General features: G+C 43.6%; 2 protein-coding genes and 1 long non-coding RNA gene across 4 annotated transcripts in view; 1 reads left to right on the forward strand and 2 right to left on the reverse strand.

The window, feature by feature from the left end:
* Positions 1-14986: 14986 nt before the first annotated feature.
* On the reverse strand, positions 14987-206495 carry LOC136560712 (multiple epidermal growth factor-like domains protein 6). Its single transcript, XM_066556710.1, has 38 exons — positions 206366-206495; positions 193690-193824; positions 192927-193036; positions 191082-191186; positions 104692-104814; positions 85411-85533; positions 79480-79605; positions 75194-75316; positions 72452-72574; positions 69858-69995; positions 66858-66980; positions 65260-65382; positions 64167-64325; positions 61795-61926; positions 59164-59292; positions 58856-58984; positions 57591-57725; positions 56466-56600; positions 55894-56019; positions 55446-55577; positions 54442-54570; positions 52424-52555; positions 49420-49548; positions 45061-45189; positions 40096-40224; positions 38366-38494; positions 37689-37814; positions 35795-35923; positions 34017-34145; positions 32846-32977; positions 27876-28004; positions 26819-26944; positions 26249-26377; positions 23963-24091; positions 23547-23675; positions 22737-22862; positions 20095-20223; positions 14987-19699 (listed from the first exon to the last, which is right to left on the reverse strand). Exons 1-38 carry the CDS (start codon positions 206449-206451, stop codon positions 19620-19622), a joined length of 4785 nt encoding a protein of 1594 aa, XP_066412807.1. The 5' UTR covers positions 206452-206495; the 3' UTR covers positions 14987-19619.
* A 33417-nt stretch (positions 206496-239912) lies between these two features.
* Positions 239913-269192, forward strand: GOLIM4 (golgi integral membrane protein 4). The gene is made up of 15 exons (XM_066556423.1): positions 239913-240175; positions 252161-252235; positions 253454-253503; positions 254990-255043; positions 255537-255687; positions 256861-256943; positions 259994-260161; positions 261239-261562; positions 262769-262995; positions 263422-263501; positions 264083-264195; positions 265273-265440; positions 265852-265920; positions 267321-267401; positions 267725-269192. Exons 1-15 carry the CDS (start codon positions 239989-239991, stop codon positions 267878-267880), a joined length of 1986 nt encoding a protein of 661 aa, XP_066412520.1. The 5' UTR covers positions 239913-239988; the 3' UTR covers positions 267881-269192.
* Positions 269193-281982: 12790 nt separating this feature from the next.
* LOC136560858 (uncharacterized) overlaps positions 281983-288358 on the reverse strand; it is a 13836-nt gene continuing 7460 nt past the window's right edge. The window contains exons 3-8 of one of the 2 annotated variants that reach the window (XR_010784210.1): positions 287482-287632; positions 286244-286337; positions 285120-285238; positions 284421-284563; positions 283674-283871; positions 281983-282352 (exon numbers count right to left, since the gene is read on the reverse strand). This is a non-coding gene — a long non-coding RNA (uncharacterized lncRNA). Of the gene's footprint in view, positions 282353-283673; positions 283872-284420; positions 285239-286243; positions 286338-287481; positions 287633-288358 lie in introns of both variants that reach the window. The other variant, XR_010784209.1, reaches the window with a different exon arrangement.

Genomic DNA, 288358 nt, shown 5'->3' on the forward strand with positions numbered 1-288358 from the left:
GGCCCCAGAATCACTTCTCAGGACCAGCCACCAGCAGGTGACACTCCAGCCTGAGGGCAGTGTGTCCTCTCCCAGTGGTTTCCATGTGCCCACTGACCTGGCTCTCTCCTTTTCCTGCACTATACAGTGGGCATGGACACCTTTTTGCCATCACCACTGTCCCTGTGTCCCCACAACTGCAGGTGTCAACCAGGCTGGGCATGGGGCTGGTAATTTATTGACACAGCAGTTTGACAATTTGTGATTTGCATAATTACAGATTTCATATTTGCTAAAAGTAGCTTGCTTTTCTAGCTTTTTTTTTCCTTAATTTTGTCTTTCTGGGTGTTTTTTTATTCCTTGTGATAGGGTTTGGGAGCACTACTATAAGAGAGCTTTGTGTGAGCTTGGTCCACATGCCAACAGCTACTCACCACCACTAATAGGTAAAACTACTGGGGGATTTTAAAGCTTTTAACAAGACCTTGTCTAGACTGGTATTTAGTGGCAATACAATTAAATCATATCACAGAAGAAAAAAAGAAAAAGAGATTAAATTATTTTAATTACCTTTTGAAGCCACTTCCCTGTAGAGGTCAGACCTTGATTTAAATTGGTGCACATCAGGTGTTGGTCCACTGAGGGAGCAGCAGTGTGAAGGTGAAAGGGATCTTGTGTTTGTCTATAAGACAGGCTGAAGCCTGGCCTATAACACAGCAATATTTGCCATAAATCTATTCTCGTTTTTTTCCTTGCTACAAACTGTGTCAAAGGAGTCCCTCAGCATGGGGCTGTCACTCAGGATTCATGTGAAATGTTCAGGATGCAGATATTGGGCATAAATTTTCCTGGGATGCATGGATGGGTTTTCCATGCCCGTTTCCCTTGGGCATCTCCTTGCCCATTTGTGCCACCCTGCCCTGGAGACCCTCAGTGTGGAGTGAACACCAACCATGTCCAGAGTGGGCAAGGGCTATATTTATTTATTTATCCATATAAATTTCTCCCATATTATCCCATTTATTGTTTCTCCACCACGCTTGGGTGGATGGCATTGCTTTGCTCCTTGGGCTTTTCCAGTCCTCCCTCCACATCAGATCCATCTCCAGTGCTGATAATCTTTCCCTAAACAATTAAACCTTCATTTGTTGCTTCCTTGCAACTCCAGATTTTAAAACTATACACTTTTTTTTTCCTGTTAGGTTAGGATTGCTTCCAACTTCCAATCCCCAATTTAGATTACACGCTCAGAAACTAACTCCAAACATTTACTGCGTTTGAAGGTCACAGTGCTATTGATTGATTTCCAGTTATAATGTATGTTGTCCTAACATGAGTTAAAAACATTCTGGGCTAAATCCAAAAATGCTGGGATCAAAGCATCTGGACTTGTTGCTTTCATGTTTGGCACATAAAGGGGCTGGCAGTCACCAATGTGGTCTTGGCTGGGCTATAGTTGTTTTCATTCTCTGATGTGAAACAGTTGGGAATCACAGACCCTCCAACAGTTATAGTGGACTAAATAAAAATTGGCTTAAAAACCTGCCAAGCATTTGAAAGTGCCAGTCTCCAGAGTTTTTCACAACTTATTGGCTATGGCATGTTTTTCTTTTCATTTGTCTTGTGTTTTTTTTCTTCCTCTCTCTCTCTCTCTTTTTTTTTTTTAAGAAAGAATTTTCTGCAAAATTAGACTTTCAGTTGGGTATTTGAAATAGGTAAAGTCTTCATCTCATCAGACTCAATTTATCATCTTTGATCTGACTTCACTCATTCCTCTGGCTGCTCCATCTGATTTTATAATTAAAAAAAAAATACATTTTTGCTATCGACCTTATCACATAAGAAAATAAACAAGGCCCAATTTCTTGGCTAGCCCGTCTTAAAGATATCCCAGCACTGCATCTGCATGTCAGCTTTTCACTTTCAAATTCACTTTAAACAGATTATTCCTAAAGTTTTCTCATTAGTCTCCCCTAAAAGTCTTCTATTTATATTTGCTGTTTATAAAATCGCATCCAGAGGCCGTTGTGCAACACGCTGCACAGAGTCAAAAGCCATCAAGCCCTTGAGACAAACAATGGAAACACTTTACAGATGGGAGCTGTTGTACAGATGGAGGATGGGGGCAGGAGGGACATGGAGGTTGGGGAGAGGAAGAATTATGGATGTTGGCCATGCTTGCAAAAGAAGCCAGTGGCAGAGCCAGCCACTTAACCCACATTCCCATCCAATTGCCTCCCTACTAATTAATTTTCCTCTCTCATCCTTTTAGAAGGCACATTATAATTTTTACCCCCTTCTCTTGCGTTTCTAAAAAAATAAAGTGCTGGCAATTGAAAAAACAGATTCTTCACCAGCGTAACGCATTTTTTCAGTCACTTTGGCTAATTTCTAGGAACTCAGTGCTGGCCTTGGGAGTGATGCTTTGGAGAGGGCAGCACCAGGAAGGTCACTGCTGCCAAAGTTAAAGAGCTGCCCCTGTTATTTCCAGCCAGACAACGGCACCTTGCTGCACACTGGGTTGAGGTTTATGCTCAGACAAATTTTAGTGCAGTCTATCGGTCAGAGAGAGCAATGCTGCTCCTCCCGCTTCCCACTCTTGACAGCTAATCCACAGGAAAAGGGAATTTATTGTGGCCCCATCAGTGGTTCAGCCCCGCACTACACCTCAGCCTCCAAAGATTGATGCCATCAATGTTCTTTGCCCATCCCTCCGTGCCTTCAGCAAACCCCTCCCAAGGGACCACGTGCTGCAAATCCCCTTCCTGCTGCCCAAACTGAGCTCAGATTCCTTGGATTCAGGCAAGTGATATCAGAGCAAAAAATGGGAGGAGGAAAAGGACTATACGATCCTTAACCTCCGCATGAGAAGCGGGGTCTTCTCTGACTGATTTTTAAACAGACCATTTTCAACATCTCCAAGAGGCTTCCAATCAGTTCTGGGACAGTAAAACTTGGATTGAAGAGAGGCTAAAAGCAGCTAAAAGTAATGTTTTAGAGACAGTCAGGACATGAGGGATGAAGTGTTAAAGCAAAGAGATGATTTCAGTTCTGGCACCTTTGGCAAGGCTAAATATCTCTTCAGGACTCATAGTAATGAAAAAATGAATGTTCCACTAAGAAAACCAACACTCAGCATAAAACACACATTTAGCATTAATATGTAGTCTGGAGTCATCTAAAAGTAAGATTACCTTATTGTAAAATGAATATAAATTTGGCTTGCTAAAGGATTTTGAGGACGTTTTTGTGTTCAGGTGAAACATTATCAATTGCTGCTGTGTGTGGCTGTATTTATACAGTTTACTTTTCATATTGCCGTTAGAAAAACCCGTGCACATTCTTTCCATGTAAAATAATTTTGTAAAATAACTTAGTCCAACAGTTACACCTAGTCTGAGTATCAAAGATTTTTTTTTATTTTTAATGTTTTGATTATAAGTGAGTAAATGAGCATATGTGCAATTATATTTTGGGTGCAATAGCTTCAGCCGCCACATTTTGGCATTTTATTTTATTAGCTAAAAGCTCACATATGGTTTCCATGTTTCCAATCTGGCTTTAAGGATGCAATGGCTGAATTAAGCAATGTTTCTCCTCACTCCAATTCCCTAAGATATACTTAAAAAGTCCATTCAGATTATAAAAAAAGTAAATTAAGGTTTATAATATTCAGAAGGTGGCCCATGGTAGTGAATAATACAGTGCTATCTTGTAAGTCCCCTTGCACCCTGCAGAAACTGTTAAAGGCCAAGTTTCATAGCTTAAAATACTAAATCACTCTGTGATCCTGTGGGGCAGAGTCATGCCTGAATCCCAGCATTTTTCTTTTACTAACAACAATACCATTATATCAGCGTGAGAACCCCCAGATCATGGGTCGCTCCACATGGCCACCAGGATTTGCAGGTTCTCCAGCACCTCCCCACCTTGGACCTGGAGGATTTTGGGGAGGATTTTGGAGAGTCCCTGTTCTACATAGTCTGACAAAATCTAGAGAAAAGACCTGGAGGAAAGAGCTCAGGGTCACTTGGTGTGTAGCTATGAGATTGGTCAACAGGAATTGTTGGGTCTGGGAGAGTAGCACAGTCCAGGAGGGTTATGGAAAGGGCATGAACAGCTCTGTATCCCACAGGGTTTGTGGCAGAGGTGGTGTGGCTCTGACATCAGGCAGAGCTTCCCAACCACAGACGTTGTGAATCCCTGACTGCAAAGAGGGGAGTCAGCGAGCCCCTTGGGAAGGGGTTTGCAATAACTGCAGGCAAACACACGTCAGGGATGGTCTTGGCCCCAGTGCAGCAGCTTGGCTGAGTGACCTCCCAGGTCCCAGCCAACCCCACATTTCTGTGAGCTCATCAAAACACGTCCAGCATGTCTGGGAGCATGGGAACGTGGGGCTTCTCTGCTGAAGTGGTGCAACAGCAAAACACAGCCAGGATATCCCTCTTTTATCACAGAATCCTGCAGTGGTTTGAATGGCAGGGGGGCCTTTAAAGACCATCTCATTCCAACCCCCCACCATAGGCAGGGACACCTTCTACTACTCCAGATTGCTCCAAGCCCTGTCCAACCTGGCCTTGAACATCCCCAGGGATGGGGCAGCCACAGCTTCTCTGGGCAGCCTGTGCCAGGGACTCACCAACCATCCTAATACAGAGTTACTTCTCCAGATCTTCAAGTTTCCATCTAAATCCATCCAAATCCAGCAAAACATGCAAGTTTGAACAGAACCCATATCCATAGGTACACTTAAGCATGGGATTAAACAGTTTTCTGAATGGGGTCCCTATGTTGCTAAGGATTGGCTGTTAGTCTTGGCTCTTTTTTTTAGCTAAATTGAGATGGGAAAAAGTTCCACACTAGGATGAAGCCAAGGGCTTTTTACTCTCCCTTTCTCTCTCTTTTTTTCCAACTTTTTTTCTCCAATAGGACAAGATAGGTGCCTGACAGCTTTTTCTATCTTACTAATATCCTGGAATTTGGGCCTTGGGGTGTGGGAAATTCAAGACTCAATAGCTGCTCAGACACGTTCAGAAGATTGTAATCCCTGTTGTCACATACATGAGCTCTCCTGACCACTGGGATGTTTAAACCAGCAGAGTTCTTATGATTTGGGTAAATCACACAGTAAGAAGGGGAGACAGTGTAAGGGATGGACTAAATTCATCTGATTTTTCGCAGGTTTTGGCATTGACAAATAATTTTCTAAAGATTTTCTTTAATTGAAGTGTCCTAATCAATTCTAAACGTTTGACTGATATTTTAAAGGGTGACCATTATTTTTTTCAGTTCTTTGGAGACATCAAACTGCCACAACTTTGCCTGAAGTAATGGAGAAGGAGATAACCTCAGCTTTTCTGAAAATCAGCTGTACATATACCATGTTTGTGCACAGAATTGCTGTCTGCAATCACCTTTAAAAATTTAGACCTTGGATGTTCTCCCTTTTTAGTGCCAGTGAAATGAACTAATCAAAACAAGCTCAGAGAACAAGTGAATATTGTGCTGGAAATTCCATGTAGTGCCTGCCTGCAGTGGTCCACATGGACACACAATCTGCAAGATCAAGAGATGCTTCAGCCCTTCTGCCGACACTTGAGAAAAAAACATTGTAAGGTTTAAGGAGGAAAGCAAATTAATGGAAACATCCGCTTAAAAGGACCGTTTCCAATCACTGGTACTCCATTCATTACAGGCCTGAGTGGTTCCAGAGACAACAGAAAACTATGCATTGTTGCAATGCCAAGAACAAGAGACGCAATATGGATGTTGTGTTGCTTCTCACTCATGGCAATCTGAATGTTTTCATGCCCTTCCGATCTCGCCTGGTGCATTCACCAGCCAGAAAATTACTGCCACTGTCTCCCTCGTGACCAAGTGGGAGGCAGGGCTGGTGTTTCGGGGCCCTTCCAGCCAGACACAGTTGTGTTGGGGTGCTGGCACTGGAGCTGTGTTGCTTGCACAGCCCCAGCAGCAAAATAAGGCAGACACTGGGCAGGAGCTCTGCCTGATGCATCGTCAAGCTAAAAACCTTTTACAGGAGGCAAAGCTTTTTATGGGAGGTAAAAGCACAGCAGTCGTTTAATTACAATACCTCAAAGTCTTCAGAGAACCACATGGCTGAAGTTTTCCCAGGGCCACTGTGATAACTTGTTAAAAGTTGGCCAATGCCATTTAGTGTTTGCTCCGCCAGCCATTTCCCCAGCATCCCTGCGACGTGGCAGTGACATTACAGCACGGACTCTCCAGCATGGTGAGGATTTGAAAATGTCACCATATGTTACAGATATCTCAAGAGAACATGGAAAAACTTCATCTCGAGGCCTGGCAAGGCACACAGAGTAACACTGGGATTTTCAGAAAGTGAAGCAGCAGCCTTTCAGCAGAGCTTGCTTCCAACCCACATCTAGCAGAGGGGAGAGGGCACCATTTCTGATCAGTACCTAAGGAATCTCAAAATACTCACCAGATATGGCAGAAATAACCCTACAATGTCCAATATTACCTGATTGAGGTCAACAGGCCATTACCAGGAGCAGGACATCAGCTGCCACAGTCCAGTGTGACGTCCATTGCAGTCCACTGGAGTCACCAATTTCTGTTGAGTTTGATGAAGCCAGAATGGGTTAAGAAATGGGTATGTGTGGTGAAATTGTGCAATGTGTATTGTTTTGGCACTACATATATTCTAAGCTAACAATCTTGGCCAAGTTAGGCTTTTTTTTTTTTAATCTTTCCTTTTAGGCCTCTTGTTATTTAATCTTACCCCAAATTTATGGAAAGAATACATACCCGCTTTGTGCCAATCAGTGGGGATTACTCTTTCCAAAGACTGTTTCTTCCATGCTATTTTGCATCTTGGTGCAGTTTTCTAGATCTCTTAAATGCAAAAATAAACAAACATCCATACATTTGGGGGCAGATTTCCAAGAGGAGCCCAGCGCCAGCTTTTTTTCCTGTTCTGAGTGCACAGCACCCACGATGGGGCCAGTTCAGCTAAACCGGGGCCAGGTTTCCATAGGAACACGGCGATCTGGAGGCTCCCATGGTGACAAATATGCACAGATTCATCGTTAAACTCATCCTCCCACCCAGGAATGATAAAATGACTCAGTGCTGCAGCAGCAACAACATCAGCTATCGATAACAGCAGCAGCGACCCCGTGAAGGACACATAAACAGCTGGGAGGAATTTTGGCCATGCAGGGAGATTGCTCAAGTCCCCGGTGCAGACCTGAGTGTTTGCTTATGTTCCTGCTTGGCAAGATACGGCACTGTGGAGATACTGGTCAGTGCTTGGGTAAGAGAATAATTTCTGACATGCCACTGATTCCCCAGAATGTAAGGAAACCATGTGGAAGGGAGATACAGCACTGGTAACTGCTCTTCCTTGCTGATTTACTGGGCCTGATTTATGAGGTGCAGCTCTGGACAGGATGTTGCCAGTTGAGGGTGTGTGTTGCATGTCAGCTGCAGGATTTAGGGATGACCCATGTCCTGCAGGGAAATGGCTCTACACTGGGCAGGGATGGTCTGAGCAGGTGTTTTCCATCTCCAGCTTCTGTGGCGGATCGAGTTATTCTGTCTGACAACTGCCAAGTGCACATTTCATTGGGTAGGAGAGGGAGTTGGGTGAGCAAAGCAGGGAAGCCTTGCCCTCGTTCATACAAAGAGCCTGATGAATTTCTTTCTGCTATGATCCCTGCTTATTTTGTGTTTCCTTTCCTCAAACATTTGAATGAACCAAACTCAGGGAAAAGCAACTCCACGGTCTCATGTGAAAGAGTCACTGGAAATCCTTTCTGCACACAAAAATACTTGGGCTTGTAACCAGGGGACAGTAACCTCATGTGCCAGAGAAGACACATGATGTTGAGTGTCTGATCTATATCTGAACATGCACAGAATCAGAGAATCATTTAGACTGGAAAACCCTGTAAGACCATCAAGTCCAACCATTAACCCAGCACTGCCATGCCCACCACAAGCCGTGCCCCTAAGCACCACATTTACAAGTTATTTGAACAATTCCTGGTGTGGTGATTCCACCACCGCCCTGCACAGCCTCTTCCAATGCCTGGCCACCCTTTCAGAGGAGATGTTTTCCCTTATATCCAAGCAAAACCTCTCCTGGGCACAACCTGAAGCCATTTCTTCTGGCCATGTCATTCACTACCTGGAAGAAAATGCCACCCCCCACCTGGGCTCAACCTCCTGTCAGGGAGTTGCAGAAAATGATAAGATCCTCCTGATCCTCTTTTTCTCCATACTAAACAACCCATGCAGGCAGATTCAGCTATAAAACAGCTATTCACAAGAGTGGTGAATAGTCACACCAAAAAAAAAAAAAATTGATAAATTAGTCAGATAAAATTTAGAGAATAACAACTGCATAGATCATCTTCCTTGCAAGAAATCACACAGCATGTTGGGAACAACTTGCAATGTGTGTGACTGCTTTGCATCTCATGTCTTTTCCATAAGAGTTTTTTTCCAAACATTATAAAAAAACCCCAAACATCCAAACCCCCACAGTTATTTGCTCACTGTTTGTAACACTCTGCAACTTTAAAAATTCTTCCTCCCCAGTGCAAACATACTTCCTCAGAGAGGCAGCAGCACAGCCCCGCTAAGATGCTTAAGAGGAGGTCAAGAGAAAAGCCATTTACCAGGGGAATCTCTCTCAGCCCTTAACACATTTTTATTGCTACCTATGCACACAGTGTTCTCTCAGAGGCTAGATGAATAAATATGCCTCTTTTGAGCAAACATTTATAATGCTATTTGAACACGGGGGAAAAACAGTTTCAGCTTAAAAATGATACTCACACCATGTTTACATTTTTTTTTCCCAAGCTGCAGTTAAAATGAAACTGTCCAGACAGACATTCAGCATGAGACTCAGGAAAGCATGTTTCTTTTGGCCCCTTTCACTACAGAATTTCACCTAAAAATGAAATACAAAAGACTGGGGTTTGGAGGGAGGAGAAATACAAAAGAAAGATTTGTTTGTAGATGAATTACTCAGTGGAAATTCATCCAAGAACATCAGTGTAATTGCTCATTAATAAGAGAGTTGGAGGATACTTAAAAATGTTTCTCTTCCTTTGAACTTTCTGCAGCCAAACAGAGTCCCCGAGCTGGCGATGTTCTTGTGCATAGACTTCACTTGGAATGAGGGGGTGCCCCTTTCCTCCTCCTCCTCCTCCACCCCCCAAAATTCAGCAGATAATGCTCTGATCTGCTTTGGGGCACTCTGGGCTCAGCCCTCAGTTGCAGATCTGCCCCTGGGCAAGGAACTTTCTCATTTTCACCTCTTCACCACCAAATTTTAAATTCCCAAGGCTGGGGGAGCAGCTCTCACTTTATCAGATGACGGAGGAGTGAGCTGGACCTCTGGACACTGTCCCAGCAGCATACCTGATGCCAGTTTTGAGAGGACTCCTCACACACTAAAAGTTAAGGAGCTCTGAAGGGCTTTCCTGGCCGGGGCTGGAGCAGAGTAATTAGCCCCTGTAAGGATCCCTGTTCTCTGAGCTGTGAGAAACTTCAAATCCCACTGACTTCACTGGCACTTCAGGGCACTCAGCACCTCCCAAGATTAATTCCTCAAGCAGGGAGAGATCTAGAAACATATATATTAGAGCACTTTACGTCTTCAGCTGCAGTAGGGCTCTCTCTGGTGAGCTTGACAAAGGACAGATTATATATTATGCCATGCCATAAACTGCAGCAATCTAAGAATTCTGAAAATACCCCGTTCTATTACTCTCCTCGCTTTGACATGAAATATTAAACACCGCTTACCAAAGTGATGTTATTGAACACAGATGTCTGCTATCACATTCAAATTGTTCAAGTCAATCTAGGTTTATATATTTTCTTTACTTAAGCGTTTGTATAAACCCAAGTGTGCCCTGACGTAATGATTTCACAACATACTATATTCAATTAAGGAGACAAATATGCATTTACATTTTTACTAAACTTGTTTCACACACACACACGCTCACAGGATCCAGCTCCAGCTTATTTTTGACATTTGGTGGAAAATAAAGGAATAGAAAGGGTGCCACCTACTGAGTTGCTCAAACATTTTTGGAGGCCAAAAAAAAATCTGTGCAAATTACCAATATGCTCATTCCAGTTAAAAATAAACAAAACTTCAAGCTATATTTGTAAGCCTGTGGGAACATAGCCATAGGGAGTGTTCTGGTTATCAAATCACTCAGCGACTGGAGTTCTTACCAGGGTGTAGGAAACTCCAGTCCAGCTCTCCCTTGACTCCCAGCAAGTTTGAATCCACCTATTCCTCTGTAAAACCCAAGCAAAATGAACCAGTCTCTGCTGTGGCAGTCCATGAATATCTTTTGCAAGCAATGGATGTCCCAGCAAGTGATAATCCAGCAGTGCTGCACCCAACAGGAGCTGCTCTGTGGGACCCACATCAATGGTCAGCCTGACAGGAATTGGGAGGGTCTGCTGTCAAGTAGCTCCTAAACTCTATCAGGCAGATGAAATGTAGGCAGATATCTAAATTTACAAGCTGAAAAGGTGTATCAAGGCTCAAGAATGAAGACAGGCTCTCAGTACCACTTCAAAAGACAACGTCCCTTTCTGACATCCATCAAGGCACAGCCTTGTCTTTAAGATCCTGCAGAGTGAGGCAGAAATATTGAAGGTGTTGTGCTAGTGCTGCAGTTTCCCCATTTGGGGAGGATAAATTATCAAAATAAGCTGCAATGTTGCCTTGATATCAGGCAGAGAAGCTGCAATTTGTGAGGTTTTGTCAGTTGTAAAGGTCAGCCTCATCAGCTTTGACATCCACAAGGGGAAGCCAAGCCAGAGCTCTGTAAATACACCTTGAGGCAGGAAGATCACGCCTGTGGCAAATAATGAGTTTGTATCTGATCTGAAGCCAGTGACAAAGCAACCCCTTTGTGGGCATGGGGAATTACAAACAACCCCTCCTGACTGGCCACCAACACTGCTCTCCTTCATTCCCCAGAGCAGCCTCTGAGCAGAAAAGTCGGGATGTGCCTGCCATGAGTAATTTGTGGTTTAGCTTCCTTCCACAAAAGACAAAAATCATGTTGATTTTCTTTGGAAAAGTTGTAGCTATGACTGAGAGAGCCCCAGTTTTTTATTCATCTTGATGGCACACAGAGTCCTCACCAGACCTGCAGATGTGCAGCTGTATCGTGGTCTTGGCACATGCAGACAGACCAGAGGTTTCCACAGTTATTGTGTATTTAATATCTGCCACCTTCTAGTTGTTGGGGACTGGTGCAGCAATTAAATACTTGGGAAAATAATTGTGAAACATTAACAGGTCCTTATTGTTAACAGGTATTTCTGGCAGAGATTCCTTCAGGGCAACTTGGACAAGGCACTCTGGTGGAGCTGGCAATGGCATTTTTTCCCAGAGAGACCTTCAAACCCTCTTGTGTGGGGCTTTGTTTTGCTGGCAGCAGAAACCCAGGAAGAAACCCAGTTTTCAACATCCTCCTTCATGCCCACTCAAAGTAAAACATTAATTTATTGGTCATGGTGCTTTTCACATCTCTCCTGCCTTGGCACGTGATGCTGCAGCACCATTTATGTACTCGAGATAACAAGGGCTGCAGATCCATCCCTGCTCCAGCTCCTCAAGGGTCCAGGGGCTTTCTGCTTGCACAAGCCCTCACTGAGACATGCATCAAAATGGATTTCTACTGCTGAAATCATCCTGTCCCACGTGCTTACAGGCATTTTTGGGATTTTTCTCAAAGGAGGCAGCCCTGTCTCTCTAGAGGACCCTCGTGTGGTGGTTGGGGTTCTTCACATATTTTTTAAAAATGCAAAAAAAGGCAAGGCTTCTTTTTTTTTTTCTTAAGCTAGAAATAAAAAAATGAGAGAAAATCCACTGCACATTCAAATACCTTTGCACCAAATCACACATCTTGTTATCCTTTGTAGAGAGCACATTATCAGAACAGTGACACTGAACTATCAAATCAACCCTCAAAGCTTCTCAAGGGAAGGAAAGCCCCAGCTAACACTCCACAGCCAAAGAGTTTGCAACAAGAAACCAAACCCACGCAGCCCCTACCAATGCTCTTTTCAAAGACATAAAGATTTCCAGGTGCTTGACATCCACATTAACTTTTTAAGTAATAAAACTTGAGCAGAGGATTCCCGTTGGATCAGAGGGGAGACTTTGCTACAACAATAGCTCTGCTGGCAAACTGACTCCTTTCAACACATTCTTGAGTTTGTATTTTAAGTGGTTTTGCCACATTGGCAGCCAAAAATAACTATTTTCTGATCAAATTCACTGGTTCTTGTAAAATATTTTAACACGCTAACTATGACCGTGAGCAGTTCTAATCGTCTTTCAAGCTGCCTGTTCAGACCTCTTTTGAGAGGGTGAAGGGCTCCACAAAAGGCTCCAGCAGAGTGATGCCATCCATGGCTGCTGCTCCTGCAGCATTCCCAGCCCTCATTACCCAGGGATACAGCCCCTATTTAATGTGATGCCATTTGCTGCTTTGTATTTCATACCTACCCTTAGCGTAAAGTAATAATTAAGAGCAGCCTTCCCCTGTGCCTGGTAGTGCAAGGCCAAGATCCACAACAGCTACCACAGCTGAAATGTCAGGGAAAAGGGGAAAAAAAAGCAAATGGACAGGCAGGAATTACCACACAGTCTCTACTTGTACCAATCTTGCTCTTTGATGATGATGTACAGCAAGAAATCTTAGTGTGGTTCTTAGAAGAGAAATAAATAATTTAAAAACTGGATTTCTGGTTGAAAAAAGGCCTCCCCCAGCTGCAAAAATCAGAGAATTTTCATTAAGTCACTTTGTAAATAATTTAGGGCACTTTAGACTTACCTGGTAACAGAGAAATGCCAGGCTGGTTTGAATGGGAACAGGGCAGAACCAGTGGGACATGCATGGGGCATTTCCAGCCCAAATGTGGCTCCACTTCCCCAGCCAGCATGAGCCCAGCTCACAGTGCTGCTCCCACTGGGAAGCCTCCATGGCCACCTCCAAAGCAGGGGACAGAGCTGAGACAACCCCTGGATTTCTGCATGAACCAAGGGCTTGTAGGCAGAAAGAAAACGCAAAGTACAGAACCTCCAAATGGCAAAGATGCAACTTTTGTACCCCTTTAGGCAGGAGGTCAGTGAGGTCACCTGAGCAGGTGGATCTCAGTTACTGTGGGCCAACATGGTGGTCTTGGATAACAGACCTTAATTAATTAATTAGGCTCTTGGAATCACTAGAGGGAGAAGTGAGCACATGCCTTAAATCAGGATGTTACATCTGGATGGGAAAAAAACACCCAGTAGACGATGGCATGAAGCATTTAAGTATTAACTATAATATCTACACCACATGCAGCTTCTCAAGATGTTTTGCTGTCATCAGCTTAGTAGAAGATAAAGATTTATTGGGCTATTACTGAAAAGGAAGCTAGATACTGCCAAATGGCACGGACAGTTAGATGACTACTTGCTGACATCTTTATTCATATATAAAACAACACAACTGAGTTGTGTTTTTTTTAACTACCATGCTTGAAAGAATCAACAAAGAAGTGCCTTATCATACAGCACTTTTAAGTAATTTTTAAACCATTCATGGGGTTTGGATGGTTGTTTTTATTGCGTGCATACAGAATATTCTATGAGCACCCCGTGAACTTCTAGTGCTGACTAAAAGAAGAGATAAGCAGAGCTGGCTGCAGATTGGGCTGATGATTTCTGAAGGTGCTGAGGGACAATCCCATGGAACAGTGCTCCCTGGACACTGTCACAAGGTCACTTTGGTCCCATGTATCTCATATATCAGAAAAAAAATCTTTACTGTGGGGGTGGTGAGACACTGGTAAAGAGTGCCCAGAGAAGTTGTGGCTGCCCCATATTTAGTTGGAAATAAATGGTCCCTTCCAACTCAAACCAGTCCATGATTTATGAACACTTCAACTGCTGCAGAGGCACAGCTTTTTAAAGGTTTAAAACACAGATCAATGCTAGCTCTGCAGAGGTTGAGAATATTCTGGTTTAATATTCCATGTCTAGTTTTTGATCAGCTTTTAACAGCAATCTGAGAGGTTAAAATCAACATGATATGTTGATATTATAGGATAACATCAACAGCTTCTTAGAATAGTATGACTATGGCTTCTAATAAAGAAATTACTGGATAAATTGCAAGGATTATACAATTATTTTTAGAACATATGTCAAAAACATGACAAACCAAATGAACTTAATTATTCTGTTCCTTGTTGAAAACTGCAGGAAGAGTGAAGTAAATCACGCAAGACAGAACCCTGCAGCATTACACAGCTCGATTCAAAATGTTTGCCCTGAAATTTCAAAAGGAATCCAAGCCTGCTCTCCCAGAAAGCAGCAAGCCAGAGCTGCCCACTTTTTCTCTGACAGCTTGATCTACCGTTCCCCCTTTGTTACACATTTTGAATTCAATTTAGCCTGCTACTTCCAATTAACCAGCACACTCTTACTGCATTATTTGGCATTAAGCAGGCACACATGTTCCTTCAGCTCCTGCCAATGTGAGAAGACAATACCCTGAAGGTGAACCAGGCAATTTTTTGGCAGAACTGGGCTCTGGGAAGTGCCCAAGCAGGCTGATGGGAGGCTGCAGGTGTGTGGTTTCAAATGCCTTCAAAGTGCTCCGTGCCCAAGTCTTCCCAAAATGTTACACTTCACAACCATCCTCTTCCAGCAAGATTTATGCTGTGTTTTGAATATTTCTAATACTCTGGAGTGCCAGAAAGCTCCATTTGTCAGGCTCAGTCACTGGCCAGGTTGCCCTGGTCAGGGATCATATACAAACCCACTTGGGCACAGGCCATTATTTATTCTACACAAACTACCAAAAGCAGGTGTGATTTCAGCCTGTTTGCTCTGAATGTCAATTAGTTCAGTAGAATAAAATCTCATCCACAATGTAAGCCTGTTGCTTCAAAACTAGCAATGAGGGAAAATCAAGACCAAGTTTTAATGACATGTTTATATAAAAAAAATCAGCATCCTTTCACTACAACACATCTACAACAGAAAGTACAGTACAAACCCAAGATACATCCCACACATTTCTTGAAGAGGGATTACAAATTCACAGAGACATAATATTGCTATGCAAGTGCTTATCAAAAGCAATAAAAAGAACAGAACGAACAATTTGTGCTCTACAAGGCTGAGATTTGGTGTTTACTGCTGGAAATTGCTTTACACAGTGTCAGAATTTAAAGCTGTGACCTTGCAAAAGAATTACTGGGCACAGTTGCAGCCCATGCATGGAGCTGCTCAGTCAGCCACAGGTCAACCTGAAGGAAAAGTCCTTCAAAAACTGGGGGCTGAGAAGGTTTTTATCCTAAATATAAAAATATTAACGCAAGGATGGGAGGATGGAGGGTTCTTGCTCCACCAGCACTCTCAAAGATTGTTCCTGAGCTTTAGTTTGCTCTGATAAGAAGCTAAATTCTAACAGGGTTACTGTCTGATCTGCACAATGAAGCCACGATGGCTCCCAAATGTGTCTTTGCCTCTTCTGGGAAGGACATGAAGGTATTATTTCCATGTTTGTCCCGTTGGCAACTCCTGACACTGTGCTGGTTATTACTTACACAAACAGAAACCTGCAGCCAATCAAAATAATATGGTTGGCAAGGAATCTGGGCAAACTTTAATAGCAATGGTTCTTCAACATAAAAAGGATAAAAGTAGAATAATAATTTTTGGCAGGGGAAGCGGGGAATTTTTTAAATTCTGATTGTTTTCCTATGAGGATAGTGTTAGTGAAGTCTAACTTAAAACATGTTGTTCTGGTTTCATGAATTCACAGCGAGCGAGGTTCTGCTGGGCCCACTGAGTTACACTCAACTCCTTCCCACTCCAGCTGAAGTTATCTGGAGCACACAAGGTAAGAGAGGGGGATTTGGCACAGGAGCTGCATGGCTGAAATAATTCCAATGTCTTTCTGAAAGGAGTTATCTGCATGTGCAAGTGTGCTACAGAGGAATACACAGAGCTCTCTCTGCAAGAAAGTGTAATTAACTTCAGCCTCCTGGGAAAGGGGGAGCCAGCAAAGGCCTTCACCAAGAGGAAGATGGACATCCATTTAACTATAAACCCCATTTTCACTGGATTTTTCACTTCCATTTTCAACAAGCCCCAGTGCTGTGCTCAGGACTGCATCAGCCTGACACTCTTTCACTGGAATCTGATGAAGCAAATAAGCAGAGTTGTGTTAATTTAGTAGCAACTACACTTGCCACAAAACTAATCCCTGGAAAAGATGATTTAGTCAGTTTTCCATTAAAAATTCCATCCTGTCTAATAAAGACTACTTTGTAGGCAAAGAATTAGGTAAATCTGTTAAACTGTAGTAAGGAGCAGAATCAGAACAGTAATATCAGAAGCAAGTAAACTTCCTTAATTAGTAGTTAATAATGTAAAGTTGTGGCTCTTCTAGAAAACAAAATCCTGTAAACATTTTCTCTGCCTTATGAAAAAAATAAAAACCAAGATAAGACATTCCAACTATCCCAATTAAAATTCCTCTTTTAATGTTTTTGAAATCTTTAATTCTGATTTTTACCTGTATGACTGTACTTTGTTTAGGAACAAAAAGTCATGCAGAGCTACAAATCAGAATGGTCTGTTTGATGGCACTGAAGTGAACTTCTTTTCCCAAGGTAATGACATAAAGGAGCTATGAAGCATCTTGACTAAAAAAGTCTATTGCCTATAGAGTGGTTTGTATGAAGTGGCATTTTTTGATTTACAAAAAGTTTGCTGAAATATTTCCCAAAGCAGATCAACTTGGGCCCTTAATTCATTGGCAAAGGCTCAGTATCAGTCACTTAAACTATGTGTTTCATCATGTACCTAAAACAGTGACATCCTTTAAAAACATGTAATACAAAAATCTTTTATTTCCTTATACTACATATTTACAATTCCTATTATCAAGGTACTGTGGAAAATGTAAACAAGTATACATGGTGTAAATAATATGGCTTGAGAAAGGTTTCCCCTTTGATTAGTTGCTCGAATCACACATCAATCTACAAAAATAAGAGAAAAACGGTACATTTGATATATTCTGCTGTCTGACAGCAGTGTAAAGGGTTTTATGTGCTGAGTAACCACACCAGTCTCTGGGCAGCTGGAAGGAACTGGAATGTCTGAGGTACTGGAATGTGGCCAGTGGATGGGATGTCTTCAGAAGAGAAGACCAAGGCTGTGGCCAACTACCCCATGGGGGCTGTGGGGAGGGGAAGCCAAAGGCTCCTCAGAGATCCACTCTGAAAGGATGAAAAGCAGTGGACAAAAGATGAAACTGAAGAAATTCTGATTAGAAACCAGAAAAAAAAAAAAAGGAAGAAAATGAAATCTCCACTGGGACAGCTTCAAAGTGGTGGGATCTCCTTCCTTGGAGATATTCAAAACTAGGTGGGATGAATCTCTGAAATTTGACTTTAATGATGAAACTCTGACCCATTTGGCTCTGAAGTTGATCAGGCTTTAAAGGGAAGCTCAGACCTTCAGAGGTTTTATAGAGCTTTACTCACTCAACGATTCTACAAAAAAATCTTAAGTACAGTCTGACACTTGCACTTCTGTTGTAGCTTGGCTCTGCAGTAAATACAGGGCTAAGATCAAAATATGTCAACTGCTAAACTTGAATTGCTCTTCTCCAGCAGTTGCTAAGATTATATCTCATTGTCTCACAAGAGATTTACCTTACAGGTTCCTGTTCAGTGAAACTGCCCCAAACTCACACAATTGTAGGATCAGACCCAGGCCATCACACCTCCAAAAGAACATTTAAAATATCACTTCCCTGCTGAGAGTCACACACTTCTGGGACCATAATTTTGCCACATTTACATTGAATGAACTTTCCAGTGACATTCATTGAGCTCTACAGAAGAAATTAAAAGAGATCAGCATCAGCCCCAGTGATTTTCTGGCTGAAAGCACAGTTCGTTAATTAATTTTGACACATTCACAAATACCTTTACTTTCAATACCTACAAAGTGATGAATAACAACAATAAGACTTCCATGAAGCTTGGAAAACACCTCCTAAAACTGTATTGCCTCCCATAGATCACAATTTGAAATAAACTCCCAGGGGAGCAAGCACCACTTGCTTTGGCCTGGACAGTCATTGACTGCAGATTTGTTTAAGACCTGGGATGAACCATGGGGGAAAATTGTTACCTCACCTTCCCATCCAACCTCCTGGATCCCGCTTCACCAACTCATCACTTGTCCAACCACAACAACAAACTTCTTCAAAAATCCCAAGTTATGATCAGTTATTGTCATTTTGTCTCTTGCAAAACAAAACCCTGCTCTTGCAGAGCTGCAGTTTGTTCTGGTGGGGAATGGAGTATCAGCACAAGAGCTGGAACTGCCCATACTCTGTGTCTACCACGGTCCTGATGCCCCTTCTTAAGTGCACTTTTGATACAGTCAGAATCAAGTGGTTACTACACAGATTTTGTAACTCCTAACCTAAAAAGAGGTATAAAGAGGCACTCTGAAATCTTTTAGTCTGGTTAACAGAATATTAAAATACAGAACATAAATTTCTTTATAATGAAATAGTTCTATATCAAAGGAAAACCTATCTAAACAGACAAAATAGCACCAAAATGTCTCTACTCTATGAGGTGACTTCCAGCAGCTGTTGAATGGTATCAGGACTGTTGTGAGATGACTTGATAAAAAAACCAAAATGCTCAATAAAAGCACAAACTCCAGACATAGTATCCTTAAGCATCTCTCCTTGCTTACTATCTGCTTTCTCCATTCAAGATAAAACCTTTTCTGCATTAGCAGATACTGTTTGATGAGAAGTGCTGCACAGCTTGGCTTGACAACCCGCTGAGAAATTCATCTGGCAAGATGTGAGAACACAGGGTGCCAGGAGAGTCTGGCAGATGACACCACGCTCTTTGGAAGACAGATTCAGACAGAGACCTTCCAATCAGTCAAACCACACCAGAAATGCAGAAGATGCTCTTAAATAAATTAACAGTGTGTTGAGGACTCTTGTCGGATTGTAGCAGATTCTTCTTCAGCTGCAAGTTCAAAATGAGACTGCATGCTTCTCTAGAACACACCATTTTATTCAAAGAGGAATTAACTTGATGAATCCCTCTAGTTTCTGTGCAATGTGATTTTGCAATGAATCTGTAGAGAAATAATCTGTGGAATACTCTTCAAACTTGGTGCTGGTTGTCAAGTGGGTTTAGAAAGTCCCTGATAGGGAGTGTGGCTCATTCCATGGTGATGTGTTATGTGCTGCTTATCCTGATACTCTTTGGAGCTGCTCTGATTAAAAACATGTCCAGGCTTTCAAGGAATGAATTATATTAATACCAGAAAGAATGTCCAGAGTAGATTAATGGAGGGGCAAGAGGCTAGGAATGAGCACATGAAAAAGATTCAACTCTTTAAAAGGATCCAGCTACTAAATGGCCTCTGTAGTCTTCCATAAGAAGTGTGAATACTTCAGTACAATTCAAGCTGAATTGAATAACTGTTTTCATATCCAAATTCAAATACCGTCTGTGCATATAAAACAGTTCATTTATTAGTCCAAATGTTACTGTTGTAGAGCTCTTGGAAAAATACTCCCTCTTTCTTGAGCTTGTTCTTCATAAAAAGGAAGCTTTGGAGGGCCACCTAGAGAATTAAGTAGAAACACGGTTTCAGGTCCATATAACCTAATACTGAAATATTATATAGATTATACAATTTACACTTAAATAATTCAATCAATGGTAGCCTTGAAAAGAAGGTAGAGGAGGGAGTTACACCAGCCTCTTCACAGAGGCAGAGAGCAGGAAAAACTATAAAACACCTCCAAATCAGAAGGTTCCCAATGTTCTTCCTAAACTAAAGGAGGAATTGTGATTACACCGCAACTGAGAGGAAACTTTCCCTCCGCACTCTGCTTCATTAAGAAGAGAAATTATCCAAACAATCCAACGGGTTGACCCTCCCATCCACACCGACCACCAGCAGGGGCCAGAGGTGTTTTACCCCCCCAGGGAAGGCTGCACCCCCAGGCTGGTTACCTTCTGTGCAGGTTGGGCCCCTCCAGGAGCCGGGGCAGGCGCAGCTCCCGTTGTGGGGATGGCAGCGGGATCTGCCGGCACACTGGCACCGCAGGGAGCAGCCGGGGCCGTACCTGTCTGGCCTGCACCCTGCAAGGACAGGAGGGTTTGGGACAGGGGGAACACTGCTGGCAGCCTCCCCCTTCTGTGGGATCAGGAAGCTGCTCAGACACCCACATCTGTTCACATTCAAACCTGACATTTGGGAAAGCGCGGCAGTCGTCGTGTTTTGTCTGCCACGCGCTCTGCCCAAGCTGCAGCCCAGCTGTCCTGAAGAGTTCCCAGAATGGAAATCATTGCTGGTGTAAAAAACAGGGGTTGACAGCCCAACAGAGAACATCTTGGGATCTGCTCAGGAAAGTTGCTGTCAGCATCCTGGATCCACACTATCTCCTGCCCCTGTCTCTACTGCGTGGCTGGGCTGTCAGTACGTGCTGGGCAAGAGCCTTCCCTCATAGAATGTGACACTGAGAATTAATCCATTTTATAGATACTCCTGTCTTGCACAATTCTGCTGCATCCTGGCAAATTAAACTCACAAAAAAAAACCTTGACTTCCAAATGCAAATACATTTCATACCTAGGCTGGTAAATCCTCACTGCAATTTTTTAAGCATCAGAGGACAGGCAGAAAAGGAACATGAGCAGCAGGGTCACAAGGCAGGGTGTGAAACACACAGCAAACAATGGCCCTCTCTCCCTCACCTCTCTGAAAAACCCTGTAACCAGGGAATTTGCCTTCTCCCACGAGCACCCTCAGGTAAATAAAGTCCTGCTGAGCCCTGCATCAGCTGCAGCCCCAGCACGTGGGAGAACTCGCCCGTGCGCTCCGAGCTTGGCCTTTTCAATTAGGAAATGTTATGAGAAAAGGTCTCCCCAAACACCTCTGGACCTGATTTTAATTTATGTAATACCACATTTTCATGTTAATAACAATGTGCATTTAAGACATCTGTTTGAAAGTCTGCAATGTTAATTTACTACAGAAAAAGAACGCCCATAAAAGTCTGTTATATTCTCTCTCTCTCTCTTTTTTTTTTTTAATTAACATTTTGCCTGTTTAATGGGTGCTTTACCAGAGTTCAAATTAAAATCAGGCCTTTTATCTTTATGGCTGCTGCACAGTCACAGCTGCTCACAGTTATATCACAGATGAACTGAGCCTAATTGAAAATAAAAATGCAAATAAAACCTACCCCATAACAGCTTTTCATGGATGGGGGCTACCCTAGCTGATTTAAGAAAAATAAAAATGACTCGCAGAGTTTGTGAGGAAGAAAACCTCAATTCCCATTTTTGGTGCTGAACTTCCCCCTTGCGTTCCACTTCTGCCTAAAGTTTTACTGGAAAGGCCCAGGGACACCCAGTGCTGTGTGGGCACTGAGGGTGGCTCATGCTCCCACTGGAGCAGTGCTGCAGACTGAGATTCATTTCCTGACCACAGGACACTGCCCAGAGGGAATCAAATGATTTTCCATTTCAGTTCTGCAAGTTGCACTAATGCTTAAGCTCACAGCAATTTGTATTAATAACAGCCTGCTTAAATCTATTTCGGCCCCATCCTAGAACAAAAGGAGAAATAATTTTCCCCCTCTGCTCCAGGAGCTCAGGAGGATTTTGGTTCCTGGTGAAGCTCCACAGCAGCACATGGATGTTCACTCCTTTTGTCTTGTTTGTCACAGCATTGGGATCACAAATGTTTTCTGACACTCAGTTAAACCACTGCAATTCCTTTTACTCCAGTGATTACCCTAAAACTGCTTCCTCATAATCAAAGAATCCTAGAACAGCTTGGGTTAGAAGGGACCTTTAAACCCATGTGGTTCCAACCACAGGCATGGGACACTTTTCACCAGACCAGGTTGCTCCAAGCCCTGTCCAACCTGGCCCTGGGCTCTGATCAGAGCCACAGCTGCGACCAGAGACTGGCTCAGGACTCTGCCACTGCTGCCTCTCAACCCTGCACCCAACCCCACCAGGGTACAGCAGTGGGGCTGGTTTTACCTACAGGAAAAATTTCTCACCTATTTTTATATCCTTGTTACAGAAGAATTCTGCTCCTGTGGGCCAACACACAGCCCAAGTGCAGCCTGTGCTGCAAAGGAAGGAATTACATTTGGGTTAAAAGTTCCTGGGCTGCTGCAGCTCCACACCCTCATCTGTGGGGATTCCATCCTGCTTCCAGGGGAAGCAAATCCAGAGCTGTACACACTTCTGCATTGGTCTGAAAAGGGTCACAGATGCCACTGTGACAAAGCACCCAGCAACTGGAGCCCCTGGTGACCAGCTGCACCCTCTGGAGTCTTCCCCACTACATTTGCAAAATTTCTTGGTCTATTCTTCCTGTGTTCTCTAAAACTCAAGGCAAATGACATTTTACAGCTGACCCATGAACAGTTTTCCTATCAGGATATCAATTTAAATATTGATTAAATCAAGAGGTACAATTCTGCTGATAAAGGTGTTGATAACCACAAAGAGCAATTTTCTACAAACAATGTGTTCTTGAACACCAGCAAATGTCCTTGTACAGTTATTCTGAAACCAACAGGTCAGAGTGGTTTAACAATACACAGTCCAGCCCTTACAAATATTGCCCTTACCAATGTCACACTTGTCTCCAGTCTTCCCAGGTGGGCAAAGGCACTTCCCAGTCTCTGGATCACAAGGAGCATCTCCACAGTCACACTGATGCTGGCATCCCTCACCAAACCAGCCCCTGGCACAGCCTGACAGCAAGAGAACCCTTTAGATGCATGTCTGAGTGGCAAGACGTACAATAAACCCAGAGTTTTCCCAGGATGTCTCAGGGGAAAGCTCATAAAAGAAATCAGTGTAAATGCCAAGCTTAATGAAGAAATCAAACATACTGGAATGGGCACGTTACTTACATGAGCTTTCCTTCTGTTGGGGTTGTCTAATCTAACTTCTCAAAGGTATCTGTAAATCTGTCCCAGAAATGTAGCTGGCACTTATTTTTATTTTTAATTAGAACTCTCTTGAAGACCCCTCCGTAACACTCAACAGGTTTGACATGCACCTATTTAATAATCTTATTTGGAGTTTTAGAAGCAAATTTAGAATCAGTAAAAGGGATTTATTTTTAATAAATGGCATGTGGAACTCATTGCTGCAAGACATCACGGAGACCAGGACTTTCACTGTATTAATTGGAACCAGATTAGTTAATTTATAAGGGAATGGGAACACCCAGCTGTAGAACAGGAAATCTGTCCCAAATTCAGTGTTTCAGGATATTCATTAAGCTCAAAATATGGAAGAGGTGGCTCTCAACAAGTATTTCAGTAATTATATGAGGTTTTTTTGAGTTCTGCTTTTGGGGTTTTTTTTTGGTGTTTGTTTTCTTTCTGGTTGTTTGTTTGTTTTCTTTTCCTTTTTCTTTTTTCCGGTACCTTTTTCACAGTGGACACCATGATAGCCCAAAGGACAAAGGCACTGTCCTGTCACTGCATCACAGCTCGCTCCATTTTTACAGGCACAGGCCTGAAGACAGCCCAGCCCATAAAATCCAAGGGGGCACCCTGAAAAATTAAAATGAAGAAGCTTCATGGAGAAATCATACACACCATTAAAATCCTCTGTATTCTCTGTGACATTCCCTGGCAGCCAACAAAAAATGATATTTATCCTTAACTCTAATAATGCCATGGGCTTTTAAACTTGTACCACCCAGCATCAGAGACATGCAAGATCTGGAAGGAGCTGGATGATCTGGGACATCCCCAAAACTTTAACTGAACCAGTGAGGTGTTTCTTGACTCCTCTGAACCCCAAACCTGTGACAATTACCCCGAGTGCCTCCACTTACTGTGCTCACAGGAGTGGCCGTAGAAGCCCTCGGGGCAGCTGCAGCACCCTGTGAACCTGTCACAGGTGCCATTGTGCTGGCACAGGCAGTCCAGGGAGCAGCCAGCCCCATACTTTCCTGGGAGGCACTCTGCTGGCAGGACATGGACAGAAAAACAGACAAAACAAACAATCACTGCCCTCACCCAGAAAAGCTCGTGTGTGATAGATTGCATTGCCAAGAGATGATACCCAGAGAACAATTTGCAGACAATGAATATTTGTTATGAAGACACAGGATTTCTGCACAACTATGATGCATTTACATACTTTGGTGAGAAATCTTTTATGTTATATAGATGTTTGAACAGCAATTTCCTCACTTTTAACAGTCTGCCTTTTTCAATTTGTCTCTTCACAGACTTGATGCTGAACCCACACCATATGTTGTAAAGCCTTGTAGTGAATAGCATAAATTAGATTTTCTTTTTTCTTTCTTTATCTACGGCAATATTTTCTTTTAGGCACTTAAAAAGTGTGAAAGAAAACATGAAGCTTTTCCTCCTCTGTGTTATCATTGGAGTTCACACTATTCAAATTCCTAATAAAACCAGGAGGATCTTTTTCACACATAGCAACAGTCTGTCCATGTATAATGAGCTATCTGCTTTTACAGAACTAAACACGTCTCAAATTACTGAAATCCAAGTCATGCAGAAGGGACTATGCCAATATAATTAACCTCAGCATCATCTCTGAATAAGTTAACTTCCCACTGCTGGGATAATTTGAATCTGGGCAGACGAACTTAAACGAGCATGGCCGTCCAAATAATCAGATTGAGAACCCTGCAAATGCCAGACAGGATCTTCCAGGAACATCATCTCTAAGCTCTATTAAAAGGATGCCTGATTAGCTGTCTTTGATTTCCAGTCACAACACACTCAAACCCACACTGCCGTGGAGATCAAGACTCAATTTTCCAATAATTTCACTCCCTCTGTCAAAAGATAAATAGTGAAGCTCTTTCTAGTGATACAACACACAGTTCCCTATACAGTGTGTGCATGTCTGCCTCCTGTGCTCCACTCCAGAGAAGTTTTATCTATGAGATACACCCACAATCCACTACTCCATGTGGAGACACCTGCACCACCCTGCTGAGCCTTGGCAGCCCCAACTCAGCCCATGGGTGACTACAGGAACAGGCAAATGGAGATGACCACAGGTGGCCTTTGCTAGGTCACCCAGACATTGGTTAACTGTAAATGTTTTAGAGCCTGTGCCCAGAGAACATTCATTGCCCACTGAATCCTCAGAGCACTCACACTGTGAGCAGCTGCATCTTTCCTGTCCTCCCTGCTCCTCCTCTGCACAGCGATGCACAGCAGGGCTCTCTCTGAGTCTCCTCAGATGCAGAGTGGAACAACTGCATCTCAGAATGTTGCTAAAAAGTGTCATTTCTAGATGACACTTTTATATAGGGACACTCCTCTTTAACAACCAGTTCTTGGTATAGATACATATGGAGTCTGAGGTGAATATTTGAGGTGTCAGGGACAGAAGTGCTGTAAATGAGAAACTGGGAAGGCGTTGAGGATTTTCAACCATGGCAGTTATGATTTAACGATGACATTTGTCTTGAATGTGTACTTAGAACTATTCAGTTGTATTTCATACCAGTAAACTTGTTTCCTGAACATTCAAGTCCATAACTATACAGATATCTCTTACCTACAGAGAAAAATAGGAACACAGAAATGCAGAATGGTTTCTGGGAGTTGTGGGAAGATAGGGCTGACAGGAGAGATTCTGGAGTAGGAAATGAGCTTATTCTGTTAGTGTGCTTTGTCTTGCACAAGGGACAAGTGTCATGGAGAATAAGGGTGAGACAGCAGGACAATCTCAATTGCTTTGGACAGATGTTGGAACGTCTGAGAAGTCTACACATGGGAAGCTCAACTCCAGTCCAGAGTCAAATGAAAGAGAACAGAGCCAGTGAGGTGGAAGACACAGGCTTCTCCTGCCCTGAGGATCACATGGAAGAAGTCAAAACCCAACATTCCCATAGACAAAAGAACACAAAAGTTGGACTGGAGAAGATTTAACAGAGTGAAGAAGAAATAAGGAGTGTGCAAGGGAATTCATGAGCAGAACTCAGGAGGAAAACTATCCTTGAAAAAAGACCTGAAGCTCTAATTAGGGGCAGTTCTGAAACTGTCCTTGTCTGTGGGTGTCTGGGGACACTGCAAACCCAGTGTCCCCAGTTTGAGTGTCCAAATCCACTGCCATGGAAGCAGGAAATCACCTTCCTCACAGGATCTTCCTGTCCAGCCGAGCCCACAGGTGCAGTTGCCTTCCACATGGTCACAGATGCCACCATTCTGACAGGTACACCTCCCATGGCAGCTGGGGCCGTATTGTCCCTGGGGACACACTACAGAGAATTAACAAAGTTTGAAAAAACCCAAAAATTAGCACCCCAAGGAAAGGATGAAGGTGACAGGGAATAAATACAAACACATATATCCCAAGTGATTAGGGTCTCCCGAGGGTGGTGGGACATCACCATGATTATTATTAGTTTCCATGATTATTATTATTAGTTTCCATGGTTATTATTATCAGTTTCACCCAAACACTCTGTCCTGACATAGCCCCTCAGCTTCCTGGAGAACCCAGTGCCCCAGAGGGTGGCAGGGAGGTGTGGGCAGGATTAGGCTGGGTGATGGAGCAAGGAGGGACAGAGTCTGAGTGCCCCAAACCGCAGCCTTATCAGCAAAGGCCCTGGCTCTGAACAATGCCTGGCACTGGGTTTATTTGCTGGGTACTTTAAGTGTGTCACCCAGTGGGAGGTGACCTGGTCCTGCTTTGTTACCTTGCTGACAGGCAGGTCCCGTGTGGCCGGGGGCACAGGTGCACTCGCCGGTCCGTGGGTCACACTGGCCTTTGCCACAGGCACAGGGCTGGGCGCAGTCCTTCCCATACCAGCTCTCAGGGCAGGCTGAGGGAACACAGGATTTGTTAAACACCCACAGCATCCAATGGCAGTTTTCATTTTTAACATAGCTACAATCTTAGGGGAAGAGCTGGCTTTGTTTTTATTCCCCCTAATGCACTTCAAAGCATCAACCATGAAGCCAGAACCCACCCAAAGACACGACTGCTTTACCTTCTGAGACTACTTGTGATTATAAATATAACCCATGATTATAAATAACTTGTGATTATAATAATTAATAATAAACTTGTGATTATAAATATAACCCACGATTTCACATGGAATATTTACTGTTTTTCCTATCTGAAGAGTGAATTACAGAAATATCAGCTGCTCATCCTTCCAGCTTAAAACATCTTTTCTTCCTTAATACTGATGCTGCCCAGCAATGAAGTGCAAAGCTATGGGCAGCCAAACATTCAAACATTGCCTCTCTATGAATAAGCTGAAGAGAACTTCACAGAGACCAGAGCTTTGGAAGCAGCACAGAAATTCAGCCACAGCATTTAGCTGTGAAACAGAGAAGTAACAGTAGGGTTGCCATGGAGTCTTTACCAGTTTTGCCATGACAAAACTTGATCTTTTTCCCATTTATTGAAACTAATGGCACCATAGTGTGAAGCAAAATATTGAGATAATTTCTCAACCTCGAAATTTTGGACAGGAAGAAGGAACTTGAGCAATTCATGCTGAGCTGGTTCTAGAAATAAACTTGGGCAAGCAGGTTGCAATCCTGGGGTAAGTGTCCTTGCTTCTATGCATGCAGGAGTGAGGGAAAATATTTTGCAAGAGATTTTTTTACAAAGCTGGAATCCTGATTTACAATTCAAGGAAGAGGTAGCTGGGATCTGTCTGTTTTTCTTCAGACAAGCTCTTATGCAAATGATTCTCTTTGCTGTGTTTTGACAGAAGCAGAACATGAATGTTGGCTTACTTTTGGTGCAGTTGGCTCCGATGAAACCGGGAGCACAATCACAAGTTCCTGACGCGGGGTCACAGCGGCCTCCATTCATGCATTTACAGAGATTTTGGCAGTTTGAACCATAAGTACCTTCTGGACACTCTGTTTTAAAAGAAAAAAATACCCAGCAATTAGGTTAGGTTGCTACTGGGCCTGTTGCATTTCGTGTCTTATGCACTTTCCTGCTTTCAATCAAAGTTTGATTTTCGTTTTCCAATGTTATTCACTTTCAGAGGGCCAGTAGTAGGCATTGAGGAGAAGGTGGCTCCCTTGGACAAAGTGCCCTTGGGACAGCTCTGATTGCACTGTCAAATCCTGGAGAGCTGGACTGAGTACTGCTGCTCCTGGCTCTGTGCTCTCCCATTCCCCTTATGTGACAGTAGCGAGAAAAGCAAGCCCCATTCTACAGAGGTTTTCCTCTTGGGATTTCTGTTCCAAATGAATATATTCCCTCTTTCCCTCCTACACAGGAGAGATGGGTAATTCTCCCTCTTCCTTTGGGCAGCAGCCACCTGGTTTGTCCAAGTCAGTGAGAAGCTGTGAGCCATTTCTGCCTCTTTTAGCAGCTGTTTCATGGATATAGGGTAGGTCATGTCTTCTTAAAATGTGTAAGTTGGAGAAAGTTTGTTTCCTCTATAATCTACTCCTTCCCTGCAAACTGGAGCTGGCATTGTTAGTGGCTGCCCTGAGAGGTTGTGGATTCCCCATCCCTGGAAATGTCCAAGGCCAGGCTGGACAGGGCTTGGAGCAACCTGAGATAATGGAAGGTGCCCCTGCCCATGGCAGGGCATCCTGGAACTGGATGGGCTTTAAGTTCCCTTCCAACCTTGTGGATGGAAGACCATGAAAATGTCCACAGAATTTCAGAAGACACCTCCTCAGAAGACAGATACTTGAGGAACATTATTTAAATGCAAAGCCAGAAAATTCTCTGAGGAAAAAAAGCAGCCGTATTTTGTAAAGAACCACAAGAATCACCACACCTGGATGGATTGCTGAGCCAGTGTTACATGGCAACAAACTGTCTGTGGAGAGGTTTTCCAGGGGTAGTGAGGATTTCTGGTTACTTTTTGGACAGCTAAAGTAATTCAAGGAGAATTGAACAAAAGATCAGGAAGATGTAAATGAATTTTCCACGCTTAGTTTACGTCTTCTGGATGATCTTTAGTGATGGAGGCTGGGACTGAGGGGAAGAGCTGGGCACAAGCACCAGTGAACCTCCAGTGAATCTTCAGCCACCTCTGAACTCCAGAAATTATTCTCCTAATTTTCCTGTGTAGTAGAAGAAGGAGTAGCTGGTGCTCAAGCAGCATGATCTTCATCCAACAGTTCCATTTGTGCTACTACCTCCAAATGCCATTTTTTTGCTCACCCCTTCCTTCTCTTCCCTGTCAGAAGGAAAGTCTGTGGCTACTTTAGAAACCTGGTTGAAAATATATTTGCTCACGTCTCCAAGCAACAGATCCCTTGCAATCTGTGCATAAATAACTTCATGTCTTTCCTAAAGACACGAAAGCAGGGCCTGAGTGGCTGGAGAAATCTCTGGCTTTTCTGAACTATTCAATAGTGAGGCAGAGCTTATGGGGAAGCTTTGAAGAGGTGCCTTTTAAAATAAAACTGAACATTGGCTTCTGCTCAAACCAGGATAGCAGATCTTCAGGACTAAGCAGATACACGCTTTTATGACGTGCAGATACTCTCCCCAGCCCTTCCCAAACACAGATTCTGCTCAATGAATGCTCTGTCATCAGTGCTTCCATCTGCCAGGACGCAAAATCTGTTTCATGTGCAAGCCCTGGCATCAAGGAGTGAGCCCTGCAACGCCCCCTTCATTCCCATCAGGACTTGAAGTTAAGGACTCATCCAGATACAATTATTTAATTACTCTATGTGAGTTTCTCTTTTCTTCCTTTTGGTCATCATTTGGATTTTCTCCTTTTTTTAAAAAATTCTGCTGCAAAAGATGCTGCTTCTCCATGGCAAAGCTTTCAGAGCTATTCCTTAGCTCAAGGCTAGCAGGAGCTGCTCCATGAACAGGATGCAGTAATTCCTCCTTCCCAAATTCTCTGTCCTTGCAGTATTTCCTGTATTTTGGCTCGAGAAGGAGCAGCACATGCAGGGCATGTTCAGCTGCTGCACTGTGCACATGCTCAATAACAAGGCCACCTCATCTGTTAGTACTTTGCAGAAGAATTTTGAGGCAGATAACGAGGGCAATTTGCACCATGTCCCACCATTTCAGTAGGCTCTGCCTTTGCAAAGAGGGCTATTCTTGCACCACCAGTTATCTCATAAAGACATTTTCTAATTTAACAGTTTCCTGTGCTTCAAACTTATGTTTTTTCTGCGAACAAAAGAGTGGCAGCCAGATTTCCACCTCATTTCCTGATTTTCCTTCTGCTTTGAGTGGGTTTGTCATGACCAAGAGCTCCTAAATCTTTCCATAGCAATTGCACACACTGAGGTTTTCTGACCAATGCTATTAAATCACATTGTCAAATAATCCCTTCTGACACATCCTGTCACTTTCAGGGTGAAGCTGGTGAGATCTTTCTGGCTCTGGGTACTCCCAGCCCAGTCAATGTCACAGAAACATACCATGCTTTTTTAAAAAAAAATAATTTTACCACCACTTATTGCTTTTTACTCCTTTTAACATGTAGATCTGCCCATCCACCAAGTTATGGACAAGTGATGGGAACCTTATTGCTAGTTTGGCTGCTTCCTCTGCACCATGCCAAGAGACTTTTTCAGCTCCTCACTCCAAAATTTGTGAACATGAAAGCCCCGTTGCTCTTGGCTCCTGGAAATTTGACTTCCCAGCCAGCTACACCTTTTATAGATACTTTCTTGAACCTTTTTTTCATAAATACAGCAACAGTTGCCAGAAACTGTTTCCAGCAGCATCCAACCACATGTTGACTGGACCAGAGCCCGTTTGGGAGCGGCTCCCTGTGCTGGTTTAATATTCCATCGAGAGCTTCTTCACCCTGGAGCAGCCCCAGCTTTCCCTGCAGGGAGGACAGCAGGAGCTTGGAGTATTCCCACCAAAGTCACACCAGCCATCCTTGGTTTTCAGTCAGGCACTTCAGAATCAGGCCCACAATCTCTCCCTCCACTGACCTGAACTTAAAATAACCCACAATTAACTGTTTTCCTTCTTATTTTTGTGTCTGTCTATGAGTGGCACAGGGGACGACAGGAACAACACCAACATAGATGAGTATTTTTCTGTGATCTTCCATAATTTCATTATTTCTCCAATAAATATCTAGCAAACCCGTGTTTAAGAATTTGCTGCACATTTTTCAGAGTACAAAACACCATGAAATCTCAAATCTCATATGATTTAGGCTTAATCCCAGCTACAAAGAAATCCATGGCAAAAATCCCCCCTGAATGCAGCAAAATTCATTTTATTTTGCAATGAGTCTTTTTATATCTTTTCTATCAGAACTTCGGTGTAATTGTTTAAGCATTAAATTTTAAAATTCTGAAATAAAACCTGAAGTATCTAATTAAGTTTGAGGATGTTTACTGTAATGGGAGATTTAGTGCTACACACAGGTAATGACTACTGAGAAATTGCTACATAAAGGTAACAGGCTGACCATGATTAAATCTTTTAAAATGATCCTGTTAAATAGTTGATCTCCACTACTGCTTTACTACAACATTTATTATAATCTAATGTATAATGGATTCAGATGGCTCCAGCCCCAGTGTTGAAGGCCAGGTTTCGATCTCACTTACAGCAAAAACTGATGCACAGAGGAGGACAGAATCAATCCTTTGTATTTTATTTATAATCTATATTTTAAAGAATAACTTGTGATGACGTGATGGCAATACAAAGGCCCATCTCAAAATCGAGTCTCTCCCCTATTTCTGCTCAAGGAATAAAAACAGTGGTTTAACCCTTACTAGAGCTGTGCATGTGACAGCTGGCTTTTGCCACCCCAAAGGTAATTAAGCCAAACAGAGCTGTGCTGGATTCCCAAGAAAGGGAAATCAGCACTCACCAAAGAGAGAAAAATTGAGCAAGAAAGACAACAGCTTTATCTTTTTTTTCCCTTTTTTTCTCCTCTAAATGAGACTACTACAACCCGTGGAGTAAAACCAAAATTAAAGTTGTAAATAAAAAGGTAATTAACTGTCTCCTTTATTGGCTGCTTTGGTATGTGTTTCTTATCAGTTGCCACATTCCACCAAAAACAACTTTACAGATGTCCTAAAATACCAGCATGAGCCATGTGGATCTGGGAATATTTTTTATGATGGAGCATTGGGCCAATTGGCATTTTGTCCTCTACACTAGTCACCGTTTTTCAATCCAGAGAAACAGTTGGTTTAATTTGATTGTTCCTCAGAAGGCTATGTAACTGAAAGGACTTTATGAATCACTTGGATTTATTGCCAATTTCAGCTTGTTGTTTTCTCATAACCATTTGTCCTTACTTGAGCACGCAGAGATTTCGGGAAGTATTTTGGACTTGGTATTTGGAAATGAGAGAGCTGCACAAAATCCAGGTGTAGCTGAGACATGCAATGCAGAGAATGATCTTTACATTCTTTAGCATGGCATGAGATTGGGAAGAATTTAGCTGGTAAATCTGGTGGGCTTAAAAATTAATTTGAAGGATTGAATTAATTATGTTTTTGAACTAACATTATTCATTAATTTTTTTAGAATTTTTTTTAAATTAAAAAAATTAAAATTAATTCCTTGCAATAATACAACTACTTTCCTTTAGTGTAAATTAAAACACCCTATTACTTCCTATACTATAATTTATTTGTAATACTGTAACTTTTATACTATAGTTAGCCTCTACTTCTCTCAGTCACCACTGTACTGACACAGACGAATCCAAAGCTCCAGCAGATGCTCCTTCAAGACTCAGTTCTCTGTGAGGAAGGCAGAAACCCCCAAATATACTCACGGAGGTGGCAGTGGGCTCCATGGTAGCCCGGGCTGCAGGAGCAGTGGCCGGTGACAGGGTGACATTCCTGATTCTCAGCAGAGCACTGGCACACTCCCTGACAGTCCTGCCCATACGTGCCCGCTGGACAAGCTTTGGGAAGAAGAAATGCAAACCAATAAATTAAATTTGTCTTGGTAAATATAGTGCTCAAACAAAGAGCGGGCTGAAATTTATTAAATAAAATCCCTGCCTACGGGATGACGCTCTCCTCCGGGACTTTGGATTTATTATATTTACTTGGGGGTTACTTGGATGCTTGATTTTGTTTTGTTCAGTCAATTTGTGCCCAACTGTCAAGGGCCAGATACAATTTTCTTGTCACTAGAAAAAAAATCATAGGGAAATGTCAGGTGAAATTGACTAAAATAACTGCATAACTCCCAAGGGACCAGGCATGTGGATAAAGACATTCTACCTTTTGCAGAGAGTTTAAACTTGCAAAGCTGCTGAAACATCAACAGGTTTCATTCTGCCTGCTGACAGCCACATTGCCTACAGGTTTTGGACCTTCCACATTTAATTCTTACATCTCATTTCCATTAAGCTGCCCTGGTTGTGGGTCAGAGTCCTGTGGTGGAGGATAATGGACACCAATGTCAGTCCTTTCAATTCTTATTTACTGCTGGCTCTCCTTCGGCTAAAACAGGGCTCAGGCAGAGTTTTGTAGGGAGGAACAAAATCAGGGTGCGGCAGCTGGGGTCAAAACAGGAGCCTGCTTTTACATACAGCTTTGGGGGACCAAACTCCATGCTAAGAAAGCAGAAAATGTCCTTTCCATGAGCTCTGAGAGCAGGAATAGATAGCCTAGGACAGGGACAGCTGAGATGCTGCTTTACTGGCTGTGGGCAGGGCAGGGCTCCACTGGCACATTCTCAGCTTATTTGGGGCCAGTTCAGGCCCTGGCTGCTCCCTGCAAGCCCAACAGCTGCAGGGCAAGCCCCAGCAGCCCAAACAGAGCTCAGAGCTGGCCAAACCACCTGGGCAAGGGACAAGCACTCTTGGCCAGCTCCCCTCCCGTCACGTTGCTGTCTCCTCCCTCTTCAGGCACCACACCACCACATTCTGATTCAATAAATAGATTATGAAGGAGCTGACAAGGGAAGCAGTTGTGCTGTGCCAAGGAACTCACCCTTGTGGCAGCCGTGGCCCGTGGCTCCTGGGGGACATCCGCAGGCACCCGTCAGGTGGTGGCAGGGCCGTCCCGCGGGGCAGCGGCAGCGCCGCGCGCACCCCGCGCCGTACCGGCCCGGCAGGCAGGCTGCAGGGGACACCAACCCCGTCAGGGCCAGCAGAGGGGACAAACCCACCTGCTGCAACCCTGCTCACTGAGAATCTCACACTTTCTGCCCTGACTGCCAAGGGAACGCTTTGCGTTTGACCTGAGGCTGTGGGGAAGGCTTCCAAAACGGAATGATGGAACTGGGATTGTGAGTGTGTAATTTGAACAGAAGTGTGTGATATCACAGGGTGGAAACCTTAAGAGATAAAGTTTTAGAATACAGTAACATATAGTATCAAATATATTTAGAATACAGTATATATAGAATATATATTTTTATATATATATATATATCTATATGAAGGAAAGACATTTTGTGCTGATCTTGTGAGCCAGCAATGGCTTCCTGAAGATAAGGAAAGCCCTGTACCTATCTTGAGGAAGACACCAAGGCTATCCCCATGACAACGTGATGGAAGAGAGAAAGTTAAAAGATACGGACTTTAGCGGGCTCACAGAATGATGTGGCTCCCTGTTCACCTATTGAGAACTTTGTTTCTTTCTTATGACCAACGGGCAGTGAATGTGTCTGTTAAGTAAATGTAAATATCTTGAAAAACTATAAAAGCAATATATTGCTATGATAAATCTCTCTTATACACCTTTCTGATGGAGTCTGGGTGCTTTTCACCGTGTCTCTCTCTATAGCGACATCTATATATAAAACTTATATATTTAGAATATAGTTGTGGCATTTACATTCTTTTTGCTCAGGGTTTTTCTCTTGGGAAGATGAAAGGCAGACAGAAGCCTCAGAGAAAAGGAAAACGATTCTTATCTCATTTGCTTCTCCTGTGTTTTGCTCATGTGGAATGTGTTTGGAGATTGTTTTACCCAAGGTGATTGCCTGATTGGACTCTGGTATGAGTTGTTTTAAATCATTGCCCAATTAGAGCCAAGCTGTGTCAGGACTCTGGAAAGAGTAATGAGTTTTCATTATTATTATCTTTTTAGCATTCAGCAAGTATCTGTTTTGTATACTTGAGTATTGTACAGTATAATATTATTTAATATAATATAGTATAATAAAGTAATAAATTAGCTATCTAATAAGATAGAGTCAAATACATCATTCTCTCCCCTCGTTGGTAGACCTAAATTAACAATGTATAGTAATAAATATAAAGCAAGATAGAGGTTTTAGGGCAGAAGCTAGTCCTCCTTCTTCACCTTCTTCTTCATGGGTTTGGGTGGTATTATGTAATTAGATAAAAAAGTGCACATTACAAACAACAAGTAGTTAGTTATTAAGTTAAAAGAAATAATTTAAGCATAATTTCTTAATGAGACAGTTTACCCTTAAAAAACTTCACTTAAAAAAATACAAGTCCATTTTTAATTTGTAAAATAAAATACCATAAAACTCATGGTTTGTAAAACTATAATGTAAATAAAAAAAACCAAACATCTAAATCCAAAGAAGAAATACCATCTCACACATTTAATGCCTCCCAACCTTACCAAAAAACCCACAAAAACTCCACAGCCACCCCCTCCATGCACCCACCGCTGCAAGCACCTCCAGCCCCACCGCGTGGAACGAGGGTGTGAAAATACCCAGCCACAGCTGAGAGCTCTGGGTTTGGGGGGACGTGCACCCCGAGCTGAGCTGTCCCCTCATCACTCACGTTTGTCACAGTGCCTCCCTCGCCACCCCCTCTCGCAGTGGCAGGCTCCAGTCTGGGGGTGGCAGGACCTGCTGTGGGCGCAGTCGCACCGCTCCTCGCAGCGCTCGCCGAAAAACCCCGGGCGGCAGCCTGGGGGCAAGCAGAGACAGCAATGTTCTACCTGCTGTGGCATTGATCTGCCAGGTTCAGGCCACAGCGTGCAGCAGCCAGGCTGCTTCTAGTTATTCTTTTCAGCACCCTCAGGACTTTGTCAAGGTTACCTGTGGCATTCACATTTCCTGGAAAAATCCCTTTGCCCAGGATTTTTCTCCTGGGAAGCTGAGAAGCCTCAGAGAAAAAAAAAAGAAAACAATAATTATCTGATTTGCTTCTCCTGTCTTTTGCTCCTTTGGAATGTGTTTGGAGATTGTTTACCACAGGTGATTGTTTTATTGGTTTTTGCTGTGGGTTGTTTTCACTCTTTGGCCAATCAGTGCCAAGCTGTGTCAGGGCTCTGGAAAGAGTCACGAGTTTTCATTATTATCTTGTTAGCCTTCTGTAAGTATCCTCTCTGTATTCTTTAGTATGGTTTAGTATAGCATTCTTTAGTATAATATAGCATCATAAAGTAATAAATTAGCCTTCTGAGAACATGGAGTCACATTCATCACTCCTCCCTTCGTTGGGGCACCCTGCAAATACAATAGTTACCAAGACATAAATTCTGCTAAATTAAGGAAGAAGAGGCTGAGAAACAGAACACCAAGACCTCAAGAACTAGATAACAGAGGGCTGTGAACCACCTGGACTGTAACCAATACTCTGAGAAGTGCATGCAGAACACATGGACAAGATAGAAGCACCAATCAAGAAGCATGTAATTAGCACGTGCAGTAGTTTGTAGAATGTATACATAGGGTATAATGTAAACAATAAATGGCTTATGCCTAATCACATTGGTCAGTCATACAGCAGTCCTGCTTCCTGCAACCTGCTGCCTGGAGAGCAGCCTGCCTCCACTGCCAGGATCCTCCCTGCCTGAGCTCCTGCTCAGGAGGATGTTTAGCAGACTGCATGGCCAGAAAACATCAGTGAAGATCTTAAAAATCTTAGAAGCGTTTAATGCTGGCTGCTAGTGAGTGTGCACAGGAAAGTTTGCAAAGAATGAGTCACAGCCTGGACTGCAAATCAGACAGGTCCATGGAGAGGGTGATGCTGTTTGCTTTGACACAACTCTGCACACAGGGACAGCCGTTTGAGCACTGGGAACTGTGCCCATGAACTGCTTCCACCTCCCAGGTCCCTACAAAGTGACCACAGAGAAAGGGAGGTGGGCACTGAGAAGGGTTTACAGGTCACACTGGTGGATGAGGCTTTGGAAAACCTCAGCACCTCAGAAAGCTTCTTGTGGCTTGCTAAAAGCACAGCATCTCAGTGGCTGAGTGGAAGCATGTTTTAAGTCACCTGTGTCTGAGATTTAATCCCTATTTCAGGGATTCAGATGGTTCTAAGCATGCCAAACAGCTGTGTCAAATCTGGGTTGTGTGCCAGATCTGAACTGTCTGAACCATCCCAGTCCAGTTTGCTGAGCTCCCATCAATGACCCACAGAGACTCAGCAGCAAGTGGCTGATCTGGCAAATTCCCCTTAAAACTCCCTCCCTTCCATGTGTTCTTCCTTGTGTGTGTAAGGTAGAGAAATACCTTCATTTTCTTAGCAGGCAGGGAACAGAGGTAGGAGATAAAATGATTTCAAAAAGAGCATGGTTGGGCAGAGACACCCTGTGGGTCTGAGATGGGGTGAGAGGGCATAAATCCTGGCCTGCAGAATACTGGAAATTTAAGATAAAAAATAGAAAACTGGCAGAAATGGCTGATGGTTCAAATGAAGGATTTGCAGAAGGAGCTGCCCTTACCAACATCACAGCGGTCCCCGGTCCAGCCAGCATGGCAGAGGCACTTCCCTGAGGGCTGGTCACACACCCCGTGGTGGCAGCTGCAGTTCTGCTCACAGCCCTCTCCAAACTGCCCATCCCCACACTCTGAAACAGGAGGGAGAAGATGATGGGGGGCCAGCCTGGAGCAACCCCAGCAGGAACTCCCTCATGCCTCTGCAATATGATGAGCCACCTAAACTGGGCCTAAAAACCTTCAGTGAAGGAAATTTTGGAGCCTCCTTTGGCAAAATTCTCTAGAAATACACCATTTTCCTCTTAAAGGATTTCTTTCTTTCTTTCTCCTTAAATGGAGCTCATTACCTGTCTTCCCTGTTCCCAAGGGACAAAGAACAGATTATTCCTCTCCTCTGCCTAGCAAGTTTCCAGCACCATGGATATGTTCAAGTTCCAATATCACATCTCCCCTCAGCCTTCCCATTTCTGAATAAATAACCCCATTTTTTTTTTTTTTTTTAGCTTCTCCCCACCTGCTGTTTTCCATCCTTTTTCCTCCGGCTCATCTCAAACCAGACCTCAGCACAACTGAACTTCTTTCCAGAGTGACTGAACCGAGGTGCTGGAGGGCTGTGGGGGGTGGTGGCACTCACCCAGCTCACAGGCTGTCCCTGTCCAGCCCTGGGGACACTGGCACTCACCCAGCTCACAGGCTGTCCCTGTCCAGCCCTGGGGACACTGGCACTCGCCGCTCCCAGGGTCACAGGTGGCCTGGCCGTGGCACAGGCAGCGCTGCAGGCAGTTTGCTCCGTACCACCCTGGGGGACAGGCTGCAAGGGGAGACAGGGAAAACCTTCCATCAGGAGGTGCAGGAGAAGGACACAGGTTCAACACCACCTCTCCCACCTTACAGCCCTTCTGGAAGGTGCTGCGGGAGGTACAACCAAGCAGAAATGGAGACGCAACCAGTAAGGAATTGCTCTGATCATTGTAAAGCTGGTCTTGGAACAAAGTAGGGGATGAATTAGTAACTCACCAAATAACCTTGAGACTTTCTGTTTGTACCTACAAAACTCATTTTTTTGTTCCTTCCAGCTTTCTCAACACTGGGGAGTGCAGTTCTTGATTTCCCTGTTCTCAGAATTTCTTTGTACATTCCTCCTAAAATCACAGCTCCTTCTCTAACTGATCCTGCTGCCCACAGCTGGCTGATGACATTTCACCATTTACCTAATTTTAATTAGGGAATTCTATGAATTCCTATCACAACCAGCTTCTATGGATAGAACCTAATTTTTTGGAAAAACATCACACAGCTCTGCCATGTGCTAGAGTGACACCTCTTTAAGACAGAAACAGGGACAAGATCTGACTTTGGAAAAGCACAGGAACCAGAGGATGGCACCTCAAGCCTCACATAATTGTTCTACCTCCTCACTTCAAAGAGAAAAGAAATCTCCATACATGTATTTGAAGAGAAAAGCTGAGTTTGAAACAGCTTTTGTAACTTTCATTTTGGTTTTGTATTTGTGGCCTCCAGACAAAACAAAAATTTAGGTACATGTCATCAAGAACAGTTTGGTGTCTTCCCAATTTTTAAATCCTTCATGAAAAGGTCTCTTCATATCACGTTTTAAAAGGGGAATGTGCTAAATTTAAATATTACTCTACCCCTGCCAGCTTTCATCCCCTTTCCCTAGCAATCCTCTTGGGATGCTGAAGGGCAGAGTCTGAGTGGAGGTGCTGACTCCAAACTCCTGCTCACCCAGGAGCACTCACAGCAGCATTCCCAGCTCCATGGTACTGCTGCCACCCCAGGGACCTTGTGGGGAAGGCTCAGAACAAGGAGCTTCTGCAATGGGGATGGACAGACTTTTCCTACTGCCTGGGATGCACGGATTAGGATGTGCAGTGCAAGCCACAGTGCAGCCTTTCTTTGCCAGCCTCTTCTTAAGACTCTGTGGAGCTGGGCTTGTGCTTAAGCCTCATGTATGGCTCTGATTGCCAAGGCTGGAAGGCTCAATGCCTTTCACATGTTCTGGATTTAGGCTCTGTCTGGAACAGTGCAAGGTAATGCTGAGGATCAGTCTGGTGCACGGGACAGCAAAGCAGCCCAGAGAAAAGAAACAGAGCTTCATTTCAGCATCATAATTGGGAGTTTTATGGACGTTTTCTCCCTTCATCAGCCTTCCAAATCAGCTCTCTTTCCAGTTTATGGCTGTTTCACCCCTCTGCCCTGTGCACTCTGGGATCCTACAACACAGTGCCACGGATTAATTTAATGGACCAATTCACGTCACCGCAGATCCAAACCCAACCACAACACGGGGCAACGAGCTGAGAGCTAAAATACCAGTGGACTTTCCCCAAACACAGGTTTTATTTTTCCCCCCTAAAATCCAGAGTCAGGGGTTTGAATTTCCAAGTGTACCTTCTTGGCAGGTGGCTCCTTTCCAGCCCGGGCTACAGAGGCACGTCCCGGTTTCGTGGTGACAGAGAGCTCCGTTGTGACACTGACAAATGCTCCTGCAGCCCGGCCCATAGCTGTTCTCCTGGCAGGCTGCAATGACAGAATTCCATAAAACCCCGTCAGGAAGTGTCCAAGGAAGCACAGAGCACAACACAGTGCTAGGGAAAACAGGTTGGAGCTGTGCTCCAGTGACACTTTTCACTTCATAAGGGTGCCTAAGTCCATATAAAACCATGGAATATTAAGGTTGGAAAAGATATTCAAGATCGTCAGTCCAATCTTTGGCCAAATACCATAATGATCCTTAAACCAAATCACAAAGTGCTGTGTCTACTTGCTTTTTGAACACTTCAAGGAATGGTGACTTCACCATTCCTGGAAATATATATTTATATATAAACCCCCATATATTAACCATGTCTGACTCTAGAAACAATAATAGAATCATTTAGGTTTGAAAAGACCTTTAGGTTTGAAAAGATCATCAAGTTCTACTGTTAACTCAGCACTGCTAAGTCTACAATAGCAGCCAACACATAAACTGCAAAAGGCATTTAAAAAAAATCTGCAAATTAAGGTCACATAAACTGAAACTGCTCTGCAACACCCTGCAGTTTAGAGATAATGTGTCTTATGAAAGCCTAACCTAATAATGTGGGTTAAAAATATGTATCACAGCCCATTCTGAAGAGGTTTCTATGGAGGGGCTGGATCACTGGGGGTGATGGATCAGCTGTCATCCCCTGCTCTGCAGAACGTCTTTGTGCTAAACTAATGGTCCAGCAGAACTGCCAGCCTGACAGAGCTGGTATTTATTTGCATCCTGGTCAGAGAACTGACAACTTCATTGTTTTCAGTGTTCATTTTTCACAGCTGGGTGCCTCTGCTCAGCCAGACTCTCATTCTTTGGTCAGAGAGGGGTGATATTTTCAATGGGTTTGGTTAAGCAGCTGGCTCCCAGGTGAAAACTTAACGCAGTCATCTGGTAAGCAAACGCTCTCCTTTCAGTGCTGCTGCCCATGAAAAATGGCAGTGATAAAATTCCTGCAGTCTCCACTGCACTGGAGATTTGGATAGCTTTGGATGGTGGAGAACAGACAGTTCTGCTACCCTGTTTTCTTCAGATATCACCCAAAGTAATACAAAGTGGTTGATGGAGCTGGATCGTCTCCTTGCACGGCTTTTGTTCTGCATTGCAGGGGCTCCTGTCAGAGCCTCTCATCCCTGCAGCACCTCTGGCATGCTCTGGAGAGGCAAAAAAAGCCTGGATCCCTGACCCAGGAGAGTGTCCAGCACTCGCTGAATGTGACATCTTCCGGGTTTCACAGCCAAACAGTGAATTTTCACCCAAACTTCTCTGCCTTTCAGGGTGTCAGTGAACACGATGCAGTGCTGTGGGAGAGCAAGTCCCTGGGGACAGAAGGGAGGTGTGAAACCACCTTGATCTTGGGGGTGAACTTGGTTGACAGTCTCTGACCCATTCTCAGCCCTTTTCTCCCCATTTGAGAAAGGCTTCCAGCGTCCCAGCCTGGTTCTCAGACACCATTTCTCCCTAGACTTCTTTTCTACACTGCTCGTTCTTGTCATCACTTGGACCCCATCCATGTTGAAACCACAAGAAAGAGCAGGAGCTCAATCCCATCACAGCTAAAAGTTTGTTCTGCAAATGAAGCTTGGTTGCCAAGTGAAAAGTTCAGCACATCTACAGAGCTCTGGCTCGAGTTTTGGGAGCAGAACTAAATATTTCCACAATACAGACCAGAACTATAGCACAACCAAGCCAAAGGAAAAACCAGCTCATCACCAGATCCCCTGACTGGTTACCAGTGGTTTGTGGGAGGTTTTTGGAGTATGTGTGCAAAGCTCTTGTTACACTTACCAAAAAGACAATAGGGTGTTTCTGTGAAAATTCTGGTAAGAATGCAGAAATTTGTGGAGAAGAAAATTTTAACTATTCTACTGGGTAGACACAAATGTTGTTTAGCTTCCTGGTGGGACAATCCTGATTTTCAAAATATTTTTCTGAAGATTTATGAAAAAAGTGATATACTGAAGCTATTTCATGGAGTTCCACAACTTGGGCTCTAATGTTCTATAGGGTGTCCAGTAGCTTTCATTTCAAGTGACTTTAATGGATTATTGTCCACAAAATGAAGCTTTAGCTTTAAAAAAAGAGGATATCTGCAAATTCAAGTGCTCACACACCACGAAATGTCAAACCCCTGTTATCAGTGCCTCTGGCTGAGCAAATTTTTCTGTAGTTATTTACTTTTCAAACCAGTACCACAAGGAGCCACTTCAGTCAAGATTCTGCTGAGCTCCAACAGCTCCAGAAAGAGGCATGTTTAGTACTGACAGAATTAAGGCAAAATTCAGATGTTGAGTTGTGTACATGTGCTACAGACCATATGCAGCATAAGATTTTTGGAGGGTTTGGTTGGCTTTTTTTAAGTTTGCAAACTTTGGATGAATTTGCAGTGAATCAGAATGGTTTGGGTTGGAAGGGGCCCTAAAGATCATAAATTTCCAAGCCCCCTGTCATGAACAAGGATACCCTGTCATGATCAGGTTGCTCCTTCCATCCAACCTGGCCTTGAACACTTCCAGGGATGGGGTATTCAGAAAGGAAGGTTACACCTCTGTCACAAAGACATGCCAAATGTCAGGTCCTCACTTCTGTATCACTGAGGTACCACAGCACTCAGTGAAACAGTTCATTAAAACAACACAACAACAACAAAAACCAAAACAAACAAACCAAAATAAAACAAAAAAGAGAATAGGCAACATACTTTTCCTAAGCCTCTTTCTTGGAAACCTAAAATACCTCAGGTGGACACTCAAAAAAATCCCCAAATAAAATCTCCAAGCACAAACTGAAGCTGAGGCAGAGCTTCCTTGGCAGATTTCAGCCCAGATTAACATAATTCATTTTCAAACAACTGAAACCCAGGGTCTGGTAATGGAAAGCATTAGGCAGCTTCAACAAAAGGCATCACTGTCCGTACTGCCTGTAATTAGATAGCAGAGTATAAAACTCACTGCATGGCTGGCTTAGGATCAATTCAAATCCCATGATGCCAAAATTATTCCTCAATATCCCCCAGCACATTGCCTGCAATCTGATTACTTCCACACGAGTGCTGTCCTTCCAGCTGCTGGAGCTGGTGGGTCCCAGGAACAGGCAAGGTGAATATTAAACACCCTGGGAGGAAGGGGAGTGCTGAGCTCCCTCCCACCCTGAGCTGCCTTGCTCTGAGCAGCTCTGGAGCAGCATGGATATAAAATCAAAATGAAGATCCCTCACTTGGCCAAGAGGAAAGGAGGAGACACCCTGCACTGTTAGCTGACCTCTCACTCATGGAGGCCTCAGGGGCTTTGGCACCTTCACCAGCAGGAGGAATAAACCAGCCCAGCACAAAGCTCTAATGGCTCTGGCACAAGACAATAAATAGGGTTTCTTCCCTAATGTGAGCAGAGCAGGGCACCGGAGGCCATGGAGAAGGAACTGCATCTCTTAATTGAATTTAATGAAATATACAGCAAAGCTTCCCATCCCTAATGCTAAGGGCTGGGGAAGGGGCAAGGTGACACATTGCCAATGATGTGGCAGGAAAAACAGGCTGTGACCAAGGAGCAAATATTGCACGTGTTCAGCAGCACCTCTTCTGACCTGTGGCATGGGAAAGTGACTCTGGGCTGCTTCTGTTCTGTGCTCACTCCACTAATCTACACTCAAAGGCTGTGCTACCACCAGCATCTTCAGGTGCTGGGAGGTGAAGAGCCAAGTATCCCTCTGGGAGGGCATGAGGAGGCAAAAACCTGCAGTGGTGGGATGTAAGGAAAAGTGTCTAAAATGGGGAAGATTCAGCAGAACTGACCCACCTGTAAACAAAAGAGCAGGGGATTTTGCAGGAGAAGCCTTCTCAGAAGAAGGGCTGTGTTGAGTGGTGGGGGAAAATATTATGAAGAGCAAGCACTGCCCTCAAACAGGCCTGATGATAAAATCATGTATGGTTGAAGAACAGCATTGCCTCAATACAAGCCACATTTCTCTCTATTTTCTAAATTAAACCACTTTTCTCTTGCAAAAGCCATGACCTATGGACTAAAGAAGAGTTCCCTCACAGAGCTGGCTCCCTGTGAAGCTGCCCTGGAGCCCAGTTCTACACCCCAGTCCTGCAGACAGCACTCATATTTTCAAAAGGAAGCTTAGACCATGACATCATCCGAAAGGAAAACAAGGAAGCTGAGAAGCTAAAACCTGAAAAATCTTTAAAAAGCCCACTTATTTGCTAAACTTTGCAAATAGGCTCAGTGATCTCCATATGTAATGCTATGCAGCTAAAGAAAATTACCTAATTTCCCATGAAATGCAATGAAAAATTTCTCAGAATAGCCAATTTGAAACATGTATACATACAAGCACTTCGTTAGCTTAAAAACTGTGGGATAATCCACACTTTTGAACATATAGGAAGCTGAAATTTATTTTAAAACATATAACTTCCCTAGTAATTATTAAAAAACCTATTTTGTCGCCCTCAAATAATAAAATAGTCCCAGGTCTGATTTTTCCACTTTGCACATTTTGTAATCTGACACTTTATAATTGATAATTAGATGAGATACACCAGAAACAGATACACAACATTTAATCTCTTAATGTCACACAAAAATAAAAAGCAGGGAGCTGTCATATGGCAGGAGACAGCTCTGCTATTTAAAACCTGATGCTTATCATGTTTGACGAGTTAAATAAAAAAAAACAAATATTAGAAGAGCTGGTGAATTTACACAGCCACCAAAAATTGTTCCTTTTTTGGGCATATTTGGGAAGGAAGGTGACCTGTCTGGAAGAGTGCTCTGCAGGGCACTGTCCCATTCCCAGAGGAGGTTTGGGGTGTGGGAGCAGGGTTTACTTACGCTGCTCGCAGCTCTCCCCCAGCCAGCCTGGCAGGCAGTGGCATGAGCCCAGCACATGGTCACAGCCAGCAGCATTCTTGCACTTGCACACCTGGTGGCAGTCAATCCCAAAGAATCCGTCTGGACAAGCTGGAAATGCAAAACATTCCTTTTTAGCACAGTTTTTCTGCACAAACTCTGTCTCGTCTTTCCATGGATGCTTAAGAACCGAAGTCGCACCAAGGGTTAAGCCTGCCCAGTTCTGCTGCAGTGCATCTTGGAAAAATGTGACCCTTTTACACAAGCAACAGATTTCTGCACAGGCAAACAGGGCTGAGAATATTGAAAAGCCATAAAACAAGTGAGAGAACGGAGCTGGGTTCACACAAGCTGTTCCTTGTGCCTCTGTAATGGACAGAGGAAATAATTCAACATAACACCAGACTCCAGGGCCGTCCCTGCTGACCTCCCTCCCTTTGGAAATTCAAAATTTCTGCTCCCATTTACTGTCCTGACACTTTTCTAAAGATTCTTTGACAATGAACTTAAGCCATAGTGGTGCAGTTCAGTGCTGGAATGAAAAACTGGCAAAGTGAATGAGCAGAGAAAACCAACACAAATTTAATGTAGCAAAACAACCCCATGGAGCTGAAGAAGCTCTGCATCTACATCTGGAACTGAACCTGGACTAAGGAAGAGCAGCCCCATGGATTCAATTTTTGTCTGTACCAGTGCTGACAGCAGTGAACATAAGGATCAGTGCTTGTCAGTGGGCCACATCATACCCCAAATGCTGCATTGCAAGAACAATAAGGCTGCTATGCAGAGTTTAAAAATATATTCTCCATGTAGCCTTAATTTAACCTCTCTGTGTGTGTTTAGATTATATAAGTGCATATATTATGTCACACAGTACAGTATCTTATGTTACACTAAGTAATATCAGATCTATAGATACACAACTGCACATCATTCTTTCCACAGAATCCCTGAATCAACCTCAGGAGTGATGGTGCTCACAAAATAAGCAGTAATTCAGTAAAATAAGCAGTAAATTCAGTAAAACAAGCAGTAAATTCAATAAAATAAGCAGTAGTTCAGTAAAACTTGTCTCTTTGTCCTCCTTGTTCAATATAAACTCTTCTTTAAAATCCAATCCTCACACTTCTACCATGAAATCAGAATGATTTCTGGATTCCCAAGAGAATCTTACAATGATTACCACCATCTACACTGACCAACAACCCTCCACACTAATTCACAGCTCTCTACCAGGTCAGAGTAAGGGTCATCCAAGAATGGATTAGGTTGAAAGGGACCTTAAAGATCGTCTGCCATCAACGCCCCTGCCATGGGCAGGGACACCTGCCACTGCTGCTCCAGGCCCCATCCAACCTGGCCTTGCACATTCCCAGTGAACTCTCCCTGTACATCTTCCACCGTTGGACTCTTCTGTCCCTTTTTTCGCGCACTCACATACAGAAGCTGACTGGTGGCACTGCTAGCAGCATCCACCAAAAATGATTCATTTTTCTTTGGTAGTGTGAGACCTTGTGGAGGAACAGGCATTATTTCATCAGTGTTCTGCTTGTATCACTTGCTGCTTTCAAGAAAATTCAAAGGAAGCCTTTCTTAGATTGCTCTCACAGACTGAAATTATTTCTTTGTAGATTATTTTGTTTTCAGCCTTATTTGCAATCGTTTCCTACTCTGCAACTGAAACAGTTTTGCTGCTTTTGAAACTCCTTTCAAAGAGTCACAAGATTCACAAGGTTCATTTTCACAAAGCATTGAGCAGAGCTGAAAGATGGAGCAGGCATGTAGCACCTTCAGAAATGTCTAATTTTCTTTCACAGAGTGTCTTGATAGCTTTATTCTTCTGCATCATTATTATGTGACCAGAGCACAAGTGCAGAGGCAGCAGCACCACTGAGTGGTACCAGCTGAAGAGCAGCTGATCAAAGGTGACTCAGGGCAGAGCAGAACTGAGGTGCTGATGGACAGACAAAAGTACTTTGAAGAGTGTGAGGTCTTTTGTCAGCGTCCTGTAGCTCAGAGCACAGAAGTTCAGTCAGCTCCTGAATAATTTACAGCAAGGTCTCATGAAACAGCAGCCCTGGAGCTAAAGTGTCTCCTGCTATGAGTGAGCTTGGAAACTGTCCCTTGCTGCTTGGTGATGATGATGATGATGGTGTGGCTTTGGCTGTTATCTGCATTGCTGACAGATTATATAGATAGATTCAGACTCAGCAAGGACTAAGATTACATTAACAATTCTAATAAATATTAATAAGAGATTATGGAAATTTGTGGCAAATAAGCTTGGAAATGGTCATTGAATTGGTGTTTTGCAACAGGGGCTGGTACCTAAACCTATGAAGCCTTAATTCATACTGAGGGCAGGAAATTAATGAAAAGAAACAGTAGCTTCCTACCAAAATGGGAAGAAATTTTCCCAAATAAAAACCAAAAATCCAAAGGCAAATTTTGGGATTTCTGCAGTCTCAGCTTGAATCCAGATCCCATGCTGCCACCATGCAAAATTCCAAAAGCAATGACTGCAGGTTCAAACACCCTTGCTGTGCAGGGGTGATATTAATTATTAATATCAATCAAAATCCCATTTTTTAAGGGACTGTCTTCTCCCAGGACTTTGAATTTAGAAGGGCGCAGAAGCCTCAGTTTCAACATTTCTGTGATGACAGAGCAGTCCTTCCCAGGCACGGGCTGAGGCACCAGCAGGATGTTTGAAGTCCAAGGCAGCCAGGGCTCGATGTGAATTTCTGCCTGCAAGGCACAGAGCCTGGCCAACGTGGGTGGATTGCCAAGAGGACGGCAAAAAGCACATCCCTGCCAGAAGGAAACCCTGCCAGTCTCCCAGTCACTCCAAACAGAAGCGCTGCAGCTCCTCCGAGAGAAGGTGCCAAGAAGGTTCTACCAAGGGCAAACCACCCACATGTTCTCCTCCCTCGGCGTCTTTTGGAAGCTGCCAAACTGTTCTGGTTGAAACTTCCTAAGTTAGGAAGTAACCCAGGTCAGCTGAGAACAAACACTCTGCCTTCCTGAGAGAAAACACGTGGAAAATGGTGTTTTACAGAGCCCTAAATTTCACTCTCCCCTCCACAATCTTCTTTCAGGAATTAAAAAAAAAGATAAAAATGTCCAACATTACTGATTTGGAAGCTGAGATTTGTTCTTTTTTTTCCACCAATAGAATCCCCCAGTTTTCTCCATATTCCTCACACCTATTCTGGCAAAGACTGTTCAGCCTCTTTGTTCCCATTTTAATTCCTGCTGGAATGAAGAGATTTACACAACAACACAGATAACTGCCTTGGTTTTTTCCCCAGTAAAAATACAATAATTTTAAAAACCCAGATTTTAGATTTAGGAAAACAGATCTCAGCTAAACTGTATTAAAAAGGGACATAGTGGAGATACCATGAATTAAGAGGTGGAATTTGAAGCAGAACCTTGGAAAGAATTTTTATTTTGTATCATAGTCCCTGGTAAGAAAGAGAGGGAAACAATAAGGAATATCAACTCCAACCTGTGGGTGCCTTGCCACACTCCTGGTCAGGCTGTGGAGCATCTTCCTTCCCATGAGAGGGCAGCAGCTGCCTACAAGAGCTGTCACTTCCCTCCATCCTCAGTACTGAAACTGGCTGATAAAGCTGCTTTCCATGCAAAATAGTTGTGACTTTGGTTCAAACACCATAATTTTCAGAATCTTCAATCACCTACATTTAACTTTCACAGTGCCTGAATGGCCTTGTGTCGTTTCTCTTGTATTTTTTTTACAAAAAAATCTGCAAAATGATGCAGCACGACAGCAACCTCCTGTGATAATGCCACGGACTGACTCACCATAATGTAGCTAAAGAATCCAGTCCAACCTTTCCAACACTTTACCAAATGACTAGGTGATAGAAAAGCAGATAGAATAGAATTGGATTTATTTAAGTTAGAAGTGAATCTGTTCCTTAAGAGTTTCACAGGGATGATGCACACATCCATGTTTTTCTCGAAATCAGTTCAGGGAGGCATTGGAAACAAGCAAGTATAAGGCTGAGCAAGCTTCCCCCTGCTCAGTGCTCAAATAGTGGGACTCTGCTTGAAAAGAGTCTTCATAAAGATGTGATACAGCAGAAGCCTTAAGCATATATCTAATTTTAACCATGTGAAAACACGTGCCCAACATTTGGCACCCAGCACGATGCTCTGCTGAGTTAGGAGGGGAGCTCGCATTTCAATATCGGCTTCCAATAAAGTTCAGTGGTTCATTTAGATCCAATGTTGTCAATTGTAAAACCTGCTCTCTGGATAAAAACCAAGACAAATTCTCCATGAATCCTAAAGGGATCAGGGGAGCAGCAGTACCTTTTTCACAGAAGGTTCCTGTCCAGCCTGCCGTGCAGGTGCAGGCTCCGCTGACGTGGTCGCAGGCAGCTCCATTCTGGCACTGACAGCTGGACCCACAGCCCAGGCCAAAGCTCCCCTCGGGGCACCCTGCAGCACAGGAACCACAACCAGAGGATGGGTTAATGCCAGAGCAGATCAGGGATCAATGGGGAATTTTTACATGTATGAGAAATCTGACTATTTCCAAAATAATCAAGGTGTAAAGGTAATGGCTTAAAAGTAAGATTTGAGTGTTCCCCCTGAGGTTCAGGTAAGTTGGGCTACATTCAAGATCTATTTTAGAAAAATTCCAGAGTGCTGAGAGACTAAATTCTGCACAGAAAATGAACACCTTCTATTGCAGAGCCTGAGACTTCACAGGTTCTGCATGATGACACTTTGCCCACTGGTCTGGACTTGCTTATGTGCACATCTCCTCTGGGACTTCATCAAATGGAGGGGGAGAAGCTCTTCTGTTTTCCTGCAAATCCTCTTTCCCCAGAAAGCTGGAGAAAATATGAAATGTGTTGGTTGCCTTCACAAAGCTCCAAATTGAATGCTGCACACTTTACTTTCATGCTCTGCTTTGAAAGATTCAAGTGAAAACATTACATCTGGGGGACAGATTAACAATTACATTTCCACAGCAGTTAACGTGAGGAGTTTTAAAAGATTTGCATAGTACTAACTATCAGCAGAAAGAAAACATTTAGAATGAAAATAATTTCTTCCAGGATTATAGGAAAATCAATTAAGACCAGGGCCAGTTGCCTAATTCACATTGGATATTTTGGACAGGCTGAAACACAGAGATAGACTTGGCTAAATACAATATTACAGGGCCTCTACTCATGTTTGAAGGTCTTGTGAACATTCTTCTAAATTAGTTATGGAGATTATTGCCAGATCTCTTCCAGAAGTCTATGATTTTAGCATTTACAGCTACAAAGTGATTTTCAGGCAATCTGGAAGGAATCAGAGAGAACAGAAAACAAGAATCCTCAAAGACAGCTCCATGTCTGGAATAGGGGGGTGGGTTTGGTGTTGTTTGTTTGGTGCCATGGGTGGGCAGTGATTTGGGCTGGCAGGAATTCAGCTGCTCCTGCAGCTCAGTGACTCTGCCAACTGTGTGTCTTACAGAGGAGCTGGGAGAAGAGCAAGGTACCTTAAGTATTTCTTGGCTTTCAAAGAGTCAAAAAATGGGAGGTTGTTTAAATCTATGTTAGAATCTATTTTTTTGCACTTACAGGTGAAATCCCTTCCTCTTCCCAAAGATGCACATCACTGTTTAACAAATAAATACATAAAGGTGCACTTGTGCCTTAAAAGCCTGATCCTTCTCCAATTCCTTTTCAGCTGAAATTTCAGTCAGAGAATCTGTGCAAGGGAAAAGGTGCTGCAGTGCAGCAAGAGCTGCGGGGCTCTCAGCAGAGCTCCTTCAGGTGTTTAGCCCAGAGCTGAGGCTTTTCAAGGTGATGGCAAAGGGTCAGAGCACTTCACAAATGATTTCACAGTCCACAGCACAGAGAATCTGCCCCTGCTCCAGCAGGCACAGGCTGCTGTGATGCGTGTCAGGATCCAGGCACCTCAACAGAGAACTGAGCTCCTGCCAGGGGAAGGAGCCCAGCCTGCAGGGAGAAGAAAGGGATGCCTGGGGAGCAGAGGAAATATCCAGGGATAGTGAAGATTTCACCTCCAAAGCAGCATAAAATTATGGGAAGAACAATCTTGTACACACACACACACACACACACACATATATATGTGCAATTTTAAACCTATACATATACACACACACAAAAAGGGGTAAAAAGCAGACTAAATAGAACAGAAAGCCCACAGAAAGAACTTTAAGGGCTGCCTGATGTTTTGTCAGTGGCGATGGCTTCACTGATTCCCTTACTGGCGAGGATTACAAGCAGCTATTTGGCCACTGTCTCTCTGCATAGATGCTATTTTGAGAGAGATCAAGACTGAAAGAGAAACAGAGCTGGCAGCTCCTTCTCTGGGAGCTGGTCCTCCCCACACACTGTCCTTCCATTCCCTCCATGCCAACAGCAACAAGGGCTGCATGATCAACTTTCCAGGCTTTCTTGTCTTAGGTCACGGTTCCAGATTAATTGTTTTGACATTTCTGTGTGACACCAGCAGTTAATCCTGCCCACGCTACTGAGACTCTGGTAGCTACATCTGTGCTACTGTAAGATTGTTAAACTAGTAGATAAAATGTTTGTTTTATTTAACAACATCGATATAATCAATAATAATAGTAATAGCAGCTTAACTATGCAACTTACTGCCACAAGATGAAGTAGATTCCAAATGCTTGCATGAAATGAAAAAGAAAATAGGCACATTAATTGGAAAAAAAAATCAAGCAGTATTAAATATAGAGATATTGCTTCTGTCTCATGAAGCTCCTGAATGAGAAATTGATGGTACCTGGGGAAACATATAAGAAATTGACTATGAGCCTGTTTTCATATGCTTGAAGCATCTGCTACTGACCTCAGTTAGAGGTGAGTGTTAAGGTGAGGGTCATGGGCCTCTGATAAGACCATTGCACATTTTTGTTGTTAATAAATACAGGACTCCAAAAATTCCAGGTTTTTCTTCTGTTATGTACATGTGAAATATTTCTATATACCTGACCTGAAACAGAGATTTATGAAGGGTAAATGCTGCCCTAAAACTGAATAAGTAAAACCAATATGGAAACTCTTATGCCACAACCCAAATACACACCAATCCTATCCCTCTCAAGAAATCCTAACACTAAAATTAGCTGCTGGGTCCAAAACAAGGCTGAAAATACCTTTTCTGGAAATCCAATTAGGCAAAGCATCTAACCCCGGTGAAACGCGAGAGCGCAGCGCGGGGCACAGCGGGGGCGGAACGGCCTGGGAGCGTTCCTGCGGGGAACGAGCAGGAAAACACAACTTCCAGGGATGTGGGAGTTGGGGTTTGGGAGGTAGGCACTTACTGAGCTGGCAGTGCTGCCCAGTGAATCCTGGCTGGCAGGAGCAGGTGCCCGTGGCGGGGTCGCAGCCGCCGTCGCCGCCGTCGCAGGCGCAGGAGTTGGCGCAGTCCCGGCCCCAGCGGCCACTGCTGCAGGCTGCCAAGGGAAACGGGGTCACATCCAGCACCACCCCAAAACCCTGCTGCACTTCCACGTGAGAGAACACAGTATACACAAAATGCTATGGGACTGAACTGCCAGCTACAGCACAGGTGAAAATTGTGGAAATAAAGACTGTTTTTGCTGGTCTGTTTCAGCTGGCCACAGGTGGGTATTGTATCCATCCATGTAAAACTGATTATTTGTAGTCATAAAATTAATCATTCATAAGCTGGGCCAAGGTCAGTTTAGGTTAGATGTTAGGAAAAAGTTTTTTGCAGAAAGAGTGCATCCTAGTTTAGGGCAAATTTGGGAGAGAACCTTCGGAGGGGTTGCTCTAGAAAGCAGATTCAAGAGGCACATTCAAGTGGCTGGAGAGTGATAAAGATATCACTCTTCTCTTTATCCAGAGTGATAAAGTTCTGCAATCATCTGCCCAGGGAGGTGGTGGAATTACCATCCCTGGGTGTGTTTAAAAACAAGACTGGATGTGGCACTCGGTGCCATGTTTAGTTGAGGTGGTGTTAAGGCATGGGATCGACTTGATGATCCTAAAGGTCTCTTCCAACCTGGTGATTCTGTGAAACTACACCCATCAGTCACAAATCTATAATTTCATGGAAATAAAATATCAGCTATTGACTCACTCAACAAAAATCTGCATAACCAGAATTAGTTAATGGGTTTAACCAGACAGATTTGGGAGCATCCTCCATGCTTTCCCCAAAATACTAGGAAATGCAGCATGGACACAAAGGAATCTCACAATGTTTGTTAAAGCAACTTACTGCTTTCATCCTAAAATCACATAGAACTGACACAATTACACCAGTGTACCACAACATGTCCTTTCTTTCGAGTAAAGGATGAAGATGAAATGCCAATTAGGGCAACAGAAACCTGATTCTGGAGTTGGGAATCTGTTTAATGCCTGGTCTGCAATAGCTGGAAGAACTGCTGTACCAAGATACCATTGCAAAACAAATTTTCTCAGATCTTATCCTGAATAGAAATAAAAGCTTTCCTTTATCATGGTCTCTCAATTCTCTAGACAGCCCAGGGAGTTGTGAAAAGCCATCTCAGTGGTTCTACACACTACCAACTGGCTTGATTTTTAAAATATGCATATGGGTGGAAACTTCAGATTTTCCCAGCATTTTCTTCAGTACAGAGCCTGAGAAGTCAGGTGCAAAACTTGCTGCTATCAACACTGCCAATTAAATGACTTTATGTGTTTAAGAGCAAGTTTAGAGAGAGGTTTGTCTCTGTTGGCTTTTTGCAAGAGGCATCACAATGAATCAAGCAGAAGAGATGTGTCACAGGAAAAGAGAGGATGGCTTCACATTTATATGGTGCCATCCAAAAAGGGCAAATCTACTCTCTCACACACCCACCAATATGGAGAGCGATGCTAAAGTCAACAGAAGGATGCTCTGCTCTTCCAGAGAACAGAAATTTTCACAGCATTTATATTCCCAAGTTAAAAAGTGACCTTTAGACACACGACTGTACATGCCACTCACTTGTTGAATAAATCTCCCCTAAACAAAATGAGAAATGGAGAATTAATCTCAAAACTAATCTGCACTGAAAATGAAAAACAAAACTGTCTGTCAGTCAAAATGCTGACAGGACAGATGGTATTGGGCAAAGGGATCCATAGTGTTGAAATAAGAGCTTATATCAATACTTTGCGCTTCATCAGCCATCTATTTCAATGCTCTGAACCTGGATAATGAAGGATTATAACCACCCAGGCTGTGCTAACCCACAAACACACCGTTTCAGAGGCAGTAAGATTAGCAAAACTATATTAAAAAAACTGTAATAAACTAAGAGCAAACAGAGCAAGTCCCCAGGAGGTGCCGTGTGCCCTGACTTACGGTGTTTGCAGTCGTGGCCAGTCCAGCCCGGGGGACAGGAGCACTCCCCAGTGACGTGGTGACACTGAGCGCTGCTGCCACAGCTGCACAGCCACAGGCAGCCCTGTCCATAGTGTCCATCGGGGCAGGCTGCAAACAGAGACAGGCTGTGACTTCACCCAGATCACAGTCCAGCCACTGATCCATCTCCCCAAACAGACAGCCACAGCTCACCCCCCAAAACAGGTTTCAGCTGAATCCAGGAATCAAAACAGCAACACAGAAATACCTGGATCCCCACCCTGGGGGTCTGGGGCTGAGTCCTGGAACGTGGGAATAGCCTGAGTAACTTTTGGGTATTTCTGTACATCAGGCTGTTTCCTCAGAGGAGGAAAACCTTCCTCAAAAGCCATTTTATGACTAACAAGAATTAAAAATGTGCCACCACCAAGGTCTTGCACAAAGCAGAGCTGTTCTGAAAGCCTCTGTGCAGCTCAACAGCCACACTCAGGCAGCCTTTTAACACTCAGAGGCTGAAGAGCAGCACAGAACCATTTCCTAAACTGCTCCCATGATCTCTGGCTGCAGGGATAGCACTGGTACTGCTCTCCCATCTTCAGTATTATTTAATCCTAAATTATCTACACCAAGGAGTGCTGCTGCAAACATAACTCAAGAATGTTGCCACGTGGGCCAGCTGGTCACACCTCTTGCCAAACAGGCAGGATTACACCACCAGTGGTGCGGCTGTTAAACACTGTATTTCCAAGTACAGCTTGCCATAAATTAGGTCTAATGATAACACCCATTTGGGACGCAGCTTAGCTGATCACGTGCACTTATCTGCAATCTGCCTCCCACAAATAATGTCAAATCCAACCTGGGGAATTCCTGGAGATGAAGGGCACTTAATCTCAGATCAGCGTTCTTTATCTCACAAAAGAGTAGGAAGGCAGAAATCAGACCATAACCTGAATTTTCAATCTGACTTTCTTTTCCTGGGGAAGGCTGAGGCAAGGACTTACTGTCAGAGCAGGATGGCCCAGTGTAGCCAGGGGGACAGTCACAGGCTCCAGTTTCCCTGTTGCACTGTCCCCCATTGGCACAGGGCTCGCAGGAGTTCTGGCAGTCTGGTCCCCACTGGCCATCTGGGCAATCTGGAGAAAAAGCACATGAGGTGTAACCAGTGGCCATTTTCTGTGTCAGGACAGTTGTAGATTTCTGCTGTAACCCTGAAGAATTTAAAAATAATAGTAAAACTGAGCTGGATTGTTATATTATATTGTTATACATACCCGTCAGCCCAGTCATTAAACTGCAGCACACAAGAACACAGCTAAAGAGAGACCAAAGGCTCTCTCCCAATTTCCACCACAGTTTGTCTCTTTCTTGGTTTGGGAAACAGCCAATTCTACTTCTTATCACATCTTACAAAGCTAGGCACTCCCTACCTTGGTCCAGCACCTCACACACCTTGCTCACATGTAGCACCAGTCTTCCCAGCTGGGCAAACACACTGCCCTGTCCTCGGATCACACGGGGCTCCTCCACAGCTGCACCTCTGCCTGCAGCCCATCCCAAAGCTGCCAGGCTGACAAGCTGGACAAAAAACCCCAAAGTCATGGTTAGGAGCATTTTGAAGATATTAGGAGGCACCACAGCCACCAATTTTAAACTGAGCTGTGCTGGTAGAAGTGATCAGTGTTAGCAGTGGAGTCTGAGCAATGGTGGTCTGAAATGAACTGCAGCAGAGCCCTGCAAAATCTGTGCCTGAAGCTTTAAAGCAGCTATTGTTACCTGGACAAATGTTAGTTTGGGTAACTGGCCTCAGCCTTGTGCCTTGACCTTTGCAGGGAGAGAGAGAGAAAGAGAGACAGCATTTGCCAGGCTCCAAATATCAGTCTGGTTTCAGTCGGGAACTGCCAGCTCCTATCAACAACAAATGTACCTGTTTATCTGCAGCTTCTATATCTGAACCTAAGGTTCCTGAATCAGCTTTCCCATCCCCAGTGTATCTCCCAGGGAAACATGCAGTGAGTACCTACACAAATGGCATTTTTCTCCATGAAACCCAGCTGGACACAGATGTTTGCAGGCTCCTGTCTCAGGATCACAAAGAACATCAGGAGGACAGCTGCACCTCAGTTTGCAACCAGCCCCATAAAACCCCGGGGTGCACTCTGGAAATAGAAGCACATACAGAACATGCATAAGAAAAAGGATAAGTTAAGAGACGTGAACAAAAATCAGAAAATAATTTGGCAGAAACTTGGAGAGAATATATTATAATGTACATTTTAGAGGTGTTGCCAACAAAGTGTAAATACTTAATAAATGCTTACATTTCAAAGAGGTTACTGCTTAAATGTAACCCAGAAACAAAGTGGCAGAATGCTTAAAGATTTATTCAATTAGAATACTTGAGGATGTATTCAATTAAATACATGATGGAATTCTCTTCTTTGATGTCTAAGTTCTGCTGCTCTCTGCCTTGGTGCACAGCCAGTGCTGGGCAAGGCATGCTCCCTGTCAGAACTCAGCCCATCAAAAAGAATGATAAAAATATTAAATATTGTCATTATTTCTCTCCACCAAACCCACCAGAATTACTGCCATAAATCCAACACAGTCCTGCCTGGCCAGAGAAAAATCTGAAGGGAGAATCTTTATTGTGTTACTCCACTGCTGTCTGGAAAGGGCTACTGAGACATGCAAACATGAATGCAGGATACAATTCTCTTTGAACTACCCCCAAAAACTACAAAGAGTAAGTTGAATTCAAAGAGCTGCAAATCTGAAGGAAAAGCAGCATTACTGAACCTGTTTACAAATCACTCCACTGCCATAAAACACAGATTTTGCCACTTATTTACTGACCGTGTCAAAAAAGCACAGAAATGAAAACTCACACCATCTTCGTTACTTAAGGTTGTATTAGGATTTAGGTTCTGGATTTCTGTTGTCATTTGACCAGGCTAAAACTCCTCCAATTCCTGAGCTCTATTCCCCTCAGTGCCCCTGCAACCCTAGCAGGGTTAAAACCCCGCAAAACCATTAGTAGGATACACATATATGAATAGCAGCAGCCAAACAAAGCCGATGGGTGGAAGAAGGAGAAGTTACTGGGACAAAGGCACAAGCAGATGTGGGGACCTGGCTGTGGGTGGTACCTTTGTGACACTTTTTGCCGTGGTATCCAGGCTGGCAGGTGCAGGAGCCATCCCTGGGGCTGCACTCCAGCGTGTGCTCCTTCACACACTGACACTCCTCCGAGCAGCCCGCGCCAAAGGCCCACCTGGGACAGGCTGCACCACAAGAAAAGGAAGCATCAGCTCTGTAATTATGCAGGAGCTGGCTGAAATTGCACACTGCTGCAGAACACAACTGCTGCAGAAGCAAAACCTTGGTTTTTCTTTCAGCCAGTACAAGCCCTTTCCACAGCAGCACCTGTTCATGTGTGGGTGGGTAAGAGAAGAGTTTACATGATCCCTGTGCTGGGTCATTCATTTCATGTCAAGCAATACGTGGTGAATGCAAGAACCAGAAACATTTCAAAGCAAACTCAGCTGATTTTCTGAATGAAAAAAAACTTGGGTGCACTCCAAGACAAAAGTTTTCATAATAAAACCCAAAACAAAACTAAACAAAAGATTTTTGATATTGCACAGATTTTAAAAACAAAATCTGTAAGTACAAAGAAACTTGATCATCTATGTTGCAAAGCTTTTGTTTTAATTCTTTTTATTCCATCTAATGTCTGATCCTCATCCTGTCCCAGCCAGCCCTGCTCCCCAGCTCCCACTCCAACTCATCAGCAGTCACCAACCAGCTCTAACCAGATTCCAACCTCAGCAATAACCCTAATGTTAACCTGTCCTCCTCACCTTTGAGCATCAGTAAAACTCAGTCCTTATGGCAAAGATTAATCACTAGATAAAAAGATAAATGAAGCCTCTGGAGCTTCTTGGCACATCTCAAAAGTCCTGTCCTCCTGCTACACCCAGACTATTGCAGAACCCAAAGTCTTGATCATTTTATCACAGAAAGGTTTGGGTTGGAAGGTCCCATAAAGCCCATCTTGTTCCACCCCTCTGCCATGGGCAGGGACACCTTCCACTGTCCCAGGCTGCTCCAAGCCTTGTCCAGCCTGGCCTTGGACACTTCCAGGGATCCAGGGGCAGCCACAGCTTCTCTGGGCACCCTGTGCCAGGGCCTGCCCACCCTCACAGCAAAGAACGTTTGCTGTTAAAGAACATTTTTCTAACATCTAAGCTAAACCTCCACTGTTTTAGTAAATCCATTCCTAGCACTGCCTGACTCTGCAGGAAGTCACTCTCCTTCCCTTCTGCCTGCCCCCTTTAGGTTATGGGGAATCTTTTACAGACTGTCCCACTGTGCACACATTGAGCAAATCCCAAAAACGCTGGGGACTTACTGAGGTGGCAGAAGCGGCCGTAGAGCCCGGGGTCACACAGGCAGGCTCCATACAGTCTGTGGCAGTGGCCCTTGTTGGCACAGTTGCATGGCTTGTTACAGTTCTTCCCAAAGAAACCTTTTGGGCAACCTTTGGAGTGGACAAACACAGGAAGGAATCAGTGGCTACAGGTCAAAGCCCCAGACCCAAGCTGGGGCTCTGCACAGCCTCGCCACCACTGGCTTTTCTCACCCTCTGTTCTGCTCACTATTTTAAATAAAGGATCAAGTGGGGAAAAGTGGGGAGCTGAGGCAGAGCTGGAGCCATACCATCCTCGCAGAGCTGGCCCAGCACACCGAGAGGGCAGTGGCACTGCCCTGTGCCAGGGTCACACCAGCCTCCGTTCTGGCACCTGCAGACACCGGCGCATCCTCTGCCGAACGTCCCGGGGGGACAGGCTGTGGAGAGAGCAGGGAGTGTGAGCACAGCAAGAAACCCTTCCCCTCTGCTGTAAAGGAAGCAAAACAAGGCTTTGGGCACTGAGAAGGGCAGAAAGGTTGATGGAAGGTCCGGGACACAAGTCATGTGAGGAGCAGCTGAGGGAGCTGGGGGTGTTCAGCCTGGAAAAGTCATGGAGACCTCATTGCTCCCTACAACTCCCTGAGAGGAGGGTGCAGCCAGGTGGGGGTGGATCTCCTCTCCCAGGCAGCCAGCAATAGGGCAAGAACACACAGCCTTAAGCTGCACCAGGGGAGATTCAGGCCTGACATCAAGAGGAATTTCCTCACAGAGAGCGTGACTGGGCATTGGAATGGGTTGCCCTGGTAAGTAGTGGAGTCACCATCCCTGGAGGGGTTTAAGAAGAAACTGGATGTGGCACTCAGTGCCATGGGCTGGTTGAGAAGGTGGTGTCGGGTCATAGGTTGGACTCAGTCTCAAAGGTCTTTTCCAGCCTAATTGTTTCTGTGATTCTGTGAAAACTATGAGCAAGGACAGAGTCCTTATAATTGAGCAGGCTCTAAATAAAGTAATATTCTTCTGTAAAGGACATCTCAAAGGACACTGAATTAACCAAGTTTGGGGAAGTACTGTCACGTATCCAACCCTTCCCAGTACATGCTGCCCTCCCCACAAAGCACGGACTTAAAAACCATTGCCTGTCAAATGCAAAGCTTAAACATCAGAGCACAGCTTTGAATACTTGGAGATAAATATTTTAAACATTCTTTTTTCTCTCCCAAACACTATTATAAAAATAATATCTTGTTTTTCAAATGTAGTTTCTGAAACTCCCCAGGTAATCATGGCAGCAATGGATCCACGACAGCAAAAAACTGTGAGATGCAGCCTTGCTCTGCTCTTTGCAGCCTGAGCTGCCTGAGTGGATACAGTTGCTGGAGTCATCTGACTTCACTGACGTTTTATCAATGTACATTAAGAAAGTTGACATTTCACATCAATTTCCATTCGGCTTCTTTAGTGCATTATTAGAGAAATTTAGTTCCACTTTTCTCCACTGTTTTAGCTCACCCTAAACCTGCTCACCCTAAAACCATGAATTGTGCTGTATATTAAAAAATGCAAGAGAAAAGAGTGAAAGCAATCACACATGAGTAATTAATACAGATTAGATATGGTATTTATCACTGTCCCTGCTGACTTCATCAGACAACAGGTTTAGCTCAATAACACAGTCCTATTAAAGTTCTTTAAATTCCAGAGGTGAATTCCATTAGACTACATGCATGGATGTCTAGTGCAAATATACATCATAAATTTTATTATTTATGAAATGAACTAAAGAATTTGGATACTGCCTTGAAATTTTTATAATCTCTCCTGAAGTACCAGCACACCAGGGACAGAAGTAAGAGCATCCTCACTTGATAGCTTGAACTGTTGTAGACAGACTGGAAATTATCCTTTTAATCCTCCCCATTCCTACTCTCTTAGCTGCCCCCAGAGTTTACAAACCAAACCCACCATCAGTCTCCCAAAATAACCACAGGCAGACTGCTGGTTTCAATCACATCCTTGATTTTTCTACATTTCTGTCCATGGGATGAGGTCTCCTAAACAATCTTGATGGCAATTAACCTGAAGAGTGCTGTCTACTGATGTCAAGTAATAAATTTTCATCGACTTTTTGTCTCACCAGTGACAGCAAAGACTTTCTGAGAATGATGGGCCATCATGTCACACACCACGAAATGGAGGGACCCATCTCAAAGAGGAAATCTGCTGTATGATGTCTCAGACAAGCAGCAGACAAGTTTTGCCAAACTGCAGATGAAGAACAGCACATCAAGAAATCACCACTCTCTTTCCTATGGGTTTTGACACATACTTCTGAATCAGAAAGATCTTCTGCCAGGAAACAGGAGCAAGAAGAGTGAAAACCTGTTATAAAGGGCACTGACTTGGCAACAGAATTCTGAAAAATACCATTTCCAATGTGAAAAATTAACTGCTCCAAGTAAGTGATGCTAATAATAACAAGAATGATGAGGAAAAAGAAACGGAAAACATAAGAAAAAAAATTAAAAGGGAATATCTTGGGGTGCTACAATGGAAAAACTCAATTTTAGCATACATGTCCACCCAGGCTGTCACACCAACTTCTGAGGCAGACTTCTGGAGTCACCAAGGCAGGTTGTGGAACAAAGCATGGCCAGCAAACTTCATCAGCTTTTAGCAGCAGAGCAAATAGGAATGAACAACAACCAAACACTCAGGACAGGGATGATTCTGTCCTGACCTTCACTGAAGTGCAGGGACTCCTGTGCACTGCAGCATCACTTACAGCTCCTATTTACCGTGCCCCAGCACAATAAATTTGGTTATGAGACAGATGTGCTCCTTCAGGGGCCTCGCAGATGAGAAGTACAAGAGGTTCCTCCCACTCCCCACCTGCAGAGGCCCTGCAGGAGGATCAGTGCCCCTGCCAGCCCTGTACTCACTCTCGTTGCAGATGACACCAGCCCGGCCGGGCGGGCAGACGCAGCCGCTGCGCTCGCTGTTGCAGCGGCCCCCGTGCAGACAATCCTCACACCTCAGGCTGCAGTCCTGGCCAAACGTGTCACCCAGGCACACTGGCAGCAAAAAAACACACAGGCCTGAGTGAGCAGCAGGGCAAAACCCCTTCCACAAGCTCTCACCTACGGCTGGGTTGTGAACACCGCCGGTTCGGCACAATGGCACAGCAAAATGGGCATTCCTGAATTTCCCTCTTCCTGTTTCTGACTCTAAGTGCAAGGAAAGCTGGGTGTTCAGCTGGAATTTGCTCCCCTAAATGCTGTAATTCTCCAGCCAAGAGCACTTTGAGCTACTTTTTAAAAGCAAGAGTTTTGCCTTCAGAAAAAGTGAATTTGCACCTAATGCTTGATAACATTGTATATGACTGGAAGAATTTATTGGGACTTTCCTTGTCTCCTTGCTAGGCTATCCCTGTTGTTTTATTGCAGTAAGTGGATGTAGTGCTACTTAAACATAGCTCAGTGGTATTTTCAACCATACAGTGTGAGTGTTCTAGGAAAACAAAGCAAAATACATATTTATCATGTCTCTTCACTTCATGGATATGAAAAGTTTTATATAGGAAGCCCGATATGAAAATGCTTTTTTTTTCTCCTTCCCCATCCTCCTTTTATCCTTTGCCACCCTCACATTCTCTTTGTTGGGAATATTGAGACAGGCATGCAAAATAAAGTGACTGTCTGGTAAAATACTTCAGTGGCATTGAAGATCTCATCCACACAGTTTAGAGCCTTCAAGGCTTAATGGCTGTGGCTGGAGGCTTTTTGGAAGGGGATTTTTAACAGCACCTGAAAGTGAGCTGGCAGCTTATTCAGCCTTATTTCAGTAAGTTACAGGCTGGTTGCATTTCACGAACAGTTTCCTGTGTGAGGCCACTAGGTCTGAGCACCCAACTGTTCCCTTTTCTGTAGCTGAACAAATGCCCAAGCTTTCAGGGACATTTAGAATCCCAGTGCTGCCACTTAGAAAAGGGTACAAATTCATACTTCAGGAGAAGAATACAGACCACCATTAAAAACATCATGCTTCCACCTTAAAAAGTCATTCAAGCTATAGAAAATATTTAATTACTTGCACCAGCTTACTGTTAAAGCAGGTTTTTTTATAATACAGATAGCAGCACAAAACCAGGTCTGAAAACACAAGGAATAAATTGCTATTTAGGAGGTAAAATAACTTGCTAAACCATTTAAAGTTCCTTTTTTCCATCACCTTTTCATACAAACCACTACAGGCTGCAAAGCCTGAGCCTTAGAAAAAGTGCAGCTGCTCAGCTGTGACTGATAATACCCAAATTTCTGTAGCTAAATATAAATAAAACATGCAAAAAGTGGTCAATAAATATTTGATTGTGGTTTCCAGGCCTGATAATTTTGCCTGTGGTTATCTCATTTATCAGTTTCCCAGTTGGTTATCGGTGTCGTTGAGTCCGGCTGGATGCTGTGTGATTTGGGAGGGTCTTAACAGTTTTGTTCACAAAAATAAGGTAATTTTTTATTAAAGTCAAGACCAGCTCCTGATTTTTGCCTGTAGGGCACACTCCTCAGATGGGTAATTATAGAGTTTATATAAAAATCACAGGGCACACATAGGAAAAAACAAGAAATCCTCCCTGGTGATCCACCAGCACTCAGCGCAAAGCAAACACAGGGTTTCACCTCATAACACTCTTAAAATTGTGAAGTTTCCACCTTTGGGTGGAAAGACTGAATCATGCAAAGCCCAGGTGGGTGCAAAGCTGTCCCGCACCCACTCCTGTGCTGTTTGCCACCACTTGAGCTGAGCAACACGTGGATGTGTTGGTGCTTTTCCAAGAGAGTCGAGGGAAACCTGAATCTTCAGAGGGTTGTTTTTAACACAGATAAAATGCAAATATCTTAAACAATAAGCCTCCAGTTGTTGTAAAAGGGTTTGTAAACAGGGACCCATGCTCCCAGCTCTAGGAAGAAGGGAATGTTTCCCCAGGGATTCAGTGCCCTGCAGTAAGCCATGCCATCCTCTCAGGCCTGGCATGACAAGCTCTCTGTGGCTGCTGCCCCTGGACTCTGTACAGACACCCTGCTTTCCAAGGAGCCTGTGCTGTTCACTCCTCCCCTGCCTCCCTCCCAAAGCATCCAGGCACCTCCTGGCTCCTCAAACATGGCCCATCTGGGGTGGAAAATGGAGACAGGCAGGATGCAGGATTAATGCTCATTCCTCTTCCTGATGCTGAGCCCGGCCAGCCCAGCCCCAAATCCTTTCCCAGGACAATCCCCCCAGGTTGCAGTGCTGGCTCAGAGCCCTGCTGGTCACTCACCGACCCTGTGCACCAGGGTGAGCTCTCCTCGAGGGTCTCCATCCTCAGCCAGGGCCCCGAGGGCGAGGTGGAGCAGCTGAGGGGGCCCTCGGAACTGCAGCCCCGGGGCACCAGCCAGCCCTGCTGCCTCCTCTGCATCCGCCTCCTCCGCACCTAGGGCTGGACAAACACAGCCATCAGCACCCCAGCCTGCCCCCACCGCCTCTCATCTACATCTTTTCTTACTATTATGATGCGTTTAGATATTCAAGTAACACCTCTGCCCAGTAGTCCCAGCCCAGGCAATTTCTCATCTGTACTTACAGAGTTTCTGCTATCCAGAAAAGAAAATAGACAGAAAAGGGGAGATGCCCTCCCCACCCCATCTTTCCCTTTTCCTTCTTCTGGAAAAAAACTCTGCTCCCGGAGAATCAAAATTAAATGAGGAGATTCATTTTCCTCATTTGAAGTTTGAGATTATTTTTAGCTAATGAAGGTCATTACTCTTGCTCGTTTTGGAGATGACAAATAGAAAGTGAAGCTGGCTGTGCAATTTATTTTCAGAAACATTAAAACCTGGGCCTTAAAATGACGGGAAATCAGTTGGCTTTCTTTTTGGTGTTGGTTAGAATATCAAACTCTGGCTTAAGGTTTAGCAGTTGCTAAACTTGGTTATAAAGCTGAGTTGCTCTGCTAAACTCTGGACTGGTTACACTGGCAGAAATCCAGAATATCGTCACTGACTAACGGAAAACTTGCCATGGTTGATCAAAGAAGACTCTGGCTACCTTTTTTTTTCCCACAGGATGTTAAACTTCATCAAATAGTGCAAGAAAAGTGTCAAAATGGTATTAATTTCTAAACCAGGAGCTTTAGGTTTTCAAACGTGTCCAGAGGATTTAAGTGTTCATCTGCCATTAATCTTTGGCAAAAGCCATTACTGGAGGATGAACTTGGATCCACCCACTGCACGTAGCCCTACCCTGGCCACGTTCAGAGATGGCTCAAGTTGGGCTCCCAAAATCCCAGGATCTGTGAAAATCCCTGCTCCAAAAATCACTTTTTAAATCAGTGGGAAGTGTTTAATGGCCCACAAGTTTTGAGAAGAACTTACCCACGCAGGCCCATCTGCTGTCCCCAAGCCTGTAACCCTCCTTACAGGCACACTCGTAGGACCCCAGGGAATTCACACAGAAATGGTCACAGTTGCCATTATCCAGATGACATTCATCCACATCTAGAAAATCCAGACATAAATGGTGAATAGGAACAAGTACTTCTGCTTGGAGAGCACATGCTGTGCCCAGCTGCATCTGACAAATTATTCTATACGTAAGAAAACACAATTTTTCTTATGTGTTTTGGGGCTCTCCGTTTCTCTCTGGTATTGGAGGTATGAAAACATTTCAGGGCTACAAGGAGCAGATTATTTCACTGATGTTTTTGTCTCGAGAGAAAACAGATGCTTTTAGCTGTTAAGCTCAGTTAATCCTCCAGTTATTTTGAGGGCTCTTTTTTTTTGGAAGGAGTGTTTTAACACACATCCGTATACAGTGTCCATGGAGAGAGGAGGGAAAGTTTCTCTCTGCTGGCTCCTCTCCCACATCCCCACTTTGCTGCTGGGTTATTCCTGTACTCCAGCCTCACAAAGAGGAAATTACATATTTGTAAAACCTCACCAGCAAAGCTGGCATAGGGTCAGTGACTCTCATTAGGGCAGTGCCCACAAAGCCCTGCAAAGGGCTTTGACAGCATTTCTTCTACCCTGGGCTGTGATTAGTTAGACCGAGCCGCTGGTACCAAAAGAGTTTTGACAAGGGCATGGAATGATGCAGGACAAGTGGGAATGGCTTTAGACTAATAGAGGGAAGGTTTAGACTGGATATTAGGAGGGAATTCTTCCCTGTGAGGGTGGTGAGGCCCTGGCTGCCCAGAGAAACTGTGGCTGCCACATCCCCGGATGTGTTCCAGCTCAGGTTGGACAGGGTTGGGAGCAATCTGGTGTTGCCACATTTCTCTTCACAGAGAAAAGCAAGGCACAATTCTTCCCAAGAATATTTCTGGGTTTCACATTCTCTGAACCTCAGAGAAAGAAAAAACAATTCTTATCTTATTTGCTGTGCCTGTTTTTGTGCCAAAGCAGAATGTAATATGGAGATTGTTTACCCAAAGTGATGGTGTTTTGTTTCCTTGGTCTGTCAGGGCCAGGTGTGTGTGTGTGTCAGGACTGTAGGGGGACAGTCACAATACTCAATGCAGTGGAGTGCTTGGCAGATTCAGTTTAGATGTAATGTAATATAATATAGAATAATAAAGTAATTAATTAGCCTTCTGATAAGATGGAGTCAGATGCCCTATTTCCCTCCCTTTGTCGGGGGCCAAAATATCCACTACAGCCTGGTCTAGTGGGAGGTGTCCCTGCCCACAGCAGGGGTGGAATGAGGTGACCTTTAGGTGCCTTGCAGCCCAGCCCAGCCCTGCTCAGCCCAGCCTGGCCTGGCCCAGCCCAGGCCATCCAGGCCTGGCCCATCCCGGCCCGGCCCATCCCGGCCCAGCCTGGCCCATCCTGGCCCGGCCTGGCCCATCCCGGCCCGGCCCGGCCCAGCCCGGCCTGGCCCAGTCCGGCCCAACCCAGCCCAGCCCAGGCCAGGCCATCCCATCCCAGGCCATCCCGGCCTGGCCCATCCCGGCCCAGCCCAGCTCAGTGCTCACCGTCGCAGGAGCAGCCGTCGGCGCTGAGCTGGAACCCCGCCTTGCAGGCGCACTCGTAGCCCCCCGCGTAGTTGATGCAGAACTGGGAGCAGCAGGACTCCCCAGTCTCACACTCGTCCACATCTGCAAGGAAAGGGCAGCACGTTCAGCCCTTGAGACACCCCCAGCTGCTGCCACAGCTTTGCTGGGAGCTTTTGTGCTGCAGCACTCGCTGCTTTGCACCTTCCTTCAAGCGCATAAACACTGAATCCTGACAGCCACTGCCTTCTACCTTCCCCCATAGCAGCCAAGACCCTCCATGGCCTGGGAGAGGCATCTCCTCTCCAAGTCTGAGCTGCCATAAGGGGATTTACAAAACACCAGCTGGTCTTGCTGGTGATCAAGGACAGGACCCAAGGGGATGGCTGGAGCTGTGTCAGGGAGTTTTAGGTTGGATATCAGAAAAGGTTCTTCCCCCAGAGGGTGCTGGGCACAGCCCAGGCTCCCCAGGGAATGGGCACAGCCCCGAGGCTGCCAGAGCTCCAGGAGGGTTTGGACAACACTCCCAGGGATGTACAGGGTGGGATTGTTGGGGTGTCTGTGCAGGGCTAGGGGTGGGACTCAATGATCCTTGTGTGTCCCTTCCAACTCAGAATATTCTATAGTTCTATGAAAAGAGACAACAGCAAGGACCCACCAGCCCTCAAAAACATTCTGTTTAACAGTAACCTACATTTGACCATTTAGACTTCTTTACATTCAACCTTACTCAATGCAAACTACCAATGCTCTGATCCAACCAGGCCCTTGCTGGACAGCAGCAGCCTGGAAGGTTCATCTGTAGTTTCTGGAAACTGATTTCCTGTTGCCTCCTCCTGCTCTGTGCCCGCTCAGAAATTGGTATCATTGACACCACTGTTGTGGTGATTAGATAGGAGAGCTGAGCTGTTATCTGTGCACTGCAGGCTCCTGGCTGCTGTCAGGCTGCTGAGCAGGTCAGTGGCCATCCAAGGGCCACCTTGTCAATGCTGAGTCTGCAAAATGCTTCTGAACGTGGCCTGGCTGAGCAGCTGCAGATGGGAAAGGTCAGTGTCTCAATTAACCTTGGAAGGAGCACCAACTTTATGAGGAAACACGGACAGGAGAAAGAAAATGTAATTAATCAATCGAGGTGAGGAGGTCAGTGTGAAAATGATTAATGCAGGTTATTTGAAGGCAGTGTTTTCCAGAAATGTCACAAGCTGAGCTCCTCTGCAGTACATCAGGTGACGCCTCGCTCTGGGCTCCAGCAACAGCCCCTTGTTTGTGCAGGAATGCAAAATCTGCATCCCACAAAAAGGAGATTTTTGCTGTTAAGAGCAACTTTTCATGTCTTTAGCCCTCCTCTGTGTTTTCCCCCTTCCCTTGCTGTGTCTGGAGTATCTGCTTCCCTCTGAACTCCCCAGCAGCAGGTCACTGAGCTGGGGTGTGGGCAGGAGGCTGCTTTGCCTCCTGTCAGCAGTACAGACAAGACTGTGCAACCCACCCACCCCTGTGAGGCTCTGGCTCCAAATCTGCCTCCCAAACTTTTTCTGTTTTTGCTTTTTAAGCTCCATCATCACCCGCCCTTGCAGGCCTCAGTGCTTCCCTCCTCCCCTGCTCCTCCTCTCTCTTGCACTTGGCTTTTTTTCCTTGCAAGACTCTTTTTGTCTGTAATGCCTCTCACACTCAACAGTGCTCCCACTCTCTACCTCTTCTCATGATCTCATATCTCCCTACACTGCTTTGTGGTGCCTGTTCCTTTTTCCATTCCCCCTCTCCTCCTGGCTATTCTTAAAAATTGTAATGGCATAGTGACAGCAAGCCCAAAGCAGAATGAGATACATTTTGCATGACAAAAGCCATAAACAAAACAAAAACATAAAACAAACACACACACAAAAAGAATCTCATAGTAGAATTGCTTAAAACATGAATGAATTTTTAAGCTTGTCTCTCAAAATAAACCCAAAATAACTCGGGAGGTGAAAGCAACAAAGTGAGTATAACCTCATCACTGAGCAAATCTGATGGAAACACAGCAGGCTCTGGAGCACCAAGTGCAGTTTGTGCAAGAAGCACTTGGGAGCACTTGTGCTGCTGCTCCCAGCCACCAGCTGAGAGGGGAAGGCAAACAAAGTCAGCTCTGTGATGCTTGGGCTGCCCACGGTGAGACACACCATGGCAGCAGGTGATGCAGTGTCATATTGCACTAAATAGTTTACTTAGTTGTTGTTTTATCATTGCCACTCCCTGCCCTCCCTGGGGACCCATCCCAGCCCGCTCCCAGGGCCAGGCACGCTGCAGCAGCACTGCCAGGATGTTGTTAATCAACACCTACAGGAGGAGGGAAGGCTCAGCTTTCCTGGAGCGACAGCTCTCCTGCAGGCTCCCAGCGTAGCATCCCATGAATTCTCTCGCCTTGGTCAATCCCCAAGCACTCAGCCCTGGTAACATTAACTCCTCACCATGGAGTCATCCCTCCCAAAAGGAAAAAACAGTCTCCCCATGGACTTGGTGTCACAACTTCCTCGGGTTTCTCCTTCCCCTGTCAATGCTTGGTACCCCGGGTGGCTCCCTGCTACCCCTGGAGTCCAGGCCCCTCTGCCCACCCCTTCCCCTTTATAAACTGCCTGCTCCATGGGGTTTTCCTCTTTCCCCGGGTTTGTCCTTTGTCCTGTTACCCTGCTGGAATAAACCCTTGCAAAAGAGCCTTTCTTGCCTCTATGGCTGAGCAAGCTGCGGTGAGTGTTGAGTGGAGATTTGACTGCATTGCCTGAATGTTCACTCAGCCTTTCGACAGGAGAGGCTTGCTGGGGACAAGAGATGGGCAGCAGCACCCACCACTGTAACACCCGCATCTTTACCCCGGGCACTTCACACCTGCTCCCTGACCCCAGCTTGGGTCACCTGTGCAGATTTTTCCCTCATCTTGGGTTGCCTGTGCAGGTTTTGCTCCCATTTCAGGTTACCTGTGCAGGTTTTGCCCCCATCTCGGGTTACCTGTGCAGGTTTTGCCGTCCCCGGCCAGGCGGTGGCCGCGGGGGCAGGAGCAGCGCGGTCCTGCTGCCGTGTGCTCGCAGCCGTGCTCGCAGCCGCCGTTCCCATCCCGGCAGCTGTCCACGATTTCCATCTCGATGCCTGGCAGGGAAATAAATCAGAAGGGTGTTAAAAAGCAAGCCCAAAGGATGTAAAACAGCAGCCACGAACGCTGTAGCAGTGAGTGGAATCAGCTCACAGCCCCTCCCCAGAAGAGCAGCCTTTGGAGCCACTGAGCTCCAGGTGTTTGTGTCACAACAGTGGATGCTCTCAAATTCAGCCATGTGAGGCTGGCTCAGTGTTCAGCAGCCACCTGCTGCAGGAGCCGTCCCAGCTTTCCTCAGGTTTATGCTTTGCCCCAAAGGTGGAGCAGAAGCATCTGAGGAGTGCCCAAGTGATGCCCCCAACACATCCCGATGCTCTTCCCGAAGAGCAGCTTTGAGTTTTGCATGGGAATGGCAAAGAGCTGGGTTCTAAAACATCCTCAGCAGAGTCCTGCTGCTGAAATGGACACCCAACCACAATGCAAAACAACCTCCAGGTTTTGGTTCTTGGATGTCCCTTCCAGGGGGACACAGCAGCTGAGGCTTTGTCTCCTACAGCTAAGACAGGGTGGTGCAGTGCCACTGCCAGCCCCCTTTGCCTGACAGATTTCCATGCCCTCCTCAGGAGGCTGCACTGGACAGCCCTCAGAACATCCTGGCCATTCCAGTGGGAACCCTCACATGAAAAAGGGAATACCTGGCCACCTCATTCCCATCCAGCTCCTTCATCAGATCATTTCTCCAGGATGCAAAGAAACCAAAGGGTCAGTTATAAAGATTTTCATGAAGGATTAGCCAGCTTTTGTTACAGAGCTATTTAGAGAGGAAATAATTTCTCCTACTATGTAGGGAAACTGAGAAACACCCTTCCTAAAGGAGCCACTGTACTTCCAGAAACAGCTCAGATCAGAGTGGTGGTCATCAGATCTGGCACAGAATTTCCCCAGACACATCTGTGCTGCTGGGCTCTGGTCCCACCCCTGGGAGCAACCTGCTTGCCAACAAGAAATGTAATTCCAGCTGGAAGAGGGTATAAATTAAGAGAATAAATATCTCTACATCTCATGCATAGTGTGATTATTTGCACCAGGGAGAAAATCTCCCTGGTCTCCTGTCCAGTGTGTTAAGCTGGGATTTAGTAAACCCAGCAATTAAATGCAGAATCTGATTTCATACACAATCTTCATCATTTACTTTGTCCCAGCTCTTCATCAGTAAAACTGAAATACCAGCTCTTCCCCAGCCACTGGGGAAATGAAAGAATAAACAAAGACTGTAAATTGCTCAAACACTGGGATAATCCTGATCATAAATATATGCAGAATGTTTTTATTTTTATTGTTTGCTCTGCAATATTGTACATGAGGCACAGAGAATCACCATCCCCTGAGATCTGCTGAACATCCAGAAAAATTATTATCAGAAAAGCACAATGAAATCTAAGTGGTCTAAACCTCTTTTTTATGCCTATGACAGAAGATTTCATATCTATATATTAATCACATTTCCTCTGCCATTGCACCACTCACAGTTCCCCATCACCTATGAAATAACTCTCCAGGATGTCTCTCACATAATTGGGTTTTGTTCTTAATGTATGTTGATGCCTTGAAACTGGATTTCATTCTTAATAACTATTTCTTACACACACATTCTTAAATAAAGCGCTCATTCTCTGGCATGCAGCATATTTTCCTAAGGAAGCTCTGCTGAAAGCTCTTGCACAGTATTATTAGATTGAATGATCTTTGCCCACCTCTTTGCTAAAACAGGTCATGCTTTTGTCTGCATTCCAGGGAGCTTATGTTAGGTCCATAATAACCCCAACTCTTCCACATCACCTCCTTTATTAATCTAAATTTGCCCTCAAGGGCAGGCCAGGGATCACCTATCAGCTAACAGCACTGGGAGTCAGTCCCCCTCTCCAGAAAAGCTGTGTTGATTAAGAAACCCCGCTGGCAAGAGGTAAGCATGTGAGGAAAGACAACAGGGCTCGCTTTAGCTTGGGAAGTTTGAGTTGTTCAACTATTTTTTCATCCCAAATCTTTCTTTTTTTGTTGGCTTTTTTTTTTTTTTTTTAAGCATCCTCTTAACAGTGTCAGTAATCTCAGGAGAAACATAAGCAAACCCAGACAGGTAAAGACAAGAGCAGAACATCGTGTTGGTTTTCTCTTGCATCAGGTCTGTAAGAAAGCTGGGAGGAGGAGGGCAGGAATACATTTTACAGAACAGCAGCATTCTGGTGGCTCTGCAGCAGAATTCACCAGACTCTGAAGACAAACCAACAGGGCTATTTGCTCTTTGAAAGGTAGTAATTAAGGTCTGTGAACACAGGCTTAGGAACGCGTCACCCTGCAAACCCAGCAGCAGCAGCAGAGGAATAAAACAGTATTAAGCTTGATCTTTTGCATACATTTACTCTGCTGGGGATGGTAATCCCAAAGAATCAGAAGTGAGGCCTGGCAGGGAGCAGAGAGGAGAGGAAGAGGAGCAAGGCTGGGCAGGGTCACTTACGGTAGCAGCGCCGCCCGTCCGCGCCCAGCTCGAAGCCGGGGCTGCAGGCACAGCTGAAGGAGCCCGGGGTGTTCACACAGCGATGGGCACACCTGGCCCTGCCCTCTGCACACTCATCCACGTCTGCAAGCACACAGAAAGTCGTTCAGCTGGACACTGAAATGAAAAAATAATGCTGCTCTACGTGGACGTGGCTGCGTTTCCAAATATCTGCTGGGAGGATTATCCTGGGGTCAGCCTACAAAGGACAGCACCCAGTGAGCCTGGGAACATTATACTCACATTATTCCCCAGAACAATCTTTTTCTGAGCACCATTGACCTTGAACTTCTCAATGTGAACATTTACAGTATCAAACACTATATTTGCAGTTACCAGCCAAAGCACCTTATTTATTATTCCTGTAAAAAGAGCAATGGCAAAAGAAGACCTCGTGTGAAGAACTCAGAAGAAACTTCCAAAACTCTGAAATTATCACCATGTCCTCCAAGCCATTATAGTTAAATTAATGGAACAGGAAATAGCTGATTATTCTCTGCATGTCAAATGATCTGGATTAAGTGGTGGTTGGGTTTCAGCAGGGATGATGGAGACAGATCATCCCTGAATCCTGCAGCTGCTTTACAGCAGTGCAGTGGGGGAGGCACCTGCTGCAACCACAGCAGCTCCAGCAGCCCTGTGAGGAAAGGAAAAGCTGCTAAGCCTTTGGTGGGGAGGCTGCTCTTCCCCCAGTCCTCTGCCAAGCAGGCTGCTTCTCAGCTTCACACTTGCTGGTCTGTATTTTGGAGTTAAATGTCCCCAAAAGTGTCGATCTTCCTAAAATCTCAGTGGAACATAAAGTACTTTTAAGGAGTTAGTTAAAACTTTTAATTAGTTTAAAAAAAACAAACAAACCCACAAAAATTTACACTAAATACAGCTGCACAGAACACTGACCTCTATGCAAAGACTGGTATCATACATGGCAAACCCCTGATGCATCTCCTGGTCTTTCCCATTCTGACATCTTTCTGGCAAAATACAGATTATTTATTGCACCAATGCTGACAGGGAGCAATCTGATGTGCAGCTCTTCACTTTTTATCCCAGCAAACCACACTTTCTAACAGTTTTGTCCCTCCACACGTGCTGTGCCCAGTGCTGTGCTCGTGGCCCCTGCACTTGAGCACAAGGAGCTTGATGGATGCAATCAGGCTCCTTGCAAAGAGAGGCCCCAGGCAGTGCAAACACCACACATTGGCTCATGAAAATTTCAGGACAAATGACAGCTTCTCTGAAGCAGCCATGGGAGCAGCTGCTGCTTAGAGTAAAATGGGTTATTCCTCCTTTTTCTCTAATTGTCAGTTTGCGAGTACGCTGCGCTGGCCAAGGCTGTAAATATTCTTTTCTCTTCTTCTTTTTAAATAGAAAAAAATTAAAAGTTGAACGACAGCCACCATCCTGCACAGGTTTCTTCTGTCCTAGAAGTAATAGCTGAAGTATGACACTTCAGCTGCCCTCTGTCTCCTTCCAGCTCAGTTTCCAGAGAGTCAAACAACAGCTTGAATTTTGCAAAAGGCATTGAGTAACTTCTAGGAGAAAAAACCAATAATTGTATATCCATGGTAAGACACACTGCTTAATGATTCAAAAGATTCTTGCCATGAGGCTGGGGAGAAAATTTGTTCCAATATATAACACTGCAAGTTAACTCAGTGATTCAGTTTATACATAAATCAACAGAAATGTCAATGTGTATCTGAGATAAAACAAACAACAGGCTGACCCTACTGCTAAACCCACTGTTGTTTCCATGCACTCATTATCAGTACATTACTTGAAAACAGTTTTTATTTTCAGTAATTACTCATGAGTAATTCCAGTAAAAGTGAATCACTAAGATGTGCCATTCTACTCACAGAAGGGCTTATAGGCAACTGAGTAAAATACTCAGGGTAGGAAGTAAATATTTTGAAAGGCATCCAGCACCCTTTATCTGAGACAATAATTTATATATTGGCAAGATTTCGGCCAAGTTTTCAAAAGAGGAGGGCAAAATTAGTGTGTGTATATATATATATATTTATATATATAAATATATATATGTACACACACCCTGATCCTGACTTGGCTGTTAAGAATCTGTCCACCATTACATCTACAAATACTTTTTATTTCATAAAACTGCTAAACTATCTTCCAAGAGTTTCACTGAAAGAGAAAAGCAGGTACTTTGATCTCTAGCTCCCCCAAATTTCAGGTCAAGAATGCTACAGATTCTTTTGACAACCCCAGACTAAACACAGGACTTCAGAATTCAACTTTTTAAGCTCCTCTCTTTGGAAATCTTACACATCATGATTTCTTCCTTCACAGTAGTTTCTCCATTAATATGGAAACAGTTCTCCAGCTAAAAAGCCCTTTGAATTCTAAATAGGTTTTCAGTGACCTGGTTCAGAGTTTTACTTGAACCAATTTTCCAGGAGCTGTATCTGGGACATAATTTTAAAGGCACCCTACAAGAATAACACTACAGCATTCACAAATCCAGTTGCTAGAAAGCATGACTTAGGAGATCACAGAGAAATTTTCATCACTATAAAAGTCCTTCAAGACTATGGGCTGATGTGAGTATCACAGAGAGAAAGGCTGTTTCAAAATGCACACATAATTTGTCTAATATATTCCTTTCCACTCACAGCTCAGAAAGGCAGAACACTGATTAATAACGTTCTTCACAATAAAGAGCCCAGAGTTTCTTACCTAAACAGGACTTTTTGTCTGCAGCAAGAGAATGCCCTGGATGACACTCGCATTTTGCAATTCCTCTCTCATTCTGACAGATTTGTGAGCATCCTCCATTCCCACTTTTGCAGGGGTCTATCACTGAAACCAATTAGAGCACACTGTCAACTGAAAGGTCACTTTTTGCCTGAAAATGGTCTTACCTGCCATTGTTACAACTAATGACGAAGTAGCTGTAAGAGATTAGACTGGGGAAAAATGTGACAGCATCTGGTGAGTAAAGCTGCTGTTTTTCTGGATGCTTTTTGTTGCTGGACAACATTTTTCACAGAGCAGCAACAAGGCTTAAAACAGCAGGAAACCGAGCTTGTATTACATTGGAAGTAGGACAGAAAAGTACATTTTATTGTTATTTTGCTGTACCTGAACAGATTTCAAGAGTTCTCTAAACAACAGCAATTAGCACTCCAGTATGTGTGAATCCATAAACACACACAATGATGCAGTTCACCACGAAACAATGAATATTTAAAAGGCTTGAGAGGAAATAAACACTCAAAAGCCCCCAAAGACATCTTTCAGTCTATAAACATATGCCATTCATGTTGTACATCAAGGCTTTTTCCTCTTCTTGAACAATAACATACCTTTTCAAGGATAAGCTGCCCTAAGTGGCAAGTACTCAGAAAAACTTTTATGAAGTGCCTACAGAAGCCTCCATCTCCAAGATTTCATTGCATTGAATGGGTTTATTTCTGGGACATGTGCCTGCTGGAAGCATGCTGCCCAAATAGAGACTTGGCACACCCCAAAACCGACCCATCACGACTGTTCAGACAGGTCTGACTTGGGTTAAGACCTGACACTCTGCACCAGGCTGAGGTTTTGCTTTGGAGCGCTCATTATACCAAAATTCTGGTGAAGAACATTCCACAGGTAAATTTGGGAGGGGGGCACCTTGAAAACGTGTCCTCTACAGGTCTGTTTAGCTTTGAATAAAATTTCTAAAAGTTGTACTTGTTTCCTTACAATTCCTGCTCTGATTCAGCTTGAGCATTTCACTAATTACTGTCTGATTTGAGACAGATGACCAATATTTTTCACTTGCCCTGCTCTGTACAAGCTAACTTCTCTCAGAGCCCTAGAGGAAAGTCACCATCAGTTCTACAACACTGGAGGAACCCTGGGAAGGGCTGAAGGAGTTTTACTCTGACCTGGCTGCTTTGCTCTTTCACTGGCTACACAGGAGGAGGGAACAGGAGAGAAAATCTTCTACTTCATGTGGATTTAAATATGGGGCAGGGCATTTTTTGGTCCCTTTTCTGTGTAGCCAAGTGGTATTTTGTGCCACCATTTGGTAAAGGAGGAAGCAGCCACAGAACATCCTCAAACTGCCTCATGTCACCTCCTGCTATCTCGGGAACACACAACACACAAACCGTTCCAGTCTGCAGGGCTGAGTTTGACTTGACAGTATTTAAAAAAAAAAACAACCAAACCACTAAAAAAATAAAATAAAAGCACGGTTAGGGATGTAGAACTGAAATTGGACTTCTGACACGATAGGTTGCAAATAGGTTTCCAAGGAACAGCAGCACTTCATCGTGCATGACACTTCCAAGGCTGACAACTTGGCTCTGCAGCTCGACAATTTGCGGTCTACAAAGGATTTAGCTCCAAGCAAGAACTCACTCCTTGCTGATATGAAATATTGAGTTATTTGCCAATTCCTTTTCTATTTGGGTAAATTAAATGAAATCACTATCAAACAGCATCTGTTAAACCTGCATATTATGAAGGTTTTCAGAGCAGCTAAGGCTTTAATTTGAGGATGATTACAGCGCGGAGTAAAGCTTGTAATGCTCTGTGACATGACAACAGGCAAACAACAAATTACATGGTGGATGTTAGTAAAACATAGTAATTCAAATAAAGGTAGCAGCCTTGGAAGTCCTTGGATGAGGTAAGTTTGTAAAGGAAAGATCTTCAGGACATAAGGCAATCAGTGATTGACTTGCTTTCCAGTGATATGTTCCTGTTAGAAGCAGGTTTCAGGAAAAGCCAAAAATAACTCATTAGCGTTCTTTTTTCACACATTTGCCTCTTACTGGTTCATTTAATAACTTTAGTAGATAACAGACTCCATCCTACAAAGCTCTACTCCAAGCTGTTAAATACTATGGTGAAAAATTTACTGGCATGATTTCATTTCCCAGGTGCCTCAGGACACAGAATCCCAAAACGGTTTGGGTTGGAAGAGACCTTAAAGCTCATCCAGCTCCACCCTCTGCCATGGGCAGGGACTCCTTTCACTGTCCCACATTGCTCCAAGCCCCATCCAGCCTGGCCTTGGACACTGCCAGGGATGGGGCAGACAAGGCTGTAAACAGCAGGGTCTCCAGTCCTGTCTGTCACAACCTCTAGAGCGCCTAAAGAAAAGAGGTTTGGGCTTTATCAAATAAATTTTCTTGTTCACAGCAACCATGACTTCACACTGGAGAAAATATAAAGTGGTAAAGAGCAAAACTGCCAGGCTTGAGTGTTTCTCCAAGGCTTTGCAGGGCTGTGGGTGCAGTATTAACTCCCAAGGAGTCCACAGGGATGAATGCACACCTGCACAGCACCTACACCTGCTGTGGCAAACTCTCTCATGACACCGTGGTTTCTCCATCCAAACCATGACTCCAGCAGCCAAGCTTTGGTTGGAAAATAAAAAAAAATCCAGCCTCACCTCCTCCCACCTCTTCTACTTAAAATATCTCTGAACTGACAACCCAAATGCATTCATGACCACCTCACCCTCATTTGTTCCTGTAAAACTCTTGTCCATGGCCTTACCTAGCACTTTTCTCTCCCAGGCATTCATTCACTCCAGTATTTCTGGGGGAAAGCATCCTACTCAGTCTTCATTTTGCAAGCTGAGCTCTGCTTACAAGGGACATCCTCCTTTGCCCAGGCACAACTGCTCTCCTGGGGAGGGCTGCACTTATTTATTTTGGTTCAAACACCCTGGGGTAACCAGGTAATGGGTGCCCACCTGCAGAAAAGGCTGACCCTTCCCCTCTACAGAGGTCAATAACTACAGGCTGGTGACAAACCACTGCCTTTGGTGAGTGGGTGACTCTCTTCAGCCCCACCATGTGAGGGGGTGAACAGTGGTGGCAAAACCTCCCCTTTTAGGGGGTCCCAGCTGAGACAGAGCATGGATGTGGTCCATGGGAGCTTGAACTGTGCCGTGAGCGCTCCAGGAGAACTCCCACCCCACCTGGCACCACTCAGACCCCTCTGACCCAAGCACGGTCCCACCACTCCATAAAACCCACCCCAAAGCCCTGTGCAGGCTCTGCACAGCCAGCTGGCCAAACATATCTCAAGATGTTTGGAAAAGGGATGGAGAACAGCAGAGGAAGCTCTCTGACGCCTCCTTCTCCCCAAAGCTCCTCTTTCCTGACTCTTTCTGATAATCTCAGGGAAAAAATGTGGCCACCCCATGAGAGACAGAGAGGCCAGCAGGCTGTGGGTGCTCCCTGGGGTGCAGCCCCCACTGAGGGCAGGATTTGGGGGGGCCCAAACCGAAGGGGAAGGGTTCTCTGCACCCAGCAGGAGCTGGGAGCCATCTGAACAGCAGGATTTACTTACACTTCATCCACAGCGTGTAAAATCTCCGAGCAGAAGAGGAGCCATATGGAAACGGTTTTGTGACAGGAATTTCAGCTCAATAAATCCATAAATTTGGCCTTATCTTTCTCTGGCATGTTCAAGGGTGTGTGTGTGTGTGTGTGTGCTTGTGTTGGGGAATGGGGGGGTTGCCTTCAAATCTGATGAATATGTTAAGATATACAAGAAAAGAAAAGCAACAATCAAACCCAAAGGTAGCATTGCTGTTCTGCTTGAGAGAGTGCTTAGAAACCTGAAGGGCAGGATGAATGAATCAGCCTGTGATAAGCCAAAAGGAGATAAAGAGAAGACTTTTTGTAGAATAAAACATGTAATGCAGGCCAACTCTATGTACAACTTGATGAGCAATAAAATGTTAGAATTAAATCACGATTAAGTTCCTAACCTATGTCATCACCATCATTGTGCAAGGAGCAGCCAGGGATCTAGGAGGCCAAAATCTTGTTCAAAGCTGAGATTCAAAGTGAACTTCACACCTCAAACACGTGTTATTTTAAAATCCTGTCAATAAGCAATTCCCAAAGCTGCTTTTGGCACGCAGGGGGAAATAGGAACGAACACAGTGACCCAAAACACCATCCTGGGGTCTATAAATTGCCTTTACTGTGTGTTTTCACAGGACTCACCTTGGCAGGATTTGGCATCCGCCTTCAGCTGGTAGCCTGGCTGGCACTGGCACTTGTAGTGGTCCTCGCTGAGCTGAACACAGTCCTGCTCACAGCCCCCGTTGTTAATGCTGCAGGAATTGACAGCTGGAGCCAAGGAAGCAGGGAAGGAAAGCACATCAACAAGCTGGGAGAACTTATTTCCTATTTTAAATACATAAATGACAGCAAAAGCAGGCAAACCTCGCTGAGCAGCTTTCAGAAATGCTCCTGTGCCCTCCCCTGAGTGACTGCCCTCCCTTGTGCTCACAGAGCCTGGCTGACACAGCGTCCCACACCAGTGAAATCCTGATTCCAGGGAGAGGCAGGTGAGATCTGAGGGCTGTAATGCTGACTGAAGCACAGCACCCTTTGATCTGACAGCACCAAAGCACTGCCAATCCACCGAGGCAAGGAGGGGAAAAAAGAACAGCCCTGCTGGCACTTGCCCATTGATTATCTTTTTCTCTCCTTGCTTTCATTGATTAAAAATAGTAATTGTCTTTCAGGCTGATTTCCTCAGCCTCATAAATAAAAAAATCAAATAACAGAAGCCACAAGCCCTGCAGAACAGACTCACACAGCAAACCACAGGAACAGAGGGTCCTCTGTACATCTTTAAAGATGCTGCTTCCTTCACCCCAGCAAATTAATATTCTTTTTTTTGTTCAACACATATCCCTGGCCTCTGGAGAAACATTTCTCCTCCTGACAAAACATGTTAACACACACCCACACCTATTCACAGGCTGTATGTAAAAATAAGAGTGATGGTTTGACTCTGCTATTGTGCTGTGCTGATGGAAGTGTGTGTGTAGCTGTGTCGAGATTTCCACAGCAGGGATGTACTATGGAGAGATTAAAATGAGATATTAGGAAGAAATTCTTGACTCTGAGGGTGGGGAGGCCCTGGCACAGGTTGCCCAGAGAAGATGTGGCTGCCCCTGGATCCCTGGAAGTGTCCAAGACTAGGTTGGATGGGGATTGGAACAACCTGGGGTAGTGGAAGGGATGGGATGGGGTGGGACTGGATGAGATTTAAGGTTTCTTGCAACCCAAATCATTCTGGGATTCTGTGTTCTCTATGGGCAGCTGGAAAGAATATTTGATCCTTAATGGAAGGCACCAAACTCTGAAGCTAATGAAGCCAGCAAAGATCTTTGATATTTATTTTTTTTATATTCATTTTATCAATATTTCTCCATTTATCTGTAACAGACATTAGTAAATGTTAGCTGCAAAACCTACTACAGGATTCGTTTCACCCTGTGCTACCAATTAGCAAACACTGAGTTTGTGCAGTCAAGTATGTGTTAAAAAGGTGAAAAGAAAAGCAAATTTTTACATTCTCCTGGCTGCACACATGGCAGGAGGCAGGAGGCACCTCAGTGCCCAGAAACCTGACCCTGGCTTCTGATCCTCACCTGTGCCCTGAGCCTTCTGCCCTGCCACAGACAGACCCTGAAAGCTGCTCCTGCCTGCCCAGGAGACAGCACACCCCATACACTCTGAGCTCCCAGCTCCCTGCACATTTGTATCCAAAGACCTGTTTTTCAGCAAGAATATTCAAATAAGATGAAAATATTTCAGGAGACGAGAAACATCTTAAATCCAAGTGACAGAATATACATGTTGGCTTCTAAAAGTGCCATTTTCTCCCTCCGTTTCTGGGCACGAGCCAATCTGGCTGCAAGGGGAGATAAGCAGCAACCTGTCACGATGAGGGTTTGGGAGGATCTGAAGGTGGGAGGGGACAGGTGTGAAATCCACGAGTCCCAGTTTGGTGTATGGCTGTGCCAGCAGCCAGGGGTTGCTCTGGAGCAGCCAGGGCAGGTTTGTCACCAGGCTGGATCCTGTGAGAGGAGGTGCCAGACTGAAGAGAAGAGCCCCCAGGGACAGGACAGGATTGTGCTCGTGGCTGCCAGCAGCACCTCTCTGAGCAGAGAGAGACTTGGCACCTGCTGGCTCTGGCTCCAGCTGTCACCAAGGGCCTGTGGCTGCAGGGATGAGCACCTCCACAGGCAGGAATATGGCCTGACATCCATTCTTCAAAGATTTACTCTTGGAATTTGGTAGAAACCCAGCCCTGATGTGGATTCCAGACAGGCTGGGGGTGATGGCAGGTGATGCCAAGAGAGGGAGGGGGTATCTGGGAAGGGGGACAGTGGTGGGAGACACCAGGTAAGAAAAACAAGGATCACAGAATGGTTTGGGTTCATCCTGAAGATCATCTCATTCCCCTTGCCATGGCAGGGACACCTCCCTCTATCCCAGCTTGCTCCAGCCTGGCCTTGGACACTTCCAGGGATGAGGCAGCCACAGCTTCTCTGTGCCAGGGCCTCCTCAACCTCACAGAGAGCAATTCCTTCCTAATATCCAGTCTAACCTTGCTTTCTGACAATTCAGAGCCTTTCTGCCTTGTCTGTCACAATATGCCCTTGTAAAAACTCCCTCTCCAGCTCTCTTGTAGCCCCCTGATCTGATAACAGTTAAGAAATACACATTCTCAACCCATTATTTTTTATAATGAAGGTGATATTTTTACAAAGAGCTGGGTCTGAAGCCATAGTTCGATACATGCATAGCAACCATGGGGTTAAAACATGCAATCCCTTCCAACCTGTGTTTTACATCACCTTAAATCCAACGCTGGCAGTGACAAGAAATGTAATTTCAGACATACAGGGCTTATATTTACATTGGAAAACACAGATTTTAGAGTTGTAGAGACATTTTCTTTGTTACTTTCTTAATATATTAAGAGCCTTAGCGTGCTAAAATCTCTATAAAAAACCTGCATCTCAACAGCTTCTCCACGTAAAGCAGACATCAAAGGTAAAAGCTGGCACCAGAGATGAATCAGGGTCTAATGGCTGTGCCCTGTTTCCACTTCTAGGAGTTCAAACAGGAATAAATTCCACTGAAGACAATGAATCTACAGCAGTCCAAACCCACAGCCTGATACTACAATAAACATGTTCTTTCTGAGCTTCAGCTTTTCAGATACCAGCTGGTTAAACTCCAGTGAAGTCAAACTCATTGCATTAACATAATCAAGGCATTACAAACAAAGCAAACAAAAAAGTTGGACAGGGTTGCAGTGAATATTTGGTCTGGCACGTGTGTTTATAAATTAATTCAATGCTGAGCAAAATTTGTAGGACCAAAAAGCTGAAGGAAGAAAAGGAGCATTGAAAGAGATGGGATTTTATCACAACACAAAGTACTGGGTATCACCAAAGGATGCAGGAATTAAATAGTTTATTCCCACACACTGGTCATCACTGAACAGAGCAACCCACTCTGGAGATTTTTGGGTCTGAGCAGAGTAGGAGTAGAGTTCTCTGCCTTAGAGTATGAGCAGAAGTTTCCAATGAGAGCAGGAAGAATGGCAAAAGCAGATTTCCTCTCTCCATGTATTTTAAGGCTCATACTGGCAGAGGAGGGATGGACCCCCAGCAACAAGTCAGGATCCCAAACACCCTGTGCTGAGGTGGCAGGAGGACCAGATTTACTGGAAAACTTGTGACAGCAGCTCAGTAATATTCCACGAATCACATGAGGAAGTATCTTATCCCAGGTTTTTGAGTCCTCACGTGTAGGCTGAATGTCTTTTAAGATGATAGATCCACTTCCTTATGTATGGGAGATTTCCAAGCCATCCAGGCTGCAAAATCTGCTTCCCCTCAAATGATTTTGGCACTTTTGTTCCCACAAACACAGGGTTGCCAAAAAAGAAAAGCAGGACGTGGAAAGAATGAACCTAACAGCAATCTGGGCTGGGCTCCTCTGAAAAGCCTGTCTAGAGGGACTCTTGTTTCTTATTTCTGCAGCTGAGATAATCACCTTCCATAAACAGCTCAGTGCCAGAATGTGGTCCCTTTTCTTTCTCAGCATGCAGGAGAGATCCTTACATCCTCTGAAGTATCCATGGAAGAAATACCACAGCTAATCCAAGCCTGCTTGAAATGCTGGGTGTTCTGCTGAGCTGCGCTAGGTCAAAGGAGAGGGGCATTAGTGGTTTGCTTCTCATCAGATGAGTGATGAAAGCTGAATGTACAGCCTGGTGCTGCACAAGGGGCAAACTCTCCATCCCCAGCAAGCAGCTACAGCCCAGATCCTGATCCTAGGCACTCCTGATTTATATGAAATGCCTCTCCCTGTCCTCATCAATTAGTAACTGTCTTGTTCTCCAATGCATGAGAGCTTATTATATCCATTTGTTTTGGTGTCTTGTCTAAACAGCTGGAACAGGGCTCAATATCTTCCCTCAGTATCTTGTGCATCCATTATTATGATAGCAGGGCTCTCTCAAACTCCTGCCTCCCGTCTCAGGATTTATTTTTGTTTCTCCTTGATAATTTCTGAGACATTGCAAACAAAGCTGGTCACTGTATGAAGTACTTTGAATAACTTCTTGAGAATATTTACATTTACGAAATGAAAACTTGTTCTCTGGTATTGTTCACAGCTTGGACAAAGCTAAACTGAGCTTTCTGATTATGTGAGGCAAGAGGAAACACAACTATTTTGTGTCCACAGAAAATTTTACATATTACACATGTAAATTCATTTAATTGCCATTAACATCTACTTTTTACCTTTATCACACAGTTCTCTTTCTCTTTTTCCCCCCAAAGTCCCTTTAGTCCCCTTTTTATATAAAAATCCCTCTCCACCACAAATGAGACTATTCAGAAAGAGTAATGCAGCTCAAACAACACATCTTTCACTTCTGGGTCTTCGCTGGTCAGATCTGATCTGAGCAAGGTTAATTTCTCTTTTAATTTACAGACCACAATTGCTTCCAGTTAATTATGAACTCTGCTTTTATATTATTTTTTTCCCTCTCACTATAGTGTTTCCTTGACCACTCCTTCACCAACTAAGATAATCAAGAGAAGACTGAGACTTCATCGCATTTTTAATTGCAGTTAATTACAAAACACTGAAAGTCTCTGTATGTGATAAACCCAAAATACCTAAAAGGGTAAGTTTTAAAATAAATTAAAAAAAAATCTATTATTCCCACAGCTTGAGCACTGGTACCTCCTGTGTCCTGGTTGCATCAGGAAATGTATTGCTGTGATAATTCCAGCAATGACTGATGACATCTCTGGCTGAAGTTAAGCACAACCAAGGGACTTTGTGCAGGAACTGAGGCAATGCCCAAACTCTGAGTGAACTTATTCTGCAGATGTGGTCTGACTGTACTTGACTGTTCTTCCCATATTACCTCAAATCAGGTTTAAAAATTTAAACAAAAGGTGCCCTTTTCTTCTTCCCAGATGAAAGAACATTTTAATCCTTTCTGCAGAACGCAAAAATCTGACTTTTGTACTGATTTAAATGCGATACAAGAACTGTGTATTTCATATTATTATTTTTAACAAGTGTGTTGTTAAAAACAGGTTTCAGGTGTGCCTTGTTTCAGGCTTTAGAGTCCAACCTAAGAAACACAGGGTTTATTTCTGCAACCCCCTCCACACAAACAGGCAATGTGTCGTGGCTGAGCTCCATGGTGCTCTCACTGACATGAACACACATGGGGTGACTCCACCCTGGAAATCACAATCATTTACCCTGGACACAACCTCTAAAACCACCAAGTCCCAGGGCACTGCTGGGATGTGCCACAAAGAAAAAGCACTCATAATTAAAAAAAAATGTCATTTGAAATGAAGACCGCCTATGCTCTTTAGTGCCTCCTGCAAAAGAATTTTCACCAACATGAGACACCACCAAAAATCCAACAAACGAAACAAAATAAAGAGTAATTCTGGCAACACCTGAAACCTCACAGGCTGTTTGAACCAGAGTGGGTAACGATATTTAGTGAAAACTCAGACTGGAGAGTCAGAAGGCTTTGCAGTTAGAGAGAGCCAGAGCTGGAGGACGAGAGGGGTTCCTTACCCAGGCAGGTGCGGCCGTCGGCGTGGAGCCGGAATCCCGGCTGGCACTGGCACTGGAAGGAGCCCTGGGTGTTGGCACAGCCCTGCTGGCAGCCCCCGTTCAGCACCTCACACTCATCCACGTCTGCAGAAGGAAGGGAGGGACACGGTGAGGAAGGATTACAAGAGACCCTGGTTCTCCTGCAGGGCTCATCCAAAATGCAGGGAGCTCGGGCTGGGTTGTTGTTTACTTCATTTTGGCAGCAAAGAAAAGGGGAATTTTATGGTATTTTTCCAAGTTCCTGCAGGCACTGCCTCTGTAGTCTCTGCTTCTGAAGTCCTGGTTAATTAGAGTGATTTGTGACATGGCTGTTTCATTGAGGCCAAAGTAAAATAAAAAGGAAGAATTAGGGTTAGATAACACATCTGAGCCAGTAGGAACTGCTGGTCAAACCTTTGGCTTTTATAAAAACTTACTCTATGAAGATTTCTTTTTGCATCAGGCCATTAATCCTTTTTGTTCTTGGGGGTACAAGCAGGTACAACTGACATGAATGGAAAACAGACACATTCTCCATCACCATTACATTTTCAACCATGGAAAGCACAGAAAGCTTAAAGAGAAAACTTTAGAAGAGTGAGGAATTTCTGCTGCATTTTCTGTGTCCCTTGCCATACAAGCATAGAATCACAGAATGGTTTGGGCTGGATGGGACCCTAAAGCTCCTCTCACTGCAACCCCCTGGCCATGTTCAGGGACACTGCCCACTATCCCAGGCTGCTCCAAGCTTCATCCAGCCTGGCCTTGGACACTTCCAGGGAGGGGGGGAAACCATTGTGCCTTGTTCTTCCTTGTGCTCACCTAAACTTTCCATAGCATCTTCTCAGACAACCTCCCAGAGAAATGATGTGAGCTCCTGCTGATACCTTTTCCAAAGCTAAGCAGGCATCATTCCATATTTCGGGGGATTTTTAGAGGATTACATTCGGTCAAATGGAGAGGGAAACAAGCATTAAACCAGCTTGAGAACACTGCTGTAAAGTTCCAGCTGAAAATGATGGACAATGATGGACAAAGATCAAGAAGAGTTTAAGTAAACAGGTGAAGGTCTAAGACAGAATCATAAAAAACTGAATTTCCAGAAGTACCACATAAGCAGTTTCTGCACCTCTTCAGCAACGCTGGGCTACTGTAAATAGCATTTGATTGACATGTTGACACCATTACCTTAAAAATCAACATGGGGTCGTTGGAAATAAGGGTCAATTAGCCCATTCCCTGAAAAAAATCCCCCTGGCAGATATTTGCCTAGATTTTGTCTGTCCATTCCTTAGCAGTCCCCAGGGATAGCAGCTCCACCTCCCACCATCTCCCCCAGGGGCAATTCTTGTCCCAAATTACCCAAATGCCAAAGATATTTTCTTCCCCAAGTCAAGCCTCCCTCCTGCAACAGACATCTCTAAAGAACCCCCCTTTCAACACTGCAGCCTCCTGCTGATTTAATTGCTCTTTAGATCATGTTCTGAAATTATCTAATGGGAGGCAAGTCCACAACTGCTCCTGTGGGGGAAGCAAGTCCAGAGTGAAGGAATTTCCCCCCCATATTGCACTTGAGGAACAAGGGGTCTGGCTTTCATATCTTTGCTGTGGTTGCATCTGTTTTGCATTTAACTTTCATGGTTTACATATTTTTTAAATGCTTTTATGTTTATTCCATTTTAGAAAATCTAATCACAATTAACTGAAAGAGGAAGTTTTAAAGAAGACTTGGAAATGCACAACATGCAGTTCCTCAGGAAATGCATTTATGAAGTTAAATTTTAATACTTCACATGTGAATTTCCCTCACCTAAAATGAAGTCCTGGTGTTGACTGGTGTTTAAATTCAGACCATTTGCTAACATGCACCACTTTTTGATCCTTCTGCTGTATTTGTTGTTTTATTAGACTGTATACTACATACATGTCCTACTGCCCGCAGACATCTGGAATATGCTTTTTTGAAACAGAAATTTTGCCTTTTAAAATGTAAACAGTAAACAGAAAATGTTATTCACCGTGTTTAATTCCATACCGCTAAGAACCAGACTGCCGAAAAATGCCAGGACGAAATGAAACCCAGGAAACCCTTTGTATGGAGTGTCAGAGAAATAAAATAAGCAAAAAGACTCAGAAAAATAGAACAAGGAAGCAGCTGAACCACATAGTACACCACATTCCAGTATTTATACCTCAATAAACTCAAACACTGGGAGCTTCAGTATTTTAATTTTATAGGCTACAATCAGCTGGAGAATTTCCCTCATATACCAAACACAGTTTTAAGTTCAGATATTGGCACTTACATAGGAGAAAAAATAGTCCAGCTAATAAAAACAAGCTGGGAGTTAGTGATATTTGTTAGTCTCCATTTGGAGATTTAAAGGAGTGGCTTGGTTTATGGGGGAGCTCTGCACCCAGCAGCAGCACTTCCCTCATGCTGGCACATCCCAGAGGGCCATACAGCAATGATACTGCTGAAAGGCAACACAATTCAATGCAAAATAAAAGATCCTAAACCACTTGTGCCCATGAGCTAGACCCAGCCCCAGCCTGAGCCTCCCTGCAGCAAGAGGAGGCGAGACCCAGGAGCTGAAATTGCAGCTCCACGACGCCACATCAACAGCAAATCTAATGACAGATGATCCCTTCCAGCCCCAGACTTCCTCTGCAAGATCAATATTTTAAGGATTATATGCTGAAAGATTCCTTCACATCCAGCAGATAAAATCAAGAGAAATGCAAGGCACAGTCGCCTTTCCACGTCTCCTCCATCTCAAGGCCAGGAAACAGCTTCGCCCCCAGTTACAGCAGAAAAATTCCCTAATTATTTTGTCTGGGGAGCAGTCTGCAAAGCAGACACTGATCTAAATGCCTGAACTACATTTGGAAGTTTTAAAAATCCAAACTATTTGGACTTTCAAGTTTGAATTGCTGTACTGGTAAAGGACACATGTAGCAGCAAAAGAACAGCTTCTGCTTTTGTGGGTACACAAGTGGATATATTTTTTCTACTTGGCCGTAGAAAGATTAAATTATTGTAGAATAGCAGATGTATTAAAAATATTTAAAAGCATTCTTGAAATATAAAGCCCTTCCATTGCAATTCTAGACCATCACAGGATTATGGAAGATTGTATCTGCATCTGTGATTAAATTTGGATTAGTTTCCAGTGCAGATCAAACTTCAACACCTTCCTGCTCGAATTTCTATAGTTACAACCTAGGATGCTTATCTGAATAACCTGAATTTCAAGCCACTTATGGCTTGCTTATCACAAGCCAGGCTGTGATGAAAGCAGCTGCATCCTCACAAGACAGAGGGAGAGCAATTCCTGGAGACAAGAAGGAAAATGAGAGCTGTGCGCTGTCCCCAGGCTGTCTTGCCAAGGAGATTACACTGCTGGGTGAACAAAGCAGAGGTGGCGTGTGGATATTCTCCTTCTCACCTTCAGAACATTTCAGAGATGCTTTACAGGGGGATTCCCCACTGAAGGTACCTTCCTGTGTCCTTGTTTGTTCACCTTTCATCGGGAATTACCTAATACTCAGTCAAACAAACCAAAGCCTGTGTGTTCCCAAGATGTAAAATATTTTAACCACATCTTTTTTAGCTCCTCATGCTCATGAGGGCTGTGCACTTGGACTGACCCTTCCTCCATCCCAACACCTCAAGTTCCAAACACAATAGAAGAGGATGTCATGTACAAATGCCCAACTCACTGCCAGCACTGTGCCCTTTCCAAGGGCAGATCCTACAGGTGGAGTTCCAGATTGTGACATCCTCCTCACCCCTGACTGAGGGCCCTGCTAATCATCAAGGAGGTTGGTCCCTAATTGACTTGATTAACCACATTAAAAGTCCATTTGCCCTGCCCAAAACCTGTTTCAGTGCAGAGCTGTGTGACTGCTTGTTTGGAATTCAGGATTGTCACATTAGCAGCTTTTTTCATATCGTTATTAAAATGCTCAGGAACAGCTATGATCAATCAGTTCCTCAAAAATACACAGAGAGCAGTAATAAACATAGATAATTAGTGAACCTGCAATCATGGTTTTTACAAAGGAAGAAAGAAAGCAAGATGCTGCCCAATCAATTCTCTACTAACAGAAAGCTTTGCTTTTTAAGACCACTAAGAAATGCAAACAAGATACAGAACTCCAAATAAAAGAAAAACAGGATAACAAGCCTCCATTTTGAGAATCCTGAATGGAGGATTGATGATGTGCCAAAGGTATCCCGGGGATGGTGTTCTCCCTGAGGAGGACACTGCCCAAAGCTCCACGTGACAGCAAGGTTTGCCTCTCAAGGAGCTTCCCCCAGCCAGGGGCATTTCTTGAGGGTGACAAATGAACAGGCTTTCCCTCCCTTGGCTACTAAAATTTGCAGACTGACAACTGTTCAGAGTCAGTGTTTTCTGAGAGATAAGCAGACAAAAAACTTCCTCTTCCTAGTGCCCAGGCACTGATGGAGAAAGAAACCAGAACTGGGCAGGACCAACCTCACCATTTAGAACAGATATTAGGAATGATTTTGTCCTGGAAGGGGTCGTAAAGCATTGGAACAGGCTGCTGGGGCAGTGATGGGAATGCCACCATCCCTGGACATGGTTTAATGGTGAACACAGTGGTGGTGCTGGGCTGACTGCTGGACTTGATCTTGAAGGTCTTTTCCAACCTTAGGGGTCATATGATTTCAGGATTTTATTTAATAATTAATTAGTTTTCAGCAAAACCTTTTCACTTGGTCGAGCAGAGAACAACACGGAGAGGCAGAGATCAAACAGTTGTGAGCATCACCTACCCCACAAACACTAGAATATGGTGATTTTCCACATGGATGGAAAGATTTCTGTCCAGCTGGGAGCTGGTGTGAGAACCCATTCCTTGCTGGTACCTGCACACAGGGACCCAAACACACCGTCTGTGGATCTGGCCCAAATGACTTTCACTACACCCTTTTTATTAAATTCCCAAGAAATACTACCTAAAACAGGAATGAATGACACACAAACATTTCCTCTTTCCAGCCACCACAATCCCCCAGCTTGCTGCAGAAAGGATGAGAGCAGCAGAAGCAGGGAAACACAAAACCCTACTTGGATTTACTCAGAGAATGATTTATGCTGATGGTTTTAAAGTCACATCATAATTAAAAATAATTACAATGATTATTTATTTAAAAAATCCAGACCAGAAAGAAGAAACATGGTCTAGTCCCTGCAGCATTATCTTAAAATTCACTAAAATCAGGGTTTGATCCCTCTTTACCCAGGGAGCTCTGTGGGTCTCTGGTCCCCACAAAATATTGGGAGGATCAGTCAGGAATGATGGTGACAGAGAAAGAGGGAAGACTGGATCTTAAGTACAGCAAGAAACCTTAAGAGGCTCTATTTTAAATTATCACAAGTGGATAAACTATTCAACTCCAACACAGATTTGGAAATAAGTTCCAACAATCTGGCTCACCCCTCCCTTGCCCCAACCAGCTCCCCCAGACTCTTCAGCTGCAGATCATTTTGCATATCTGATAAGAAAACTCTGATTGTTTGCTATTTAATGTGATATTTTAAATCAACAAAGATGCATGGCAGTGCTTTGCCTTCTGTTATTTGTAACTACACTGTTACTACTCTCTTTTCTATACTCCAAAGGGTGTTTAAACCTCACAAAAGTTATGAAGTGAAAATATCATATGGTCTTTCCCCACTAATTACATGGAGGATTTTACACATTATTTAGTGTGTTTTTCAATTAAATAATTTATGTACTCATGGGAAGGAAGGGAAACAGGCTTGGTTCCCAGACATTCTTAAGCTGATCACAAAAGTCAGAAATTATTCTATAAAGTAAAACTTAAAATAAGCCCCCGTTATTGCTGTAAGTAGGTAAATTAATAACAGATTCAACTCACAGCTTCCTTTAAATCACAGAACTGCTCAAGTCTCAAGCTCAGAAATGTCCAAAATTTGACAACTGGTGTGAAATCCTTCACAAAGCATGACATAATTTGCTCTTGCAGCAGAAGTTTTGAAAAGGATCTCTCCCCTTTTATTAACACAAAAATTATTTTCAGGGTTTGAAACTCCTGTTGCTAGAAAAATATTTGGCCATCTTTTCCACAATGAAAGAAGTTTTACATTGATATTGACTCTAGGAAGGAAAACACAAGTTTGAAGTCTGGTCCAAAACAAAGCCTAAAATTAAAACAAAAAAAACCCCAAACCAGTTCATATTAATAAAAAAATATATTTCTTTTTCATTGAACCCAACTCAGCAACAAAGATTGAGAAAAGCAGTTTTGGGTGGCTGGGAAGTTTGAAACTGCAAAACTCCTGGTCTGGGGCTCTTTTTTTAATGCTCCACAAAACACCACAAATACGCTACAAGCTCCTTTGAGTGGTTTCCTAGAACCCGGTGTTAAAACACCTCCACGAAACAGCTTTCAGCACAGATAAATGTGCTCCTGCAGAGCCAGCTGGGTCATTTTGAACTGTTAGTGCTCCCAGGCTTTTATTTTTGCTCCTCAGCTATTTGTTCTGCCCTTTGCTGGCCCATGCCATGGATTAGATGAGCATCCATTGTCTGAGCCAGCCAGGTCAGCCCCGAGCTGCTGCAGCTTCCTCGTGTTCCTCACTGCCAGGTGTCACAGGCAAGGCTGCTCCAACAGGATTAACTCATGGAATGGCTCCAGCAAGCCAAAAGGAGCTGGGAAGAGACTGGTTAAAAGGCAAGGTTAATGATTCCTCACCCAATTTAGCCCCTGCAAGCTGGTTTCACAATGGAGGAGGACCCTTGTTGGAGCAGCCAGTTTTCTGCCACATTTCTTCACCCAGGATAAAGGACAAAGCAGCTTCTACCAGCACCCATTTTGCAGGCAAAGAAAGAGGCTTTACAAGTGATCTGATTATTTACCTGCTCCTGAAAATGGGGAAGGGGAGGTAAATAATGGCATTAGATCACCACGGCTTTTTGTCTGTCAGTCTGTCCTCCAGACCTCCCTGGAGGTTTGGTGTATTGTGGAGAGACATTTTCTACCCTGTAGTTGGTACCTTGTCCTACAGCTCATGTGCTTTCCCAGGTGGTTTTCAGGACTTCCAGCTGTGCCTAGGCCAGGTTTCACTTATCTCCTTCTGGTTTCTCTCTCTCTCTCTACACAGGAAACACCAAAGGATGGAAACCACAGCGCCGTGAAACGTTGAACAGCAGAGTCATCAATGGGACCTTGTGCTAGGTAATAAATATTTATGTCCAGATCTTAAAGGGGATGCTTCTCCTGATGACTGTTTTCAAGGGAAAAGGACAGAGGCATCTCCAAGGTATTTTTGACAGACCCATGGAGCAGGAGTGTCAGGAGCTGCCCCACAACCTGCTTTTGGAGAGAAGATTTCTGTGAGCACTGCAAGGGACAATCCACCCCAACAAGTCTGAGACCTGGATTTCATTTCCTGGTCCGCCACTGGCCTTACTGGGGAGTAAAGAGATGAATAAATTGTCATTTATTCATGAGAAATCATGCAGCCCTGTTCGTGGGGGCCACAGGTGACTGGAAAGAACAACATTGACCAGACACAAATCCTGGTAATTTGAATTCATTGAATTTGAACTTGGTACGGCAAAGCCTCCTTTCCCTTTCCCCTTTCCTTTTCCTTCCCTTCCCTATTCCCTCCTAAGACTGGCACCAGACAACCACTTAAAGTGGTGACTTGTTGCTCCCAGTGCCTGGACCCTGCCACCACAGTTCATTTCCCAGCTGTCCCCCAGGAGAGAGATCTCCTGCACAGAGTGATGAGAAAAGAGAAAATTGGCCAATATTTGTACTGCCCATTTCTTCTTACTCTCCATGCCTGACATGCCACTCTCTCACGAGATATTTAACAGTGGTTTAGCTCAATAAACATCCAAGAGCCCCTCATCCACAGCTCTAAATGCAAACCATATGTTGCAGATGAAAACCCTGAAGATTATAATTAGAACTGTCCATTCAATTTAAACAAAGTCAAGAATGAAAACTATTTCAAATTCAATAAACAGGCCATTTCAAAGTGTAGACACTGTGGAGGACAAGCTTAACAACTTAATTGACAGGTAAAGCTTCATTTCTAATCCTCATTTTGATATCATCTGTAGCCTCAGGAGTCAAAACACATCACTGCTCAGTGCTCAAAATATGCAGAGAAAATGAAAATGTCAGCTGAATGAAAAAAAAAGGAGAAGCATCTGTTTGATAGCTGTGTAAGCCTGTGATATGTAAACTGCTTTGGAGTCAAGCAGCCCTAATTAGAGTTTCAAGGAATTCTTCATTAAATATACAGACAGAGACATATATATATATATATATATATATATATATATATATATATATATGTGCACACACACACACTTTAAGCAATTATTGAAACCAGACAATTTGCAGGAAAACCAGGCTATAGAATTAAAGCTAGGAACATGGCAATTTCATGGCCAGACCTCAGACAACACTGTGATGTTTTCACACAGCCATGTAGAAATAGATTTTTCATCTTTTCACAAAGCAGTTCTGTATGCTTTTCTCCACCCAAAGTATTTAAAACAAAAAAAGAACGATCTTTTTTGGGATCTTGGTGTAGTATACAGCATCTCAGCAAAGTAAAGCCAAAAAGGAAGAGTGATGGGGTTACCAGCCCCCTCAGTGGGGTTAGACTAATAGATATTTTGGCAACTGCACCCCCTTGACGACTCCAACTCCCATCAAAATGAAACCCACACAGATGGACACAAACTCTCACTGAACAACTGTGCCAGGATAAGTGAATGACCGCATGAAATAACAAGGGAGTACAAGCTGAAGAATGACAAACCAAAGAAAAGGGTAACTTAGGCTCCTAAAAAAAACAAAACAACAAAACCCAGCTTCATTAATGTTACTGCTTCCAGCAGAAAAGAGGTAAATGTACTGGCTGTGAACAGGGAAGTTGGAAGGGAAGGTTTTAATACCAAATATCAAAATTTCAGGTGGTTTCTGCTTAGGAGAAGGACTTTGAGATCACCAGTATCAGCAGCTACTGCAAGATTTTCTGATGTGGGGTGGAACAGCAGAGAGAATATTTGTTATGGGTCTATCAATTTTTAAATACAGCTCCTCAGTACAACCCAGTTGGGCCCTGCTGTGTGGTGGGAGGGTGGCAAAGGAGGAGAGGATCTCTACAAGGAGCTGCACTTAATAAGGGACAGCATGATACAGCCCAAACTCCTTGTGTGGACTCAGCTCTGAGCTGTTTTAAGGAGGTTTATGTGTTGGGCCATCAGCATCTCCTCTCGGCAGGACGCGGCAGTTTGCAAGAGTAGTCCTGGAATAAAAAGAGAAATGCCTGATGTGATGAGAACACCTGGATTTTGCTAGCAGCAATATTAATGCACACTTGCTGAGATCCGTGCCTCTGCTACAGCAGAATGCAGAGAAATGTGTTTTCCACACACAGCAGGTAAAACATGCACAAGAAAATTATAATCATGCAAACACCTTCATAATCCTGTGTTTCCAGCTTACAGCACACGTGCTGTGCTGGCTGAAATACAGATGTGGTTTGTGACAGGGAGGGCACAGGCACCATTCAGCCACCAAGCTCCACCTCTGCCCCTCTGAAGCTGAGACCACAGCACGAGCTCCTGTCCCTGTGTCACAGCTGGCTCTGGCATTGCTCTGCAGCCATCGGTTCATGGGGTGCCTCTTCAGGTGCCACCACGAGCACTGATCCCCCACTGCAGCCACCCCAGCTCCAGGACAATCTAAGAGATAAACTGCCAGGGAGCAAAGGACAGCATTTTACACAGGTTTTCTTGCGCTGCTTCCTTTATGACATAAAGCATGTGTGACTCTGCAGAGGTTCTAGAAGGAGAAGAGAGAAGTGACATGAACACATCCAAAACCTACCCATGCCAACTTCCAGAGGTGGATCCTAATCATCAATCACAGAATGGTTTGGGTGGGAAGGGACCCTGAAGGTCAACCAGTTCTAATTCCCTTGCCATGGAACACCTTCCATGAGCCCAGGCTGCTCCAGCCTGACACCTTCAACTCTTCCAGGTATAGGCCACAAATTTTCTCTGGGAAACCTGTGCCAGTGCCTCACAATCCTCACAGGGAAGAATTTCTTCTCAGTATCTGATCTAAATCTGCCCTCTGTCAGTTTGAAGCCATTTCTCTCTCTCTTATCACTCCATGCTTTTGCTGAAAGTCCCTCTCCAGCTCTCTTGGAGCCCCTTTAGGCATTGGATGGGGCTCTGAGTTCTCCCCAGACATTTCTCATCTCCAGGCTGAACCACCCCAACTCTCTCACCCTGTCTTTGTGTCACCAGGGCATGGAAGAATTTATTTTACTTCCTTTTTTCTTCCTCTTCCTGAGATTAAAATTCACATCAAATTAACCAGTTGATTGCTCCATTTTTATTACTAGTTGTTTTTGAACTCCTTGGCTGACACTGAATCCCTTTTGGGACAGGAGCTGTTCACAGGGTTCTCAGGTGGGCCTTTCACAGAGCTGGCGTGCAACAACAGCAGGTTCACTTCAAGTTGTTCTTCTAATATATCCCAGCTAAAGCCCTCAGGTACTCCTGTAATTGAAGTTGGAGTAATCCAATATGATGTTGATCAAACTACTGATCTTTTAATAACGCAGTGTAGCTCTCCCAGCAGTTGCTATCTCGCTGACAGTCATGTCTGGATCGCTTCCTCTGGGCCAAGGCTTTGAACAGAGAAGCTGACGGGTTTCTGTTTGCTTTAGATTTTATCACAAATTGTTTTAAAGCTTTTTAAGGTTGTATCAGATGGCTCGTAAAATCCACAGGCATTTCAATAATAAAAAAAAAAAGAAAAAAAGGGAGTTCTATGAGGTGTCCAGGTGAAAAACAGTATTAAATGCTCCCAAAGAGGAACACAAACACCACTCAGGAGCTGTGGTCTTTCCTATCCCTGTACCTGCCATCAGTTCTTGTTTACACAGCCTGTAGGCAAAGCTACAGAAAAAGCTGTAGCCACCCTGCACAATACCCTCCTCTGAAAGGCAAATGTGAACATTTTTCTGCGCACAATTTCCATTTAAAGTACGAATTTAAGGTTTTTCCAAGCCTTGCCTCTCCAAACAAGAATAATTCAGCTGCAATTTGCATTTTCGATGTGCTCGAAATGAACACCAAGATGACTCATGTGCTGTTTATAAGATGCCTGTATTTGCTGGTAAATACCTTGCTACAAACAAGCTATAATTTAAGTATTCAGAAGTCTTGCTTCTGCATAAAATTACTACTAAGTGTAATTTTGGAGACCATGACCAGAGCTTCAATTTCAGGCTTGCAAAGCTCTTCCTACACAATGATTCTTAAAAGTACGAGTGGATTTTCTCCTCTGATAACAGCAATCATTGTATCTCTGTAATTGCAGAAAAGATTACCTGGCTTTTAATTCACATTAGTCAGCTCCAACAATACCCTGCTTCTTTCCTTTCCTTCAAAATAAACTAATTATTGTCAATCAGCCCACTGGAATGTTAACATTCTCTATAACCTGCCTTTCAGATGTAGTCATACATGCAAAAAACTAGCTAATATAAACTAATCAGAGCCCTAGAAATATCTCAAAACATATTTGTACTGCAGTCTATCATTTTTTGTCACATTATTTCCAAATATTATCTTTCATCTGGACAATAACAGCCTTTTCATATAGCTCTATAATGCTTTCCATCTAACTATTCACAGCTCCCCCGTTAATTAAAAGCATCGAGTCCCTGAGTAATATGGCAAACACTGCAATACTTCTGAACTTTAGATGTTTTCACTATCAAAAGCTGATCAATACAGCTTTATGCATCAAGTGGTTTGGACAAAGAAAACTCTCCAGGGCAGTTTATTTTTGCCCATGCCCAACTTTGTTGTGCAAAACTCAGGGAGGAACCATGGAGGGGATGACAGCCGCTGTCCCTGCACATCCCACAGTCTGAAGGACATTCCTTCCCAAGGATGATGGCAAGTTGAGGTTCCTGCTTCATATTTGCTCCCAGCTGGTGGAGCTGGAGGAAGACAAGGTAGCTGGAAGGCTGGGGAAGCAATCCCTGTGCCGAGTCTATAATCAGCTGTGACGCACGGGGAGCCGCCAGCGCCATATGGCAGACGCCGTGGAGATGGGGCTCTGCCTGTGCTGCTACCTGTGACACCCAGAAACAAGCTTTCCCCTTCAGATCAGTGACCAGTAATTCATCTGATAACTGGAATGCAAAGGGAAAAGGTGCCAGTTTTCCCTGGGGTACGAGCAATGCTGTGCTTTTTAAGAAACACTGCTGCCTTGGAACGCGGCACAAGTTGAGCTGCAGGGAATGTGTGACACGGTGACAAGCTGCAATACACCTAACCCTGTGTTAGGTAGTGTTCTAACAGTGTACTAACCCTGTAGTCTGACATAACCTGAAAATTAAACTGCCAGTTCCACGGTTTGTTTATGCAAAAGGCTGTTATTAAAACGTTGCAGCTGAATTAAGCGTTCAAAGGCAAAAATCTAGGCACCAAAAAACAAGCTCTGTGGAGAAAAAGAAATTTGCCAATATTATCTGGAAATAATCATTGAATCCTTGAAATATAAGTGATCCCAAAAGTCAAGGGCTTTTGGGTAGGACTCCTTCAACCATTGCTTTGGAGCCTTGGATTAGGATAACAACACCCTTGACCCAACTGGTGCGCATAAAACTTCTCCTTAAAAAGTGACTGCAAACTGACTCAGCCTGTTCTCAGCTCCCATGGATGAAAACACGTATCCGGGATAAAGGAGCTCAGCCTGCAATGGCAGCGCTCCCTTTGGAGGGAGCTGTCATAACTGTGAGCCTGTGTACCCCGAGGGATGGCAGATGTGAGAATCTGGGTGGTTCAGCTCGCAGCCGCCTTTGTTCGGTGCATGAGGGAGGGGCAGGCAGCCTTCAGCAGCAACCAAGCAGGAATCGGGGAGAAACTAAAGCCGGGCAATTAAAAAATTGAAAAATAAAAATAAAAATATTAAAAACTCAAAAATAAAAAAATCAAAAATAAAAAAAAATCAACAATAAATCAATTATCAGAGCATCTAAGGCTCTTCTCTGCCCAGACCAACACAGAAGTGCTCTGAACCAGGTGGGAAGTGTCTGCTCTGGTCCGAGCAATGTGTCCCTTTCCCTGACTGAAGAGAGACAGACACAAAATGCTGGGATTTGCTGAGTTTAGTATTCAATGTGTTTTTATAAGATTGAGGTTTGCGTAGCTGGATCATTTTGCTGGAGAGGGCTCACAGAAAGAAAGGGACTGCCCTGACCAAGCCACTGCCAGCCTGGAATGGGACTGCCCTGACCAAGCCACTGCCAGCCTGGAATGAGCCCCCAAAATTCAGCTGAAGCTCCTGCCTGGTTAGGCTTGCCAGGAATCAGCACTCAGGTAATTAATTTAAAAAGTCCAATAAGCTGAAGTCAGTGTTACCCTTACTATGGCTATGTTGTCATTTTTACTGCTTATTTGGAGGGCTTTTTTTTTGCTGTAGAACTACCAGGAATAGACAAATGCAGACAGATGACACAATTTGCCTGGGAGAGTGTAACAGCTCCACGCAGCTATTGATCCCAGCTGGATCCAACACAGCATGGGAGAACACGAGGGAGGTCAGAGGAACAACCTCCAGCCATCACTTCTTCTTAGAGAAATGCGTGAAATTGAGAATTCCAAAAGAATGACTTGGGAGTAGAAATAAAATTAGATTCCCCATCAAGTTTGCAAATGTAGAACATCTCCAGCAGTTTCTGCCCAGAGCTTCTCCGCAGCCATGCACAAAAATCACACAGTCCTCCTGCCTAAATCCAGCAAAAACACAGAACTCTGAGTGCACAATGCCAAACAGTGTTTATAATGCACAATTGATCCCTAATCTCACTTAATACAGTTCCCTCGGTAAGACAAGTAGGGGAACCCTACTTTTTTAAATTTCCAGCTGGGATCTAAAATCAAAAGCAGTTATTAAGCTTTTACTCATGACTAAAAATAATTATTTGACAGGTAGGAGCAATAATAATTAATACTTAAATGTAAAAACAGATATTGCTTCTTGTTGAATTCACTTCAAATATAAGACATTTACCAATATTCTGGACGTACAAACTAATGGAGAAGAAAATGTTTACTCTTCACCCCCCCTTTCCAGATTACAGTGAGTAATAATTTCAAGTATTATAGATTATTAAAATAATTTCAAGTATTTATACTTTGAAGCATAAATACTTGAAATTATCTGCCTTAGCTCTAAAAACCCAAGCTGGAGTCCCAGGATACCTAAAAGCCACTAAAAACAGGTTTGCAAAAATCAGAAATTAGGCTTTACCTTCTCTCCTCTTACAAGTCTTTTTCTTTTGCTTATACTTTTTCTCCTCTTTTTAGAATTGCTGTAAACTCCCAATACCCTGAAATGCCTCAGTTATAAAGTTGGTTCACACAGGGTCTGCTGAGGGTGATGAGGTGGAGTTGTCCATTCCCCTCCCTCTAAGAGGCAGACTTTAGGTGGACAGAGTAATTCAATTACAGATAATTAGATAATTGGGAAACAATTCCTGCAACTGGATTTATTTCCTTGTCTCAAGACAAGGTCTTGAAATAGAGGAAGATGAAGAGGGTTGGGTGGCTTCACCTCATCTGGGGGTGCCTCCACTTGAGTGCTGTAAGATTTGAGTTCAGCTGGTCTGGTACTTGCTGCATCTGGAATAAGAACTGGTGCTTTTTGATATTTGTGAAATATATTCTCCTTGTTCTCCTTCTGCTGAAGTGTTCCTGGCAATAAGTACCTCAGTGTCGTGGCCTGCCAACAATGTGTGTTGAATCAAATGCAACTGTTAGAGTTAAGATCATGCAAAAGCATCCAGAATCCTTCCAGTAGACTAATTTCTTCTGTTCTAATAAAAATGAAATAAATATAATTAAAAATGCCTTGGCATTTCCTTCCAAGTTCATGGTATTTTGTCCTTCAGTTTTTTATCACAGGACATGGCAGACACCTGTACATTGATTTGTTGGGCAGGGAAAACAGCCCAAATGCAGAATTAGCATTTGTTCTCTTCAACAAAACCAGAATTTTGACAAGAGTAAATTGTGTTTCAGACCTTATTGACTTAATAAATGATGTCACCTTATTAATAACCACTTTCTTGCTCTCAGACATGTCCCTCAGTATTGCTTTTAGCCCACCATTAATTCTTCCAAGGCAACAAGCAGTGTTTGGAGAGTCCCCCCCTGCCCTGGGAGCAGGCTCCAGCAGTGACCCCAGTGACTCCTCCATTTCTGGGGTAACCAGTGGTGGTGGCCCTGGCACAGTCACACTCTGGCTCTGGAGGCAGCTGCTCCCAAAGTTGCCCCTGGCAAAGGTCAGGAAAGCAGCCAGAGCTCTGAGGTTTGACTGAAACCCCCACGGATGGGGTTACAGCCATTGCAAAATCACTCTAATCAACCAAATAGCAGCTCCTTTCCATCAACAGTTAATCACAGGACTTCACTTGTCTCTAAGTTCCTGCAGTTGCCTTGACAGATGAGAGCACAATAATATAAATAAGAAATGACAGTTTACCAAAGAAGGTTAACATAAGGTCACGACCTTTTTCTACTTGACTTCTGCAGCTTATTCATGTGTGAAAACACGCTTTTGTAGCTGTAGCCTCAGCATCCCTTACAGATCTGGACTTCTGCCAACAACTGAGCTTTAAAATTACCATTTAAAATACCATTTTAAATGGTATTTATGTTCAGAAAATACCATTTCTGCATTTTGCGATGCTCGAGTAGAACTGCTTCGCCTCAGAATAAAACATGAAATGAGGATATCTCTGCATTTCACAGCCTTTCTCACTGACACAGTGGTGCCTCTGCTCCACAAACAAGGAGGTATTGGGTGCACACCCATTCCCTCTCCCTTCCTCAGAGCAGGGCACACCTTTCTGAGCAAACCCATCCACAGCCCCTGCCCAGGCTGCCCCAGGAACAGCACACAGATGCACAGGGCACAGCATCAGCCTGACAGTCCTACACTGGTAAATGTCAAATATTAATTTGTCACATTATTTGTGCAGTGATTTAAAGCCAAATCCTGTCTCATCATTCATTTCCATCAGGCACACGAGGAGCGGGAGGGAAGCAGGAGCTTTCTGTCACAATCTGAAATGCCTGCGCCAGGAGCTGCCAGGAAATATTTCTCTGTCAGAGAAGCAAACTGAAGTTCTGAGCATGAAGGCTGGAGAGTGAAAGCTGCAGAATAACATGGAGATAATTAGCTTTGAAAGGCTAATCAGGTCACTGCTCTGGCTGGCATTTCTATGGAGATGCACAGGCCTCCAACTCACCACATCTTACTCTCTATATGAGTATTCCTCACCAAAGTGAAGTAAGACCTTACAAATTACATAACTCTGAATGACATATCCTGCCATAAGAAACCCCTAAGAGCCAGAAAAGATCCCTACAAATAGCCAGGAAATATCCCTACAGCCCTTGGAATGAGGATAGACCCCACAGCACAGGTCTGTGCTGCCCAATCCCCTTCCCCATGTGGGTCCAACCAGCCACAGAATCACTCAAGAAGGAGAAGGTTTAATCAAAGCTGATGCAATAACTATTTTAAGATTATCCCACATATTTTATGTGGTTGACTTGTGCATATTCATGGAGCCTTGTGTCTTGCACACACCTTTGACACCCTAGAAGGTGGAGTTGTTGAGCACTGTCAGCTCCTTCAAGCTGTGAAATGAGGCCTTTGGGTCTCCAAAAAAAATTGCTCACAAACCCCCAGCAATGCTTGATCAAAACAGCAGTGCTCTTCACTAAGTTGTTGGTTAGTGATTTTTTATCCACTTTCCCTTCCTTAGCATTAAACAGCTACAAATGGCTAAAAAAATATTTTAAAAAACCCAACAGTTCCTTCCCAATGTCTTTCCCTTTTGTCAGAAGGATGCTCTATTTTGTTTCTGAAAAAACACGATCAATCTTTCCAGTAATAATGACTTGCTGAATAAGATCTGTGCTACTTCCATGCTGCTTTTCTAACAATGCACCTTATTTGTACCTTGGCTTATAAAAAACCCCTGTACACTGATCGATCATTGCAGGCACCAGTGAAATAAAACCAACCACGAGACAAATAATGGCAGCAGAACAATAGTGCCCATCTATTTAATGCCTGAGTTTAGACTAAGGGGTAAAATAAAGCACAATGATGCTATAAAGGCAGAAAGAATGGAACAACCCAGAACAACAATAAACTTGATTCCTCCAAAACCACTGGTTAACCTGAATGAGGAGCTGTTTTTACTCCTATCTGCAAAAATGGCTCCTTTGAGCAATGCAGAGGCATTAATAAAACCCCAGTTCACGCCCTGGTAGTCCTTCCAGCAGCACTCAGTTTTGTTTGAGAGGTCACTTTCCCCTCACATAGTAACCAACCATTGAGTTACTCATCTCGTACCACCTGATGGCCAGAAATTGGCTGATACTGGCCTCCTTGCACGTCAGTACAGCCAAATTCTATCATTGTCACCTCTGCAAAGGTTCAGGTGTATTTAGTGACACCACCACACTCACTCTGTTTTATGACTTGAGTGCTTGCAGTTCATTGTGGTTTTTTCCATTTTTGCCTGAGGATTTAAAAAAAAATGGCCTCAAACCAGCCAATAATATATTCCCCTGCAAATCCTGGTCAGATAAAATACAGTACAAAAATCAAACACCTTAAGCTCTGTTTGAGTTTTAAAGACTGTCCAAAATTGAATTTAAAGTGCATTTTAAGAACTGAATTGTGCAGAAGGAACACTAATTTGACTAACTTATTAAAATAAGTTAAGGAAAAATGACTCACGCGTGCTAAGGATTATGGTGAGTAGGACTCCTGCTTTCACAAACCTTGGGGTCTGGACAACTTTTAAGCACTGAAAGCAGTAAGTAGGCATCAAAACACAGACCTGTGCACTGGCCCATGGGCATATTGCCAGTCAATCCCCCAAAGAGGAAAGAGAGGTGAAGTAGCAGGGATCTGTGAATCATAAATGGTATTCCTGGGCTGAGCTCTCCAAAGGCCAAAATGAAAAGGTGGAGGACCATAACGAAACACTTCAATCAAAATAACATAACCATCTACAGCTTATTTCCATTGTCAAGGTGGATCTCAACTGACAGGCTGCCATAGAAAATAATTCTATTGTCTTTTAGTGAAAAAAGGAGTGCAGTCAAATAAATCATAAAGTTAGGACAAATCGTATGACCACAGACGAGAAATACAATGCTTTAGCCAAACCTTAAAAAGGAGTTGGACAATGGTAAATGAAATCTTGGAAGAAGGGGATTTGTGAGACCCTGTACAATGGGAAAAGCCAGAGAACAGAGTTTCTTGTGAGAAGATGATAATACAGTTCATGAAAATCTGCCCTGAGATTAAAAAAAAATCATCACCGATGCATTTACTGCAGCACTGAAATGCAGGGGAGGTGCAATCCAGGCCTACAGCAGAGCACACCAGATGATGTGGCAGCACATCCCTGCTACCTGTGTCAGGGGAGAGTCAGGAAGAAGGAACTGCTCTGGCCTGGAATGCAGCACACCTTGGGCACCTCACACCTGACCTTCTGCAGCATCTGATGATGCACAAAATGCAGTGACTCTAGGTCAGCACATCATGTGGGCTTGTTTACTGCCATTCTGTTTGCCAGTGAGCCACATATTTCATTTTGTGTTCTAACGTAAGTTTTTGCATAAGAACGAATTTTACCCTGTAATGCACTAACTAGACTTAAATTTCCCTTAGGAAAAAGACAAATGGGTTTACATAGCATGTGGTTTTAAATCCTTTTTTATTCAGTTAATCTCTAGCTGTGGAATTGTGATTGAAATATGAAAATGTATGTGTATTTTCTGATAAGAACCATTTTGCTTAAGAGACAGATGAAATATTATCAAGCGCATACACTTTCTTCAAGTTTTTCAACTGATGACGGAAATCCCATAATCAGAACATGGCACAGCCAATCCAGGTTAAGTGATAACATTTTTTTCAACAAAATAAAACAAAACCCCAACCCTTTGAAGTGTTCTTACAGTTACATCTTCGTAATCCAGACATGAGAAGATCTGCGCTCTCGACAACTCTGAGCATACGCTCTTCAGCTGGCTCCACATAAAAGCCAGCATTTCCTTCCCCTTCCTAAGTCTGCTGATTCCCTAATAGCAGTGAGACATGGTACAAAGCATTACCTGCACAGGATTTTCCATCTTCCTCCAGCTTCTGGCCAGCTGGACACTTGCAGTGGTAGCTGCCGATGGTGTTGCAGCAGCGGTCCTGGCAGCCGCCGTTCCCCGTGGCGCACTCGTTGACATCTGCCAGGAGAAAGCACAAGCAACCAATGAAGGATGGGCACTGACAACAAACAGTACCTGAAAATCTGAGGACAGTTGTGTCTGACTGATGTGAAAAAATGAGAAAGTTTCTGAGATGAACAGCTCAGGACCCTGAAGCAACATCAGAAGTGGCGACTCCCGGCTACGCTGCTGAGCCCCTCCACTCAGCCAGGCTGTGCCAGGGGAGGTTTAGGTTGGGTAGCACAAAACATTTCTTCATTGAAAGGATTGCCAAGCACTGGAACGGGGTGCTCAGGAAGTGCTGGAGTCACCCCCTCCAGAGGGATTTAAAAGACAGATATCATAGAATCATTACAGTTGGAAAACACCTCTGAGATCCTGGAGCCTAGCCATTAGTGGATGTGGCACTTGGGGACATGTCCTCTAGGTGGGCTTGGCAGTGCTGGGTTAATGGTTGGACTCAGTGATCTTAAAGGTCCTTTTGACCTAAAAGATTCTTGCTCTCAGGTGAGACAGCAGAAAAGCCAGAAGGAGGAGGATTAAGCAGCAGAAGATAAGCATCATCATGACTGTAAAAACCACAGGCAGTTACTTTGTAATAGTGGCACTCCTCATCCCCAAGGGAGAAATGAGGCTTTTAAAAAAACCATTTAATTAGTTTGTAAAGAAAAATCATAAAAAAAATAATTTCACATTCATGCAAGAGAGGTGAAAGCCTTTCAACTGCAACCCTTCGGTGTTAAAGACTAAGATTTACCAAGGTTTGTTAGTCCTTTAATGAGCTCAAGTTTCACTTGACTGGTTCATTTCTGATCCTGGCTAAAAGCCACAGGTTGAAAGAAATTTTTGAGGAGGTTTCAGATACACTTTTAAAAGAAAAGTGTATCACAAAACACCAACTTTTGCTAAAGTGTAGCTGAAGAGGCACAAACCCACAGAAACCACCTAATTTCTCTACAGCTTTAGACTCAATGCAATGACCGACAAAAATGATAATTTCTTTGTCCTCAGTGATACTGGAAAAAACTGGCAGGCTATAAAGAAATAAGACAAAATTCAGTTATCCCAGAGCTACACAACAAACCAAATCCTAACTCGCATGATGCCAACGAGGCTCTTCTCGATTTCACGGGAACGCAATTCAAACAGAAAGTTTTCCTGGAGAAAAACACTCCCCCCCTTCCTCCCCTCCAAAAACAAATGGCACCAAAATAACAACGTGCGTCTGCTCACTTCTTCTCAGCAAGAGACGAGGAGAGCATATGACAGGAGGCAGATTTTGGACGTGTTCCTCCGAGCTCTGGGAGGAGGCACGCGAGCGCGCGGAGAGCGGCGCACAGCCCCTTCCGAGTGGTTTACTCGATGTGGTGATAAACAGTAACAAGCCACAAAATAACCCAGCTCCACAGCTTCGACTTCTATTTATATTAACAGGATTGAAAACTAATAAAATCTCCCTGCTCTTTTTATTTTCATTTTTATCTTTAACAAAATTAAGGGAAGAACCGGTTTATTCTTTAGCGTCCAAAATGTTACGTGACCTCCTGGCGTAAAATATTGACTGATTGAGTGGTCTAGGATCTACAGCCCAATTTATTAACACCAGTGTCTATATTTTGAACCAAATTATTGGACCAAAACCTTTCTAGCTGAGGAGCTCATCATTATCCCCTTGATTTCACCAGGGTATAATCCATTCGGAAGTGCACAGTGCTGTTACATGCTAATATATAGGAAGTTTCTCCTTTGATTGCAGAGTGTTCCTGTTAGCAATTAAAAATCTTTTCCTTCCTTATTCAGCATAAAATCCTGTGGTCCAGCTATTGGTGCTGTATGACTGAAAACCTCAATTCCTCCTTCTTCTAACCCTACCTTCTTAATGCTCTGTCCAGGATTTCTTTGTCTCTGCCTTAATATTTGTTTTCGTCCTTTGATGAAATATTTTCATGCATTTCTTTGCTGCTTTTTACACCAGAAACCCACCACCTCTTCTGTTATACTCACAAAACCTGACTTTGCATCTCCATGTGCCTTTAAAACAAAGGCCTTATTTAAAGCTAATCATCATAAAATAAACTATGATTTAATTTCTGAGTAAAGGCACCAAAATTTTTTTTGATACAGCTTTATTAGAGAGCAATCACACTAGAAGGAATACACTGAGTGGGAATAAATCTCACCAGTTTTAGCCCTAATACTATGAAAATCTGCTCTCTAAGCATCTGCATCCTTCCCTGTCCTGTCTCCCGTTCAAGACCTTCCCCACTGCCTGCTCTCTGCCAAGCTGTTTTCTGCAACTCCATAATAAAGGTCAGATGTTGCCTCAGTCCAAAGAAGCACAAAAATAAATGATCTGAATGTGAAGTAATAAAGAATGTGTTTTACATTTGTAAAAGGCCGGGTCATAGAGCTTTTACAAGCCACAATCAGCTGTTCCATATTCCTAAAGCAGAGTAGTCAGGATTTTAAAATCTGATTACTGCTTTGCCACTGAAAAAAAAAAAAAGGAAACTTAAAATAAACTCAACAAAAACAATTCTGTCAAATGATAAATTTCTGTCTGCTTTCCATATTCAATGTCACTCAAGGTCGCAAATATATTTTGCCTTTTGAATAGTGAGCAAAATGACAGAAAATTTCTGACACGTAACAAGTCTGCCACGTTGGGTCTGACAAAAGTTCAATGTTATCAAGCCTATCAATCCATCTGTAATGACATGCTGTAGGCACTTCAAAAAAAAAACAAATGTGATGTTTGCTACAGCAATGTTTCACATTTATTTATAGAGCCAATGTTGCAACACAAAAACATTATCCATGGGACATACTGGATGTGAGCCTTCAATCTTGCCATGGGAAAAATAATTGAAAACACCTTGTATCTAGATTAACTTGATATTAACTTTATATATGATCTGTCTAGCATATATGTGTGGGGAAAAAAAATCCACAATATATTTTAAATCCAGTGGTATGTTAAAATATGGATTGTTGACATGTGCTCATGTCCCACACTCTCTGCACTCATGGTATTATAGACAGAACTCTGTGAAAAGGTGTTTTATCTCCAAAAATCGTATAAAATACTTTATATGGAAAGGAACATACCTTTTTTCATGAAGCAGACCACCTTTGCCCAGTTAACCCTGCCTAGGAGCTACATGCTGAATGGAGAAGGACAATTCCAATCCCTTCACTTCTCTGTTCTTGTTTATGCTATTCCATCTGAAAATGTCACACGTCCGCAGCTCCAGGGAAAACAGCCCTTCACCAAGTTTTTATGAAAATGTAGGTGATTTCAGATTTCCTACAAATAAATGAAGGCTTTATGTAAAAGCAGACACTGGACAAAGGGCTTTTAATTGGTAATTCCATCTTGAAATCTAACAGCAGTGACCTGCTCTACCACTAGCTCTCAAAAGTAGAAAGCAGATGAAGAAGAATCAGTGTGAAAAGCAGAAATAGGCGTTGGCACCAGGGCAGAAGTCTCCTCTCCACTGAGCTGCTGGTGAGGGCTGCAGCTCTGCAGGGTCTGCACCTGGAGCTCAATTCAGCACCTTTAAAATCCAGGGAGGGATTAAACCTGTCCTGAGCACAGCACTGTCCAGAGCTGGGCAAGGAGAAAGCACCTGCAGTGAGCAGGGGCTCAGCTCTGCACCAGGAAAACCATGAAGTGAAAGACCATCTAATTTTGGCAAATTTGTATGTTTAAATCAGTTAACAGCAGTTAACTCACTGCCTACAGCTTAAGATATTTTTATTTTCCCCATACGACACGTTTAATGCCATATTCATTAATATAAAGACTAATTTTTAAGATAACAAAAGGAATCTCATAACTGCCACACAGTATTTAAAACCCATTTTCCAAGGTTTCTGCATTTATCAGCTGTATATGAGCAATAACTTTGTTCATTTAAGGCAGCCACATGCAGATTTGCCATGTGGGTGCCCAGTTTTTGGGCTAACCCGTGCTCTGACCCGTGAGCCACTGACTCCAGCACGTGTCAGAGCTCCCTGGACTTGAAATAAATCACTGAAGTGGAATAAAATCTGTAAAATCATTGCCATTGTTATTGCAATCCTGCCTGAACAAAGCCCACCAGCACGGAGCAAGGAGGTGATTTTGATTAGTTTAAAAGCATTAGGGGAACACACCCTGCTTCAATCAGGGGTCGCAGCAAGCACAACGCATTCATTTAGAGGGAAGACAACATTTCATTAACAATATTTGGGACCTTCTCCTGAAGACTATGATGAAGATGGGCTGATTTCAGGAATCTAAATGTTAAATATCTTTAAGAAAGCAGTTTGATTCCTCTCTCCAGCAGCCACTGGCAGCTTCTATTAAGTTTTATAGCAATTCAGAGATGTAAATTCCGAACTCAGAAAACAAAAATGCTGTTGGGCAAAATAAACCAAACCAAATCAAACCCTCACAATGGTTAGGATCAAAGTCTAAATATAGTTTATCATGTACACCTCAAATGCTCCTACATGCATACTTTAGTATATCTGAGTGTCTGGCATATAAAGGTGTAGAACTGCAACTATCTGACAATTTGCTTTTATAAGGAAGTATTATAGGCAAGTGTCTGCAAATCACAACGCCCATTTGACAACTTCTCATACATTGATCTAAATAATTTGATTCAAGTTTTAAAAACGCTGAAAATCCAAAAAATAAGAGTACCTCCTTAAGTTTTACACACTGTTTTTGGTTTTTTTTAATTACAGCTTGGATAGTTTGCAAGCAAAACCATATGCCTAAAAAATCCTGAAACCTGAGAAAGATGATTTGAACTTTAAAGGCCACTCACTGCTACAATGCAACGTAGCACACATGCATATATATCAAAATTACACATAATGTAACTAACAAATACACGGGACAGGCTGCCAGGCACAACACTTGCACCCCAAAGGCTGCGTTTGTCTTTTGGTTTCCTGCAGAAAGCTTTGCAGCAGTTGTCTGTGAGTAGTAATTGTCTCTAAAACATAAATTACATACATCACTTCCAGCACTAACCATAAATTATCCGCCTGAATAGCAAACAAAGCTGCTCATTCTGATAGCCAGCGCAGCCCTGCCCAGCTATTGATTAAGCACTCTCAATGCTTTATTAGGTTTTCTTCCCCCACAAAGTCAATACCAGGATGAATATTTCTTCTTGGGCTGTTATGAAGTATCGTAAATCTGAGTCATTATTAACAAGCGCCTGATTAGTGGAGCAAAGTTATCGGAGAGTTTGGCACAGGCTCCTGGAGCTTCCCCTCCCAGCAAACACCCATCACTGCCACTGTTCCTGCTGGCAGCTCTGGTCCTTGTGCTTCCACAAGTTATCACCTCCTTTTTACAAGTTTTTTTTTTTTTTAATTAAAGAAATTACTGCTGCACTCATTGCTCCTTATCCCCATGTCACATTCCCATATGCAGAGAGCATCCATCACATAATGAGTATTTGCATGGCCCCTGCTCCCCAGGGATGGGGGGCTCTGCCTTGATTTTCTTTCTTCTCTTACTGTGGCACTAAAGTATTTAATTTAATTCAACTTAGATGCAAAACCAAAAGCAAACAAAGCTCCTTGTTAAATATACTTAGCCAGCATTCATTTCTCCTTATTAAAATCATCATCTGAAGGAAAAAAAAAACCAAAACCAAACACATTCATCAATCATTTGCACTTGCTCGCATTAAGAACAACTCCTTTGAAGTCAGAATAAAATCCTGTAGGGGGAAAACACAGGCTCAAAGTTTAAGTAGGTGAAACCACAAGCTCTTAAAGCCCAAGATGCTGCTGTGTTAGACTGGACCTGTAGCTCATCTTGTGCCACTACAGGGAACACTCTGTACCTGCTGCAGGTACAGAGACGGCCCCTTCCACCCCAAGCTCTCCTACAACACAAGCCAGACTCAGCTCTGAAACTGGCACTTAAAAGTCCTTTTAAAATCTCTGTTCCTGGTCACAGCAGTCCTCCATAACTATATACATGCCTGCTCACTTTTTAAAATTTTTCTTTTTTATTCCTAATGTCCTGCACATTGATGACATTTTGCAACAACTTCCAAAACCAAACCGTTACATGAAAAAACACCAGCTTTGATATCTTTTGAAATCTTTCTCTTTAGAATTCTGTGTCAAGCAGGAGTCATTCCCTAGAAGTGAAATGCAGAATGACCTAGATCACGCCCAAAGTTTCCCTCTGTTCGCTAAATAGAACTAAACTGAGAGGTGGAGCTGGGAGAAGGTCTGTCAGAGTACAATGAAACCCTGTAATGGTGCTCATTTTTAAACTATGTTTTCCCAGCCAAGGTATGAATAATGCAACCAAACAGCCCAGAACATCTGAATAAAGCAACAGCAGCCTAGCGGATGCTAATTGGCAGCAATTGGCGCTGATTGTGGAGTGCGGCTGGAGCTGTGATTACAAACAGAGCTGACGCAGCCAGCCCAAACCTCAAGTACTGCTGCTGCAATTAAAGATATTTTATCAAATTAGACAAGTGTTTGCCTTTCCCTGCTATGATGGTTATGAGCGAAACATAAAAGAAAGCCTGGCTGGCGGTGCGGCACCTTCCCCACTCTGCCGAGGTGAGTTCCTTTCTGCTTTGACTTTTTAAGCCACAAAATGGAACCCTTTTAGTAAGAATTCAGGGCTCTGCAGTGCCATCCTTAAAAGCCCTTGCTTTTGTCTAGAAGTGCTTTTGCCCTAAAAATGCATTCTCTTTGCAGTGTACCTGACTTCCAGCCCCGACAAGTTCTGGTTATGCACACACAAACACGAAAGGCTTTGAACTTCTCAAGTCTGATCTCACAATGTAAGCCCTTAGTATTTTTGCAGGCAAGTAAACACTCTTCAAACATCATTTCCAAGGCAGTGACTATCAGTGAGGTTTCAGGACTCTTAGCACCTGGGTTGATGTTTTGAGTGCTAAACCCCAAGCACAAGCCCCACAGTTGACTCCAGCCAAGCCAAGTCCTGGTGCCCAAAGGAGAGTTCAGAAAATCCACCTTGAACTCCAGACATCCCTGCACCCTGCTGCCTTCTGCTTGCCTCAGGGAGGAAGTCACTAAACCACTTGGTCATGAACTAAGGCTGGCTCTTGGCTAATATTTTCTGTTATCCCCAACTCTTCTCTTGATCTCAAAAGAATTTACATGAACCTCTGCCTTTTCTCCAGCCTCCTATAAACATCTATAAAGCAGGTCAGCAGAACTGAATTGAAAAATATATAGAAAAAACTCCAGTGTGCTGGGTCATTTCTGAAAGCTTAGCACTTACAGTAATTTTTACAGACCTCCATGAGAACCAAAAAAAAAAAAAATATCAAGGCTATGCAAATGTATGGAAGTTTTCAGGCCATGAGAGCTGGAGAATGACAGCCAGTGTCATAAAAAAGTGTGAATAACCTGAAGATACCCATGGGTTGGCCAGGGTCAGCATCTTCAGGACCAAACACAGGCTCAGAGACCACAGCACTGGCATCAAAAAGGAACAGCAAGGAAGCAAAGGCAGCACTTTGTGTACTCTGCTCAACCTGTACTTTTAAGGATTTATGTCAGGTGCTATGAAGAGCACGGCACTGATCCAACATAGCAATAACAAAAACCAGAGATAAAGATAGATGAGCATGTTGGTGCTGCCTTTGAGGATCCCCAGGATGAAAGGCGAATGAACAATTTCAAACAGAAATAAAAGCTTGTTCGAAGTAAAACCTGTAAGGATGGGTCAGATTCTACCAATTTAGTGGTGGCACACCATGTGCAACGTGGGGTGTTGAAAAGCTCTGCTATAATATTACTCAAAAATCTGTGTACAGCAGCAATCTGAGTTTGTGACAGCAGGAGTGTGAGAGGATGAGCTCGAGCCAGCAGGATGCAGGAACAGGGAACTGAGGGCAGCAGGAATGGCTTATCTGGAAATCAGCTCCCAACCATTCAGGGAAAGGACAAAATCACAGCTTTAGCTTCTAGCTGCAGAAGAGACAACAAAGAAAGTCCTGTTGGAAGTGCAGAATAAAGTGTTTATTCCAGCTTTGTCCCTGTCTTTACTGTGTCCTCAGAAGAACTCATCAATCTGAGCAGGAGAACGTCTCCTTCTGTCTACACAAAATGTGGAATAAACGTGTCAAATCCAGAGTGTCCTTCTGTCCACTGCAACACTGTGGGAAAGGGACACCTGAAGCACTCCACAATCAATTTTGGTACTCCACAACAAATTTTGGTACTCCACAACCAATTTTGGTACTTCAATCCACACCAGGGCAGCTCTCCCCTGGTCCAAAGCAGTCCCTGATGCTGCAGTGGCCAGGACTGCAGGTGACGAGTGATGGTGCTGCCACGAGGGAACCCCCAAAACCAGAAAATGTCAAACCCCTCCCTGCCCACAGTCCCCTGTGCAGGACCAAAGCCCCAAGCCCAGAAGTTGCTGCTTAACCTACAAACAGGCTGAGTGCTACAACAGAATGGGCTGAGCAAGCTGACAAATTAGGCAGCTTAAATTTCAGGGCATTCCTATTGTAATAAGCCAGTTCCTTACAAACTGTGCTTTTTCATAATATAATTAACCCCAGCACTAAGCATGTGAGCAAATGAGTTCATTTTTCACATGAATAATGGAAACGTTTCTTTCTTTTTTCTCTTTTCTTTTCCTGAACCATTACAAGCAGAAATGAATATAAAAAATTTCTCAGCAGAGAAAGGATGATGTGTGCTGGCTTCTAGTTTAGAATAGGAATTCATTATGGAGATTTAAATGGAAGCTCCTATTTTCTTTCCTTATTTTTTTAATATTTGTCCTTGCCAGTCTAATCCAAAACTTTTCTCATCATCAAGATCTAGCCTGGGGTTAGATCAAACAGCCTCTGCTATGGCCTGAAATGGGTTGAATTTCTCTTCCTTCCCATATCCTCCTGAATATTTTCTCCCATCTTTTGTTTTCCATGTCTAGAAGATCTTTCTAGCAGTCCTGTGGGCAGAATTACTCCCTGCCCTGACAAAAATCCTGTGCTAACTTTAAATGTAAACTCACTCCACTTCCTACTACAGAAAATAACATTTCTGTCATCATTCCCTGCGTGGCTGAAACACAGCCACACAACCAGGTCACTCATTTACAAGAGACACAAATGGGAACTGGTTATTCAGTTTACAGAAGAGTAAACTGTAAGAACTGGCAGAAGTGTAAGGCACAGTCACTTCCAGAAACTGATCTTGTGTGTCAAGGGCAAAGCAACCCATGGGAAGAAAAAAAAAAAAAAAGAAAGATTAAATCCTCATCAGTTAAATTTGTAAAGAAACCCAAGGGAAGTCATTCCCAGAGACTCCCTTGCCTGATTTGTCTTATGAATTCTTCCAACTTCTCTGACACCAACAGGTGCTGTTAACTACTGAAATTGCTGCTGACTGGCCCTGCTGAAAGGGAGTGCCTTGAAAAGGCAAAAAATAGCATTTAGTACTGAACAGGAGCTAAATATTGCACAGGTCTGAATCCTGCTCATCAGGAACAGCAGCCAGGTGAGCATCCTTTAGCTGAAAGGGAATTCCCACTACAGAATTCAACCAGGGCACTTAAACTTGAATATGGAGTTACAGCAAGGTTGAAAAAAGAGGGATGTACAAACCATTAACTTCCATGCAGATTTCACTAGTGACAAGCTCCAAGCACAGAACTGAAGAAACAGGATTTTCTCTTTCCAGTTAAATCAACAATGAGGAGCAGAGCACAGCTGGGATTTCTCAGGGCCTTTCCCAGCAGGACAGAACAGCACAGAACCCTCCTCTAAACCAAACAAACCAGGCCCAGCATGGTGGGGTAAGGCAGACACTCTGCAGAAGGAACAATTTGGCAGCCAGTTCCCTCAGCCTGACGCCAGCATCTGAACCTGGGACCTTCCCTGCTCCTGCTCACACATGTGCTCACCACGTGCAGCTGCTGCCTGAGCACGGGGAGCAGGCTCAGCCTCGCACCCCAGGAATTCTGCTTATCAAAATATGGGATCCTAAGGTTTTTCCAAAGGACCAGTGTCAAAGGTGATCACAGGCAGAAATTAGAGGGCTGAAATTGTTAATCCTGCTTGGCTGAAATTAATTCGTACCAGAGCAGGAAGAGTCAGTTTCATGCAACCCAAACTTCACATTCTGGTTCCCAACACAAACTAAATTTGCCTTTTAAATCTCTCTGGATGTCAGGCATCTGGTCTTGATGGAAAGCCGTACCCTATTTTTTCAGGGGGTATAACCAAAGAGAAATTTGCATTTATGTCTTCAGTGAGACATCAGCGTCTCGTCAGCTTAAATAATTTAAAACTTCAAAGTTACTACATGACTTGGTCTTTTTATATATGATCATTTTACACCTTAAAACATGTGTTCCTCTATCTCTCTCCCTGCAAACAGCTGACATATTTTCATGTTCCTCACTCTTAACAAAGTGTATACCATAGTAAAATATTAACATCACACCACACTCCTATAAGATTGTTTGGTTTAGGATAACAAACTCTTTTTTGAGTTTGTTGAGGTTTTTTGAGCAACAGTAAGGTCAAAGTATTAAATTTAAATCTCTTAAACAGGATGTGCCTTAGAAATAAACTCGAAGTTTTAAAGATCTATTGAAAATGTTCAAAAAATTAAAAACAGACAGCAAAGGGCAAACATTACAAGGAGAGAAAAATTCTAATAAGGCCAGAGGGCTGTGTAAAAATAAATACATATCCAGCACACACTTGTGTACAGCACACCTAATGTAGGCAAAGACAAGTATATTCCACAGACACGTGTATTGTTTGGAGTCTGAGTCCTGTTTTCAGAAGAGTGAGGAAGTAAATCAATAAATATGTTTACCTTGATCTTTAGCTCACTCTTACAGATCACTCAGAGCATCTCATTTAACCAAAGCTCTTCAAACCCAGCGCTGCCTGCTCTTCAGCTGGAGGAAAAACAACGCACGTCAGAGAATCCGAGGCTGAACAGCCTGGCCCCAGCACATCCCAGCCTGGCCTGGGCACTGATTAATACCAAAATCTTTCCAGCTATGTGAATAAAACACCCCAAAACCTGAGCAGCAAGGCAGGACTGCCGCAGCGCCGCGGCCGCGGGTCGATGCCAGTTCACAGCTCAGGTTTCCACGTTCAGAATTCCACCCTTCAGTTCCAATCAAAAAAGAAATTCCTCACATTCAAGCCAGGCTAATTACTTTTTTGCATGGAAGAGGCAGCCAAATTCCCTGTGACGCACAAAGGGAAAGTGTGATCTATGAGCAGAGCACATCCACCACAGCGTTATGGATGGTTCTGGAAATGCAGCCAGAAACAGACGTCGCTCCCAACATCGCCGCTGTTGCCAACAGTTACCACCTAATGCTGTCTGAGAGACTGCAGTGATTTCGTGTTCAAAGGGAAAGGCAAAGCCTCTGGTGTCTCAGATCCCACGTTAAAGCTGGCAACGGGGAGCTCTAACACCTGGAGGATATTCTGGAGGAGGCAGCTATCGCCGTCCCCACGTGGGATGCGGCCGCTGCCTGTGCGTCCCTGGGTTACTCAAAAAACAACAAACCTCCCCAAAACCCTGAGAGCTGGCCTGGAGCTTTCTGCTGAAGGAATGAATGCAGCAAAACCAAAAACTATTCCTCAATTACAGGATGCTCCAGTTATTAATTTCACTTTTTCTGCACCGCCTCTTTGTCCCAGCCCAGAGTGCAATATGATTGATTTTACTAGATACTTATACCTCCTAATTTTACTAAATACTGATTGTATCTCTTCTCCAGGATCCCTGCATTATGACCATTAACAAACAGTGAAAATGTTTGTTAGTGAAACAGTGCAGATAATGTGTGAGCATTTCTCCATATTTATTTTTTGTAACACAGAAAAGGTGTCAACAGTGGCCAACACTGGTAATGCTAAAATTGGTTATTACTGGGGCAAAAGACCAGAGGCTCAAAGATGGGAGAGGAGGAAATTAACAGTTTAACTTGACAGGCAAACTTCTACAGAACATAAAGCTAAGGATGGTAATTTGTTAGTGTTATATGACCCAAAATTATTAATGGAAATTGTTAAGATTCTTGAGCATGCAGCCATGCCATAGACGTCTGAAATGCACATTTTAAAACACCCCTACTTCTCCTTTATATCTTTCTCTTTTTAGGGATCAGTTTCTGAAATTCCTTTTGTGCATTATCAAAGAAACCAAGAGACAGCTTTTTCAGGAATAAATCTCTTTGTTTGGGCAAAGACCAGCAAATCTCCTTAGGCCAAGATTTAGGCTGTGCTCTCAACTGCTCTCCTAACCCTGCAACCCGGAGAGGCAACACTCTTCTGTAAAACAGACCTCAAGTTTATCTTGCAATAATCTGCTTCATCTTCAGGTGAAAGTTCTTCACAAGGTGCAAAATACTTTCAAACATTTTTTTTTCCTTATTTCTTCTTTCTCCCTCACCTCGACAGTCCCACGCTTCCAATTAAATTAAAAACTGGACCAGTGCAGTTTTGTGGGATTTTCCCCTCCAATGCTAAAGTATAATTATAAAATAGGGGGAATAAAATTGCAAATTCCACCAAGGTCATTAATGTACAAAATGCAAATTGTCTCCCATTTGTCAAAGACCCTGGGGAAGTCTAGAGATAATTGAAATGATAGATGAACAGAGGAGACTAACTGCTAATGGTCTGTATATCAATGGATCAATGTCACATTTATGAAGGGCTTTGGGAAATTATCCTAAATACTTCATCTACAACAGCTGAAGTTTAGCCTACTTTTTCTTTTTAATGCTGAAAATATAATGAAAAAGTTCACTTTGTAGTTACACAAGTGTAAACCTGGGGTAATTTAAGGTGGATGGCAAGAAATCGAAGTGCTACTTATGTTTGTGCCAGATGTGACCAAAATTCTCAGGTACTGGGGATTATGGGATAAATAAAAGTAATATGTATTTCAGAGATAATCAAATATAGGAACAACCTTGCCCTCAAAGCATTTAACTCAGCTATTCACCTTTGCAACCCATTTTCTTCAGAATATGAATAAACTAAAAAATCAAGTACACATAACACTGATTTCTGTGCTTTCCTATTTTCCTCATATTTTCAATTACAAACTAAACTGCTCAGATCAGGGGCTGTTTTCAGATCCATTTCTAGGGCACTTGACCAAACAGGAACAGGCAGCAGAGAGGGGAAATCCCAAAATATTCCCTTTTCAAATGAAAGGTGAAACAAATCCCGCAGGTAACTTTGGTACAGTTTCACAGAAAATCATATTTCCACTTCAAAAGAGGAAAAGCTACAACCAGTAAGTCCCTCTGAAGAGCATTCTCCCAGTTGTGTGCTGGCCAGGCTACACTAGTAAGGGACAGTGAAGAGGAGACATAAATAAAAAGAAAATTTGAACATTAAGATGCCATTTTGGTTGAATCTGTAAATAGTTTGGGGAGCTGGGTCAGTTTAGACAGTTTCTTCTATGATTATGATTATTATTACTTTTTTTTTTTTTCCTGCTTTTTCTTCCCAGACACCAGAAAGGTCTGGATGAAGGTAAACCAGAAGGACAAGTGCAGGCTTCTTTTGTGAAAAAAAATATTTTTCTAGTGAAAAGAAATAAACCATCACACCCCTTTGTGAGGCAGTTTACACTGCAACAGGTACCATCACCACAAAATCACACACATCAAACCCTTTTCCACCTTGATTTCACTGTACAAAGTCACAGGAAGGGGATGGGGAGAAGAGGTGAGTTTTCTTGTTGGTGGGAATGAGAGAGATTTGTTTCTTCTGGAAATAGCACCACAATTGCCTGGCTCGTGGAAACATGAACTAATCCAGAAAGACCTGATTTCCCCAGAACCTGAATGAAATGGTCCTGTCTGAAACCCTGGACTGCTTCTCCTGTTACAGGACTTGGCACATGAAACAAGAAGGGAACAAGGCTCTCAGGAAAACAGCACTGAGAGGAAACTCTGCTGCTGCCTGAGAAAAGGTAACAAAAACTGCATGTTAAATGATCAGACTATATTTTCTGTTCATTCCAACCACAAATATTCATAAAATGAATCAAGAAGTCCCATCGAGCTGCTGAGAAAACAAGAAGGAATATCCACGTGTTGGAACCTGCCTTCTCAATTATAAAATATCACTAAGGATGATGGAGCTCTGGAGCAGTTTCCCTTACAATAAACCTTGAGGCAAAACTGGTCAGAAATGTAAAGTGCACGTGAAAAAGGAACCCCCAAGACCAATCTGCTGAGTCACTGACATTAATCAGCACTGTTCATACTGACTGTCTTTTCTAATAAAGATCTGTGAATAAGTACTCAAAAAAATCTCCATAGGAAGGGGATGGTGCTATGGGGTGAAACAAAATTTTCAGTGCCTATTTTAAGGAAGAGAAGGAGGGAAGGAAAGCTAACAGCACAAATAAAACAAGGTGTCTTGCAAACTACAGGAAACTTTTGTGGAGATAGCCTGTTTTGGATGTTTCAGTTGGTTGGCAGAACCTGAAAACACACAAAACCAGTGTCTGCTTGATGCTGATTTGCTAATAGTCTGTCTTTCCTGCCCCACTGCCCTGTCAGTCTTGCTCAGTGCAAGCTCAAACCAACCACTCTAAACCCAGCAATGTAACAGCCCAGCTTAACTAAATGAACATGATTTGTCTCCTTTTATCTATTGTTAGATATTTACCAGCTAGAGGGGAGCAGGAGTGCTCCTTCTCCAAGGTCTCAGAGCTGCCCTTCCCTCCCACAGCCTCCCCAAATCCTTCCCCTGAGGAAGAGGAACAGAGGGGAGAAACGAAAAGGTCCCCACCAAGGAGCAAAAGCTACCCCAAAGAAATAAAGCTGAGTTTTACAGAACTGCCTGGCTGCCAGGGAAGGTGGATCTCAAGGGCTTTCTCTGAGCATCTCAGCTTTCCATCCCCGCTGGACTCCCACCTGGGGTTTCCTGCAGATGCTGAAGGAGCAAAGCCCTGGCCTGGTTTTGGGTTTTCAGGGGAGTGCTGGCTCTGATCACTGCAGACTCTGGTGCCAGGTAACCCAAAAGGGCTGTCAGTAATTTCACCTCACAGGTGTGCCAGGGGGTGAGGTGCAGCCCCTCTCTGCTGCTTCCCAAGTAGCCAATTAACAGAACATTCAATTCCTCCATTTGCTGAAGCACATTTGTTCTGCTAGATCTTAATTTTCTGAATGAGTGAAATAGGAGTTAGGACAATTTATGTGAGTTAATGATACAGTGCAAGTTAACTGATGGGTTATTCTGGCTTTTTGCAGGCAACAATTTGCACGCAGCCTTTCTTTCAGGGCCATAATTACTTGCAATACCAGACTCTCAGCACACTATTCCCATTTTTATTTTTTGCTGTTTTACAGATGTGTCACTCTCACAGTACTGAGTGAAAACAGATTACCTGCCACTGATCACCCAACACATCCTCAGAGGAAGGTGGGGGAAGTGTCTCTCCAGTGACAAGTTTTGATTTGTGGATTAAATTCCCCTCTTAATTGAGCCATGCTTCTTCTGCTAACAAATTCCTGTGGAAACCCCAGGATAAATTTACCTCTTTGCAGAGTAACTTTTCCTCACATCACATCCACCCCTCTCCTTCTCCTTATTTCATTAAGATTTTGAGCTGTACGTGCAAACCCTTCATCTCAAACACTCATTATGGAAATACTGCAAACCCAGAAGATGTCACAGCCGTTTCTTTTACAGCTTTTCTTTTTGTAGGCGACATTCATATTGCAGAATAATTTAGACAGTAATTTAATCACAGGGTTTAGAGGTCCAGCAAATGTTACATTTACATAATGTCAGTCTTTCAGCAGATAATTTGGTCCTTTGCATGTGTTAAAAGACGACATTGCTTGTTAAGTTCATGTTAGTACGTTTAACCCAGCAGATGAATGGCTGGTTCCTTAATCTGCCATATATTTCTAATTTTCCTAAGGATGATTAGAAAATTTTATTTAGAGTAAATTCATGAGCACAGTCATTCCACTGGAGTGACAAATCAAAAAGATTATTAAATCTCAGGGTCCAGAAATCTCCATAAAATGGTCATAAAGTCCTTGCAACATAGAAAGTGCCATTTTTTTTCCTTGTATAAGTTCTTCACTGGTCAATATATTGCTTCTGCCTCCTTTGAGTACGTGACTGAAGTTATTGAAATGTGCCTCATAAGTTTCATAATATTCTCCTAAGGACATATGGGTACTTTGTAGTTTGGAAATGTACTGTTCTTTGTCTTGGCAAATGCTGTTAAAGAGAATGAAATAGGTTATAAGAAATGTGATTTCATTTCAGTGTGCCAGTGCTACTATCCTGGACATCCAAAAGATAAAATAAAAGGTGATAAATCATCATTACCCAAAAGAGAAACATCATGTCTGTACAAGTGGTTTTCCAAAAGTGCTACTGTGTATTTAAACTTAGAAGAATAATAACCTAGGCAAACATCTCATGAGCCTTAACACTGAATACTTACATCTAATACTGTTTTTCTGCCTTTTTATTTTGAAGTTACACATTATAGCCTCACTACTTACCATGTAAATTGAAATCTCCCCTTTAATTTAAGCTTGTGCAATATCAGGATTTACAGCAGGAAAAAACCTGTTGCATCATCTGACCAGCGCATGCCACTGTAGGATATTCCCTTATTTTCCACTGCCTCACTTGTCTGGTTTTAAATCTACTGTAGCCAGCCACAGACCAAATCAATGAGCCAAAAACCACACCAAGAGCTGGGAGCACGTTTTTATCACTTAGTTGTAATTTGGCCCCATTTCTGCACCCTTTAAAACAGAAATGTGTTTACCTAGAGGACACATTCATCCAGCCTCCTATCAATGAAACAGGTAATAGACATCCCCCGTGAGGGGCTGAGAGCAGCTGGAGAGCAAGGCAGCAGAACAGAGTGAGGGGAGACACTCATTATTCTCCTTAATTCACTCAACTGCCAATTGTCACCAGCCTGACTTCTACAGCACACAGAAATCCTCCTTCTCCTGGCTTAAAGTCTTGAAAGATCACATTTCATTCCTAAAAAAAAAAAAAATCATTTCTTCCCATCATACACATCATGACAAAGCAGTTTTCAGTCTGTATCCTTTATCAGTTGTTTTTACTTATTAAAGGAGCTGGATGGGGTTTTCCATTCATTATTTGTTTTTAAAATGAAATCCAAACAGTTTTTCTCTTATGGTGAGTTTGGGCTGAGGACTCCAGGAAGATAAGGAAACCCAGCTTCTTCCAGATGTAAGACAACTGAGGATCCTCTCAGCAATGAAAAAATTGAATTGGTTAATTTGCATTAATACTTGGATAATAAAGCTTTAAAACAATCAGAATTAAATCAGATAAAGATTTAATTACCACTAAGGTTAAAAAAAGGATTATTTGCTATTGCCACTTAAACAGAGCGAGTTCCAAATTTAGAGTTGACACAACTGACACGGGCAACTCAGCATGCACTGATAATTTTGTCATCAAAGTGATAAAATTCTAAGCTCAAGGCACTGTCTTTGATTATTCTTTAACACAGTTTGCAGTGTGGCTGGCAGGACTGGATGATCCATCCCCAAATGTATTTCCTTACTCAGCTGCTGAGTCCTTAAAGCACTTTAAGGAAATACCTGACCCACACGAGGCTGGATCTCCTCAAGAAGGTCCCACCAGGTGACCCCTTTGTCAATTAGACTGGCACAGATACAACAATTTGTGGATCTGCACCAAGAATACATTGGAGAAAACGTGCATGATCTCAAACCATGCCAAAAATCAATGTGAATATTGATGTACAATGAGATCTTTAATGGAAAAATCCTTACAGTTCTTTACATCAACCAAATAATTAAATTAAAAGAACTAAATGTTTTTCTAATTAAGCAGCATGAAGTGCCAAATACTGATCTATTTTCATCTCCAACATGTTTCTATCATTTTTCTCCTTGCCATCCCTGATGTTCCCCGGTTAAAAAAAAAAAAACAAAAAACAAAACTCTTAGAAAAAAAAGCTGTCTTACAAATCCAAACTAAACCTCCAAGCCTCACACAAGAAAGCAGAGAAAAGTTATAGAAGTCACTCCAAAATGTTCTCATTAGCACTTCTTTAGGTAAGAATGAGAATGAAAAAATGAGCTCTGTGAGGGCTGAGTGTCACAGCTATTTGCTGAGGCTATTATAATCATATCAGTGGCTTATTGAATTTCATAACCATGGCTCTAAATCCTTCACTGACAACTACCAGAGAGCTAAACTCAAAATAAAACTCCAAGTCAGAATGAAGGCACAGATACAATGTGCTTACACACTGAAGAAAATAAAATCTCCGAAGGTCAGATTTATTTTATGGTTAAATAGGGACACACACAAAGCTCCAGTTCCTGTCTTAACCCCAGTGAAGCCACAAAGGAGTAGGATGTGAGTACACATTGTGTGTGTAGTCCCTGCTGTGTGCCACCACAGCACAATACACCCTGAGAGAGAACATTTCTCTGGTTTTATCCTGCATGTGAACCGCATCCAGTGCCAGGAACAAGGCACTAATTCCATTCCTGGTACTGAACTGCCACAAAACTCACTGGGAATCAACCCCAGCACCACCAGGATCCAGCCTGGAGTGGGCAACAACCCTCTACTGGTATCAGGCACAGGGAGAGCCTCCCTAAGAACCCACAATTATGGGTAACTCCAGGCAAACCTTGCACCATCCTAGCACAGCTCATCCTCCCCTGAGTGCACCACTGAGTCAGGCAGTGCAGAGGGAGGCAGTGCCTTTAGGATATAGAGGTTTTCCTTACACACAGGTTACACATTTAATTTGCTATTTACTGAAACCTCCAAACTTGGCAGCAGAGGGAGACTGCACGATTGCCAAAAAAAAATTGAGGAGCATTAGGACTAGACGGTGCAGTAATGACAAAAGCCTTGGGAGAGATCCCACAGATGTTTCCTGATGCTGAGCAGAAACTGCATGCAAACCCAGGTAGTGAACAATAAAATGACTAATACAAGTCAACAACCAGGGGAAGAGTGGAATATTCAGCGTGCAAAACCTGCACTGGTGCCATGGCAAAGCCTGGGAGGTGCCAGTCTCCAAAGGGCAAGGAGACAAACTAGGTCTGTAACTTCATCAGGCCACAGCTTTATTAACCTACCTCTCCAGGGAGCTCCCAGTCATCTCTCACACGGGGTAGAACCATGATTCATTTTCTAATCATTTCTGTCTGGTAAAAAGCTGTGTCAGTGTTTCCCTCCCTCCTCCTCTTCACAGCCCAGCTCCTCTGAGTAACACAGAAGGATCCAGGTGTGTGTGGGTGCCTTCACTGCCACCAGCCCCCTGCTGCACCCCGTGTTTTCTAAGGACAGTTTCAGTCCCCCAGGGATGTGCTGGCACAGAAAACACGAAGCTATCACAGTCATTCAGCTCCTCCTGGTACCAGCTGAGTGTGGAGACAATTAACAGCTCCCTGCACAGCATTTCCCACTGGGAAGGGAGGCAGTAACACCTCAAAAAGAAACCCTCACAAAGAGCACGCTGAATTCAGAGGGCACATCCAGATCCCTCCTGCTGCCTTGTGGCCTTGTCACCACCTGAAAGGCAGGTCTGATAAATCCCAGTAAATCCTCCACACACAGCCCCCGTGTCAAATCCCAAATGGATCTTGTTTACATGCAGCACAAACACCTCACAGGGCTCTTCCTGGGGGGAATGAGCCCATCTGGTCTTGTGTTGGCCGACCAGGAATGGTTCTACCTTTGAGCTGCTAAATTCCAGGGGAATTGCCTGTCCATTTGAATAGCCAGTGAAGAGTGGAACCAAACACCAGCTCTCATCATCAGAATATTTTATAGCAAGGCTCCAGCCCCAGGCACACTCAGATGAGGACATGACAATGGACTTTTATGGCACTTGCAACTTTTGGGCCAAGTCCTCGGCAGGCAGAGCTCCAAAAACTCCAGAGTTACACCACGAGAGAATATGTCAATTGTCTGGCCAAGAGCATAAAAACCTTCTTGTTATTGTTGTTAGAAACCAAATGACAAGCAATTCATTACTGCACTGCAATTCAGTGCAATTTATTGGTTGATTTGCTGCGAGGGATTTTAGCTACATACTAATACACATACTATAAAAAGAATGCAAATTCAGTAATGCAAGTCTAAATGAATGAGACATAACATTTTCTCACAGTTTGCAAGAAATTAACCTTTAACGTCTTTTCTATGCTTTGGGAACAGCACTTGGCCAAAAGCTCTTAGAGTAATAAAGCAGTGACCCATAGCAAAGAATAAATGTCAGAGTGAAATGATAACAGCAAGCCTATTTGCCAGAAAGTGGTAATTTATAAGATTTTAATTTGAGATCATCATGGGGGGTCAGCCTTATCAAATAATTCAAAATGTAGGTCACAATTATAGCCTGCAAAGCGTGGCTCTGCTCTGAAATGTGACTGCAAAAATGGCATGTTTATTATTTCTAAATGATTTTTTTATCAGATGCATTGAGTTTACAAGTAAAATGCTAATGGGACAGGCTTGCTTTTTGCTTTCTCCATTTTTTTACATTTGTGTAGCTCACTGATTTCGGTGCTTCTTTCTGATTTACATTCTCCTAAAAGGAAAATCAAACCCATCAGTTTCCCACCTTCCAGCCTGAAAGTTCCACAGAGCCAAATTACATCCTTGTTGTTCCCTGTGTCACCAAAAGCTTTCAACAAATTTACACTTTTCTGGGCTAACTAGAATGTAAAGCCCTCCCAATTCCCTAAGTAATAAGGAAAAAAAAAGAATCCAATCCACCTGTCACTTCAGGCAGATTCCTTGGGTGGTGCCAGGCAGTGTGGCTCCACCTCAGTCCATGGAGTTCTCCATCAAAATCAGTGGAGCTCACCCCACAGCTTTCTCTGCAGCACTGCCCTTGGGTTTGCTGGCTCCTCAGTCCAACAGCAGAGGGAGAAAAGGCTTTTAACAGGATTTCAAATCACCCTGCCCAGATCAGTAACTGTGAAATGCTAACACCTGTCTGGAGCAGAGCTGGAATCCAGCCTTTGCTTCAGAGTGAGCCAGACTAGGAGATGGTCCAGGAAGCAGGAAAGAACCATCAAACACATTTCCTACCTTTTCTCACAGCATTTTCCAGCCCTGAGATCTCCCAGCTCCAGGTGGGTCCTTGATGCAATGCAGTGTAATTGTTCATTACTCCCAGCCCTTCCTCAGAGATGCACTTGGGGCATTTCTCAGCCCATTTCCAGAGAAACTGAATTCTTTCTCATGAACCAACAGAATGAATTGAGAAAAAGCGAGTGAGGCCTGGCTGAAGAGAAGTGTGTTTGCTCCACCTGTGCCTGGATGGAGACAGGAATGGTTTTTATGTGCAGGAGGGACCTTGCTGTCAATAGCACACACAGGGAGTCAATATTGCTGCTGCCAAGCAAGTTCTGTTCATCCTCTTGTGCCTTGAGAATTTGTGCCTTTGCAATTTGTGCCTTTGCTTCTTCCTCCTTTAAACTACAATGAAACTTATGGAGGCTGAAAAAACCCTTATTCCTCTCTTTGGCAAAACAAGCTGTACACATGGAGAACAAAACCCCCCCAGAACAAGCTGAGAGTCAATTAGAGTTTGATTTAATAGGATTTAACACAATGCAAATGAGAGGATGACATGAAACATCTCCATACTCTTCACTCAAACAGGGCCATATTCTAGTTTTATCACATCTCTAATTTTATTTAATAATTGTATTCCATAATTAAATTTCTGCAGTAATTCTGTCTTTTGACATCCTTCCTCTGTCACAGCTTTCTGTAAGCCAGCATGTGCATCCACAAAACTCAATACTGACATGCCAATGGATCATCAAAACCCTGCATTTGCCTGTCATGGGCTGAAAACCAAATCCAACCACAAGAACAGAGATTCCACGAGATTGCTGGACTCAGAATTCCAACAAGCAGTTCCACTATTCCAAAATACTTTAAAATCCACATCACCTGCTCCAAGGAATATTCCCAAGAGAGGGAATAACTGGCCAGCCACACAGACTGAAGAGCTGGTGGCATTGTCTGGGGGTGACAACTGAACCCAGGCAAGCATAACATTAAATATAATACCTATCACTATAAAACAAGGTAGGAGAAATGCAACAAATTATTTCTTACAGACAATTTGTTGCTTAATGGCCTGAAGCAACTCCAAGGGCTGTTAAAGCTGATAAGACAGTCCTTAACCACAGTAACAATCTATACACTGGGATTAATGCCACCATAAAGTTTAAGCAATGGTTTATAACTCCAAACATTGGCAGAAGCAACCAATTTTCTGTCTCTTGGAAAGCAGAGATCTTACATTAAGAAAATCATAATTCAAAAGCAAGGATGGGGAGAAAAGAAAAACCCTTGCCCTCCAAATGAATAGGTTTCACTTACTATAGTAGGTGTGTTGAAAAATACCTAATTATGAGTGAGGAAACAGGACAGGAAGCACTGCACCGAGAGCACCTTGCTGTTGCTTTCTGCCAGGCTCTTTGGGCGGCATTTCCAGGCTGATGCACAGGGCTCTGCAGACACAGAATAAGCTGCTTTCAGGAGGCAAATGCCTGCCAGTGCAAGCTTGGTCACAATTGCACACGAAATGACTGGAGATCTTCCAGAAGCAGCTGATAATTTGTCTCTGATAGTGTGCCAACAAAAAGAGCCTGAAAACCACATCCTCTTTAATGGTACCTAGCTCTTCAAAGCTTCAATGGACAGTCCACAGCTCTTGAAAAGAAAAGGATGAAAAACCTCAAGGGTGACAGGGAGAGTCAAAGCAAACCCAAAATCTGCCCTAAGGAATGCTGTGCTCTGGTCAGAGCTTTTAAGAGACCTCGTTGGGGGTTCCAAATCCCACCACAGCAAATTACCTTGTTACATTTCCAACATTCAACTTCTGATCCAGATTCAAAAAAAAAAAAAATTCAGGGATCATTTCTCTCCTCAACTCATCCACTGCATTTGAGTTTTCAGACGGGTCTGGAGCAGCTCTAAGTTCCAGGCTGGGCTCCTATCACAACAACTTTGTCACAAAGCATCAGCAGCAGGTTAATTGATATTAGAGGTATCAGTAAGAGCTCCAAGATGAAAGCACAGTGTGTTTCAGTGGGCACAGCTGAGTATTTTCTATCTTTGCTTGCACTGGAGGACAGTGTTGAGGGACTTGGCAGAGTGGCACCATTTGATTTATCCCTGCTGCCTCCTTGGACAGTGCCAGCACTGGGGTCTGTCCAGAACTGGGGAAAAAAAACACCAAAAACCCAAACCATAAAACCAAACAGCATTTTTTTCCCTCTTTGCTACTGTTAAAAAAACCTCAAAAAACAAAAAACGAGACAACAAAACAACAAACCTCACATTTTAAGTTTCAAGCTTTCAGAAATCACACTGGTATTCTGGCACTTCAACACCTTGTATATTATCCTGCCACTTTCTTCTCTCTAAGTGGCTACATTACTCTTGCAAACTAGCAAAGGGTGTGGAAATATTTATTATCATCTACATTTTCTGTAGAGATCATCAAAGGACAGTGAAAAGTATCTGTGTGCAGAGCGGGGGAAGGAGAAATGCAATTACTCCTGCTTGATCTGTTTATTCCACAAGTCGGACACAAGTCATTGCCATGACATTTTCATTTTCCTGGGTACACGACTGGGCTCTAATCTCATTTGTGCTGGTGTAAGCACAGGAGGATCAGCAAGCTTTCCCCCCATTTACGTTTTGGGAAGTAACAGCAGGAATCAGGCCCCCCTAACCCTTGGTCATTAATTCTGGTTCACCTCCTGCATGTAACAGGAGCTGTCAAAAAGATTTTGGAAAACTGTCAATCTCTGGTAAGAGATAAAATCTTGATTAATAAAAATAATTTGAAGCTGAGTTTGTTCATTGGAAAGAGAGGTCATTGGCACTATGGTGTCAAGAAGCCAATATTTTACAAACACATGGTATTCTTAGGGGAAATCAAAGCAAAGTCTGTACAGAGCCTCCTGCCAAGTGAGCTAACAACTCCATTTAACAAAACAAAATCATCCCCATGCTTAGAAGAACTCTTTCCTTAACAAATAAAAATCAAAGCAAAACGCAGACAAAAGTGAAATTACTTCCATGATCAAATCAGAAGCTAAGGGCCAAGCTGTGCTGTTGGGGGAAGGGGAGTGGGATGGAGTTTTGCTTTTAACAAGCAAGAAGTCTAATGGAAATGATCAGCAGTGAAAATTCAGTTATCTGGGCTTCTGTTCTGCTGGCCCATTACTTACAGTGAAGCCACTGAACAGATTTGAGTGAGAAAGGCCAGAGATGGAGTCCAGAGGAGCTGGGGTCAGCTCAGCCTGGCTGCCCTTTGATCTGCACCCATCACCAGGTGAGCACCTCCTCACACTCCAGCTGTTTGGGCAGCACTGCCCAGTCTGCTCAGCAATAACCAGGTTATTTCACCTGCACTGCGCTTGGCCACTGCCACTCCTGACCCAAAGAAGAAAACCAAAGAAAGAGAAAACAATCCACCCCACTGAGGGCATCCCTGTGCTGGGCTGGTTGTGGTTTGGGGGGGTAAAAATCTCCTTTCCCCCTCTGAGCAGTCACTCTTTTATAGCAGCAAAACGCACTGATTAAGTGGGGAATTATCCCACCAGTTAGCAGATATATGGAAGTGCAACACTTTTTAGTGTTTAGCTGGTGATAAATTTCCAGGGTACACAGAGATTTTTGCTCCAGATTTTAATTTGGATGAACTACCCCCAGGTGCAACGCAGATCAGTGAGGGGCACCTCCAGCTAAGCTCAGAGAGCTGCTCCAGCACTTGGAATTCTCAGATCAAAACCCAAAATGCCTCAGCATCAGGTTTTCCTTATTGTAGCTACAAGAGGCTACGCCTAAGAAGGGAAAAATAAAAGTCAGGCTTCATCCTGTGCGTCTCTGAAGGGCGCTCCTGCGGGTAGGAGTGTGTGTCTATGTTGCAGATAACTAACTAGCTACATGACAATATGCATTGGAGATGAAACCAAAGCAAATGCCAGCATGATATATTGTGTCAGTAACATCAAAGGAGAAGGGGAGGGGAAGTGAGTGTGAAAATCAAACAGAGTACTTGGGAAAGAAAGCTAATTTTGAGTTTGATGTGCACGAGTGACACTCATTAAAAATTGACGAGTGCATGTGAAAGGATGCCACCTGGGATTATGCAACTGCTAATTAACATTTAACACCATTTTCTAACCTTATAAAATATTCTTAGCCTGCTGAAGGCTTCTTCATAACAAGCACAATGGAAAAAAAAAAAATCCAGCACCTAGCAACAGCAAATGGAATGGGGAAACTTTATGAACTTTATAAAGCAACACAGGAGGCACGGAGGGCTTAAAGGGAGAGTGACAAGGCAGCACCATCCTCACAGGGGAAACACCTGTGTCTGTGCCCTGCTCCCTATCCTGCACCAAAGGGACAAAGGAGCACAGGGATGTGGCTCTGGTTACAGGCAATGGGGGCTGAATGTGTGTCCTGGGGCACTGATGCTCCTGCCCACAGGATTCACTGGGTTTCCACAGAATCATCACTTTCTGGGTTGGAAAAGAGCTCTCAGTTCATCAAGCCCAACCTTTAACCCAGCACTGCCACACCCAGCTCTAGACCATGTCCTTATGCCAGGTCCATACACCTTTTAAACACCTTTACCACATATTAATATTAAGTTAATATACAATCCAGCATGTTTTAAATATTTTCCAGCACAGCACCCAATTTCACCCTCAATGACACCCTCCTACTTACTGTAAGCCACAACTGAGGGTATTATGTGAGGTCTCCCACCCTTGGAATTTAGCATGAGCCTTGCAGTAGCTGCTAATTTTCCCCCCCAAAATCCTTCTCCTGGATTCCTGCCACTAGCCAGCAGGGAAGTCCTGGGTTTTAGTCTTTTTTAGTCTTTTTCATAATGGTGGTCAGGGGAAATATGGACTCCAAAGCACGAGCATCTGTTCTAGCTGTAAGTTCACATGGATTTGGGGTCCCAAAATAGCAATTTTTTAGAAGCTGAGTAGGAAGTTCTCTAGAGAAAAAGGGAGGATAATTAAAAAGAACAGGAGAAAGTAAGAGAAAGCGGAAGGGAGGCAGATGAGGTGACAACAAGACCTGAGCCTGGTGGAACAGATCACTGCAGTGAGGGAGGAGAAAGGGGCAGATCTGCTGATTCAGAACAAAGCCCGAGGAGCCTGGGAGCATCCACTCCAGAGCATCAAAAAAACCTCAGCCCAAAGCAGCAAAATTAATAGATTACATTTGGGTCTGGCTATTTCAGCTGTGTGTTTACACTGTGTTGTTTCACAGTTTAAACAAAGAAGGGAGCCCAGAGGGACAAACCCAAACAGACCTTGCCTTTGCAGGGCCCAGTGTGGGGCATCCCAGCAGATCTCCCTGCTGAAATGACAATATGGCTCTTTGCAGTCATCAGATACTTTTATAAACCCAGGAGCCTTCCAGAATTTTACACACATACCCCAGAAATAAAGTGCTTTTTGAAAGATAAACACCTAACGCTGTCTGTGTACAGTGGAACTTCATGATATAAAGGATATGGCTCTAACTGCACAATACTGACATACTTAGGTGGATTTTAATTAATACATTGGTATTCATACAGCATGCCCAGGAGGATTCCTGTGTCTTTTTCCACATGCTTCCAGATGAACTTGCTAATTGAATGGTTAAATGCTTTCCAAAGAGGCAAGACAGAGATTCTCCCCCTTTTCACTGGGAAAAGGGAACGGGATTAATTCTTACAAATAATTCTGCAGCGCAGTCAAAATCTTTTTTGAAAGAGAATAATACCTCTGCCACTTTTAGATGTGTCCCAGATTAACCAAGCTGTAGATGTAGTGTCATTTCTCCACACCCAAAAGATGTGAGGAGTTGCCTTGCTGCCATGAACTGCTCTGGTCCTTCCACCCTGGGATAACAAGAACCGCGCACACTCAGGGAGGGCTGAGCACAAACAAAAAAAACAAAAACAAAAACAAACAAAAAACCCAAACAAACAAACAAAAAACCCCAAAAAGTGTAAAAGAGGGGGAAAGGGGATCAATAGATAAGCAAAGAAATGTCCCAGTTACAACAGAACACAACAGGAAAGCCCAAGACAGGACAAGCCCCAGCAGGGGCTGTCTCAGCAGACAGAGCTGAGGAAAAGCAGGGAACTGGAGGAAAATTGATTTTTAAGTAGAAAAAGAGCAGTTTTCCCTTGCTGAATTTGAAGCAGTGAACTTTCAGCTGTTTATCCTGGGACTGCCCAGGCTCTCCCTGCAGCTCCTGCCCCGTGTGGGGCAGTGCCAGGTTTGGGAGCAGCTCTGGGGTCACCAAAGCTGCGCCCCAAAAATGAAACCTCTGTGAGCTGTGCAGCAGGGTGAGCTCTAAACAGAAATACAGGGATGTCAACAGATAAAAGAAGAGTGAAAACTCTGTAAAAAAGAATATTTTCTTTCCTTATGAGCCCTCTCCATGACCAACATCCATTCACACTTCTGAGCATGCCTGACCTCCTGCTTTGATTTACAAATCCCAGATATTACACTGGTTCTTTCCTTAAAAATTGTAAAATCTGCCCTGAGAAAAAGGAGAGAATGAAGTTTAGATTTGTTTTAAGGATTCTCTGTCATCATTACCATTGAGTCAAAACTTTTTTAAGTATGGCCTTTTCTGAAATGGCCCCTGTTTAAAATGTGGAAGTATATTTTCACATAAAGAGATACTTATTTTGCAGAAAACCCAGAAAGATAAAGCTCACTGATTGCCATGAACTGTCATCTTCACAGGAAAAAAAAAAAAAAAAGATCAAACACTTTAAAATCTGTCCAAAGCTTCTAACCCTTAAGCTAATAAAAGAAAAACAGTAAATCAGCTTTAAAAATATACTACTCAAAATTTTATATTTCTAGAAAAGCATGTCTCTGTAAATTATTACATCTCAAGTATGAGGTAAGAAAAAAGTCAATACCCTGTGTTATATGCCAGAAGGAAATAGGGCAATTAAAAAAAAAAAAAAAGAAAAAAAAGGAAGAGTCTGGAAAAGCCTATTCAGAGGATTGGGGAGCAGGTTATTTTGATTGCCAGTATGCAAATGAGGAAGGATGTGGATAAATGGCATGCAGGATGTGATTTTATTTCTTTATTTTTTTAAACTCTCGCTAGAGTCTTCCAATTTTTGAGCTTTCTGTTTCTATAGTGAAGTATCAATTTAAGGCTTTCCTTATTTCTTTATTTCTCTAAGTGTTTGAGCTAGGAAAGCCACTGATAATGAATTTTGGAGCATATTTAGAGCAGGTGGCTTGTTTTGTTTGAGATTATTATCAACAACTCATCATGTAAGAGATGCTTTTATTTGTCCATCCTTCCTCGATTTATATTTTTCTGTCTGTAGCCAGAGGCAAAACCAAAACCCAAAGACATGGAGTGGATTTTCTCTAGCAAGGTGCTGATTCCTTGGTCCACCACGGTTGTCACCTGTTTCAAGACACTCAAACCCAAGATATACTGGAATAATTAGTGCAGAGAGCTACACCTGCACAGGCAAATATGATCAGATCCACAGCCAGGAGAAATATTAACGAGGATAAGAACCACATTCACTGGGGAAAATAACCCTTTTCAATACCAGGCAGCACAGACTCCTCCTGCTTCTGCCAGCTTTTCCTTTGGTTTATTTGCAGTTGATAACACCACAAGAGTTTGTTGGAAATTTCCATTCTAATTTGGCAAATTGGAATGTGAGTAAATCTTTAGCTGTGCTGAATGAAAAGTCAAATGGTTTGTCCAACAAACTTAAAAAATGAAGTTTGGGTACTGGAAGGATAAGACAACAAGTCATTACTACAGGATATTTTTGATGAGTTTTTTGTATAAAACCAACATTCTCAAAAGTAAAGCTAATTGAATTTTCTTCAAGAAGAAAATTTAGGGGAAAGTAGATACAGCATATAAAAAAACATAACCCCCTTCTACATCCAAAAGTTACAGTGATAAAAATTCACCACATTTTGACTTTAGTAAGTGGTAAATTACATAAAATGGAGAAGGAAATGAAGCTGCAGCCAATGACACCAAGGCGCTTTCCACAAGAAAAGTACCATCTATGAAACCTCAAGATAGGATGAATTTCATTTTGATCCCAGCCACCGTGCCTTAAAATCTCCCTTTAAATTTACAACTCATAGGCAGAAAGGACGGTGAGATTTCAAACCCTCCTCTCTTTCCCTCTCGAAACCAACCAACAGAAGGAAAGCTGGTATCTCCCAATGCAGAAGGCTCTCTCCATTCAACCTTTCCTCTTTCCAGGCTTTTCTGGAGCAGGGGAGGAGCAGAATTCCTGTCCTGGGCTCTGGGTGAGGGTTGGGACCCGGCGGAGACGGGCGCCCACAGCCCCTGAAACCAAGTATGGGTCGCCTTCGAGTTTGCTCACCAGGTCTTACCCACCCTTGATTTCTGGAGCCATGGGGCTGCTGGGGCAGGGTCTGCACCCTCTGGTGTTGGGAAGGATGAAAGTTTGACAAGAAAGTCTCACAGATGTGTGTGCTTGGCAGAAAGATTTTTGAATGTAGAGTCTGATGAAGGAATAGAGATGGAAGCAAGTTTTGATACAGAAGAAAAGAATTGCTGAGCCAGTCTCACTGGATAACCAAGGAGGCAAAGGGTGTGTGAGTTAGAAGGGGTTTTTATGGCTTAGAGCAAAGGATAAACCCACCCCAAACAAGAAGATGTTTTCACCAAGCAGAAAGAGAGCACAGGCAAACAAGGCAGCAAATGTGGCAAGCAGAAAAAAGGTCTCAGAATTTTCCACTGCAAGAAAACTGAAAAACAACTTCCAGCTTAAACTGTAATGTACTGACTGTTAGTGATTGGAGAACAGTAACATGAACATGGCAATTATAGCAGTTATGATAGGCTATAGATAATAGTTAAGGTGTAGATTGGTTCTACTGTATGGAGATGCTCAGCAAAGAAAAGTCTATAATGCATTGTGACCAAACCAAAGGGTCTCCAGGGCTGCCTGCAGCTGGAGCTGACAGCTGTGGGCACAGCTCTGTCACCCACCACCCTGCGCTGCTGTGACATCTTAAATGGAATAAACTGCATTTTGGATACAATAAACTGCATTTTGAAGAGCTGCCTGGAGTCCCACATCCCTCATTTCAGCTCTTACTCTCTGCGACCAGCGTGGGGTGAGGATGATGAGGGTGGTGTCTGTCTGCACCCACCCCTCACAAAACAGAGGGGCTTTGGCCAAGAAATACACATGCCTGATCTTGTGACTGATATTTCCTGCACAGCATTCCTCTTACATCATCTGTACTGTCTCCCTTGCACTTTACTGGGACTAATAAACATTCCACACTTACTTTGCAATGCATTTTCTCCCTGCAAGACAACCTACTTGCTATTAGCATGTAAACTGCACACTTGCCAGTCAGGCTAACCTCATCAATCTTGTCCAAGGCAGAAGAGCTTGTACCCTCTTACAAGATTTCTGGGACTGCACTTCTAAGTTATTCATCCATTTATTTGAAAGAGGGAAAAAAAAAAACTTTACAAGATTTCATCTCTAGACTTCAAAAATAGGACATATTAATGGAAAGAAAAAGGATCACTCGAGTTATTTTTATATTCAAATTTGAATTTTTTCCCCCAGAGGAATCCGTTTTTGTGTTTCCCAGAAGAATATAGTACAGTTCCATCCCTGCTTTGAATTAGGAAAGCAGAATGAAGGAATTAAGATTTTTAAAATAACTATCAAAACCATGCCTTGGATTTCTGTATTTGTGCTCTGGCTCAGTAATGACTCTCCACTCACACCCTGAGGAGCAGAATAAATTAAGCATGTGCCACACTAACAAGCCTCTGTTCTGGGGCTGACTCCAGCATCCCTGCACTGTGTGGGGAAGATGAGCTCCTCAGGCCCTGGAGAACAGGAGTTTCACCTGACCCTGCTGCCCTGCCCTCCAGGAAAGGCAGTCCCTGCTGGGAAGGGGAACCAGGAGAGCAAAGAGGGTCCCCAGTGCCCCCTCCATGGCCACAGCCTGACCTGGGTCAGCATCCTGGCTGCTCAGCACTGGGGAATGTCCTGCTGCCTGATGGCTGGGGGATCAGCGCCTCAGCAGGGAAGGGAAGAGTTAGAAAAGCACAGAACAGCCTGAGTTGGAAGGGACCTTAAAGCCCCTCCAGGGCCACCCCTGCCACGGGCGGGGACATCTTCCACTATCCCAGCAGCATCTTCCACTGTCCCAGCAACATCTTCCACAATCCCAGGAACATCTTCCACAATCCCAGGGACATCTTCCACTGTCCCAGCAACATCTTCCACTGTCCCAGGAACATCTTCCACAATCCCAGGAACATCTTCCACTATCCCAGGGACATCTTCCACTGTCCCAGGGACATCTTCCGCTGTCCCAGGAACATCTTCCGCTGTCCCAGGAACATCTTCCACTGTCCCAGGAACATCTTCCACTATCCCAGGGACATTTTCCACTATCCCAGCGACGTCTTCCACTATCCCAGGGACATCTTCCACTATCCCAGGGACATCTTCCACTATCCCAGCAGCATCTTCCACTATCCCAGGGACATCTTCCACTATCCCAGGAACATCTTCCACTATCCCAGGAACATCTTCCACTGTCCCAGCAACATCTTCCACTATCCTAGGGACATCTTCCACTGTCCCAGGGACATCTTCCGCTGTCCCAGCAACATCTTCCACTATCCCAGCAACATCTTCCATTATCCCAGGGAGATCTTCCACTATCCCAGCGACATCTTCCACTATCCCAGCGACATCTTCCACTATCCCAGGGTGCTCCAAGCCCCTTCCAACCTGGCCTTCCAGGCACAGCTTCTCTGGGGAGCCTGTGCCAGGGAATCACAGGCAAAAATTTCTTCCCAATATCCCATTTAACACTGTCTTCCTTAATTTTGAAGGCATTCCCTGTCACACCAGGCCCTTGTAAATCTCTCTCCATCTCTGCTGTACTCCCTCCAGGTACTGGAAGGCCACAATTGGGTCACTCCAAAAAACTGGGTCACCCCAAAGCTTTTCTTCTCCAGGCACCCCAATTCTCCCAGCCTTTCATTGTAAGAGGGGTGCTCCACCCTTCAAAACTCTGAGATTCTTTTCTTTTCTTCTATCCTATTTGGAGATTTCCCAAGACAAAACTTGCATCTGGGCCACACAATTCAAGTGTTGCAGATGGGAACAGAATTTGTCTAATTTTTCAAAACTCATTTGTGCTTTTTTTTAGTTCTCCACACAGTTTAAAACTGAGTTCCTTCATTTTTTGCTGCTTGAAAAAGTAATTTTTCACTTTCTCTAAAAAAAGGATGCATGGGCAATTTTGTTTTTCAGTAAGAAGAGAAAGGCAGGAAAAGATTATGAGCTTCGTTCAAGACTGTACAGGAAAACCACCAAAATAATAAAAAGACCTTTTTAAATTTCACCCCTGATATTTCAGAACCAAGTTCTGAATTCCTCTGGAGGATTTGTGAAGGAAGAATTTCAATATGTTCCCTTTGCCAGAATTAACATGAGGCTTCATTAGACAGAAGTGAAGCTGAAACCTGAAAGATTAGACCTGTAAGTGCAAAAACATTGGGCATTTCAGGAACTCCTTTCTTCAGCAGAGCTGCTCCCTTGCAAAGCTTTTCCAGATGATACTCCACAAATGGGGCATTGCTCAGAATGTGAACTAAACCTTTCACCAGCAGGAGGGGGGGGAAAGCAGCCACATTATTTCATTCTGAAGAGTGGTGTTGTACAGCAATTACTTTGCATAAAATCTTCCATAATGAATTAAGAACCCCGAGTTAGTGCAGCAGCCAGGCTGACAGAGCAGGCAATCCATCAGAGAAATGATTCATAAATTAAACCATCCTCAACTAAGGCCTTCACATATCACTGTGTAATAGCTCCTAAGGACTCATTATGGGTATTCTGTCAATAATGCATAAACTTCATGACCCTTTTACCTCCCACCTCTCCTCAGATGCAAACAGTAATGGCCCATCACTCCTTCCCCCACCCCTGATTCCTGGGTGCTGTTTTCCCATCCCATGGAAGTCGATGGAAGTGCTGCCATTGATTTTCAGCAATGCAAACTTCCTTAACTTCCCAACTACCTTAACTCTAACAGACAAACAACTCAAACTCAGTGCTGCCAGTGCTGGAGCTGCATGCAGAGAAAAGGGAAAAACCAAGGAAATGAAGGATTAAACATCAACTTTTCTCAAATTGCCAAAGCTCTGTGCAAGCCATCCTTGGTGTGTTACACAACATGCAGAGACACAGGCTGGTTCAGTTCAACTGTTACCAATTTCATCAATCCCCCTCAATTTTCTGCTTTCACATCATACCTTCACATGCACCTTCACTGATAAGAACTGAAAAAGCCATGAGAAAACATCTCATTCAACATTGCCCACGAGACTTGGTGGTGGTTCTGCAATATCCCTCCACAGCTCCACATTCACCAAACTGAAACCACAAACCAAACATCAGGTGAGCCCTGCCAGAAGGCACCTCCTGGAGCATCAGGGTCCTCAGAAGCCCCTCAGCAGTGACTGCCAAGGAGTGGAGCTTTTCAAGTGAAGCATTTCATATCAAGAAGTAAGCAAAAGCATGAATTTGAAATCTGAAATATATTGGCCAGGGAGTAAAATAAGAGAAGGTGAGCCTGGCATTTTGCAGCCCTTGTTTGAAGCCAGCAATTTGCAGAGAGTTCTTTCAGTAGAAGAAATACCATGGCCAAATTCAGAAATAAGTGTATTAATATTAAACCACACGTAATAAGTTATACTTTATTAGTTTAAGGACTATTTTGCAGAAGGAAACTCTTCTTTCTTTTAAACTCCTGAGTAAGTTAAGCAACCTGTCTGTTACATACAAGAAACCATCCTGTAACTTCATATGAAACAACACAAAGGCAACACTCTAAATACCACAGGGATTTTGCTCAGAAGGAAGATTTATGAAAAAAAAAAAAATCCCTTTTAGCACAATGTACATACAAGCGAAATTATACCTCTCATAAAATCGCTCAGTTTAGAGATCTGTTTGGAATGAATGAAAGCTAAAATTCTGGGGTTAGGTGAGGATGCCCTTTGGAGTGCAGCACAGAGTTGGTCTGTGCAACCTGCAGCTTCACCCCCCTAGAAAAGCAGAGTAAAACACAGCCTGGCTCATTACTGCAGCTCCTGCAAGTCATTGCTATTCTCCTTCCACCTTGCAGGGTTCACTGGCAGATCAGTCCCATCAATTACTGCTCTGTGCTATGAGGCTCTGATATTACCTCCAGGAAAGCTCTGCACATCCAAATTCAAAGGCTGCCAAGGTGCAGTCGTGACTTAAACATCATCATTTAGTTTTCACACGCAACAAGGAAACCTATCATTGGGAAAATGGGTAATCAGCCAAATAATCTTGCCTTCACTTCATTTACAGCTCTGCAGCTTGTAGTTTTAAAAACACAGTGAAAGTGTTGGGGTGTTTCAGCAGTAAATATTATTCATGGTATACTGGAATTTTCCAGGTAACAGAAAGAAAACAATGAGAGTGAGATGATGAGTATCAACTGCAAGGAACCACACATCCTGGGTTTCTTTCCAGTATTGTTCTTCAGGATGGTTCAGATACTTCTCTTTCAGGGATTTTATGCATGGTAAGCAGTAAAAGTAACCAGAAATATTTTCATTGCCCCAGCCTTCTGGACCCACCAGGATAAATCACCTTTTAGAATAGTAGCACCAAATACTTCATGTCAGTTCAAACCTCTGGATGCCTAAACCCATCCTTTACTTCACTAGTAATTACTTTTTTAGAAAAAAAAAAAAAAAAGAGAAATATTACGTGCTTGACAACTTAAGCCAGCAGTGACACATTAATCTTTCTCTTCAGGTAGTGTCTCAGACTGAGCATTGCTCCCAACAGCAAAGCCCTGACTTGGGGAGGGGCAAGAACATCCCCACGCTGGGGAAGGTCACACTCCTCCTCACCCTGCTTCTGTCTGAGAGTTCTTAGATTTGGAACAGTTAGTAATTTTTTTTTTCCTAAAAAGTAATCCAGATGGAGTTTTATTTTCATTGTTTTCCTGTGCTGTTTCCATACCTGAGCACCAGGAGCCTTGAACTCTCCCACAGCTCCCAGTTGTGTCTGTGCCAAGGCTGACCCTGATGCTCGCCCTCTTTAGCACAAACACAAACATATTTTTCTCAGGGTACCCAATCACCTGAAAACCATCATTTCCACCAGTAAGAACTCTGAATTTTTCAACTCTGTGCTCACATTAAAAACAAACCAGGGTTTCTGCTGTTGTGCAGGTGCCAGGCAGAAGCTGCCCCTGAAGCACAGGAGGCACAAATGTTGTAGTCACACAGTGACAGCAGTGGGTGCAGCAGGGACACGTCCCCAGCACCAGTGAGAGAACCCTGACAAATGCAGCCAGGAGGATTTACACAGGCAGGAATGGGAAGGCACTGCCTCATGCCACCCCACAGGACATCCACAGCAGCACCAGGGCTCAGGTGAGTTTGTGCACTCCCTGAGGTGCTGATTTTACATCTGACACAGCTGCACAGGCACTGCGCACCCTCACCTGCTGCTCTGAGAGCACCAAGGTGCTGTCAGAGTACACCTGCAATCTTTTTTTTTTAGGATAATAATTGGTGGGAAAAGCAGCCAAAAAGATGGCTGTGCTGCAGGGGGAGAAGTCCTGAGAGGGGAGGTTTTGTTGTTGTTCTCCTTGGGGTATTTAATATACAAATATGGAATTCTGAAAATTAATATAACATAATATAATAAATATAATATAATTAATATAATAAATATAATATAATTAATATAATATAATATAATAATATATAATAATATATAATAATATATAATATAATAATATATAATATAATAATATATTTTACTTATATAAAATATATAATCATAATTTGTATATGTAATATATAAATATTATATATAATATGTTCTAATAATATATAATGTATTATATATTATTATGAAATATATGTATTTTGATAATATTATATATGAAAATATATAAATAATTATAAATATATGAAAAATACTATATATATTAATATATATATTAATATATATATAAATACTATAGATATTAAAATATATATATATATAAATACTATATATATACATATATATGATCCTGGCTGCTCTGTCCCTGTCACTGAGCAGTAACTGTTCAGGTTTAATGGTGGCACTGGCATCCCATGGTGAGGTTGAACATGAGAACTGTCCCTGTGCGTGGGTTTGTATGAGGAAAATCAGCCTCACACCTGATATATAATTTCAAGTGTATTTGGTGATAAACAACATCCACAATTCAGCTGCAAACTTAGATCCAGGGGGTTGTTCTGGATCTGGAACCCAAGAAAACCAAACTGCATTGGGCACAACCACCTGACACACACCCCCTTCGTGGGCTCCTCGGAAGAAAGAAATAACTCTCCCAGAATAAGAATTCTCCTTTCACTGAGTTTTTTATGTACCCACATGCACAACAAACCTTACTTGATCTCTCTGTAGCATTTGCACTGTTTCTTATTCAGATGAGAACACAAATGCAATCCACTGGCTTCACGTCTCTGCTTCTTGCAGATTGACTTTTTTATACCCTTACCTGGCCTAGTTCCATTTATTAGGAACATATAAAAAATTATTGCCTTCTATAACTCTTCTTCAACAATGCCTCCAGCCTGAAGGCTTCATGAAGTTATAAGCAAAGATTTATATGTAATAAATTATTGAAAATGAAAAATATCTGTCTCCAACAAAAGTAATATATTTCAGGTAACAATGACTTTTCTAGTGAAGAAGAAGATAAAAGTGTATTTAGCAGGTATTCTGATACCATAAACTAGAATGCAATATTTGCATGCTCAAATATATTACAGAAAAACATGCTAATTCAAATCTGACATTAAGAAATTACTTTCTACTGCAAATTGGAATTCCAAATGAAACAATAAGCTGCACTAGACTTAGCTCCACAGTCCACTTGGCAAAGAGAATTCACCTATAGAATTAAGAAAAAAACAAAACAAAAACCACCAAAACCCCCAAAAAAGCATATTACTGTTAAAACAGAAAGAAATATCAGAATGAGATTTCCTGCCTTTGCAGCACATACCTTCTCCCCAATACTCACTCATAAATTTCCCACAGGAGTCCCACATCCACACCCCATCACTCAGTGCATAAAATGGTTCACAGCTTTTGTACAGAGAAACTGCTAAGTGGATTAAAGCTTATTTTTCATGTGTGACTTCATGATTTACTGTGTTTGGACAAGATTCTTCCTTGACTGAACTTGACCTAATCCATCCATGGTTTAAAAGGGATTTTATGTATACAAACACATGAACAGATAGTAAAGTACTTAGATTCATTATAAAAGAACACAACTTTGAGATTCAAACTCCAAAGAGGGTTCTGAAAACTACTATCACATGTGCTTTTTATGTTTTTCTTTCAAATCAGAATAAAACCACTTTTACTGTTGACTTTGACTCCACAGCTCAGGATCAGATTCCATTAGTTTTAGATGGTTTGAACTATTTCTATATTTTAAGTCACAGAACCTACAATGTACATAAAACTGTCCAAACAGCATTTATACTTACAAATAACAGATCAAGCATGGAAGCCAAAATGGAAATGGCACATTCCCAACAACAGGAATGAAATAATATTGAAATAATACAATATAAAAACCTTGTAAGAAGTTTTTTTTTTTCCTAAACTGCAATGTTAAAAATTTGTGCTATGGTTTTACTATAAGATGTTTCAGTCTATTTAAACTTTCTCAAAAAAATTTTTTTCATTCTTAATACACAGAAGGAAAAGAATTGTCTAAGAAAAAGGTTCTAAGATGGCTACAGGAGGATAATTCCAGTCTTAGAAACAATTAACAACCTTATTACTGCTAAAGAGGAGGTTCCCACTTTTGCTCCTGCCACAGGGTGAGAATGAACTCCAAGTTCTGAATCCCAGCTGGTTCCAGGGATGTGAAACTTGCTGGGAAAGCTGATCCTCTGCCCTCCCCTCACTGCAAAGTGCTCAGAGAACCATTTCAGAAATTCAATGTAATTTTTTGTTAGGATTCACCACTTTGTGAACACCAGCAGACACCTACGACTAACTTAAATTTGGGCAGAGGCCGAGGGAAAGGGGGACCCCAAGAGTGGTCACTGGATTATGGAACAGGAAAGGCAAGAGAATGAAATGAAAACACAACAGCAGTCTGAAAATAAAAATATGTAAGGACTTAATGTGGCATGGCTGGCCCACAGCAGCAGAAAATTGGAGCTGGGCACCCAAAATCCTGGCCTTTGGTATCCACCTAGCAGTCCTGGATGGTGCTGGAATTAATAAATAATAGAGCCACTAATCAACACCCCATTGCTTTTCTGCCAGATTTGTCTGTCTCCTCAGAATTTTAGGAAGTGATCCAGCTAAATTCCCCCCAAATGGGCATTTCCACTTGGCCACCATGGTCCTGAAAATGCCATTGCACCCCACCTCAGCACGGTTCTGGGAATACACCAAAATAATCAGTTTTTAGTTCCAGACTTGGTTTCCCTTTCTAGCCTTGTGTACTGCTGACCAGGCTCTGCACAGAATTCAGATTTGCAGTTTGCATTTGAAGAAGAAAGATAAAAACACAAAACCTGCCACATTTTTCCCTACAATGGTACATTTCTGCAGCAAAGGAATACGCTTCCCTCCTACCAGTGCTTTTTTGAATGGTCCAGGAGGTTGTCCCATTCCCAGGAGATCTTTGGGTTTATCTTGATCAGTTTATTGGCTTTCTCATACTGGTTTTCAACAGCATACCAATTAAATTTTGAATCTAAAAGCATCATCAATTTTCTTTTTATGCTGAATATATTACTGGCCTTGAAAGATCCTGCTATCAGAGCTTTCCCAAGGATGGGAGGTTTTGCTTAGCCCTGAGAAAAGCTCCATTTCCAGGAGCTAGTCAGCAAACAGAACCTATTTCAGCTTCTTCCATCAGCAGGTTGGGCCATAAATACCTGCAGGAAGTAGATCTGCAAGTCAGATGGAGTCATCACTACCTACTTACTCTGAGGAGAGTGCCTGGCTTTAATACCTTAATAATCACAATTTACCATTGAGAGGCTGCCCCAAGCTATTGCCAATTTATGGTGGACACCCACGATGAGCAATAATGTCTTGTACTGTGATAAAATAGATTTATTGTCAATATAAATATACTTACTGCAGCAGCTTTTCTTAAATCTTTATTTATAAGGCACACCAGATAGCCCAATAAGGGAAAGGAAGTATTTCTATATCCCAGACTTTTCACTTCATTTCCTAGAAAGATTACAGAACATCATGGACACAAGGATCATACCAAGGGTTACATATTCTAATTTCAGAGAAAATAAAACACTGTGAGGAAAAGTAACTGTACAGAAATCCATGCAAATATTAGTCTATATACCCAGGTTTTACTCTAAAATGAACCCCAGACTTCAAAAGGAATGGAGTTGAGTTGATGGACCCTCTGGAGATATTTATCTCATAAAAGACTTTCAAATTATCCTCCCACCCCCAAAAGATATTATCTTCATAATGTACTAAAAAAAAAAATCCTGGCCTTTGGTATTCACCTAGCAGTCCTGGATGGTGCTGAAATTAATAAATAATAGAGCCACTAGCAACACCCTATTGATTTTCTGCCGGATTTGTCTGTCTCCTCAGAATTTTAAGAAGTGTTTAAACAGATATATCCATTATGTGTTGGAAGGAATTTTAAAACTCCCCAGTAGGGCTGTAGCTGATGACATATTGACAGTATCTCAGCCTGAAATAATTTTGGACATTCCGCCTGTGTTGTCTGCAGATGCAGAGCCAAAAACACCCAGCTGAAGGGCAAAGTGAAGGTCAAATGCCTGAAGCACTCAGAGAAAGCAGCTACACTTGAGCACTATTGCTTCAACCCTCGGACATCAGCTTGTGAAGACAGAAGCAATTCCTGTTATCAGCTGTACAAATAAAATTATTAAAGCATCAGACTGTTTTTCCATCGAAAAGAGCGCCCCAAGGACTGAGATTTTAACTCTGCTGTGAAAGAACTGAGGAGTTCTTATCTTCATTTGCTAATATAAACAGAATACCTTCACTAATTCCCCACAGCAGCTCCTTTGCAGAGCTTTCCTCAAAGTTCCTTCCCCGTGCTCCACTTCTACTGCAGCCCAATTTAAGAGAGCATTTAACGCATTAAAACTGGAAGGCTTCACATTTTCCATTTGAAATGCAGGGCACCAGAACACTGTCACCTTGCTAATAAAATGGGGTGATGTGGCTTCAGAGCCATTTACCAACCCCCTGGAATTTTTTTTTACATTTTAATGCACAAGTTAAATGGAAGAGCATATAAGAACTCTGGTACTACTTTGACAGGAGACTAAAACAAGAACATGTTAACCAGCTGAGTAAATGCTCCTTTTTGCACTGATCCTATTTGCTGCTCCTTTGCTCAAGCAGGAACGTTCTCCTCATTATGGTCCTGATTAAGAAGTTTGATGTGCTGACCTTGAATATCAAATTAAGCTCCACGCTGCAAGCAAAGCATCCCATCTTCTCTAGTGGCTTATAAATTCATTAGACACTTTAGACAGAGTTTTAAAATTTGCTGACACTAAATTCACTCAATACGGAACAGAACCGTTAAGATTTATGAGGCAAATCTGCCGTTAAGTGAAACACGCAATCTCCAGGTGATTTCCACCAGGAATCCTTTCCATCTAGGCCCTTGCCTTGTTTTTTAAACAATGCCCTATTAAATTTCAGACTGTTAATTATCTTCTCATTTTCCAGCCAAGTGATCAATAGCAGAGGACAGACAGCTGCTGGGGTGAGCCCGAGCCAGGGAGGCGACGGCGCAGAATTCGGCGTTTGCCCGGTGCCGGTGGCTCCAGACACTCGGGTTGCAGACCCCTCACCAGTTCCCAAGGAATAACTTCTGTGTAGAACTTTGCCTGCTGCTCTGGGGAGTGAAAATAATTTATCTCGGGTGCCATGTTTCTGAAGCAGCTGGATCAGAATTTTAAATCTTTTTGCCATCTATATTCCCCAAGGGCGTGAGAAGTGAATCAAGGCTGGTTTTTTACTTTCATGGATTCCAGGCTTTTGACAGGAGTTCACAGCAGAAAAAAAAAAGTAACTTCTGAACACCAGGCAAGCCCTGTGTGCCTGGTCTTTGCTAATAGGCTTTATTTTCATTTTGGCAGAATTTGTTTTGTTTGCATTTAAAAAGGGGCATTTGATATCAAATACGAGGAAGCAGCTCCAGCAACAACACCAGCCTAACACACAGGATAAGACTCACGAAAGTTAATTCAGTCATTTGTGAAGACACTTAAAGGGGATGTCAGGATGTAAAGCCTGCTCACAACAGGAAGGAGAGATGGTGAGAGGGAGACACGGGGCAAAATCAATCATTGGAATAATATTCTCACAAGACGAATTTATCCGATACAGGGAAGGGTTTGTATCACAAACCCTTGTGCTGGCAAGATTTAACTAAGCAGGCACACTGCAGAGAAAGGGTCAGGATGAGGACACAGAGGCACCTAAAATACCCAGCTGCCTTCCCTAAATACTCAGCTGAAATTATTCTCTCTCATCTCGCACATGGTGTGCGACACAACAGTCTCAAGCCGTATGGCACCAAGGATGCTGATGTGCTCTTCTGCTGCCATCCTGGCCAGGAACCCAGAACAGCAGCAGCTGCCACAGGGATGTCTCTTCTTTCACATTGATCATTTTGTAAATACAGAGGAGCAGTGCAGCTGTACAGCTCACAGCTTCAGGGTGGAGGCAGCATGGCTCACACCAAGGCTTTCTTGGAAGTCTGGTGTCAGTCTGCAAGTTAGTCTGGATGAGAGGATGCAAAATCCAAGTGGCAGACAGGATGCTTAACAAACTGATGCAGCCTGAAGCACAAAATACTCCTATTTTTGGTGTAGAATTACACTTATAGCCAATTCTGCCTCAAAGAAATATATCAAAATGTAATACAAACACAAGCAAAAGTTTGCTATGCTGATAGAAACCACATAAAAATAACTGGGATGGAAATGTTTATCTGGAGAGTGACTCAAAGTGGCCTGAAGAAAAAGTGGCATCAACAGAACTTGATATCAGTGTTCAGTTGACTTCTGTACTCTCAGAGCTGTAGGAGGGGAAGCAGATATATCTAATATCAACCTTAACTGCTGGAGCTGCAATTCCAACCAGAATGGCAAGGTGGAAACAGGGGCCATACCTTGACCTTGTAAACAAAGAAAATAGAGAGCGTAATTACAGACCCCACAAAACAAACACACAAACACAGAAGGACAGCAAAAGGACTTTATCCAAAATTCCAGCTGGCATTTCTGGGACTTATTACAGAAATGAAGGTTGAAAAGAAGTGTAACACAGTTAATGACATCAGAGAGGAGTGTGACCTTCACCAGCCCAAGTAAAAATGAACTTACATAAAATAGCCAGTTAAAAGATAAGGTGAGAAATGAGATGAGACCAGCAGCCATTTCTGCTTCCTCTTGAACCAGAAAGAGAAAATTAGGGGAAAGAACTACATTCAAGCCTGTATGAGGGGAAAAATGTGACCTAAGGTCTTCTACCACAGCCAGTCTCTCCTTTTTCCATAGACAAATATGACTGGATTTAAGATACAACAAAGTGAGCTAGTACCAAAAAGTGTTTCATTAATGCCACAAATCTGCTTTCTGAAAACCAGAACTGATGTTTAGTCACATGTAAATAGACAGAAAAACAAGTTGGACCTCATGTCCATAAATGTTATGCAAAAAATCCAGAGTTTTGCCTGCATTTTTAAAAATAATTTGCATTTCACCTAAGCAGAATGTCCTTTAAATGAAATGTCATAGCAACCAAAATATCATCTTAAAACATGATTTCATCCTTGTTCTCCATCACTTTTTCTTCTTTCCTGTTTAATGCTGTAGTTGCTCACATTTGATATTCCTGGTAATCATCACCACAGCATTTTACTTGCTTTTGCCACGAAAGGTTTTTGAGGTTTCCTTCCAACCTGATATCCTGTGATTCACCTCTCCTATTGCTGCCCTTTCCAGGTTTATCTGGTTTTATTTCCTGAAAAAATAAAGCGGGGACTTGACACAACAAGTCCAAGATCGATAAACATTTTGTGCTCTGAACTGTGTGTTTTACTAAACACATATGAAAATGCAAAATTTCCATCTTGACCGGCAAGTTCAGTCTGTGGTTCAAATGAATGTTGCCTGCACATGGGTCATAAAATAAAAGCATTGATAGTGGTTCTTCATTCTCAATTCTTCATTTCTTTGCAGTTATATCTGGTACTGAACCAGGAATCCCAAACCCAACAGGAGAAATTGAAGAAAAACTTAGAAAAACTAGAAATCTGCGTCCACTGCCAGATGGTCTACCAGCAACAGCAATGAAAGAAATATTTAATGACAGTAAGATCTGAAAGGAAGACACAAATACTAGAACATAAGGTTTTTAAAGCAATTGCTTAACAAATTTATAAAGGGATTAATAAGACACATCTGCTCACTCTAGCTGGAAATTGTCAGTGGCCCAGGAGTTTCTTCCAGTCCTAGGTTTATGTTATTTCACAATATTCTCTTAATTTCCCATCAGTGTTCTCCTGTGAGACAAGGAAACACAAATATTTCATTTTAGGAGGAAAGGGGCAGTTTGAGAGCCCTATCTGGGCTCCCATGGGGGGAGAATTCAGCTGCCCCAGGGAGCAGAGCCTGGGCACAATTCTGTGATGGTGTTCACAGGGGTCCCAGGATGAGGGAAGAGACGAGGATCTAACTCCATGTTTCAGAAGGCTGATTTATTATTTTATGATATATATTACATTAAAACTATACTAAAAGAGTAGAAGAAAGGATTTTATCAGAAGGCTAACTAAGAATAGAATAGGAAGGAATAATAACAAAGGCTTGTGGCTCGGACTCTCTGACCGAGCCAGCTGGGCTGTGATTGGCCATTAATTAAAAACAACTAACATGGGCCAATCACAGATGCACCTGTTGCATTCCACAGCAGCAGATAATCAATGTTTACATTTTGTTCCTGAGGCTTCTCAGCTTCTCAGGAGGAAAAATCCTAAGGAAAGGATTTTTCATAAAAGATGTCTGCGACACCATCCCACACTCCCTCATTTCAGTCCTGCCCATGCTGATCAAAGTGTCCCTGCTGAAACACTTCATTCATGGTTTTACCTGCAGCCAAGTCTCAAATTCCACACCTTCCCTGGCTGCTGCCAGGCACCTGCACACTCTGTGCACCCAGAGCTCACCCCAAGTGTCAGAAACCCCAAAACCACTTTGTGCTTCCAAGCCCTCCCAGGCCCTACAACCCCATTTCTGTTGCTATTTACTTTAGCAAATGCCAGCTGCCTGTTCTCCCCTTCTCCCAGTGAGCACATTTTCAGCCCCTGCACCCTGCAGGAGGGATGCTGAGCTCCTCTCTAACATGATGCCATGAAGGCTGCTCTCACCACACCAACCATCTTCCCCGAAGTGGTTTCATCTTCTCTCTGATGAAATAATCACCAATTCTGCCTTTTCCAAGATCAGTGAATCTCAGTCAGCCCTCATTAGTGTAACTCCCTTATCACAGCACACAATATCAAAATTACCTCCTGAATCCTTCCTGCTCTTATTAACGACTTAGAAACAGCTTCTGGATGGAAGGGTTTTGAATACTGAGATGTAATTTACAGTTTACTGCACAAACCTCAGAACAACTTACATGAACTTAAGTACATCAGGCTCTGTGTTCAAATTCAGTTGCTCCTCTTCCACTCCAAAGGAAGACAATGTGTTAAAAGAACCAGCAGAGTGTCTTAAACTAAACTTTAATTCCAAGTTCCTTCTAAGGCAATCAATCAGGAACTAAAAACCTCAGAAAAATTAGCTGCAAAATTATCTTAGTCCTCCAGCTGCTACAGATTCATAACCACCTTCCTGTTTTGCAGCCTGATTCCAGAGGTGAGCTCCACATCCAGGAAATTCATCTTCTGCCAGTGAGGAATGCTGAAGCAAGGGACAGACACCCCACAGCTGTGACAGGGCACAGAACAGGGCACTTCTAAGACTTGGCCTAATTTCACTGCCAGGGAAATCCAAATTTGCTGGAAAAAGGTTAAATAATCCCCTTTTAGTCCAGTACAAGTGCACAGGCTATTATTTTTTAATTAAACAAGCCCTGCAAGGCAATGCCATATTTCCATGATCTCCTGCCTGCCCCTGTCAGAGATCCTGTTAGATCAGGATCTAACAGGTTAATGAGAACCAGGAGTCCAACATTCCTGCACAGCTCAGCCTTCCACAGGCTTGTCCAGCACATCCAGAGCAGACCCCTAAAAAGCCACCAAAATTTCACCTGGCAAATTCAGTTTGGACCAGAAATAAACCTGTCTCAGTCCCTAGTTCATTTTAAGGACTAGATTTCAAGGTGCCTAGCCACACTTTGAATGCAACAAATATGATAATGGCTTTTTTCCTCCTGGAGGAAAGATAAGTCTGATAAGGAGGAAAAAAAATCAATTTTTTTGTCATGAGGCAACTTTAAGTTAATTTAACAGTATTTCAGGATGACTGCACATGGATTCTCAGACTGTCAACTACACAAGTTACAATCCCTTTACAGTCTCATGCTGCACCTTGGGGTTTGCTCATTGTTTTAGTCTCCTAAAATTAGTTTGGAAGCCTTGCTTGCACATGGCTTCTTTCCTCTGTTTGCCATAATTTTACTTGAAAAATGATCCCATAAATGCTTCTGACTATGATCAGTGTTTCTGATAAAATTAGAAGGTGCTTTGTGGCATGATGGTTATGGTTTTAATTTGTTTTTATGACCTAAACTTCCCTTTCCTAGCAATTAATTAATTCAGCAACAGGATTTTATAGTTCTCCTGGAGGAAGGAGGATTCCTGGAAGCTTCTCTGCAGAGGACAGAGATGTCTACATGCACCCTTTGTGCTGTTTCAGTGCATCTCCAGCTCCCCTTATCCCCAGCTCAGGCCTGTGTTTTATTCAGAATTATGAGTAATGCAAACCTCAGTCACCATTTCTGCTTTTCTCTTCTTTGGACTCACGCACAATTCCTTTAGGAGCTGAGGTACCACAAAGAAAATGAACTTGAAAGAATGTGGTCCCATCTATGCAATAAAAAGAGTTTATGTTTGGGGATATTAATTTCTTCTTACATCAGTGGCAAAAGGATAGAAGGAAAAATCTGCCAGCAATCAGCAACAGAGAGCTGGGAGAGGAGTCTAATCTGAATCCTCTAGGGAAATTTAGCCAGACAAATTAAACATCCCAGTCTTAGCTGGTTAACGCATCATTAAAGGGCGGTGAGAACGGAGTTTTGGATTTAAAACCTACCACTGTCCTTTTACATCCAGGGTTTGGCCTTTGCTCAATACAGGAAGACACAATCTCTGCTCACACTACTTCAAAAAGCAATTTCTGCCTCATCCTGGGCCTAAAGAAAGGCCTGAAGGCCTGGCCACAACAGGACATGAAACAGGAGGACAAGGGCAAAGCCACCTACGCAGCAGAAATGCCAAAAAGATACTCTGGATAGCAAAGATTCTTCCAGTCATCTTTAACTTCCTACCCCACAGTGCTGAGAACTTCCAAGCACTTGAGAGTGTCTCAGAAGAGAGGTTTCAGGACTGCTGGAACTGCCCTTTATCAGGATGATCCTCTCACACCTGTCCACAGCCCCCTCACACACCACAAGGCCAAAGTTTCTTTGGAATTTGCTCTGGGATTGGTGGAAGAGGTGACAGTCACTTGGGAGGTTTGTGGCCCTTCCCTGGGAATGTTGATTCATTTACTTCAGAACGTGCAAACAGGTCCAAAACCTGAGGGAAAACATGCCCAAAAATGGGTGGGTTTCATTTTGGGACAGCAAAGAATTAAGCGAGGTTTTAAATTTTAACTCCCGAAAGAATTCAGATTTTAACATCCTGACAGTCTTGTTGAGAGGTTTCCACCTAAGTAACTCCACAGCAAGGTGTGAATGGTTTTACACATCCACACCATCTTAGAGCCTTTTATCACAAAATCCTCCATTTTCAGGGGCAGCTGTAAGAGCTGGTATTCCCAAACTTTTACCATTTTCTCTGTCCTGCAGCCCAGGCTCAGTGCACTGGTGTAACACCATCCAGGGCCTGAGGAGATGCTCAGGAGCCACTGCAGAATGTACCTGGGAAGCAGAGGCTGGCAGGAGGATTAGCCACAGCCTACTGAGCTAATTGAGCACGTTTCACTTATCCTGGCACTTAAGAGCCAGAGATTCCGAGTGTGCTGGTGAATAAAAGAACATCTGCCTGATAACATCCATTTCATGAGAGTTACAAGTTTCAGAGAGCAATTACACACCATTTTTGTTTCTAATCCAAATCAGATGTTTAAACCATTTTGTGATTGCACAATTATCTTGTTTTATGAGGCAACCCAAACATCGTTTAACAAGATTTGAATGCCACTGTGTATTTTCAATTTATTAACAAAAATACAGAAGCCAAGCCCCCAAACATGACAGGGAGAGGCAACGGGAGAAGGATAACAAGGCAGTGGTGAAAACAACCTTGCTGAGAAAACACCACAGCACACCTCAACAGGAGCAGAGATGCTCCCAGCTCTCCTGCTTTGTTTTTGCAGGATTATTAAGCAGGCAGGAGCTGCTGAGGAAGCAGAGGCTGCTCACTCCTACCAGCTTTCCCACAGCTCTCACCTGGGGAGGACACAGAGAGGGGCAGAAGAGCCTGTCCCCACAGCACTGCACAAATCCAAACACCCAGAGAAGCTGCTGCACTTCAAACCCTCCTGGATTTTGGTCCATACTGGGATTTTGGTCTGCACATCTGGTCCAGCTACGCAGCAAATTGTAAATACATAAGGTTGGAATCCGTGATTTTTGGATGTCTTTTCCAGCCTCAATGATTCTGTGAATCCTTTCTCACTGAGAGTCAGAAGATCAGAGAGACAAGCACATCATCCCTGTGTTTGTGCACTCAGAGACCTCCCATGACCTGTTCCAGCAGAGAGCTGGGGAGGGATTGCAGCAGGACTGGGGTCCCTGAGCTTCTTGGGGATCTGCAGCACAGCCCAGAGTTTTCTCATTCTATCCAAATGCAAAATTGGGAAGGAGAATAAGCCAGATGCTGCCTTGGAGAGAAGAGAGGCTGAGTAGACAAACATAATTCTGTTACTCAGGAATTAATTCCCACAAAAACATATTTCTGCCACATTGAAATTGTAATATTCGGCTTCCAAATCCACAAAACTCATTCCAAGATTATTCAGTACAAATTACACCCTTATAAAAAAAAAATCTTTGATTTATCACATCTCATTTATATAACCTCCATTTACAGTCAAAAGCTAATTTAGTGTTTTCTAACAGATTCCCAATGTTACTGTACTGAATTAAGCAGCAACACTGAACAGTCCGGGCCAACTCTCAATCCTGAGCAGGGCCAACAAGCAAGACTTTAAAAGCTCACTTGCACCTCCCAGTTTTCACTGCAGGAGCACAAAGATGCTCCATGCAGGAATGACCAGCCATGACCTCCACCTGCAGAATGACAAGGACTCCAAAATTCACTTTTTGAGGTGAAGCTCATCACGCCCCTCTAGGCTTTGGCAAGCTATTTTAAGACTGGGCTTTTTCTTAAGAGGTCATGGAATACATCAGCCTTGCTGTGCAACTTGCACTCTCAGCATCCAGCTGCTCGGTGCAGCTTTTATTCCTCAACCTCTGCTTGGACCTGTCTTTCCTTCTCATGATTCCCAGAAAGGCTGGCAGAACAAAACCCTGAAAAACTCCACCCAACCAGACTCTCTTGCAATGAAAGAGCAGGAGAAGCCAGGAGCAGGGACCAGCAGGCCAGGCTGAGCAGTGCACTGTAAAAACCTTGGAAATGCAGAAGGATCACCCCAAAATCTGGCTACATTCTGCCTAATTGCTTGACAGCACAAGGTGGGAGCCAAGCAGGGCTGCAGCCTGAAAAATGTGGCAGAAAATGAGGGCTGCAGGCATAAGGCATTGAGAGAACAATGAAAACCACAAAGCCCAGAGATAATTATAACCAAAAATAGGAGCTCACTAATTTTTCTACCACTAATGCTGTTAGTAAAGAGCCATTACTGTATTCAGTCTTATGGGGAAAAAAATGTTTATGGAAGCAAAATAACGTAATCATTCCTCTACATTTAGGAGCTCTGAGGTCCAAGGAACACAGAAAGCAGTGAAATACGTGCTGCTCTTATTTTTGTTTTACCACTGAGTAATTTTCATGAGCAGAGTAGTCAGACATCATCTCCCTTCTGTAATGTTTAAAAGATGTACAGCACAGAAAATAACCCAGCACCAGTACAGGCACGGACCAGAGCACTGAAAGGTCTCCCAGAGCTCTAACTTTTTAACACTCTGATTTTCTGGACTTTCAGTAGAGCTTATATAAGTCTATATAATTTGCAAACACATTTCCTCCTGAGTCATCTTTTATTTACCTTTTTTCTCCTCGCTGACTTACAGAACCAGCTTTGTGACTAAACAATTTTGGTAAGCCTTGCAATCAACAGGATTAAGCAGTGTGTGCTGGGTGAACTACAGACAGAATTCATTTGTCAGTTCCCTAGTGCCCTGACTTTAATCAGGGGTAATAAAGCCAGCAGTATTGCTAATCCAATCAGCAAGACCAATGAAAAAATAAATTTGTTACTGCAGTTCAAAAACTGCCCTTTCACTGTGCAAAGCAAAAGTGGAATGAAAATCTCTGCCTTTTCCTCTCTCACTCCAAAGGTCCCTAATAAACAGAAGAGGGAGGAGGCAGAGGAGTTGCATATCAAAGCCCAGTTGTCCCTTGAAATCCAACTTTAATTATTAATACATGTGATGTGCTGAGCAAAGACAACATGTTTGAGGTCTTGCAAGCTTACACTGCAGAATGTGGTGGTTGCAAAGCTGCATCACTCAAAGCCAAGGAGACTGCCTTTTCAAGAAATTTCTCCCAATGAATTGTTGACCTGAATATACTATTTTTCTACTGTGTGCTGGAAAAAAAAAAAATTCAACACTTAAGATACTCCTGCTCCCAGGAAATTGTTCTCAGTGAACAGCTGCTGCTTTAATTCTGTTCAGAGGGACAAGGTGCAGCTCAGAGCCCTGGGAACCACAGAAGAGTTGCAAGGACTGAGCAGGTCAGGATGATTAATGAGCACTTGCTGACTCTGCTGGCTCAGACTGATGCCAGGAGCTTCTCCAGCTCACCTTCAGCAGATCCCTGTGGCAGCACTGCTTGGAAGCAGAGCAAAAACCAAGGAGTGGGAATGGTACAGCTCCACCTGCCCTCCCCTGCTCCAGGAATTACCGTGGGATCACAGATTCCAGGGGCTGGGAGGAATCTGAAGGATTCCAAACCCCTCTTCCTCTAGCTCAGGCTGGTAGGTGTCACTGCTTTAGGATGGGATATGATGAATTTTTCAGTAACTCACTGAAATGTTTGTGCCAATCATTTATTACTGGCTGAGGACAGAAGAATTTCCCTCCTGGTGGGAACAGACTCCCAGCTTTTACAGGATTCTCTGCTTTTCACACTGAAAGATCCCTTGCCTTCTTAATGGCAAGGTAGCAGCTTCCAGACACACCTCAGTGAGGGCAAGGACTACAGTAATAAACCTGTTATATGTCATAACTTTATGCCAGGTATTTTCAGAGAGAACCACAGCAGTGAAAGGTGGAACTCACCTCCCTCGTGTCCTGTGCTCCTCATCCTGAGCTGCCCACACCTGCTGCCTCTTGAAATCTGAACTGAAACATCACTGTGGCTTTTGCATGACCAGAAAGAAAATCCAGTTATTGCCAGTTCCCTGTCAAAGGGGGAATTTCCCACAGAGCTGCTCCTGGTTTTATGGCCACAACAGCCTTAACATTCTTTGGCTGATTTACCTCAATGGAAAACAGCCCCTCTTCACTCTGACCAAAGCTGAGATGTTGGAATATCCTTGTAGGCACATTTGTGTTATTGAGCTTGGTTTTCTTCCCCATCAGGCCTCGGATCTCCAAGCTTTTCAAGAAATGAAAATGATGTCTTTCAGCATCACCTGCACTTGTTCGTGACGATTCCACAGATATGGGAGCTCCCTTGGTCTCTCCATCAATTTTAAAAATTATAGACTCTAAGAATGTGGCTGAGAATGGACAATTCTTAAAATATTTTTTAAACCTTAATAAAATTTCTCTCCAAAGAACAAGTAATTTTAAAAAATAAATTGTTGAAAATGCATGCCAAAAGTAACATGGGTAAGAAAACAAATCCCCATCTCACTCCAACATTAAATGCTCTGCTGCAAATGAGATTAAAATTCATCTTCTGGACCAGATTTTGAAGAGATCCAGTAATTGTTATAAATCAGTAATGAGTGCACAGAAATGGTAAGATGAGTTGGCATTAGTGACAAGATGGCAATGCCTTTTGGAAGGTTTTTAATCAGAATTTGCATTCTCACCTATATAATTGTTACTTTAGCTGGAGAGGTTGTTCCAGAAAACAAAGCAGCTGTTGTAAAACAACCACTGCTAATACTTTAATTAAAGCCACATCATCATTAACTTGTGCTCTCTCAATCTGCTGCCTCCACCTGTTACTGTTAAGTTTATATTTATCTTATTATTGTATCTGGGAAATAAATTATCTTCTTGTTATGTAGCTTTACACTGCTCAGCAAAAGAGGAGCCTGGGCATAATCATACACTACCAAAAGAGGAGAAAAATATTTTTTAAGTTCTCTTTCGGTTTTTTCTAAGGCTACTGGCATGTGATGTAACAACTGAGAACTCCAGCCTGCAGGTTAATGCACTTTCACGAGGAGAGAAGCAAAGAAGTTCATAAACACTTCATAAAGCCCACAGGCACTGATGAAAAGCAGAATATACATCAAATACAAAACGTTTTCCAGGATGCCAACCTCTTAGCAGGTAGGCACTGCCTATTTGAACAGATATTTTTTTGCGCTGATGATGGTTTAATGAAGAAACTTTTGCTAGGTGTTCAAAGAAAAATCACTGTCTCTTCATTCTGCCTTATTACCAGAGCCTGTTGATCACTGAAGTGGAAGCTCTTTTGGTCCTCTGAGTCACAGCAGGAAGCCAACACACAGCCATGAGTTGATTGAAAGTCTGAAACACAGACTTTGGAGCAGCTCCTCAACAAAGGTGTAGATTTAGAAACAGTGACAGACTGTCTAGAGCTGGAGAAAAAACTGTCACACATGACAACCCCAACACAAGCCCCTGACACCTCACCTGTGAGCCACTCAGAAAACCAGGGAAAAATCGAGAAAACTTTCTGAAACTCTCTCCAGACAGCAAAATTACTTCAAATTTTCCCCAGACAACAAAAAGACTTCAATTAATCTCTATTCTGATAGACTGTTTCTAGGAATATTTGTAAATGGCCTAGGGAACTATAATTAAGCAGTTAACTTGATGAACAGCTGCACTTTTTTGAAAGCAGTCATTAAAAGTAAGGACAGAGTTACCTGCCTCATTGTTTAACAAGATCTATTAGAATAAAAACATGAAATAGTAACCCTGGAGGAAAAATAATTCTTCATAAAATATTAGATGGTTGAGTTTGGTTTCCCCACAGAGTTTCTTTCCTGGCTCCACATTTCTTCGGAAAGAAGGCAGCATCTCATTACTGCTCCTGTTCTTTTCAAAGAACAATGCTTGTCATTTAGCTAAAGAGAAGACATTCCAAGGAAGTGGGTGACCTCTAAATCCTCCTTGGATATAAAAATTCAGAAAAGGCATGTATGGGTCTGGGCTTCAGGGAATTCTCAAAGAAAACAATATTACCTAAAGTATTAAGATGTCACACAGTCACAATAGAGGTCAGAAATGTCATAAAACATTTCATCTTGAGTGGTTTTCTAATGCTAACTTATAATTACTCAAAATTTTATTCATTTATAAAAACTATACATTAGCATTAGCATAAAAGTTTTTCATGCTGTCAGGGTTCAACAAAAAAAAACCCCAAGAATCTAGGACCCTTCAGTTTTGGAAAAAAGTTGGCTGGAATAGACAAAAATATTTTAGTTTCTTTGTAGCCAATACTTTTATCAAGCTGCTATACAACAGATAAAAGAAAAATATCTGAAGCTATAACTCATCCTTATTATTAAGCTTCATGAAAAAATTCTATTTATTTCTAATATATTCTATTGTATTTATTTTTTTGTATGACCTTGGTTAGGGGTTAATGGGGAGACTCTACTGATTTCCACTCATGGATGGTGCCAGAATGTTTCCTCTAGGACATCAAAACGCATTGCAAGAGGAGCATCACCACTGTTATTTTAAAATATCAGCTCGCCTTATTTAACAGAGTCAACTTTAGTGGCTTCCAAAGTCTCTTCTCTGTTCAAACACAAAAAGAAATTAATTCGGTAAAAGAAAAATAAGCAGTCAAGAGGTCAACTTTTCATTGCAGGGACAATTAGAGCCTGATCTATTCCCAAAGCAGCAATGGGAAGACTTAAGAGCATTTGGCTCACACTGAAGACAGAAGGAGTAAAGAAGCCCTGACCTGGATGCACATTGCAGGTTTGTTTCAATTTATGGTGTCATTAATCTGGAGGGGGAGGAACTGTATTTCAGCTTTTAGCTTTGGACAGGTTTGGCTTAAGGTCTCATTTATGCCCCAGTGCACTTGACTCCAACCACAGCACTGAACACTTGATTATTTACCACTGCCACAGCACCAGTACATGAAAAACTACTTTTCTGGAACTGAGAAAAACAGTTTTTCCAGAGAAGGTGTGGAGTGTCCCTCACTGTAGGTATTCCAGAGCCATCCAGACACAGCCCTATACTCTGGCCAGGCAGCTGGGACCAGTGACCCACTGGGTCCCTTCCAGCCTCACCCATTCTAGGACTTAACTTTGAAGGCTCTGAACAGCATTTTACAACCCAAAGGTCTCATTCTCAAAGCTGCCAAGCTCACACACCCCATATGAGCTCCCAGGTGGTTTTGGTGCCAGCATTTCTGAGAAGCCAAGCTCCAGGAGCCAAAGGGAGCAAGTTTGCTCAAAACAGGTACCCCTTGATGGCAAGGGTTAAACCCTGCATAGACCAGCACCTAGGAGTTACAAAAATAAATAACTTCAGATAGGGAAATTTGCCTTCATTATTGCTCTTTTCACCAAGTTATTGCTTTTTCCATTAGGGAAATTTGGCTCCATTATTGCTCTTTCCATCCACAAACACTGAACAACAACGTGCCTCAGTTTCCCTCCTTTGTGACCCAGTTTGTACAATGGGTGCCACGTGCTTACAGAGGGGGTGGTCAGGGTCTGGCATTTAAAAACCATGAGTGTATTGATGCCTGCAGCTCAGCCCTGGGAGAGGAGAGGCAGACAAAACCAATTTGGCACCCAGCCCTGCAGTTCTGGTGCCTCTGCAGCGCTTTGGAGCAGCTGAGGAGCTGCAGCAGATGAAGCTGCATTCTGCACCTCCCTCATCCTGCAGCTTCTGTGGGAACAGCAGAAAATATCCTCGAAGCCCTAACCTTGTGTGAGCATGAAAGGTTAAACAGGCAAAAATCAGGCCACATAATGAGAGACTGAACGAAGGGAAAAGAAACCTTCCTGGCCGGAGGATTCTCTGCTTGTGGAGCAGATAACCAGGCAAAGATCACACAGTCTGCCGCCAGAAGATAAAGCCTCTGGTTCCTGTTCAATGCAAAGGCTCCTGCTTATTCAGCACAGTATTTTTTCTTGTGTTTGTTTCCCTTAGACCTTGGTGATCTTTCCTGCATTCAATTCCTCGGCTCCATTTCTCATCACACTGTGTGCTACAAAAGCCACTATTCAGGACTTGGAGGTGCTGAAACTCCTTATCGTGAATTTTAAGGACAGATTACACTAACCTTGCTCACAGAGAGCAGTATTTTGTACAAAGTGTGTGTACCACCAAAGTCCTTGAGAACACCAATGCTACAGAATATGGCACAACAGGAACAGAGATACCACAAAGGATGGAAATCCTTCCTTGGCACCTCATGCTGCCTGATAAATACACCAATAAAGTACAAAATTTAATGCATACTGGAAGTCTCTGACATTTATTACCAAAAAAAAAAAATTAAAATTTGCATAATAAAATCCATACTTGCACCAGAAGGATAGGGCGAGCTGCATTTGTAAAAATCTGCTCAAATTAACTGTTCTTACAATGTTTCTCTCTGGATTGAAAGATCTTGTAATATTCTGACCAAACCCAAAGGGGATGGTAGAGGTTTCTTGCTTTGGAATAGATTCAGATGCCAAACCACAGGGATTGCTTTGGCTCTAAAACCACGTCTTCCGAATTTCCGCTCCTGGCAAGAAATACAAGAAGTAAATCAGGAGTACAAAGGAAACACAATGTCATTTCCAAGAAAACAAAACTGCAGGACCTCATCTGTTAAATTTTAGAAAAGTGGGGATGAGCAGAGTAAGCATTTGTGGGCACAGAGAGGCTTCCCAGAGCCTCCTCTCACAGATGGAGCCGGGCTGGAGCCTGGCAGCCCTGCCAAGGCCAGGCTGGCACAGCCCAGCCAAGCACTCCAGGAACGAGCTGCCAAGCAAAACTCACACCCCGACCTACAAATTGTGCCCATCAGTGGTCTGCAGGTGAAAAACAAGCACAGGGTTCTGCAGTGAAGCTCCCTTGCCCAAGCTTTGTTCAAGTTTCAGACAAACCGGTTCTCCATTGCTCTGCACTGAATCACAGGCTGAGCAGGTTATTGTGCTTGAGATGAATTTGGAAGTCTGTGCAGGTGCAGCGCCCCAGAAATCCCATCAGGTCCCTCCCAGATGTTCCTCTGGGCCCTTACAGCCCCACAGTGCAAACAAAGCAAAGGCTCCAGCTGAGCAGAGGGAGCCAAGGGAGACCCAGGATTCCTGGCACCCACAGCAGTGACAGAAAAGCTCTGGAGGCACCTTCTAGCTAAAACCATCTGGGAAGGTAAACATTTTGTTGTAGCATTTTCTCCCCTGCACTGTTTTGTTTTTTTTTTTGTTTCCAGCTTCACAAATTATTTTAACCAAAATTAGTGCAGTTACATGGCCCAACAAAGAGGTTGCTTTTTTCCCCCTCATTAATTAATCTCATGGATCAACTGCCAGAACTCATCGGCTCCAGAGATGAACCCTTTTTTAAATTAAATCCTTGAGGAGGTTAACATCAGTATTCCTTAAAATCATTTTTAAAAAAAGCTATTTTCTTCAAACCTTGGGCTGGGATTAGCTTTATCATTTGTGCTTTTCAGTACACTCTGAGTAGGATTGTACACAACTTCACAATAACAAGTTTTCTATTTTCCCTGAAGTATCATTAGTTTAATACCCTATTCTCATGGCTTTACACATGCCATTAATTTCAATCACTTTTTATTTCTTTGTATGAAGCAAGTAATGATGAGAAGTAAGTCAAATTAGAGACCAAAGGAAAGTACAAAAAGGCACAACCTGACTTTATCTTAATCACCCTGCATGAAACCAGCAAAAATATGGTATCATTTAGAGGTCTCAGCTGTAAGAACCTGTACAAAAGCAAGCAAGATGCCTACATGGCACAGCAAATTGCCATTTCCAGCACTTCCCACACACTTTGTGCTATGCTAGCTCAGGTACCAGGAGCAGAGTGGCTAAATTAGCTGAAAAGAAAATAGCAACAGAGTCTGGGGGAAATTCCAAGTTAACACAGCTGAGAGCACACAGCAGTGAGAAACTGTGCCCATCCTGAATTAGTTCAAGCAAACCAGGAAGGAGTGGTAGGAGGTGAAAAACAACAACACAGCAAAGCCAAAAGAACTCTCCAACACAGAGAGTGCACAAAGCAGTCCTAGAGCCACACCAGAGATCTGCAACACCACAGCAGAGATTATCAGCAAGAGATTATCAGCAAGCTACATCAGCTTCAGGCATGGTCATTTTTATATTGCTGCTCTTTGCAAGAGGGGCTTTGTGCAGGCATCTTCAGCTGAGCAGCACAGGAGATGGGAGCGCTCCTCACAGCTCCAGAATAATTCTGCTCTGGAGTCATTCTGCTCTCAGATGGAAAACTGCTCCCTCAAATGCTGCTCTCTCCCACTTTCCAAAACACCAGAGGTTCTGGCTGGCAGGATTAGCAAGGGCTCTTCCAGCAGCCAGGAAACCCCTCCTGGAGCTGCCCCTCTCTGCCTGGCAGTGCCTGGGAGCTTCCCAGGGACACAGCCCTGCTCCTGCTGCCCACAGGGCAGGAGCTTGTTCTGCTCCCACTGCAAAGATTCCCCATTATCTGTCACCACAGGACACCAATACCTGTGCTGTGGGAACACAGAGGTGTTTTCCTGAACAGAGAATGCACATCAACTGGCTCTTTGTGGCTAAAGATAAATAGATTTACAGAATGTAGATGCTGCCCTAAAGTAACCAAGGATTAATACAGTGAAATAAGGGTAAAACAATACTGAGCAATTGTCTATACAGATTTTACCTGTCATAAACAAGAAATTAAGGTCTTTGATATAGAAGAAACACTGTTATAGACTCAAATCCATTTAAAATGGATTTTGTTTAGTCACTTTCAACTCCCACTGCTTTCTTACGAGCCTCAGGACTTCATTTTTAAACAAGGAACCCTTTGTATTCTGTCACACATCCACAGCAGTGAAAGCCAGATGTGAACTGCAGAGTCTCATTAAAAGCATCGTTGCAAAGAGGTGATGGAAGCTTAGAGGACTTATGACCAAGCAGGGAGGTCTGAGATTCCAGTAATGGCACAAGAATACATTTTCAGAGAATAAAGCTGTTTAATGTGAAACAGCCTTTGAACTTTCCAATACGTGCATTGCTGAGAGCACCACTGCTTGGAACAGAGTGGCAAGAAATAAAGATAACCAGTATTTTTTAGGTTTATTTTACTCTACAAATGCTGAACATAACGATGGTTCCCAGTCAAATAAATCCTGTGCTCCCAATACTGGTTCCAAAGCTAAATGGCTTTTACCCAGATTGCAGCTAATACCTCACCAGGCTGGAAATAACCCCAATTTACACAAATTGGAACTGATGTGGGAGCAAAGGCAGCTCCCTGCTTGGAAACATTTCCACCAGGGACAGCACCACTGAGGCACATTTGGTGGTCCAAGAACTTGGAAGGATCCAGAGCTGAAGTTGCACATGGTTCTGTTTCTCTTCTCACAACAATAATGCTTACAAGGAATATAAAATAAGATGAGGAACCAGCAGAGTCAGGGCTTTAAATACCCCTGGGATTTGTGCTGTGACCATTCTAAATGTTGCTGATGGGGCTCTCTTGGTGGTAATTAGGAGGATGCACTCACTCTGAAGGATGATGCTAAAGTCTTTGTGAGCCCTTTCTTTTGAGCTTAAAATAAACTCGACACTTAGGACAGAATCATACACAGGTTAAATTAACATTGTAAATTCAGCATTTAACTGGTTATGTCATCAAAATTTGTGCCCTGTGTTATTTCAGTAAAATAACTGAATTTTGAATTTTGAATTATTTTTTTTAATCCGCTACTCTTCATATGAAAACTCCAAGCACCCCTGTTTCCCTAGATAGTCATTTTAGTTCAAATGAAGCCACATCTCCCCCCTTCCCTCTCTCTGAGGCATAAAGAAGACATTGCACCAGCGAGAAACTGGGCAGATTTAGCAGCTCAAACTTATTTCCTCTCATCAGAACGATGTAAGTGAATTTAATCCAGAAAAACTGTATCATTAATATGGGCTTACAGGCATTTCCTTGAGCTTTCAAGTTTGTAGAACAGTGTGAGTTATCATATCAAAACCTTAAGCACCAGACAGGGAAAATGGGAGCTGCATTATGATTAAACATTAAGATAAGGTGAGTAAAAAGCTTTATTTTCACATATGTAAGTTCATTTTTCTTCAAAAAATAAGTGCTAAATTTTACCAGCTAACTTTACCAGCCATCTCAGCACCACTGTGTGACTCTCCTTGTACTAGCTCTACTAACCACAATTAAAGGGGATGAAGTCCAATTCTCCTCTTTGTGACTAACAGAAAAAAAAAAGATACCAGTGATGAAATATTTCCATCTGGTAAACAAAGTGCCAGGGAAATATCAGAACCACCGTCAGCACTGGCAGCAGCAGCAAGGCAGAGATTTCCATCAACCTTTGCCTTTGCTCCAGCTATCTGAAGCACTTAACATTTTCCCCTACTTCAGAGCAGGCTGCTTGAAAGGAAAAATAATTCAGCACTGTCTACGCAGAGAAAGAACAAAACTGTATCTTATTATAGCAATGTAGCTTATTTTTTTCATTAAAATTACTGTTTCCTAAATTTCAGATATAAAAACTGTCCCGCCAAGTACCACTACCAGCAGTGACACGGACAAAAAAAAATTACAGGTATTTATGTATTTATACTACATTTATATTTACTATATATATATATATATATATATATACACTATATATATATATAGTAATTATATTACATTTATACTATATATATATTTACTATACATAATACAGTGATTCAAATCCAAGGATGATAGGACACACATAAATTTTAAACTGAAAATCCTTGTGGCTTTTTTTGTGAGGAGTTATCTAGATGATCTTTTTTAAGCAAAAAAAAAAAAAAAGCAGTTTACTGGCAGCTGTGTATCGGGCACGGCATCGTTATTGTTGTTTTTTATCTACAGCTTGCACAGGCAAAATTATTAATAAACATCCCCCTTGTCTCTGCCACAGCTTCCAGTTTGCATTAATGTTGTGATAGCTGGATTGAAAATCCTGCCCAGGGAAGAGATTCCTGACCCAAATGGCTGCACAAATTCCTCCTCTGAGACTCCCCCCACTACCAGGGAAGGCTCTGAAGCACCTGATAAAACAGGGACACATCCTTGGGTATGCAGAGCCAGGGAATGCTGCTGACAGAGACAAATTCCCTACCAGAGCACATGAAAGGGAAAGCTCCTGGTGCAGGGGCCATGATCACAGGGCAGAATAGCAAAACACTGAGCTGCTTCATTCACCTGAGCCAGAGAAAAGGTGCATTTGTTCCTGAACAAACAGCCTGTTAGACATGCAATCAAAGGTTGTAATTAGCTACTAATTATAGCAGCCAGGATCCAGTCATGGTGTAGTCACTCAACAACCCAGATCTGCATTTCAAACAAAAGTTCCTGTAGGAAAAAAAAACATTTGTGGAGAAAAAATAGAGAATTGGCTCTTTCCAGTGTCAAGCATCAGCAATTAAAAGCAATTATAAGCAGAGGATTTGCTTGCCTGCATAATCATATTCACTGCAATCTGTCTGCTGGCTGTACAAGGGGAGGTCAGGCAGGAGACAAACACAGAGCTGCACAGGTCAACTCAATTTATTTGGAAGTCTCAGTGGACTTCCAAAATAAAGAATCCTTATGGAGAGGGAATGTGTCAGCCACACGGCTCTGAAGCTAAACTTGTTTTAGCTTCAGAAAAGAAGATACAAAAGAAGTCCAGGATGAAGCACAAAAGATTAATAGTTCTGGTCACTGTCAGGCAATTGATTAATTTTTTCAAACTGACAATGTGGGGAAAAATGGGAGATCAAAATAATTGTTAGCAACTAAATAAATATTAAAAGGAGAAAAAAAATATGAGGACAGACCTTACTGCAGGTAACAAGGAGGAGCACACACTTCACAGTCAGGAAAACTAAGACCCATCCAGTCCCTGGGGTAACTTTTCCATTTAAATGAACTGCCTGAGGATTGGTTCATCAACTCCATCTGTATTTTCCTAGTTCCCCTATGGTTTTGCTCCAAACAGCAGCTAGTTTACTGCTTGCTCTTACCTGGTCATAATGTTCTAAATCTGCTTTTCCACAGAAACTCAAATTCCAGGCATACAATTATTTCCTTGCATACACTTTTGAATGGATGAGCTAATTAACAAATTGTTTTGATGCTTTAATGAGACTCCAACTCCTTTGAGGATTTAACTGCAGTGGGGAGAACAGGGCTGCCATGTTTTCTGTCTAGGTATTATTTGGAGAGAACAAAAGCTACTGCTCCATCTTCTTTTGCCTACAGGCAGCTCCTTGCCGTCCTGGGAGGTGACCTCCAACCGTGCACATCACTTTTGTTTGGGGTTTTTTTTTGAGTCCAAGTGTTACAATTTCCCTTGCTCATATCCATACAGACTTGGGAACCCCCCATTTTCAGCCAGGTCTCAGAACCTTTCTTCTGCTGCCCCTCCATCTCTGCGACATCCAGTATTTATTTTCTTGCCTTTCCTTCCTTCCAAGGTCCCCAACAGCTCTGTCCCATCCATCAAGGTGTCAGGCTACATTACCCATATGATAAAAAAATAAAAGCAAACAACTCTCCTTGCATATTGTCTTACATTGTCTCTCACCTTGCAGGACCAGGGACTCCACTCTCCCTGAACAATCAAAAACCTCTGTAACAACTTTGTTACTACGAAGCTCTGCTAAGGCTAGGTGGTGGATATGACAAAAAAACACAAACAAACCCAACAAATATCTTAAATTCTCCTTGGTTTTCTACCTGTCTACAGTCTTTTACATTTAAGGTGCAATTGTGAGCAGTGATAAGCAAAATTCTTTTATATTTTCATCAGTCTCAGGATCTCACTCATAATGAACTCCATGGTAATGATGTTTCAGTGAAACAGCCTAAAAAAATAAAATACTTTTTATCCCTACAAGTTTAACAAGAAACAAATCTACAGATCATATCTTTCAGAGTTTTATGACTCCTGTATTTTGTTCACTTTTTCCCCCCAATCACAAGGAACATCCTTCTCTTTCTCCTTCTGGCCCCCACCCAACCTCTGTGATTTGGCAGTTCTTTGCACATTTATACACAAGTATTGTATTTTCTAGTGAACCACCTCAAGTCTTTTCAATATCACAACGAGGGACAGTGCACTTACTTATGCTAGAATGGTTTTATTACCACAATTTTCTATTCTTGCAATGTTTTTAACTGTGGAGTACACAGAGTGTCATGGGCAGGCACTGTGCATTAATCCTACTGCCAGAAAAAGAAAGAATTTCTCATTGGAAGCATCTGGTAAAAGCACACTAGAGGCCTTGAAATCATGACTGGTGCTCTTACTATTTGCAAAAAAATGAGTACAAATACACACTAATTTGATTTCCCTGACCCTGTTTGCCCAATAGGAACCATCTGCTTCTGTTCATCGCCTCCCATCCACCCTGATCCAAGACCACAAATCCAGCAGCAATCATCCCTTCTTTGTCTGCAGTGTCTTTGCATTAACCCAAAGCAGAAGATGAAATAAAGAATGTTCAAATGAGCTTTAACAATCTATAAAATTCTTCCATTACGCAGTTTATGGCGAGTGATTGTCGCTACACTTTGGATTCCCATAATGAGTTACTTTCTTAATAACCTCCTGAGGGCATCAGAGAACAGAGTCAATGGCTGAAAATTATAGGGCAAACAAGAGACAGCTCCAAGCCAGTGTTTTATATTCAACAGAGGTGCAACTGGACTGAGCTGGGCTCTGCATCCTGAGCTGATTTCAGTAACGAGCCTGAATGAACTAAGAGAAGAACTAGCAGAGTTCCTCTCAACTCCACTCAGCAACACCTGTGTGATTTTGCCTTCTGAAAGTAGAGATTTGAGACATTCAAGTTACAGCACAACATTCTGGTGTGGAACACCAGATCTGCACGAGGAGGAGGAGCTGTGAAAATCCCATATTCTGGCCAGCACACCATTACTCATCCCAGACAGCTGGAATGGAAACAAGGACCACATGAATCATCCAGGCTGCTCTCTAGGAACACACTGGGCTGCTCTGCACAGGCCATAATAATAACATTTGTTATTCCACAATGGACTTTTAGATTAACTGTCTTATCTGGTTTTACGATGCTGCGCTCGGCGCATTTCAAGGGAAGGTAAATCACTTCACCAGCCCTCCACCAAGAAAGCCACAGTAGATCTTCTAGGAAATAAATATTGATCAAGCCTCTGTCATAATTACAGGCTCTTCACAACATTCCATTTGCACCAAGGAAGTTTTTCCATTACTGGGGAGGTCTATGCACCTGCAATGAGATCCACTATCTCAAAAATTAAATTGGAAGAATAACTTTAACTGGAAGTCAGGTTCATGTAAGCACCAATATGGCCAATATTTATTAGAGCCCTAAATCAGGTCCTTCTGTAAATGATAACCAGTGAACAGATGTAGCAATATTAAGTGAAACCACAAACAAGGAGATGCTGCAATATGCATAAATTCTTTGAGCACTTAGCTTAATGTAATTTTTCTGGGGAGATTACAGGTGGCAATACAACAAATAAAACCTAGGAAAGTTTCCTACGTGCTGGCTTTCTTTTTTTTACTTCCAAGGATGGCAGTCACAGAGGTACAACCTTTGAAAAAAAGTAATATATTTATATTATGCACAAGGTTAGTAGAGTTTCTAAAGCTCTTTCTGTGACTACACTTCCTCATTCTTGTTAGCTATGTAACAGTTGTCAAACACCTCATTACAAGATAAGCTCAGTTTTATTTCAGAAACCGAGGAACAGACGAATTAACTGACAGCCCCAAGAACAAATTGGTTGTAAGAAATGGGCTCAGAAGCTGCTTTTTATAATCCCATGAAATACGTATCTCGAAAAAGCATCATTAATGAATTTTCTCAGAAGCAATCTTTGAAAAATCCTAAGAGGTGAGCAATACAAAAACCTAAAAATAAAAATAAGTGGGAATAAACCTGCAAGATCTTCAGTTATTTCTGAATCTCCAGATACAAGAGAAGCGGAAAAATAGCATAGGAAGGGAAAACATTACAAGAATTGTTCAACTGATAAATGTGTTCATATCTTAAAGGAGTTAATAATTTACAGAATGTTAGAAATAATTACTTGTTTAAGCAAGCTACCCACTGGACAAATTTTTAGAGCCATCAGGGATTTTTTAATTCAGCGTATCGGTTCAATTCTGATTCAGAAAGAAATGCATTTTACTCTGAAAATAAATTGTAGACATGACGCTCTCTTTGAAATCCAGCACGAGCCCCCATTCTGCTGCAAGAAACGCTTTGGGGGAGAAGCTGTGTTTCAAATTTATTAATGATTCCTCAAGTTGTTATAGAAACGCAACTGCAGCAAGGCAATGTCTGGAGACACGAGCCCCTTTCATGTTCCCTGTCAGAGGAGCTGGTTGCTGAGGTTACCTAACAATGGAAGAACTTGTACATCCAATTCCCTCTCTACAAAGGCCCCACAAACCCAGGGCTCGCCACACAACAATGCTGGCAAAAGCAGCCACTGGGCTTGTTTACAGTGTGCAGATTGAGAATCCACTGCTCTCAGGTTGCTGCAAATACCTGGTGGCCATTGTAGCCAGAACCGGCTCTTCAGAGAAGGCATCAAAAGAGAACAGAACAGGATATTTCTAAAACAGGCTTCAACTCCACCAACTGCTTCAGAAGCTCCAGCATGTGCTAAATTCGTTTTTAATTTCTGTAGGACAACTGGCTGCTCAGGGAGACATTTAGGGTGAGACCTTAAAGGCTTCCCTGCACTCTAATAGCTTCAGTCAGGACTTGCAGCTCCTCTCAGGAACAACTCCAGGAACCAACCAGGAGGGGAAGGGAAGGGCTCTGACCTCCAGACGCACCCAAGGGAACGTCTGGACCTGCGTCAGGGCACGTTTGGGGAGAATATCAGAAAAAATTCTTCCCCCAGGCTGCCCAGGGAATGGGCACAGCCCCGAGGCTGCCAGAGCTCCAGGAGGGTTTGGACAACACTCCCAGGGATGCCCAGGGTGGGATTGCTGGGGTGTCTGGGCAGGGCCAGGAGCTGGGCTGGATGATCCCTGTGGGTCCCATAAGTTGGTCATTCAAAAGTTTAAAGTTTCTTGTTGTTGCTATAAATGCAACTAAGAGCATCTGAACACCTTGCAAGTGAGCAGGGATGAAGCATCGAATAGAGAGGTGAAGGCAAAGAAAAAAACAAAGGTTTGTTTCCAGATTTCAAATGGAAATCTCTGTTTAATTACAGTCAATGAGTGCTCTTCTATCAATTTTAAGGGAGCCATGACTTCACCCCTAGACAATTATTAAGTGCAACCAACATCTTTTTTTTCCTTTAAGGAGAGAAACAGTAAAATGAAAAACCTTTGAGTCTGGCAAATCCCAGAACAGCAGCTGCATATAAATGAGGAGATAAATGATAAAAAGTGTGTTAAAGCAATTCTTCAATGGGCTGGAATAAAACAAAACTTTGCATTCTCACTCCACGTCCCCAAAATGGTTTTTGCATAACTGGAATTGGAAAATCATGGCTGGGTATGGGGAGGAGTCTCAAGGGTGACTGAAGAGCCTCCATGGGTTTGATAAGAAACTCCTGCAGCACAGCTGTGAGGTGAGCACACACGTGTGTGTGTGTGTTACACACAACCACATTCACTAGAAAGAGACAATACCTACATAAACAGTGTCAAAAAAAGCACTTCACTGGGAATTTACCATTTTTTAAGTTCTTGCAATAAGATCTCTGGACAGTCTTCTTTGGAAAAAATAAAAGCTGCAAGTGCACTCTGTGTTTTTTTACCTTTGACCTCTCTGCAATTTGAGCCATGACCACACAAGTTCTGCATGGGGTGGTTTCAGAAATAGGATTTTTAAAGGGTGCAGAGTGTTTCTGCACCTACCTGGCCTTTTTCTGGGGCAGGCATAGGCTGTGAGGCCACGCTGCCATGGTCAGTCTGCATCCAGCACCCTTCCAGACAAATCCAGAAACTCCTCCCTGCTGGAAGAGCTCACTCTGGGTCCCAGCCCAGCACACATAAACCAGCACTGGTCCCACTAGAAAGGCACTGGAGGAACCCAAGGAACTGGCCTTATCTACAATTCGTTCATCCCAACCTTTCAATTCTGCATAGAATGAAAGGGGCACGCGAATTTTAAAATTAAGAAAAATACACTCAGTAGATGATGTTCTTGGTAGATTTGGTTTCACAAAGAAAATGAGTCTTTTTCTTTGTCAGCCTTCCCTCTACAGACTTACTACTCACGTGTCCAGTCCTCAACACAGCCCTCCTGTCACAGTGCCCAAAAACCCCAGTCCAACACTAAGGAATACAATTCTCCATCCAGAGCTCTAAAAGATTATAATCTATTATAATCTTTTATTATAATAACAGGCTATTTTTCACAGAAGTGGCATAAAGAACACTCAGTAATTCCAAGTGTGTGAGTTGTGTATCATTTCTGTGTATGTATCATTTATATGATTAAAACAGTAATGGCACATATGGCTAGAACTGGCAGGCTTCACTTAATGAAAATACTGAAAAATGAAATGCCTGATTTTCATTATGCTGTTCAGAGGGTGTTGTTGCCTCTTCTCTTGGCAAAACACGGCTAGAAATCTGGATTCACCCACAAATAATTTCCTGCAAACACCTGAACTGTGGACTAGAAGGGAAATTCTTCCCAAGCCCTTCCTACCCATCCCTCCAATTCTCTAAGGAAAAGATCTTGAGGGCTCTGAGAACAGCCTTTTATGTTTTCTTTAATGGTTATAGTTCAATAAAGCTGACATAATCCAGAATGGCTTGAAATGAATAAATCTGCTGGATAAGATCCAGAGATCTTACAATCTGCTCCAATGAGAAAAAAGAATGGGTTTCACTCAAATAAAAAAATTGATTATGAACCTGTCTTGAGAATGGCTCCTCAGCAGTGGACAGCATGCCTGTAACAACTGCAGTCCCATCCTCACAGATGACTGATGATCTGAGAGCCCTGTGGGCCTCACTGAACTTTATTTAAACTCATCACAGCCACAGAATTGCTCTGGAGTTCTCACAGAACTCCTCTGGCTCCGTGTCCAAATGTTTATCAATAGGTTTTCACCAGGCTGAGGCTCTCAGTGCCTTGTGCTGCAGACAGGCAGGGATTTGGGGAATGCAGGTGTGCCAGAGCATCCTTTAAAATGGCTTTTAAATGGTCCTGGACCTGCTCAACCAGAAGGCTGAGCCAGTGGGAGGAACCTCATCCCCAGGGGACTCTGAGGTGTAAATTAACTGGGTACCTGCCCTTGTTCCACAACACACATAGCACCAGCACAGGAGGACTGAAAGCTCCTTCTCTTCAGAGCATTTGTGCAACAAAACCTTTTGCAGACTGCTTTTCAAACTCTCCACTTACAATTACATAAAGAGACTTCAGACTGGGGCCAGTCAAGCTGCTCCTGATCTGCAGTGATGGAAAGAGAGGGAAATTTAGCAGCAGAGTTCACAGAAAGTTAATTGGCTGAACTTACAGGCACAGAGACTTTCTGCATGAGACCATTATAGAAAATATAGAATTAAGAACCAAATGATCCCCTGAACTTGTGAGCACAACTTAGGCCACAAGACAACAGAAGGGGAGACAACAACAAGAGCTCAGCTCCAGCACTGGCTGAGTCAATTCCCAGAGTTCATCTCCAAAGCTAAAAGCAAAACTGACTGCCAGAGGAACAAGAATAATGTATATTTTATAGATTCTCCCTCCATGCTTCCAGTGTTCTGTCCTCATTTCCAGCCACCACTGCCAGGTCCTGCAGGTTTCCATGCCTGGGAGGGAGCCTGGGGAAGGGAGAAGGGTCTGCAGGGCAGAGCGAAAGGTGGCTCAAGGAAAGGCACAACCTGACCAGGAGCTCCAGCTGAGCCTTGCTCTGAGTCAGGGTGCAATATTCACAATAAAGTGGCAGCACTGGGGCAGAAGGACAGTTTTAGGCATTACCTTCTCCCGCACCTCTTCCCCTCTTTCAGGACCTGCTGCCATTTCCAGTGTTAGGCCCTTGGAATCTGGATAAAATCACACTCTGAAATTCTCACACAGCACATTGAGGGTGAGTGTTTGAAACTCCCACTAAAGTGAACCAGATGTTGGAATGCAGCAGTGGAACCAGGAGTTGCATCACAGATTTTTAAGAATTATTTACAAGTGTTTGGAAGACACAACATTTCTAGAATTAGGCCAGCTTATAATAAGATGAACATTTTTAACATTAATATAGAACAGAGCTGAAGGCTCAGCTCTCATTTCTATCGACTGTAACACATTTTTCCTGAAAAGGGGTGATGAGAGAAAATGTGTTTTCTTTCAGTGCCAGACATGCACATGGACCTGACACTGAGGAAAGTGTTTCACAGTATTCCCCAGTGGCTGCAGCTATGATCCAGAAACTGATCCTTTAAGAGCATTTAGTCATAACACTGGTACTTTTTGAATAAATCAAATCAAAGTGGCCGCAGCATTAGATAAGACATTGAATTATTTTCCTTAGGAGCATATTTACTAGGGCTGGGAAGAGCCTACTCCACTCTTACTACAATTTCTTTGACTTTTAAAAGGACTGGAGTTTAGAGGGAAGGTGGCTTTTTCTATTTTTATTTTTTTTTTCTTTTCAAAAAGTGAAGCTGTAATTCAAATCCTGGTAACCTTGGAAACAGCCTCTCTCCTCAAATATGTCTGTGTCAATTAAAGTAATTGGGACACTCCAGCTAATGGTGCCTAGATTTCAATATCCAGGCTAGTGCCCAAGCATTAGTCCTGAAGGACTTTCTGCAGGGACACAGATCCTCAGATAAAAGCATCTCTTGGAAGGGTTCTGCTCTTCTCGTGAGCATTTGTAAGCAGGATGGCTGGGAAGAAGCCACCCACCCTTAAAGAATGTCTTTGTGAGTATTCACCGTGCCCAGACTATTGACAGTGAACTCGGGGTTTATTTATATGTGTATGGCAACAAAGTTTCTAAGCAAAGCAGGAGAACAGCATTATCACCTTTAAGATTGACTAAAAAGCTCTACAGATTCACAGAATTAATCTTTTTTTCCTCACCCTTTGATAACATGTGAACATAAACATGCACACCCCCCTCAAAATTACAGATTCATCAAGAGACAGCCTCTATCCACTCCAGATTTATGAACAAACAAACAATACTGACTTTACTAAAGTGCCTTAGGCTGTCCGAAGAACTGGAAAAGGAAGAACAGGATTCCCACCTTGTAACACTGGTGGCTGGGAAAAAGAAAATCAAGAAATAATTCAGAATTTCTAACAGCACCCAAAAGCAGCTCCTTCCTTCTTCATTGAAACCAGAAAGGCTTATATAAAAAAGGAATATCCTCTAATGTGTTTTGAAAACCACAGACATCAATCAATCACTCAGTTCAATGACAGGCATCACCACCTTTCTGCAGATATACTTTAGTAAAAACCTTTTTTTGAGAGCGTACAAATATATCTTGGGGCCCACCCCCCAATCCACAAAAGAAGGTATTAAAAGAAATATTCCTTCTACAGATGATGATACTCACTGTGAAATACTGGCATGCAGCATAATAATTAAAATTAACTTTTAAAGTCTTCTGGAGATAAATAGCTTTTCAAGGTATTTTAAAGACATTTATTTTTGTACATTAAATTGTTGTATAGCAGAAAGTGATGTTAGTAAATGTAAATGTTACATTAGTAAATGTTTTTTGTTGCTATGCAAATGGTGAAGTGCCCAAGCTGCATCTAAAATCTGTCCCTTCCATCCCTATCAACAGCAGAGAAGCAGAAGGAATTACATAGCCTTTGGGAAAAATAATCTAAATAATGATGGTTTGAAATGATTATGACTGGGTATTTTTGTTGTCACACATAATATGGGCAGAGGGAATAAAATAAAGTCCACGCTCCAAGCAGTCTTTTCCCATACGAAAGATTTACTGTAATTCTTTTTCTAAAGCACAGATGATCCAGGCCTTTGAGGCTGGAAGACCAGAACTGGCCAGAAAATGGGTTGCTCAGACCTAGGCTGAGGTGCCTAAGTGATTCTCTGACATTAATAATGGAAAAGAAGGGGGAAAAAAGCAGGCAGAAGAGTGCAGTAGCTGAGTCAGGACCCATACACACATCACTGCCAGCAAAGGCATCAAAGATCAGAAAAGTCCCAGCCCAGAACTGTTGTTTCAGTCCCTTTGAGACGTGGAGTTATTTCTGTAAGAAATCTGTAATACAATATGGAATAACTCCATTGACAAGATGTGAAGTGGGACTGGTCCAAGTCTGCAGCAGAGCAGCTGCCAAACTGGACTTGGACAGCTCAGCTCTTGAAGGCCATTTTTCAGTTTAAAGACTACAATAAGCAAAATCCTGAAATATTATGCCTGTAAAACACTTTGGAAATATGCTGTAATAGTCACTAAAACCAGCAGAGATAATAATGCAAGTTTCAACTTGTTACAGTTTGAGTATGGAAAACACATTCTAGTCACTGAAAACCCAGACAGGAAGGGGTTTTGTAACAATTTACTTTTACTAAGTAAAAATTTGTAGTTTCACTCTTCAGATGGGTCCAATTGTCCTCCCACTGAAGGAAGCTGAGTTTGACATTCACATCAGCAGCAGCAGAATTAGACTATAAAGCTACAACTGCATATAAACAGCTGGCAGACAATCACATAGCAGAATAAACATAAACCCAAAATTAATTCAGAATAATTATTTATACAGGCACAAGTGAGATCAGTGTTGTGGATTTTTTTTCTTTTGGTGGAGATAAAGATTATCTTTGTTTTATTACCTTCTTTTATGTGAGTAGATGCTGAATACCGTATCTTGCTGTAAAACATTTCATATTTTAGCCTAAATATTTATACTGAGCTTTATTCTGAGGCAAAGTAGTTTAAACTTGGTGTTTTATTCTACTAGTTTTACATTAGAATAGAAGTGGTCACGTTCTCAGCAGAGGAGATTTTAATGCTGTACTAAGCCCATCCTGCAGACCATCTCTGAGAAGAGGCCCAGCACAGTGCATTGTGCCAATCAGATCTTCCAGAAACACCAGCAGAATTAAATTTAGAATAAAGGCTATTGAGACCTTTCCAAGGAAAACAAGCTTGTTTAGTTTTTAGATCATTCAATAAAGCATCTCCCAGAAAACACGAGTTGGAACCCAGCTCTGGTGAGACATGGAGCAGGCATATGCTCGTGCAGAGCAAAGCTGCTCAGAGAGCAGCTGGAGATCCCTGTCTGCAACAACCCTGAGAGCCCATCTGGAGGGGTTATGGACCCCAAATCCCCAGGGGTTCCCTCAGGCACAGAACTGGGATGGTTTTGGGATGCTGTGCTGGCACCAGCTGAGCCTGCACAGAGCCAGGGACGTGTCATGCTGTGTGACTGCATCCCAGAGAGGGCTAAAAGGGAGCTCTGCACGTTTATCCAGCACCTGCCAGAGCAGGGCTCTGCTCACCTTAGCGGTGTTCTCTACCTGAAGCACAGTAAGGGAGATCTTCATGTCCATAAACACCTGAATTTTGTCGCTGTGTTCCAAATCAGGGCGAGATGAAGACAAAACATCCCTCTGATCTTGAAAACAAGCTCAGAACACAAAATCCTGATGCCCAGCCAGGCCTACACCACAGCACATCTTCTCTCATGCTATTTGCAAAGGCATCTGCAACCTCAGCCTTGGCTGCCTCTAATATTCAGTGTTTTGTTCACTTCAAACTAAGTGCAGGATGATGAAAACTCACGGAGCACGATGGTGCCAAAAGAAAAGCTGCACCACCATTAATTGCTACATGAGTACATCAGATCTGTCACGAGCACTGACATGCCAGGCATAACAAGCATCTCTGAAGTCAAACTCCCCTTTTTTCTCTGCCACAGAGCAGAGGATGCTGATGACAGATGGGCAGAGTTAAGCAAGACAACCGGCCAAAATCCTCTAGCTGCATTTCACTGCCAAGACCAGAACCCCAGTTTATAGCACAAACCACTAACTTTCAGGCATCAGACAGAAAAAAAAATCTATAAAAAAATAATGGTATAAATAACAGGAATTAAAAATGAAACAATCATCCATTCTTCTGGCACCTATTCCTAAATTTCTCCTCTGGCTCCAGGACTATTCCCTCTGCCTGCATAGTCCCAGAGCCACGTAATTGCAGAACTGCCACTCCACATCACTTAACACTGCTATCAACTGAAGTCAGAACTCCTCTCCTCTCTTCTGACTGTTCTTTATCCTCTCCACCTGAACTAGGATGGGCTTTTATTCTGCCATGCTGACTGGCACCAGCCTGGAGTCCCTGGACTGAGAGATTCAGTCACGCCTGGTGTGTCTGAGGTCTCCCACCACTTCTAGCAGGAGGTGATCATTTCTCATTTACCCCATGGTGACAGCACATCTTTTATCAATAATGGAGCTTCCAAACCTGCTCAGGATGTGTGCAATCAGGAGGGACCCTGCCAGACAAAGCCATCGTATATAAAGTGGTATTTTAACACTTTGCCCCTGCTCTCTCCCAAATTCTGCTGGGAAAGTTTGTTTCAGGTTCACCCATCTTAACCTGGATTTGCATTGTTTCACATTTAAACCTCCCAGTGATTTCAGTCTGAGCTGCAAGTAGCTAAGCCAAGAAGGTCCTCTATTTCAGTGTGGTTAATGGTGCATCAAGTTCTGCTGCCTCACATCCCTCCCTCAAAGTCAGCAGGGCTGAAAAGAGTCTAAGTCAGGGTAATTTCAGCCAAAGTCCCTTCAAGTATCTGCAACATTCACATTTTCCTACCTACGAATTGTAACAGCAAGTCACAAAGCACTATCATTTATATAAACTTGCATTTTAAACTTAAATATCATCTCAAGAAAATGAAGACAATGATTTATTTAAATATGAGAAAGAATGAGATCATTACAAGTACACTACATCAAAAATGGCAAGAAACTTTTCAAAACTTTTTTTATATTGGCAACTTTTGTAGACTTACTTCACTATTCATTACTATCTGGTCAAAGTGAAAACAATCAATAGTAAATTTCTACCAAAAGAAAAACCTAACAGCACAATATCATATTGTGTGCATTAAATCAATAGCCCTCCTCAGTTTTAATGTAGTTGCTGCAATACTTTAAAGAGAATTTTGAAATGAGTGTTTTTTAAACCACAGAATCTCACTTCCTTCATTGTGAACTGAATAGGCTTTTAATGAGTGTTTCTCCATACAGATGAAATTCTCTATAAGGGTTTCAAAAAGCTTTGCAATTATTAAGATAAATAAATCCACCCACATTTCTAATATGTGCTTCACAGATGGGTAAGATGAGAAAGCCTGAAAGCTGCTTGCCCCAGACACAGAGCAAGCCAAGGACAGACCCATGGTAGTGGGGTTAAGAGTTCATCCTCTCTAGAAAAGCAAAATGAGCCTGATGCAGAGTCCAAACCTGCCACAGCAAACCTTCACAGAGAGGCAGGGAGAGGCCAAGGCCAGCACAATCAGCTCCTGCTGGGCTGGCAGGAGCAGGGATGGGGCAAATGCTCCAGAGGAACACACACGGCCGTGGCTGTGCTGCAGGGTGCAACCTACAGCCAGCGCTCCCACCCCAAGGGCTGGGGACAATCTGTAAGACCTGCAGCAAGGCAATAGCTCCTTCCTGGCTTGGGAAGCACACCAGGTGCCTCTGCAGTTCTGCACCACTCCCACTCCAGTGCAGTAAAACACAAGAAACACTTCCCAGGAGATGGCAACACCCTTGTCTGAGGGACTGTCACACACAGCCACCGACCCTGAGCCTCACAGCTCACATCCTGCAGCATTGAGCACAGGAGAGGCAGAAAAAAACACTGCAGAGGGTGAAACATGAGCCTGAACTGCATTGGCAGGAAAGGGACTTGAGGAAATGCTGGATAAAGCAGGACCTCTCTGTCCCTCCGGTGGGGTGACAGCACAGCAGCACAAGAGGAACCTCCAGGCAGTCACTCAGCCCTCACACAGCAAGGCCAGATGGATGTCCTTTCCCCAGGACTGTGTACACTCTAAGACATGGTCACTGATGGGGTTTCTGGACCAGTACCACCCCCCATCCTTTGTCCTGCAGCTTGAGTGCAGCAAAGCTTTGTAAGTCCCCAATTAATTTAGCCAAAGACATCAGAGCATCACTAGGAAGAGGCTGGCACACCTGCCAAGGTTGAGTGCTATGCAGGCAAGAGATCTGCACCATCACTGGTTAAAAACCTCACAGGTTTGCTGTTAGCACTGAACAAAGTTAATAATGACCACACAGAAAACCTTTGAAATGGTGACAGAAATATGGGCCTCCCAACAGAGCAAAAAATACAGCCTGCTTAGAGCTCCTAAGTCAGGGAACTTGGTATTGGACAGGAACAAGCCCAATAAAATAAATCAGGTGAATGTTACTGAGTACCTGTGTCAGGGTGAGGGGCACACAAAACTCTGAGCATTACATGCAGAGATGGACAGACAGAAAGAGCTGCAGTGCAGGTCAGCCAGGGGGGCAAGGTAACACACACTGGGATGAACCACGCTTCAGGCATATTCTGGCCCTGAATTCCAAGGCACAGTGTTACTCAGAGAGCATATTTTAAATCTATTTTGGTATTTATAAGATAGAATGTGCTGTTTCCATACACACTTTCATCTCAATGCATCGATATGTCTATTAAAAACAAAAGAAAGAGATACTGGCATTGAATTTGCATTTTTGAAAGCTTATGGAAATGAACATTTATGAAGAGGCCATGAGAGCAATTAATAAGAGGAACTTGCACTAAGAGAATAGTCCTGGTTCAACAAATGCTGGTTAGCCAAGACCATGGCAGAGCAGATTCAACCTCACTCAGTTTTTCTCCCACACATTCTCCCCCACCCCAACCTGTGCATTTCCCTTTTCTAAATGTTTAGGTACACCTGAAACTTCACAAATACATGTCTAGATATTTTGGGGTAGTTCAATTGTGGTTTTTTAGAGAGTCTTCCTTATTTTTAGACTCAAGGAAGTGAAAAGAACCATTTCTGTGATGCACTAACAATTCTGAAGTGCTGAGCTCACAAATTACCTGACCAGGCTTTTACAACAACATGTTTGTAGTACACCCCCTTTTTGGGTTTTTGGGGTTCTTTTTTGGTTTTTTTGTTTTGTTTTTTTTTTTAATAAAGACAGCATCCTTACATTACAAATACTTATCTAAGAATACACAGGAATTTTGAGGAAAATGAGATGAGGCAGGTACCATCCAAACCTCCCTTTGAACTGCTCTGAATGGTTAAGTCTGAGTTTCTGTGGTATTTTAATGAGTTATGCTACTCTTCATACACTTCTCTAAATTGCTAGTTAGCTTTCTCCTTCACCTCCAGCAAGCTGTCCATATTCCATGAGAGGAATGATGGCATTTCAGGTTTGGGTGAACCCATTTGCCATCCCATTTCCACGCAGAACCAGACAAAACCAAGAGAATGTTTTCAGCAAAACTGAATTAATCACCCAACCCAAAACTCCTGAAGTATTTATTCACAGATACAGTTGTTCATCAGCTCTGAAACTCCTGGCTTTATTATGTGCCTGTCAGGATGAATGATAATGCCAAGGGGCTGGCAGGATAATGAACAACTGCCAGGATAAATGGATCCTCACACAAAGCTCTCTGCAATACAAAGATGATGACGAGAGCAACGCTCAGAGCTACACCTACAGTTTCTCCTTTTCCATTTTTCCAGCATGTGTTGTGCAATTTTCTTCTGTCTCAAGTTTACTTGGCTGGAACAAAGGTGGAACGCGAAACAAATTGTGGCAAAATCCTCTGGAGATGTGAAGCACAACTCTGCTGCAATCAATGTGTAATTGCCTAGTCATGCCACAGCAGATGAATCTGCTCTCCATGCAAAGAATTTAGCAAGCATTGTAATATATTCACTTATTTCACAGTTATTAAGTCTGCCCTCTGATGAACATCTCTCCCTTATCTACTGTGTTAGCACATTCTCCCTCCTGTTGCTTCCCACACCACACAAAACTACTAAAGAAAGATTATTACAAGTGGAGATTGGGTGTGAAAATAATTCCAAATTCAGTTCCCACATCTGTTCATACAGTACCACCTTCCAGGGCATGAAAGAAGATTTTAACCACAAAACACAGAAATCAAGGAAGAGAGGATTTAACTGAACAAGATCCAGAAAGGATGCACTGCAGATTCAGCTTGGAGAACATCACTTACATAAACAGCCTCTATTTATTGCAGCAGCAAACAAGGATATTCAGTTAAACAAGATTTACATACAATTTCAACACAATTTTCCATAGGATACCAAGATCCAAAATGAGAAAATATTCAGGAAGTTTAAGATCATATGAAGTTGAACTTTTTTTTTTCCCCAACCCCCAAAAAATTACACTTACAGCTTCTAGACTATTTACAACATAAATGCAGCACGTGGATCTGGAGGCCTCAGCAAGAGTTGCAAAGGGTCAGAGGGGAAGGGTAAAAGTCACACTGCAGGTACACCTCAGACTGGAGCAGGTGTGGGAAGAAGAGGTGGAAGGACAAGTGAAAATCCAGCCATACCAATTCCATGGAATGGGTTAATTCTCCCCTCATGTCACATTATGATAATGCTAACAGGATTCCCAGCACTCACGTGTGAAGGAAAGCATGTCAGACATGCAGCAGATCAGCAGTGCCTCCCCAACTCCTGTCAGCTCTCTGAGCTCCCAAACACTGAGATTACAGAGAGAAAAAGCAGATTCAGGTCAGCAACCCTGCGCACAAAAGCCGCCCTTGCAGCAGGGATAACAGCGAGGAAAGCAATTGCCTGTGAATTCCTGGTGAAGAAAAAGCAATTAGGTTTTGCAAAAAAGGAAACAGTGAGAAATAAGTTTTCTTTAAAAGGATAGCACAGACACCGATTCCCCCACTTCAGTACCAGCATGAGAATCTCTCAAATGTCTGAAAAACAGGAGCAGCCACTTTTATTCCAGGTGGTCACGAAATAGATTTGGCCTTTTCAACTTTTGGTGTACTTAGAAGAGCTTATTAGAAAGTACCTGAAGAAGCAGAAAACAATTTTGAAATTACTGGATCTAAAGTTTAAGTCACAACTCGAGGTTTGGAAAGTAGCAAGGATGGAAAAAAAACGAAGAGGGAAAAGGAAAAAGAATGATAAAGACACTCAAAAATAAAAGAAATTATAAGAATCAGAGGGGCAGTGTCTCCAGGGACCACTTCATCCACAGCTGCCTCTTCTTCCACAGGAGATGCAACAAAGCAGAAATTAAATATCTGCCTAGACAAATAACAGCTGCACTTCCTTTAAGCAGAGTAAGTCAGTGCTTTCCTTATCACTGGGGGAAAAATGAGGCACCTAAAAGAACACTTTAAAAAGACCAAATTTTCAAACAGTCAAACCAGAAATTTACCCTACCTTCATAGCTTTTTATGTGACCAACAAAACCTATCTGGAACAGGACCTACTTTCAGAGGACACCAAATCTTACCATAGAAAAAAACACAAAAAATATTTCCGAAACTCCAAATCATTGCTCACCTCAAAATTTAAGAGAGCATGGGAAGTCATTTTAGGAAGCAACTGACCAATGATGCTGGAAAAATCATTTAGACCAAGTTCTTGCTCCAGCCTGACTTGGAGAATATTTTCATCTGCCTGTGGAGGTTCTAGCTATTAGTTTTAGTTTTATAAGGCTCAAATTCACTTTAGAATTTTTGATTTTCCATTTATAAAAGCTGAAATATATCAACAACAAACTAATGAAAACGTAACTCCAGTAGCCACATACTTTTCCATTTCAGTTGTGGTAGTTTATTACTGAAGTATCATTGAATAAAATGAGAAAGTGAATTTTTAAGGTATCTTTAGCACATGTTTAGCCTTCTCCCATCCCTCCCTGCTCCAAGCAGGGATAGTGCTCTCTTAAGATTGCTACAGAAATACAAAAAAAGTCCAGTGAGTAACATTTCCTTCCTAACTTGTTGAGGTCAATCACACAACCAGTGCTTAGATTAGATAATCTAAGACTTTTATTTGTGAGTAGTCTCACATTTTTGGGTGGAAGCACGCCTGACATATCTGAGCAAGAGCCAGCAAGACAAAAAACAAACCTCATCCTGCAACCTCCCTGGGGAAATCTTTATTCATTTTAATACTTGTTCAGTCAGCTGTCTCAGTGAATGACAAGGTTTTATCTCTAATGTGAATGGCTCTGAAGGCTACTTGCATTATCCATTCTTCAGCAGCTGCTGCTGAAACCACAGGGTTGCAAACTTATAATTAAATCCAGCTGCCACTACTGTGAGCTCAGCTCTATCGAAGTGAGCAGCAGTGCCTCGTGGTTGCTGGCAAGATCCTGCCTCCCCTTCTAGACAATGTAATTAACTCTTCTGGCCCTTTTAGATGAAATAAACATCAGCACTGAAAATGCTGTTAAATGACTGTAAAACAGTATTTATGCTGAGGAATTCTGCTGTAGTCATTACACCTGAGAAAACAAATTCCTAGGTTGACAACAAATAGCTGTTTCCTTAAGAGCACTGAGGGGACACCCAAGGAGACACAGGATGGAGTTTGCTGTAGAAAAAGTGACAGATACACATTAACACATCTACTCTTAAGCCTTAAAACACAGCCTCTGGCAAAAAAAAAGCACATACCCAAACCCACCTTGAGAGAATTGCAGACAAGGGCTGGAAAGGAACCAGGACAGGCGCCACAGGCTTTCCTTTGATGCTAAAATAATTTTTAAGGGCCATTATTCCTGGCTTAAAATAGATTTAGAGGTACCAGACCAGAGAAGTTGTAGATCCCCCTTCCTGAGAGTGTTCAAGGACAGGGCTTGGAGCAACCTGGTCCAGTGGAAGGTGTGAAAAAAGATGTTCTCTAAGGTCCCTCCCAAACCTGTGACCCAGTCCTGACTGAGCAGCTAAACCCACACATCTCTAGAGGAGTCCCTTTCCTCCTTTTGCAGTGCAGATCTGTTCATATCTGTGTGTCAAAGTGTTTAGCTCAGCAAAAATCATTCGCCACCCAAATGTGACTCTGTCAGGGTCCTTGCAGGGCTGCTCCAGGCTCCACTCCCTCCCTTCCACACGAAACTCCACTTTCCCTTCCACAGGAAGCACTGCAGTGACAGTGCCTCAAGAGCATCTCATGGCAGGAGAGCAATCAGCAGTGACACACTGCACTGATGCCACTGAAGGACACAACAGCAGCCAGCCAGGCTTTGCTTGTGAAGGCTTCTCCTGCTCTCTGTACCTCTTTGGAAGCACACATCAGTCCAAAGGGGGGGAAAGTGCAAGCAGAAGTGTCTGACCTCTGGCTGAAGGGGAGAGCTCTCTGCAGACAGGACAATGAAATGCACAGCAGCCATCTCCAACTTCACTCCGAAGAGCTAGCAAAACACAACAAGAATATTCCTAAAGACATAACAATCTGCTGGATATTCTGCCAAATCAGTTACAATTCCATGTTGTCTAGATGCTTTATTAATACAGGGGTTGCATCCAGAGCTACACAAGCCCTGCATGGACTGGTGCTGGCAGAGCTCAGCCATGGTACCTTGGGTAATTCAATCCATCTGCAGTACCTGATCAAATTCACTGGGACCCAGCTCAAATCCCTGCAGCAAGCTGGGAGCCCAAATAAATCTGCCCACAGCCACACAGAGGCCATGCAGGTGTCATGAAACAGATTCCAGATGTTTCTAGAGACTCAAAGTCTGCTCGTTCACCTTTTGTTAGTGGGGGGGGAGGAGGAATGTACCTGCACAGCCCCTCTGCACAACACTCAGTCTGCTGGCACTTGCAACCACATTTCCTCACCCAACAGACAAATGCCAGCAGCCAGACAGCAGCTCTTCCCCTGTGACTTTTTTACTTTTCCCTTCTGCAGCAAGCCCAGCCTGAACAGCCTTTTGTGGCAAAGACAACGGGGGTGAATTCCCTCTCTGCAGAGGTTGTTCTGAGGTTCATTTCCTCCTGACATATTTGTTTGCAGCTCCAGCCCTGCTGTCTGTCTAGCTGTCTCTCCCTCCTAATGGCAGTGGAGGGCAGGCAGTGCCTCCCTTCCAGCAGGATGGGCTGATGATTATATCCTGTCACACCCAGCAGAGAGCCAGGCATGATCTTTCAATCAGCATTTTTCACTGCTCCTGGTTTAGGGCAGCAGAGCTTTTATTGCTCTCAGCTTTTTAGTCGCTGCTTTAAAGGGCTTTTTATGTGGGGAGGCTGATGAAAGGTGTCTCCGTGGACAATGTTGGCAAAGAGCAGGTGGGTGTGAGGAGAGGAGCAAAGAAGAGAGAATGGAAAGTTTGGAGGAAGCCATGCTTACAGGGTCTTTTGATTCCTGCCCAGGGCCTCGCTCACAACTGGAATTAATCTCTGAATCAACTGTTATCTATCACCAGAACAGATAATGTCATTTTTATCTCAACCATGGTTTTTTTTCCTTGAGAGATTACAGATAGCTTGGGCCTCCTGCAGTGATCTGTGCACCACATTTGTCTTCTGCAAACCTCTGCCCAAGAGAACATCCAACTCACCTCTCCCACGGGCTTCTAACCAGCTCCAGACTTGTGACACTTCACACTCAGGTTCAATGTTACCTTCCTATTAATTTGTAGCTGTATCCATCTATAATTTAAACATACAAATCCCATGATGTTTTCAGCGTCAGGACACCTGTCAGCTGTCACCAGAGCACAGGAGACAGGTCACAAAGAGGTGTGTGTCACCACGAGGGGCTCATTACCACAGCCCCTGATGCAGGAACAAGAGATTGCAGCACACCCCCAGCCCACAGGATGCTCTCAAGAGCTCACTGGGGCTCCTGCAGTGCTCCAGGGTGGCCCCAAAGCAGCTCCCCCTTCCCATGTGCTGCCTGCCAGGGCTCCTCCATCACAGCAGGAGCGTGGTAGCCAAAAAAACAGGCACAGGATGGATGGATCACTGCTCTGGGAGTCAAAAAGGAGCAGGGGAAGATCAAAACAGAGTCCCACCAGGACAGAGGGTGATCAGAAGGGTTCTTCCTGCCAGAGGACAGGGACTTTCCCACCCTGAGCAGCCTCATCAGTCATCTCTGCTTCCCTCGCCATGACAGGCTGGCATTTTGCTAATGAGACTGAGTCATCTGGGGCAGGAGGAGGACTGTGCTAAAACAGGAAAAAAAACCCCAAAGCTGGTATCTTTAAAGTATTATATGCACTAAACTAGAGCAATCTGAGCATAAATTATCTTTTGTGCCATCCTCTCCCACTCTCCCTATGGGCTAATGGCAAATTTTCAAGTTAAGAAGGTTGGCTTGGGTCAAACTTCAGGGAACTCATGGCCAAAATGTGAAAACAAAATGCCAAAAACCCTGGCACAATGAGGGCCCAGCTATCAGAGCTAATTTACCCCCACAAATAATTGAACATTTCATAGTTTCAGTGGGAAACAAAGATCCATGAAAAGTGGAGACATCCCCATGGGCAACAGATCCATGGGAGCTTTCAGCTTGCCATTTGCTATTTTAAAGAAGGAAAATTTGTAGCACTGGCTCATTTTGGATTTGCACTGCCCTGTAAGGCTTGTGTAGGTCTTCAGCCTCAAAGAAGAAAAACTTAGAGACCAGGATGGCAGGCAGTACATTAATCAGAAGTTGTATCAAAAAGCTCTTTGCAGGAAGAAACATTTCCTAGAGGAAAATGGAAGAAAATTATTTTCTTTTTCACAGTGAAAGAAAAGAATATTTTTATTTGTAAGAAAACATATCAGAATTCCTGACATTTTAATCAATGGTTTAAAAATAAACCACCTTTGTTTTAAGCAGCTTTATAGTGTAAACTCTGATCTACCTGCTCTAGGAGGTGCTGGTGTTTTTGTTTACCAGAATCTTTATAAGTTCAATATCTTAATAGTGTGTGACCAGAGTGAAGGCAGAGATTGACAGCAAGTCAATGAACTGATGAATATCTCCCTCATAAGCATTTCATTTAGCTCCCCATGCAGTGTGCATCCTGCCTTTATACACACGTTCCAGTGCCATTATCTCACACTTAATTACCTGGGTCTCAAAGCACCTGACGAAGGAATGAGCCACCATTATCAACATTTCATGTACAACAAAGCCCAGGCAGAGTGGGGTAATCTGCCAGAAGTTACTGCATTAAATATCCAAGGTCAGAGGCAGGTGGAAGAGAAAGCTCTTGTCAGGTGAGCCCTGCACCCAGCAGAGCACACTGACTCTCCAGATGTGTGCTGGGGAGGCAACAGCTGCAGGCTTGAATGATCTGCACCAGGCACTGCAAAAGAACTTAAAATTCCACTTGTGTGACAGCAAAAAGCAGTGTAAAAATTAATCTGCTGACACCTTATCTGTTAAGCACTGGAATATTGTGTTCAGCTTTCTTTGGAGAGGACAAACACCATGCCACCATGAGAGACTTTGCTGACAAGTCTTCCCTGCTCATTCCTCACCTATTTTTAAACACCTTCCAATCACACCCATTGTCTCAGATAGGCTCAACTGTACTTATTCTTTCATAATTACAAAAAGAATAATTGCAAAACATTAATCATGCTCAGATTTTGTATCAATCAAGAAGTTAAAAAGCCTGTTCAGTTCTCACTCTGATTCTTTACTTCATGTTTTAAAACCCATCAGGAGGCACTCAGCAAAACCATCAACAACTTGAGATTTGATGATAAAACACTTAAGTGTCAAAACTAACCCCTCATTTTCCATTGATTACACGTACATGTAGAGCACACAGAAGAGGAGTAAATAAATACACCCTTGTTTGTAGAATTTGGAATGATTTTACTGGCTGCATGTCCAAGTAAAATGTCCCAAGGCTGAATTAAACAGACTAAATGAAATTCATTTACTCCCATGTCCAGCTCAGGTGGCCACCAAGGCCTTGAACAAGATCACCAGGACAACCAGTGAATATCAATGACACCAGCACTGCAGCAGAATTCGTTCTTGGTGCTGGGTTTTACCTTCTCTCTTTTTTGTTACAGGTTTTCCCTCCCTTTCACTGGGACAAACGGGGATCACAACTTCCAAACAAGTTCAAAAAAAATGGAAAGAAATCCAGCTTGCAAGTTTCCATTGTAATTGATATAAGTCTATTATTACAAGACAAATTGCAGCAGACAGTGCAGGAGACAGCTCAATCTGTTACCCAGTCCCTGCAATGGCTGTGTGAAGAACTCGACCATCTCACCCATAAATCTTTCTCCCAGGTTTGCATTGCTGCTTGTGTGGGTAAAATAATAAAACTGGGGAGCGACAAATTAGTATAAAAATATTACTTTATTTTTTATAAATAGTAATTTATAAGTAATTTTCATAGCGTACAAGGGAGGCAGTAACAGGTTTCTAAACACAATTTACATTAGGTTTGTTACAGGAGCCCTGGTCCTGGCAGCATCTCATCAGGAATGTGTCATGTCCCAGGCTGCAGGAACACCCCATACTCCTTTAAAAAGTCATTAGCTGCTATCATGCCAATTGAGAATAATCATCTCTGCTGAGATGGCAGTGAGGCTGCCATCAGCCATCCTGAAAGATCCATCACAAACTTTCTCCAGGACAAAACTCCATTTCCAGGACAATGACCTACTCCCTAACTCAATGGCAAATATGAATTCCACAAAAAGAATTATTAGAAGATTCCTGAGGCACATGTCCTCATTTTTTTCCCCAGAGTAATTGAATTTAGTAATATTTTTATACCAATTTGTCTATTGTCTGTAGTTCACAGCACCCAGCAAGGAGATCGCGAGAGTTGTTGCACAAGTGAAACTTTAGAATCAGCTGCCAACACTGATGACAGAAACAGAGAAGAAAATCAAAAAGGTTGGAGAGGGGGAGATATAAAATGGGACACATGAAGCAATTTTGCTCAAATGGGTTCAAGTGCAGCTATGAAATGCCTGTGGTTCCTCCTCTGACAGGAGACTGACAGGAAGTCACAATACCAGAAGTGACAGAAGCCAAGATTACAAATGTGGGAAATGGATTTATAGAAAATTCTCAAAGCCTGACAAAAAGCTCACATTGTATACATCTATGTACAAACCTTAAAATAAAAATCACTAAGTTTAAAATACCATAAAATAAAACAAACATTTTAAAATAAATAAACTAAAAACAAGTTTCAAAAATAACCTTACAAATAAAACGAGATACTTTAAAAAAAACTATTAAAATACATTATAATAAAACCCACACAAAATAATTTTAAATAATTAACTTTAAAATATTTACAACATAATATAACTAAAAGTAATAAACAATAAAACCATTTATATCATAATTAAAAATTAGTTAACTTCTAATTGCTGCTCTTATAACAATTGGTGGTACCAAGTACCAAATTCACCTCAGAATCATAGTGAGGGACTCCTTAATTCTTTGAAAGGAAGAAACAAACCATCTCTCAAGCATTAAATCCAAGCTGCTTTAAGAGCAATATTCCAACATCAGCCAGGAAAACCAGAGGCTGTGGCTGTTGGTCCCACAGGACATTTCTCCTTCCCTTTGCCTGCACAAATATGATACAAACCTCAGAAGAATCTGACTGCAGGCCCCTGCAACAGTTAAGAGGCCTTACACTCTAAATTACCTTGCTTTTGTTAGGCGGGTGAATGGTCCATAACACCCTTGCTAAAGAAGGTTTTTCCCCTTCAGAATTCAATTTATAAACTTCCTCCTGCCAGGCTGCGATAGCAGCTCTGCACAAACCTGAGAATGATGGCTCCTGGAATTCCACCCAAACCCCAGGAATCAATAGAAAGCAGACAAACAGAGAGCAGAGATAAGAGTTCCACCCAAGTGCAAAGAGCAGGGACTGCAGGATGCCCCTCATTGTTTTTACAGTCCCTCTGTGAAACAGAGGCTGCACAATCCCATTGCAGCTTGAAAATCGGACCAACAATCTGCCTGTTGGGAATGCCCCAGTTCCACAGGTATCTCCAAGCAAAAGGAGTCTCAAAAGGCAATTTATCATGACAAGGACAATTTATAATTTGCTGAGATATATTCCATTTGGTAATAACTTATATTAAGGCATTTTGGAGATTGAGAGTGATCCTGCTTACCTTGAAGCAGCAGCTCTCCTGTAAGTTAATCACAACCAGCCTGCCTTGGTGTCACTCTGGCTCACCTCAACTCACCCACATAAACTTGTTTTTGTGGGCAGTAAAGAAATACCCAATCACAGCTCAACTGAACTGAAATTGTCTGCAGGCAGCAGCAGCTCCATTGTAAACAGCTCTGCATTTTATTTATTGTTATAGTCCCTCTCACTCACACTGCCTGACAGACAAGCCAGGTGAGGACACAAAGATATTAGAATTTAAAAGGGAAAAAACGAAATACTTAAAAATCTGCCTTCCTTTGAACAAAGCACAATATGCTTCAGTTGAAAAGGAAATTATCATTTGCCTAATACAAAAGAAGCCCTTTGTCCCAATCACAGCCTACTCTGAAGGAATGACTTTCTTCCCTCCCTTAAGAAGCCAAATGGATGCAGTGCTGTAATTTTGGAGAGCTTTACACAGTGTGTTAAATTACAAGACAACCCATTGTGGGTTTATCAAATTGTGAGCCAGTGTGTGAGACAAAAAAGATCCTCATTGAGAGTGGGTGATAGAGTCTAAGTCACAGAGAATTCAGACTATAGTATGCTAGAACACAGTGAAATGAAAGATTGGTGCATATATTATTCCAGGAATACTATGAAATATTTGGTAGTGAGCTATAAAACCTTCCTACTTTGAGATGCACCAAAAAAAAAAAGAATCCCATGAACAAATACAGTGGTTCATTTGCTGCATTCTTCACCTACTGCCCACCTGCTTTGACTCAGAATTTCCTCTCACAAAAGTGAAAGCAAGGCTGAGAAATTCACCAAGAGCACCACAGGAACATTCAAGTTGAGAAGCAATAGACAGATACTGCACTGGACACTGCTGCTGATATTCAGTGATATTATCTACCACAGACACTCATTCATCTGATACCAGTCAAATTAAATTTTCATCTTGCTTTGTTAAAATTCAATACAAAAAAAAATCTGGAAAATCGGAGAATTATCAAATAACCACTTAAAAGTGCAGCAAATGCACCTTTAATTTCAAGTTAACATTAATAAAATATTCTTGCTTTAACAATTATTGTTGAAGTTGCACTTCATCCCAACAGCAGCTGCCCTTGAGACGATCCCAGTGCACTCACCATACTGGCAGCGAGGCCCCTGGAATCCTGCAGGACACTGGCACACCTGGGATCCTCCTCCAGAGCACTTCCCTCCATTGAAGCAAGTGCCAGCAGTGCACAGCACTAGAGCACACAAACAGAATGGGACAGGTTATTTCAGCTCATTTCGGGCCAAGGGTCCTCCAGAACTCTCTTCAGCGTCCTGAAGGGTGACTGTGGTGAGCTGGGGTTGGTCTCTTTCTCCGGGCAGCAACAGACAGAACAAGAGGACACAGTCTGAAGCTGTGCCAAGGGAGATACAGGCTAGAACTAAGGAGGAAGCTTTTCACAGAAAGAGTGGTCAAATACTGGAATCATCTACGCAGGGAGGAGGTGGAGTCACCATCCCTTGATGTGTTTAAAAAAAGCCTGGATGTGGCACTTGGTGCCATGATCTAGCTGAGGTGTTAGAACATGGGTTGGACTCGATGATCTTGAAGGTCTCTTCCAGCCTAGAAATTCTGTGATTCTGTGCCTCTCTGACTCAGTCCTGCTGCAACACGACCTTCCAAATCAGAAACCCGGATTTTTATTGAAGTGCAAAGGCTGGACCGCAGCAGGAATTGGTATCATAGGTGTAACTACCTTGTTGGTATGAAGGAATTTAATAAAAGAAGGACTTAGATGTTGTAGTTTAACTTGAAGGTGCTTCAGAGGCAGAAGACAGGACTCAAAGCACTGCCTGAATCCAAAATAAAATAGGAAAAGCTGCCAGACAATAATGGAGGAATGGTTAAAAACCACTGATGCACTGGGAGATATTATATATGTGGAAGGGAATTGCAATTCTTCCTTTAACACAGAAGATTTTTATTTACAACAACTTAAATTCCACATGCTTGAGCCAAACTTGCAAAGAGTATCAAATACAAAAGTGTAATTCAATCACTTTGGGGCCTTAAAGAATTCAAAGCAAGCCTGCACTGCTCCTTCAGGAAGAAAATTTCCTTTTGCCACTGGTGCTCACATACCTTAAACTCCTTTACACCAGAGATTAAAACACAGATTGTAAACATATTTTTGACTTCTTACAACTAAACAGGTGCACACTAAATATGTAGATTCAGGCTGAAACTAACAGGAATACCTCTCAGGCTTGTTTTTGTGTTTTAACTACAAAGAGACGAGCATAAAAGCAAGCTCTCTGAATGCAGCCCTGAAGTTGGTATGAAGATTAAAAAATAAATAAGAACAGATGCTAACTTTCATACAGAAAACACAATTACTGACTAAACAGTAACAAAACTAAACACTGAGTAGGTTGCCATCTTCTACTGATGTCTTGTTAACAGTGGCTGAAGTGCTGCCTTATCATTTAAATTATTTAATTCCATCTTTTAGGAAAACATCCAATCATTATCAGAAATTGGTGATAGAAACAGGTTCTCATCAGATGGAGAACCACAGGGTAGAAATAAAACTGCCCCAATGGCACCAGCAGAAGGGAAAATGCCCAAACCAGTCAGACTAGCAAGTGCTACACCCAAGCAAAGTGCCTCACAGCAGATTTCTCTGCATAATTCGGGTAACAGCAATAAATTTGGTTGGCCTGTCAAAGCCAGGCTGGCACAAAAATGCTGCAACAACCCCAATTAGAATTTAGACTGTTGAATCCAAATTGTGTGGATTAAAATTAGATCTATTTGCTGCTTTTACAAGAGCACTTTTATCTTTTTAAAGGACACTTACTCCCCCATCACTGAGGAAATGCCAGTTACAAACCACAAGAAGCAAAACCCTCGTATCTAGAAGTGGGGATTCAGTAGGAAGGCAGGGTCTGAGGGTGTCACTTTGTGGTTCTGTCCCAGTTTTGTCCCAACTCACAGTGCAGACAGCCGGGTTCATTGTCCTGCTGGGCCCAGCCGGGGCAGCACTTGTAGACAGTCTGCTGCTCCATCCTGTACACCTGCTTGTAAACCGTGTAGTAGCCAGACCTGTGGGGACAGGAAGGTTAAAGAGCAGGCACAGCTCCCATTCCACCCACTCCCACCTCCCCAGCAGCACAGTGCACTCAAATGTCACATTAATGAGACTTTTTTCCAGCCTCCATCAGTTCTCATTAAAAACAAAGAAAATACAGCAAACTGCATCCTGATAACACCCAGTAGCTCTGATATGCTCTGTCCACACATTATTTTGAAGAATTTATATTCAAGCTAGCCAAAGGTGAGTAATTTTTTTTCCTTTTTTTTTTTTTGTGCAATCCGTTTTGGGTTTAGCTGTTGGGGGAGTCAGATCTCCCATCAGTTCCAAGCATGTGGCAGAAATAGAAAGAAGTTCAATTTTTCAAAGTCAATGACTTGACAGCTGGGCTTCACCTGAGCAAGAACAAGACAGGAACATTTTCTGATAGTGTGAAATTCTGAATCTAAAGCCAGCCATGAAGCTCATGAGCAACCCAAAACACATTAAAAAGTCACATTTTCTATGCGGTAATAACAGATTTCAAGTCAAATCTCAGGAGGACACTATGTCCATGACATTTCAGATGAAACAGTTGACAACTTCTCTCACAAAAAAAAAAAGTTAAAGAACTTGCACAAGGATTAGCAAAAAAACCCATTTATAACAACAGATAATGTGTTACCTTCTCTCATAGCTCACACACCACCTCCTCTTCGTGCAGCCTTGCTTCCACATCCTGACCATGCGACTGAAGGACTGAATGCAGGGCTCCTGGTGTCCCACCAGAGCCAGCTCCAGCACTGGGCACACATTGGGCCTGGGAGGGGCAAAGAAAAAGATAATTTTTATTTCTGACACCAAATTTAGATATCTAGAGAAACACACATAAACCTATGCTGTGTTTAACATTGAACCAGGATTTTTACTGGTGTTGGAACACACGGCAGCTCCAAGCCTTAGAAGGCAGCATGTGAACAATGCACTGAAATTCAGGTTCCTCATCAGTGAATGAAAGATTTACCACAGATTCAAGGGCAGATAGGATTTATCCGAACTATTGCTAGGGAAATTGTGTATTCTGCAAGAGCCCCCCTGATATCAGTCCCCTCAGGGAAACACACGAAATTGGTAAGAGGAAGTATCCTTGCTCTCTGCTGATTATTCCTAAAATAACAAGACCAAAATAAAAGCTCTGCTTTGGAGGATGATATGTAATCTTCATCCTGCTACCTAGCCAGACTTACAAAAATAGCAGGATTGCAGGAGGTATGGAGGGTCAAAAAAAAGGTTACATGCTGATGGTTTTGCAGAGATTTCGTCTGCCTTATCCCAATTTCTTTGCCCTGGTATAAATCAGGAAATTTTGCATGACAGAAAATAACAGCAGCAAACATTCAGGATCTAAATAAAACCATAAAGAATGAGGGGTTTTGTCATCTTTGAAGGCAGGAACCTGTTGTGACACGAATGAAATTAACTCACTGATTTTTTTTGTGTAGTTTATAGATTGCGAGTGCAATACTTTAATCACCAATTCCCCAGGACAGCCTGGCGAGGCTTTGCAAGCACAAGCCTCAGTAACTCAAGCACAGAGGGGAACAGGGACCTTCCATACCCACCCTGGCAGCAACACCATCCAGCAGAGAAGTCCTTCCCCAGATTTCAGCCTGAGCCCTCTCCAAGCTAGGGAGTGACCAAGTAACACCCTGTCACACTTGTTTCCTCTGCCACAGGTAGGAACATGACCCTGAGCTAGAAAACCTGGGGGTGGCACTGATAAGAGAGCAGTTCCAGCCCAAGAGCAGCTTGGCACTTGGTCACCATCACTCACAGTGGATATTGTTGATATCTCGTTCAGGATTTATGGAGTTTTTTAACTCTGAAGCCTGAACACTACACAAAGTAACCTTACTAATGAGAGAGCATCTTTCATCCACAGGTCTTCAAGTGGTTTACAAATATCATTAAATAATCCTGTGCAGAACCAGAAAACATTATAACCATGTTCAATTTTCCTGCTGAGCTGAACACTTGGAAGAAGCCCTGCCTGGATCAAATCCCCAGGATTTGAGTGGAAAACAGTGCCAGTGCTGTGCAGGATGCTGTCATCACCCCATGGAGAATGGCACATCCAGCCAGGCCACCAGAGCCACCACAGCTGCCGAGGGAACACCTGGGACATCATCTCAGGGCAAAGAGGAGCTCTGCCCAACAGGGACACTCCAGGAGGAGGAACAGAACAGATCTAGCACAATCCAAACGGCCCTCAGGAATTCGGGTAGCTCATGTGAAGGAAGGCAGGAGAAGAAAGCCCACAGCTGTAAGCTCTGGCTGTCCTGTGTCACCATGGAAAAACAGTAAAGAATCCATTTGTACTGGCACACCTGACCTTGGCAGACGTTACTTTCCTGGACTAGAATATCTGTTTCTCCCAGGCTTTAAAAGCAATTAGAGCAAACATCATCATCCTAAACCACACTGCCAGTGGACAACTCTCCATGTTCTTCTTCCTCTACTACACAGCCCATATTCAATATTGCTCCATATTTCCCATTCCTCAGGTCTGCCAGCACCTCAGAGCAGAACAGGAGATGGTCACAGCCCAGTCCCAGATTGCCTTCAATTCCTCAAACCACCAGGCTTGCCCCTCATTCCCAACAACATCTCCATCATTTAGCAATCCTTCCCATGCGCCCCAACCACCCCTTCCCTCCAGAATTACCTCCCCATTGAACATATTTAGCTGAAGTTCAGAGCCATTGTTCCCAAGCCATTCTTAGCACAAAGTCTGCCATTTGTTTCCCATCCAAAGATCTTTGTGTGCCCAAAATCTTGCCTGTTTTTCCTCCTTTCCATTACGTCAGTTGGTCTAATAAAACCCTTGCCTTACTTAGCAACCATGCCTCACTTAGCAGGCTTTTAAAATGACTCTCCCTCCAGTGAATAGAACATCATGTTCTGATAATTCATGCATATCTCCTTTTATTAGAATTGCCTAAAACTTTCCAGATAAAGGTACATTCATATGCATCGCTCTTCCATAAATAAAAGAGAGGAGCTGACAATTGTTGTAATGACACACTGAGCCCATCCCACAAGTTCCTCCTCATGTGATATTGCCATGTTTCCAGGAATAGCAGTATTGACTTCTAGGATATGGTTAATGGGAACAAATGACGCTCACAGAACAAAACAAGCCAGCAGCAGAGTCATATGTTTATGAAGATTTATTCAAAGTAAGCCATTCCTCCTTGATGCCCTTGGGATAATTTAAAGGCAGATATCAAAACTGCTGAAACACTATAATTAAATTGCAGCAATTGCATAACACGTAATCCTGTGCTGGCAAAGCTGGGAATCAAGCGTGCCCTCTCCAACAATTCAGCATCCTCACAGCTCCCCACACACACAGTCAGCAGGGCAGGTTTTGAGCCATCTGACTCACTGGGGACCTCTAAACCTCAGAACAGCTCCTGGAGCCAGGCTACAGCCCGTGAAGGTACAGTCCAGCACTGTAGCACTCTGCTAATTAGAGGCCATTCAGGACTGAGCTGAAGCCCCAAGTGGATGTAGTGGTGTATTAGAGAACAGCTCCTGTTTTCCTGCCCTTTGCATTCAGAAGATGTTTCTTAATGGGAGTTTAAGTGTTAAAACAAGCAAAAGTCTCAAAGGCATATTATGGGCCAGGATTTGATGGATACAGCAGTCCCTTTAAACCTTTTTGCACTGGTGCTCTGTGCTAGCCGAGGCTAACACCAAGGCTATTATTAGCTTGTCAGTCTGACTCAGGCGAGGCAGAAAGCTCTCTTAATATTTGCATTAGGAGACTGCCCTTTAAACAAAGACACCCTACACACTTCCAGCTCAAGACTTGAGATTCTAATGAACAGATAATTAGACCAACACTGAGCAAGAGCAGCCTGGGCTAATCATCTGGCTGAGGTGCCTGTGAACCACTGCACAAAGGGAAAAGTTCAGAGAAAATTAAAAGCATCTCCAGGCGGGATGTAATTCGTTCCTGTGTTTGGAATTTTAAAGAGAAAATTAATAGATCTACCACAAAAAAAATCACAGAATGGTTTGAGTTGGAAAGGACCTTAAAGATTACTCAGTTCTAACCCCCTGCCATGGGCAGGGACACCTTCCACTAACCCAGGTGGCTCCAAGCCCTGGCCTTGGACACTTCCATTTTTAAGGTCCATCATATCTCCGTGATAGGGATATTTTCTTTTTCTGCCCTACACCTGGAATGCCAAAGTAAATCTCTCATTCTACCCATCTACTTTCACCCAGCTCAACTCAAAAAGCTGAAGGTAGGTAGATTTAACAGCAGTGAGAGAGCAAACACACATCAAGATATCCCTAAAGATTTCTTTCAACAGCACAAACTTTAAATCAAAACATTAACGAAGACGAATTTGGCTGTCTGATTTCAGGTCTTTCCACAGAGACTCCCTGAATGACACCACCTTCTACACTGAGTCAGACAGCTGTTAGCATCTCCCTAAAAATGAGATGTTGCAGCCTGCATTGCCTCAGCTGACGAATTTGCAGCCTGAACACTATTGATCTTCCCATAAATCAGTCAATAGATGAAACCTGTCATCAGGAGCAACTTGCTGGAATCCTGTATTTTCAAAACACTAATTGGTTGCTGCTCCTTCCCCTTATGCTGTTATTAAAAGTTTAGAAAACCTCAGTCTGCTTACTCAGTTTTAGTTTGAAAAGATCAAATAAGAGTTTCCTTAAGGGAACCAAGATTACAGTCAGGGCCAAATTCTCCACTGCTGTGATGATAACTGGTTTTGCGCCAGAGATGCACTGATGTTGATCTGAAAATAGTTGTACACTGCTACAAAGGATTTGGTTAGGAGCTTTTCAGGTTAACTGTCTGAACCCCCTCACACCTCCAACATCACCACTGTCTTATAAAAAAGAGCTCTAGAAAGACAAGGTGGCACCTTTCAGAAACATGTGGCACTGCAGAGGAGAAACAGCCAGCAGCATGATGTTTTATGCAGAAGAGATGCTGATTAAAAGTTTTTAATCTATATGATCTCAATTGGAAAGGAGAAAAAAACCCAAATTTTGTTTGAACACAGGAAAAGAAAAGTCAAATCAGGAAATAGACCACAGAAACAAAAGGTCCAAAGAACAAGTTACATATATTGGCTTATATATATATATAAATTTTGTCTCAAGATACATATTGCTTAATAATTCACAAAGGCCAGAATGACAGAAAAGGCTTTTATTTTTTTAAACTGCCAAGCTCCCCTTTCTACCTTTAATCTATTTTAAGGCTCATTTCCCTGATCAAATTAATCAGCACTACCAGAGACAATTAGGACATCCTGCTCCCTTGACCACTAATCAATCCCTGCTCTCTCCTGATCCTGTATCAATATTTGTGATGTTCACAGCCCCTCTGGGACATGGATTGTAAGCACCAAGCTCATTTAGATTAGGTCTCATTATCACTGCTGCTCTCTGGCTCTGTGCAGGAAGGTCCAGCACACCAGGCTGCCCCATCCCACAGGTTACTAATGCACTGCTGTGTCTCACTCACATCCTCCCTCTGATGAGATGGAGCAGCTAAATAACATGAGAGTTCCTTCAGCCTTTGTGCCCTGCATCTAGATGAAGAGCAGATCAATAGGAGATGATTAATTACACACTCAGCTATTATAACAACAATAAGATTTTTGGTTCTTGCTGCTATCAAAGTGCAGCGCCTGTCGTTTACCTTCCACTTAACCATCCTCCTCCCTCCCCCAGGACAGAATAATCTATTTGGGTTGGCAAGAAAAGCAGAAGGTAAACATGCACATCCAGATCATTTAACTATGATTGGTCAAGCCACTTTTTTTTTTTTTCATTTTAAAATCAGGGAGTGTTTTTGGTTTTTTTTTTTTCCTTTTAGTGTCATGTAGATGCAATCCCCAGCAACATCCAGTTTTATAGTTCTGTCTACTACATCCAGGAGAGCACCAGTGACCAGGCCAGCACAAACACTCAGCTTTACAAAATTTAAGGACCCAGGTCCCAAGGATCTGTCTCCTAAATAGAAAACTAATGGGATATCACATAAAGGAGGCTAAGAAATAGTTGGCACGCGCTCATTGTTAAGACAAAGCGGATAAGGGTCTAAAATCCACATTAAATTGAGGATGTAAAAGTGTGAAATCAGGGAGGAAAGCTCTAGGTGTAATTTCACATTAAATACACCCACTGCCATTATCACTGCCCTGTGTGCAACACCCCAGTAAACTCCAGTCCCCAATAAACCTGCCAGGTGCACACACCTGAGCTTCCTTCAGCAGGAAAGCACAAAGGGACCTGATGTTCAAATATTAGCACAAAAATCATTCCAAGTGTCACACCACTCTGTCACAAGGAGAGAAAGCTCGCTCTGGTTTACAGCAGGTGCCACACTGTTTGACAATGAAATGAGCTAGAAGGCACTGAAATCCTCAGCTCTATTTCAGCAACCATATCTAGGAATTATTCACTGCTTTTTTGGTGCCTGCCAGATTTTAGCAGTTTCAAAGCAAAACTTTTTTTAAAGCTTACTTTTAAAATAACACGGAATATATAACTTCCAATCAAACTGCAACAAACATGATTACATCTAAGGTATGCAATGTATGTAAGAAAAATCCCTACATGCCAACATTTTAGGTTTAAAATATTCCAAGTCTTTTACTCCCCTGTAAATCATTAGCTTGATACCAATGTCCATTTTTGAGGGGTTTGGGATTTTTTTTGTTTGGTTTGAGGTTTTTGGTTGTTTGCTTTAACATTAAGAAAACTTGGTTAAGCTAAATATTTAATTAATTTTAACCACAGAAAAACTAACATGCATTAGTGGATTAGCGTTCAACAGTGGCAAAGTAGAAGGGGGAAAAAAATCTCAATTTATATCTTTTGGATTAGAAACTTATGGTGAGGTTCTAAATAACCCACAGTTCCTGGTGTTACTCTACAGAGAGAGACGGACAGGCTTTGACTCACAATTATCAGATACAAGCAATATAATGATGAGAGAAGTTTGTACAGCTGTATTTTCCACCATTGACGGTGCACTGGTCAGGCAGGGAGAGCACCAGCAATTACAAACAAAAGGACAACCACTTAAGAGCCTCCTGAGGGCTGAGGTGCATAAAAACTCATTTTCTATAGAGGAACATTCCAGCCTGAGAAGACCAGGCCCAAAATACCCAATTGTTCCATAATTTATGGGGATTTCTTTGTTAAAAAACAGTACAGAGCACCCTATAAAGCCTATTCTCAGGCACACCTTGGGACATTATGCTAAATTTTCAATATTGAATTAGGTCATGTACATAAAACACGGTCTGGGCATGGCATTCTCTCCTAAACAAGATTTTGTGCCAAGCTCTGCTCTGACTTACAAAGGGAAGACAGCAAGGTGCTTCTACTACAGATCACAAAAGCAAGTGTCAGCACTCTGACTTGAACAACAGTCCCCTTTCCACACACAAATATTCATCCACAGAGCTCAGAGATGGAGCTCAGAGCACACATCACAGCCCACACCATCTCACAGCAAAGGCAGAAATATCAAGTTCCCCTCTGGAACAATTAATGATTAGTTTTAAAGCAAGGCTGGAAGCTGGAATCCAAAGCACAAACTGCATATGTTCAGTACATCATTTTCAAATGCTTTGATTTCTCAGTAATGAAAGGAAATTTCTTTCTGCTCAGAAATAAATTAAAAGCAATAGATTTGAGAGGGAATGTAAGCAATAACAGGCTTGGATTTCAGAGGAAGGAAATCTATTAACTGTGTTCAAAGAGAGAAGGTATTTAATTGGTGAATAACACAAGTCTGCAATATGGGCTGTTAACCCCCTGGGAGCCAAAGTGTCACTTCCATCAAAGTTCTGCTAAAAAGTCACCTGGAGACCAGGTCTGCCACCACAGATAATCTCATCCCTCCTCACCAGGGGGTTTCTTCAAATTTATTAAAAATATTCCACAGCCTGTCATACCTAGATCATGGCATGCCTACAACTAGGAAAAACAGGCAATGCTGGATATAAACAATGCAGAAGAAAAGTCAAAGCAAAAACCGGGTAATTTTCCCAAGAAATACTGCAAAAACACATTTCAAGCACAATAAACTATTGCATAAATAACTAAACTATAGCAACATTCCATAACAATTACACCTAAAGAAACCTGAGAAGCTTTTCCCTCTTAGAGTGCGTTTTTGGAGAGTAATGTGAGAAGTCAAATCCCATTAAAAGTGAAGGGGCATTCCCCTTCAGTTTCTTATCTTAAATGTGAAGATTTAAGAATCATACATGTAAGCTACTGTGATTATAAGCAGGAAATTTCTAAACCTCTTGTGAGATTTAAAACCATTTTATGATGTCTCTGACACAAACCCAGGAGTTTCTAAAACTGGAAAATATTTACAGTTCAAGTTCATCTTTGATAAATATAACAATTCCAGGCTATCAGATTTCACTGTGCTGTCTTACAGCTATTTCAGAGTTTAGGAGAAAGTCTTGATCTCATTTTTCTCCTGAAGAGCAGGAAAACGTCATAAATCAGGAAAAGCGCAGTACCACCATGACACTCGTTCATTATCTTCAGGTCTCCTGACAGTGAATATACTGGGGCAGAAAAAGAGGAAAAGAGCGCTTTGCCATCTGTTAAAAGACTAAATTCAAAATTAATATTCCTCTAGGAACTGTGAAACAGAAGCTTGAAGTGCCAAGTCCTGAGGAATGGGATTCTGTGCTGCAGTGCTGACCAGCATGAGCTCTATCTGCTGGCAGCAGCCTGTAGTGCACAGGCTAAAAAAAACTATTTTTGTTCAGTGTGATCTTCACGTTCACAAAGATCAGAAACATCTCAGTCTTCAACTGCAAATTCAAGGAATTTGGGGAAAATAGGGGATGAAACCACCTGGAATTTTATGCCAACGCGTTTAAACCATACTTAACTAAAATCACATTGTCCAAGCCTCAAAGGCTGGAGTAGGGTTTGGAGGAGTGAGGGTTTGCTGCAACCCTATGGAGTCTGAGCAGACAGGAATGGGAAGAAGGGCTTGAGGTTTCAGCTGAAAACAAGCTAGGTAAAATTCAGCCCAAAATCAAAATTTGTCAACGACTCTCAGCTGCCAGAATCACTTCAGCCAAGGTTCAAAGAGAAATACTTAATCCCACTTGATGTAAAAATTTAATACAAAATTAAACTATGGTGCAAATTTGAATACACCACTAGCAAACCAGGTCCTTATTTTCACCAGAAAAACCTGCAAATTTTTTTTAACTGCAAAACCTCCAAGTCTAAGATAACCCATCCAAAGAAGTAGAAGGAGATTCCACTACATTATTCAGCTCAGCTCAAAAAAGGAAACATACTTTAGGCCCTTATTTAATGCTAGGAAGACAATCTTTCCTCACACCTGCAAATTGACATCACTGGAGGTGAAAATAAAGTATATTGGCTAAACAGCCAATACATTGAGACAATTTCTCACCAAGAAATGATTACACAATCTACTTTTCACATCATTTGGACAGCATTATTACAAAATTCCAGGCTCCAGGTTTAAGTTGTATCTCTGTATACTTTATGGAAACATTTCTCATTTTGTTTTCTGCGCTGCATTCCAAATATTCAAATTGACATGCAATTTGTTCCGCTGTAACAATCACAACTCAGAGGCATCCCCTCATATGGAAACACTTTGCACAACAGCAGCTAATTCTTGAAATGTGGAAAATAGTGGACTTTGCCTTTTTTAATTATACCTTAAAAGGAATTTTTATTTATGCCACTTGAAGATAGTGGCCACAGGCACATCTGTTTGCAGTGGTGCAAAACCAGCCCTGTGTCATTGCACCCAACAGCTGGAGCAGCTGAAGGGCCAGGTTTACTCGAGGTTTGCAGATGCAGATAACATGTGGATGCTAGAATTTCCTTTTGGGAACGTGATTTATCAGGAGGAGCACAAGAAAGCTGATACTGCCCCAAAGAATAGAAGGAGCTGGGAAACAGTAACTGAGCCAGGAATCCAGCTCTACATCCAGGTGTTCCTTGGAATGAGACCAGACTGCTCGTGGATAAAGTGAAAATATGCAGATACAACATGTGAGCAGTAAAGAAAAACAGTTTTATTGCAAGATTGAGACTGGATCCTCTAAAAGCAAAGCAGCCCCTTCAGATGTCATCCTGGACCTGCAGAGCCACAGCCAGGGGACTTAATGCTGACAGAACAAAACTGATCTCCTGCCTTTTGCAAGGAAATCCTCACCCACCTCACCTGGGAGCAGAAGAATCCATTCTTGAGGCCTATCCCAGTCCTAACTCTGAAAGGTGATATTTATTGCACAAAGGGGGTTCCCAGCACCTAGCTCATAACTCCACTGCCTCTGCTCTATCCTACACCCCTGACTACGAGCAGACATCTGTCCTGCTCCAGCTCCCAGGGGAACGTTTGTCTAGGAGAGGATTTACCACTTCTGACAGCAACTCAAGTCCTCCTTTAGTTCCCATTTCTGCGCTGTCCCACAGCTCCCCCTGATTTCTAGATAACCACACATCACACTTGCATTGTCTTGCACACCCCAGTTTTGGGCTAGAGAGCTCACTACAAAGTGTTAAAAATGTGTTTTTTATCATCAGACATGGTTAATTCCTCATTTAAAGGCCCAAATATGCTGTACAATGAAAATGGCATATCTGTTCTCTGGTCATTCCAGAGTTCTCTGAAGTTCTATTAGAGGATCATCAAGGGCTAATTGTATGGAAAAGCAGTTGATAGGAATATCTCATCATTCTCTAATCTGTTCTACATTAAATCTCCTCAGGGGGCTTGGAAGCAGAACACCAACATCCACACAGATCCCTCCCATTTCTAGCTAGGAGCAAATGCTCAAGTTAGCAACAGAACAAAAACAATTATGAAGAATATCCTGTGTAGCCTCAGCCACATAAGATCTCAATCAAAACAACAGCAAAGAACACACTCAGCATGGTGTGTTCCAAGGGATACATTTGCTGTTCTGATTTCATTGACTGCAGATGACCAAAGTCAAACCAGAATTGTTAGGAAAAGGGGATTCATTAAAATGTACTCCTGGACATGTCACTGTTTCTTGGTGAAAGCTGGCAGGCTCACTCCTAAAGGGTGGTGACATTTTGCCTTTGTGCTTACAATAAAGTCCCTAAATAGCAAGAAAGTTTGGAGCAATACTGATACTTGCCCCAACTCAGGAAAAAGAGGAAGAAAGGCAGTAATTTGAGGAATACTACTCTTGGGAAAAGCACTCAAGGCTCTGACAGGTCTGGGGGTTTGGGTGGCTGCTCCTGATTGCTGCTGGCTGAGAGTGCACTGCTGCTCCCAGTGACTCCAGCCCAGCAGCAGCATCCTCACACAGCATCACTTCCAGGAGGGAATGCTTCCTCTGCTCTTTCAGTGACACAGACTTTAAAAAGGTAAAGGCAAACACAAATTCTTTGGGGGCAATTCACAGTTAACAGCACCTCCGGCTTCAAAAGTGCAGAATCATAGTTATTACTGATGTCAAATGCAAACAGATTAATGTAGGCCAATGCTATTCCTCCTCCTGATAGAGTAATTGCTCAGAAAGAGAGCACAAAGCATGCCTGAAAGGAACACAGAGCACTTTTAACAAAGGAAAATGTTTTACCACAGAATGAGCTTAACTTCTCTTAGCACTGTGATGGATACTTTGTGCTCCAGCAAAATGGAGTAATATAAACCACCTTAAAAGCACTTCTGGTAAATGCTGTGTAAATATGTATTGCATAGAAAGCCAGTGAGCAATAGGCTTGGAAATCTCAATTTTCAGACAGAATAAAGAACTAAACTGAAAGCAAATACAAGACATTAATTATGAAAGAGTGGCATGAAGTTGATGAAGATGAAACCCAGGAAGACAAGAGAGGTAAGAAATTAGGCTATACACAGATATTTGAAAAGGCTCTTGTGAGGTAGCTTTGAGAGGGGAGCACAACATTCCTTAAAATGCAACACGGGAAAGGTACACAAGAAAAAGTAAAGGTACACAGGAAACAGTTTCCATCAACATTCAATTTCGACACGCGAAAACTTTAACCGCAGGTTTCGTGCATGTGCCCAGCTCCTCTCTTCTAGAGCCCGACCAGAAAACCACCTCCGGACACAAACATTCCAACACGTTTACAACAAAGAGCGTTTGCTGCTCGTGCCGTGCAGAGCCCTCGGAGAAAGTTCCCCGGCGCCGCGGCAGCCGCACACGTGCGGCCCCAGCTCTTTGTGCGCTCCCGGCCGCGGCAGGATGGAGGGACGGATGGATGGAGGGACGGATGGATGGAGGGATGCTCCCCGCTCCCTTCCCGCACGGATCCCCAGCTGGCACCCCGATCTCTGTCCTGCTGCTCTCCCCACGCTGATAGCAAAGGCAGGAGCAGCCCCGGAGCTGCCTTCACCTCCCGCGGCAGAGCCAAGCCCAGCCCAGCGTTCCCTCCCCGCCAGGACAGCCCCGCGGGTTGGGGGATGCGCGGAGTTACAGCGAACCCACCCAAACTTCCCCCGCCGCGCCGCGGAGCCGAGGGCAGCAGGACCCTCCCGGCAGGGCCACGGGCGGCGTGTCCGGGCACACCCCGCACACTCACAGAGCCCCGCACACCCACACTGACACCCATGGCCCCGCACACCCACACAGAGCCCCGCACACCCACACTGACACCCATGGCCCCGCACACTCACAGAGCCCCGCACACCCACACTGACACCCATGGCCCCGCACACTCACAGAGCCCCGCACACCCACACAGAGCCCCGCACACCCACACTGACACCCATGGCCCCGCACACCCACACTGACACCCATGGCCCCGCACACTCACAGAGCCCCGCACACCCACACTGACACCCATGGCCCCGCACACTCACAGAGCCCCGCACACCCACACAGAGCCCCGCACACCCACACTGACACCCATGGCCCCGCACACTCACAGAGCCCCGCACACCCACACTCACACCCATGGCCCCGCACACTCACAGAGCCCCGCACACCCACACTCACACCCATGGCCCCGCACACTCACAGAGCCCCGCACACCCACACCCACGGCCCCGCACACCCACACTCACACCCATGGCCCCGCACACCCACACCCATAGCTCCGCACAGACACTCGCACTCACACCCATGGCCCCGCACACCCACACGCACTCCCACGGCCCCGCACACTCACACCCATGGCCCCGCACACTCACACACACTCCCACGGCCCCGCACACTCACACGCACTCCCACGGCCCCGCACACTCACTCCCATAGCCCCGCACACCCACACTCACTCACATGCCCCGCTGCAGCCGCGGCCCCGCGGCCAGAGCGCAGCCCAGCAGCGCGGGCAGCAGCAGCAGCAGCGCCGGCCCGGCTCGCATGGCGCTGCGGGGAGCGAGGCTGGAGCAGCACCGACACCCGCAGCAGCAGCGGCGGCAGCAGGGGCAGGAGCAGCAGCCCCGGCCCCCAAATCATTTAAAGCGGCGGCAGAGCCGCGCCACGGGCGGGGCGGCCCCGGCCCGGCCCCATCCCCGCCCCGCCGGGCCCGCCCCGCAGCGCGGAACCCGGAGCCGTGCCGTGCCGTGCCGTGCCGTGCCGTGCCGAGCCGAGCCGAGCCGAGCCGTGCCGTGCCCAGCCGGACCGGACCGGACCGGACCGGACCGGACCGGACCGGACCGGACCATACCCTACCCGTGCCCGCGTCCCGGGCGCTCCCCGCGGGAATGCTGCTGTGCAAAGGGAGCTTCCCCTGCTCCGCATCCCCGCGGGGAGCGGCGCCGGCAGGAGATGGGCAGGGATGTTCTCCGTGTCCGTACGCAGGGATGTGCAGCCTCCAGCCGCTCTCCCTGCGCTGCCGGGATGCCCAGAGCGCTCTGCTGCGCTGACGGACACGGATCTTGGCCGCTCTTTATTTCCTCTGGTCCTTCTTTGTTCTGTACAGGATGCCCAGTGCAATCGTATCTGAGCGCTTCCGAGAGGGAACCGTGAAAATAAACGCGTTTAACATCTTGAGGGAGGGATAACACCGCTGCTGCCGAGAGTTAGTGACAGCAAGAACATAAAAGTGGGAACTCAAGAGTGGTTTTTAAATCCCAGTGCTGCCTGCCATCCTCCAGACCATCCTCTCATCTTTATGATCTCTCCAGACCTTTACTGCTGTCATAACACAACTCTTTCCCCTTTCCTGCTGAGAGAAGGGAGACCAACTGACCTGGAAAGGGAACTGTGCATAGTAGCAAATAAAAAATTGAGAAAAACACACCTTAAGCGTTTTATGATCTAGTGCAGGTCTCCAGGTGCATTACAGCACGGTTTCCCTCTCTCCAGAGAGCTGTGACTAACCAGGCACTGGGCTGTGAACAGCAGATGGGCCCTGAGCCAGCCAGGGCTAAAATCTGTGATTCCTTTCCACTCCAGTGCAGTGGCTTGGTCTCCCCTTGCTCTAAGAGAGCTCCTGCACAAATTTGTGACAGGCACAGCTGGGTGGGTGCACCAGCATCCTCACCAGCCAGGAGTCAGCCTCTGTTTTACAGAGCATTCATTTGTCTCCCTTGCAGCCCTGTAACACGATACACCCACTTCTCATTTTCCACACACTTTACAAGTGGTTTCCTGTATGGTTTTTATTTTCCAAGGCCTTCGCTGAAGTAGGTAAACATTTGCCATTCATAACAAGAAAACTGGTTTTATATTGTTCATTACTTTGAAGCTTGCATGGACAAGATCCCTTGGAGATTTTATCAACTGATTTCTTTTTCATGGGGAAGAAAATCACAGCTGTTATCTGGCCTTAGAGCAGAACAATTGTACCCTGAAATTTCCAATGAATGGCAGAGTCTTTCTTGTGTCTGGAGTAGTTTTAACTCCACAGGACCTTGTGTTGAGCTAATCTCATTACCTCCCGCAGAGAACACAGTTTTTAATCATTTTATTTCTTAAACCCCAGAAAATCTTTCTTCATAAAATAATAGATGTTAATTATGTCAAGGCTGAGTGTTCATTATGTCCTGTGATGTCATCTCAACCTGGATTATTTTGAGGATCACATCATGGCAAAATAGCAAAAGATCTCATTCCTCAGTTGTTGGGGATTTTTCCAGGAGAGGTAAATTAGTCTTTTAAAAATACTTTAATTTTTTCCATCTTAAGGAACTTAAACTATTCAACGTTGTTCTTCAAAGCTGTGTGTGATCATTACAAATTATACACAACATTTACTATACCCGGTTGTTAAGAATAATGGACCAGCAATGTGCAGACTGGGAGGTACTGAAATGCAGAGTGAAGGCCACTTAATAGATGAAACTTTTGCCTGGGGGCCACACAGCAAAATGCAGCTGCAGCCAAACCCTGGAGTAAAAAATCCCTGCTTTCTGGGCAGGAGGCTTTAGCTGCTGTGACCTTGACATTGTCCTGAGCTCCAAAGCCAACCCAGTCAGTGCAATGTGTTCTTCTTACAAATCCAATGTTTTCTCCTCTGCTGTGTTTTATTTGAGAATATCCTGCAGAGCTGTTGACTTTAATGGGATGACTCCCATGGGTGGAGTTGCAGCACGGGTGGAAGGAGTTTCAAAGCCTCCTGAGATAATTGATCTGCTGGGATCCCAAGTCAGTTAAACCTTCAGACCTGACTCAGAGGTAGAAGCTGACTCATTTACTCCAGTTCTTACACTGGGCTCTGGTAAAAAGGGCACTGGGAACAGCATTAGGGACTTCTTTATATTCCACATCCTTGCTATGACCAACCAGGCACCTTCCTCCTGCCCTGAAATTTATTTGCTATAACTCCTGCATCTTTGACCTCAGCATCTACAAACAGCACCCTGGCCACTACCAAAGCAGTCACTGGACAGGTTGAGCAGAGCTCCCTTCCTGACTGGGAAAAGGAGTAAATTAAATTGCATCTTGCTCAGCTAAACCAGCTTTTGAGCTGAGCAGGTAAAGTGCCAATTCCCCTTGGTGGCTTTGTGCAGTTATAATGGGATGCAATTGCCTGGAGTACAAGTGGTTAGGGGAAAAAAAAAAAAAAAAAAACAGCTCGTGCCCTCCATATAGTACTGAAGGACTTTCTAAGGGATGGAAATTGCATTATTCTCCTCTCCTGTTGATCAGAAAATTGTTCTGTCAGATTCCAGTGCAATCCAAATTCAGCACATTATTTACAACAACGTCCAGATCACGAATTCTGTAAAAGATTTGGTATTTGGTATCTCTCACAATGTTCCATCCCATCCTCTCCACTTTAAAGCATATTTCCCCCCTCATTAGCATTTTAATTTTGATGTGTAATTTCCTACAAACAGGCTGTGACAGTTGTTGTGTATCCCCAAGCATGAACGAGTGTTGCCCAAAACTTTGAGTCAGTGTCACGCCATCCTGTTCTATTTTCATTTTTCTGTCTAATTCTCAGTATCTCCATTGCCAGTCTTTTTAAATTGTAGCTAGTTACAGGCTTTAACAGTCCAATCTGATATAAAGAAATTTTCGTGCAGAGATTGTAATTAGGAAGGCTGAGCTCTGTTCTGTTATTAGCAGAATTGTGATTTTTGGAGTGGTGGGTTAATTGCTAATAACCATATGCAATGCTTCTGTCAAGATGTTTCCCATTACAGTAATTAACTTAGCAGCTGGGGTAGCAGACATTTACCATTTGTCTTCACAGTATCCCTGATTTAGGATTGTTCCAAAACCCTTTTTGGACTCTGTTGGTTCAATTCCCAGGTGTAGGATGAAAAAGAGGGGAAGCTGAGGAGGGGAAATAAGGAAGAACAATTTGCAGGGATAGTACCTGTTTCAGAGGTAATGTGTCTGTCAGTGGATCCTCAGGAATTCTGGATTCTTCTTCACTAATCCCAGCCTTGGACCATCATTTTCATCAGCACCAACAGAATGGAGAGCATGGCAGAGCAGCCTAAAACAGAGAACGTTTTCAGAAATGATTACTCAGCTGCTCAAATTAATCTGATCATTATTGAGGATTTATTAAATGAAAAGTGCAGAATTTTTCATTGCCTATTCATATCCTTAAACCTCAAAATCCCTGTGGTAGGGGATTTTTTTCCTTCATGTTTTGTAGTCAACTGTACAGATATAAACATTTTTTGTTAATTACTTCCTTTCTGTGCTGTCTCACTGGAGCTCCTTCCTCCACAGAGCTGTGCCAGAATTACAGTAATATTGTTAAGTATATGGCCAACCTGAAAATTAAGAAGAAAATAAAGTTGTTCTCTGAAGCCAGATCACACGACAGAGCAGTAGCAGTTTTGTTGATTTAATTCATCAACAGAATATATTGAAGTAATTCATTTTGTTTACAAGATAATTTTAAAGACTTTTAAAACCATGATTCCAGATTTATCCTTTTTTTTTTTTTTTTTAAGTTTGCTCTGGCCAGAGCAAATTCTGTACAATGCTACATTGAAGAAGGTTTGTTAATACCCTTAAAGATGTAAAGCAGCATGCCAAGGGCATGGGAAGCTTTCTCTGTTGCAAGGAATTGGCTTTGCTCCACTGCAAGGAATTGGGGAATGCTAATTTACAGCAACTGAGGATCTAGCCCGTGTTGTTAATCATAATTATGGACTTATTTTGGGAGGTGCATTTTCCAAACTAGTTGGGGGAGACAAGAAAATTAAGTTAAAATTATTTTCTTCCACAGGAGGTAAAAGCAGTACATAAATAAATACTTGGTGTGGCAGTAGATCTTTAAAACCTACAATAGTTTCTGGCACTGCAGCGTCCTGTGATATTTTTTCCTCCAGCACATAATAGTAAGTTTCTGATAATAGTGCTCACAGACAGCTTTGATTATAACCACTTGTCAGGGAATGGATAACTAGGAAAATAACACCATATTCAACTGTAAAAAATGCTGCCTGGGGTACATTAACAGAGTGATAATTTCTGCTAATAGCAGCCTCCGAACCCCATGCATTAGCTTGGAATTGAAATCCCTGCTTCATTTCTGTCCTTCTGAGCATTTCTGCCCTCTGACCCTCTGTCCCTTTCCTTGGGAGCAGCAGAGCCATCCACAGGCATCAGGAGTGAGGACAAACTCTGTGCGTGAGCACTGGGGACACTGGGGCACTGCTCGTGGGCAGGGGTGTTTGTTCAGTAGGTTTGCATCCTGTGGGAATTTTCTGCCAGCATCCTACCCCTTCCCTGGCCTCCTCCTCCTCCTCCTCCCTGCCAACTGGAGTCAGCAGCTGCGCTCTCCCAGTGTCACAGGAGTTTGGGGTTTCATTCGTGTTCCTTAGGAGGAGAGGGCAGGAGGCGTTGGAAGGGAGGGAAAATAGAAAAGGTCTGAACAGTTCAGCCCCAGAGCAGTAGAATCAGAGAATGACAGAGTTGTTAAGGCTGGAAAAGACTTTCAGGACCATCAAAATCCACTGTCAGCCACCACTGCATTCACCTCTAAACCACGTCCTCAAGTGCCACATCCTCAAGCTTTTTGAACACTCCAGGGACAGTGACCCCACCACTGCTCTGGGAGGTTTGTTCCAATGCTTACGACCCTTTCCATGAAAAAAAATTTCCCTAATATCAACTGTAAACCTTCCCTGGCAATACTTAGGACCTTTTCCTCTTGTCCTGTCGCTGGGACATGGCTGACTCCCCTCACTACAACCTCCCTTCAATAAGGTGTCCCCTCACCCACTCAGTCTCTCCAAACAGAAAAATGTTCAAACAAAGTATTTCTTTTTGACATAATTAGGAGAAGCCCATTGATATTCGAGTCAGGAGGATATTTCTGTAGGGACCTATTACATCTGATTGGGAAAATAAAATGTTACCCACATCCACAATTACTTCTATAAAGACCACTGATCTCATTCCTGAGCTCTTCTCTTCAGCATTAGTTAACCAAAACTCTGGTAAGAACAGGCTCTTGACAATATAATCCTAAAATTAGTTTTATGTTGGCAGGCAATAGCAACTGGGAGTACTTTCATCTATTTCTGGATTTGGGATAACTACACTCCAATGAGTGGATAATCTGGTGTGCTTGTGTACATTCCAATTAAAATCACACTTTAGGGGGCAAGTCACATTTTCTCCGACCTACACAGGTGAGAGCCAAATGTAACTCTAAATTTAATGCAGCTATTCCAGCCTCATCTCAACACAAAGGAAAGAATTAAGGTTTAGAAAGGTTAGAGCAGTCCATTTTTTTGGAAGAGCAGTGTATTACTAAATATTTTCTAGGAGGAACTATTTTATTTGGTTTTTAACAATTTTTTTTTCACAGTGATCTTCTTTTGGCCACACTGATACCAACATGAAAAATCTGCAAGCAGCTGAACAAGCAACTCATTCAAAAATTTAGCAGAGGATCTTCGTGCTTGTGCATTCAGAGAAATCAAATCTGAGGTATTCGTGCTAGGGGTGTCTAAAGGCTCATCAAGTCAGGAGATACTGAGAGCCCTTGGAGACTTGGCCAATCTGGTTATCAAACATTCCTGATCCATCCAAAGGACAGGAAATTTCAGAGAGCTATCCTCTGAGAAAATTGAAACAAATAAATGAAAAAAAAAAAAAACAACAAAACCAAACCAAAACAAGAAACTCTTAAAACTTTTAAAATATGTGATGAAAGAGGTTTGCTGCCCCTGATGAATTTTTCAGTTGGTTCACAGCACAGCTCAGTGAGTGCCAGGGCAACACTAAAGGGATGAAGTCAATCACACAAAGCAGGCACTAACAACACTCCAGCAACCTCAGCCTGTTAAACTCCAGCCTCAGCCAGCACTGATGCTTCAATCATTCTAATTTATCCTCCGGGGTAGGCAGCCCCCTCAAAATTTGGGTTTTAGATGTTCAAGCTGGTAACTCTCATCTACATCACTGAAAATGCAGTCACAAAATAAATCAAAGTGAAAGAGGGCTCAGAAGTGGGATTCTCCTCAGGGTTTGCCCATCCCTTTGGGATTGCTGGTGGATCTCAGATGTGAGCTGCCTGAGCTCCCCCCTTTGTCTAACACAGTGCTGAGCACATCACTGGGACTTAAAATACTGAAATTCAAAGGAATAAATGCTTTGTTTGTTTGCTTCCAATTAGGAGCTAATGAAATCCCAGGAATACACTTGCAGGTGGTTTGTCACAGAACTGAAACTCAGTATTGTATTCCTGGGTGCACCTTCCTTCTCTGTCTGTTCTGCTGACACAACTAGACCACACTTCATTCTCCCAAAGACATTAGAGCATTACTTTACTGGTTTTTCCTCCAAATTACCTGCCTGGCTACCGTCACCATTGATCTTTTAAGTCCTTGACTGAGTAATCAGTCAGAGAGCTAATTAATGTAGTGGCTTGGAGGGAAGGATGAAATGAAAAAGGAGATTTTTTTCCCTTATTCTTGATGTTTTTATTGCCTTTGAAAGGTGCTTTATCCACAGCATAAAGGAGCATTTGTCTGTGCCTCTTCCTCCTGTCAGTTCACCTACTATAAATCTATTTCTCAACTATTAACAGAAACCAGGAGAATTTCATGGGAATGGTGATACTGCAATCTAAGGGTAAAAGAAATCTAAGATTCTGTAATTTTTCCCCCCATTGACACTCACAGACTGCAGTGTGTATTTTGAGTGAGTAGCAACTGCAAGATCTGACCCAGATTTTCAGATGGTTTTGGAACTAAACAGATGTTTTAATATTAAGATAGCTTTGTTATATTTTATAGGAAAAAAAGGGGTCTTTCTTTCTTTCTTTCTTTCTTTCTTTCTTTCTTTCTTTCTTTCTTTCTTTCTTTCTTTCTTTCTTTCTTTCTTTCTTTCTTTCTTTCTTTCTTTCTTTCTTTCTTTCTTTCTTTCTTTCTTTCTTTCTTTCTTTCTTTCTTTCTTTCTTTCTTTCCTTCCTTCCTTCCTTCCTTCCTTCCTTCCTTCCTTCCTTCCTTCCTTCCTTCCTTCCTTCCTTCCTTCCTTCCTTCCTTCCTTCCTTCCTTCCTTCCTTCCTTCCTTCCTTCCTTCCTTCCTTCCTTCCTTCCTTCCTTCCTTCCGGGTCTGCTCCCCATGTGTGATCTGCAACCCCCCAAATTTATCCAGATTCATTTCTAAGCAAAATGGGTCAAGCTCAGGGACCTGAACATACAGTTTAAACACCACCACTCAGTCTGACTTTAGTCTGAGACCAAGGACATGAGAAAAGGGAATTTCAGAATGGTTTGGGTTGGAAAGGGCTTTTAAGATCATCCAGTTCCACACTTTCCACTATCCGGGGTGCTCCAAGCCCCATCCAACCTGACCTTGAGCACTTTCAGGGATGGGGCAGCCACAGCCTCTCTGGAATGAACATATATTCCAAAAGTACTCATCAGGGTCCATGGTTTAAAAGAAAAAGAAATATTCAAGTGCTAAGGACCAAGTTCTGCTAAAAGAATAAATGAACTATTTAAAAGTTAGCAGTACACAGAGCCTGTTTCCCTCATGCTGGATATCTAAGAAGCATAGAGTATTCTTGTTGCTATAATAACTCTGATTTGTGAGGAGGTATTTAATTTCCTTTATTCTCAAGGAATTCTACATGCCCTGGAACAGCTCTTTTAATCCACAGGGTTAACCCCACACTGCCATGCACACAGAGGTGGATATTTACATATTCTACAGCAGGATTTAAACACTGCTGTCCACAGGGAGCTGATGAACCGAAAATGGTTTAATAAGCTTTCTCTTAAAATTCTTCGGGGAGGCAGATATTAGCATCAGCAGTATTTGTTGCTAAATGCAAATAAAATCATGGTGCATGTGGGAATTGTGCTGCCCATGCTCCAGCAAGCAGCGAGCCAAGGGCTGCAGCAAGCAAGTGGCAATTAAATATTTCACACATGCCTGCGTGGCTCTTTGTCCACAGCACCGTGGCCACATCCAGCAACAATTAATGGTGTTGGGGTGGAATCCCCAACTCATAATTCTGTGACTAACTCATTGAGAAACCCATTTCTTACAAAGGTTGACACAGGAAGTGTCTGAGAAACCCATGTTGCTGTAAAGAACTACGCAAAAAGAAATACAGCAGTCCAAAAAGCAGCCTGTCCTCCAAGAAAATCAGCATTGCCTGGGCTGAGTACTGCAAACTGAGCATGTTTTATTAATTCCAGTATCAAGACAACAATAAATTAAGCACCTAGATATATGGGGGGAAAAAGCAATGTCAGCAGTTACAGGCTTTTTAGACTTGACCTCCTAATTTGTGCGAAAATCAAAAATATTTCTGAAGTTTACTATAATTAAAGATTAATATAAATGCTGAAAAGTTCTGAAAAGTTTATGAAGCTAAACCTTGCCAAACTAACTCAACATTTTTCTTCTATTATTGACTTTTTAGATGCAAACTCTGATCTATACAGACTTCAGCAAAGCATTTCATAGACATGAAAAATTCCTTGTTTAACCTTGAGCAGTTCTCTGTGCAGGAAATGCTAAGGAGGATATAATGGTGAGTTGTGTCAAAAGAGGAATTTTTCAGTTCTGGGAAGCTCATTAATGAACTTCCAGTGATGAGTCTTAAGGAAAAAATAGCAATATCTTTGTCCCTGGCACAAGAGATAGAACCAGCCTGGTGGAGAAGGATGATGAGGATGAGAATCTCCTCCTGGAAAAACAAGATTGCTTTGAGGCTGAGGTCAATGGACAGCATGGATGGACTCTAAAGCCATGAAAAGCTGGATGACACACTTGGGAACTGAGAATACCTTCTCCTTCTGGGAGGTATCCTGAGCTACCTCAGCCAATTTTGACTATTCAGGAGCTGGAGAAGAGAATTCAACACGATGCAGACATGGAACAGGACTATTAGGATGAACCAAACAGCAGGAAAAGAGAAGGAATTTGATCTGTTTAGAGCAAAGCTAAGGTTTGTTTAAACTAGCAGGGATGCCTTGAGAAGGCTGAGATAGACAAGAGGCTGGGCAGAGCTCCAGAATAAAGCAGGGATTCATTCCAAGCATCTCCTCCATGGATCCACCTTGGGCAGCACAAGAGCCCAGCCAGGGCTGCACCCAAGATGAACCAAAATGGCCCCAAAATGCACGAGCGCTCCCGGGGTCTCTGCCTTGGATCAGTTCTGCTCCATTTGCACCTTGCAGTTCATTGTCCCATCCCAGCTTTAGCCCCTGCAGTCCCACCCTGCTTGTTTTTCTCTCTCCAGCCCACGGGGTTTGTGCTCTGGGGCTGAGATTTGGATCATTTGTCCTTGGTGCCCAGCTGGAGCAGGAATTGTTTTGTCTCCCTGCTCTGTGCACAGAGCTCAGCATGCCCTGATATGCAGCCCAGACCCACACACTAAAGCAGCACAGAAATGCCAAACCTGAGGCATCAGCAGGATGAAGGTGAGGGAGGAGAAGGGGATTGCTCTGTGAGTGCTCTCTTAAAGCACACAGTGAAGGGGGGTGGAACAGGATAAATTGCAGGGACACCCAGGAAGGTTGGCGCAGTAAAAGCCAAGGCTGGCACCAGAACCAGCCCAAAGCAGCCACACAGATGTTTGAGCTGGTATAGCCTAGTGCAAGCAATAGCAGCAAAATTAAGAACTAGCATGGGGGGAATTTGTAAATTCATTAAAGGAATTCTAAAATATGTTTTTTGTGTGATAACAGGGAACTGGGTTTGGTCACCAGGCAGTGCCTCTCAAGCCCTCACTCCTTGCTGGGTTTCAGCTGTTTGATTTGGGATCCTATCACCATAACCAAAGTGTGCTGCAGCCTCAGGTACCAGAACAACACTGATCTGATAACTCCTGTGCTCAAAACTGGGCTATGCCTCAAGTACCTGCAGGAAATAGCTTTGGAGGAGGCCAATTTAACTAACTGTGAGTGACTACCTGAATTAACAATTTAGCCTTTTGCTCCTTGAAATGGGAATAATCATTTTGGTTTGTGTTTGGGTGCAAGAGAATCCTGCACCTTGCTTGGGGATGTTCAGCCTTGTGCAAATCTAAATAATAAGCAAAAAATAGACAACCTACCCTAAGATTAGAACATGCCATTATGTTTTCTCTAAGAGAAATGTGTTTGTCTTTTAGATCACAGAAGAACACCCAGAGGCTGAATAAATCAAAGACCAACTGCTATTTGCAAAGGCAAATTTGCATGCACCCATATCATGACAGCAAGGGTGGCTACAGCAGAGCTGCCAAGGCAGTCCAAACCTGCTGGCTGAGCTTGTTTGCAGTGTTCCTGACATTGGGAAATTATCAGGTTTTATAATTTAGTTAGAATTAGAAAATAATACATGCCAACTTTCTTTTCAGTGTAGCAGCACCTCCTTTATGAGCCATATATTTACTGCTCAAGGTTATCACTGCAGGGCTGTCAGAGGCTTCTGTCACATCTGTATCACAGCAGCAAGTTACCTCCTGCATTTTCTTTATCCTCAGCAATGATGCATGCAGGAAAAATGGCTGTGGATTGATCAGCAATTACAAAGTTGATTTTGTGGATCTAAACAACTGCAGAGTTGCAAATTTTGTGCAACAGCCCTTTGGTACTGAACTCATGAGAGGAAAATTCGACAGAACCATTTAATTTCATAAAGCTGGTATGGTAGACAACACTCATTTAACATCAATTAGTGTTATAGCTGATAATTTGGGCCAGGGCAAGATAAAATTGGCAGGCAGAGCTTGGTGTGGGCATGTTATGGATAAAGGGGTTGCCCTGTGGGTAAAGGGGGATGCCTCTGCAGCTGATGCTCCTCCCCTGTCACACACTCTGTGTGTGTTGAACAGCAGCAGGACATTGCTCCTGTTATTAGGAATTGCTTCCATGTACTCAAACCCAGTCTGAAAGCACTTTCTCTTTGTGTACATTATATTCAGTGAAAAATGGGATTTGCTTCCCAACTGCTTGGAATGTATTTTGGCTGTTGCAGCCAAAATCTTTAAACTTTAAGTCTTTAAACTAAGGTGTTTTTTGTATTTTGTCTAAGTGTTGAGCACAGCAGTGATATTGTTCATATATACATTATTTACTGATAAACCATTTTGTCCTTCTTAGGACTTGGTTTTACTTACTGAAAGGTCAGCAAATGCAGCATGGGAACCAGAATCTGATAGCTTAGGAATTAAAAGTTTATGGGAATTGGGTTTGTTTCCTTGCTCCCAAAGCTCATAGGTGATTTGAAATGAGTCATGAGAAGAGTTGTGAAGTTGTAAAAAAAAAAAGATAACTTCAGGCTGTTTAGCCCCTAAAGTAGAGCTGCAGTATCTGAACTTGGAGGAGAAATGGATCCACAGCATCACCACAAGGAAGCCATGTAAATTATCCCATAGGAAAACATAAGGGACAAAGATGTGTCCTAAATCTCACTTTCCTCTAGCCCTAAACACTGGGCTATGAACAAATTCCTTTCTGTCTGGGCTCTGCAGTCTGGGATTACCGTGATCTTTATGCTGAGGGATCACTGATAATTCAGCAATCTTTAGATGAGGGATCAAGGCCAAGTTACCTCTTTTTCAGCTCAGTGCCTTCTTCTGCTCCTGCTCTGAGCACCTCCACACACCTCTCCCCCTGTCTTGGCTTCCTGTTTCTCTCAGCATTTTTCCAGAAATTTGCAATTTCTCGTCCCAATTTCTCCTTTGCCAGGTGCCTCCAAAGGTGAAGACTGGCAGAAGCACAGGAAACACTGAGGGAAGATATTTTCTTTTGAACTGTTGGGCAAGAACAGAGACCTGTGTCCTCCAGCCTAATTCCTGTTGAGGATAAATCCTGGCTCCATGGCTTCTGGAGAGGTTATCTCAGGCAGCACAGAGGGGTGTCAGCAAGGGGCAGGCAGAGCCCTGCTCTGAACACAGGCTGGAACAGATTGTTAAAAGCATCAGGGAAACATCACCATCAAAATCATGGCCATTGTGAGCTTTGGGCTGGCAATTCTCACTGCTCTGCCAGCTCCAAATTGTATTTCACCTCCATGTCTTAGGGCATTGGGGGTGGTTGTGCTTTAATTTCAAATTTCCCTTTAAGTTCCCCCTGCCTTGCCAAGGTGGCCTAAGGACAAATCCATTAATCTGTGTGATGTGCAGGTCTGTTTACATTGTGGGAGTTATGCAAGCAGGTAGAGCTCATCAATAATTAAAGGTAAAGTAGAGATGTGGCCACTTTCTTCTACTTCTCAGGGTTTCTGTGCAAGCCCCACAGTCCTCATGCTTTTCTTCTGAACGATGCAAAGGGACAGTGTGTGTTTTAAGGGGTGGCAGCTCCAAGCCTTCCATCTGCAGAGGTTGTGAGAGCCCCTCTCATTTCTCACAGAAACAAGCTGGAGGAATTACCAATGTAAAACAGGGATTAGAAAGGGAAGGGGATCAAACTCCCTGGTTCTGTTTTGATGGCAGTCTGTACAAGGTGTAATAAAATCAATAGTTTCTCTCACTGAAAGGGTTCTTTCTATCTCCAGCAATGACAAGAGGATAGTGGGCAAAGAGCTCTATTAGCTTTTCTTTAAGAATCAATCACACTTAAAAGCAATAGTCAAAATGACAGCAACTGCACAATAGATGAATAATTTTTCACACAAATAGCCCGAATTTCAGAGAAGTGACACACTTTTAAAGAGATAGTAGATAAAATATCTGCCTCTCTGAAAACCAAGAAAATACTGAGCATTTATTACCAAAGACACTGAAACAAAAATGCTCAGATCCTTAAGGGGTAAAAGCCAAAATATCAATTCACCTGAGCAAGAACACGAGATAATGATCAAGGTTCACTGGATTCAATTTTAAATGTCACATCAGGAAGTACATAATTCCTGAAGCTGCACTCAGGAAGAAAATCCTCATGGCTGTGTCACTTCTGCTGTCAGACAAGGGCTTTCCCTCCCAGTACAACAACCCCTGAGCCTCAGGGGCTGGCATGAGGCTGTGCCAGGACAGGTTTGGGTTGGAAAGGAAAAGTTTCCTCCCCCAGAGGGTGGTGGGCACTGCCCAGGGAATGGGCACAGCCCCTGGGAGCTCCAGGAGGGTTTGGACAATGCTCCCAGGGATGCCCAGGGTGGGATTGTTGGGGTGTCTGTGCCAGGCCAGGAGCTGGGCTGGATGATCCTTGTGAGTCCCTTCCAACTCAGGATATTCTGTGATTTTATGATCTGCTGAGGATGTGAGCTGATCCAGCACAGAGCCTCTGTCTCACTCCAGATGAGAACCAGCTGTGTTAAATCTCTGTATAATATCTACATCCAGCATCAAGATGTAATTGGCAATTACAAAGTCACATTAAACATTATGTAATGAGCTATTTAAATACATCAGAATTGCATAAAACACCAGGAAAAAAAATTTATATCAGGTAAAAGCCATATTCATGCATAAATAATGAGGGGGGGATACAGCAGTCAGCTTGTTCTGGTGTATCACACTGAAATCTCCATATGGCCCCAGCAGTGTGGAAGAGCAAATGGAAGCCAGAGCAAAGAAAGGAGCTGTGCCTGGAGAATAATTCCTTCTTGTCTCTGGGTGAGCTCCTTGTGGCTCCACAGCAAGCATGAAAGCACCATCAAGGCCAAAAAACCTCTGGTTAACATCTCCCCCCTCGTGCCCGGGGTGCAGGGCTGGAGATGCTGGAGAGGAGGAACACTGTCCCTCAGTTTGAGGCAAAAGCAGGCAAAAGCTGAGTGCTGGAGCTGCAGGCAGGATGACTTTGTAAATGTGGACAGCAGACTGTACTCTGTCTTTTCATGCTGTCGTGTTTCTTTGTTGATGTCTCTGTTTTAAGATCTTTTTTGCTCCATGCATCACCAATTGCCTTTTGTTTTCTCACAGCAGGAAAGGCTCAGTTAATCCATATGTCATGACAAAAAATCCAGCCTTCTCTTTGATAGGAACCAAGCATGACAGCAATCTATTGAAAAGGTGTTTTGGACTATCATTTCTTCCAAGCTAATTTATTGACTGGATGGCTTTCAAAAATAATAGGTCTGTTTCCCAAGATAATGAGCTGAGATGTGACTCACAGAGTCCGTGTGAGCACACAGACAGCCTAATTATGAGAAATAAACTAATAATAAACCATCAGTCTCTAGAAATCACTAGCTGTTGTGATATACAAGTCCAAACATCAGAGAACATGAATGTTTCCACCTGTTCCCTTCTGCAGTGATTTTGTTTTATTATCCCTAGATATGTAAAATAAATGTCTTGCCATTAAGCCCCAGACAGATCAGGATGCTGAGAAAGATCTGATCTTTGGAGCTGGAGGGTGGCAGCTTTGCTGAGCAAACTCCAGCTCTAGAATGTGGTTATGAGGGGAAAATGCTGTTCAAAGGGATATTTAGTCAGAATCCACAGATTTATAAATCAGAGCTGGCAAAGTGAATCATCCATGCAAATAAAAGCCCTTTAACACACCCCATTGACCACGGTTTTTTTTCCCCCAGTATATTTCACTTTAAGTACAGATCACAGTGTAACTACATAAAGAATGTTTCTTTCCCGTAGCATTTGTGGAACAATTTAAACCATTTTTAACAAATAGTTTCTGTCACTCATTTTCCCATTTCTTGGACAGATGATGGACAGGACACAGCCACATTTTGCCTGTAGAAAAAGCATATTAAAGAAATGTGGCATGCTTAGGAAACATGAATTATTCCCACTCAGTGAATCTCCTGCTTCTAACAAACAGAATGCCCACAATTTTATCTTCCAGAATAGGGAACTGTGCCCAACTTGTGCTGAAGCTCTAAGAAGGCTGTCACTACCTGGTCCAGCCAGTTTTCAACTTGTGGAGCCCAGAGGGAAAATCTCACCCTGCAAAGAGCTTTTCTGACATGTTTACAACATGCCAGAAAAAATGGGTATTCAAAGAAACTTTCACCATATTCTCCTCCCCTCAGGTGTAAAAGCCGCAGGGTTTTTTATGATTACTGACTACCTGTGCTCACTGTGGAGTAATCAGCTGTAAAACCAGTTGAGCAGTGGAAAATTCTGTGTTTATCACTCTTTCAAGGCTGGCACTTTTAAGTCTGACCCTGAATCATCCTGACCTCCACTTTGCTGGTGAAACATCTCTGCCTCATGCTGCCAAGGAAAGAAATTGCTGCCTTAAAATGCTTTGACCTTGTCCAGCACATTCCTCGTGCCACAAGTGACTCACTTTTCATCGCTGGTTTGAACAGCCAGGTGTCTGCTAAGGAAGGCAGGAGCCTCTCCTGAAATGGAAAATGTAAACCCCCTCCCTCTGAATTATTATAACTTTTGAAATTAAAAAGCTCTCAGGCAAAGATATGGGAGTAGGAATAACAGTTCTTTCTAGGAAAATTTAAAATACAAATGCAACAGTACAAACAGAAACCAAACACTGCCAGAGTGAGAGCAGCCCCTGTCCCCTGCGTGACAGGGGGGTGGCACAGCCCCATCCCATGGGGGCTCAGCCCTCCTGCAGTGCCAGCTGTGGCTCTGCTGGAGCAGGGATCCTGCACAAGGGGGGAGTTTTCCTCTGCAGCTCCAGGGCTGCTGGAGATGGGCCTGGGCTCCCTCTGGCCATGCAGGGCAGCAGAAGCTGCTCCTCTGGCAATGCAGGGCAGCGGGAAGCTGCTCCTCTGGCAATGCAGGGCAGCAGAAGCTGCTCCTCTGGCCATGCAGGGCAGCAGGAAGCTGCTCCTCTGGGAATGCAGGGCAGCAGAAGCTGCTCCTCTGGCAATGCAGGGGGCAGAGGCTGCTGTGCTGTCCCAAACCTCAGATTGTACCCAGGTAGGAATGCTTGGCTCCTCCCCTGGGCGGAGCATCTCCCCATGGGATGATGGAATTGGATCAGCCCTGCAGGGACACTCACTGGCCATGGACAGAAGATAATTAATCATTAATGGCCCATGAACAGAAGATAATTAATCATTAATGGCCCATGAACAGCAGAGATCTCCTGGAGGGAGGATTGGCTGTGGGAGAGATAAAGAAAACTGCCCAAAGAGCAGCAGAGAACTGCCCCAGCTCTGACAGATGGCAAATAAAATACACACACACATCTTACAGCCCAGGACAATTGCCAATCAAGCAGAGCCCACGTGCTCAGAGGTGACAAACCAAAGCTGCATTCCAGGAGCATTTATAATTCCCCCTGAGGATTTAGAGCTCCCCTCTAGCAGGGTGAACTCCAGGCTGCTGAGGATGCTCTGCCTCTAGCTCACGTTTCCCTGAGCTGTGATGGGATTTCTCCAAGCACACTTCAGAGTGTTGCACTCACATCAACACTTAACTGATGCTCAGAAAGGCTTTTGACAAATCTGGTTTGTTCTGGGGACAAACAGGGGAGATAATCTGGAGCCACAGAGTCATCATGATTTTCTAAGCCTGTTTTGTCTTCAGCACAACAGATGTCCATTGAAAAGAAAAACACGTTCCCAATGCTTTTAAGCTTGCCAGGGTTTTCCCTCCACAAACATCTCCTATAAAAGCTGTTCCTGAGAAAAGCGAGTGACCCAAAGCCCCATTTGGAGCTGCCCTGAAGAATCCCATTTACACAGATTTCCACTTTCCTCTCCTTTCGGGGCCTTGACTGAGGCCTCCAGTTTGAGCAGGTCCCAGTGACTGTGGGGCTGTGCAGTGCTAAAAACCCCACTTAGCAGAGATGAACAGATGCATTTTGAGTTGTGAAATAAAACCAGGACCTTAAGGGGTGAAATTCTGAGACATAAGCAATCCTATGATGCCACAGCAACCCCATTACAGTAAGTTTGAAGCCAATTTGCCATCAATATTTTTGTACGAGCCCAAATACACGAACTCAGTACCAGGTGGGCATTTCTAACAAGTGCAGGCACCTGTTGGTATCAATTAAGCTTTGCAAAACCCCCCTTGTGCCAGGAGAAAAATAATGAGGCTACATGAGCCAAAGAGCTTCACTTCCAGTGCAGACTTAGGGCTGTGTGAATGAAATTTGCACTGAAAATAAGCAACTCACCAGCACTCTGAGAACAGCAGGTCAAGGAAAAGCAGGATGAGAGTTGCAGAGGGGGGAAGAAGGGAATTAAAATGCTTTGTAAGCCCCCAGTTTCCATCAGCTGGGCACAAACTCTTTATTCTTGTTTCCAATGAAACTCTGTGGATTGTTTCAAGGTAAGAAACATCCACTGTTAGTCATCTCACTTGGCACTCCTGAGTGTTCATCCTGCAGATCTCAAAACACTTTACAAACCTCTGGCAAAGGCTGCCTAAAAGTTCTGGAAAAGTTTTCCTGAATGTTATCAGCCATTCAGAGAGAGAAGGAAAAAAATCAATTAAAAAAAAATCACAGCTAATATTTTTTCATTATATTAACGTCGAGGGATGTCCACTGAAACAAAATCAGTTGTAAAAATTGCACAGTGGGAGATAACATTTTTATGGTTTAAATAAACCACACATTGGAAGAAGAAAATTCCCACCCCTCATTCCCAGGGCGGGGGGAAAGGCAGCTTGGGACATGTCCAAAGTGAAGCAGAGATGGGATGCTCAGAGCAGTCATCTTGAGGGCCACACCAGTCATCAGAGCACGGGAAGCTCAGGTGAATGTTACCAAACACAGTTTTATGTTTTGTGACAAAATGAGATCTCTGAACTCAGTGAAGAACTGCCACAAACTGGGCAAGAATTTTTTTTTTCCTATTTTCTATTTTCCATTTCTTTTTTGGCTCTGAGATAAAACTGGTGAATAAGAAGATCCCTTTGAATTAAAACATTACAGGTGTTCCCAACTAAATTTTCCTTGAACAGATTGTACTCTCGGTGAAGAGAGCAGAAGAGTGGAAGAAGAGTGTCAATGCAGTATTTACTGCTTTGTGGAGGAGGAAACACTATTTCCTTCAGTTCTTTAGGCTCTGTAAAATCCCAGATGTTCCTCAAACACCTGGAATGGCACAGGAGCAGGAGGTGTGTGGAGAGGGGAACAGGAAACCAGCAGTAGCTCAGGGCAGACACAAACACCTGAGGAGCAGAACCCATCCAGCTGCAGACCTGAAGGAATTCTGTGGCACGAAAATCCCAAGGAAACCAGGGATAGGAGGATGGGAGCAAAAGGCTTTCCACAAAGGTGAAAGAACATCTCACAAAGATCCCCTCACAAAGATCCTTCAGGCCAGGAGACTTTTCCAGGAGCCAGCACTCCACGGAACCCCACAAAACAAATGTGCTGTCTTGGGGAACTCTGTAACCACGATTTGAGGTTATTTTCCCCAACAAGTTCAATATTTGGAGTTTAGCTCGATCTCTGTAGTCGCCTGCTGGGGAATTTTCATTTCATTAAGTCTGAAACCTAAACCGAAGTGGTTTTACCTTCCCAGGGCTTCCTTTGGCCGGACAAGAAGGAGACAAAGGTGGAGCCAAAGCTCTCCGTGCTCAGCCCAGCGCTCCGGGCCAGCTCCAGCTCTGCCAGCCGGCCTGGCCCGGGAGCTGCGGGAACGGCCGGGAAAAGCGGGAATGCAGGGGAGGTGCGGGAATGGCCGGGAAAAGCGGGAATGGCCGGGATGTGTGGGAATGGCCGGGAAAAGTGGGAATGCAGGGGAGGTGCGGGAATGGCCGGGAAAAGTGGGAATGCAGGGGAGGTGCGGGAATGGCCGGGAAAAGCGGGAATGGCCGGGAGATGGGGGAATGGCCGGGAAAAGCGGGAATGGCCGGGAGGTGTGGGAATGGCCGGGATGTGTGGGAATGGCCGGGAAAAGTGGGAATGGACGGGAGATGGGGGGATGGCCGGGAAAAGCGGGAATGGCCGGGAGGTGCGGGAATGGCCGGGATGTGTGGGAATGGCCGGGAGATGCGGGAATGATCGGGAGGTGCGGGAATGGTCGGGAGGTGCGGAAATTCCCGGGGGATATGGGAATGGCCGGGAGGTGCGGGATTACTCGGAAAAGTGGGAATGCTCGGGAGGTGCGGGAATGGCCGGGAGGTGCGGGAATGGTCAGGAGGTGCGGGAATTCCCGGGATGTGCGTGAATGGCCGGGATGTGCGGGAATGGTCGGAAAAGCGGGAATAGCCGGGAGATGCGGGAATGGCCGGGAGGTGCGGGAATGGCCGGGAGATGTGGAAATGCTGGGTAAAGTGAGACTGCTCGGGTTGTGCGGGAATTCCCAGGAGATGCGGGAATGCTCGGGAAGTGCGGGAATGATTGGGAAAGCGCCGGGAAAAGCGGGATTTGCCGGGATGTCGCCCAGCATCAGGGATCTGGTGTCACCTGGCGGTCGCATCCCGAAAAGGCAGCGGGAGCGGGGGATCGCAGGAAAGCGCCCGGTCCCACCTTCCCACCTCCTCTGGAGCTGGAATTGGTGGCCGTGAGGTTCCTGCTCGCCGCAGGAACAACATCCACGGTGCTGGCCCTGCATCGGGTCTGCAATGACACCGACTGAGCAGCCACATAAACCACAGCTCTCAGGGTTACCCAGCGCGGGCTGGCGCTGCTGAAAAATATCAGAGTGTAAAGAGAAGAGAAATATAAATAGTTCAGGGTTAAAGATCATCGAACAAGGAGAGAAGAAAGAAGAGGAAGGAAACAAAATCTCAAACTGACTGTGCCTGAATGGTAGAGAAGAGAATAACTATGTAAAAAAAAACCCCTTTGTTTCGGAGAGAAGCACCAGAGGGACTGGAGTTTCTTCCAGGCAGAGATCATGAAGCCATGGAATCTTTAGGTTGGAAAAGACCTCTGAGGTCATTAAATCCAGTGCCAACCCAGCATCACCACCATGTTCACCATCAAACCCTGTCCCTGAGTGCCACATCCACAGTCTTCAAATATTTCCAGGGATGGTGACTCCACCACTGCTCTGGGCAGCCCGCTCCACTGCCTGACAGCCCTTTCCATGAAGGAATTTTCCCTAATACCGAGTTTAAACCTCTCCTTGTGCAACTTGAGGCTGTTCCTCTCATCCTGTCACTTGTTGGAATGGAGACCAAGTCCCACTTGGCTCCAGCCTCTGTGTCTGCTGAGAAGTTCAGGTGCCAGTGCCATCCCTAGGCTGGGATAAAGGTAATGTAATGGATAAAAATAATGTAAAATGAACATTGGGACCACACCTGAATAGCTTTAGGAGCAACCACCCCATCCTGACAGTGCCCCTACCCACAGAAAGTAGAATTGTGCTGTGCAAATTGAGAGCCAGAACACCTCAGGATTTTCCCACCAGGCTGCACTTACTTGCAAGAAATATTTCTGTCACTGGATGTTCTTGTTACAAGGTGTTAAATTTGGCTAACAAATATACTGCTCCTTTTTAATGTGGAACACGGCTCCACTTCAATCAGCGTTTCTCCCCTCATTAAAAAGTAAAACAAAACTTCATCAGCACAAGGTGATTTGCATACAGAGGCTTCCCTGCCATGTCTAAAACATGAAGTCATATTCCATTGAAAAACCCCCAAAAACGATTATGTACTCACTTCAAAGTGCTTAATTATTATTCATCATGTGAGAGGTCACTGAGAACCCCAGAAGGATTTGCTGTATTTGTTTCTGAAAATACTGTCACAAATGGGCTCCAGTCATTTACTTTTGCAGTGCTTCTTGTCATGGGAAGATGAAGTCAAAGGTCACACATGGAGGTTCCTAAAAAAGCTTGGAGAAGCTCCTTGCTGATGAATAGGAATCAGAAACCTAAAATGTGGCAAAACATAGGTGGCCTTTGTCCAGAAGGCAGCTGCATTCCAGGAGGAACTTAAAAAATATGACCCACCAAGGAGTTTGGAGTGAGTTTGGAATTTTTGGTGTGTTGCCCTAGTTTTAAAAAGGTTACTAATGAGCTGGGGGATCATCAATCAGCCTCTTTGCCTCTTCCTTTTGTTTCTCTCCTTGTTTCCCTCATCATCCTCTTCAGTGGTATCAGCATTGTTGGCCACTTCTGGGGGGGCTCTAGGGATGGAGAGACAGCAGTTGAAAGCTCTTTACTACACATTATACACTGTATTTTCTAATCCCTTTTTCCAAATTCCATTCAACTACAGAGTCCTGATCTCAGGGGTAAATATGGTCTCGAAATAAAGTCCACATAAACTTCAAGGCAAAAGGAATTTATAAGATATTGGACAGAGAAGCAGTATGATCAAAGTAAAACATAAAAAAAAAAGCTATTTTTTCCAGACTCAATCTTTAGGTGCAAAGGAAAATAACTTAAATTGGCAGGAGCACATTCCTGGTTGGTTGTTTCAGTAAAAGCAGCTCGTTATTTGAAGGAAGAAACTCTTCCCCCAACCTAAAATAAATGGAGATTTACCATGCAGCCCCCACCTGGCTTGGGATGACAACAAGACTTTTCAACAGGGAATCCAAAACAGTCAGAACCCAGAGTCTGGAATATTTTAGTCTTAGAACCATAGAAAAGAATCACAGAATGGTTGGAGTTGGAAGGGCTTAAAGACCCTGCTCCACCCCAGCCATGGGCAGGGACACCTTCCACCATCCCTGGGCACATCCACATCCCATGGGCCCATCCCTGGGCACATCCAGGGATCCAGGGGCAGCCACAGCTCCTTTCTGTGCCCAGAAGGTGTGGCTGAACTTTCCCTTCCCCTGATTCAAAGAGGTCTGTAACTTCCATGTGTCACCTCTGAGGAAGGTGTTATCCATGCACGTTTGCCTTTGGAGATGCTGGTGTGGAAAGCAGCTCAGATCACAAAGGCCTGGCTGCTGGCACTGAGCACAGAGCCTCCTCTGCTTGGCTGTTTTTAAAGGCAGGGTCCCAGGCAATGTTTCTTGTAGTCAAGGAGAATTTGAGTTGAAAGGAATTTCAATTGTGTCCCAACAAAGCACTATGGCATGGAAACAGGATAGAAAGCTTGGATGCACGTTCTGGATCTGGTTTATAATGAGAATTTTGGGGCCCAGGCAGTACTAAAGAGATTTCCAAGGATTTCAAGACCTATGGCCAGATCCCTTGGGCAAAGTTTCCTGTTATAAGGGACTGCTCTACCCAGGCACAGTTTTGTGAGTGAAAAACACCCCCGAGGATGATCATTGGTCTGTGGCTTTGCACTCTGCAGTTTTTTATGTTTACATGCAGGAGTTGTGAGCAGTGGTAACATCTTTGGCACCTTTAAGGATGTTTGTTACTGCCAGAGGAATTCCTGGACTAACAGACAGTGTTGGACATCTGCCACTTACAGGTTTGTCACAGAAACCCAGAATGGTCGGGGTTGGAAGAAACCTTAAAGACCATCCAGCTCCACCCCTGCCATGGCAGGGACACCTTCCACTGCCCCAGGCTGCTCCAAGCCCCATCCAACCTGGCCTTGGGCACTGCCAGGGATCCAGGGGAGCCCTCAACCCAAATGAGGCTGATGTAGAGCATCCTCTGAGGTTAATTTGCCAAAAGATCAAGTGTAAACCAACTCTTGCTCTTCTAGAACAGCTGTTTTCCCAAGAAGGGACACTCATGAGTATCAGCCAGCCTCTGAGAACCCTGAAGTTCCCAGCTGTCTGTTGCATTCACATGAATATATCCAATATCATGTTATATCTGCATGGGCTTTGGAGTGAGCTCTAAAAAGCACATTGCCAACAGTGTGAGGCTTGTTAAAGTCAGGGGTTTAGCTCTTCCCTTCAAATAAGGGAAGGAAACTGTTTCAAGAAAAATGTCCTAGATACTGTAATTCCTACAGGGAAAAAAAAGGAAATTTATCTTCTATTTAAGAAAAACTTTGCTTCAAACGAGCCCATGTGCCTTTGGTATTTATAGAGAAATACTGGCAAATTTGGTTATAAGTGACAAAGAGGATGTGTAATCCTGACTGATCCTGAGGCTTCATGCCTTGAGAAAATCATATAAAACCTACTTCTTGAACAAGTTTCAAAATTTGCACTGAAACACATGAAGAGAGCTCTAAAAAGACAGTGGACACTGAGCTGAGGGGGAAAAAAAAGACAGCAAGCCCATTCTTAAAGCTGATAGATCACCAAATACCATAGTGATAAATGCTGTAAAAAATTCAGGGGTTTAGGATGGACACATCAAAGTGGAATAAGAAGTTTCCAACCTCATCTACCCTATGCTTACTCTCATCTATTAACCAAGCCCCATTTATGTGTCCCAAAGCAGAGACAACCTTCTTTTCTCAAAACACCCTGCAAAAGTGGAAAAGGGAGAGTCTGACTTCAAAAGCTCTCCAACACTCTAACAGTAGATCAAGTGTATTTTAATTAGAAAAAGGTTTCAGGCTGCAGAATACAGGTCTGGCTCTGGACCCAAACTGCTCTAAAATGCAGCCTGGCTGTCATCTTTCAGCTGGGGCCTCTTACTTTTACTGTGGAAATAAAAATGAAAAAAATCCTCCACTGTAGCATTGGTAGGAGTCCAAATTGACAATAAAGTTGCTGGAGTTTCTTGGGATTTACCCTAACAGGAAGTTTTATCGCTGCACATCAGCGTTACTCATGCCTCAGGTTATGAGTCAAGTCAAAACAAAGCAATCACCTCTTAAATTGTGAAGGGAAAAGAAAGTAAAAGTGAAATTTGGAGTTTGCTGTAGTCAATAACCTGATGTTGGCTTTAACAGAAGGAGGGTGTCACCCAGAGAAGTGTCTGTAGGAATTCCAGTCTTTGTTTTATTTTGCACATAATACACATCAAATAGCAATTCTGAGAAGTCCAGCCCTTAGGCAAACATAGTTGTTACTTGATTTGATTAGGAATTGCACTTTTAATCAATCATCCTTTTAGGTAGGAGGTCAGCAATTACTTTACCCTTAGATTAGGAGATTTCTGCCATCTGAAACCGGAGAAAAATTATCAGCTCTTCCTAACAGCAGGTTTCTTCTACGTGTGCTACATGAACTCAAAAGCTCTATTGCTTTGCTGCAGCAGCTTTCTCCATTCTTTCAGTCTCTTTAGAGATAAACCAAGTTAATTTTAAGCACCCAGGAAGTCTACCTGAGCCATGCAGAAAGCTCACCATAATAAAATCCTATTTTATAGAAATTTGGCGTATTCCCTCTCCTTGTTGCTGGCATTTGAATGTTAAAATATCCAATAATGCATTTTGATTTCCAATTGTTTTGGTTATTTCACCCCTTGGAATACCACAGCTCTAGTCCAGATGTATTTTAATCTTCCTTACTGCCCCTGCCAAATTTCTGTTTCCCATTTGCTGAGTGCTCTCATCATGAGCAATATGTCTATGTCACTTCCTCCCTGTGTGTTCAGGCTTTTCCTTGACTCGTGCAATCTGGAAGAAGCTAAGCCCAAAGGAAAATTGAAGCCCTTTAGGGCTGCTATTTTTAAATACAGGAACTTCCGTGGGGCTGTTTGAAAAGGAGATTCCTTTTGAAGATAATAAACAACATGCAAGAGATAACCTTTGAAGTTCCTCTCCAAAGTGACCCAGCCCCGGAGCAGGTCAGCAAAAATGACACTCTACAAAGCATGAAATATCCAAAAAGCAGCCACAGACAACCAGGTTTCCACAGCATCAGGCTGTGTAGTTTTGAATTATTTGCTGAAACATGTGGACTGTCCCCACTGATCGTGAATGCCCCACCCCTGGAAGTCTTCCATGCCAGGTTGGAGGGGGCTTGGAGCAGCCTGGGATAGTGGAAGGTGCAGGGGATGGAACTGGATGGGCTTTAAGGTCCTTTCCAACCCAAAACATTCTGGGATTCTGTGATCTGCATCACCAGGCTTCTGGGGTCTCCTCCTCAAGGAGTGGCCTGACCTCCTGCAGACACATCTTTGATCCCAGTGAGTGCAAGGCCAACTGCCCATGACACAAACCCTCCTCTTTCCACATGAAATGGGGAGGAAGGGAGGGTCTCTTTGAGCCCAGAGGCAAGAGAGGCAAAGGTGTCCCAGGGGCAGCACAGGGATCAGGAGTTCATTCCACTCCTTTCTGTTTTTTCTGTGAATTGCCATCCCCTTTTAAATGAGTCCCTTCTGGCAGTCACACATTGCAGTTCTGAGCCCCCCTGGACACGAGGTGATCTCACATTTAAAGCAGAGAGAGTGACAAACAGCAGGAACGTGCTCAGAGTGCACCAGGCTTCTCTGCTCTCAAAGAGCAGGAGCCAGCCAGGTTAGGGAAACACTTTGGGTTTCTGCCAGGACCTAAATGCATTCCAGCTGAGAATCCTGGTGGTGCCAGGGTGCCAGGGTGCCAGGCAGTGTGCTGGGATCCCACTGCAGGGTGGAATCAGGAGTAAAACCCCTGCTGCTGCTCAATGCCCCAGTCCCACTCACATTCCTCTTTTACTACCACTTTTCTGTTGCTTTTGCCTAAGCAAACACTGCCAGCAGAAGCTTATCTTTGAGAATCTTGTGGTTTATAGTTTACTATGAAAAGTAATGGTAGTTTTTTTTCTGTGCTAGCAGTATGTATTAAGTATTTTTCCATGTTATTAGGGGCCAGCTGATGGAACTTTTCTCCCTGGCTGACTCTCCTCTACCTGGACACTTATTTCCATGAAACTTTCAGGAATGTCATATCTGAGATTGCTGCCCTCTGGTAAATCTGCTTGAGTTAGACAATGAATTGCAAGGTTTGAAAGTGAACAACACACAAACACAGCGCCCTTGTCTGATTGCAACATCATTTCCTAAGGAAATGAAGTTTCTTTTCAATCAAACAAGAAAAGGCATGCACTGAGCTGGGCTTCATGGCTCTCAGGGACTGTTCATCATCATGGCCAGAGCACAAGAATGTCTGATAGTGTAGGTGAGCAGATTTTGCTCTCAAGGCTCATTATTCACAAGGCAGTAACTCCGTGCAGAGGTTCTTCCCAGCAGCTGTAGCACTTCGTTATTCACAATGTAAATGTGCTGTGTAAATGCTTGTAAAACTTTATGAGCTCCATCGCCTCCAAGCACTTCAGCCCAGGTATGGTTAATAAACCCTGCATGTGCACTGTCTCGACCCCCTCCCCAGCCTCTCCAGGGCAATATTCCACAGGCAAAGAGCTGCCCTGCACTCACTGAGCGGTGTTAGGGGCTTTTTGTGACCTGACTCCAACAGACACAGTCCCCTTGTAAGGAGCTGTACCAGAGATTTAATTAACTTTACTTTTTTCCATCCACCACCTGTAGCCTCCATCTCACACACTCCCAGCCTCACTTACTGACGCTGCTGAGCGCCCACACCATCATCAATGATTTCTTTATTTCTCCAAGAGATTTTTTTAGGGTGAAAAGCAGCAGCCTGACTCTCCTCGATCTTCTGGAGAATTCCCACTAGGTGGCATCGATATCCAACATTCCCTCTCCAACCTGCCTGTGGATTCCCTTTGCTTTGCTCCAGGTCTTCTCTCCCTCTTTTTTTTTTTTTTTTTCTTCAGCATTTCCAAACTCTGAGCTCATCGGTTTTAATAACTACAAAAACAAACAGCTCACGGGATATTTTTTTCCTCTCCTTACAGTGCTGGATGGATCCAAGCCAAAAGCCGAGTTATGTTTTTTTACAGACAAAAAAGATTCAATTTCCAATGTGGTTTCTACAGCTGGTTCAGGAGCCTGACTGGTGCAGCAATTAATTATTTCTTTTAGGACCTTCATCATTCGAGTCCTTAGAGGTTCTTTACTTTGCCATCCTCACTCATGTGCATAATAAACCTGACCTCTGCAGGAACACCCTGATTCCAGACAGAGCAGGGAGCTGGGAAACAGGGAAAGCTGTGAGGAAAACTGATGCAGCAGTGACTGAGAGCTGCCAGCAGCCATTCATCTTCCAGGAAATAAGAGAATGCCTCAAATGAGGCTTCGGTAGCAAATAAAACACAATAGTTCTTTCAACAGGAAGTAGTCAGGAGTAATTCTCACTAATAGGACTGAAGTAATTTTGGGTATCCTGCAGAAAAGATTGAGGTTTTTCAGCAGGTCTTTTTCAAATTCAGCCCTTTTGTCCACTCATCCATATTCTTATACGTTCCCAAACAAATATGTAGAATTCCTTTGGACTGGAACTAATTTTAGATGGTAATGTAACAGCAAAGCCCTTCCAAGACTAACAGTTAGGAAAGATAGTTATGTTTTGGGAAAAAAGCCTGCACCCATTTTCCTGGTGAACAGCAAGAAGCTAGAAGTCAATAACTCAAATTAAATTAAAACTACTATTTGGGGATAACCCTGTAATTGACTGGATAAACAGCTTCTGTTTCTGAGTCTGCCAGGCCATGATAATATCATTAACAGAGATAACAGTCCCATGAAAATGAATGTGGATATGGCTGTTGAAGTCCTGAGTTCATTTTAAGCTCACTTAAAATTCTTTATCTACATTTCTTCAGATTTTAAACAGAAATTCCTGAGTGGTTGTTTTTCTCTCCTCAAATTAACTTGACAAAGTAAGAGTTTCCAAACTCCATTTGAAAGTCTCCATTTCAGATCCTTTAAAAGTCACAAGGACATCCCAGACATAAACATCAAGGAATGTGCATTAGTTCATCCCTCACTATCTTACAGTGCAATGATAATGTAAACAATTATGAAGATGGGATTGCTGGAAGGCCAGGCAGCTTTACAGCTGTGAGGTATCAGACTCTGGCTTTTATTCAGGTGCTGGAAAAACAAAGACTGTGGAAAAAAAAAAAAAGTGGATAAGTGTGACAAGACTGGAAAAGCAGGGGATGGAATAATTCAAAATTCTCTGACCTATTTACTCCTGCATCTGCCACAGCCTCTGGACAGCCCAACAGGAAATGCACCAGGAAAAAGTAATCACTGGAGATTATCCTGTGTATGAGAGAGAAACAAAGTCTGCAGCCAGCCTTCCCAAGCTCAACAATTTCCTCTAACTCATAAAAAGCAGAATGCAACTGCTGTCCTTTGGAACAGCACCGTGGGGCAGCCCCTTCCCTTGCAGACAGGACAGAGAATTCCCCAACACTGCAGGCACAGAGAGCCCACCAGGCTCCCCTGTCCTCACACCTGCCTGGTGCTCCCCCAGCAGCCACGGATTTTCCCTCCCATTTGGGATTTTCATTCCCATTTGGGATTTTCCCTCCCATTTGGGATTTTCCCCTCCCATATGGGATTTTTCCCTCCCATTCCCACCTGGCTGCAGGCACAGCCCCAGGGCTTTGATCATCCTCGGTGCAGTTGTTCATCCTTGGGGCAGCCCAAGCTGCTGTTTGTATTTCATCCACTGGTTCAGAGGGATCTGCAGCATCAGAAAACTACAGAGAAGCAAAATACCAACAGATCCCTGTGAAAATGCTCAAAATGTGTCATTAGATCAGTGCCCAAAGGCTCAAATATCCTGCCCCTTAATTGTAGGAATATCCAGATTATCATTAGCAGTCCATCATTATTTTCCTTTTTTGTTCCTCAGGAACAGGGGTTTCCAATTGCAAATTTCTCATCAGGTGGATCACCTGACCAGCTGATGAGAAATTTAAAGTTTAAATTCAATTCACTGTTTAAAAGACATGGGATCCTACTCTTTATTTTAAGTGTTTACTACTGTTTTTATGGAAGCTCTCATGTTAAGAACAATGGAGCATGTAATGGCATGGGGAGGGTTTTTTGGTTTTCCCTGGGGATTGCAGCAAAAGGCTGATCAAATTCCAATGTTTCTTAGAAGTTGTTCTGCCTTGACAGGCTCCAGCAGGGGATGCACTGAATTTCAGCTGTGCCGACTGCATGGCAGTGACACAAAGTCATGTATGGCCATTCCAAGTGCATCCTGTGTGGAAACGCAGTAAAGTGAATTTGTAGCTCCGTGGCAAATACAGCTCCAATACTACTAACAAGTCCTGCTATGACAGCTGCACATTTGAATGCACCTACTTACCTGCATGAATTATTCACAAAGGATAATGGTTTTGAGCCAGTAAAATTACAAGAGTGTTTTAAGTCAGGAAACAAGATAAAGTCCCAGTGTAGCCTCCTCAGGCATCTCCACCAGGAACCACATTTCTCACATTTCTCAGTGGGGAATTGTTTGAATTACTCCTTGTACCCCCACAAAATTTTCTCACCAGTGTTTCATCCCCATTATTACCATGAATAATGAAATATTTACAAAAAGGTGTCTTTATGTGAATCCATGAAATAAAAGTCAATCATCATTTCCTATTCCACATGCAGAACTGAGGGCACCAAAAAATGAATGTCAAAGCTCTGATACCTTGGAGTGTCCAGTTTGGGATGCCTTGTGTTTGATTATTTTCCCCCCAGAATATTAAATAGCACAGAACTTCCTATATTAAAACACAGCCCTCCTGTTTTCACCTCCATTCTGGACATCAGCAAACAGAGCTCAAATGATTACTCGAGCTGGACACTCAGACATAAAAATCCTGATTTCCCCCAGTGCCACAAATTATGACCTCAAGCAGGGGTAAATTCAATTTTCCCAGGAGCATTCACCTCTTCAAGTCCAATCTTTTTATTCCTGCAGCTCCTGATCACTAAGAGATGACACTGCATGTTAAAAACAATCTTTGTATGTCTCAGTAAGCTTTAGCCACTGGACAAAAAGGTTAAACATCTGCAGCTGGAATGTACTTTGTGGCTGGAGAGGTAACAACAGATGCCTTGCCAGGACATTCCTTAATTTCTGTCAGCCAAAGAAATGTTCTGTGACTTGTGTGGGACAACCTGCGCCGTGCATTTGCATCGCTTGGGATCCCTGATCTATTGACTGGGAAGATCAAAATAAAATAAAAATAAATAAATGACCTGCTGCCTGATCTGTTTAGCTGCTGTGCTCATTACACGGTTCTGGAAAAACTCAAAGCTGTTCAATGATCATTTTTATTAGAGATGTAATAATTGTGGCATCAAGTTTAGTGAAAAAAAGTGACAGAAAATACAAGAAAATTATCTTATGAGGAGGAAAATAAACAAAGGAAACAAGCAAACAAAAAAAATGTAGTTCTGTGGTGTTCAAATTACAGAGGGGTGCACTTCCCACATCTTGTGGTTGATGATGAGAACCTGTGTCCAAAGGAAATGGGATATTTCAGCCATCTCTCCCCTGGTCAGGTTCTCAGTAACCCAGGTCTGAGTACATGGAACTTCCAGGGTTATAATTTATACATTTCTCACAACTTAGAGGCACTTCATTTTGCTCAACCTTTCTTGGTTAACCTGATGGAATTGGCCAATATTTGGCCAGGGGCTGGGGCTGAGAAGCACAAACTCCCAGCAGCTGGGCTGCACAAGCCTCCTGTGGCCAGGAAATGGAAGCTGACAAATGGCTCTGTGTGAATTCCTGCCTCCAATTCCCTCTGCAGCCGCCCAGCTCCCCATGCTGGAAACCACCCATCCCTCATCTCTCCTGATTACACCAGGAACGTATATCCAGAGATTAGGCCAAGTTGCATTTCTCTCCTAGCAACTAATTTAATGCTTTTTAATATATTACAGCCTTTTTTAGGTCCAAACCTTTCTATTTTGGGACTTCCAATTCAAATTTGCCTAATAGCTTTGCATAATAGTCCCTTGCTCCCAATAAATTCCTCATTTCAACTTTAATTGGTTTGTTCATGGAGAATCACAATTTACACGAGATGAAGAGATCTATCACTAGCAGCTACAGAATATAAGTAATATTTGATTAAACAAAATGAGATAGTCATTTGCTTTTTTTTCCCCTAGTATTTGTTAATGATATTGCCAATTTCTACTAGCAGGGTATAAAGTATATTTACACCATAATCAATTAAATGTATTTGGAATAGATATTAAATAACACTGTGGGTTCAGTGTCCTTTAAAATTTACATTTTATCATTTTAAACATTTTGAAATGTCAGCCAATTGTTCTCCAGTGCAAAGTAATCAAAACTGAAGACACAGACTGGTTTTATGAGTGGTGATGTAAGCAACAAGTGGAAACACAAAAAAATTAAATCAATGAAGAAGAGCTGTAATGCTGAAATATAAATCACCCCCGGTGATTTGAAAGTCTCAGTCCAAAAATAAAGAATTATCTCATTTTACTCAGCAGAGCTCAGCCTGAAGAGCCTGGAAATGGCAAAAGCACAAGACAGCTCTGAAGGAGTTTGGTAGAGGGAGGGGAGCTGGAGCTTGGGTGATACTAAGAAACTTCCTGGAAATATTTTTGTGAAAGAAATGGATACTCTAAACCAGCATGAAAATACCTCAACTTGAAACATTAATGATTGGAAGAAAATATTTTAAATGTAACTTTGATTACCCCATAAATCTTCCTAAAGACAAGGGGAAAAGGTTTTTTGCTTTGTTTTTTTTTTATTTTTTTAATCATCGTTGTTTCAAAGCAAGTACAGTTTCTTCTAACTCATAATTTCAAACACTTTGGTCCTCAAATGAAAGCAAGGGATTCCATTAAATGAGAATATATCAAACAGATATTTGAAATACATGTAGAAATCATATTAGCTTGTGGTACTGACTGCTATTAATTACTGGAATATGCAGAATATTTGAATAAGAATTTCTTGAGCTTCTTTGATGTTGTTTTTCTATCAAGGCCAGAATAATGCCTATGCAAAACACAGATTTATGAGTAAATATATTTAGGAAAAAAAAACCACTTTGGCATATTAATTTGATTTTTTTTTTGCTTATTTTTTCTAGTTTAGCTTGAGAGTTCTTGGGTTTTGTTCGTCCTGTAATAAAATACACTAGGAGAGGAAGCTGTATTTAGGCTAAGTCTGAATTTATGCTGATGAAGTAGGTGTGACACATTTTTTGGCACCACAGGGGGATTTGGGAGCACTGAATTAGGATGGCACATTTTTGGGAGCCTGACCTGAGATGCACCAGTGGCCTGGGCTGGGCTCTGGGGAAGAAAAGGCCAAGGACAGCAAAGGATGTGACAATCAACACCCAGAACAAAGTGCAGCCAACAAGCCACCAAAAAATAGATTAATGTGACGAGTAGGTTTAGATGGGATTTTGGGGAGGAATTCTTCCTTGTGAGGGTGGGAAGGGGCTGGGATGGAATTCCCAGAGAAGCTGGGAATCCCTGGCAGCGCCCAAGGCCGGGCTGGACAGGTTTGGAGCAGCCTGGCACAGTGGAAGGTGTCCCTGCCATGGCAGGGGTAGCACTGGGTGATCTTTAAGGTCCCTTCCAACCCAAGCCATCCTGCGACTCCATGAACACCTCAGGGGCTTGGCTACAAGAGCCTCTTTGGGGCTTTGCCTTCCCGGTGCCCCTGAGCCCCGGCCGGTCCCGGCGGTGCCACGGGGGTACGCGCTGAATATCACCACAGCTACCACAGCCCGGGTGCCACAACCCCTCTGTCACAGCCCGGGTGTCACAACCCCTCTGTCACAGCCCCGCTGCCACAGCCCGGGTGCCACAACCCCTCTGTCACATCCCGGGTGTCACCCTGTCTGTCACAGCCCCCGCTCATCACCGCATGAGCCCCGTTCCCGAGGCGGTCCCGCACCGGGAGATGCGGGGCTGAGGGGATGAGGGGATGCGGGGATAAAGGGCTGAGGGGGATGCGGGGCTCAGGGGGATGTGGGGTTGAGGGAATGCAGGGATGAGGAAATGCGGGGCTGAGGGGGCTGAGGGGATGCGGGGCTGCAGGGATGTGGGAATGCAGGGATGAGGGACTCGGGCTGAAGCCGGCGGCTGGAGGGGCGGGCGGGAAGCGCGGCCCGCTGCGGACGGACGCGGCGGGCACCCAATGCGCTCCGGAGGGAGGGCAGAGCCCCGCGGCCCGACCCAATGAGGCCGCGCCCGGAGCGGGACTTCCTTCGGGGATCCCGCGGCGGGGGAGCCACGGCCGAGCGGGGACACGTCAGTGCGGGGCCGGGACCTGCCTTTGTTCCCCGCAGCCCCCCATCCCGGCCGCAGGGACCGGCACACGGCCACAGGGACGCGGAGCATCCCCGGCATGAGCCCCGCCGCTGTCCGCACCGCAGAGACCGCCCCGGGCGCCGCGGCCGTGCCCAGGGGCTGAAACGCTGGGCCGGCCCCGCCTCCGCCGTCCCTCCTTCCCTTCCTCCTTCTCCTCCTCCTCCTCCTGCTCCTCCCGGGGCCTCCGATGCTGCCGCCTCCCGCCCGCTGCTGAGCCGTGACGGGCGGGGGGCCCTCGGGACCCCGCCGGGGATATGGGCAACGGGATGTGCTCCCGGAAACAGAAGCGGATTTTCCAGACGCTGCTGCTGCTGACCGTGGTGTTCGGGTTCCTCTACGGGGCGATGCTCTACTACGAGCTGCAGGGCCAGCTGAGGAAGGCTGAGGCCACGGCGCTCAAGTACCAGCAGCATCAGGAGTCGCTCTCGGCTCAGTTACAAGGTACTCCCTAGGCAGGAGCCTCTGCTGCCCTTCCCCAGGGCTTGCAGAACACCTTCTTCCTCCTCCTCCTCCTCCTCTGGCTGTCCTGCCTCTCTCAAAGTTTTGCTCCTTCTCCCCCTTCTCCTTCAGCCTGCGGGGTTGTAGTGTCTCCCTAGGTGAGGTGGTGTGGATTCCTGCAGAGCTCTCATGCCCTCTCTCCCCGCACATCCCGTAGTGACTCTTCTTTATTCCCAAAGGACTGCACATCACTTGGCGATTCCTGGCACAAAAGGGAAAGGCAGGCGAGCAGTGCAGGCTGTGTCCAGTCTGGGATTTTTGTGGGCTTGTCCCACAAAAACCCCCTTGTCTTGCAGGGTTTTATGTTGAGCATCCATCTGCAGCTCCTGGGCAGCATAAACCTTAAATAGCTCCAGGATGGAGGAGAGGAGTATTCTAATAAAGTGGTTTTAAAGGGTGATTTAAAAGTAAAGTTCAAGTAAGTTACTTGAGTAAGGCTGTTCTATTACTTTTGGAATAACTTTGAATTTCTTGGCCTAAAGGTGTCACATAAATACAGATCCTTGTGTATATTGGTTTAAGGATGCAGCAGATGTAGGTCCTGTGGTTGAAGATGAAAAGTTGTCCATGTCTGACATCTGCATGCCAAGAAATCAGAAGCAAAGCAGCAGGATGTACCTGAAACATCAATGGTCTGGGAAGTGAAAGACCTCAGCACCTCTCTTAATTGTCAAGGGCAAGGTTATCAGGTCAGCACAAAGCCCAGAGCCAACTTTCAAGTTTTCTTTCTCAAAATAGCATGAAAGAAGAATCAGAGGGATCTGCTGTAGCAGCACTAAACTTCAGGGTGATCCTCAGCCATCCTTTTCCCTGTGGGAGCATCCATCAAAGCATGTGTGGCAGCACACAGTTTGTGTGCAGAGAGCGCAGAGTTGGGTTTATGCTCTTAGATTCTTACAGTGATTGCTTCCTTCGACGTGTTCAGTCACCAGCTGACACCACCCTTGCTTAGTGTTTCAATTTCAGGCTATTTCCAGGTAATACCAGGGAGCTCTTTGCCAGAAAACCTTCATTTTAGTCACAGAAAAGGTGTAAAGGTTTGGCTGGGAAGGGGGTGTGTGGCAGATGGCTAAAGGGCTACTCTTGCTAGGCTGTGCATTTGCCAACAGAAGACACAGGAACATCTTGTTCTCAAGGTAAAATTTGATAAGTTGGCTTTTTCTGCTGCTCCAGCTTTGCCAAAGAGGAGTGTGCAACAGACTTTGTCCTGCCACAGAGGGGAGATTCTCTGGATCAGATATGTGAGGTCTGGACTGTTGATATGAACTTTCCATGCTTGAAACATGATTTAGAGTAGCCACCATCTATCCAAGTGAGTTCATGGGAGCAGCAGGCAATTGTGGGAGCTGCATTTTCTGTAATTCTCTTGCTTGTTTCAGTGTATCAATGGGAAATGTGAGCTATGGACCAGGATCTGGTAACATTAATAGATTTGATGATCCATGCAATAAACTCACATGGTTCTGGGATCCATGCCAGTTTATCAAGCCCATTAAGCAGGAGAATTTATCTATGCCAAGTATGGTAGCAGTAAACCTTGTTTGAAAAAAACAATTACAGGCAATTAAGTTACAGAATACAAGGGAAAATAAAATGTAACAATAAAAAATGGTTCTTTAAATTTTCCTGTGTTCTGGAAGTGGCTGTTAGAGCCTAAGAGAGGGTGAGAGCCCAGAGAAATACTAAATGCAGCAGCAGCCCCCGGCTGCCTAATTTCCCACTAAAGTAAAGGGAAGTTCTATTCCTGAGGGCTCCAGAGGATCTGGGAAATAAACTTTTCTTCCTTGTCTTTCTGAAATGGCCTCCCCTGCACAATCACCTGGGTTTTTGCAGCAGGAGTTTGTTACTGAGGAGAACACAGAGGATTCAGAGCCTGTGCCCAGCTCACCTGGAGAGACATAGCCTCACTGGTGATATCCAAACCCCTTCCTGAACCTGTCCTGTTTAACTCTTTGTTATGGAGCAACAGGAGGGAAGAGACTTGGAAACAACATAAAATGCTGACAGCAACTCCAGTTTGCAGGTGCAGTATCTGACTGCACTTTGAACTTTTGATTTTAAACAACCTAGATTTTAAATCAACAATGTTCCTGTTGCCAAATTAAAAAAAAACCAAACAAACAATAAAACAAACAGAAAAACCCCTCTACGTGCATCTGAGCTACATCTCTTGGCTGTCCAGAGATTATTCTTTGAGTTTATTGCTTTATGAGAACAATAAAATTAAAGTACTGCATTGGTAAAGTAATGCAGCTTATCTTTTCCATGCAGCATAACCAGTTTCCCTATAGATCCTGGACTAGAGATAACTTTGGGGCCTGAAATATGATGGAAGCACCCTGAAATATTTTAAAGAGAAACCAGTTAAAGGGCAAAGTTAAAGGAAGGGATGGTGCTGCAGCCAGAGGTGTTCACAGCTCTCCTGGGTGATTGGATGAGACTTTCAAACTGAGCAGAAAAGGATTCCTTGGACTTCTGTTTCCTGAACAACCATTTCATCAGGAGGTTTTTATAGGTTTAAATGTGAACTACAAAAACAAAAAGGCAACCTCTAAAAGTGGTGTTTTTGAGAATGCTGGGGCTGTGTCGTGGCAGGCTGGCTGTGCCCCCGGAAGTCTGGCTGGAGTGAATCTCTTGGAGGGCAGTGAAGTATCACCTGTTGTCTGACTCTCTCTAGGGTTTTGTTGTGACTGCTGGAGCCTACAAAGGCAGTTCCTTTCCTGATTGCACACAGAGGAGCTTGGGAGCTGCCCTGTCAGGGCTTGTGAGTGAAACTTGAGTCCATTTGTGAAATGCCTGAGGTTCGTGGACACTCCTGAGTTTATGGACGCAGGGGCAGTTTAGGACCTGAATGCCTTTGGTCTGCCCAAAATTTGAATCAAGATCCTCAGCTGTAGCTCAGAGTGCAGCTCCCTTCACTTCCTGCTGTCCCCTCTACTGTTTCTCATGTTTTTATGGGTTTTTTCAAAAATGTAGGTAATAACAACCTTCTTTATGGTACTTGCCAGTTCTTTATGCCTAAATGAGCTGTTCTTTCTGTTTTTTCATGAAAAGCCAGCTGTCTTAGATTTTTATCTTTTTCATTGCCTTGTTTTGCTCAAACACAGCAACACCTGAAGGAGGTTCAGTCTCCTGGGAATATGTGGGAAAATACCAAGGCAGAATGCACAGATCACTGGGAAATGGGGCAGGAGGAGTCTCAGAACCATTTAACACACACACCTGATCTGAAGAGAGCTGCACATGGCTGTGGGTTTGGGGGCTTTTGCTCTCCTGGTGTTCACAGCTTCAGCCACTCTGCTGAGAAGTGTTTGTGCCCCTTGGAGTGAGCCCAGGGTACCAAGGGAAGGGTGGCAGACCTGGGAAACACAATAACTGGGTTAGAGAGGCTGGGATCCTAAACTCATCCCCTTTAGAGGATCCCATTGCAGAAGATTGTGTAGAAGAATATAAAACTTCAGTATTTTTCTCTAACAAAGTTCTGCTGAGCATGGAGAATATAGGGCTGCTTTTGTAGTCCACAAAGGGAGTACCAGGAGCAAAATTCAGAGATGACACAAAATTTTTTGACTGCTGAGAAAACCTGAAGTCATTGTTATCTATTAAGTCTTTCATAGAGAAGCTGATCTTCCCAGTGAGCTGATTATTTTAAAGTCTCATTCTGTGAGCACGATATACATTTGAAACATGGAGATAATCTTACTTAGTACTTCTTAAAGTGATAAAAGCAAAACCTGATGCTTTTTGCTTCCTTTAAAACTGTGTCAGTCTAAGTCTTGAGCTATTGGCCATACAGGAACAGGCTTCAGTTGCTAGAACAGAACCACGCTGAGAGCTGCAGGTGAGCCTGATGGTACCTGTGATTACTGCAGGATTGAAAGTATCTACAGACATCTTTTTAGCCTTGCAGCTTCTGTCTTCTCATCCTCTGGGTGTTAAGTAACCCCTTGTGTACTATTTTAATCTGTTTAATCTGTTTTAATCCCTAATCCTAATAACAGCCTACAGTTAGTGCCTCTTACTGTATTTTTTTCTGCTCTTCCTGTCAGTCTGATGGCTTTGTGCAGTCTCTGTGCAGCCTGACACTGTCCTGTGATCCTGGCAGCCAGCCCAGCAGGGACTCTGGGCTTTGGAGCTTTCCCTGCTGTGGCCAAGGTGTGGATTTCCTCAAAGGTTTCTGATGCAGTGCTAGAAGGCAATGGCTGTAAAGCAAATGTGGCTTGCTCGGTGCCTGGTGTGCCAGTTGTCCTAAGAGAAGGCTCCCTGAGGGGGTGACCTGCTGGGGGCTGGCAGATCTGTGGTAGCTTCATGAGTGTGGAATTGCACAATGCACTGCACTCCTAGATCACAGTTCTGTGTCACCTTAGTGGTTAATATTTATCATATCTGCGTGCAGGCTGCACAGATGCCAAAGCTGCTCTGACATCACGCAGTTCTGGGTGTACTTCACTGTTACATCCCTTTTTTACAGTGCCTTAAACTTGTACCTCGAGTTGGCAGGGCGGGGAACAACCAGCACTACTTTTAATGGCTTATTTTTCACATGCATCAGACAAGCAGAGCTGCAGCTGCTACAGCTCCTGTGTGTTTGGTTGCTCTTCCTAATCACAGAATCCTGAATTCCTGTCATTCCTGTGACTTTCAGGCTGCACATAACACTGCAGCACTTTGATAGCATTTTCTTGCTGCCTGAGAGATCCCTGGTAGCAGTGTAAGAGGAGAGGCTGGTTCTGTGTGTACTTCCCCTGAAATGGCAACTGCAGCATCCCAAATTCTGCTACCTGGCTTCGTGAAAGGGAAAGCTTTGGTTTGTAACCTCCTCTGAGCGCCTGGCTGTATTTTTTTTACCTACATTCACATTTTTTTTAACCTCCATTCACATTTTCAATTGATATTTCATATTCTAAATACTTAAAAAAGCATCAAATACTTGAAATTGTGCAGAATTTTAGTAAAGAAAGAAGTATATGGTGCAATGTATATTTATATATATATATATGTATTTGCATGTACATATAAGTATGTATAAACTAGATAGAGATGTGTCTGTTTTGCAGCTCACCCTCAAGATTTTGGGTTATCTGGAATTATCCAGCTCTAACTCATAACCCAAGTACAGAAAAGGTGCTGGAGCTCTGCTCAGATGAGTGAACTCAGGGAAGTGTGTTTCCATGTCCATAGCAGAATTTCCATGTCCAGCAGCTGAATTCTGACTTGAAAGCTAAATTGAGCACGTGCCCATATTTATGTGTAATCCGTGCCCAAGCGCTCTTTCCTTGAGAACACACCAGCTCCAGGATAAATCCTGGATAACCAGAGCTAGCATTCCCTCTGCACCCCAGCTGGAGCCTGGCTGAGAATCACAGGGCAGCCTGCAGGAGTTTTGAGCAGGATGAGCTAGTGGGGTGGGTTTGTTCCCTGGGCTTTGGTGCTCCCCCTTCCCACTTTGACACAAGACCTGCATCACACAACGTGATGCAAAATATCAAATATTTGTTGCTGCTGGTGGTTTAAGCCTCCTAAAGCTTGTCAGTGGTGGAGCTGAGTGGACACTTCAGGAGGAAGGCAGGATGTGTTGATGGTGGTGAGTTTGCATTCTGGCTTCTTGGACACTCACATTCCTGCCTGACTGAATTGCTGAGCCTTAAAAATGATGTTGCAAGCACATTCATTGTCTCATGGGCTGGCTGTTTGCTTGTCAGCCTGTGAGTTTGGGTGGGGCAACTTATGAGTAAGGTTTCCACCCTCTCAGGGATGTGAGTGCCCATTATAGCATCTCTGTTGTGCTGCTGAGGATATTGCCAGCAATTTGTGGCTGACAGAGTTCACTTTGCTCCTTTTGGAATGGGATCCTTGCAGGGAAAAAGTCATTTCATCTGCCCTGCTGAAAGTCAGGTGCTGCTTTGAGGTTTGATGGTAATGAAAGCTAATAAATCAGAATACTGGAAAAAAAATGAGCTTTACAGAACAAGTAATTAAAGCTGAATCCTTTGTTGGGTGATTTTTCCTGGGATTTTCAGGATTCAGGGGTGTGAATTTCTAGTCATGTCAGAGCCTGAGGTGAGTACTTGAGGAATTCAACCTGTCTGGATGCTGTCCTTGTTTAAGGAAGGGTCTTGTGAGCTGGATGCACTTCTGATCTTTTTGTGGTCATGTAGCCCAACCCAAACCTCCTGAGATTTTCTGCTTTGTATTTTTAATTAATCAATAAAAGAAACTGCAATTGTTCCACCTTGTCCTCTGCATTTTCCCCTTCCCTAAAGTACCTGAAATTAGCTGCTATCTTATTTTCCTGAGGTGGCTCAGATCCCAGAGTTTGGCATCATTTCCAGGGCTTAATTACAGACATGATGAGAGAAGGATGGTCTGCCTGAGCTCCCAGAGGGCAGAGTAAGGAGCCTGCTCCAATCCACACCACCACACTCAACTAAGCCATTTTCAGTCAAAAAATGAATCACTAACTCAAACTCTTGATTTCTGGGGGCAGTTTGTGCATCTATAGGTTGGGCTTTTTTCTCCAAGCTGTGTTTTTTACACTAGTCCCTGAATATAGATATTTATGTACATCCTGACACCATGTAGGTAACAACCACTAAACCTTCATAAAAGTGAAAAAAGTGTAAAAGACTTTTTGAGAGAAAGAACAGGCCCTTGTTTCCTGGAGCTGAGGGTTGAGCAGACCCAGAGATTCAGAGGTGATGTGAGAAGAAAACTGTTGCCTCTGCAGCTTTTATCAATGTTTATGTGTTTTTCTGCTAATTTTAGTCTAAAATCACTACACAGGTTTAGTTTGAACTATTTGCATTTATCATCACTCCAAAAATATCCAAATCCTTTATCATCTACTGGTGTATAGAAAAATCAGCAATGCTGATCCCACCTGTGCTACCAAGGGTTGGGAGAAACCTTTTGTGGAATGCACTGGAAATCATTTCTGGAAACATGATCTCCTTCCTGATAAAAGTCAGGTCTGAAGCCTATCTGGGAGGGATTAAATATTTAATCACATTTAATACCCCTTCTCCAACTTATTTTTAGCAGCAGCTATTACAGCTTACTCTTTAAACATGAGAAATCCTTCCTTCTGTCCCAACTTACCTTACATCTGTTGTTTCCTAGAGGTGTTATTGACTTCTAAGAAAGGCAGTGGGTGAGGCAGGCTGCAGTAAAAGGATTCTATTAAATTTAGATGTTTGCTCCAGTTTAAAAATTAATTTTCCTGTCATCCTTACAATCGAATAGAGGACCACAATGATCTCTTAGAAGTACAAGTGTGTTTTTCTGGGGTGCATTAATGTGCCAAATTCTCCAGCATTTCCCATTTTTCAGAACTGCAGGGAAGGCAAAATGAGAATTGCTTACTGGAACTTTTTAGCTGGAACTTCTTCCTGGAATACTGAGTAAGTCAGAGGAACAGGTTTATTTTAATTGATAGCTCATTTTTGGTGCAGGATCTCTGAAAGCACATGTTCTGCTTTCTCTTAAAAAATCCCCTGAATGTAAAGATCCAGATATTAAATGCAAACTTTTCCAATTATTACTACTCTGAATAAAATAAATGCTTAAGGAATTCAGTCAAAGCAGGGGTCATTTTTAAAAGCACAACTACCAATGCATGGTGTGGTTTACCAGGTTTGACATGACTGGCTGTAATTAGACAAAACCATTACTTGATCATGTGAGTAAATTGGAAAGTGTAGGAGTTTGTTTGGAAGTCAAGGTAATTCTCATGGTCCACACAGTGCCAGCTGTGGTTTGCAGAGAGCAAAATGAGAGCAGCCCATCCCTGCCTGGATGTTCCACAGTGAAGCCTCACACACAATCAGTTTCACCTTAGCTTGGTCTCTTTTTCTGTCCTTTTTTGTGGAAATTCAAACCAGAAAACTTCAAGGACATAAATTATTAAATTTATGTATTATGTTGTTTATATATTGCATTGTTTATATATTATGTTTATATAACATATTGTTAAATATATTGTAAATATTGTGGCTCGGAGCAGCCTGGTCTAGTGGAAGTGAAGGTGTCCCTGCCCATGGCAGGGAGGTGGGACAAGCTGAGCTTCAAGGTTCCTTCCAAGCCAAACCATTCCATGATAAATAAATGGGTTTTTGTATTGTTGTTTTCCTGCTCTGTACTTAAAACAGAGATTTCCTAGTCTTTATTGTGGAAATACTTCTGTTTTTCCCAAGATATTTGCAGTGTCACTGGAATATCCATTTATTGCTAAACCCTCCTTTGAGTCTGTGAAAGAGATGGAGCTCAGACTGTGATACTGAGGCCAGCATGGCTTGTACTGTGGTGAGGAATCCTGCTGCTGCAGTTTGATAAGCTGTTCCTGATAAGATTATCAGTAGTGAAATCACTGGATCTTCTTTGAAAGCAGATTCACTGATTGAAATACAGGGCTGGAAGCTTGGGGAGCAGGTCTTGTTATATTATTAATATCTCCTACCACCATTAAATGAGTCAGATTTGTCGTGAAATGTCATCTGAGGTCAAAATTGTAATTATTGTCATTGGATTAGAAAATTTATCCTCCACCCCATATTGAAGGGATTCCTCTTTGACTCGTGGAAATGCTTTACTCTCAGCAGAAAGGCTTTTTCCACGAGTTCACATTTTAAATGGTTCTATTTGCAGGGAATTCACTATTTTTATAGCAAATTTGTGCTCTGCAGACCTTCACAGTGTCACCAGAGAGGTGCCAGGGTGTTTACCCCATGCTGCTGGCTCAGTTCAACTCTGCCACGGTGTGAGGGAAAACAACACTGAGTGTTGCCAAGACTACTGAAATCTGCTGGTTTTAAGTGAAAGATACTACTGTAAGCTCAGAGAAAGATTTCAGAATTGTGTAACGAGCACTCATGTTGAAATTAGGTAAACTTCTTGTATCATGTATATTTAAATCCCAGGGTAATCTTAATTTTCCAGGGAGCTGTGGCATTTTAGACTCTGGATAATCCTGACAGACCAAATGATTGAAGTAACACGGTCACAAAATTGCTGATAATGTCAACAAAGAAATTCTTTCTTTTAAATGTACAAGAATGGCTTGTTTTGCTTAATAACAGCCTTACTGCTTAGAGGGGTAGAGCAAAGATAAGAGAAGGAACGTTGACTGTTAAATAATCTCAATTTCATCACCTCCCTGACTCCTGTGTTGTAATTAACGCTCAGCACTGGTGGAAGTGGCGCAATCTGGGAACGTGCAGGGCATTCCACACCTCCCTTCTCCCTCACTTCCTTTTCTTTATGGGGAAAACCTTGAGGACTTGGTTTTATTGGGGTGTTCTCCAGGAGTTTCAGTGTTTCCTTGTCGAAGGTGAGAGGTCTTTTATTGATCTGTGAGGTTAACACTTGAGTTTCTGGGCTCTGTGAGTTTGTGGGTCTTTGTTCATTTGTGTAGGTTACATTCTGTAGGTAATTTCAAGAATTAAGCTGACACCTGCAGTAATTCCAGCTTTGGAATACTGCCTATTAGCCATTAAATGACAACATTTCCCCCCCCCCCCCTTTTTTACCATTCTATTAAATATAATGTAGAAATAAAGTTCAATTATTTGTGCAAAGATCAGTGCAAGATTAAAAGCTTACCCTAGGAAAAATGATTTGTGCATCCCAGCAGTGGGATTTTGTCAGACTCCTTATATAGGTTCCACCCCCTACTGGGGTGGACTTTTCTATAAAACCCATTTTTCAGTGTATTTATTTCTTTCAGATTCTTGCTCAGACATCTTATATCCAGGCTGGCAGTGAAGAAGGAGAGATTCCTTCTGTATTAACAGGCCCCTTAGAAAAAAACTAGGAAATCTCTGTTTTAAGTTAAATTTCCTAACTGGTGGAAATAATTCAAATTTATAGGAGGTTAACTCCAGTATGTATGTAAAAATCTGACCTGCAGCCTACTCCCCAAAGGAGCAAGTGAGGAAACATGGGAGCTGTGCTTTGTTAGTAATTATTTTTGCTCAACACCTTCAGTGCATTGCACTTGATGGACTTTTATCAGAGGGGAACGTGCTGGGCCAATCAGTAACTGAACTCAGAGGGCAGAGGTGAGGGAGGAGGTTTTTCCTTGCCCTTTTTAGTCACCTGAGGGGCAGTTTTAGGACTTCTCCAGCTTTGACCCAGTGTTTCAAGGATTGCTACTCAGCAGGTAGAGGAGAGGCCGCGCTGCCTGTGCTCAGACCCCGCAGGTGCAGGGTGAAGCCCAGAGCTCAGCAGGGATGCTCTGAGCTCTGAGGGGTCCCTAAACCCCAAATCCTGCCTTCTGTGCCCCTTTCTGCTGCCCCTGTGGTGGCTTTGCTGTGCAGGGCTCCCCCCCACAGACACCCTTGGTAAAGCAGCAGCAGGAGCTGGGGAAGGTGCACTTGCAGATGGAGAAGTGGAATGGAAAATGTTCCCTCCAAATCCATTTGTGGTTTCGTGTGTCGGCCAAAATCCCTGTTCCACCCTGATTGCATGGGAGGGGAAGCCCATTATGGATTTTCATTGCTCTCCTGAGCTGCTCTGCTGCCACTGTTCCTTTTGCACAATAATTCAGCATTCACCACCTTCAGGGCTGAAATAAAACCATCACTGTAGTGCTGTGCAGTGCTTTTTTGCTTTTTTTTTCCCCCCTTCTCCAAGCCTCCTGGTGACTTTTTGAATATTCATTCCTGCTTGTTCCCTTCCAGAGGGTGTTGATACATTGGCTCATCTTGACTGATGCCCTTGACTTTAGAAGATAAATAGCAAAGTGGAGATAGGTGCCAGGGATTGATTAGCAATCCAGCTTCAGAGCTAAAACATAAACACTTACAGATAAGGCTGCTGAGTGCACCTTGGTGGAATTAAGAACATGTTTTAAGGTGCAAGAGGAATTTTCTGTAGCTGCCAAGATACAAATCTTTATTTGATGCTTCTTATTGAAGCCTTGCATTCATCAATGGCTTATTCTCAGAAAATGAGTTTCCTGGTTTTGATGGAGAAATCACTCATTGTTTTATTACAAATTAATAACTCATTAAAAGAATACAAACCGTAATTTGGGCAGTGAAAGATACTTGTGTTAAACTGAATTTAAACACGTATAATTGTAATTTCCAGGTGTTTTAATTGATATCTTTGCTGCAAACTTGGCTGTTTCAGATAATGAGAGGTGAGGAAAGGGTAAATAGGGACTGAATTGCCACATCCCAACTCCATGTCCAAAGCACAGCCTGAATGAAATCCTGCTTTACTGGCAGCCAGAGGACATTGGATGTCCTAAACACACCTGGCCACCACAAACAAAGTCATGAATGTAAACCCCATTTTGGGATGGTGTCTGCAAAGCAAGCATGGACAGCTTGGACAGTCCTTGGGAGTCATTTTTGCAGGGAGGCAGTGCAGAGGAATACTGTATTCCCGATTTTTGAAGAATTCAGGGTGGCTCCGAGGTTCCCCACGGCTCAGCTTAGGCAGCAGTGCCCTGCTGCACCTCCAGGAGCTGTCCTGTCCCTGGGCATCTCCCTTCCCTCCGTGGGACACTTTGTGTGCTGCCAGGAATTCCTCTGGCAGCAGAGCTGCCCTGTCTGATTTCCTTGTCTCTGTGCAAACAAGGCAGGGGAGGATGGAAACATGGAAAATGTCCCTGCATTCCTGAGAAGCAAAGAGCCTTTGGTAGCTCCAGCACAGCTGGCTGCCTCCACAAACAAATCCCTCACCTGGTTATCACATTCTGTGTTAGCCGTGCAAATAACCCAGGATTTGGGATCGATAAAGGGAGCAAAAAGGGAAAAAGGTACTGTCACAAGGGTTACAAACAGCCCTTTATCCCATGACCTCATTCCACTTGTATTTTCCTGGTGCATTCTGTGCCAACACTCCCTGGGTGTGTTGGGGTGGATGGTGAGGTTTGTGTATGTTACTGTTGAAATGAATTGTGAACGAAATTTCTCTTTTCAGTTGTGTATGAGCACCGGTCAAGATTAGAAAAGTCACTGCAGAAGGAAAGGCTGGAACATAAGAAAGCAAAGGAAGGTAAAAATGTACTTTCCACTTTGACATTTAACTTGATTATAGTAGAAAGCAATTTCAAATGGTTTTTCTTCAATTTAAAATCAGTTGGGTAATATATAAGCAATATATTAGGATCCACTTGGCAGAGCTGTGCTGCTCTTTGTAGTAGTTCTTTTTTTATTTAATCTTTTTTAATCAGATCTTTTTAAAAGCAATCATCTCTTTAATACTATTTACAGCTGACTGCAATATGAAGTAATAAACACAGAGAATATGTTTGCATCCATGTACATAAAACCCCCAACATGTATGTGGGGTATGGGCATGTGTAAATCCTGTCCTGGTATGCCAAAAATTCAAAACTTGTACCAAAACCTTGGGATCTTTTCCTGCATTCCATCAACTGGGAACTAAACTTGGAATCAGTACTTTTACACGTGCTTTAGAGTGAGCACATGCTTATACACCTTTTCCTGATTAAAACTAAATTCTAGGTGTGGGTGAGGCAAACACAAATTGCATTTCTTACACCTCTGTGTGCCCTCTGTGGAAGTTCAGTAGGATTCAATCCTCTAAGTTTCCTCAGGCTATAAATTCATTGCTATTTTCAGGGCAGAGCCTCTGTACTTCCTAAAACTGAGGACTCAGCTGCTGAATTAAAAGTATGACTTTAGCAGAGCTGGCAAGGAGTGAGAAATGATTCTCACCGTGCAGGTCTCGGTGGGTTTCTGGTGCCATCTAGTGTGGAATGGTCCGGCTGCTACCCGAGGGGGAGGCACCTCTTCAAACCCTGGAAACAGACAGAGGTCAAGAAATAAATGAGGAAATGTTTTATTATTTCCAAGAGTACACAGTTTATAAATGCCCTTTTCCTTTTGAATGATGCTCTTGGTCCTCTGCTGAGAGAGTTCATGTGTCAGATTCAATTACCTGTCTGTAGGTTTGAGCCTGAGCTCTGCATCTCTCACTATGGTATGAAAATTTTAAGTGAAACTATTTTATGAAACTTTCTAAAGTTTGTGCATTTTAAGAATTTGCTCATTTTGTCAAATTCTCCATAGGTTGTTTTTCTTTTTCTTTTTCTTTTTTTTTTTTTTTTAAGATCCTTTGAAAATTGTTTCTGCATGAATATTCAGCTCTTGAAGAGAATTTATGTACTCAACAGTCGAGTTATTCAAGCCCAGATTCTCATCTTCCTGGCTTTTTTTTTTCATCATTACTTTCCCTTTTATGTTGCAGATTTTCTTGTTTATAAACTAGAAGCACAGGAAACACTAAATAAAGGAAGGGTAAGTCATCATGCCTAGTACAAGTTTTTAATAGCTGATGCTATTTGAGTTGCAAGGAAAAGGAAATACTTTGCAATTATGACTGTTCAAAGGAAGAGATCTTGCAAAATACTAATTGAAAGAGCTCTCACTTATCCCAGTTCTACTCTGCATTCATAAGCGCTCTCCAATTCCTAATTATTTGAGCTATAGTGGGAGATACTAATACCTCTCCAGAAAATTAATTTAGAAAATAATCCCCTGTTTATATTATGGTAGTTCAAATGTAATGTTGTTTTATTTAAGGGGAAAGGGGAATAAGAAGGTGTTAGAAATCTTTTTGTAGCTTAGCCCCCAGGGAAAATAACAGTGACAGCTTTCTAACACATGGGCTTTGAACTGGAAAGCATAAAGACATCAAGAAACTTTGTTTTATATACCAAGTGCCAGAAGGAAAGCTCTGTCTGGCAGAGGACCCAGAAACCTGTAAAGAACTCTTTATAAAGCAAGTAAATTAGGATTTTATGGCTATTTCATGTTGAAACTGGGGAGCAGTTTGGGAGCTGAGGAACAGGAGTTAAAATAGGTTGTTCTGCAGTAGGTGCAGAGTGTGGCAGCTTGCTCTGCTCCAAAGCCAGGGGAGGGATGGATTTGTGTCCTGGGGAGCTCCAAAACCAAGGGGGAGATGGATTTGTGTCCTGGGGAGCTCCAAAACCAAGGGGGAGATGGATTTGTGTCCTGGGGAGCTCCAAAACCAAGGGGGGAGATGGATTTGTGTCCTGGGGAGCTCCAAACCAGGGGAGGGATGGATTTGTGTCCTGGGGAGCTCCAAACCAGGGAGGAGATGGATTTGTGTCCTGGGGAGCTCCAAAACCAAGGGGGAGATGGATTTGTGTCCTGGGGAGCTCCAAAACCAAGGGGGGAGATGGATTTGTGTCCTGGGGAGCTCCAAACCAGGGGAGGGATGGATTTGTGTCCTGGGGAGCTCCAAACCAGGGGAGGGATGGATTTGTGTCCTGGGGAGCTCCAAACCAGGGGAGGGATGGATTTGTGTGCTGGGGAGCTCCAAAACCAAGGGGGAGATGGATTTGTGTCCTGGGGAGCTCCAAACCAGGGAGGAGATGGATTTGTGTCCTGGGGAGCTCCAAAACCAAGGGGGAGATGGATTTGTGTCCTGGGGAGCTCCAAACCAGGGGAGGGATGGATTTGTGTCCTGGGGAGCTCCAAACCAGGGGAGGGATGGATTTGTGTCCTGGGGAGCTCCAAACCAGGGGAGGGATGGATTTGTGTCCTGGGGAGCTCCAAACCAGGGGAGGGATGGATTTGTGTCCTGGGGAGCTCCAAACCAGGGGAGGGATGGATTTGTGTCCTGGGGAGCTCCAAAACCAAGGGGGGAGATGGATTTGTGTCCTGGGGAGCTGCATCCTTTGGCTGGTGACTCCCAAAGCTGTGTGTACAGAGCTCAGGGAGTGCCAGGGGGTTTCACAGGAATGCTTTTGTTTTCCAGCAAGACTCCAACAGCAGGTACAGTGCCCTGAGCGTGCAGCACCAGATGCTGAAGGTGGGTGACTGGGGCAGCAGAGCACCTGAGGTTATGCTGGGGGGACACAGCCTGCTGGCTTCTGGCATCACTGCAGAGTGCCAGGGTGTGGACAGCCTTCCTCTGACTATTAAAATCTGGTTTCCTGCAGTTTTTCCTAGTCAGGCTTTCCAGTGGGTAATTTAATCTTATCAGATGCAATTACTGGTAGGGAAGGCTGACTTATCAGCTCTCTTGTAGTTTGGCACTTGGGGATTTTCTGAGCCACATTCAGCAGCTCCCAGGGGGACAGTGCAGCTCTGGGGTGAGGTGACACAGCTCTGGAAGAGGAGCCTGCTCATCACAGAGATCATTTTGTGTTTGGAAGGAGCTGCAATGTGCATGCTTTGAATAATAACCTTCCTGTTATGAATGCCTCCTATTCATCTGCACTTACTGAACAAATTGCCAAAGACAATATTAGCCAGATCTGCAGATACAGAGCTGTTCCAGTGTCCCAACTTGGTATTTGCAGAGTCAACACGAAGAGCTGAAGAAACAGCACGCTGACCTTGAGGAAGATCACCGAAAACAGGGAGAGGAGTTTAGCAGGACATTCAGTGATCACAAGGAGAGATACCTAAAGCTGCAGCAGGAAAAGGAGCAGGAGATCTCCAAGCTGAAGGGTAAATTTACCTGTGTCTGCCTGCCCACGTTAAATTGGGTGTTTGGCTTTGTGTGGTGTGAGAGAGACATTTTCTCTGTTCTCACTCACAGGTCGTTTGTGCGTCTTTTGCCTCCTGAAAAGTTCCATTTTATTGATGATTTTCTGAGGCCTCTCTCTGAAATCTGTTCGTATCTGCTCTGTGTTTCTGTCTGGGTCACAGAAATAGCAAAAAAACCCAGCACTTAAAAGCCTGTCCAGTGTCAGAGGTTGTTGAGTCAGTCTTTAATTTTTAATTCTAAGACTGGTATAAACCTGGGAAAAAAGGTTTGCCTCTTCTTGTTTGTAACTGAAAGGCAATCTAAGAATATTTGCCACTGCTGGCAGAGATGTAATTGTGCCTCTTTCTGAAGTGACTTTATTTACATTTTACACCTCCTTTTTCCCTGTATGTGCCATCTCCTCTGGAGCACGTTGCACCTGTGCACTTGGGTGATGAATTCAGTTTTTACTCTTGGTGTCCAGTTTCCTATTGGAGATTCTGGGCAGTTTTCAGGCCTCTTCCATCCTCATTACCCAGCTCCATGGAGCAAAAGGATGGGGCTGTGTCCATCAGATCCTTCTCTGCCACCTGTCCCTAACACAGGGGTTGGTTCTGGAGCTGTTTGCAGCTTTGTCTGCACTGCAGGCAGAAGTTGTTTGTTGGCTCCACATCAACATCGTGTAAAAAGTGGGAATAGAAGCCTTTGTCCCTGATCCCAGAAGCTTTTGGAGCCATCTGGGCATCCCTTCCAAAGGAATAGCTGGGTCCTGTGACAGAAAGCTCTCACTCACCAGGTGTGATGTGGGGAAAGAGGGGAGGGTGCCTTCCTCTTTGCCTTTCCAGGATTCAGATTTCCAGAGGGAATTTTGCCATCTGCAGCACCCAGCAGGAGCAGTGATGCAGAATTCCAGGTGCAGGCTGGGTGCACTGATAGAAAATTTCACGAAATGTTATGATTTTCTGCTTGAAAATGGAAAGGTTTTAATAGGGCTGGGAAAAACAAACCATACAGTTATTCTGCCTAATTTTTACTACAGCACTCGTGTGGGATTTTATGTAGATTGTGTTGTAATCTTGATTTTAATGCTTAGCCTGGTGTTACAAATCCAGCCAGGTTTAAACTCTGTATTTCTTCTCATTTCTTTTCCACAGAATCCCTGTATAACTTACGGGAGGAGAACAGGCAGCTGAGAAAAGCTCACCAAGACATTCACACCCAGCTGCAGGATGTCAAGGTAGGCCTTGCTCTGAGAAGCACTTTAAAAATCATGAGGGAAAAATTTTCCCAAGTTTTCCCAAGCCTGGAACAGGCTGTGCTGTTGTAGTTTCTGTTTTGTAGGAAAAAGCAGAGGAATAGGCTGGACTGGATTTGTCTTTGGCCACCTGCACTTTAGGCATATGCCCATAAAAAAAATAAAAAGTGTTTCGTATAGAAATCAGGATTTGGTTTTACAAGATAAAAATCGGGTTTTGGCAAAACTCTATGCCAAAACTAATGTTTTCCATCTGGTTTTTTTTTTAAATGTTCATCAACATCTACCCCTACTTTTAATTTTATTTTAGTTACGCACATCCTGGCCTCCAAATTGCCTTCCCTGGTGTGCTTGCTTCCTCTGCCTGTTTAATATGCATTCCATGTGATAAATTCCAGCTAAGGATTTTCTTTTCAAAATAAATTGAATTATCTTCCTCGTTCAAACCCCCCCTAACTGATCTTTAGAATGAGCTTTATGTGAAACGTGTGATGTTCTTCTTTTTGTGTAGCAACAGCATAAGAACTTACTGTCCCAGCACAACGAGCTTGTGGTGACATTGGAAGACCACAAGAGTGCACTAGCTGCTGCTCAGGTCAGAAGGAAAGCAGCTCCTGCTGGCTCTCAGCTTCCCAAATCTGTCTCCAAACCTCTCCTGGCTGCAGGGTGCTGCATGTGCCTCTGGCATGGGGACCCAGGAGTGCATGGCACAGAGGGGCTGCTCCCCAGAGGGCTCATGGGACAGGGCAGGGCCAGCCCAGCAGTGCATGTGGTCCTGGCAAAAGAGTCTCTGCTTCCCTGGGAGCTGTCAGTGCCTTTCTGTCTCTGTCCTCTCTGATGGAACTGCTCTGAGCAGCCTGCACTCTGACCTTCACATTTATCTCTGAGCCCTGGCTGCTGGTGTCACATCTCTTCTTGTGTCTGCCTGGGGAGGTTGTGAGGTTTTCATGGATTTCCAGAGTGGGCTGGAAAAAGCTCATCCAGTGCCACCCCTGCCATGGTGACACCTTCCACCATCCCAGAGTGCCCCAAGCCCCAGTGTCCATCCTGGCCTTGGGCGCTTCAGGGATCCAGGGGCAACCCCAGCTGCTCTGGGCAGTGCACATCAGTGCAGCAGCAGCAGAACATAGATGGAGATGTGTGTGCAGGTATGAAAACTCCAGGTGCAGCTTGGATTAGTTTCTAGAAGAGCCAGCAGCATCAATTTCCTTAAATGTCATTTTCAAGTGAACTATCCATGGAGCACAAACTGTTGCAGGCTCAGTCAGCTGTGCCAGTACAAGCTGTGGAGGCCACAGGGAATCTGGAAGTGGGAGTGATGTTGGAGCAGAGGAAGACTTTTGGTGAAAGATCACAGGGAAAGGCAATTAGGCAGTGTGAAGTTATTTTTATTCCTGACTGATTTCCTTCATTTAGGCGTTTTCACAGTCCACAGAATTGTTAGCAGCATTAGAAGCGTGGAATTTTTTTTCCCCAGTTCTGCTTGTTGTGCCTGTCAATATGTGTAAAAACAGGGAAAGATCAGGAAGGTCCCTCATAGACTGAATATCTGAAGAATCATAAGCTGCAGTGCTAACCCACACTGACAGCTAATTCTGAGCTCTTCTCCCACTGGCCACAGCTAATTCTGAGCTCTTCTCCCACTGGCCACATTTGCTGTGTGGTGTGTGCTGATAACATCTGAAATCCCACAAGGCCACGTGGAGGGGCTGCTTTGAGGTTCATCAAGCCCAAAGGGAAGCTCTCCACTCTCCTGGCTTTGATTCAGTTCTTTAATTAAAAAGCCTGTGTCACACAAAGCCTCTCTGTCTGCAGCCAGGCTGTGACATTTGTCCTGTGGGGACCCTCCAGGGGAGGGCCTTGCACATGCTTTGAGAACAGAGGGGATTTCACACTTTTGTGTGGTTTCTCCTGCAAACCAGCTGCAGAAAGTCCCCAAGGGATTCTTTCCCAGCTCCATTAATGATCCCTCTATTTCTGGGTGTATTCTAGACATTGAAGACCAGTAGTCAATACTGCACTAACCTGAATCTTTAAAGTGTTTTGGTCTTAGTGCTTTTTGCCAGCCAGGCAGATTAATTATACATTTTAATAAACCCTGTTTTCTGCCAGTATCAGCACCTTTTAAGCTGTGGCATTGACTCAGAATATTCAGTTTAGTGACTCTGCTGTGCACTCTGCTTTCCCTTTAGGCCATTCTGTTTTAGGTATCCATAGGCCTGTGGAGGTTCTCAAACACACCCACACGTCCCATGGAGCAGCAGGGGAACTCTCTGGTGTGGCACCTGTTGTGTGTGCAGCTGGTCAGCTTTTATACACCCTGCCCACCCCAAAAAATCCTCTTCAAGTGGAAATCTTCTTACTGCAGAACCAGGGATTGGGGTACCAACCTTGCTGGATTTTCATTTAAGCTTCCTGGTCCTGTCCAAAGTTAAACAGCAAATAAAATTCCAACATTTTACTGTTGCATTTCAGGAAGCCTGTAGAAATTTACATTTTCCTTCTATTTCTTTTCTTTTTTTCCCTTCTGCTTTTCCCTTGCTCTTCACCACTGTGATTTTCTTTGCCTCAGTTCTGTATGTTGGCTGTTGTCTTGTCTAACACCTGTCTAAATGTTGAGCACTTGGCATTTTCATGACATGTAGATGTACTTTAAAACTTCTGTTTCTGAAAGAGCTGCACTTCTTTCCACCAGCAAAGGAGAAGTTGTGGTGCTTTTGACTTCCTTCACTTTAGTCTGCCAGGAAAGCTTCATCATCCCCTTCTGACACTTCTCCTGCTTGGCATGAATAAAACAACTCCTCTTCTTTGTCCCACAGAGATGTTTTTAATACCCTTTGGTATGCATGTGCACTTTGAAAAGATCCTGATGGATCAGTGTCATCTAATGTTTGGAGGAAAAAATATATTTTAAAAGCTCCCGTCCCTGGAATATCAAGCTTTCTACCACATGCCCTACCAGCAACTTCAAGGTGACTACATTTGATTAAGGAATTAATTTGGACACACTCTAATTAACATGTTGGCTTTAGACTCAGGTGGAGGAGTACAAACAGCTGAAGGACACACTCAAAAAAATCCCAAGTTTCCAAGATGCGGAGAAGGAGGAAGGAGGGAAGGAGCAGCAGCCCGAGGTGCGGGGCCCGTCCCCCCAGAGCCGCCCCCCGGAGCCCCCCGCAGCCGGGGCTGAGCAGCAGCAGGTGAGGGGCTCCAGAGAGCCCAGCAGGGCTTCTGACCCAGCACAAGGTGCTCAGTGTCCCTCAGGAGAGTGTGTTTGACTGTGCACCCCTGTCACTGCTGGAGGGAGGCGGGGAGGAGCAGTTTAATTGTTGAGCGCTAAGGAAATCCATTCGTGATGGTCTTTGCTCACGTGACTGGTCTCCAGTTTGAAGTGTATTTACACCAGCTGTTTTAAGAAGTTGCTCAAAACTTGCATTTTTTCAATAAGGAATCTAATATTTTAGTTATCTCAAGTGTTACAGAAAGCTTTTAGAAGTTCTGAGTAATTTTTTTATTTTAAAAGGTTCCAATGGCACATTGAAGTCAGTGTATTTAAAATTGGTACACCAAGGCTCAAGCAGAAAACGTGTAATCTAGAAGTAAATGCAGAAGTAAAGGAAGAAGTTAAGAAAAACCAGTTCTGATTTTGTTTTACAAGTCAAAATTTAAATTTTTTAAATAAGAATTCTAAAATTTTAGCTGTCTCAAGTGTTACAGAAAGCTTTTAGAAGTTTTGAATAAATTTTTATTTTATAAGGTTTCAGTGGCACATTGGTGAATTTAAAATTGGCACACCAAGGTTCAAGCAGAAAACGTGCAATATAGAAGTAAATGTTGAAGTAAATGTAGAAGTTAAGAAAAAACAGTTGTGATTTTGTTTTACAAGAATTTCTACATGAAATAAAAATCTTGGAATCATTTAGTTTGGAAAAGAGCTTTAAGAGTCCAGCCGTGAACCCAGTTCTGCCAAAGCCAGCAGTAAACTGTGTCTCTAAAACACAAAGCTGGCTTTGTAGAATTGTAAGAGTTTTTCATTTTTCAACTAAAATGAGGCTTAACTTACTCTGTGGTGGAACTGTGCAACACCTTGTGTAGCTGTACAGCCACAAACCAGGTAATGACCCCATCTGGCAGGAGGAGCTCGTTCCAAAGCAGGCATTTGGCCCTCCTGACAACAGCTCTGGGCTGGCATAAAGGATCCAAGCCTGTCCTTGGCTCTCTTGAAACTGAAATCCATAAATGTGTTGTACACACATAATCCTGTGTCTGTTTTGCAGAATGAGAAGCCAAGGGAGGCAGAAGAAATAAAGAGCCAGGAGCAGGACAGGGCTGAGCCTTTCCACGTGCAGGGAGGGGCTCCCGAGAATGCCAAGGAGCTGAACATCCAGGAGCAGCAGGAGGCTGGAGAGGATGAGGAGCAACGGGCAGAGCAGATGGAAGAGGAACGCAAAAAGGAGCTTGAGGAGGAAGAAATGGAGCAGGCAGGGCAGCCTGAGCACCTGGAGGAGGAGCAGGACCAAGCCCCAGAAGAGCACGAATGGAAAAAGCAGGAGCAAAAGGAGGAGGAAACCAACATGTTGGGTGATCACCTGCACTCAGAGGTGGGGAGCTCTTTTCTAATTGATTAAATCTGCTGTTTAAATGGAGGCTTCTCTTTTCACTGCTGGCCTTGTATTGCAGTCACCTATTTCTAGGAAAAAATAAAGTTTTTATAGAGAGTTTGGGATTCAGAGCACTCGCTGGTTTTTAGATAAAATTACTGTCATGTTTATAGAAAATTTGGGATTCAAAGCACTTGGATGCAATAGGATTCAGGCTCAACTTGAGCACACTTGTACTGCAGTGCTGGCCAGACCTTAATGAACATTAATTCTGCTGATCAAAAGCAGCAGATGGAAAATAAAAAAGAAAAAAAAAAAAGAGCAGCAGACTGAATCCTGTCTCCCACTTTAAACCTGAGGCCCATGGTAGCTGATGGAGAACTCAGCAAGTGAGAGGGAGGCTGGGATGGAGAACTGCTCTGCTTTGGTAACTTGATGCATCTCAGCAAATTGCAGAGTGTTTCCTTGTCAGAGGTACCTGCCTTCTGCAAACACACTGCCAGCTCAGTGCTCACTGTTGTTTGACAGGGAATTTTAACTGCCAGACAAACATGACTAAAATAGCCAGGGGAAGTCAGTGTGCAGCTCTAAATAAAACCAGCAAATAAAACCTGGATTTGCATCCTAGATTGGATCTGCAGTGGAAAATGCATTTCACTGGTCTCACTGTAGGCTTTGTAAACACTTTCTCTCCTGGCAGATTAATTGTGTCACTCTGCTGTAATGAGGAGCTGGTGCTGAAGAGGTGCAGAGGGTCACAACAGCAGCAGTGGGTTAAGCTGTGAAGCTGGAGTTAGTCTCAGTTATTGCTGAGTATAAAAAGATGTGCAGTGTCTCACTTAAGGCTAAAAGCAGCTCCCCTTGAGATTACCCCTTAAATCAATGGAAACTTTTGCTGTCTTATCAGTCAGCAAAACCTCCTTTTACTGTGTAATATGTTGGGAGGTTTTATTATTATTTACAGGAAAAGCATGGCTCTCCTTAGCCCACAATCTCCTCTTTCTTCCCTGCATACTCCACAAACACTCCAACACTTCCAGTCTGTGTTCCAAGAAATGTTTTAACTTCAAGGAGGGACACAAAAACTTAAAAATAACTTTGCTGTCCTTGCATGGAGCTTGTTTTTCCCTCTGGACAGCTTTCTCCTTGCTTGTTTCTGATCACTGAGAGGATGATGAATGTGTGACTAACACGTTTCTGTGGCAGGTAACACCAACAAAGAGGCAGAAAGCCGCTTACGAGCAGCAGCTGGAGCAGCAGCACCTTGGAGCCCAGAGAGCAGAGGAGGCCAAGCAGCTGAGGCAGCAGCAGGAGTCCCTGCAGCAGCAGAGGCTGAGGGGGCAGCTCCTGAGGCAGCAGCAGCTCCAGGAGAGAGAGCTCCAGCTGCAGAGACAGGCAGAGCAAGGGGAGAAACTCTTCAAAAACCGCCTCAGGTGCAACTCTCCCTCTTGAGCTTGTTGTGCTCCGGGTTTGTGTTGTCAGCTTTGTTCTGGGCCCTTGTTCCTGAGGGCAGATTTCCAGGGGGTTCTCTTGGCTCATTCCTTGAAGAGCTGGAGCTTTGTTCCCTAAAATTCAGAGTCCTGACTTTGCTCTTTGCCTGACCCATATCCTTCAGGACTGCAGGCTCCACATACAGAGACACACAACACAAAGTCAGGGTGGCAGCACAAGAAAGTCTCTGTTCTATCAAGCATTTTTCAGGAAAGGTGATGTGAGAAAATATCAGATAATAGAGCATGAAACTGGGGCCTGCTCTGGCAGCTGCTGAGAGAGGCAGAGCTGCAGGTGGGGGGTTTGTTTATTAAAGCAGAAAACACACTTTTGAAACTGAAATGATGCTTGGCTTTTCATGTTCTCAGCCAACAGGCTCATTATGATAACATGGACCAGGACATTGTACAAGGGGAGGAAGAGCAAGGTATTCAGGAAGAGGAAGGAGGTAAGAGAGAATTTGTGTCCCTGCCATGCTCACAGGCTCCCTGTGTACTGCCTTGCATGGGAGACTTTAATATTCATTTCATATCCAGATTGGATTCAAGTGAAACATAAACTTGCAATTTAAAACCAGAAGCTCAAATAACCATGGCTGAACTGATTGAGTGAAATAGAGGAATTACTAAAGATGATATCCACATTCCTGAAAGGAAAAGTGTCCTTTTGACTGAGCTGTTATTGCCAGGCTCTGTGGATTTGGTTATGCTCCTGGCTCTGCCTGTGGGTTTGTTTGAGCTCTTTAAATTACAGAATCATGGAATTGTTTGGCTTGGAAGGCTCTCATTCCACACCCCTGCCATGGACAGGGACGCCTTCCACTAGCCCAGGCTGTTAATGCCCCATCCAGCCTGGCCTGATCCTTTAATTTCTGTTTCCTATAAGGAGTAAACCAATTTTGTGAGCATTATCTGTTTATGTAGAGGTTTTCCACTGCTAAAAACACATGTGGAGCCTTGTCTGTAGGAGACACCTAAAAGGATAACTAAAAACTGCTGTAAAACAATAATCACCTAAAAAATTCCTCAGCTTATGAACACGACAACCAGCACCAGGATGAAGGTGAAGATGATGATCAGAATAATGCAAATGAACAGCAAGAAGCAGAACATCAGGCTGAAAATCAGCAGGCTGATGAATCAGTAAGTATGAATTAAGATGCTGAGGGCTGCAGTGTTACTGAAGTGAGAACCCACAGGTCTCGTCTGACATAATTGCACCTTATAGAAATGAGATAAGCAGAGGTCTGCTAGGAAGACAGGCTTGACAGTTGAAAACAGCATCTAAAATCTATTTAAAGGTGTCCTTACTCATTTGGGAAGAAATAAAAGGAAACAGCTCCCTTGTGGGAAGCAAGGTGTTTATTTCCACATTCCTTTGATCTGTGCTTTCAGTGGAATAAAGGATTTGGTCTTTGCTGGGACTTGAACAGGTACATTTGGCTTCAAAAAATACCAGCAGTGCCCAGGCAAAATGAGAGGGGATGGGATTTTTCATGCTGTCATTAATTAAAGGCCAGCTCAAGAGGCTCTGTATCCAGCTGGAGTCAGTACAGAGGTGTGAGGTCCTGAAAGAGGATGTAGGTCAGCACTGAACTGAGCCCTGATACCAACTGCACAGAGATCTGGGGCAGGAGAATCACCCTGGGCCTTCCCCCAAGCTCCAGCTTACCTGGAGCTGTCAACATCAAGTGCACCTTCCTTACTCCCCTCCCATTCAGCAAATTTAAGTACAGTGAATATTTCTAAGGGATCTTTAACTTGTTTTCTGTAAAGATAAAAAAACTGCTTTTATTGAATGATAAGCAGAAAATGCTCCTTTTCTGCCTGGCAAAGGTGAAAAGTGTTTTGTTTTCTTGTAGACATAGCCAAGGTCAACAGAGCAGGACAGGCTGATAGTGAATGATGCCATCAGCTCTGTGGAGCTGTGAGCACTCAGCTCTTATCTTTGTTCCCATGGCCTTATCAGGCACTGTCAGCTGGTCAGTAAACATGGGCTGTGCAGCAGCTCTGGGACAGGAGTGCTCAGATTCTGTGGGTTTCAGCAGCCTGCACCTCTGTCCCTGCTCGTGCTGAGGTAGCTCAGTGAGCCTGCAGAGGTTCCAGCTGCTGCCCGTGGGGATGGAGCTGGCTCTGGCAGCCCATGCTGCTGTTCCTTCAAGGGAAATGCAGCTGAACCATGGGCTAAAAGTATTTAACACTTCCTCCTATAAATTACAGAAGGCAGCCATGGAAGATGTGAATCCCGCTGATGACCCCAATAATCAGGGAGAAGATGAATTTGAAGAAGCTGAGCAAGAGAGAGAAGAAAACCTGCCTGAGGAGAATGAGAAGCACAAGGAAACGGGTCAGAAACAAGGACATCCAGGAATGGAGGAGCACTTGGTGGTGGGTAAAGGCAAAAGAGGCACCTCTGGGGCTCCTTCACGAGGCTAAAGCTGCACATTTCAACTGTGTTGGAGCTGTAAGCTCCTCCAGGCACAGAGAGTCTGAATTTTTATGGCATTGGTCTTCAGTGGGGTGAATATTCCATTGTGTTCCTGCTTAGTATGGAAAGTCTTGCTTTATTCTGTGAAGTGATTTTTCTTATATTCCTCCTGCAATTTTTAATTGAGGGCAACTTTAAATCACAGAGCTGGGCTCTCACTGCTGCTAATGAATGCACTAAAACTTCTCCTGCCACAATTGTTACTTCAGCTTTACAGAGAGCTTTAGTTCCAGAACAAGAAGCTTTAATCTTCAGCCCTCTGGTTATTAGGCAAGCTCATAGATCTGAATTTTTATGTGATCTTTGTGCAGATGGCAGGAAATCCTGACCAGCAGGAGGATAATGTGGATGAACAATACCAGGAAGAGGGAGAAGAGGAGGTAAGAACACAGACCCAGGGCAGGTGGAGGCTCAGGCACCAGAGCACAGCTCCATTAACACTCTTTGGTGTCTTTTGGAACTGCAGGATGAACCCAAATCCCTTTGTCTGACTTTAGCAAACCCGGGAAGTCTTTGCCATTACTCTGCTGTCTCCTTCTGGATACACTCTGGGTTACTCAGGCTCCTGTGCTGTAATCCATTAGTCTTCCATGCCACACAGCATTAATTGTGCAATAATTGAAAAGATTAAGCCTTTCACAACACAAGTAAAATTTCCTGGAAACCTCAAGGTCACAGAAAACCTCATTAATCTCTAATCACACAGTGCAGTTCTGAGCAAACTGCTTCCTTGGCCACTTACTTACTCTGTAGCTGTGACTTTGATTTATCTGTGCTCCTCCTGAGCAATCCAAGCTGCAGTTCCTGGAGCTGCTCAGGAAGCTGACAGCACATGGAGCTGGAGCAGAGAGGGAGGGAAGGGACTTTCCCCTTCATACCATGCAGGCACCACCCTGAGCCACCCCTCAGCAGTACCTGATGAATTCCTGTTTCTGCTTCCCACAAAACCCCTTTCAAACAAAGCCCTGGCATTGGCTGCTGTCACTCCCTCATGGGGAGCCCTTTGGATTAGCTGGGATGCACTTGGCAAAATGCTGCTGCTCACATCCAAGCAGGCCACTGGGAGCTGGGCAGAGCTGCTCTTTGGCTTCCAGGAGCCATTTATACACATCTCAGAAAGGATGTGCCCACTGTGCTGAGTGGGAGCAGGGAAGAGGCAGCAGTGATTGAGTGAGCAATTAAGAGAAAAGAGATGCTGCAGTGGGGATCAGTTCCTTTAGTGGGTGGACTCAAATATTATCCATTGCTGTTCAGATCTTTCCCAAAGTGACCCTGGTGTGATGGATGCCTCTGACCCAGCTCACAGGACACTGTTTGGGGCAGACAAGCACAGCAGCACTTCCCAAAAGGAAATCAAGTTCACTCCAAAACATTCCTCTTTCAAATTTGCACCTAACATGGGAAGTGGGGCATGGAATGGAGGGAGAGTGCTGGCAGAACAGAGGGGAATGAGAGATCCAAAAGCTGAACATCAGGGAGACATTCAGCATGACTTGCTCTCTCCAAGGAGGAGATTGTCTGTGAGAATTGTATTTAAAAGTTAGATGCTCTCAGAGGAAGTGAGTTTCCTGACTGTTGGGTGGTTATGGTTCTTTTTATCTTCCTTTAACCTCTCCCTGCTCTCTTCTCCCTTCTGTAGAATCTTCATTCTGTAAAAATATCACATAATACCATTCTGCAAAAATATTCTGTAAAAATATGTGAGCATGTGCCCAGTTGTGGCACAGGGCACTCTTTGAAAGGCAATTAAACCACACAGAACATCTCTTGTACTTTGCAGGTGCAGGAGGATCTGACTGAAGAGAAGAAGCGAGAGCTGGAGCACAATGCTGAGGAGCCCTATGGGGAAAATGAGGAAACTGTGAGTTCTGTGCAAGGGCTCAGGGACAGATCAAACCCTGACCACACTGCTCATGGCTCAGGGATGTGACATCATAATTGTTCTAGCTTGCTTTGGGCCACAGAGCTGAACATTTCATGCTGTCCCAACTTCCTTTTCCTTACCCTTCCATCTCTGTGTCAATTCTTCCTCCCTGCAGGCTTTGGAAAAAAATTTTTTTTCTACTTCTGCCCATCAGCTTTCACAGCTCCAGCTGAAAATCATTTCACTGCCCTAAAATAAGCCATAAGGAAACTGGCACTGAATCTGGAGTAAGTTTGTTTTGTTTTGTTTTCCCCCATCAGGCAGACGAAAAGAATGACAGAGGGACAGACCAAGAGCAAGAAATGCAAGAAGACAACAACCAGAAAGCAATTCATGAAGAAAATTATGAGGAGGAAGAGGAGGAGGAGGAAGGCAGAGCTGTTGCAGCAAAAACTCGCAGACGAGGGGAGATGTAGTTTCTCCCTTCATTTTTCTTTTTCCAGTACACAAATTCCTGTTGTGGTTTTGTTTTTTTTAACCAACTTTTTTTAGGGTATTTAATTTCAAAAAAAAAAAAAAAAGAAAAACTTGTGTTTTCCACTTTTTACTTTTCTATTAGGTGCTGTCCTTTGTTTATATGAATACAGTATTTTGATACTCTAGATTAGGATTTCTTTTCTATCCAGGCTGTACATAACCAGACATCCTCTAGGTTGGATTTTTTGTAACTCTGGGCACGGTTTATAGAGGCCATTTTGGATACACTTTCACCTTGTCCAGGCCTGACAGAATGTTTGGTGTCTTGTCAGGTGCACTCACCACTGAAGGAACATTCCTAGTGCCTAAATCCAGGTGACTTCAGTCACTCCAGCTCGTTGTCTTCCATGGATTTATTTTGACCAAGGGCTGCAAATTCCTTGTAACCTCACAAAGCCAAGCACAGGCCGTGCCCTTTGCAGGACCAGGCCTTTTCTAGGTGCAGAGCAGTTATAAAATATGCAAATTTTACAAGCCTTCAGAATGCAGCCAAGTTGCCAGCTGTTAATTTTGGCAGCTGTTTAGATACGGTTCAATTATGCATTTATTTTAATGAGCATTCCCAGGTACTTCAATTACAGGCAGTACCTGGCTGCTCATGCAAATGGGGCTGTGCTGAGAGGAGCTGGGAGCTGAAAACCAATTTAGACTTGGAGCTCCATTATGCCAAATCAAAACACTACAGCTGTCACAGGGATGAAGATTTACAGCAGCAGCAATCTCCTTGTCCTTGTTAATATATAAAATATTTGGCCAGAACCAGAATGATGTTGCCTCAGTGCCATGTTTCCTGGAGGGTGTGGTAGCTGAGCTGACACAGTTGGTGCAAGATGCTGAACTTAAGGCCTTTACCTTCTTTTTCCTTATTTATTTACAAGAATCTGCTGGAAGGATTTCTGTGTGCCCCAGGGTGAGCCTCAGACTCGAGCCAAAGCCCACAGAAGTTGTTTAGCAAACATCTCCAGCACTGCATGCTGAAACCTGGGGAGGGGAGGGGGGGGAAATGACACAAAAATTGTGCCTTGGTGTGGGCTACCCTGAACATAATCCCAGTGCATGAATTATACAATATTTGTATTGGTACAGACACTAGTTATTTAATATATGTTAAAGGAGAATGGGAATCTGGATTTCCCAGGCTATGCCCCATTGCTGGAAATGAGGCACAGGGGAGCTCCCCATCAAAGGCTGTGTTAATATATAAAGAGAGGGAGTGGGGGTTTTTCCCTTTGGTGTTTTTTTTGTTTTTTTTTTTTTTTAATAATGATGCATAGCAATGTTTTCAGTTCAATTTTTATATGAATGTAATTTAATTCATTTTTCTACTAACTTGATTATATTATGTTTTATAGTTGGTTTCCATTCATTGCAATTTTCCTAATTGTCCCAAGATCCAGTGCTTATGTTTCATAGGAAGATTTTTGTCAGTGAGTATTTTGGGTTTTCTAGTTACCATAAATCAGATTTACCTTATGTATAAAAAAAAAAAGTTTACATGAGACTGTAAAATGTATAATATGTACATAATCTTCAGAATACAATTATTTTGGTAAATTGGCCTGTATTTTTAATGTCATGGTTGCAGTATTTAATTATTTGAGGCATAATAAAACCTGACTGCAGTCAATAAACTAGAATGTAGTTACTGATCTTTCACATGCTGAGGGTTTGTGTCAGTTTTCCTCATGATGTGTTTGGATTTCATTTTAGTACAGGAAGCAGGGGAAGGGATGGAGCCCTGGCAGCATTTTCAGGGCAGTGGAATATTTTTGTTGATGATATTCCCACCTCTGTGCCTGACAAAGGTCAGAGTGCCAGACCCAGGGGACCATGGGGTAGCTGAGCTGCTCCTCATTGCCACAGCATCCCTGGAATTCCAAATCTTGGAATTCAATCCCTGGAATCCCATTTGGCATCCCTGGAATGCCAAATGCTTGGCTAAATCAAGAATTTAATGAGCTCCTGTGAACTAAAACCAAGTGGAGCTGGGCCACAGCCCCAGCCCTGGGGCAGAGGATGAACAGCACAGGGGGTGCTCAGTTCAGAAGTGATGCTCTGAAGTGATGCTCTGCTTTAGGACCAAGCAGAAGGGAAGCTGGAATTTTAAGGGAAAAGTTCCATCTCTGGGATTTGGCAGCAGCAGAGCAGCTGTGGGCAGGGCTGGCAGGGACTCATCAAAATATACATCATGTGTGTGTATATAATGTATATACATATTATAATGTGTAATTTATGTATATATTATACATCTGTAATATGTATAATATGTCATATATATACATATATAATATAAATATGTATGTATAATATATATATATACACACTCATAGATACATAATGGGTACAAATTGGAAGAGGGAGAATTTAGGCTGGTTATTAAAAGAAATCTTCACATATATATACACACACATATATAATATGTAATTTATATATATATTATACTATGTAATATGTATAATATGTCATATGTATGTGTATATATAATACAGCTATGTATAATATATGTGTATTTATATATATATATATATATATATATATATATATATATATATATATATATAAAATGGGTACAAATTGGAAGAGGGAGAATTTAGGCTGGTTATTAAAAGAAATCTTCACATATATACACACATATATAATATGTAATTTATATATATATTATGTAATATGTATAATATGTCATATGTATGTGTATATATAATACAGCTATATATAATATATATGTGTATATATATAATGGGTACAAATTGGAAGAGGGAGAATTTAGGCTGGTTATTGAAAGAAATCTTCACTGTGAGGGCAGTTAGGAACAGGTGTCCCAGGGAGGCTGTGGGTTCCCCTGGATCCCTGGCAGTGCCCAAGGCCAGGCTGGATAAGACCTGGAGCACCCTGGGACAGTGCAAGGTGTCCCTGCCCATGGCAGGGGGTGGGACTGGATGAACTTTAAGGTCTCTTCCAACCCAAACCATCCTGAATCCTACATCTGTGAGTGCACAGATATACAGAAATGTCTATGACATGAAGTAATTTGTGCAGAATTGTATTCACCTGAGCCTCGGGCTCCAGGCTCTTGTAGCTGAGCTCAGTTCTGAGCTTCCAGACTCTGCTGCAAGCCAAGCCAGACCTTTATGAATGTCTACGTCCCACTGATCTCCTTCCCTGAGGAACAGGAGCATTATGTGGCACAGAAGAGCCAACTGCACTCCTTGGGCTGCCAAATGCTCCAGGAAACAAAGGCAAATGGGAAATGGGGATGGTTCCCCTCCCTGCTCTGTGCCATGCCAGATGGCCACGTTCATGCATCGATTTGGTTGTAAAAGGAAGGGATGTGGTGCAATAATGAAAAATGCTGAGATGCTTCCAACCTCAAAATCAATATTTTGATGAGTTTTAAAATAAATTTGTTGAAAATAATGCTGTGATTTGAAGAAAGTCTTTGTGGAAGTGTTATAATTCACAGTGACAGATCTGCAAAACCTCAATCCACGTTGTTCCTGAAGAGACAGATTTATTCTGGAGAAAGTTTAAAATTAGAATATTGGAAAATTTTTCAGCAGTCTCAAAGTTGGGAAGTTGCTCAGAATGGAGTTTTTCACTGGTGTTTTTGTACAGAGCTTCAGGAACCCAAGCAGATCCCCAGAGCTCAAAACCCTGAGTTCCTGTGGATGATTTGGGGGCTGTGCTGCACAGCAAGGGGACTCAGTGAAAGGATGAGGAGAGAGCAGGCAATAACTTCCCACGTGGATTTGGGCTGTTCTGTAATGAGCAGCTCTCCAGGTTGTTCTGCATGGTGGCTCCACACTGTCAGACATCCCCCTCAGGGCTTGTCCTCACAGCAAACATCATTAAATTTGCAATTTACCTCCGTGCCTGCTGCATTCCCCATCCAAAGCTTCTTCTCAGATTGCCTCCAAGAAACCCCTGCTCCAGCCCTGCCTGAATGCAGCACAAAGCCCAGTTCTGGCCTTTCTCCCCCTGATTTATTCCTCCTGATGCCCTGTGCAGGCTGCCCTGGAGCAGAGGCTGGGCAGAGCTCCAGAATAAAGCAGGGATTCATTCCAAGCATCTCCTCCATGGATCCACCTTGGGCAGCACCAGAGCCCAGCCAGGGCTGCACCCAAGATGAACCAAAATGGCCCCAAAATGCACGAGCGCTCCCGGGGTCTCTGCCTTGGATCAGTTCTGCTCCATTTGCACCTTGCAGTTCATTGTCCCATCCCAGCTTTAGCCCCTGCAGTCCCACCCTGCTTGTTTTTCTCTCTCCAGCCCACGGGGTTTGTGCTCTGGGGCTGAGATTTGGATCATTTGTCCTTGGTGCCCAGCTGGAGCAGGAATTGTTTTGTCTCCCTGCTCTGTGCACAGAGCTCACCATCCCCTCATCTGAAGCCCAGACCCACACACTAAAGCAGCTCAGAATGTGAAAAATATAAAAGCTCAAACCTGAGGCATCACTCCCACTCAGCTCTCCTGCCTTCAGCAGTTCTGGCTTTCCAGAGCTCCACATGGATCCCCATAAATGGCACTGACACCTCAGGCCTTCCCCTTGTCACTAAAAACTGCTTTATTGAGCCTCTTGCACTGCAGCCTTTGCAGTGACAGCCCCATTAAAATACCCCCAGCTCCACACCTGATCTGCATCACAGGAATTACCAGCAGTGTCCTGAGGAGAGAAGGGAGGGGGCATTTCCATCTTGCAAAGGTTTCCCAGCTCAAGGTGTTAAATGTTACAGAAGAGGAGATTATTTGACATTCCTCTCTATCTTAGGAAAGTGCTGAAGATTCATGAATATTTCAAAGAGCCCTGGCTTTCCAGAAAGGTGCCTTAAATCTCTTTGGTGTGCAACAGATGTGGTGTTTTTCATTGCAGGTACAGCATCACAGATTAAGCTCTAGGTTGGGTTGCTGGCATTTCATGCAGCAGAGGACAAAACAATTAAATAAAAATCAATATTTTTTTCCCTTCCAGAGCAATCCCACAACTGCCAATTCTGTTGGTGAATAACCTGATCTGGGATTTGCTTATTCCACATCACCTCTCCCTGTTTCCAGCAGCTGGGAAAGTGATGCAGGCTGGAAGTTCTTGCCTGCTCTTTTCCTCATCCTTGCACTGAGCCCCCTTTCTTTGCAGCACAGCCCCCAAATCACCCACAGGAACTCAGGGTTTTGGGCTCTGGAGATCTCCTGGTTGGGTTCCTGAAGCTCTGTACAAAAACACCAGTGAGAAACTTCATTCTGAGCGACTTCCCAACTTTGCTAAAGGTGCCTCCTGTGGGGAGCAGCATCCAGGCTGGGTAAAAGCACAGAGTCAGCTTCCAGGTGTGCTCCCTTGCCTCCATAAAGCTGCAGTTTGCCTTCTGACTGTGGTTTTTTTGGGATGATCGTTCCCTGGCCCAAAGGAGCTGCCCCCAGGTCAGGTTCAGGGGAGCTCAGAAGTCCCTCCCTGTTTGTGCTGATGATCCCTCACCACCCCTCTGGGGTTTGGAACCCCCTCCTGACCTCCAAAACCCACAAAATCCACCTCAGAAAATTCAATCTCAGAGAAGGCAAGGAAAGCACAGGAGAAACAAGGAATCCAAGCCTTGCAGGAAGAGCTTGGTTTGTTGAGCTCCTCGTGGGTAGGGAGGGAAGGGCTGAGCTCATTTGGTGTTATCAGGCTCACACCCAATAACTGAGGGCAGCACCCCCAGCCCCCTGGCAGGGCATTGCAAACCTGCAGGGAATTTCCCCCATTCCTGACAGGATTTGAGCCCTTTTGGGCACCACCTCCTGCAAATGGATTCCTGCATTTCTCAGTGTCCAAAGCCCTGATATGTGCCCAGGGGAGGTGACAGCTCCTTCCTTCCCCAGCAGCACTGGCAGCCCAGTAATGCAATAGCTAATAAGAGGATTAAGTAGAGGAATTCTGGTTAATATTGCATCAGCAGTGGCAGATCCTTCCCTGCCTGTCCCAGCTCCCTCACAGGATACAATGTCCACGCTTGTAAGGGAAGCTCACTGACATCTGAGCAGCCAATAAATCTGTTCTTGGTTTTTAATGACCCCAAGAGCTGTTTGCACACGCTCACATCATCTTACCAACAATTTACCCTCATTAATTAATTAGTTCCTTTAGGGCCTGTTAAACCCTACGACCTGCTTTAGCTCCTTTGCAACAATTCTCATCTAATTGTGAGCCAGGGCTCAGGGCAGAGCAGGGTTAAACCTCACCAGCACAAACAGAGCCGGGCAAAAACCAGAGAGGCAGGGCCAGGAGGCTGCTCCTGGGCACAAAAACAGCAATAAAAACCTTCTCAAAGCACCCAGGAGTCACCCAGGGTGATGGGGCACAGCTGCTGTGAGGAAAGCCTGGGAGAACTGGGGTGGCTCAGCCTGGAAAAGAGTTTGGGGTGACCAGTTGTGACCTTCCAGTACCTGAAGGGAGCTACAGGGAGTGTTTGGGAGGGACTGGAGTGCCAGGACCAAGGGAATGGCTTCAAACTGGCAGAGAGTGAGGTTAGAGGGGATATTGGGAGGAAATTCTTCCCTGTGAGGGGGGTGAGAGCCTGGCACAGGTGCCCAGAGCAGCTGGGGCTGCCCCTGGATCCCCGGAAGTGTCCAAACCAGGTTGGACAGGGCTTGGAGCAGCCTGGGATGGTGGAAGGTGTTGGAACTGGATGATTTTTAAGGTCTCTTCAAACCCAAAGCATTCTGTGATTCTACAGCTCAGAATAAGTGAGTTTGATTCCTCTGTTGCTAAATCCTGCACGTGACATTTGCAATAATTTTCCCTTCTGTGCCTGAGTTTTCTGCCTGTGTAAACAGGGAGGACAGTCCTCTGTTATCATAGAAGCACCTGATCAATAAGAATGTATTAAAGATTCATCCATAGGTGTATTAAAGCATCCATGCCATGCTAATATCTCCCATTTAAATACTATAAAAAGCTCAGTGGGCTCTTGACTGAGCCATTAAGTGAATGATGGGCAAATTGGAAATGTCCAAGAAAAAAAAGGAGCAGAATTACACTGTGCTATGAAACACCAGGCAGCTCCCATAAAAATCAATGGCACTGCATAGCAGTAAATTGCAGGGGAGATGAGCTTTATTTCATGGCTCATAAGTGAGCATGAATCTCTAACAACCTGTCAGCCCTGACAGCTGTGCCTCTGCATGGAGCTGCATTTTGGGAGCTGCTCCTGTGGGCAGCACCCCTCTCCAAGAGGGAGAATCACCCAGGGGAAGGGATGTCCCCACAAGGTTCCAGTGCACTCTGGGGTGGCAGAAAGCCTCTCAAGCCTCATCCCCCTGAGATCTGAGCTGTGCAAACAGCCCTTTTGAATCACTGGGTTTGTTTCTGTGTGCTCTGTTCTACCTCCACTTTCATGCAGACAAGTTATTCCCTGATAACGTTATGGCTGCACCTTAGGGAGGGAAAGGAAAAGGAAAAGGGAAAGGAAAAAAGGGAAAGGAAAAAAGGGAAAGGAAAAAAGGGAAAGGAAAAAAGGGAAAGGAAAAAAGGGAAAGGAAAAAAGGGAAAGGAAAAAAGGGAAAGGAAAAAAGGGAAAGGAAAAAAGGGAAAGGAAAAAAGGGAAAGGAAAAAAGGGAAAGGAAAAAAGGGAAAGGAAAAAAGGGAAAGGAAAAGGGAAAGGAGCCAGCCTGAAAAATGGCACAAAAACCTGTGACAAGGCTACAGAAGGGAGCAGGAGAAGGGCTCCCACCTTGAAATGTTGTCCTGCTGCAGAGCAGAGCAGGAAGCTGCAGGGTTTGCTGGCTGGGTTTGTGGCATTGCCCACACCTGGCAGTCACCAAATCAGCCTGGCAGCAGCTGTGGGGCTAAAACCCCATCGGGGAGGAGCAGGGCCAGGGCTCAGAGGGGGCTTTGGAGGGGATGGTCTGAGGCACTGCAGGTCACAGTGCAGGATGTGGTCTCTGGCAGGACCTTGCCCCAGCCTGGAGTGCCACAACCACAGCAAATGCCAATAAATGCTCTCCTCTCCCCACTGAACCTGTTCTGCTGCTGGCTGGGCAGTGGGAGAGCTCAGTGCCAGCTCCAGAGCCCACAACAGGAGCCAGCAGGGGACCTGCACAAAGCAGCACCTTGTGGCCTTGCCTGGAGATAAAGGTCTATGGGAACAAGAGATAAAAATCAAATAAGTGACATGAATCCTTCAGGTTATGGAAAAAAACCCCTCAGTTTTAACCATTGCCCCCTCCTTCATCACACACCCTTTTATCTCACAGTGAAAAGCAGGAACTGCCAAAACACTGAGCCTAAAAAACTTCATTTTCCCTCAAGGCAGGTTCTTCACCTTATCCTGTCCCCAGACACTGCCCTTGCCTTCAGATCAGGATCAGGGTCGGGATCAGGATCAGGGCTGGGATCGGGATCAAGGTTGGGATTGGGATCAGAATCAGGATCGGGATCAGAATCAGGATCGGGATCAGGGTTGGGATCAGGATCAGATCCCCCTTCCAGCTGCCAATCTCCTCACACAGCCCAGGGAGGCACTCCCAGCTCTCTCAGCCTCATCTTTCAGCTATTTTCCTTTTCCACAGTGTTTTAGTTCCCCTGATGATTTCTTATTATCCTCCAAAAGGCCTTGGAATCTGTTTTCCCAACCCACCCAGCACAATAAATTATCAGGAATTAAATTAGCTATCAAAGGGCTAATAGACTCGTTCCTTCAGGGGCTAAATTAGTTATAGCAAACTTTATCTGGAAGGGGGAAGGTTTAAAAATGTATTCTTCCAACAGGTTTTAGTCCTTTGTTATACACTCTGAAGCTTATCTGCAGCAGCCACTCAAGGGACCACAAGAATCAGCTGCTCAGCACAGATGGCCTTGCACTAAAGGTCAAAGAAAAGAGCATGAAAAACGTGGAAATACTTTAAAACCATTCCTGCAGACCCTGGCTGCTGGCTGGAGTTACCTTTGTGGAGAGGTTTCACTGCCTTTGAAATGCTTCCTCAGTGCTGCTCCTGCAATTTCATTGTGCAAGAATTTTGTTCCCATTGTTTGGCTTTGCTTTGTGCTTCAAGCAGGATTTCTGTTATCTCTTAAAGAAAGCAAAATATATTTGCTTAATTGTGAAAGGATTAGGGGCTGAGACACTGTGTGATGTTAAAGCAGCACAGACTCTCCATCATACAATAAAAACTTAGCAACAAAAGCCCTCAAGAACTGATTATGAGAGCAATTTTCCTCTGTATATAACAGCCTGATCCCCTCTGGTGGCTGAGGGGATGAAAAAGCTGTACAGGACATTATTCCTGTAAAATGGGAAAAATGCTGGTAAATGAATACCTGCTGAGTAAAGTTCATGAATTGGTACCTGAGCAAAGCAGAGTCTGCCATTGCTGGGACAGAGCAGCCCAAATGCTGCTCCCAAAGCCCAGCCCTGCACTGCACAGGCATTTCCAGCACAGCCATGGGGATGGAGGGGATGTGGAGGCAGATCCTGGTGGTACTGGCACTGCCCCAGTGCCCTGGAGCAGAGGCTGGGCAGAGCTCCAGAACAAAGCAGGGATTCATTCCAAGCATCTCCTCCATGGATCCACCTTGGGCAGCACCAGAGCCCAGCCAGGGCTGCACCCAAGATGAACCAAAATGGCCCCAAAATGCACGAGCGCTCCCGGGGTCTCTGCCTTGGATCAGTTCTGCTCCATTTGCACCTTGCAGTTCATTGTCCCATCCCAGCTTTAGCCCCTGCAGTCCCACCCTGCTTGTTTTTCTCTCTCCAGCCCACGGGGTTTGTGCTCTTGGGCTGAGATTTGGATCATTTGTCCTTGGTGCCCAGCTGGAGCAGGAATTGTTTTGTCTCCCTGCTCTGTGCACAGAGCTCAGCATCCCCTCATGTGAAGCTCAGACCCACACTCTAAAGCAGCACAGAATGTGAAAAATACAAAAATACAAAATGTGAAAAATACCTGAGGCACCAACCCTTGAGCATTGCTGAGCTGCAGCAGTTTGTGGAGCAATCTGGGCACCTCTGGGTGCAGGATCTCCCCTTACCTGGGTGAGGTGGTCCAGAAGGATCCATTCCAACCTGACCTATCCAAGGTTCTGTCCATCCATGAAGCAGCACTGAGTTACCCCAACCTGACCACCAGAGCAATTTCCAGCAATGAGATACACCTGGGAGAGGAGCTCAGCCCCAGCTGAACCGCAAGGAGTGATGATGCCTGATGAGAGCCCAGGCAGCTCCTGGGGCTCCCTGCTAACACCCTCCCAAACCAGGCAGGGAAAAAATCCACTGGGCTCCAGCTGAAGGTGAAATTATAGGTGGGAAGCTTGAATTTCATAATTTTTAGGAAGAAATGGTTTAACAGTGTCCAGCAGAAACAGCCTGGGAGGGATCTGTGGGGTGCTCTGGGTGTGCTCAGCCCCATAGAGAATTTTGGGAGTCTCCCCGCACAGAGCCAGCCCGTTGTGTGTGGCTCTAAAAGAGACCTTTAACATGAACATCTAGGCAATTTGAAGGAGTTCCATAACAAGGGGATGTTATCTTTTTAGAAATCCTATGAATTGGAATTCTTTGAGGCCTGCAGGACGCACTGGAGAATAATTTGCACAACCCAAAAAATTAGCACAAAGAGGAAAAAAGGCACTTTAAAGTCAAGACCCAGTGCCAGCTCCCTCAGGTGGGCTCTTTCAGGCATGCTGGTACAACTTTCAGCAAAAACCCAACAACCAAGAGGCCCAGAATGGCTTAAGGAAGAAAGAGTGGCAAATTTCAGCTGGTTATTATTGTCAAAAAGTTCAGTGTTTCTCTGTGAAATCTGTGTTTCTTTTGGCTGTAGCTCATTCCACTGAATAAAACAGGGTTGGTTTTTTTTTTTCCTAATCCATTTGAACTTCTGGCAGCTGCACTTGAGCTGATTGGCCAGGGTTTTGTGGCTGCTCTGTTCTCTCCAGCCCTCATTGTTGGACAGTTCAGGTCATGTCATTTCACCCCAGCCAATATTAATGGCAGGGGCAGCTCCCAGGGCTCAGACAGACATCCATCCAACAGATGAGCCCCTAATTCTGGGAATGTCTCCTCTTCCAATCCGTGGGGTTTGCTCAAACAGTGAAATGAAGGAGAGGAGGCTCCAGGGAACAGCTGGGGTTGGTTCTGAGGGAGCTGCAAAGCCCCGTGGTCCAGAATGAGCCTTGTCCCAGCTGAGTTCCCTTCACCCCTGGGACAAGGGCTGAGTGTGTCTGGGCAGTGATTCCTCCTCCCTGGAATTGCACCCTGGCTCTCCTGCAAGCAGCCCCAGTGCAAATTAAAGGATGCAACTCCGAGTAAATGAGGGAAATAATTTGTTTAAAAGAAAGTGATGAATTCCAGCTTAATTAAAACAACATAAGGAGGCTGGAGGAGGAGGGGGGGCAGAACTCAGGAGGGTGTTTGACTGATTTGTTTAATCCCACCGAACTTGCTCCACCATCCATTTCCTTCTGTCCACACAGCTCCACCACAATGCTCTGGTGGCCCTGAAGGAGCAGGGAATGGGCAAGGAGAGAACAGCTCAGCCTGGAGGAAATTCTGTCCCGGGATATTAGAGCAAGATTTTGGGAATGCTTTGCTAAATTTTCATGAGATGTCAGGTCCAAAGGAATCTTTGTAACTAATTGGAAATTGATTCATGACACTTTGATACTGAGCTCACCAGTGGCAGCTGCAATTTTACATTTCAGAAGGGATGGAAGAAATTCTTCCCTGGCAGGGTGGGGAGGCCCTGGCACAGGTTTCCAGAGAAGCTCTGGCTCCCCTGGATCCCTGGAAGTTCCCAAGGCCAGGCTGGACAGGGTTTGGAGTAACCCATGGCAGGGGGGTGATTTAAATGGGCTTTTCTGTCCCTTCCAACCTAAACCATTCCTTGGTTCTGCGATCTCCTCTTAAACCTCTTCACAGCAAAATGCCTCAACCATCACCAGCACATTCTTGCTCCTGGATGCACTTTAAATAAAATCAGAATTACCTCATATTTCCCTGGGATGCCAGAGCATTAAAATAATGAAATGAAAAATTATGAGAGCAGAACCAACTTCCTGTTTGGAAAGAATAAATCAGTGTCTGTGCCTGACCCAGCGCTCAGGTGCAAACAGCAGAGCCTCTGAGCCTTTCCCAGGAGGGAATCCTAATTACAGCTGCAAGAGGTGGGTGGGAGCTTTACCAGGAGCTGGGAACTGAACCCTCTGCCCAGGGGACTGGAGCAATTCCCCATCCCAGCCCCACTTTGTGATGCTGAATTCTGGGAGGAGAGCCTGGTCCTCGAGTGCTGCGTGCTGACATCCCAGCCCTGCTGCTTCGAGTGATCCTCAGGGGCTGACACTTTGGGGAAAGCCTGTCTGTCTGTCTGTCCCCAGCCACAGCCCCAGTGAGGTGGTCACTAAGGGTCAAGTGGTCATTCAGGAAGGTCCTTCAGGCTCTGTTTTCCCTCTGCTCCTGGCTTGGCCAGGGAAGGCTCTGTAAGGTGGTCAGTAAGGGGCAAGGTGGTCAGTGAGGTGGTCCCTAAGGGTCAGGTGGTCATTAAGGCAGGTTCTTCAGGCCCTCTTTTCCCCCTGCTCCAGCTCCCAGCCTCATTTCCAAGATCACAGTGTTTTCTCACGCATATCCTCAGCTGAAAATAAATACATTTAATCCTTTACGTTCAACCTTCCACTCCCAGACACGACAGGGGGTCTTTTCAATGAAAATGAGTTATAGGGTGTCTGGATTCATTTCTAGACCTGTTGTAGACCACCATCCTCAGCCCACAGAAAGCTTTCCTGTTGTCATGTTGTTCTTATCCCCTCCCCAGCAAACATTGCTGCTCTCTGCACCCATTTGCCATGTGCACACACAATGTTCTGCTTCCCTGTCCAAAGCCCTGGCTGTGTTGTTGTTTCTGTGCAAACCACACCACCTCTCTCTGAACCTCTGAAAGCTCTTTGCTGTGCATTGTTGACTTTCCCTCCTGGTCCTGGGGTGTTTCTGGAGGGGTTTGCTCTGCCTGCTCTGCTCCCAGTGCTGGGCTGGATCTGCTGATCCAGCCCTGTGGGCCCTGCTCTGCTTCCCCACATTTCAAGATTTCCTGATGGTGACCACCAAGCCCTTTGCAGTGCTCCACAGCCTTTTCCTGTCCCAGCTGCAGAAAATCCTCTGAGCCAGATCCTGTAACACATTTGAAATCTGATTTTATTCGTGCAATATTTCGATTACCTGTTTAGGCTGCTGGGCTGTGGGAGAGGCAAGGACAGCCCTAAGGGAGAGCCTGGAAACTCTGCAAGCTGCTGGTTTCTCTTGCCTGGGTGCAGCACAGATGTTGACCAGAGCTGCTGTGACCTCTGTGCTGCCAAGTCCTGGCACTGCAGAGCCCTGCAGGGCTGAGCTCTCATCCATTCCCTGCACTGAACCCACCTGAGCCAGCACACAGCAGAGAATGCATTGGCTGCCTCTGGAATGAGGCAATTCTCTTAATTGGCTTCATTTCCAGGGCTCTCTCATTTCCACTCTCCCCCTGCTCTGCTGGTGGCACAGCTATTTGTGTGCTGGTGGGGAAAAAAACCCCCAAAGATTGGACAGCAAATCAATCAAAGGCAAGGACAGGACCTCTCAGAGATAATTGCATCCAGAAACCCAAATCCCTGTCAGGTCTCTCCCTCCTGTGGTTTGCTTTGAGCAGCCTCTATTAAGCAACAGGACATCCCCAAACAATGCCAGCAGAGACAAAAATCTCCTTTCCTTTTCATGATTTCCCTCCCCAGTGCTCTCTGGCCACACCAAACTCCAAAGCAAGATCTTTTGTAATTATTAGGGTCAGAATGGTTGGGGTGGCTCAGCTTTTCCCATGTACAAAGCTCATTAAAGAGCACTTGGACATTGGTGGGGCTTTTTCTTCACTTGTGGGATTTGTTTTCCTTTTCTTTGGGTGTTCATCCCTCTGTCATTTCCCACAATGAGTTTGGGGTCTGAGCCTGGATATGTTCTAATTAAATGCAGTGGGAGTCAATAATTGTGATTTGTTGTTGACACAGAGCTCCTAGATAAGAAAACCACACACTATTTTTAATAAGAAATGTAAAATTTGCTATTAATAAATAATAATAATAATAATAAATTTTAATAATAAATTTAATAAAGTCATGATATACAGTATAACATTATGTCTTATTTACATATCCATACCCATACTTACTTGGTATCCCAAATGCACTCAAAAATGTTTTATTTCTGTTTAAATATCTCTTTGACCAGTAAAAAAAAAAAATATATAGAACTTCCATAAGCAGGATTTACAGTCTCTTCTAAGCAAGGTGGTTGTAGCACTGTTGAGATCCTACAAAAATACTGTGCTAGAGTATAGTACACATTCTGTAAAAAAACCTGGCCTCAGGGGGTGAGCAGTCCTCTGGCAGTTTTGGGATGCCATCCAGTATTTTCAGGTTTGGCAAATTGGAGAACACTCTTAGAGACAAAAGAAAAAACAGAAATTGAGATAAATAATAATCTTAGGAAATGCTGAGAACAAAAGAGACACTGATAAGAAAGAAACAGTGGATTCAAACATATCTAAAATGGATTTGGGTTGGAAATCTTGATTTGTCATTTGTTGCAGAATTTATCTGATAAAGAGCTAATTAAAACTCTCAGATTTCACTTCATGGCACCACCTTTATGTCCTCAGACCCAATAAAGCACTTCAAGAATCTGTCTTCCAACACTGACAATGAACACAGTACCAGAGTTATACCAAATTGCACCAATATTTATTTGCCCTAAGAACTGCCAGATTGAGAGCAGAAACACAACTAGGGATTGTTAAAAGGTGGTTTTCTGCTTTTGTTCTCCTGGACTTGTAGATATGCAATTAATAAAAGGTGAAATCCATCATTTAAAATGTACTTTTTCCCTTCCATGTCTGTCTCCCTGCCTTTATCAGCACCCCACTGCCAAAGGGATGCCCACAAGACTAAAGGGAAATATACTGGAAACTCAGAAAGGTTTTCATTAAACATTTATTTTAAACTTCACCTTTCTTTTTTCCCCCTCTCAGGAAGCAATGGGAGGAGATATGTCCCATTTCAGACACACTCTGCAAGATTTATCTTCAAAATATCAACACCTGGCTGTGTTAGTAGAGGGGCAAAACATGCAAACATGCAGATTTTGTAAAAGTGAGGCTTAGAATAGATTATATTCTCCTGAATTTCTTGGATTGTAATGCCTTGGATTGGAATTTCCATTGCCAGTGTCTGAGGCTGCTCTGTTAAACCTCCAGCCCATCCCAAAGGCTGCTCAAGGGACAGGGGGAATCCAGAAAAATCAAATGAAGGGAACTCAATTTCCTGCTGCTTTTGCTCCCATCTTTCAAGACATCCCCCTGATTCCAGCTCTAACATGTAATGCAATTTAGGCAGAACCCACCAAGGATGCAAGGAGGCTGAAGAGAGTTTGAGTAATAGGTAGTTTCTATTAATCAAAGGGAATCTAATTTATCTGCCCTGCTCACTGTCTCTAAACTTGATCCATGGGCTTAGTTCAGTTCCAGAACTGCCAGTCATGCCATTAAAAAGCATCCTCGGCAGTTTCTGAATATTTGGGGGCTTTTACCACATAATAGCTCACTAACCCACGTTCCTGGAGCATTTCAGAGCATTAAAACTACCGGAAAAGGAAAGGCTTCTTTAGAAAGTTTGCTGGGTTTGAGATCCCATTCCTTTGAAACTCTGACAAACTTTTTTTTTGTGTTTATCACTTTTGTTAGCCACGAGAGGGTCAGACTTACAGCTGTCTGTATCTTTCCTGGAACTCACAGGGATTCCTCCTGAGGATGAGGGATTCCAGTGGGGTGTGCCTGAAGTCTGAAATCCCACTCAGGCTCGTGATGTTGTTTTCAGCAAGAGATAAGTGCTGAATCTGAGGGATCTTTGGCAGCTGTTTGAAGGATGTAAAGTGGTTTTTATTTACATTTAGCTCTCTGCATCTGTAAAGTACAAAGTGTATGGCATCACTATCACATCTGGGACAGAACCCCTACAACAGGGATGGGTTTTATACACTGGTTTATATTTTATTCCCTTATTTCTTTATCTTGTGCAGCAGATGCATCATTATTTCTGTTCTCAGTACTACAACTCTCCATACACCTAAATACACAGCAGCAGAGTAGCAACAGATGGATGGTAAAATAAATTTACAGTTGTCATGGCCTCTCTGCTTGGGTTGTGCTCCCCCATCTCTTCACAGAGAGTCCTTCTGTGTGCAACAACTTCCCCTTTTGGCACAGATCTCCCTGAAGCTGGCTGGACTCATTAATTATTCCCCAGGAATAAAAGGGGATGTGATGTGATCTCCTCACTGGGTATTTTCAGCAATGAGCTGATGGATTCTCACCCCAGCGCCCCCCAAGAGCAGATTTGGCAGCTCTCAAGAGCCTGCTCCAGCTGTCACTTCAGGAAAATCTTGATTTCTGGGCTATTACATAAAAATAGGAACAGATTACATGAAAATAGAAGCAGGACATTTTGTCTACCTTGGCAACCTTATGGCACTGAGGTCTGTCAGGGAATTGTCCACCAACCAAAGCTTTTCCACCCGAATTAATCTGCGGAGGATTCTTTTGAGGTTTTCCACCTGGTAAAGATCACCCAGGTCCTGGAAGGAAAGGTTCAGCTCCTGGGAAGGGCAAAAATAAGAGGAATCACTTTTTTTTTTTCATGCTTTTTAATAGCTATATAATTAAATATAGAATTAGTCAGAGGCAGTTAAAATGAGAACACGTTTTATGCTGCTGCTCTTATAACAATTGGTGGTACCAAGTGCCAAATCCAGCTCAGAATCAGAGAGAGATGGACTCTTTAATTCTTTGAAAGGAAGAAAGGAACCATCTCTCAAGCATGAATTTGAGTGTCCATCTCCTCCTCCCTCTGTGAGGGGGGTTACCAGTGTGTGGGAGGGAGCAGGGCTGAGTGGTTGTGGCTTTTTGGTTTGGCCTCTAAACTCAGCTGGCACCAAAGTTCTGTGCAGCAGCCAGATTTAAATATTCATAGAGCCCTCACAGAATGGGCTGGGTTGGCAGGGAATTCAAAATTCATCCAATTCCACCCCCTGCCACAGCCAGGGACACCTTCCTTATCACAGGTTTAAATCTATTAAATGCAGTGAGCAGCCAGCACGTGATTATTTGGCTTCTTTACAGCTACAGTCCAAAGTGTTAAGGAGAAAGTTTTACAGCACAGTTTTCCCAGTTCTCTTGCAGCCTCTTTTCCCATTTCTCTGTGTCAGTTACTTGTTTTCTTCTTTTCAGAGTATGTTCTTCTTTCCTGAAAAACAGCTCTTCTTCTGAGGGCCCTGGTCAGAGAAAAAGATTTACGGTTGAGGATGGATACAGAACTGGCACTTAGTTCACTTGCTGGAAGAATATATATATATATATATATATATATATATATATATTGCTGGGAAGATTCTGTAATGAAGAAATATATATAATATTATAGGTGTGTGACTTTCCAGGCTTCTGAGATTTAAATTAATGGGAGGATTTTTTACCATTCCCGGGCCCATAATTCAGCCAGCAATCTACTGTCTTTGTGCATGGTTGGTAAATGACAGATCTGCTACAGATCAGAATGAAAACCATTTCTGAAAGGTTGTTCATAAGGACCTGAGCTCTAAAATTCTCCTTATTCCTTGCCATACTGTGAGTTAGCCTTTGATTGTCCTGAGAAAGGAAAACGTTTCAGCTTCCAGAGCAGTGCCAAAACCCAACAGCCCCACTCCAAACCTCATTTGTATTGAGACACACACACACACTAAGACTTAAAGTCTTAACGAAAAGTTTAGAGCTGTGGGCATCTTCCAATTACTGATTGAAGCAAGGACTGGCTGGAAATTTTCCACTGTTTACTCCCAAACATGCAAATACTGGATTTTAAAACCCATCTGTTCTTGAGAGTGTCTGTAGACTGCAATTGAGCCAATTTAGTCTTAAAATACAAGAAATGTGCCACTGTATGCAGGACTGGGTTTCCCTCTTACTTGGCTGTTTGGCACGTGGCTACTGCATTCTGAACAGTCAAATGTTAATCAACTTCTGAGAGAAGTAATCAGCAGCACGTTAATACTAAAAATTTTCAGTTTGCAGTTCAGGCAGTTGTTTTTCACTTTGGAAATGACAAAGGATAATTTCCTAATGATTAAAAAATAAAGCGAGCGTGGGCACTATGAGCTGAAATCCTGGAGTTTGCCATTCTTTTGAAAAGGGGCAGGATTTCAGCTCATCCCTTTTAAGGATGTATTCTTTGACTCAGTGGAGTTGGGGCTGAGATGTCAAAGTGTCTTTTTGATCTTTACCTTCCCTCACTCGGGGGCAGAGGAGCTGATTCCCTCGCACGCCGTGTTCCTCTATGTCACACCAGCCAAGGTACTTGAAGGAGTCAGAGGGAAGCTCAAAAAAAGGGAAAAATAAAGATATAAAAGAATCAGTAAAAGCTCTTGAGGTTTTGGCACTGCATTTTCTCTCATTTCTGGCCTTGTTACAGCAGAAATGCCCCAGTCAGAGCCACGTGCAGGAGCTGGTGAATGCTGTGGGAATTCACAGCTCAGTGGAGGTTGCCACAGCTCATCCTGGTTAACTCCAATTAATTGGCTCAAATATTGGAGGGAGCCTCCACAGGGCTCATTATCCCCCTGCCCAGAGCTGCAGTTTGGTGCTCAAAGGCTGAGGCAAATCCCCTGCCACAGCTCACCCCAAAGAACAGAACCCTATTTAAATTCTGTTAGAGCTGAAATGAGGGATGCAGGACTCCAGGGGCTCTCCAAAATGCAGTTTATTGTATCCAAAATGCAGTTTATTCCATCCAAGGTGTCACAGCAGCCCAGGGTGGTGGGTGACAGAGCTGTGCCCACAGCTGTCAGCTCCAGCTGCAGGCAGCCCTGGAGACCCTTTGGTTTGGTCACAATGCATTATAGACTTTTCTTTGCTGAGCATCTCCATACAGTAGAACCAATCTATACCTGAACTATTATCTATAGCCTATCATAACTACTGTAATTACCATATTCATGTTACTGTTCTCCAATCACTAACAGTCAGTACATTACAGTTTAAGCTGGAAGTTGTTTTTCAGTTTTCTTGCAGTGGAAAATTCTGAGACCTTTGTTCTGCTTGCCACATTTGCTGCCTTGTTTGCCTGTGCTCTCTTTCTGCTTGGTAAAAACATCTTCTTGTTTGGGGTGGGTTTATCCTTTGCTCTAAGCCATAAAAACCCCTTCTAACTAACACACCCTTTGCCTCCTTGGTTAGCCAGTGAGACTGGCTCAGCAATTCTTTACTTCTGTATCAAAACTTGCTTCCATCTCTATTCCTTCATCAGACTCTACATTCAAAAATCTTTCTGCTGAGCACCCATATCTGTGAGACTTTCTTGTCAAACTTTTATCCTTCCCAACATCACCCCACCCCAGTTTTGGAGGATAAAAGGAGGTAAACAAAATCCTCTTCCAAGCTGAGGAGATTTCTGCCTTAGCACCTCTTCTTCAATGTCTCTTTTCTATAAACCTGCAATCAGACTGGGAAACCCAACACTTACTGGGAAAGGGAGCCTGGGGTCCCAGTTCTGCCCGAGGGTTCCTCTGTTTTGGGGTAAAACTGGCAGAATATTGTGGGCATCCCTCAGGATGGAGCAGCAGGAGGAGTAGGAGTTCAAGAACTTCTGGTTGCTTGTAGTCAGACCTGAGGAACTAGAGAGGAGATGTTGAGCCAGCCTAGGTTCTGTCCAGGGAAATGCAAATTTTGTTGGGTTTGTTTTATAATTACAGAAAATAATTACAGAAAATATAGAATATCTGGGGGTAGGACTTGCCAGCAGGCAACAGCCACATCCTGAGGCCAAACCATGAGCAACCTCCTCACCTGAGCTGCATTTCCTTACACACAGGAGCCTTTCACAGGTGTGTCCAAGCACCAGAAAGAGGAATTTCCTGGCAGTTTGTTAGAAAAACTGAGTTTTGGGAAAAAGGGAGAGTTGAACTTGTCCAACAGCATGATGTGGTTGTTCCCTTCCACCCAGGAGAGCCCTGCTTTTATGGATCTGGGCTGGATGAAAAGATACCTCAGTTGTTTATTCATTCCATTGTACATGTGGTTTAACTCATTGTTTTACTAATATTAGTGTATTTATTTTAGTCTCTTGGATGTGTTCTAGGATCTGGAGATCCTAGAACATCAGAGATCTGGAAAAAAACTGAACTTTGCTCAATAGAGTCTTCAAATCATAGAATCATTATGGGAAAACCCTCCAAGGTTACCAAGTCCAACCTTCAGCCTGAAGCCATGTGTTCATGTGCTCTCTTAGTCCCTTGACTAAGAACACTTAAAAGTCACATTTTATACACCCCAAATGGGGCAATTTCTCCAACTGTGCTTCAGAGGGATTGAAGAATGTGCAGGCTGGCAGCTGCAATTTA

Source organism: Molothrus aeneus, chromosome 10, assembly GCF_037042795.1.
Source record: "Molothrus aeneus isolate 106 chromosome 10, BPBGC_Maene_1.0, whole genome shotgun sequence".
Classification (NCBI taxonomy): Eukaryota; Metazoa; Chordata; class Aves; order Passeriformes; family Icteridae; genus Molothrus; species Molothrus aeneus.

Coding starts and splice junctions, on each gene's coding strand:
- LOC136560712 (XM_066556710.1), bottom strand. CDS start 206,451: ATGCGAGCCGGGCCGGCGCTGCTGCTGCTGCTGCCCGCGCTGCTGGGC. Junction 52,556..54,441: donor TGGCCACGACTGCAAACACC/GTAAGTCAGGGC, acceptor TTCCCTTGGCAG/CCTGCAGCAGTGGCCGCTGG. Junction 49,549..52,423: donor TGGGCAGCACTGCCAGCTCA/GTAAGTGCCTAC, acceptor CCTGTGCTGCAG/GGTGCCCCGAGGGGAGCTTT.
- GOLIM4 (XM_066556423.1), top strand. CDS start 239,989: ATGGGCAACGGGATGTGCTCCCGGAAACAGAAGCGGATTTTCCAGACG. Junction 255,688..256,860: donor GGAGATCTCCAAGCTGAAGG/GTAAATTTACCT, acceptor TCTTTTCCACAG/AATCCCTGTATAACTTACGG. Junction 260,162..261,238: donor CCGGGGCTGAGCAGCAGCAG/GTGAGGGGCTCC, acceptor TCTGTTTTGCAG/AATGAGAAGCCAAGGGAGGC.